This window comes from Spermophilus citellus, assembly GCF_964194105.1.
Source record: "Spermophilus citellus genome assembly, chromosome: 13".
In the NCBI taxonomy this organism is placed as follows: Eukaryota; Metazoa; Chordata; class Mammalia; order Rodentia; family Sciuridae; genus Spermophilus; species Spermophilus citellus.
Genome location: NC_138193.1, coordinates 7,383,208 through 7,631,045, shown reverse-complemented (window position 1 = coordinate 7,631,045; position 247,838 = coordinate 7,383,208). Strand labels below are relative to the sequence as shown.

The following is a 247,838-nucleotide window of genomic DNA, read 5'->3' as shown; positions in this document are numbered from 1 at the left end:
TCTACTCACTTCCTCTTTTAGCTGAATGCTCTTCAATAAGCAGGTCCCCTTTGCATTTCTATCCCTGAACAAATTCAAGGAATATAATCAAATCTCACCTTTTAAGTTCTCCTTCTCTAGTATTTTGCTCATGGCAGGTCTTTGAGCAGCCCTATTTAAGCTCAGCTCTTTCTTTTATTCTTCTTTCATTCCAGGTACCCTTCTGCAGAAAGGATATGTAACATAGTTTCCATCTCGATTATTCTAACCCCATTCTGCCTACACGTGGCCAGGCCATCCCAAACATGAGTGGGTACAGGCGAGGTGCCATGACTCATTGTATTTCACATGGAAGAAGCGGGCATTGTTTTGTGGTGATTTTCTTGGAGTTTGGGAACCATGCCAGAAAATCAGTTCCTGCCTGCAGATTCCCCAGCCTGGTGCTTTTCTGAAAACCAAGATGCAACCAGAAACCAGCCCAGGATTTACTATATTCAAACCTGAGTGTTGCTGCTTTTGGAAAACCCTGAAGCAGCATCTTTTGACAGTCTTTTGTTCCTGGGATCCCGACGTCCACTAGCATATCAGGGAATAAGAGAATGGCATGGGGGGACTTTAGGTGTCTAAGCATGACTGGCAAGAAAACAGCTGTGGAGTCACACTGGATGGTGAGACTATTACACAGGCAAGAGACAGGCAAGTGGCTGAGAGACAGAGTGTAAATTGATGTCCTAAATGTGTCCGTCGGTGGAAGCAGGGACTGGCGTCTGCCTCAGTTAAATGAGCTGTGACTTGTGTTAGGAGTAATTAGATATTAACTAACACCCCATTTGCTCTTAACCGCTCTGTCAACCTTAGCGTTTGAAATGAAAATGTACAAGAATCTAGACCATATGGACCAGAAGCCCTTTCACCTCCTCAAAAAAGCTCAGTGGCTGGAGCAGCATTTAAAAGCTTGTTAACACATTGGTTGAAGATAAGCACTTGAATTAATGAAGCCTGCTTTTCTTCAGTTTGCAACCAGGGAAAGGAAACAAATCGCTGTGATTCAGTCTGCAGTCTGGAGTCTAATGTGGCAAGAAGGGATTGGAACGCAACGCACACAACAGGACGAGCTGGGGAACCGGAGTCCTTTGGGCTCCGGCATGCTTGACTGTGGCCATGGCAACAGGAGACCTGGGGCGTCATAGATGGGAGGGGAGCTAGGTAGTATCCAAGTGCCCTTCAGGTACTAAGTTGTTCCGAGCAAAGGAAGTCAGGGCTAGGTAGTGGGTCTGGTATCAGCCTGTGGTATCAAATGCTGTGCTAGAGCATCTGGGGATCTTAGGGGAGGACCCAGTGACACCCAGCACAGGAGGTCCTGCTCAGCATTGCCAGGGATGTGCCCCATGTGTCTGCAAATCCAGAATCGCATTCCATGATCTCCTTGTCACCCCATGTGGTTCAAGGAGATCCCTAGAAAGGAAAAGGGGACCTCAACTCAGTCCACCACAAGAATGGGAAGTTATACTCCATGTACATATAACATGTCAAAATACACTCTATTGTCATGTATAACTAAGAAGAACAAAGAAAATTTTTAAAAAAAGATTACCTAGTTATGGAGGGAGGGCTGGCTGTCCTGGCACCCTGCATGCGAGAGTATCCTGTGAACCAATCATTATCTCTGCCCTGTCACTGTAATTTCACACAACTGAACTTTGAAAGCAGACTGGGGCGATGCCAATGTCTGTTTGTGATTCATTTGCACCTATTGCTATAACTTTCAGATATTTCTGTGTTTATACAAAGACTAGAAAATGAGCTGCTTCTGAAGCAATGGACAGAGCTGGTCAGCTGTTCCCAGCCCAAAGTGGCCATGCCAGGGTTCTCCAGATAAAGAGAACTAATAGGGTAATAGGGAGAAGAGAGAGAGAAAAAGAGAGAGTGTGTGTGTGTAAGAGAGAGAGATTATGAGGAATTGGCTTACATAATTTCGGAGGACAAGATGCCCCATGATTTGCCATATGCAAGATGGATATCCCAACCGAGCACAATGGTGCATGCCTGTAATCCCAGCAGCTCAGGAGGTTGAAGCAGGAGGCTCGTGAGTTCAAAGCCAGTCACAGCAACAATAAGGCCCTAAGCAATTCAGTGAAACCCTGTCTCTAAATAAAATACAAAATAGGGCTGGGGATGTGGCTCAGTGGTTGCATACCCCTGAATTCAATCCGTGGTACAAAAAAAAAAAAAAAGGATATCCAGGAAAGCCAGTGCTTAAATCCAGTCTGAGTCCAAAGACTGGAGAAGCAGGGGAGCTGATGGTAAATCCCAGCTTGAAGACAGATGAGAGGAGATGTCTCAGCTCAAGCACTGACTGAGACAAATTTTTTTTTAAAGGGAGTAGATTTTTATTTTGTTTCCCTTTTATTCATTTCAGGCCCTCAATGATTGGATGATGCCCACTTACCTAGGGGATGGTCATCTATTCCACTGAGGCCACCAGTTCAAATGTTAATCTGATTTGGAAATGACATCAGGGACATATTCAGAAAGAAGGTTTAATCTGGGCACTCTGTGACCCAGTCATGTTGACACATAAAATTAGCCACCACACACGTGGGCAAGAAGGACCTCTCTGCACTCACGAGCGGCTGCAGGCCCTTCTGGAGCAGAGTCGAAGCCGGGATGACTTACTCCAAGCTCATGATCACATCCTGCAACTGCAGGGTTAGGAATGGCCTTGCTGCTGAGGGGTACTTGAGGCTCACAAGAATTGCATTCCATGTGAAGGAAACAGTCTTTCCCTGTTCATGTGCTCCTTTACTCATACATTCAGGCATGTATTCATTTCAAAAGTATGTGCCAGGCCTGGTGCTAAGCTCTGCAGATAAAATGGTAAAGAAGAAATATTAGGTCTTGGCCTGGCAGGTGCTCAACATGGAGACAATTCCAACAGAGCAGGACAAAGGCTGAGGGTGCACAGAGAGTGGGGATAGATGGGGCCGCAGGGTCAAGCCTTCTCCTGGTTCCAAGCAGAAGAACAAACGAGTATTTGTGCTGTGGAAAGACCAACAAGCCCACGGAGGGAACCACTGCCAACATTTCCATCTGGTTTTTTTCCTGTTCATCTTGGTCTTTACAGAGTCAAAGTTTTCAATGGCACAGGATAGGGACAAAAAGACAAAGTGCAAAATGGTTTAGTCAATCAGCTGGTTTGGAGAATGCTTTTTAAAAAATAAAGTGTTTAATAGAAATGTTGAGGTACGGTGATGTCACCTGGTACAGCTCCCAAAAGGATGTCATGCAGAGCCACATGGGAACATGCCAGGGCCAGTCAGGAGACGGTGTGGGGGGTGGGGGGACACGATGACACAGACAGGAGGGTTTGTTGTGGTGTCTACAGGGAGGAACAGGTGAGGCAGCGCAGGTAGATTTAGGATTGGCTAATCTGAATAATTTTGACGTGCTCTGGGGCAAAGAGACTGCATCTGGCTGTCTGGTACCTGGCCCTGTAGTGATTAAGGAAGGTCATTGTGGCCCAGAATGTAGGAGCATAAAAGAGGAGGTAGGTGGCCCCTAGACTTCGAACTGGTTGGTTTGAGAAGTGTGCTCATGGGCACCCTGTTGGCTATCTCTAGGAATTGAGTTATTGATCAAAGTGTAAGAAATAGAGAAAAAAAAAAGACACATTAATACATCATCTTTATTAGGCTCCTGAGATGGTCACAGCTGTATTCCTCTCTGTTCTCAGGACAGAATAGGAAAAGATTTTAATATACTTCTCACTTCAAGGTAGGAAAGGTAGCATAAGGGGAATTGCCTCGGTCAGCTCGGGCTGTTGTTCCAAAACACCACAGACCAGGTGGCTTACACCCACGTGTCTATTTCTCATAGTTATGAAAGCTGGAAGCCCAACATCAAGATATGGGTAAGGACTCTTCTTCTGGCTTGCAGCTGGCCATTTTCTTGCTGTGTCCTTATATGGCAGAAAGATCTAACCCGTCATGGGACGCTACACCTCATGACCTCATTACCTCCCAACCCCCCGCCCCAATGCCATCACACGGGGCAAATTACTTTTATAATTGAAGAAAAATCAACATCATTTTTTAAAACTATTTTTAAAAGTAGGGAACATTTATTCATCAGCATGGCAAACATGCCATTCTTCTACAGAATCTGAAGCCTACACTTTAATAAGTTAATGTCATCTCCTGTCAGGTGAAGCCAGTCATATCCAAGACTGGTTTTGCATTGTTTGATTCCCCCATCCCCCATCCCCACCCCCGTGCTGTCTGGAGAGAAACTCATGCTCATGGCTACCTGTGCAGATCTCAAGAGGTTGCATTCTGCTGACAGTCCCCAGGGTCCCTGCCTGGGGAGCTTCTTTCTAGTAACTTAGACTGGCTTCGTCCTTAGAGACCCATTAAATCCCAGTGATAATACAGAGGCTTTGGGTAGAAGGAGCCTCAATTTCCAGGTAGTTTCTCCCTTGTTTCTGTTCACTCTTGAGGGCAAATTAAGATTTGCACTTTTCCTTATGCATTTTTATAGGTTCAGTCTTGACTGTGTTTCACCATGAGCTTCTGCTTCTCTCTTCATGGTATATTTAATACAGCATTCAAAGGCTTCCCAACTCCGACACAAAATCCTGAAATCAGAGACTATGGCCGCAGAATTTCAATGAGGGAGGAAATGGGAAATTTATTCCCCTGAAGGACCATGCATAAGGAGCAGCAAGTTCCTTTTTAAAAATTCTAAATGAGTTTGGTTGGTTTTTCCAAGACGGGAATGATTGGCAAAAGGCCAGCAGGTGTCAGAGGCCACAGCACAGAACATGGAGATCCAGAGCAAATAATTTGTTCTTATGAACTGGACCATGGGGATCTTTAGACGTTGACCTAAGCACCTCTAGGGGCTGAGCTTGCACATCTGGACCCTCAGATTTGTGAATGCAGAAGATCAAGGTCTAGTAGCAGCTAAGCTCTTACACACAGATAAGGCCTTCTTCCCATTCCTTCCAGAACAATGAGGAAGAATACATGTTGCACCTCCCCACTTGATCCTTCTTGGACCAAGGCAATCTCTGTCACCTCTCCTATTCCCAAACACCTTGTTCTTGACTCCTCCAGGATGAAGGGCAGAGAGCAGGAGGCAATCTGAACTCTCTGCAAAAGTAACCTGGGATACCTGCCCAGAGTGTGGCTCATGCCTGATGCTCTTGCTTTCAAACATCTTTTTATTCATATAGAATCCAGATGCTAACCTTCCAACAAGGGCCCCCAAGCCCTCCCTTTTCTTAAATTTTTAAATCATCATGGTTTGACCTGTGCCCCATTCCATGCTGCCATGGGCAACCAGTCTCCACTGTTCAGTAGCTGAGACTTTGAAATTACTCTTTCCTTTAACATAAGCAAATTCTTGGGCAAAGTTGACCTGTGTTGTTTGCTTACTGTTTTCTTGGGAGGGGAGGTGGGTACCGGGTATTGAACTCAGGGGCACTCAATCACTGAGCCACATCCCCAGCCCTATTTTTTGTATTTCATTTGGAAACAGGGTCTCATTGAGTTGCTTAGCACCTTGCCATTGCTGAGGCTGGCTTTGAATTCACGATTCTCCTGCCTCAGCCTCCCGAATCACTAGGATTCTTGTTCTTTTAATAGTAATTTTTCTTCTGATTTTGTAAAGTTCATCCCCTGGTGTCTGCAAATTTTCGAACAGCTTGGTTTTTATGTCTTCCATCTTTTGTGTCTGAAAAAGTTCATGGGGCAAAAGTTTCTCCTCACCACAGACGTAGGCCAGGGATAAAAGGGAGGCAGCTATCTGTTTGAGGAGATAGAGATATACTTATTGAAGTATGAATAAAGGATCAGTTGTGAATTAGTACTTAGGACTTCAGGATTTGTATATGTTCTAGGTCCTCTTATTTATTTATTTGGGGGTACTGGGATTGAACTCAGGGGCTCTTAACCACTGAGCCACATCCCCAGCCCTATTTTGTATTTTATTTAGAGACAGGGTCTCACTGAGTTGCTTAGCGCCTTGCTTTTGCTGAGGCTGGCTTTGAACTCAGGATCCTCCTGCCTCAGCCTCCGGAGCCACTGGGATTACAGGTGTGCGCCACTGTGCCAGGCCTCTCTGGTTTTTTAAATGACATGCTGTGTTGACAGACTTCGCTGGGAGCCCACCCAATCCTTCTCTTCTTCCAGGATAAGAAACTGTAACTGGGTACATGACAGCCCAACCAGGGTCTCCAGTTTCCAGTCTCTTTTGCAGCTAGGTCATGTGACCCAAAATGACCAGGAGCATGTGGAGATTTTTTTCTGCACAGGCTTCTTCATGCCTGTGCCCTCCCACGCTGGAATGCAGAGGCGGCTCTAATCTAAACTGACTGTGAAGACGATGCCCCAGGGGAGAGTAGGAAACTAGATGAAAGCAGCCCAGGTCTTGGACCACCACAAAGAGCAGAGAACCTGGCCAGCTGCCTTGTACCTTCACTGTCTCTGTGTGTTCAGAGTCACTCTGTTGTTGGGTCACTTTGTTATGCATTCACCCTCTCAGCGACCACCCCTGAAATCTCCCTCCTGCCTCCCTGTGTTCTCAAAGATGCTGTGGACCTCAGAACAGCCTGAAGAAGAGCAGGTAGGGGCAGGCGTGGGATGGGGGTTGCAGTCTTCTCTCCACCCATTCATCTCATCAGCCCCGTGGGGCCTGCTCATAGTTCGAGAGCATTTTGCATGGAGTGACATGGGGCAGTTAAAGATGTTGAGCAAAATCTTGCCCTTTGTTTTAGTCACCTTTTCACTGCTGTGATCAAAAGAACAATTAGAAAAGGAAAAGTAAGTTTGGGTGCTTATGGTCTTGGAAGTGAGAAGTCTCAATTCGTAGACGGCCAACTCCATTGCTCTGGGCTGGAGGTGAGGCAGAACATCGTGGCAGAAGAGTGTGGCAGAGGAAAGCATCTCAGGACACAGTACCAGGAAGCAGAGAGAAACCTGCTCACCGGGGCAAAATATGTATACCCCAAAGGTATGCCCCAGGGACCCGCCTCCTCCAGTGACACCCTACCTGCCTACATTTGCCACTTAGTTTAATCTCTATGAGGGGATTAATGTACTGATTCAGTTAAAGCGCTCATAACCCAACCATTTCATCTCTGAACTTCCTCGCATTGTCTCACACATGAGCTTTGGGGGGACACCTCATATCTAGACCATTAAAAGTCCAGTCCACAAATCTGGCTTCAATAGATGTTGTGTTCTTGTCAACTGGACGCTGTGAAATCCTCAGGCCACCTGAGGTTGAGGAAAGGGACCGTGATATTGTGACATAACAGATCTAAACTTGGTCTCTATCCTTGGTTCCAGACACAGAGTTCCTAAAACTCTGGGAACTGCCAGAGCAACAAGAGGGCTTTTTTAGTTGGCTCTTTTTAGTTACGCATGACAGTAGGATTCATTTTGACAGAATTATAAAAGCAAAAGCGCGGAGGGGGATTTCTGTACCTAATGAGATGACTTGCATCTGGGCCCTCTGGGCAGCTTCAGGAGCAGGGCTGGTCACCAGAAAGACCATGGCATGATTTCAGGGGTAAGACTTTCAGCCAGACCCTTTCACCTCTGGAGAGGGGAGACTGGTCACCAGTGACCAGTGTTGTCATCCATCATGCATCCAACGAAGCCTCCATAAAAACCCAAAGGACGGGTGCATATGGCCTTCCTCATCCCAGGGAGCCCACCCAATCCTGCAGGCTGGCACTTCTGTCCTGCCCTCCGCATCTCTCCCATCTGGCTGCTCATCTGTATTCTTTGTAATATTCTTTAAAATAAATGGGTGAAAGAAAGTGAAGTGTTCCTCTGAGTTCTGTGAGATCTCGCAAATTAATCAAACCCAAGGAGGGAGTCATGGGAATCTCCAATTTATAGCTCTTCAGGTGACAACCTATCACTTGCCACTGACATCTGAAGTCAGGTCAGTCCTGTGGACGCAGCACTTAACCTGCGGGATCTGACATTGTCTCCAGGTCGACAGTGTCAGAACTGAATTGAGTCAGAGGACACCCTAACCAGAGAATGATTTGCTTTGTCTCCCCCGCCCCCCACTTCAGAAGAACTCAACAACCTGTTTCTGATACAAACTCTTTCACCCTTACCCCCTCAAAAAGAAAAAAAAAAAAAAACCTCAACTATGAAGCAGGTGGGTAGTACACCTGGAGAAATTACCGCCTGTGAATTTCAGCATCTACTATGGACCGCACATTATTTCACTTACTTTCCCTTTTCCTTTCCCCTGCAGTACTGAGGATCAAACCCAGTGCCTTGCACGTGCTAAGCAAGCACTGTGCCGTGGAGCTACACCTCCAGCCTGTGTTGATTCTCTACTCTGGCCCTTGTGAGAATGGGAGGATTCCTACTATTTCAAAGTCCAGGAAGGTGGGGTGCAGACTTGCCCCGAGTCACACAGAGAAGCAGCCCTAGGGTTCGGTTGTCCCTTCAGAGCACTTGTTTGCACCACATCCGTTTCCCTGGGACCTACGACCTGAGTGCTGGGCTCCCCCACAACGGCAGGACTACTAGGGACCAGGGAGGCTCGCCAGGGACTGCCTGAGAAGGGGAGCAGATGGCATTGAGACTACTCTACCTAGAGTAGCGAGCTGTGTAGGGGGGAGGCACAGCCTGGGCTCAGAACAGCAAAGCAGGGCTGCATCTAGACTTCTTCGTCCATCCTGGCTGTCTAGGGAAACTTTGCTTTTATTTCACCCTGCCTAAAAAGACCATGATTCAAGATGAAAAGGTAGCAGATTTGCAGGGGTAGTCACAATTAGGATAACACTTCTGAGATTCCCAGTTGGTTCCTCTCACTCTCAGGTTCTGTGTCCCTGGGTTCAACCAACCACAAAGGGAAATATTCAGAAAAAGAAATTCCTGTGTACTGAACAGGTACAGAGCTTCCCCTCTTGTCTTCATTCTCTGAACAACACAGTGTAGTGATGGTTTACAGATCATTTACCTTGTCTTGATATTATAAGCCACCTAGAGATGATTTAAAGTTTGTAGGGGGGTGTGCACATCATTTTACATAAGGGACTGAGCATCTCCAAATTTTGATATCTGTGGAGACAGTTCCAGGACCTCTACAGGGAACTACTGTATTTGTCTCATTTCTAAGATTCTTCCAAGAGGCCTTGGCACCTACTGAGGGTGGGGAATTACTTATTATTGTAGTTGGTAGGTTTCTCTCTCCCTCAAAGCCCCTCAGAGACGATTTAGGTGTGAAGCTTCTCTGACTTGACACAGATCCCAGGGTTAGTGTGAACCACAGGATAAAACAAAGAAGAAAAATAAGTGAATAGTTGAAACAGTGAAGTAGATCTTGTCCTGCCAGCCTCGGTCAAGGAGACCAGTTATCTTAGGAAATCGAAGTTCAGTAAAGATTCAGGAAGTCCAGAGAGCGCTGTGGAATGGCCAACCGCAAGTGAGTGTTGAAGACTGACTGACTGATAAGATAAGATAAGATAAAAGGGGTGTGAGCACCTCTTTGTGCCTCCTGTGGCTCCAATGGTCTCAGGTTGTCATCTTATGTGACATCCTCCTTTACTGTTCCCAGAAGGCTCTAGACTTCTTGGAATCCTTTCTTTTTTTTCTTAAGAGTTGCCAGAGCCAGAATGCTCATATGTCACCATCTAGTCACCATCAAGATAGTACTAAGAGATGGGGCCTTGGGAAGGTGATTAGGTGTGAGGGCTCCACCCTCATGAATTGGACTAGCGTCCTCATAAGAGGGACTTGAGGGAGATATTCGTCCCCTTCTGCCATGTGAAGACACAACAAAGTCCCATCTATGAACCAGAGGGTGAGCCCTCACCAGACACCAAATCTGCTGCTGCCTTAATTTTAGACTTTCCAGCTTCCAAAATTATAAAAAAAATAAATTTCTCTAGTTGATAAATTACCCAGTTTTGTTAGAGCAGCCTGAACAGACTGATAAATGGGTATTGGGCATTGGATCCTGGGCTTACTACTCATGGTCTTGTTGCAAATTTTGGTAAGAACATGGTCTTATACACTGAAAGAGCAATAATACTTTATTTAAAATATATACAAAATTATTACTTTGAAACATAAATATTACTTTCAACATACATCATATAGTGTGGATCGATATAAATTTTGGTGCCTTCATTCATTCAGTTTTGTCATTTCTCTTCTGCTCAAGGCTTCTGAAGAAAATTCTCTTGAAAAATCCACCCGACAGGAAGTATCTACCTATAGGCTTGGTCCCCTTGGTGGACTGGCTGTGCTCTTAGCCACTAAAATCCTACCCCTTGGGAGCTGAAGGCAAACCCTGCCCTTGTTGGGGGCACTGGGAACACAGGATTGATGCAACCATGCTTACTTATCCACAAGCCCATTGCCTGTATGTCTCTCCCGCCATCTTGGGTGGTTGGAAGAGGTGTCAGTTATTTTCTTGACAAACCTTTCCCTGGGCTGAGATTCATGTAAGTTTTATTTTCCTCTTCATTCCCCTTCTTTCCCTGCCCTCTGTCACCACTAACATAGGAAGAATGCGGGAATAGGAAGCTGGACTCTGAATACAACTTGGAAAGAAATAAATGAAGCGAAAATGGAGTGTCTGTTCTTAGGCCGAGTCACTACTCTCCTGAGATCAGTCAGACCACTGCTTTTGGATATGGCCCATGCCTCACTTATTACTAGCTCCCCCATAGTGCCTCACATCCAGTAGGCACTTAATAAATGCTCATTGCATGGATGAATAAGTGAATGTAGAAGACCTGGGGTTGTGGGTTTAAAAACACCCATTTTAGAATCCAAGAGTCTGAGGTCATCTAGACCCACATCTTCACTTGGAAAAATGGGGAAACTGAGGCTTATAGAAGGAGGTGAGATGAACAAGGTCACCTGACTAGTCCCTGATAGTAAGATCTGGAATCAGACTTTCTGAACTTCTCCTTAAATTCCTCACTGTCTTCAGATCTGATGCACTCAAGAGAGCTCAAAGGACCCCATGCTGTCCCTGAACTCAGGGAATTCCCCTCTCTCCACATTGGAAGCTCCTTGTGGGGATGGGGGCCTGTGGGCATAGTGGCCAAGTATACAGTGCAAGAAAGATCCCCTCAAGACTCCCAGATCCAGCCCTGGCAGATGGGTCTGACAGCAGCAGTGAATGTGAATGAGGTAGGAGGAACAGAGGTCAAGGGGGATGCCCAGTTTGTTGGGTTTGTTTATTCTGCAACAGTTCTAGCATTAGAATGCATCTGGAGCCTCCCAAAGGCTCTGGAGCCCTGGAGTGTCCAGGGGAAACATGTAAACAAAGCCCCCAGATTCTGAAAGCAAGTCAGTACAAATACTTGCTCCATGGATGGATTATAGGCATTTTTTTTTCCCAGCACTGGGAAGGATGAAAATAAAGGGAGAGTGGGAGGGACCATGAGGGAGAGGGGAGGAGGTGAGGGATGACCAGGCAGACCAGGTGTGGTGGGGAGGTGGGCATGAGTGCCCAGGTGGGCGTCTCCTTTCAACTGAACTGCCCAAGAGCATCCTCTGAACTGAGAACCTCCATGTCATACCAGGAAACTCAAAGAGCGCATGGTTTCCTTTGAATCCCAGTGTTTTTCGATTTCTTTCTGGAAAGGATGATGTGACATGGTCAAAAATGCACACCTGAACAACACAAAGAGCCTCCTGTGGTTCCCTACACCCACAAAGGTAACTAACCCTGAAGAACACTGGCTTCAGTGGAGTGAATGGTAATGCATGGAATGACCCCTACGTGGACTTCTCACGCCACCCACAATCTGGCATGATGGTGTTGCTCTTAGGCAGGGGTCCAGGGGGCTCAAACAGCAGAACTGAGCTCCCAGACAGATCCTCCTCCTGCCTGGCTCCCTCTGCTGTCCCCCTTCTCTTCTCACTTCCTGCCCAACTCCCACACTCCCACCACCCACTCCCCATCTGCCTTGACTACCTCACCCTTCCCACCAGAACCACATAGGATTCTTCAACCATGAGAAACAAAAAGAACTCGCCTTGCTGAAATTTGAAATTTGGGAGCTGCAGCTCATCTGGCAACAAATGAGTGCCTTTGTGCTTAAATGGTCACCAGCGAAGGAGGAGGACTGAAATACCAGGAAGCGGAACTGGGTCTTGGACCGAACCTGTGCGGGTCCTGGCTCCGCACTGCTGGGCTACACTGCAGACTGGTTTTCATTAAACACGTAGACTCTGCTAGGCTGGATTCTCCTTTGGATCCGCTCAGGCACTTTGGGAAGGATTTGGAAAGTTTGGGGTAGCAACTCTAAGCAGGCCTCCCGGAATTTTTTGATTCTCCAGCAGTACACGATGGGGTTAAAGACGGACTTGAGGTAACTGAGCCACAGGATGCAGGTGCTGGTGGTGTAGAAGGACGAGCTGTAGTAAAAACGCCGGCTGAACACCGACAGGAGGCTGTAGACCGAGTGCGGCAGCCAGCAGAGGGAGAAGCCCACGAAGAGGATCAGGATGGTGGTGAAGGCCTTGGTTTTGAAACTCAAGTCCACGCTGACCTGTTGTTGCCGCTGGAGCCGCCTCAGTCCAGCCCTGGTCAGCTGTCGCAGGTCCAGGCTGTCGGACTGGTTGTGGACACGGACAGCGTTCTTCCGCACCGTGTTGAGGATGCACAGGTAGGAGCACAGCATGACGCCGAAGGGCGCGAAGAACACGGCCACCACCAGCGTCACCACGTAGGCGCGGTCAGCGGGGAACTCGGTGTAGCCCAGCACACACTGGGGAGCGCGCGCGGGCACCTCCACGAACGTCCAGCCCGTGAACGAGGGGACCGAGATGCAGAAAGACAGCACCCAGGAGACGGCGATGATCACCTTGGCCCTGCGTGGGTTCAGCTTGTCCTGCCGTTGGACGATGATGAGAAAGCGGTCCACGCTAATGATGAGCAGGATGGCCACGCCCTCCAGGACAAAAAACCAGTAGAGCGTGGCAGAGAGCCGGCAGAAATGGTCCCCAAAGTGCCAGTGGACGGTGATGAGGGTGACAGCGGTGAAGGGCATGCAGCATAAAGACAGCATGATGTCCGAGAAGGCCAGCGTGGCCAGCAACAGGTTGATGGCGGAGCGCATGGCGGGCCTCTGATACACGATGATGCAGACCACGGTGTTCCCCAGGCATCCAACCACGATCATCAGCATCATCACGATCGCCAGCGATACCCTGAGCGGGGCGGACAGCTGGGTGGCCTCGGCGTCCGACGCGTTGCTCGCGTTCAGCCGCGGGTGTTGGTAAGTCTCCGTGGATGTGCTGTTACAGGCCATGGTGGAGAGAAACTTGGAGCCTGCCCAGAAATGGCTGCAAGGGTGCCCCTCAGCGCTCGGGTGGCTGGCGTTTTCTGTCTACTGGCTGCATCTTCTTCCTCAATACCTGTGAATCTCCAGGTTGCTGAAAGGGTCTGGAGGAAAGGTTTTCCTTTGGGTGTTCTGGTTATGATTTGCCACTCATCAATTACATGGCCATCATCTCTGAGGCATCTAATAGCATCCACATGCTTCCTCCTTGGACACTACCTGTAGCCTGGAGCAAGCAAGAGTGCAAAAAGAGAAGTGAGTTAGATTTTTCCAGCATGTGCTAAATAGAGAACTCGCTTAAATTTGGCAGGTACAAATGGACATATTTGGTGGGTTTCACATCTGTGATTCAGCCAACCAAGATAGGAAATGGTCAGGAAAAAAAACAGTGCCTCTGAACTGAACCTGTAAAGACTTTTCAAATTGTCATTTTTTTCTCTAAACATATACTATAATAACTATTTATATAGTATTTACATCACATTAGATATTAGAAGCAATCTTAAGATGAGTTAAATATTTGGAAGGAGGTACATGGGTTATATGCAATTACTATGTCATTTTATAAAAGGGAATTGGGCATCTGTAGATTCTGCTCTCCGAAGGGAATTTGGAAGCAATCCCTGATGGATACCAAGGGACACTAGAAGGGAGAGAAAGAATGACTCATTTATATGTCATTTAGGACAAAACTTGGTCTTCACAAACACTGAGTCTTGTCAAGTAGCCCAGGAAAGTCTAACCAGCTGTATTTGGGGAAGTGAGGAAGTAGGTACTTTGTCATTATCATTTCTATAATAAACATTTATGTAATAATTTGAGTTTTGAGCAACCTGACTGAATGAAGCCTTGTACAAGCCAACATCCATTAGACTGCCGACTCCCTGCAGGCAGGGTTTTATGTATTTTAGTCTCTGCTGTATCCCTATGACAGTACCTGGCAAGCAGGCAGTGTCCAGTAGATATTTGCTAAGTAGATGAATGAGCGGTAGTTGATGCTGCTGCTATTCTATTTGCTTAACTTAAAAAAAAAAAAAAAACACTTTATTGGGGTATAATTGACATGTAAAGAGCCATAAGAATTTGTATCACAATGAGCACTGAGATAAATAGGCACTGTGAAGCCATCACCACCACCAAGACCATCAACATCTGCATCACCTCCCAAACCCCCCCCCCACACCGCCTGTCTGTTTATCATTATTATCTTGTGTGGGTATGATAAGAATATGTAAAGTCTACCTTCTTGACAAGCTTTTTGTTTTGGTACCCGGGGTTAAACCCAGGGGTGCTTAACCACTGAGCCACATCCCCAGCCCTTTTTATTTTTAGACAGGATCCCGCTAAGTTGCTTAGAGCCTCACTAAACTACTGAGACTGGCTTTGAACTTGCCATCCTCTTGCCTCAGCCTCCTGAGCTGCTGGACCTCTTAACAAATTTTAAGCATATGTTTTTGTTTGTTTTTATTTAAATATTTTAAGTATATTTATTTAACTTTATTTTGAGATAAGTGTAAATTCACACAAAGTTATAAGAAAATAGTGAGATCCAGATAACCTTAACTCAGTTTCCCTTAATGATAATATTTTGGATAACTATAATGTTGCTGTAATATTACTCTTGGAAACACTGATATGGAGAAGAGATTTCTCCCCCAAAATAAGCCCATAAAAAAGATGATGTTGGGCTGGGGTTGTGGCTCAGCGGTAGAGTGATCGCCCAGCAAGTGGGAGGCCCTGGGTTCGATCCTCAGCACCATATATTTTCTTCCTCTGAGTTGAGGCAGGGATGTCATTCAGACAGATTGATGGCCTGGGTGAAATCCAGCTTCCTTCTTAATAGAAGAAGGAATAGCCTCTGGCTCATCCTCTGGCTCACAGATTAATCTCTGCTGCAGGACTCTCTCATCAGGAACTTATGGACACAGACCAGCCTGTGTACAGGGTAGCTATGTGTATCAGAGTGACATCACCACACCTGGATGGTTGAAGGTACTCAGCAAATGGCACTGTTATCATTTGAGCCCTGAGACAAACCAATCACAATATTACAACCACAACTGCTTAATTTATGTGTTATTTGCATGTGTACTGGACCAGCCAGCAAGTGAAGCAGGGTGTTTTGAAATTCATTTCCACGCCCCTCCTCCCCCACCATTGCCGCAGTTTTGGCTGGGCACAGAATCACGAGCCACTCAAGCAGGAACAAAACTTTATTTTGAAAAAGCCGCGGATACTCTCTAGGCGCTGGCAAGCCAAACCCGGTCCTCCCACGAGGGCCTCTACCGCCGCGCGTTCCCCCGGAACCGGGAAGGGGGGGGGGCGGACCTTCCCCGGAATTTCCTCCTACTATCCTTCCCCAACCAATGGGAACTCTCCAGGAGTCCCGTAACTTGAGTCCGGTAGCAGGCCAAGGTGAACAGCAGGAGCCCAATTTGCATATGAATGTAAATCTTAACATAATCATATCTCAGTGGCTATCTGGCGTCACTTTACAACCAAAGGTGCCATACATCGTATATTTGCTTGTGGCTCCTAGCACACCATGTCCTATATAGTTGATGACACCAGGCAGCCGACCCAAGGAGGCTAACCTCTTGCGTGATCAATCACTGGGCTGGAAATCTGAATTAGGAACCACAAGAGACTAAAACCACTGCCGAGAGGGAGATCACAGAGGGATGTTTAGGGAGAAGCCAAGGTTCTGGGATGGGCTGGATACTCTCATATCCCTTCAAATCTCCTGGGCCCTCTCCACTTGACTGGGAGGCTGGCCCCATGGCTCTTGAACAGGAGTGGTAAGAGGGGAAGCCTGTCTAGCCTGCCTCCTTCCTGCATGGTTGTTGGTGGTTCATTCCTCTCCAAAGGCCTCAGCCCCACAGGGACAGCCCCTCTACAGCCTGGGCCTCCCGGAGGTTCTCTAGCTATTCCCTGCCTCCCTCTGAGCCTCCTTGCTCTTTCCTTACTGCAGGCTCACCTTTGACAGGAAGCTCTTCATGAACTCTCTGTATGCACAGCTGTCTCACCTCTTCCCTACCTGCTTGGTGCACCGTGGAAGGGGGCCTGGCAAGCTGAAGTCAGGAGGAAGTGGAAACTAAGAGTGAGCAGATATTAGGAGGTGGAGAAAAGCAGGTGTGTGTGTGCAAGTGTGTGAGTGTGCAAGTGTTTATGTGTGTAAAAAATCTTCCTCAATTGCTGGCAAGCTTTCAATTACAGTTTATAATTTAATCCTTTCTGGTTTTTAAATTTTTTAAAAAAATTTTAATTTTTTAAAAAACATTTATTTTTTAGGTGTAGATGGACACAACACAATGCCTTTATTTTTATGTGGTGCTGAGGATCAAACCTGGCCCCACCCATGCTAGGTGAGCACTCTTTACCGCTGAGCCACAATCCCAGCCCCCTTTCTGTTTTTTTTTAAATTTATTTTATTGTTTATTTTGTTCTAATTAGTTATACATGACAATAGAATGTTTTCTGACACATCGTAGATAAATGGAGTATAACTCCTCGTTCTTCTGGTTGTATATGATGAACGATTATACCGGTTTTGTAGTCATATTTTGTAGTCATATATGATCATAGGCTCATGTACGATTCATTCTATTGTCCTTCCTACCCCCATCCTTTCTCTATTTTTAATGCATATTTTTTCTTTTTGTTTTTATCTCATCTCTTACCCTCACTTCCATCATGTTAGAGACAACTGCATTCTCCACTGCTGGGCTTTGCTGATGGCATTCCCATAATGCTGGATGATTACTTACATCTCATTTCTTCACTTTGGACACTGGCTGTTGGCCTCACCATAGGAAGGACTCTCTGCTATCTCACTGTTTTCCTCTGAATGACTGGTCACTGATTATTTTTTAAATCATTTGAGTACCATTGTAACTATCAAAAATATACTTGAACGTCTGTATCATAGTCCATCAAATATGGACAGTATCCCTTCATCTCGATTCTATATGATACACAATCAGTACCCCTTCTCCTTATCACCTGTGTTCAGTGGCAGAGGTTTCAGATTATGGCCTGTGGTGAGACAGAATATCCCAGCAGGAAGGGTGGGGTTGGGGGCAAAGTTGTTCACCTTATTGTGGTGGAGAAGCAGAGAAAGGGGGGAAGGGGTTAAGCATGCCCCCAGTAACCCACTTCCTCCGGCTAGTTTTCCACCACCTTCCGATAGTCCATTCAATTGTGAACCTATCAATAGATCAATCCACTGATGAGATACGAACCCTCGATATGCAATCACTTCCTTCAAACCCCATCTCTGAGCTTTCCTGCACTGGATACCAAGCCTCCAACACATGAGCCTTTGGGAGACATTCCAGATCCACATCCTCTCTCCCCTTCCCATCTAGTCTGCCATCAGCATGCTCTTACCTAGTTAAGGGCATTAAAATTTACATTCTGTCCATCCACAACCAGATCTTCTATGATTTTTTTTTAGAAATTAACAAGTATTTGACACCCATTAAAGATGCATACACTTTTATAACAATGTGATAATTGTTCGGTTTTTGGACAGATTATCTGTTGGCATTTTATCTTCCAGACCCTTTTGACATGCTGATTCTAAAGGAGCCATTTGTACAAGGAGCACATGCCCAGCTCCAAGGTCAAATGAGGTCCATTTTCTTACAACTCATCCTAGCTTTGATGCTGACAGCTGACACATTCCACTTTATTTCACATGTGATCCACGACTGTCTGGCGTAGCTCTCAGTGTTTTCCTTAGGTTGCCCCTCTCCCCTGCATAATGTGCCTTTATGTAGAGTTTCCAATTGTGCCTTCCCTCTGCAGATGGTCCTTTCTCCCCAAGGCTGTCTCTCCCGCAGTCCCTGCCTCTGCTCCTGGGCTGATCTGCCCACTGGGTAGCAGCACAGCCTCCATGTAGCACTGCTCTTCATGGATCCTCTGGACTCACTTGTTCCTAAACCCTGTGTTACCTTCCTGCTGGATTTCCTTTTGTTTTGCTTAAACCCAATGCCATTATGATTATGATTATGATTATGATTATGATTATGATTATTTTCTGGTACCAGGGATTGAAACCAGGGGCACTCAACCACTGAGCCACATCCCCAGACCTTTTTTATATTTTATTTAGAGACAGGGTCTCATTGAGTTGCTCAGTACCTTGCTGTTGCTGAAGCTTTGAACTCACAATCCTCCTGTTTCAGCCTCCTGAGCTGCTGGGATTACAGGCGTTAGGCGATGCCTTTAAATTGTTTGCTAAGAAAAGGTTCAGAGGAGGTAAGCTGTAGGTTTTTGGATCACTGAATAAAGTCTTTTTCCTGCCCATGGACTAGTGCTTTGGCTATGGCATTGAGGCTGACTGAACGCACTCTCCCTTGGAAATTGGAAGGCATTGTCCCTTCCTGCATTCAGCATTGCTCGTATTAGGATTGAAGAGCATTTGATTCTTTTACTTTGCACGTGACTAATTTTTGTCTCTGAATGATTCAATAATACCTTCTTTCTGAAAATGTTGGTATGAGATGTACTTTGGTTTGGGTTCTTTCTCATTAATTGTGCTGGATACTCAATGGGTCTTTTAAACCCAAAGCCACATGAAGCTCGGCTCTGGAAAAGTCTCTTTTTTCATATCTTGGGTGGTTTCCTTCCCACTGATACTTGTCAGGGCAGGGCTCAGAGACTGGACAGATACTACTAAATCTCACTCATTGGGCCTCAATGTTTCTTTCCTTCTCCTTTAATTAAAAATAAAATTAGTCCTATTTAATGTCTTAATTTGGGCAATCATTTTTTTCTGGCAATCATTTTTTAAAATCTAAGATTATTCTTATTTTCTGTGCCTTTTGTATAGCACTTACTTTTTTGCACATAGATGTTCTACACTGTCAGACTCTCTGAAGTTATTATTTTAGGTCTTCATCTGTTTTATGAATCACACTTGGTTCCTCTAGAGTCAGTTGATTTATCTTTGTCTTTCTCTTTAAGACTGCTGGCTCTACTCATCTGGCTTGTGATGGATCTTGATCATGCTTCACATCTAAGAGCTGGATAGCTGCCGTGGGTCAATTTTCCCACAAGTTCTCTGGCAGTGTGGCATGGCTGTGGGTCGCCTCATATAGGGCAGGATTTGCTTGGAATGGATGAGAAGCCAGTTCTCAAGCTAGGGTCTTCCTTGTGCCAGGAAAAGTAGATTTTTCCTTGAGGGTCTCACTATTCACATTGTAAACCTCTACTACCATCCACAGTATGGTTAATACACTTACTAAAGGGTCCATTATTATTATTATTATTATTATTATTATTATTATTATTATTTGTCCAGCAGAGGGGAGGTAAATAGCAACAGCCTGAACTTCACACAGGATGAATCCCCTTTCAAAAATACAGTTTGAGGGGCAGGAGAGTAGCTGAGAGGTAGAACCTTAGCCTAGTAAGCTCAGAGTCCTGGGTTCAATCTCCAGCACCACAAAACAACAAAACAAAACAATATCTTGTGGGTCTCTGTTTTCTAATGAAGATGTGAATAAGTGTTTCACGTAGTGTATAAAGATTATGCCAACCTTTAAGAAGTGCTACATGTATAATTGGGATATAAGCCCAGTCCTGGATTGAAGTAGTTCCTATAAGCTGATAATTTTGTTATTTATCTTCCATAAGCCATTGTTTCTTCATCTATAACATAGGAATAGCAATAGAACTTGTAGAGAGGGTAACTATGAAATGCCTTTGAGGGAAAGGGTCCAAAGTGTGAGACACACAGTAAAACAGTTCATATGCACTAGTTGCTCATTTATCTTCAAGTCAAGGATGGAAGCTTCATTTAGCTTTACAAAAAGATCATTAAGGTGCTTTTGATTTGTTAACAACAATAATAAATAATAATAAAAATAAATTAGTAATAATAATAAAAAAGATGCTTTTATTTGTTAAGAATAGGTTCTAATTAGAATGAGATTTATTCCGTGCTTGTATAATTTTATCAAAATGGATTGTATCATGTAGAACTAAGAAGAACTAATAAACATGTTATTTTCCATTTAAAAATTATTTTTAAAAAATAATCTGTTTAAAAGTGTGTTATTTGACGTGTTCTTTGTTTAAGAGTTACCTAGAAGTATAATGAAATTTTAAAACATAGGTATCTAACATGTCAACAATTTGACTAAATTTTCTTTTGCCAGCCATATTTTTTTTCTTCTCAGAAAGAAATATATAGTAATTTCAGTAAAAAGAACATTGTTGTTGAAAGTGCAAGGTGAACAGAGTGGCCATGAAGCCAGGAAACGGGTGAGTGACAGCTTTTGGCCCTACAACGTCTCCTGGGAAATCTCCATGGGCCATGATGGGAGTAACTGAGGCATGTCAGCGGGAGATGGCTCAGGCCAGGACTAAAGATGCGCCAAAGGAGCTGGGTATGGTGGCACAAGCCTGTAATCCCAGTGGTTTGGGAGGTTGAGGCAGGAGGATTGGGAGTTCAAAGCCAGCATCAGCAAAAGCGAGGTGCTAAGCAACTCAGTGAGACCCTGTCTCTAAATAAAATACAAAATAGGGCTGAGGATGTGGCTCAGTAGACAAGTGCCCCTGAGTTCAATCCCCAGTACCAAACCAAAAAAAAAAAAAAAAGATGAGCCAAAGGACACCTGACCAACTGGAGACTCCTGCCCTAGGCCATGGTTCAAGGGGGACAACAGGGAAAGGAAACTGGAATAGTTTCCTTACTCCCCTGCCTTCTACCCCAAAACCAAAATACAGTCACATGTTTCTTAGGGGCAAGGAGAGGTTCTGAGAAATGTGTTGGTCATTTTTGCTGTTGTGTGAGTATTATAGGATAGACTTGCACAAACTGAGATGGCTACGATGTACTAAGTGAGAGCATCTTATGGGACCGCTGTTGTACATGTGATCTGTCGCTGATCAACATATCACTAAGTGGCTCATGAATGTATATGAATCATGGGAAAAATCAGTCCTCTGACAGTCTCCCAGGTAGACAAAAAGGACATATTTAGCTCCTGCTTTTCCTTGTTAGAAGCCCTTAGCTAGCTGCTTTCTACTTTTTAATACTCTACTTTTGTGCATACAAGGCATTTCTTTTTCTGAGATCATTATGGTCAATGTTATAGGTATTTCAAATTGAAGGGAAAGTAAGCAGGCCTCAGACCAGGCCAGCTAGCCTGTAGACTCTTGGTGATGCTACCAAGATATTTAGGTCCAGCTAATTCTTAATCTTCCAGGTCTAGGACCTTGTTTGGTCAAATACACTCAGAATGGCTTCAACTCTCCGTGGTGAGTACAGTACCCCAAATCATCAGACTGAGCTGTAAAATCAGCAATCTGGTATATTAATTTACAAGTGGGAAACATCTCTCTTGCTAAACCAAAATAAGATACCACACTCTGTACCTCAGATTTCAGATCTGTGAAATACAGATAATTATGTATCTACCCTCAGGGATGTAAAATATCACAGACAAGGCCTGGAACCAAGAAGGGCATTAGTAAGTTAATTCCATGTCTCTCATTGTTTTGAGTTCATGGGTTTCTGTCTCTTGCATTGAATTGTAAACTCCTTGAGGGAGGAATCCATGACACACTTGTAGGGAGCCCTTATGGATTAATCTACTCTTGGAGCACAGAATCAGGAACGCTGAATGAAAACACCTTGTATACCTATGTGCCTGTCAACCCTGCTGCCTGTGAATCATGCTTCTATAGTACTGTCGATGCTGTAGGGTTGGATTTTTGGATAATTACAGAGAATGATTTCATGCTTAACCAAAGGAACAAATAGTGCAAGAATTTTTTAAAAATGTCTTCCAATTGAATCTGATTAAAATTGTTTTGGCTTCTGGGCACCGACCTGTCTTAGATATTTTAATTTAGTGTTTTGGTCATGGTCCTGTTGTTAATATTTGAATCAACTGTGCTTTCATTACCAGGGACTTGGGCACATTAAAGATCAAAGGAAAATGTCATTTGTGAACGGGTGATATTCCACTGTTGTTCTCTAACAGAGCTCACCATCTCTGATGGTCTCACTTTGAGAAGCCATGGTGGGAATGATAAGCCAAGGAAGAAGCCAGCTGGGAACCAAACCATCTTGAGACTCTGGCTGGAGTTCTTTTTCAAATGTTCTCACCCTGGAATTGGGAGGTAGTGCAGATGTCAGAGACAGATCATCTTATTAAAGGAAAATACAGCTCATCAACCAGGATTGACCATCTGTGTGCTGGCTCTGCTATGGTGTGAGTAGATGGTCTTTGACAAAGTCCTTAATGAGTCACGTCCACCCAAAAGAAAGAGGTGCTTTCAGCCATGAGTAGAGAGGAAACAGGGGCCACCGGGGCTTTGAACTTCCTGCATGGTTTTCTTTTTTCTTCCTCTCCTTATTTTTTGGTACCAGGAATTGAACTCAGGGACACTAGACCACTGAGCCACATCCCAGCCCTATTTTTGAATTTTATTTAGAGACAGGGTCTCACTGAGTTACTTAGTGTCTCACTAAATTGCTGAGGCTGGCTTTGAACTTGGATCCTCCTGCCTCAGCCTCCCAAGCCACCGGGTCCTGCATGGTTTTCTAAAGCTGTCCACACTGCTGTCTCCGTCTGCACCGTGAGCCGTTCCTTTCTGAGCCAATCACTATTTCATCCTCATGGCTGGAGAACGAGACAGGGAAATGAAGACAGGGCAGCTCAGGCACAGCCCTGAAAGCTCAACTCTGGTCCAGGTAGTTCATCCATCTGAGACTGGGAACCACGTGTCTGGTCCTGCACTCTGGAGAGGGCGGGGTCTGTGGTTAGGATCAGGGCTGTGTGGAGGATGATCTTGTATCTGCGACACTGATGAACTTGGAGGAGAGAAAGAATACCTTCACTCCCAGACCCCACAGGCCATGGAACAATTTCATTTATTTATTTGTTTATTTTATGGTACCAGGGATTGAACTTAGGGGCACTTAACCATTGAGCCACATCCCAAGCCCCACATGTCACCTTTTTCTTTTTTTTGAGATAAGGTCTCACTGAGTTACCTAGGACCTCACTAAATCGCTGAGGCTGTCTTTGACCTCACAATCCTCGTGCCACCCAACCTGGCCCCAGGGACAATCTTGAAATGAGAACTCGCCCTACTCTCCTTTTCAGGTAGGGGAAGATTGGACTTTTAAAACTTGAGCTGCAGGGCTGGGGTGCGGTTCAGTGGTAGAGCATCTGCTTAGCTTCCTGAGGCTCTGAGTCTGATCCCCAAAACCATAAAAATTAAATTAAATTAAAAATTGAGCTTCAGTGGTTGATAATCTGCAAGAATGAACTCCCTAAATATACAATTTCACATGGGACCACCAGGTGAAACCCGGAGGTGTTATCCTGGGTCAGGGCAGCCTTCAGACTGAGCCTCCAGAGACGCAGTACCCCAAACGGACTTTCTCTCCTTCCTTTATTCCCCCTCCCTCTATTTCTTTCTTTGCTCTCTTTCCTTTTCACCTCCCTTTCTCCCTTCTCAGCCTTTCTTCCATCCTTTCTTTCTTTCTTTATTAGTTTCCTTCCTTCCTTTCCTTTTTGTTATGGTAAATTTTAAACATGTCCTAAAGTAGAGAGATGAGTAGAACAAAGTCGCACGTGGCACAGCCTCTGAGAAGTGTCTCACTCCCATTCCACTGAAGTGCGAGCTTCCTTGTCCTCCAGTGCCTCCTGTCCAGACTGCTGTTTCCAAGACACTGGGGAAGTTCTGCCCGGCTTTCTTGGAGAGAGGAGGCCAGGCTGTGAGGCAGAGGAGGGACTTGCTAGACGTGGAGAGGACACAAGTGGAATGGCGACCCAGGGGAGGCTCCTGGGACAGGGGGCACAGGGCGAACAGAGGCTCTAGAAGGCAAAGCTCTGTATGGACTGACTCATCCTCATAATGAACCCAGAGCCAGGGAGGAGTCCAGGCCAGGGTGCAGCCATCTGCTTTGCAAACTTTTAGTTGCAGGAAGCCAGTCTCATCTGCAGCTGGTAGTATGTTTGGCTTTCAGTTCACCAGAAAAGGACATTTTGGAATGTCTTTCTCCCTTTCTCATCATGTGAAAAGACCCATCACCCTGGAAACTGAAACTGGGGGAAGAGGGAACTCAGTGTTCGGAAGAGCAGTGCGGGTGTCGGTGTGCAGAAGGAAGACTTCCCCAAGGCTGGGCTGGAGGCCCTGAAGTGAAGTTTTCTTGGAGAATTCCTGTCCCCTGCCCCATGCTTCCAAAACAGGAAGGCCGAATGGCGGGTGCAGTGCAGGCAGTGGACTGGATTACTGTGTCCGGTCTCATCCAATCCAGAGAGGCTGCAGCTTCTGAACGAATCTTCCTCCATGATGCAAAAGTCAACTTCAAGCCCCACGTCCTGTCCTCTTAGGCTATTTCCTCCCCTCTCAGTGACACCTTCTCTGCACCTTGAGCAAAGGCTACTCTGGGCTCCTTCCTGTTCCCAGATGGCTTTGTACCTGTGGCCATAGGGATATCCATCCTCTTTCTCAGCTGTGAGCTACAGAGCCTGTCTCCTGCCCCTGAACTGTGCTTGGTCCAGGCTCCACCCAGGTGTGTTCTTGGAGGGAAGCCACCACACACAGGTGAATGAACAAGACACTCAAATATGTTGCATCGTGGTATATGTGGATCTTTTGGAACTGATTTCACAAACATTGGAAGAAATTTAGGCCCATAGGACACAGAGATACAGCCTCATTTTAATCTTTAGATTTAGAAATATATATATATATTTTAATACATAATATATTTTTATATGGGGCTGGGGATGTGGCTCTAGTGGTAGCGTGCTCACCTGGCATTCGTGCGGCCCGGGTTCGATCCTCAGCACCACATACAAACAAAGATGTCGTGTCCGCCGAAAACTAAAAAATAAATATTAAAAAATTCTCTCTCTCTCTCTCTCTCTCTCTCTCTCTCTTTAAAAAAATAATATATTTTTATATATTTTATATTATATATTTATAATTTTATTCGCAATTATATATTATTTATTATATATTACATTATTTACATATTTTTGTATTATCTATATCTATATTTTATATATTTTATTATGTCATGTGGTGGTGCTTGGAAACAGGTGTGCCATGTGTCTCAGCTTCCCAGAAAGGTGAGTTGAAAGGAATTGGATTTTTTTATTCTTCAAGTCAAGTGAGATTCTTGGGGGAAATTTTTCAAATAAAAGAGAATTGGGAAAGCTTTTCAGAAAGAAAACCTTAATGGTACGTTCTTCTTTGGAATGTCTAAAATTTCTTGTGAGCTTCTTCTGTGCCAAGCTAAGCCCTTTACGTAGTTTTCTAGTTCTGAAGTTCAGTCACTGGGCCTGCAGCAAGAGCACTGCTTTGGACTTGGTAAGTTTTCAGGACCACCTGATGGATCAGAAACTGTAGGGTGGGGAGGTCGACAGCAACCATGTCTTAACAAGTCCTCCAAGGGGACTTATTTTTTTAAAAATCTTATTGGTGCATTATGATTATACATAACAGTGGAATTAATTGTGATGTATTCGTGCATGCACACAAGGTTGGATGTTCTTAGTGGTGAGAAATATAAAGACAAAGCTTCTCTTATTTAACCCTCACATTGACCACTTTTTCAGATCAGGAAACTGGTGAGCAGTTATTTTACCTAGAGAATACAGGGGTCCCTCTCTGAACAAAGGTTCTGCATCTGTGGATTCAACCAACTGGAGATTCAAAATATTTGACAAAAAAAAAAAATTGCATCTGTACAGAGCATGGGCAGACTTTCTTCTTGTGACTCTTATCTGAATGATGTAGTATGTATATCTGTACTTACATAGCATTTAAGCTTCATTAAATATTACAAATAATATACACAGGATTCAAACTATTCAGGAAGATGTAAATAGGTTCTGCACAAATACTATACTATTTCACATAAGAGACTTGAATAGCTACAGATTTTGGTATCCAAGAGGGTCTCGAAACCAATCCCCTATGGATACTGAGGGACACTATGGTAGGATCCTGCAGTAGAACCAAGTAGTCTGACTCCAAAACCCATAGCTTTAACACCTGGGCGATGCAAAAAGAGGTCACTTGGATAATGGATAATGACACAATGGGGATTCCCACCTGACTTTTACGTCAGAGATGAATAAGGAACCGAAGCAGTGACATCTTTCTACAATAAAGATACGAATGAGGGAAGTGAGAGCAGGGATTGTGGGAGTGTCTCGGGGCCACCGGTGTCATGGGCAGGCTCCAGGTGACTGGGCTGCCCTTGGGCCAGTATCTTCCTCTGTGCAGCAGAGGGAGGAGTTTTCGCAGATTCTTCTCGATTAAATGTGGATGAGCCTGTGTTGATCCATTTTCCATCACTGTGACAGAATACCTCACAAGACCAACTTCAAAAGAGGGAAGGTTTATTCAGGCCCATAGTTTTGGGGGTTTCAGTCTATGGATCATTGACCATGATGTTTTTGAACCTCTGGAAAAGCAATGTTATGGTAAGGTGCTCAAGGCGGTGGAAGGTGCTCAACTCATGTCATCTGAGAAGCAGAGAGAGAAAGGGGCTGGGGTCCCCTAATTCCACTCAAGGACACACCCCCAAAGACCTGACATCCTTCCACTAGGCCCCACCTCTTAGTGGTTCCATCACCTCCCAGTAAAGCCTTCAATATGTGGGCCTTTGGGCGCAGTGACGTATTTTTCCCCTTGAATATACAATTTTCTGGCTTGGACACCCCAAGTAACTCTTCTGTGGCTCCAGGTCCATTGTGGATGGGGGAGACTTATTCCAGGCTGAAATATTTCATTCAGATCTCTACTTACACAAAATTTAATTATCAATGAACTTCTGCTCTGACCAAAGAAACAGTGAGAACATCTAGTACTTGAATAAAACCTCAAAACAACCCTTAGTTGTTTTCACATCCATCTGATGTTTACTGACGTCCTGGATATCCCTAAGGATGGGTTCAAGAACCCTCATGGGCTGAACTTCGTGGTGCACATGCCTAATCCCAGGAACTCAGAGGGCTGAGGCAGGAGGATCACAGGTTCAAAGCCAGTCTCAGCAACTTAGTGAGACCCTAAGCAACTTAGTGAGACCCTGTCTCAAAATCAAACATAAAAGGGGCTGGAAATGTGGCTCAGTATCTAAGCGCCCCTGGTTTCAATCCCTGGTGAAGGAAGGAAGGGAGGAAGGAAGGGAGGGAGGGAGGAAGGGAGGGAGGGAGGGAGGGAAGGAAGGAAAGATCACAGATGCCAAAATCTGCAGAGGCTCAAGTCTCTGATATAAATTGTAAAGTCTTTGTACAGAGCCTTCATATGCCATCCAATATGCTTTAAATCACCTCTAGATTGCTTATAATACCAAATATAATGTAAATGCTAGGTAAACAGGTATTATACTGTAGTGTTTAGGGCACAGTCACACACACACACACACACACACACACACACACACAAATTTGCCCATGCTCTGGACAGACTTTTTTTTTTTTTCAAATATTTCAAATCCATGGAAAGTTGAATCTGAGGATGTGGAACCTACAGATACGGAGGCGCCTGCATTACTATTTCTATGAAATAAAGAAACTATCAACACAACTAAACAATTTGCTGGAGATAATACAAACTTAGGAATAAGGAATCAAGTCACGTGGTTTTTTACCCTGTTACTCCTCTGTCCTCTCTTCTGTCCTGGGGACGTCTCAACCAAGACACCCATTCAGAGCTCACGTGGGTTCCATTGGATGAACAAATTTGTTCCTACCGTTTTAAGTTATGACTCCAATGACTGGCTATACCTGCTCCAGTTCTAGAAAGAACAATTAGTTACCTAAGTAACTGTGGAAAGTCCAGAGTAACTCACAGGACATTGTTTTATATATTTAAAAGTTTGATAGAATTGTACATGATACTGGGCCACAGAACATTCTTAAAACATCTGTTTTTATGTGTCTGTCTGTTACCATTTTTCATCAGGAAAGGCCAAACTCTCTGACTCACTTAGGCTTCCAAGTGGATCTTTGAGAATTCTATTTGCATTGTTGTGCACTATTAAAAGCCAACTTTTTCACCCCTTTGCTCAAATAATTTAGAAGTGTTGTCTCTAAGAAAATCTCAGAATCACATATAAAGAATTTGCTCCAAGGCACAAAGCATATGGTACTCGTTTAAAATGGATACGCCTTGATATTTTAACAAAATCTGAGACAAATAGCACATTTTCAAGATGCTACGAAAAGTAAGATCTGCCAATGTGCATTTCTCCAGGTACAGCATGTGACCCAAGTAGTCTGGCCAAGGGGGCTCCCGAGATAGCTGCAGCTCATAATGGAGAAAAACCCAGCGCCTTGGACTTCTACAAGTTCACGTCTGCAGCACTCTCCTTCCATTTTACCTGGCTTCCTTAAATACTATCTTCAAACTTAAAAAAAATACTTTTTGCAGTTTGTCCTAACATTTTATGACCTAATTCTGGAGGAAAGAAAAACAACCAACCAAACAAAAAATTCACCTAAGTCAGGTGAAAAATACACCTTTTCATTTGTAACATAAAGAAGACAGATACAGTTTATATATGGTGTTAAAATTGTTTCTAATGATATTTTAAGGTTTTTAATAGTTTTATTGAGTCATAATTTGCATATCATAATATAGTCCCTTTGTAAATTACAATTCAATGATTTTTAGTCCATATAAAATGTTATGCAGGTGTTATTACAATCCACTAGGAGAACATTTCTGTCACCCCCAGAAGATCCCTAAATGTCTGTTTGCAGTCAACTAGTTGAATTGTTTAGTAGTGTTTAACATTTATTTTCCACATAGTATTTCTAATAGAACCCAAGAACTCGACAATTCTAATGGAGGGCTCTGAAATTCTAGCAGCTCCTTCCACTCCCCATCCCTATCTGTGACACTTTCCTAATAAAGATGACAAATCATTTAAGTCATTTCAGTCCTTGTGCCTTGGTTCATGCTGATATTCATGATCTTGAATTAATAAGATGTATGGGGAAACCTTAACTCATTTTCCCATGTAGTCACTGAAGTACCATCCACCAACCATAAATTCTTGATAAATGGGGCTGGGGATGTGGCTCAAGCGGTAGCGCGCTCGCCTGGCATGTGTGCAGCCCAGGTTTGATCCTCAGCACCACATACCAACAAAGATGTCGTGTCCGCTGATAACTAAGAAATAAATATTAAAATTCTCTCTCTCTCTCTATCTCTCTCTCTCTCTCTCCCTTCTCTCTTAAAACAACAACAATAACAACAACAACAAAAAAGACTCTTGATAAATGGATGAAATACAGAGGCAGAGAAGAACTGGCAAATAAGTAAGCTCCAAGACCTGACTTGGATTTAGACTGATACTGGCTCTGCTTCTTAGCCCTGAAATATGGGACAAATTCCTGACTATTTAGCATCAGTTTCTTCTTCTGTAAATGGGATTGGAGTACTCACCCCTTAGAGCAGTTGGGAAGATTAAATATCCTGAAAGGTACCCTGCGATTCTTTGTCAGGGCAGATGGCAAGTTCCATCCTGGGTATAGAGTACGCTGTCTTTGGGGGCTGTTGGAACCAGCTGTGGGTACGTGGATCCTCAGGGGTGGGTCCCGAGTTCTTCATGAGCTTTTTGCTCTTTAGTCAAGTCCATTTGAAAGGTGTGATATCTGCTGTATGATCTCATTACTGGTGCCACAAAGGGGTCACAAAGCATTTCATACTGAAGCCAGAAATCCTCCCCTGAGCCACTGTTGATAAGATCCTCCAAGATGGACTTTTATGATTCTGTTCTAACGGAGGGTTCAGAACCCTTCAGCTGACAGAAGCACATATCCAGAATTTCAAGGAGTGGCAAACCCTTTTTTGAGGCAATGATTTCACTGTACCATTTTCATTTTTGTCATGTCAGAAAACAAAAAGAACTTGGATTTATAATCCCAAGTTTCTAAGACCCTTCATAAGAAATTAATTTATTCATTTGCTTGACTCATGTTTACTGAGCAATTACTACAGGGCAGGCATAAGGGACCCAATGATGAGCTCTTCCTTTTAGGAATTTATAATCTTCCCTGTTCAGAATGTCATATGGATGTGGATGAGCTGCATGAAGATGACTTGGAACCCATGACACTGGGTCAACATCCCCAGCTGGGCTGCCTGGAATCTGCTCCCTGAGGATTCTCAGTGCCCCAGCTCTCAAGACTGGCAATGGATGGAAAGAGAAATTGAAAGAAGTGGAAGGCAAGACTCTGGAGGCACAGTCTGCCTCCAGATGCAAAGACAGACTCCTGAAACAATGAGAAGCTATCAAGCGTTGAAACGGGGGAATCTCATGATCCTGCCTGCACTCGGACTGGCCTACCCAGTTCTACTGGCACCCATCACAATTTTTCCTAAGACTTGACTTTTTAGACCACTTTGAGGTTCACAGTGAAATTGAGAGGTGAGTACAAAGATCTCCCAACTGCCTGCTACCCCTCTTCGGCAGCCTCCTCCATTAATAATACCTCTGACCCGTGTGATTCATTTGTCGCAATCCATGAAACTACTTGGAAACGTCACAATCACTTTTGGCTGATTGTGGTTGACAAATGTGCAATTTCCAGCATTTCAATGTTATGGCAAATTTTTCATTCCTGTGAAATTCCTCTACACTGCCTATTTGATTCTCCCCTCCCCAACCCCAGCTCCTGGCACTCACTGATCTTTTGATTGTCTCCATAGATTTACCCTTTTCAGAATGTCACATGGTGGGAATCATATAGCATGTAGCCTTTTCGGAACGTCTTCTTTCATTTAGTGAAATGAACTTAAGACTTTTCTTAAGTTTCTATATTTTTCTTATCTTTTCGTGGCTTGATAGTACCAAATAACATTCCGTTGTTTGGATGAATCATGGTGTATTTATCAATTCACCTACTGAGGACACCGATATGATCTAAAAGTTTGCATCCTCCCAAAACCTTATGTCAAAATCCTAACCCAAGATGACAGTAGTAGGAGGAGAGGCCTTTTGGGGGTGAGGAGGTCATGGGGAAGGAACTCTCATAAATGGGATTAGTGGTCTTTCAAAAGAGACCTCAGAGAGGGGTCCCCAACCCTTCCACCATGTATGGACATGAGTGAGAAGGTGCGGTCAATGAGCCAGCCAGAAAGTTGGCCTTCCCCAGATGCCAAACCCTTGATCTTGATCTTTCTAGCCTCCAGAACTACAAGAAATAAACTTCTGTTGTTTATGACCTACCCTGTTTGTGGCATTTTGTTATAGAATCCTGGATGGAGTCAGAAAGACATCTTGATTACTTCCAAGTTTTAGCAATTATGAATAAAGTTGTGTTATGGTTTGGATGTGAGGTGTCCCCCAAAAGTTCATGTGTGAGACAATGAAGGTTTAGAAGAGAAATGATTGGGTTGTGAGAGTCTTAAATCAATCAGTGGATTACTGCCCTGATAGGGATTAAGAGAGTGGTAACTGAAAGCAGGTGGGGTGTGGCTGGAGGAGGTGGTCACTGGGGGCGTAGCTTTGGGGTATATATTTGTATCTGGTGAGTGGGTCTCTCTTTGCTGCCTGATCATCCTGTGAGCTGCTTCCCTCCATCACAGTCTTCTTCCATGATGTTCAGCCTCACCTGGAGCCCTGAGGAATGGAGCCAGCTGTCTATGGATGGAGACCTCTGAAATCATGAGCCCTCAAATAAAATTTCCTCCTCTATGATTGTTCTGATCCAGTCTTTTAGTCACAGCGGCAAAAAAAAACTGACTGAAACAATTTGCCATAAACATTCCCACACAAGTTTTTGGGTGAACATACATCTTCACTATTTGGGGTAAATACAAAGGAACACAATTGCTGGAGAGCTGGTAAAAGTCTGATGGGTTTTGTTAGAAACCACTGAACTGTCTTCCCAAGGGGCTGTACCATTTTGCTTTCCTCCCAGCAGTTTCTGTTTGGTGTTGTCAGTGGATCTGGGACATTCTAATAGACAGGTCGTGGTATCCCTAATTACATAAGCTGGTGAACCGGATTTTCACATGCTTGATTGGCATCTACGTATCTTCTTTCAGGTCTTTTGCCCAAGTTTTGATCAGGTCGTTCACTTTCTTACTGGTGGTGTGTCTTGGGTACAAGTCCTTACGCAGATGTGTCTTTCACAGGTTTTCTCCCATTCTGTGGCTTATCTTTTCATTCTCTTGACAGTGACTTTCAAACACCAGGTATTTTTTAATTTTAATGAAGTTCTTCTAATCAATTCTTCCTTTCATGGGACATGCCTTTGGCATTATATCTAAAACGTTATCATCAAACCTAAAACTACTTGAAATGTCTTTCCAATCTTCTAGGAGTTTTATTGCTTTGCATTTGACATGTAGGCCTGTGATTCATTTTGAGTTAATTTTTGTGAAGGACGTAAGGCCTGTGCCTAGATTATTTTTTTATTTTTTTGCACTTGGATGTCCACTTGCCTCAGCACAATCTGTTAAAAAGACTCTTGGGTCTCTATTGTGTTGCTTTTCCTCTTTTGTCCAAGATCAGTTGATTCCATCCTCACTGTTTGAACAGCCATCATTTAATTATTTTTTTTATTAGAGCATCATAGTTATACATAGTAGTTGGGTTCATCTTAACAAATTTGTATTGCATAGAATTCAATTTCACTTCATGTTTCCCCCTTTTCTCTCTCCTGCCTCTCCACCTCCTTTCTCCACTGATTTTTCTTTTGTTCATCTTTTTATATATTTTTGATTCTTTCTACTTATACATAAGGGCAATGCACATAGCATGATTTTTAAGAATTCATTCTGCATTTCTTCTCCGTTCCCATCCCTCCTCTTAACCACCTTCTTCTACTCTGATTGTCCCTATATTTTTGTGCTACCCTATCCCCCCTGCTCTTTTCTTTTATTTGGCTCTAGCTTCCACGTGTGAGAGAAAACATCCCACCCTTGATTTTTCTGAGACTGGTTTATTTCACTTCGCATGATATTCTCCATTTCCATCCATTTACCAGCAAATGCCATGATTTCATTCTTCTTTATTTATTTTTTTAGAGAGAATTTTTAATATTTATTTTTAGTTCTCGGCGGACACAACATCTTTGTTGGCATGTGGTGCTGAGGATCGAACCCGGGCCTCACGCAGGCCAGGCGAGCGCGCTACCGCTTGAGCCACATCCCCAGCCCTCATTCTTCTTTATGACTGAGGAAAACTCTGTCGTGTACATGAACCGCAATTTCTTTACCCATTCATGGATTGAGGGGCTCTTGCGTGGGCTCCATACTTTGGCTATGGTGGATTGTGCTTCTGAAAGCATTGAGGTGTGTCTTGCCATACCGTGCTGACACTTGTTCTTGTGCATAAATTCCAAGGAGTGGGATATATGGGCCATAGGGCGGTCCCATTCCTTCTTTGAGGAATCTCCACACTGCTTTCCAGAGTGGATGTCCTAGTCTGCAGTCCCATCAGCAGTGTACGAGTGTACCTTTTTTTGTCACGTCCTCACCAAAATTTATGATTGTGTTTCTGATAATTGACATTCTAGTTGGACAGAGATGAACTCTTAGTGTAGTTTTGGCTTGCATTTCCCTGATGGCTAGAGATGTTGAAAGTGTTTTCATATATGTGTTGGCCATTTGTGTTTCTTCTTCTGTGAAATGTAAGTTTATTTGGGGGGGGGGTTTATTTTCAGTCCTTTGTATACTCTAGATATTAATCCCAGGCCAGAGAAGCCGTTGGAAAGATTTTCTCCCATTCTGTAGGCCCTCTCTTCAGGCTCTTCGTTGTTTCTTCAGATGTGCAGAAGCCTTTCAGTTTGAGGGCAGTCTGCTTATTGATTCTTCATTGTCTTTCTTGCCCTTTGGGGATCTTGTTCAGGAAGTGAGGGCCAGCACCCAGAGATGGAGTTTTCTTCTAGTAGTTGCAAGATTTCTGGTCTAATTCCTAAATCTTTGATCTGTTTTAACTTGATTTTTGTGCAGGGTGAGGGAGAGGGATCTCCACTATCCAGCTTTCCAAGTACCAATTGTTAAAAAGACTATCTCTTCGCCAACATATATTTTTGGCAATTTCATCAAGCATCAGATGACTAAAATACTATCATTTTAAATATAAAGTGCTCCTGTTGGGACAATGGAGAAGGTGAAATATGGGTGTTTGCTAATGAAAGGAAGTAGAAGAATAAAAGTCACATGGTCCTCCGTTCTTGACTAACCAGTGCATCTCAGCTAGAGATGTCCTGGGTCCTTCCTAGAGGTCCCCTGTGACAGCCAGTGACCCTCGTCATTAAATGGTCATCTAAACCCAGTTGATGCTGATTGGAGGGCTCAGAATTGATTCTTACAAGCTATGTGACCAGGAGAAAGCCTGTAGCCAGTTCCATCCCATTTTCCTAGTGTCTAAAATAAAGACAGTAATGTTCACTACCCAGTGGTCATGAGGAGTAGATTAAATAATGTACTCTGTAAGGTGCATAATAGAGTGCCATCCTTATTGATATCATTGTTACCACACTATTATTATTTCCCTTTCCTCCTCCTCCCAGACTCCGTAGTTCCCTGAGCGCTTTGTCTTGCAAGGACTCTTGATCTGACCCGAGGACCAGCTCACGCTGGACTTTTTGGCCTTTGGGACTCTGTTCCTTTCCTAGGGCTGCCACTGGCTTGAAAAGCAGTTCATTCCCTCAGGGTCTGGAGGTGATAAATCTAGCCTCAGGGCGACAGAGGGGGTGCGCTTGTGCCTAGAGCCCTGGGACACAATCCTTCCTTGTGGTTGGATCCTTTCTCAGGCTTCTGATGGCTGCTGGCAATCCTTAGGATCCCCTTGGCCGAGGGACATGTCCCTCCAGTCCCCGCCTCTGCCTACATCTTGTTTCTCACTATCCCCGTCTGTCCTCTCCTTTCCTCATAAGAACACTGGTCCCTGGATTCAGGGTCCACCCTCGTCTAGGCTGGCTTCATCTTAACCTGAGGACATTTGTAAAGACCCTATTTCTAAGTAAGGTCCCCTTTTAAGGTTCCCAGTGGATGTGACTTTTGTGGGGGTGGACACTCTCCAACTTTCCACAGAGTCCCTTGGGCTGAGCACAGCAGGTTCTCGGCATCAATGAGACCAAGTTGGTCTGTCCATTCCCAGATCCTTCCCTAGGCCAGGCCAGCAGGGAGGAACCACTGGAGACCTGCTTGGCATCCTTACAGCCCACCAGAGCTCCAAGGTCATTTCCAAGGTCTCCCGACCCCTAACTGTGCAGAATCATCTGAACAAAATCCTCCCAGTCTTATTAGATATTGTTTTTCCTTTTCTAAGAACAGCTACTGAGAATGATCTTGAAATAAATAACACAAAACAGTGCTCGTGAGTTCTGTGAACTGGAAAGAGCCCAAATGAATTTTAAAAAACCCTAATTTTGGCAACAGATGATTCATAATAATATAGAAGAATGAACTAATAGCTTCCTGATTTAGAGTATTAACATCTGAAGAAAATTACTATTAATTAACAGCACAATGATACCTTGGTTTTCATTTCCTAAAAGAAGTTTTCCCTTCTTTTCATCCCCCACCTCTCTCTCTCTCTCTCTCTCTCTCTCTCTCTCTCTCTCTCTCTCTCTCTCTTTCTGTCTTGTTCTCTTTCCTGCTCTTCTCTCTCAATTAATGACAAGGATTTCATTGCCTGAGAGATAAAATATGATATTTAAAAAGAGAGCACATATTAGCTTTTTCCTAGAATGTCTCCCAGATAGAAAATAGAAGCTTGGGGCTGGGGATGTGGCTCAAGCGGTAGCGCGCTCGCCTGGCATGCGTGCGGCCCGGGTTCGATCCTCAGCACCACATACCAACAAAGATGTTGTGTCCGCCGAGAACTAAAAAATAAATATTAAAAATTCTCTCTCTCTCTCTCTCTCTCTCTCTCTCTCTCCTCTCTCACTCTCTCTTTAAAAAAAAATTCTCTCTCTCTCACTCTGTTTCCTCTCTCACTCTCTCTTTAAAAAAAAAAAAGAAAATAGAAGCTTTTAGATCTAAGTATGATTTGAAGTGGATCCAGTTTCCAAACTTTTGAAAGCTATTTTAATTCTGATTGATGTAACCGTGGATGAAAAAAATATATTGAAAAGCATTTCATAAAAGAAGGAACAGAAGAGCAAATAAACATTTAGAAATAGAAATACCTTGGGGCCAAAAGACAGATCAGTGGTAGAACATTTGCCCAGAACGACCCTAAGTTCAAGCCTCAGCATCACACACACACACAAAATTATATAGTTAAATAAAATAAAATAAAACGAAATAGACCATCTTAAGGATATGTCTTGAAATGTGGAGTTGCTTGTTTGAGAACTAATTTCCATGTTCTCCACAGTTGCTGAGAAGCATTTATCATTTTTATTTCATAAAGTTTTTAAGCAAAACATTTCATCACTTGCAGAAGCCTGATTCAATAAGGAAGAAAGCATGCCACGGAATAGGGGTGGATGACATAAATTGGGTGCTTTTTAAGAGCAGATTCTTACCAGATCAGCACCAGGGGGGTAGGTCCTGGAGGGCTGTGCTTCCACCCACAACCCAAGTGATTCTTGCTATAGTTTGGATCTTAAATGTTCCCCCAAATGCCATGAGCTAAAGGCTTGAGCCCCAGGGTGCCACTATTAGAAGGTTGTGGCACTTAAAGGGGGTGGGACTTACTGGGAGGTCTTCAAGTCATTGGAGGTATGCCTGCCCTCCAAAGGCAGCAGGGCTAACCAATCATGAGATGAAACCTCTAATACAATAAGCCAAAATCAACCTTTTTTCTTTATAACATGATCATCTCAAGTATTTGTCATAGTAATGGAAAACTGACTGACACAATTCCAAAGTGTGCTGATGACAGAGACCTCCCACCTTGCACTATTTCTAGAGTCCCCTTCACTTCACAGATCTTTATCCTGTGCTAGTGGGCACTTCCCGCTTCTAAGAAGGAGAAGCCCAAGTGATGGGGAAGGAGGCAAAACTGAGGAGAAAAATTCGTGCAGAGGAAAGATTCTTGGAATGAAGACAGGGTGAAGTTCAGCACTGGCTGCACTTTGATCATCAGATGGTAAAGCCACCGGGTTCTTGGGCCTCTCTTCCAAGTGACATAATTGGTCAGCAGTAAGGTCTGGGCATCTGGACCTTTGCATCCTGTCTTGCAATTTCACTGGGAAACTAGGGATGAGATCCCTGTGATAGAGGATATCAAATAGGGTGAAGCTTGGAAGAAAACTCTGGGATTGCAGGTTAAGAAGCAATGTTTGCCTGCATCAGAGGAGACTCAGGGCAGTGGGGCGGGTGGGAGGATTGTTAATTGTATTTCTCTTTTGCTGTCTTCTTGGTGCTGTGGAATCTGGACCCTTACTGACCATGAGGAGGCCTCCCCTCCCAGGGACAGCCAGTCCACCTGCCCTAATCACTCCAAGGAACCAGACAACCCAGGACAGCCCTTTACCCCAGAGTCTGCTGGAATTACTCAACTTCACCAAGCCTAAGTGTGCCTTGCTTTTCCCAGAAACCATAACACAGGTTCTGGCTGTGTAGCCCTGCCTGCATGGTGGGCTCCTCCTCTTGGGAACAAGAAGTAACAAACTGTCTTTTCAATGGCAGTCACCTCTTCGTCTCTTGGCCTCGCCACACCTGAATAGTAATAAAACTCACATTTAAAAACAGGAAGATGCAAGTCACGGTGCTAGAAGTGGGGAAGGAGAAGTCAGAGAGAGAGGGATGGAGAGAGGGCCTAGGAGAGATGGGACAGGCTGGTTGGAGGCAGAGGGATAAAGCAAAGTTTTGTGTTTTCTTAATGGTAAGAATGTCTGTTTAACGGGATGCAGAAGACTTGGAATCACACTTACATTTTTGTAAATATACAAGATTTTATTAAAATAAATATTTCACTGAGCCAGGAATGTGCTCATCCATGTACCTGGCTGTGGCTTCCATGACGTCAGTGGGGCCTGAGTGTGGCCGAGGGGAGCCTGAAGACAGAGTGGGAGGCCCGGCTCCCAGTGTGAGAGCTGATTGGCAGGGGCAGAGCAAGGACTCTGCCCAAGATGAGACTCTGCCGACCGGTAAGATGAGGGGGAGCGACACCCGTCTCCCAGGGTTGTGAGATGATGACTATGAAAGAGCTTTGGAAATTATAACCAGAAAGCATAAAGTGTCCCCATGCATTGGCCATTAAAATTAGCACTGTCATGGAAATAGAGGTTGAACATCCCAAATATGATCATCCAAAATCTGAAATGCTCTAAAAGCTGAAAAGTTTCAAGCACAGATATGACACAAGTGGAAAAATTCTGCACTTTGTTTCATGCACAGAATTGTTAAAACTGTGTATAAAGTGTATATGAAACAGAAATGGATTTCATGTTTATGTGTGTAGCCTGACCCCGATACCTCATTATGTTTTATGCAAATATTCCAAAATCCAAAAATACCTGAAACACATGTGGTCCCAGATGAGAGATGTTCATCTTAGCAATTTGCAAGTTACCGTCAGTAACTACATTTACGTTATTGAGAGCACAATCTCAGAACTTTTTCATCTTGCAAAATGGAAACTCTGTACCCATTAAACAATCCCCCATCTCTCCCTCCTTCAACCCTAGCAACGACCATTCTCTTTTGTCTCCATGAACTTGACTACTCTAGGTCCCTTCTAAAGGTACATTGGTTTCTCTTGGCACATAGTTATACAATTGTGCTCTGTGCGAGGATGTTTCAGACAATATGGGGGCCACACATATGATGTTGGTACCATAAGATTATGATGGAGTGGAAAATTCCTATTGCCTAGTGACATCACAACCATATAATGTCACATTGCTTACATGTCTTTGGTGATAGTGGTAGAAACAAACCTACTATGCTGACCATCATATAAAAGTATGGCACATACGATGATTACAGCACATAATGCTTGATAATAATGATACACAACTATGGTGCTAATATATGTATTTCCTAAGTATGCTCCTTCTACATATTTTTAAGTAGAATAATAACACATAAAACAGCCCCAGGCAGGCCCCTCAGGAGGGGTTCCAGAAGGAGTCCTTGTTACACAGAGGTCACAGAACCATGCATTGTATTTCCTGAAGATCTTCCAGTGGGACAAGATGTGGAGGTGGAAGACAGCAAAAGTGATGACCTGACCTTATGTAAGACCAGAACAATGTGTACGTCTATGTTTTAGTTTTTAGCAAAAACGTTTAAGAAGCAAAAAATCCCAAAAAAGCTGGGTGCTGTGGTGCACACCCATAATCCCAGTGGCTCAGGAGGCTGAGGGAGGAGGATCGCAAGTTCAGAGCCAGCCTCAGCAAAAGCGAGGTGCAAAGCCACTCAGTGAGACCCTGTCTTTAAATAAAATACAAAACAGGGCTGGGGATGTGGCTCAATGGTCGAGTGCCCCTGAGGTCAATCCCTGGTGACCCTCCCCCCCATAAATAGAAAGAGAGAGAGAGAGAGAGAGAGAGAGAGAGAGAGAGAGAGAAAGAAAGAAAGAAAGAAAGAAAGAAAGAAAGAAAGAAAGAAAGAAAGAAAGAAAGAAAGAAAGAAAGAAAGAAAACAGAAAAGCTTTTGAAATATGGATACAAAGAAAATAAACCTTTTGGGACAGCTATGCAAATATGTGTTTTAAGCTAAATGTTATTACAAAAGAGTCAAAAATTTTAAAAATTAAAAAGTTCTTTAAGTAAAAATAGTTGTAAGCTAAGGTTAATTGATTTTTATGGAAGGAAAAATGTTTTGCATAAGTTTAGGGCAGCCTAGGTGTCCAGTGTTTGGGAAGTCTGCAGCAGGGCTGGGTAATGTCCCGGGCCTTCATATCCACACCTCTCCCTCATCCAGAGTCACCTCCAGTCCAGCAAGCTCCACGCATGGTGAGTCTCCTATTCAGGGGGACTTTTTTTTTTAATCTTTAGAATTTCTTTTTACTGTGCCTTTTCTAGGTCTCGATATGTTTAAACCCACCCATACCTACCACTGTATCGCAGTTCCCTCAGTGTCTGGGACAGTAACGGGGGGGGGGGCACGGGTTTGTAGACACGAGCAATGGGTGAGACCAGTACAGTGGTGACGTCATCCAGGTGCAGGTGAGGATGGTCTGCGGTGTTCACACCTGGGGATGCCTTTCTCCGAATCTGTCCCTAGTACTAAGCAATGCCTGGCTGCATTCTGGCAGCAGAGAACTGGAAGGGGACCTGGGAAGAGGACAGGGGGACTCGGGATGCTCACTCGGAGGTGAAGCTGCTGCTGACGTCAGCTACAGTGAAGAACCAGGAGCCTCCCCTTGGCGGGACAGTTGTACGGTTATCTGTCTGATTTAACTTTCACCCCAAACCCAGAGTTCAGGGTTGGAGAGATGGCATAACTGGCCTGCCCAGGGTCTGGAGGTTGCTGGAGGGTCCTTGGTGGTGTGACTCTAACACTGCCTGCCCTTTCATCCCTGGGCTGAAGGGTGTGACAACCTCCATCCTCACGACACAGGAAATCCTGCCCAGGTCTCTGGGGGTTGGGATCTGGGGTGACAGTCACTCTAGGATGCTGCTGCCAATGCACCGTGGGCTCCCAGAGCCGAGAGCTGAATCCAGAGAAATGCCAGTGACACTCTGTAAGTAGAAGGTCCTGTTTCAAAGAAATCCCATCAGACCAGTAGAAATCATGGCTTTTAGGTGGACTTTCATTTGGAGACTTATGTTCTCTTTGCCTTCCTGCCTCTAACCTTCCCCTCCTGCTCCCCAGTGCAGCAGCAGGACGCACCTAAAATGGGAGTCAGCTCAAGTTACTCTTGTACTTTAATTTCTCCACTTGCACCAAACTCACTCAGAAATAGGAGTGAAAACCAACGTTATTATTTAAACTAGACAGCTCTGCTTGTTTGCCCTCTGAACCCATCTCTACTCCCTTCTCCTCCACTCGACGACTCCTCGCTGATTTCCTTCTTTTGCTTCCAACGAGTGGGGCATGCTCCTGCCGGCCTCAGGATCTTTGCACTTACTGTATCCCCTGCCCAGAATATTCCTCTCTTAGCTGCTCACATACCTGGTTCCCTGACCCGCTGCCAATCTTACTTCAAAAGTCATCTTCCCAGCAGGTCCTCCCCTGTTCATCCTGCCTACCACGTTAACAACCATCTCACTGCAAGTTCATGCCCCCTTCTTAGCACTCATTAGCAATGTATCTGAAGTCACAGATTCCTGCAACTTTGCTTGCTATTGTATCTCCAGCACTAGAACAGTTTTCAGAACTTAGTAGCCACTCATTAAACATTTACCTAATGTCTGAATTAGTTTGTTTTTTCTTCCCCCGTTGCAAATTTAAACGTTGTAAGCTCTCTGCCATTAACACACCTTATTTTCATGATAATTGGAAGGTCAGTTTAACACTGAGTGCTATGTTATCTGTATGTTTTTATTTTATACCATTTCTTGGATGGGATGGAAAACAGAGTGAGATGAAAGGAGGAGTGGAGGGGTGTAGACAGAGCCGGCTATTTCCGGCCACATCCTGGACCACATCCAAAACCTTTGCTAAATCAAGGGGTTGGAATTTAATACCACTCCTTATCAAGAAAGCCAACTTACTAATTTAAACCTAGGGCTAGAATATTTCAATACCAGCTGCTCCAATTTCTAATAATTTCCAACATATTTTAATTGTTCAGCTTTCTAATAACACCAAACACATGTCTCCTCGGGCATGAGGAACACATTTAGTTCAAAAGGAGCCAAGATGGGAAACATGTGAAGTCCATGGTCAAGCCACAGGGTGAACCAGCCTCCAGGTTGGTAATTTCCATGTGGGCTTGCCCCAAATTCAGCCTGGAGAAGAAGTTCATTTGCCCTCATGAAAGCTCGGGTCAGATTTCTTGAGACAATGTTTGACAATCAGGTCTAACTCACACCTGTTCTGTGTTAACCTCCTCGGAGCCATAGCATCTGAAGGCCTGAGTATTTAGAAAATGATGACTGGATTTTTTCTTGGATTCAGAGATCACTCTGGAGAAGGAAGTAGAAGAGTCCCAGGGTCTGTCTGCGTTTCCCCCATGTTTTCCCAAGTAGATCGCTTCTATTTCAAGTTCCAGAATGATGCTACTCTGTCTCAACGCCACAAACCAATCCCCTCTCTTGAGTTCCAAAGTCCGTGGAATATTAACTCGTGGACTTTTGTGCCCAACATGCCCCAAATATTTAGCACCTTCACCCCCAAATGGTACTCTCCCCAATAACTCTGGGTCTCAGCAGCCTGCACCATTGTTGTTCCAGTTACAACAGCAGAATCCTGGACTGCACCTTCCCCCCACTCCATGCCTCTAAATAAACATCTCTTCTTTGTCTTAAGAGTCTCAAAAAATCATCCATGCTGCTAATGCTCGTGTTTGGGGTGTGGTCACCTCTCCACTGGCAACCCACAGGCCCCTCAGGGTGCCCCTTTAAGTGCCCACCATCATTTACCCACTGCGGCGACAAGAGTGTCAATCATGTCACAGAGGAAAAGAGACCAGTTCACTGCTGGGCTCGAGGCCCATCGATAGCTACCAGCTAATCTTAGGATCAAGTTCAGACTCCGCACAGGGACTTACAAAGGTGGAGAACACTTGTTAGAAGGTTGCAAAGTCAATTTATTCAGTCACAGCCAGCACTGTAAAGATAAGATCCAATAGAAATAGTATCTTTCGTGCATTGTAAGGGTGAGCCTTGTTCTGACTCACAAACAGGTGTGAGTTAGACCTGATTGTCAGAATTAGACCTGTTTGTGGCTATTCTTCCGTGTGTGTGTGTGTGTGTGTGTGTGTGTGTGTCTCCTGAGTTTGATGTAAGATGTATTACTTACTAGTGAGTACGGTGGAGATGAGTTTGAGAAACACTTAGCAGACAAGACTTTTCAGGATCTGACCTGCCCACCTAGGTTCCTCTCTGACTTCTTCCCATTTGCAGCATTCTCTAGCCCACGTGGTGAATCTCAAACGCACAGCTCTCAGGGGCCTCGGGTCCTTTGCACATGAGGTTCTTTCCCTGAAGCTCCTTGTTGCCCTTGTACTCAGCAAGCCAGCTTTCCTCGACTCCTAGGCAGGGATAAGTCACCTGCCATAGGTCGTGCGAACACTGTTCTCCAGTTCCCTGATTGGTGTCTCCTTCCTGCCGTTGGCTCTATTAGGGCAGGAATTGGATCAACCTTTCCACCTCAGGGTCCTCAGCACTTAGCTGCATGTTGGACATATCCGAGGTACTCGATGATCTTGGGTTGAATGAACAAATAAACCCGCTTATTGAATCAAAGGTTATGCTCTGAAGATTCCCCAGACCCTGTGGACAGACAGAAACCATGCAGCATTCCTGACTCCAATGCAGAAAGAAGAGACCCCTGACCTCTGCCAGGATTGCTTCTCTCTCCAAGAACGGCTAACAAACAAGTTCATGAGCAAAGCATCCTCCCAGGTGAGGCATCCTGGGGGACTCAGGAAGGTACCTGCGTGCCCCCAGATAAAAATAAATGGCTTTACCCACTCAAATGCCTTTCCCCCAAATTTCACCACACCTCTACCCCTGGTCACTCAGAACATCATTGTTTTGGGGTCATTCTCTGGGTCTGGGCCAGGCACAGGGGTTTGAACTGAGCCCCTAATACCCAGAGGAGAAGAACTGCACGATAAATAGCAGATCTTCATACCTCAGGATGAATTCCTTTGTGAATTCTTCCTAGAATCAAATTATCCCAGGCAGAGGGGAAGGGGGCAGAACACTTCAGCCCCCGAGACCAGAAGCTGGAGGGAGAAGAAAGAAGAAAAAAGTGGAGCTGGACAGTGTTCCCACTCCTGCCCCAGCACCATGGTAACTGCGGAGCATTGGGAGCAGGCCACCTGAGTCCTGGCCCTTGCCCGGCCCCTGCCTGCCGGTAGCACCAGTCGAGGCACCTAATCTTTCTGAGTCTCAGTTCACTGACCTGTGAGAGGGGCCATAGCGTCTCCGTTTGAACACAAGCAAAACTCAGAGGTCAACTCTCAAGTCTAGTTCTCAATACAGAGTGCCCATGGGAGCATCCCCATAATGGCCATGAGGTAGGAAAGGTGACTCTGTTGACAGAAAGGGACGTCAGCAACGTTCCAGAAGGCTTTACCTGAAGGGAGGGATAAGGGGAAAAGGATCAGGCAACTGTCACAAAACCCAGGGCAACTTGGGTCATAGGCCTGAGATTAAGAATGAAGAGTTAGCGCCTCTGTGATCAAGGGGGTGTTATGGTTTGGCTGTGAGGTGTCCCCCAAAAGCTCACATGTGAGACAATGCAAGAAGGTTCAGAGGAGAAATGATGGGGTTATAAGAGTCTTAATGCAATCAGTGAATTAATCCCCCAATAGGGATTAACTGAGTGGTCCCTGAAGTGACAGGGGGTGGCTGGAGGAGGTGGGTTTTGGGAACGTGGCTTTGGGGTATATATTTGTATCTGGCAAGTGGAGTTTCTCTCTCTCTGTTCCCCGATCATCATGTGAGCTGCTTCCCTCTGCCACATGATGTTCTGCCCCACCTCCAGCCCTGAGGAATGGGGAACCAGGCTTCTATGGACTGAGACCTCTGAAGCTGTGAGCCCTCAGTGAACCTTTCCCCTCTTGTTCCTATCAGTTGTTCCTATCAGGCCCTTTTAGTCCCAGCAACAGGGGCTAGAGAGGGACTTTAAACACCATTAAGCTCTCAGATGCACTTCTTTGCATTTGTCATGTTTGTTTTTCTTTTACATAGAATGTGAGCTTCTGTGTGCAGCAAATACCCCACCAGCGAGAGGCGGAGAGTGAGGGTGCCAGTCTGAGGAAGTAATTAAGGGGTGCATAACGCCTGCCTTGTTGCCTGCTGGCTTCCAGAGTCATTCTGCTTATCTGATGGCGATGTGCCTGGGAGCAGCCGGCCAGGACAGCGTGTTCTCTATTTCCTGCTGCAAGAGGGCAGGAAATGAGAGGGGGAGGAGAGGCCAGCTGGACCCGGGGAAATCCAATACCCCACGCCTTTGTTCAAAACCGCTTGAACCCATACTTTTGAGGAAGCTAATAAAAACCAGGCCAGAGAGTTTTTGCATCTCTCCAAACATTTAATATAAAACATGCACAAAACACACATCAGGTTTTAAAGGAAAGACGGTTTGTGTTCCCCCAGAGAAAATCTTGGGGTCAGACTTTGGGAGAGTTTCTATAAGAAATTTGTGAAAATGAGGAAAATCAAGGGGCCACTTGGGCTCTTCCCACCTGGGGGTGAGGTGTGGTGAAAGGAGGGTGGGTTGTACCAGAAGGAGTCAAACGGGTGCTGTGGGTCTTCCCTCCTACTGACCGAATGGGTGTGAGAGTCGGCTTGGCCAGGCCACGATACCCAGAGGTTTAGTGCAATACCAGTCTAGATGTTACCATAAAGGTGTATTTTAGGTGAGATTAACATTTAATTTAGTATATTTTGAAGTCAAGCAGATAACCAATTTGGGGGGGGGCAATCCATTGAAGACCTTAAGAGAAAAAGACCCAGGTCCCTAGAGGATGTTGACTTGGGACATCAGCCCTCTCTGGGTTCTTGACCTGATGGCCTGCCCTGGAGACTCAGACTTGCCAGTCCCCCACTGATTCATGAGCCAATTACTTTACCTAGCGCCCCCCCCCTTCTCTGTATGTGTGTGTGTTGGTTCTGTTTTTCTGAAGAACCATGAAACCATGACTGAATAACAGTGGTGTCACTGCAGGTAGGAAGAAGGTGGTCACAGTGAGGGGGTCCAGAGGGGACGTCTCATATCATTTCTACTCCCCCAGGGTTGCATGTTGGTGAGGGTGGGGGGGTGCCGTCAGATTAACATCTGAGTACAGAGACTCAAAAAGTCCTGTGCCCCCACCAAACTAAGAGATGGGAGGCTGTCTCTGAAAGGTTCAAGGTCATGTGTCTACCCATTGGCCCATTCAATGGAACTGTGGGGTAGCTCAGTGGGTAGAGTGCTTGCCTCACAGGCACAAAGCCCTGGGTTCAATCCCCAGGAACACACACACACACAAAAAAAAAAAAAAAAAAGAAAAGAAAAGAAAAAAGAAAAATTGGCCGATTCATCACCCCACAAAATCGTGAATCCAAGGCCTCTCTAGGCCCTGAGCCGTGGGGGAAAAAGGAAAAGTGAAAAAGCTGGTCTTGCTCTCCCAAAGCCTACAGGCCAGGGGAAAGAAGGTGACGATTCACAAATCCATAAAGATATGAAGAAAAGTCACGTGAACAGAGGCGTTTAATGGATGGTCTGTGTTGAGGGCCTTTGGGGGAAGCAGATGCTGTGCTCTGGGGTACAGAGCTAGGATGACTGGGGAATTGCAGCCTTCAAAGAGGCCTTCAAGGAAGACGTTCAGGAGGGCACAGGCTCCTGGGGGAGGTCACCAAGTGAACAAGCTCTACACAGGGCCCATTCAATGTCCCATGAGGCCACTGAGTTTCTTGGACACTTGGGGATTGTTCCTGGAGGGAGTGTCCTCTAATCTCCCAACCTGTAGCCCTTCTCAGTCCCGCTCTACAGGAGAAGTGGACAGCAGTGAACTTAGCGGGGCGCTCCTGGAGCACGCCTTGGCTCAACCATTCTCTGAAGTCTTTGCCTGCGAGGTCACCCAGCCCAGATTCCTTCCCGGATTCTGATTCGCTTAGATCTTCACCGTTTCTCATCTAGAATGTTAGGAACATCTCCATCCTCTGCAGATAAGCCCTGGCCTGTGGAGGGCGTCGGGGAAAAGGAAAGGCTGAGGCTGTGATTCAGGTGGGAGACAATCAGACAGGACAGGTGCTTGGTCCCTCTGGTCCACACAGACTCCACAAGTCACCAGGGGAAGCACCTGGTGCTGGCGTTGTGGCATGGGGGTGCTCAGCTGAAAAGACTGTTTTCCCTTGCCAGAGACTTCACAGAGGGGAGGCCACACAGGGAGCAGCGAGGGGCTCTGCTCCATCCTGACTAACTGCTTCTGGAAGGCTGGGCGTGATCCCGGCAGGAGTCACATTCTCAGTTTGTGTCTGCTGCAGAGCCCTCTCATTGTGTTCACATGCCACATGGGGCTGCCCTCTAAACGGCCAGGGAGAACCCTGGCGCCTCTGTGAGTGACAGGAGAGGAAGCCCAGCTGCAAGTGGACAGAGGGTTAGGAGCAAATGGAAACAATGATTCACTCCAGCTGCAGAAGAGCCCGCAAGGGGCAGAGGGGTGGCCTTGTGAACAGAGAGCCGTAAAGTGTGTTTAAAGTGTGTTTCAGAGAACGGATCACGTCTTCCTACTAATGAGGCTAGTAGACAGATTTTTATTTTATTTTTTTGTACCAAGGGTTGAACCCAGGGCCACTTAACCACCGAGTCACATCCCCAGCCCTTTTTTATTTTTATTTTGAGGCAGGATCTTGTTAAGTTGCTGAGGTTGGCCTTGAAATTGTGATCCTCTTGTCTCAGGCTTCTGAGCCACTAGGATTACAGGCAGCACACACCTGGCAGTAGACAGATTTGTATCTGAGTGAACACAATTGGAATTTATTAGATTACAACACATTATAGAAAGCTCTTAAATTTCCCTCTCAGTGGCAGGAGCCTTTAGTGGGCGGCAGCAGCAGCAGTAGTAATAATAATGACAATATTAACAGTGACTGCTACCTAAATATTTAAGCATGTAAAGGTTAATTTGAATTGTCAACTTGATTGTTTTAAGATGTGTCAAGGATAAAGAGACTTCTAGGTGTGTCAAGGAGGGTGTGTCTAGGAATGATTGGCATGTGAGATAGCCAACTGAAATGGAGACCCTCCCTGAGCATGGGTAGTATTGTCCAATAGGATGATGGCTTGGATGGGACAAAAGTTGGAAGAACAAGGAAGCTGCCGCAGATGCAAGCACGATTCTTCTTGAATGGGTTCTTGATTGTTGCTATCACCTGAGGATATCAGACTCTCGCTACTTCATTCTTCCAAAGTGGACTCTGCCAGGGATTCTGCAGAAGCCTTTGATTTCAGACTAGGGTAGCACCATTGATCCCTCTTGTTCTCGGGCTTCAACTTCTTGGATTGCAGCTACTGGTTCTCCCAGCTCTCCAGCCTGCACATGGCCATTGTGAACTATCCAGCTTCTGGTCTCTTAAGCCCACCTGATAAATCCCCTTTTTATAATTATACTTCCTGTTGATTCTGTTCCTCTAGAGAACCCTGACTAATACAAAGTGCAAGACCTAAAACTATAGAATTCTCAGAAGACACTGTAGGAGGCTTCACGACATTGGATTTGGCAATGATCACTTGGTATGACACCAACATCGCAGACAATGCAAGTGAGAGCTGCAGAAAAGAAACAATCAACAGAGTGGAAAGGCAGTCCACAGAATGGGAGAGAGTGTTTGCTAACTTTACTTCTATCCAGGTGTTAAGACACACAAATTTTCTGACCCACCTGGAAAACAAAGACATCTTTTTCTCCAACTGAGGTGTGCTGGTTGCTGGGTCAGGAGGCAGGCTACAGGCAAACTAGAGATGGGACTATTTTGGACCATTAGGGGAATGCATTTCTACGTCAATGCAGATGGCTTGGTAAAGAAGTTGAGGAGCACGGTGGGCATTGCGGGGAGGGGTACTGGGTTCCAGCAGCAACAAATCAGAGGTTAGTTTCCTATGGTTCCAGTGTCTTAGAGACCTGCATTTTGAAAAGAGAGACAGCATTTGTGTAGGTGAGATCCTGTGTCTTACTGATCTCACTGAATTCCCAGAAAAGAGTTACGAACTAGGGTTCCTCCACCTACAGATGAGGAAACTGAGACTCATAGAGGCTCTGGAACTCAGCCGAGTGCCATGGTTGGTGAGTGGCAGAACCAGGATGTATCAGAATGCTACCTGCACTTCCCCTAAGTTCATGGACAGAACTTCCAGGGAGTCCTCTGACCACAGCCATCTAGGTTTTCCTGGACAGCTCAGCCTCCCTCTTTCCTAAATGACTAGTTAATATCTTCTCCCCACCCCTTTGCTGGATGTCTTGTGTCCTACTTAACAGAGTCGGCAGAAGCAACGGAATAGAGCTACCTCCAAAACCACCACCCTCCCCTCCGTCCCACATAGAACTGTCCTTGGTCCTGAACTGTCCAGCACATTTCTTCTCTGACTCTGGTTTAGTTACTTCACCCCTGGACCCTCCCACCAGCACATAGTACTCATCACATTGTTGGACAGCTTCCCAGAACCCGCCAGTACCTTCTTCTACAGCAGAACCAGGTTCCTTCAAAGAGTTGCCTCTATTTCTTAATTCTTCTTTCTCTTTTTTCATTCTCTCTCGACTCCAATCCTGTTCTCGTCCCTACCATTTAGCAAGCTGTTCTTTTCAGGAGGTTGCCTGATGACCCCACAGACTGACATCCCTAGCATATTTCACACCCAGGCACCCTATGCATCACAATTATAGTCAGGGATCTTTGTTCTCTTGATTCATTCTTTAGTTTATAAAACAATTGCCAACTTGAAAGAAGATTAAATTTCCACGTCAAAGGCTTTCCAATTCGGTAGATCTCACAACTGAAGTTTCCACGTGTCCAACCAAAATATTTCATCCTGCAGTTTGCACTCCAGTGTATTGTAAATTTGAAGCACAAATAAAAACGTCTGCTGATGACACAGAATGAATGACTTCAGGAGTGACTTCAGTTCTACATCTTTGTTTTGACAATCCTGCCGTTATTGTCCATGGGAAAAAAAATCTATTCAAATGTTGGGATCTGCAGTCCCACAGGATCTGGAGACCACGAGCTGAGATGAAAGGATTTGGGGAAGTTCCAGGTGACTCCAGGAGCAAACCATGTTGTTGTGTATGCAGGGGGTGGGGACAACTATATAGCTGGAAGTCTCTGGAGGATACCATGTTTATTAAGAGAAAATAACATCAATGTGCTCATTTAAAGTCTTCATGTATATTATTCAACCTAATGCAAACTATAACAATGTTTGATTCTAGACCAACTAAATATGTCTTTCATTGACGTTGTTTAGAAATGCCACCACACTGATGATAAAGGCAGTCTTGTATTTAATCGGTTACTTTGTTATCTTAGAATTATCTTGCTAGTGGGAAAGACCTCCTCCCACAACACCCTCCATGTCACCCAGCCCAGTGGTCACTGCTCAGCCCTTATCCCAAGTGATCTGGTGTATATTGAACACAGTGGGTCAATCCCTTCTTTCTTTGTGTGGCCTCTGGTCCCCCAGTGTCTCTGGGCTTTCCTTCTACATCATGAAGCTCTTCTTCTCCATCCCCCCATCATATCCACCTCACTTCTCAGTCTCTGAATGTGGAAATAAGATGGTTCAGCCCTTAGGCCTCCCCACTGTTCCATCCTTAAGGGACTTTACAAATGGTGATTCTTTTTTTTTTTTTTTTTGTAGTTGGGATTGAACTCAGGGGCACTCGACCACTGAGCCATATCCCCAGTCCTATTTTGTACTTTATTTAGAGACAGGGTCTCACTGAGTTGCTTAGGGCCTCACCATTGCTGAGGCTGGCTTTGAACTCATGATCCTCCTGCCTCAGCCTCCTGAGCCACTGGGAATACAACTGGTAATTCTTTGGAGAATATAATCTCTGCATATTTAAGGGCATTTGTGTGCTGAGCAGTTCTGGGTTGTTTAAATCTTCTGGATTGAGACTTCTTCCCTGAACTCTGCTACTTATACAGCCATGTGCCACATAATAACTTTTGGTTGATGATGAAATACATGTGTGATGGTGGTACCATCAGTTATAATGGAACTGAAAATTTTCTATCACCTAGAGATGTTGCAGCCACCATAATGTCATAGCACAAAAACTCACATGTTTGTGCTGATGCTGGTGTAACCAAACCAACTGCACTGCCTGTCACATGAAAGTACATACAGTGGCACGTAAAATCACATACATTACATCATTCTTGATTATGATTGTAAATAACAACTTACTGGTTTGTGTGTCTATTATGATATTCTATTATTGGTTGTTATTTTAAAGTGTACTCTTCCTCATTAAAATTTTTCTTACTGTAAAACGGGATGCTGCATTATGGGGCCGCAGCTTTAGCTACTTGTGTTTAACACATCTCTTGATTGTATCAAGAGGCCACGTGGGGTGACTGACATGTATTACTTAGGTTTGTGTAAGTGCACTTTAGAGTGTTTGCATGAAGGGGCCACCTAGTGACACATTTCCCCGGCTGTACAATCCTCAGTAAGCCATGCATGGCTCTATTTAACAAGCATGTCACTGACACCTCTGTTTGCATGTGTCACCATCTCAAACTCACTCTTCACTCCATCCAAACCCAACTCTGCTTCCAGATTTTTCTGTCCCAGCAGATGGCAACTCGTGTTTTCCAGTGGCCTAATACAAAACTCTTTCCGGATCCCTTTACTTCTCTTTCTTTTACACCTCACATCAAACTCATCAGCAAATCCTGCTCACTGTACTTTTAATATATACCTAAGACCACGTCACTGATTCTTACCTCCCTCACCTTAGATCCACTCACACTCATTTTGATCATGTTGCAGTAACTCCCTGTCCCTGACCCCACCCCTCTACCTGGTTACCAGGGTGAGTTTTTAAAAATGTAAGTGACATAGCTTCTTATTTTGATAAAACCCCCTTTCTAATTTTAATCAGAACAAACTTTTCTTTACCAAAGCCTTGAGGTCTTAGATGGTACAACACCACTCAAACCTTCAGCCACGGTTTGCTCTCATCTACCCTTCACTCCCTGCAGCCTCACTACTTCCCAAAGCACATTGAAATCTCTACCACCCTCTTGCCTCAGGGCCTTTGCATGAGCTGTGTCCTGTGCTTGGAGGACTCCTCCTCCAGATACCTACAAGGTTCACTTTGTCACTTCTTCACTCTACAGTCACAGGATAAGAAGGACCATTCTTGACTGGTGCCTCTTCCATACTGTGTAACCTATTACCTAGCTTTATTTTTCTTCTTAGCTTGTGCCATAGCTTTACATCATATTCATCCATTATTATTTTGCTTGCTTCCATCATGGAAAGGGAATGTGTCCGATTGCTTGGCTGAAGATCTCTGACAAGGCTTAAATCCAGAAGGGCAAATGTGCAGCATGAATGTTTCCGCTTGTTCATTCTCTGATCTCAGAAGGCATTGCTAACCAACCTGGGTGTGTCTCTGAAGTCTTCAGGACCCACCAGGCCCCACTGAGAGAGCTGGCAGGGGAGATGGCATTTCTTTGCCATTCCTCCTTTGAAAATAGTCCAATGTGTATGTTTTGTACTTATGCTGAATTCTGAAGCTCAAGTTTGTAATTTGCCTAAAGGGCCCAGAAGCTAAGTTGGGTTGGGGTATGGAGAAATGACAGCTCTGGAGTCCCTGAACTGCCCCCTATAGAGATGGCTTCCTGCATTGGGATTCCCCAGGTGCATTCGGAGCCCCTGGAGACTCCTCAACCATCCCCAATTCTCTGAAAACTCAGAGTGCAAGAAATGTCCTTTAGTTGTCTCCCTGGCTCAGCACTCGCCGGCTGGTGTTCTACAGAACCGTGCTCCACCCCGGGGGTCCATGCCGAGTTCAGGTTCCACTGCTCATATTGTCCTCTGGCATCTCTCAAAATCTCTCCTCCCTCAAACCAAATCCATGTTCTTCCCCTCTAGACAGGAGCCCCTCAGCAAATGGCCCCACCATGGAGAGCCAGAGAGCCTAGGAATCAGGGTGGCGTCCAGGCCACACTCCCTCCTAAGTCATAGCCAGTGCCTGTTGACTGTGTCCCCCATCCCTCTTCTGCCATCCTTTTCTCTTTAGGCCACAACCATAGGACCAGTTACGAGCTGGATTAGCTGCTGCTGCTGCTGCTGCTGAGAAGTCTTGCCAGGAAGAAACCTATCAACTTGGTGAACTTGGGGTTTCCATGTCACATTTGACACGTGCCTCCCCAACACATCTCCCAAGACTCTGTGCTAAGGCAGATTTTGAGGGACACAGGCCCACAACTTGCCCCTGAGGCAGGCATTCAAGGTCCGCAGCAGTTCCACTCTGGGCTGATGAGGCGTGCCTCCAGGGTGCAGGGTGGGTGTGCCTCCACAGGGCTCAGAGGAGGAGCCTTCCTGGGACACCCTTGTCCCTCCCTCGCATGGCTGCTGTCTGTGTTTCCCCTCCCATCCTGCCTGCCTGGATTTAATAAGGCTCCCTCCAACCTCCAGGCCAGAGATGCGTCCTTGTCATTCCCGTGTCCTTCCCGACAGGGTGGGAGCTTCGATGCTCCAGTCTCTAGACAACACTCACTAGATTCCCGAGTTTTCAGCACCCTCTTTTAGGTTTCTGTTATTTACATACCCACTCATTTATTCAAACTCTGTTTATTGTGCCAGACACGATTTTAAATGCTGGGGATCCGGTGGTGGATCAGATTGCCGAAGTCCCTGCACTGACTGAAGTCCCAGGGAGGTAGAGAGCGGGCAGATAAACAGAATGATAAATATGGAAACGGCAGGTGTGGGTGAGTGATGAAGGAGAGCAAGGCAGGAACTCAGGCTGATGGAGGGGCTGGCTCTCTGGCTGTTTGGAAGGCCATGGGGGTCAGTTGTTTGGGGTGGGAGAGGCTTTAGAGGGGGCATCGCCACACTTCCTGAGAGAACGGGTGGCCAGGGGAGGCCAGATGGAGGGCAGGCACTGCGGAAATGAGGCGAGGCCTTAGATCTGACCTTCTAAGATTTAGCTGGCATCAATAATGGCACCACTGTCTCTTTTGTAAATAAGCACAGAGCGAATGCCAGATGGGGACTGACTGCAGAGAAATCTGTTGAAAGCTGCTTTTAAAAATGTCCATACTTTGGCAGACTTAAATTGTTGTCTGAGACTTTTATAGTCTGAATGTGAGTGAGGCCTGCCCCGACCCTGAGCCCAGATTCAGATGCTGAAACCCCCACCCCCACCGTGATGACGTCAGAAGGTGGGGCCTCTGGATGCGATTAGGTCGTGAGGGTGGAGCCTTCACCAGTGGGACCAGTGTCCCTGATGAAAGAGACCCCAGGGAGCCCTTTTAGCCCTTCCCCCACTTGAGGACACAGCAGGAAGCCACCGCCCACCCACCAGAAAGTGGGCTTTTACCCCGAAACCAATCTGCCGAACCTTGATCCTGGACTTCCAGTTTCCAGAGTGTGAGAAATCCATTTCTGCGGTTAATAAGCCACCGAGTCTGCAGTATGCCCTGATAGCATCCAAAATGATCCAAGATCGTGTCTAAACAGAAAGCACTGCCACTGGAGACAGTCCCCCCCCCCCCCCAATGTTGACCACAGGCTGCTTTGAGACAGAGAGTCACGGATGGGTGAATAAATGACCTGTGTCACCACACCTACCTCCAACAGGATTTGAGGCTGCAGTGCAGACACACTTCTGTGCCAACATGAAGTCCTGGGTCGCCTGAGCTGTCTTCACAACCTGACTCTGCTCCCAAGACAGGCAGTCACCAGGGCCATGGTCATGGACAAATGGGGAACCCCAAGAAAGAAAGGATCCTGGGGCAATGTGGAGACATTAGTGGTCCCTGTGCCTGGAGACACTGGGCGATCAGGTAATGGGGATGTCTTATAAAAATGTGTAAGGTGCTAATAGGTTTGGATCCTAACTATTCCCTCCAGGTTCACTTTCTTTGGGTAGATTTTCCTGACCATCCCTGCCCTAGCACTAGCTTCTTAAGACCCCAGGCCTTCTCCATCTTTCTGTTCACTTGGTCCTTTGTACCACCCCTGTACCTGCCCTGTGGCCAGGGCAGTGATGGCAAACGGGTAGAGTCCTGTCTCTCATACCTTCCTCAGGACCCCTTGGGGGAAGGTTCCAATGCAGAATCAGATCCAAGCCCCAGCGAAAGCCCACACTGGGGGTCCTGGCTCATGCTCTGAGCAGCAAGAGTGATGGCGATTGAGTGTGGCTTACAAACAGACAGAGCTGAGCTCAAGTTTTGCTCCTTCCTTAACTAACTCTGCAGCTTTTAGATCCTCAAGCTTCAGTTTTCTTAATGTGAAACAGACCTAAGTATTTTACAAATTTGTAGATAACGTCTATAATACATATCCATGGAACGTTTGAGTTTCTAAGTTCTTTGTAAATGTCGTAGCTTCCTTTGATGATACCTATACCCAAGGCCAACCTGTCATGACCTCCCTCTGTCCCCAGGACTTTGTGGGCTGAACAGATGACAAAATGTAGTAGGTGTTTAGCATAGCACCTGGCATGGTAAATATGGTAAATACCTACCATTGCAGTGATTATTTGTATTATTCTTGCCCAAACCAGTATGATTAACTGGAAAGAATGACTTCACCATCCACACCACTATTAATTTCCAGAGCAAACTGCTAAAGAACTGCGTGTACTGCCTTTGAGGATCAAGCAGATGTCTGCCACAGTCTGTTTTCATTCGAAGGAGCAAAAGCTAAACCTCAGCCTCTTCACTTCCCGCTTGTAACCCAACCTTGAGCTAATCCATCAAGACCCTCCACGGAGAGAAACAAATTAAAATGATCTTTGCACGAGGCAATTTGAACTTGCCTTCCTGTTGCTTATAAACTGAGTCGCAACCCAAACTGCTGAGACATCTCCGCCTGTCAGATATTTTTTCTCCTAATTGATAAGAGAGTGCTCAAAAATAGAACTGTCATCTCACAGATCCTGGAACTAATTGCCTTACACGTAGCAGGCTGATAAGTGTGACCGGCATTTTCCCCTCGACTTGGTGGTTCCCAAGGAAACAAGGTTAATACATTCATGCCTGACTTTTGCCTTGTCAATCCCAGTTCACCCCAGTGGGCATAGAGTATGGGGGAAAAGTGCTGAGAACATCATTTTATGCTTCCCCTCTCTTCTGCTTGAAGTGCAAAAGTCTTAATCAAAGATTAAACAAACATTCAGCCAACCATCAAAAATTCATCAGTATTTACACTTGTCTCATACTTCCAAACACTTGCCTGGGTGTTCTACTGGTATCAAACATTGAGGTATTCAAAACCCCAAACCACAAAGTCTTAGCAGTGGTTAACCCTTTAGTCACATGTGGTGGAAATTTCCTTTAGGGTATATTTTGACAATTTCTTAATTTTGTTCCAGGGACACATATCACTGTATTTTTTTTAAATAGTGACATACTTCAACCTATAGAAATGTACAGTTACTGAAATGAGCACTTATACATATTATCCAGGTCCTGTTTTACATTATAATCAGAAGTAGGAGTAGTAACAAGAAATCCCTAAATAATTAAAACAAATAAAAAAATAGAATTAAAAAATAAAAAATAAATTTTAAAATCCCTAAATAATAATTATTATCTTTTCCTCTAATTCAGCTCTCCCTGACTTCCAGTTTCTGACAATAGCAGGACCATCAATGAGATAATCCACAGGTGAGAGTTACCTGTCCTTTAATCCATTTGTCCAGTTGAAGCCACCTCCAACAGGTTTCTTGAAAACAATTCACTTTTTTGTTCTTGTTACTTTATTTTAATAGCCTTAGCATTCTTTTCCATTGTAGCTTGAGAAATCAGCTGTCAGTCTATTTGTAACATCTCTTTGTATAGTCTGATTTTTTCCTTCTCTGGATGACTTTTATTTTTATTTTTGATATCCCAGAACTTATACTCAGATGCAGATGTCTTTCAAAATATCCTATTTGAGCTGGGCATGGTGGCACATGCCTTTAATCCCAGCAGCTCAGGAGTCTGAGGCAGGAGGATCTCAAGTTCAAAGCCAGCTTCAGCAAAAACAAGGCACTAAGCAACTCAGTGAGACCCTATCTCTAAAAAAAAATACAAAGTAGGGCTGGAGATGTGGCTCAGTGGTTGAGTGCCTCTGAGTTCAATCCCCAGTACCAAAGGGGGAAAAAATCCTATTTGAAATTAGCCAGACTTCTAGAAGTCAAGGAAACTAACGTTTTTTTTTTTTTTTTTTTTTTTGGTTATTTATTTGTTTTTGTTTTTTGTTTTCCTAGAAATTCTTAGCCACAATATCATCAAGTGTTGCTCTTATCTTTCTCTTTTTCTTCTTTTACTTCACTTTGTCACTCCTGGTTAGACAGTTGAGGGAAGTTCTTGGTTTTCTTCTGAATCTTAAATTTAATTTATATTTTACTATCTCTCAATTGTGCTTTCTGGATGATTCATTCAGACTTTCTTCCAGTTTATAAAATCTTTCTCTTGCTGTATCTAATTACAGTTTATTCTGCTCAGGGAATTTTAATAAGTATATTTTCATTCACATGTTCCTGGCACAGAGCTTCACAAGATTTTGGAATTTGTGATAGAGGAATATTTATTACACTAATGAAGTGACACACATTGAGCCCCTAGAAAATTTAGGATGAAACTGGACTCCAGAAAAACTAACCACATGACTGTAGGATCGGGGCTGGAAACCATCAGACCTCCAGTGAAAAGAAGGGGGTTGAAGGGAGAGTTCCATCACATGGCCATGAGTCCACCAATCACAACTACATAATGACCTAGATAAAACTCTGGACACTGAGGCTCAGGCAACCTACATACGCATACAGAAATGTGCTGGGAGATTGACACCCTGATTCCATGAGGAGAGAGGTGATGCTCTGCGACCCTTAGAACTCCATGTCTTTCCACTGGGCTGGTCCTCCTCATCATATCATTTAGAATGAAACAATGAATGGAAGTATAGTGCTTTCCTAAGTTCTGTGAATTGTTCTAGAAAATTATGAAATCTCAGGGGGTTGTCAGAACCACTGAATTTACAGACAGTTGGTCAGAAGTGTAGGTTACATAGGCTTCCCCAAATTGGAGCTGACCTCTGAAGTAATAGCTCCATTGGGGACAGTGCCCTTTAACATGTAGACCCTCTGCTTCTGGGTGGCTAGTACCATAAGTGCATTGGAGAACACCCAGCTGGGGTTGAAATAGAACATAATTCCAAACTTTCCTTTTACTATAGATGAGACTTTGGGCAAATCAGAAAACCTATTTCCTTATTTTAAAAATGATGATATCAGAAGCACCTACCACATTGAAAGTTTGAAAAATAAATGAGATAACTCAGTGTCTATTGTATTAACTGACAAACTGCAGTGAGTTCTATAAATTTCTGCTCAAATGTCATCATACCCAGAGAGTCTACATTGCTGTGTGCAAAAAAAAAAAAATAATAATAATATTCTTCCTTTTTCCTTGCAGTGGATACATTCTGAACATTACTCTGCTTTATTTTTCTTTTCCACATCTATTAGTCAGCTCTTTCCTCCATAATGCTTTGTAACAAATCATCCCTCAGCTTTGGCGGTAGACCTTCTTTCCCATGCTCACATATCTGCAGGCCTGGTGGAATTGCTGACCCAGGTTGGATTCACCTGAGTGGTCCTGTTTCTGTCTTTGGTCTTCTGGGATGGTCACTATGTGGCATGTTGGATCTGAGTTGGTTCCACAGGTGTTTGATTATTCTGGGACCAGAAATTACTCGGGGCCTGTTCCCATGGTAATGGCAGAAGCACTGGCAGCAGGCCAGATTCTACAGGTACATGTAAGCCCCTCTGACCTCCTCCTCATCAACATGCACAGGCCAAAGGGAGTCCCACAGTCAAGTCCAAACAAGGGGCAGGGAAGCATACTCCAACCCCCGGTGGAGGAGTGTCACGGTCACATGGCAAAGCAAGAAGGGAAGCACTAATAAAGCACAGTGTGAGGAACTGGGGAAGGATGGTCCAGTCCACCATACCACTGGACATGGCACACGTTCATCTGTGAAACTTCCGAGAGCACAGAGGATGCATGGGTCAAATGAACCAGAGTGCTTCCGATCACTTTTGAGTAAACTCCACAACAGCCGAATCATAGTGGTTCTTGGCACAGTTCTATCCTCGACGGTGACAGTCCTCCAGCAAGTGTCTGCTGATGGAGCGAGTGAACAATGCGTCAGCTAAGAAGAGAAGCGAACGTAGGCCCACCCCTCGCCATTCTATGGTAGAACTTCTAATATGCTGCGAAGAGGCCGAAAGGTGGGCAGAAGTGGGCAGATGGGGCTCCCTGGATTCTGAAACAAAGGCCTTGCAACAGCTGTAGAGTAACTGCCTCCTAAAATCAGAAACCCTCAGTGGTAGAGAGGAGGCATAGACTCTGAACCAGGTCATCATTGAGCCGCGTGGACAACTTTATATGCAAAGCCATGTCCTCGGCAGGAGCCACACTGAAAGTACCAAAAGCTATGGATGAAACAATTTTCAATGTTTCTGGCTTTGCAGCCATTTACTGTAAGGGAAATCTCTGGTACTAAGGTGGCTTTATTAAAGTAATGCTCACAGTTGGCCAACAACAGAGTTAATCCGCTTTGATTCAATATGATGAAATTTACACCTGAGTTGGAAATATTGAGTCAAACCTACTTTTAAATATCTCTTTGGCGTCCCTCAAGCAATGACACTATGAATGGAAAGAAGCCTAAAAATACAAGTTCTCTGCAATTTAGCAAATAGAGGGACAATGAAAAGTCTCATAATAAACTTGAGACAGACTAAATACCATGTAATTAGCACACTTGAACCAAAGTCAGAAGAAAAAACATGTAATTAAATCTGAATACTTTAGGAAGAAATAAAAATGGTCCAATAATAGCTAAATCAACCAGAATGAGAAAGGTTATAAAAAGCAGCCTCCAGTTGATTTCCCCAATAAGAAGACATGGAACCAAACAGAAAAGACTGGAAGGAAAGGGGAAATGTACCACTAGGACAGAAAAAAAATGAAGATGATGTCATTTCTGAAGAGCAAATGATTGCTTTCCAGGAGGACACCGGTGGCTGCGTTCTCCTGAGGTTGGTAAGAACAAATAAACAGAAGGGTGTAGAATTTATACACCAGCCACCAAATCCTTATTATGCACAACACTCAGAGTGAGGAGCTCTTCTGGAAAGGACACATGTCTTAAGTGTAAGGGACGAGGCCACGGCACTAGTACACCTAAGACCCCTGGAGGAAGGACTTTGACAGTGAAGAGAAAATTCAAACTAGAACAAAAGTCCATGTTCTTTGTACGACACAGATTCGGGATTGTCTGTGTTCTTGCCAAGGCTGGAGTTCGGCACGAGATCCAACCCAAGGACACTAAAAGGTGTCCCAGAAGGAAACCCCTGCCTCAGCCTGCCACTTCAGTCTGCTGCTTCTTTTCCAGTCCTGCCTTCGAATTCAGTGTTAGACTCCAGTTAGGTACAGACCCAACTTGTGTGCTTAGGTGTTGCCATGGTTGTGTGAACCCAGGAGAGTGCACCTGCATAAACCGAGATTGCGCAGACAGTGATCAATGAATTGGACCACTCCAACCCATCAGTGCTCGGGGCTTTAACAAAGAGGCCTGGGGAGAAGACTTTGATAGAAGCAGAGGAAAGAAAGTATTTGGTGAAAGTAGAACAGTAGTCTTATTTGGATCATTCCAAAGGAAAGTCCCTGATGTTAGTTGATGATTTATGATTGGCTCAGAATATGACCTTTTACACTAAGTTGCTTACATGGGAACCCAGGGAGCTGTCTCAATCTAATGGACTCCCATGTTAGTCAGTTTTCCATTGCTATAATGGAATACCTGAGATAATTAACTTCAAAAAGGAAAAACCTGGTTTTGGCTCATAAGTTTTAACCATGGTCACTTCAGTCCCATGGCTTTTCAGTCTGAGATGCAGTGTCATATTATGTTGGGGAACAAGTGGTAGAGTGAGCTTTTCAGTTTATGGTGGCTAGGAAGTGAGAAGATAAAGAGAAAGTGTCTGGGATCCCAATAATCCTTCAAGGGCACACTTCCCAATGATCTAACTTCAACCATACCCTACCTTCTAAATTTTCCACCACCTCCCAACACCACTGCCACAGGCTGACAACCAAGTCCTTAAAACATGACCCTTTAGGTGACATTTCAGGCTCAAACTGTAGCACCTACCAATTAGTTATTTTAATGTGAGGTTTTTATAATCAAACGAATAGCAATAAGCAATCTGTGGTTAGCAGTGTTGAGCACACAATAGGTCCACAAGGAACATCTGTTCAATGGCAGCCGCAGCGTGATTTTCTCATCGCTGAACCGACTTTGCAAAGGAAAGGAAGAGAGGACCAGAAAGGTTGCAACCAAAGTCTTTTGTAGAGCATTTTGGTCCCTTGGTTGTGACAGCAGAAAATTTTCTTGGGAAGGCAGGGACAGTAGCTCAGCTTTGGGAACTGTTATGGTTTAGTTATGAGGGGTACCCTGTTATGAATGCAGGAATATTCAGGGGTGAAATGATTAGAATATGAGATGCGACCTAATCAGTCCATTGTAGTTTGAATAGACTGGCTGGTTGGTAACTGTAGGCAGGTGGGATTTGGTTGCAGGAGGAGGTCACTGGGGGTGTGGCCCCAAAGTGTTCACCTTCCCTGTGGCTCTGGTGTGCTCTCTCTCTCTCTCTCTCTCTCCTTTGTGAGCTGAGCAGAGCCTTGAGCTGAGAAGTTTTCCTCTTCTGGAAACTTCCCCTGTGTTGTATGCCTCATGTGGGGCCCAGGGTGATGGAGTTGGCTGTCTGTGGACAGAGACCTCTGAAACCATGAGCCCCATATAAACTTTTTCTCCTCTAAGTGGTTCTTGTCAGGTCTTTTGGTCACCGTGATACCCAAGCTGACTGAATCAGGAGCCATCTCCACAGGTCTATAAGCACTGCCCAGGCAGAGCCCCTGCCTGGTTCAGTGTGCACCCTGAACATCTGGGATTGTCTTTGGTACCTAGAAGAAGCTGCACTTGTACTCACTGGATGCTTCCTGCCTTCTCTGCTGCAGGCTCTAGCCCTCCTACCTGAATCTGCACACGGGAAGTTCTCCCTAGATGCTCACCCTTTCTTGCCTAGTGCCCTGCTGTGGCCTCTCCTGGTCGAACCTGGGTCTAACCTGCTGTGAAGTTCATGGACCAGAAAATTCCAGAAACCAGAGCCGCTGTTCCAGGCCAGGAAGAGAGGACCAGAGGAAGATACTAGGCAGCATCCTTGAGGACAGAGGGTCCCAACCACAAGCTAGTTTTCAGTCGTTATTAACGCACAGACAGGGAAGAGGGATACCCAGTATGCTGAAGCTCCAGTACCCTGAGGAATTGAGGACTTTGAACTCGGGGTCATTTCTGGTTCAGAAATTCTGCTTTGAACTCTTTCAGCCTGTTTCCCTTTCTTTTTATGGAGAAAATGAGGAAAAAAAAAAAGATAAACCTTCCCAAGCAATTCATATATGGCTGTGAAAATTTTTCTATGGGAAAAAAGAGAGTGTTAGCTGCCGATCAGGAAGACCCTGAGAGTCAGAGGACCCCTGTGGTGGCCCTGGGGACCCAGGGCTAAGCCTGGGAACCTGTCCCACAAGTATGAGCCTACCCCAAACCCTAGGCCTTCGGCAGGGTCCAGATAATTATTACCAGAGATGATTTGCCTTCTGCGGCTAAGGAAGAACTGAGGGCCAAGAAGAGCTCAGGGGTACAGCTTCCATAGCAGCTTTCTAAGTCTTCAGGCTTTTTCATGTCTAGTAAACATGGCCATGACAGAACTCTAACTGGCTTCCCACTGCATTCAGAGTAAATATCTAACGCTCACTACCTTCCTGACCTAACCTGCTTCAGTCTCCATCCCTCCTCTGCAGCCACAGGGCCCCTGTGATTCCTGGGACAGCCAAGGACCACGGCACTGTGGTTCTTCTGTCTGGAATCTTCTACAGGTGATGCAATGGGTACTCCTTCACCCACCTCACCCCCTGGCTAAAATAATGCCCCAGGCTCCCTCTATCCTTCATCCCTGTACCTCAAGGCGTCAGGATTTAGCTATTAGATGTCACCCAAAAGCTCATGTATGAGAAAATGCAAGAACATCCAGAGATGAAATGGTTGGGTTATGAGAGCCTGAACCCAATCAGCGGATTTATCCCCTGAGAGGGATCCCACCCCCAGGCTCCACCCCTCAGGCCCCAGTCTAAAGATAGGTGGTATGTGCCTGAAGGAGGTGGGCAACGGGGCCAAGCCTTTGGTGAGTGGAGTCTCTCTCTGCTCTCTGATCATCATGTGAGCTGTTTTTCTCTGCCACGCTCTTCCACCATGATGTCCTGTCTCACCAGGAACCCTGAGGAATGGAACTGGCTGTCTATGGACTGAGACCTCTGGAACTGTGAGCTACCCAATAAACTTTTCCTCCTCTACAATTGTTGATGTCAGGTCTTTTGGTAACAACAGTGAAAAAGGCTGACTAAAACACAAGGTGAGATATTTGGGACCACCACGGTAGGACAAAAAGCTGGGAGAACAAAATAATTCCCTGGGCACTGTAAACTCTCATCATCTGTAGCAGGGAAGGTTGCTTCCCTACCCTGTGCTCTTTTCAACAAACCTGTCATGAGATCCTGGTAAAACCACAGAAGCAGAAGGTTTGCACAGAAAGAGAAAATGCTAAATAGACCCTGTAGCACCATTCACTTAGTCAAATTAAAAGTCACTAATTTTGGAGGTCAAACAGATAAGAGGAGTATCCCATACACTGAGGCTTGGGCATCCCGAGGAAGCGAATCTTTTGAACTCAGATCATTATCAGTTTCCCCCTAGCTCTGCTGCAGATGACATCTGTGCCCTGTCAGTGATGATGACCATGTTTATACAACAAATCTGGCAAAGAGTGCATTTTTCAGAAAAATTTCTGTCATTGAGTGGCCCGTGACTCTACGTAGGGACAGACTAAACTAACAGCTTCTCAGAGCTCAGCACAGTAAGTCCACACAGAGGTGTGTAACAAGCACACCTGGAGAACCTGTTGATTCAGCTAGAGGAATACAGACGTCCACCTTCACTACCGCCATTACACCTGCTAATGCTAGTTACATAACAACAGAAGAGACCAGAACTGCCCTGTGCTCACTGCACGTTCCAGGTTCTGAGAATGGCATGTTTCCCCTGCACAGAGGGTGCTGTTTCGGGGAGAAGGGGACACATGGCGGAGAATGCTTAGTGGCTTTTTGCAAGACAGCAAGACGCAGCCCCGCAGGTGAGTGGATAGATGGGTTGAGGGGCGAGCCACCAGGCAGCCCGGGTCTATAAGGGGCTCTCTAGGAATCCATAATCTGGAATTGGCTCAAAGAATCCTGACTTTTGGCTTTTCTCCAATTTCTGTGCAGAAAAAAAATAAAAGTATAATTACTTCCTTCTCTCTCTGCTAAGAGAGCCCGGGGGAGGGGTGGGTGACTGGCCAGGGGCCACCAGGCAGGCAGTCACAGTAAGCCATTTAGGACTTCCCTGTTTAACTAGTGATTCTCATCCCTGACCTTGCAATAGGATCACCTGGAGAGGGCTTAGGCCCCACCCTCAGGCCCCACGCCCTCAGGGTCCACTGCTCAGGCTGCACCCTCAGGCTGTACTCACTGTAGCAGCACCCCTCAGGTTCTAGCCCTGAGGCTCCATCTTTCAAGCCCCACCCTTAGGCCCCCACCCCCAGGCTCCACCCCTCAGGACCCAATACTCAGGCCCCCCTCAGGCTCCACCCCCTCAGGCTCCACTCTCAGCCTGTACCCCTCAGACTGCACCTCTCAGGCCCCACCCTCAGGCTCCACCCTCAGGCTCCACCCCCTCAGGCTGCACGCCTCAGGCCCCACCCTCAGGCTGTACTCACTGAGGCTGCACCCCTCATGCTCTACCCCTTAGGCTCCATCTTTCAAGCCCCAGCCTCAGGACCCACTCTTCAGGCTGCACCCCTTCAGGCTCCACCTCTAGGTGTTCTGTTCACACCATGGGGTGTGGGGCTCAGGCATGCAGCAGGACTGGGCTGGGCATGTGGTGCAGTGATAGAGCACTTTCCTAGCAGGCCCAAGGCCCTGGGTTCCATTCCCAGCACCACAAACAAAAGCCCTATGCCTTAGGCTCTGTAAACCGAGGGGGAGAAGTCTCCCTTTCTACATAGTACAGAATCAGAATTCCTGAATTTGCCTTTTGCCTCTGGTTCCAATAGGTCAACAACCCTGCATTAATTTTTCCAACATAGACGTTTGGCATTACTTTTTATTTTAGAAAACATTTTGTATTTATAATTAATATTGCTCCTTGAGCTATTTGGCAGCACCTTAAATTTTGCACCCCAAATAAGTAGGTGGTTGACCTGGTATTGACCTCCCAGCCCTAGGAGAGACTGTCTGGGACCGAGAACCTTCTGTGCTGACAGCATCTGGGATGTGGAAGAAGAAGGGGAAGAAGAGATCTCCCAGTAAAAGGAAGGGGAGATTTCTTCTTTGCCTCTCTAGGTCGGCAGTGAGGTAGTGATTGCTGCTGAAGGGCGTTAGCTGGATGGTAACTGTAGGCCAGCAGGGTGTGGCTGCAGAAGGTGGGTCCTTGGGAGTGTGCCTTAGGGGTTTATATTTTGTCGGTGGTGAGGAGACTCCCTCTCTGCTTTCTGGTGGCCTGTCCTGAGCTGCTATCCTCTGCCATACCCTTCCACCATGAAGTTCTGCCTCGCCTTGAGCCTGGAGGAATGGAGTTGGCCATCAATGGACTGAGATCTCCGAAACCATGGACACCAAATAAACTTTTCCTCCTCTAAAATTGTGCTTGTCAGGTCTTTTGGTCACAGCAGAAAAAAAAAAAGAAAGAAAGAAAGAAAAAAAACGGATTAAAGAAAGCCCTACTTTCCATCTGAGTGTGGATGGTATCTCCAGCCCAGGCTAGTCCCCCAAACACCGGACTCCTCAACCCAACTTTTTACCACAACAGACTGACTTTGGTATTGAAAACTCGTCTCAGATTTTTTCAAAGCAGGCTGCTGGCTTCCCTCCCTACCCAGGAGCAAAGCAACATGCACTAGGAAACCTGTTCTTCGTGGCTCACCCCCCACCCTCACCCCCGCAGTCCACTCTATCACTTGGATGTGGCCCATTGCACCTCGAATGCATTGGTGACCCCATCAGCACTATCTCCACATTGTGCAGATGCATCTTGCTTTCATCTTCACTACCACCCTCTAGTTATCTCTTGACTGTGTGACAAGGACTGAGAGAGGCTGCCTTTGCTAAGAGCAGTGACTCTTAAACCTGCAGATTTTCCCTAGGGATTACCAAAAGCAGGGTAAACTTGGCATCTCTGTCTTCATTTTGTTGTTATCTGTCTCCTTTATTACCTTAAACTTTGGGCCAGATTCCTGCTCAGCTCTGCAATTAGGCATGTTAATCATTTAAGGAACATTCATCCAAAAACTAGTCATACAAGGTTTTTTAGCCCTAAATTACCTAACCCAGCTCATCCTCCTTGAAGACAGAGGCAAGACTGGCAGCAACCTATTTCAGATCACTGGAGTATTTGGTGCCTAGAAGTGTCCCATCATCTCCCCTTTCCTGGACGCAAGTCTGATAGACAAACACGCTGACCAGCAAGTGGAAATAGCCCCCTCCAGTGATAAGTGGTACAGCATGAGGGCGAGTCCTGGTCTGTCAGAGACCAAAGCTCATACTCTTTCTCTTCAGACACATCTGGCTTCACAGTATCTTGACAACTGAGTTCTTCAATCTGCACCCTGGCAACAGAGCCTGGAAGACCTTTGAGCAGCAGGGAAACTGGAATAGCAGGCTCACGTTATTAATGATCTCCTGTTTTTATTGGGTACAAAATTCTAATTCCACATATGACTAGAAGCTTAATAAGTCTTGGCAAAGACGAGGGGCAACCCATGGGAGGAAGAGCGCCTACCCAACGTTCAACTGGAAATGGAATGCCTCGTGGATGACACATTCGTTCATTTGCTAGGGCTACCATAAGACAAATGGGAGAACTTAAAATATCAGAAATTTAGTCTCTCAGTCTCTCTGGAGGACAGAAGTTCCAAAGTTAGTTCATTCAGGAAGTACTGAGGGATCTATTCAACCCTATCTTCTGAGGTTTAGAGGTTGCTGAAAATTCTTTGTATTCCTTGGCGTATAGACATGTCACTCCAATCTCTGCCTTCATCCTCGAATGACATTCTCTCTTTGGGTCTGTGTGTCTCTGCTATAGTTTGGATCTTAGTGACCCTCCAAAGGCCAGGGGTTAAAGGTTTAGTCCCCAAGAGGTGTTCTGGGGAAGTGGTAGAAAGTTTAGAAGATGAGGCCTAGGTAGAGGAAGTTAGGTCCCTGGGGATGGGTCCCTGGAGGAGATACAGGAACCACAGCCCCTTCCTCTTCTCTTTGTTGCATCCTGGTCATGAGGTGAGCAGTTTCGCAGGTCCTCTCTGCCACACTGTGCTAGCTCACCACAGGCCCAAAAGTAATTGGCTAACAAACCATAAGCTTAAACCAGAGACGGAGAACCAAAATAAGCTTTGTCTCTTTGTAAGTTGATTAGCTTGGATAATTTGTAATGGTCATGGAAAACAGATTAATACAGTCTGTGTCCAAATTTCCCTCCTCTTCTAAGGGCATCAGTCATTGGATTAGCTATATCCTAATCCAGTATGACCTCATCTTAACTTGATCACACCAGTAAAGACATCATTTCCAAGGCCAGTTATGTTCACAGTTGATAGGTGTTAGGACTTGGAGATACCTTTTAGAAGGACACAATTCAATCCATAGCAGAGAATGTTTTTTTCTCTTTTTTAGATAACTGGGATATTTGCAGTATTTCCTGATTAAGTAATATGATGTAACATATAAGATTTGCTTCAAAACAATCTGAGGTAGGACAATTGGATGGAGGTTTAGATGAGCTGATAGTTGTTGAAACTGGATGAAAGATACGTGGGGTCAACCTGGTTACTTATGACTGTGTGACACATCTCTCAAGATTTAGAGGCTTAAAGCAACTCTCATTTTATTGCTCTCTGTCAAGTTTCTAGGGATGGCTAGGCTTTGATGGATGTTTCTCGATATGGGTCTCTCTTACAGATTGCATGTTTGTAGCCTTCCAGAATGTAAACTGAAATTCTACTCTCCAAAGTGGAAGAGTAGCATTTGAGAGATGATTAGGATCAGATGAGGTCATCAATGGGATTAGTATCCTTAGGATCCAGAGAGAGATTTCTCTCTGCTATCTGCCATGTGAGGACACAGGACGTTGGCTGTCTGTAACATAGACAAGGCCAGGGACCAGGACATGACTAAGCTGGCACCTGGTCTCCAAGGCTGTGAGGAAGCATTCCTGTTGTTTATAAGCCGTCCAATCTATGGCAGTTGGTCACAGCAGTGGAATGGACAGTGTGTCTCATGGAATTGCTCATGAGATGGTGACTGGGCTGGACCAGCTCAGGTTCACTCCTGCACATGCCTGGCATCTGGTCTGGGGAAATCCCAACAGCTGGGCTCCTTGAGCTGACGTGTGTACTCTAGGATGATGGCTTGGATTCCTTATATGGTGACCAGGGCTCCCAAGGTATGTATCCTAAGGAGAGGGTCAGGCAGACTGACCGCCTTCCCTAACCTGGCCTCAGAGCCACACAGCTTTGCTTCTACATTCTTTGCTTGAGGCAGTCACAAAAGGGAAGAGAGACAGAGAACCCACTTCTTGATGAGTGGTGTGTGCTATGATTTGAATGAGTTCCTCAAAAACTCATGTGCTGGAAACAGTTCTCAAATTCATATGTCAATGCTATTTGGAGGTGGGGACTTTGGAGGTAATTAGGATTGGATGAGGTCATGAGGGCAGGTGTCCATGATGCAATTAGTGGTTTTATGGGAGGAGAAAGAGAGACGAGAGCAGCCACACTTGCCCGTTTCGCCGTGTGATGCCCTCCATCCTTATTGATGCAGCTAGAAGGTCCTCACCAGATGCCAGGAAGGTGCTGTGGCTATGCTCCACCACCTCTCAACCTCTAGAACCATGAGATAAAAAACTTATATTCTTTATAAATTATCTGGTCTTGGTATTTTGTTATAGTAACAGAAAATGGACTTCATGTCTACATGTACGAAAGGATTTGCAGACACTTTTTTTTTTTTTTGGTACCAGGGAGATTGAACCCAAGGGCGTTAACCACTGAGCCACATTCCAGCCCTTTTAATTTTTGCTTATAGCTTCCTAAGTTGCTAAGGTTGGCTTCAAACCTGTGATTCTCCTACCTCAGCCTCCCAAGCCACTGGGATTATGGGCATGCACCACTATGGGCTGCAGACACTTTTTTAAAAACTATAATTGCATTTGCTCTACTTTTGTGCATGTTTAGAATGTTTCCATAATACCCATGCTGCACGTGCGCACACACACACACACACACACACACACACAGATGCACGTGTGCACACACACGAAGTTTATGAAAGGCTATTTGGGAAATACTTTTACTTCCCTGAATTAATTTCAAGTTAAAATAATGTAAACGTTCTGCATGCAGTTTGGAGGCAAGCAAACAAAGAAATGAACAAATGAGTTGGGAAAGAAAGTCTTTTCAGCACCATGCAGGAGAGAAACATGCATGTCCTGAATATGGACAAATATTATCTTTTGATATCATGTAGCCTATAATCTTAGTTCCACGTGGGCATTGCCTTTTAAGTCTGGCATCTGTAAATGTTTGCTGACAAATATACACTTTTGCCATAGAAGAAAAAAATAAGGATTTTTGTTCTTTTTAGCTAGACAGAGGGAGGTAGCCTGAGAAAGCAGCAGAAGTGATAGACTGGGGGTGGGGTGGGGGTGGGGCTCTGTCACCCAGGGACTTATGTCAGTGCCTCTGTGGGAAGCCAGGACGGAGCAGAAGTGGCCGTCCTTCACGCAGTCTGCCAGGTTTCCTGTGGCTGTCTTTGCCATGCCATGGGGCTGCCGCCTCTGCCTTTGGGGTTGGATGTGGCGGGTCATCTGTGTTAGCCAGTGACCTGTGCACTTCCGGGCCAGTGTTTACAGCCAGCGTCAGTCTCCTCTCTAGGTACCTGGAGGTGGCGCCTCCCCTGGTCTGGACCCCTCACTCCTCCCTGGGGAATCTATGGTGAACATGGGCATCAGCCACAACTGACCCTGTGGTGCTCTGTGGGACTGCTACCACAGCCTCACTTCCCCACGCTGGTGATACAGCAGCCGTGGACTTGGGGTCTAGGTCAAAGCTCGGCTGATAATTAGCCAGTCAAGGGGGTCTGGCAAGGTTGCTGTCACTCATTAGCATATGCACGTTGATGGTTCCAGCAAGCTACAGGAAGTATCTGTGAGGCTTTAGTGAAGGACTTATAGTGTGTGTGTGTGTGGGTGGGGGGAGTGTGCAGCTAGCACAGTGCCAGACACATAGCAGGTTCTCAGGAAAAGTTCCTTCTCTAGCTTACTGGTTGCTTCATGACCTCAGTTTCTTCATATAGGATGAGGGAATGTGACTGGAGCAGATGGTCTCCACAGTCAGCTTGGGCTCTTATAACAAGGTACCATAAGTTTGGGCGGCTTATTAAAAATAGGAATTCATTTTTTTCATAGATCTAGACACTGGAAGTCTGAGATCAGGATGTAAACATGGTCAGGTTCTGGAAAAAGCCCCTGTCAAGATCACTGATAGCCTCCTCCTTGTCTCCCCAGGTGGCGGGTGGCAGGAAGAGAGCTCACTGGTGTCCTACATATGAGAGCACTGATCTCATGCCTGCCAGCTCCCAGCCTCAGGACCTAATTGCTTCCCAAAGGCCGCACCTCCTAACACATTGGGGTAACAAGCATTTGTCCCTTGCTCTCTCAGGGCCCTTCCTGTTGGCATTCCCCTAGGGACTTAGAGACTTTCCTGCAGCAGCAATTGTACAGTCAGATGCAGGAGCCTCTGCGTGTGCCTTAACAATGATGGATTATCTCAAGAACATGGAGCTCACAGCTGCACCATCTTCTCTATTGGAAGATAGGTAGAATCCTTTCCTTGCCCTAAGAGTCATTTATTATGTTCATAAAACACTTCACAGTCATTTGCACATAAATAAGCACTCGGAGTTCTTGGATGTCCCCTGGGGACTTTATGGATAAACACCTGGAAGGTGACCTCAGACCTTGAGGAAAGCCACACGTGTGCATTTTGGGGTTGCTGATTGGCCATTCCTGACATTGGCTGTTCATTTTTCATTTGCTTATGTGATCATATCTGCGCGGCTGACTGTGTTTCAGGACTCCATTCTCAGTAAAACTGTTTTTGCTGCTTAATAAGCCTGGGGTAGAGCACAGCTCCTGTGAATCACGGGAAGCCGGTTCAGATGCGCCCTCCCCCCTCCTCCAGCCTCACTGTAGGATTGTTCTCCATCAAGTACCCTTTGGAAAAAATTTCCATGCTCCTTTCCCAGTAAATTATCCTTCCACACTCAATTTCCTCAAACAGTGAGTACCTGAGCACCTATTTTGTGCAGGGCTTGGCATTAGGGGCTAAATTATGTACGGAACATACTCCTATGCATTCTAAGGGAGACAAGATTTTAGTCTGATCGTTTAGACAAGATTTTTTTTTTTTAGTAACAAAAAAAAAAAAAAAGAAAGAAAGAAAAGAAAAGCAATGATGCTGATGAGACCTGTAAACATGAAACCAGCCAGGCATGGTGGCACGTATCTGTAATCCCAGGGACTCGGGAGGCTGAGGCAGGAGGATGGTAAGTTCAAAGCCAGCCTCAGTAACTTAGTGAGGCCCTAAGCAACTTAGGGAGATTCTGTCTCAGAATAAAAAAAAAAATAAAAAGGGCTGGGGATGTGGCTCGGTGGTTAAGTGCCCCTGGGTTCAATTCCTGGTACAAAAAGAAAAATAAATAAAAAACTAAAAACAAAATATGAAGCTGTGCAGAAATCGTAGCCTGGAAAGAATGGGGGGCTTTTCCACACATGCATGTTCCCAAAGAGTGTTCTTACAGTTCCTAGCTTCCCTATCTTACACACTCCCGCCTGCTTGCAGAGATTTCTATGTCTTTACCTTGAAACCCTCCTTGGAGATTCTGGCATGTAGTTCTTCCAACTGTCAATCACAAAACTTACTGTGATACTGAGAAACTGATGTGACTCTATTTTTGAGAAACCAGTCTCTACCTCAGAGCAAAGCCTGTCCAAGGAAGGGGGCGTGGCCCTTGTCCTTGGAAAAACCCACAGAGCACTTCTAAGTACATACCCACCTTGCTGAGTTGTTTGTCTACAAATAACAGGAGAGGTCTGCTCCAGGTGTCCTGACTCAGTTAGGCTAGGTGGGGACCCAGGGAAATACCTGGGATGCCAGATGACCCCCAGTAGTTTATGGTGGTTGATAACATGTTGGGAAACCATGTAGTTTAGCACGTACATCCCTTGTGGCTTAAACCAATCAGTTCAAAGGAATCCCCTCTTGTACTAACCAATCACCCCTGCCCAACTTGTTCCTGCCAGTGAATGTGCTAATCAATATTGTTTGATTTTCTCACAGTATGGAATGGTTTGCTGTGTGATGTTGTGACGCATAGAGGATCCCCCCTAAACCTATAAAATCTCACTGGACAAAGGACCAGGACTCACTCCTTGGGACCATTGCATCGGGAACGGTTGTGAGTCCAGGCTCGAGAGCTTGCAATAAAGACTCTTGTGTGATTGCATCGGATTCGGCTCCTGGAGGTCTACTGGGGTCCCACGAATCTGGCATTATAATACCTCATAATAATAAAATAAATACATATCAAGCATCTCTTATGTACACATTTTACTTGCATTTTTACAATCCCTTTTACAATCCCTGTTTTACACAGGAGGGTACTGAAGTGCAGAGATGCTACATACTTGCTTGAGGTCACATCTCTAAGAAGTGGCAGAATCTGGATTTTTACCTCTGAACTCTGGTCTTTTTACCACCCTCCATCTCATTGACACCTGGATGGTCCTTGGCATGTCACAGGAAAATGTCTAAAACCAAGTTCCTCTTCCTCTCCACCCAGACCCCCATTCACCACACTATCAGGGATCTGTCCTTTATGACCATTGGCCACTGAGACTGGGGACCTTGAGTCATCTTGAACACCTGGCTCTGCCTCTTTAGTCTATCTCATCAGTTGCTAAGTCATCTGGCCATTTCTCTTGCAAAGTCTTCTATATCACGATGGCTGTTCCTCAGTCATCTGGTTCCAACTTGGTTTTCCTCCAATTGATCCCAGAAATAATACACAAGGTTCACCTTCCGAAACCTCAGGTCCATCGGACTCCCCTTAATGAAACATCCTATGCCTTCTTAATGAAAAGGAAAAACCCTAATTCCAACATTCCTCCTGAGAGTCGCACATATCTGCACTAGACTTTACCAAGTTCACTTTGCAAAGTCTGCTCCATCCCATCCATGGGACCTTCTGTGTGGTTTAGAGCTGGAGTACCCCCCATTGCTAACACAGTGCAGGCTGGTGCCAGCGCAGAAATGTTCAGAGGCAGATTTTTATGAAGTGACTGGATCATGAGAGCTTTCACTGCATCAGAGGATTCATTCACTGGTAACTGAACGCACCACTGGGAGATGGTAGAAACCGGACACGGAGGGAGGGCATGTCTTGTGTCTGGCCCCTCCTTGCATTCTCCATGCTTTGTGGCTGTCATGAGCTGAGCAGCTTTCCTCTGCCACTCCTTCCACCATGATGTTCTTCCTCACCTCAGGCCCTGAGCAACGGAGCCATCCAACCATGGACCGAAGCCTCTGAAATCAGGAGCCAAAATAAGCCTTTCCTCCTTTGAGTTGTTATAATCAGGAACTTTGGTCACCTTGGACACCTGGCTCTGCCTCTTTGTCTATCTAAAGTGGTTAGCGTACCTTCCTTCCTTTAGTAGTATAAACCCAGAGTCTTAACTCAGCGTCTGCTAGCATTTCCGCTTTCCCTGTAGGTAGGTGTAGTTAAGTGACTAAGTCCTAACAAAAGGGATGTGAATGGCCTGTGGGTCACAACCTTCACAGGGACTGTTCCTTGGACTTCAGTTCCTCCTTCCATTTCACCGGGACCATGTGTGAAGCCGTCCTGACACTAGTACCATGGAGTCCATGCTAGTTCTAAATTGTTACAAGCTTCTCTTTTGTTTAAATCATTTTATGCATTGTGCATAGGTGTACTTTGTTTTTAATACAACTAAATCTGTATCCCACTTGTTGAAATGAGATAGATTTGGCCCAAATCTGTTCTAGTACTGGCTCCAACTGTTTAACACCAATGCTTAACACAACTGCTAAAAGATATTCCTGACCTGATTGGGGCAACTGGTAAACTGACTAATTAATTGATGACATTATCAAATTATTCTTCACTTTAATGTGTAAAATGAGATTATTGTCTGCTTAAACAGAATATTTTTCTCTAAAAGAAACATCTGGAGCTATTGACCAATAAAGTGATATGACATCTAGAGGTCTGATTTCACAATCCAGCAGAGAGGAGGGAAGCAATGGAAAAATCTAAGTGACACAGATTGGTTATACATTGACAATTTAAAAACCTGGATAACAAGAATGAGGACGTTCATTGTACTGTTGTTGTATGCTTTCACATTTCCATGATAAAAAAAAAAAGCAAAACAAAACCCAACTGTGCAATGAACACTTTGCCTTCACCATTATGTATAAAGTCCTTTGGGGAAAAACACTGCACACCACCATGCCTCATCCCTGACCTCTACCCTTTGAACTCCTGTGATTCTCTCTACCATCTGAGTTTCCAGCTTTGCCAGTTCCTGTGCTGCTGCCAGGCTGTGTCTTTTACACCCTTCCTTTTTTTTTTCTTTTTTGGGTCTGAGGATCGAACCCAGGATCTCATACATGCTAACTGTGCACTCTACTACTGAGCTACAACCTCATCCCACCCTGAGCTTTGCAAATATCCTCACACCTGCCCAAAATATTCTTTGCCTACCTGCTCCCCACTTACACCAGCTCCAAGGCCTGCTGAACTGTGTTTCTTTCTATGACCCACTGTAGAGAGCAAGTGGTACCCTACTCTGAGTTACTCCATGATGGATAGAAGTATCGTTTTCAGACTGTGCCTAACCCTAAGTCACACCATTGTGTAACATAGTAGTTACTATATTTTGAGTTTAAATGCAGATGTAGAATGAGTCTACCCCACCAGTCATGTTAGCACATGCCTGTAATCCTGTAATTTGGGAGACTGATGAAGAATTGTAAGTACAAGGCCAGCCTCAGCAACTTAGCAAGATTCTGTCTCAAAATAAAAACTAAATAAAGGGCTGGGGATGTGACTTACTGATCAAATACTGTTGGGCTTAACCACTAGTTCCAGAAAAAAAAAATGATTCTATACCTTGTTTCTACAAATAAACCACCACCATTCATTTTCCTAATACAACTGTAAGTCACAAACTGATAAATAAAGTGTGTAAATAAAAATGATCACAGGTGGACTTATCAAATTAATCAGAAGCACATGAATGCATGAGTGTGTCAACTCATATCAGAAAAACCAGGCCCTGAGTTTATTAAACACACCAGACCATCCAAAGAAGCAACCTCTTCACCAGAGACTCAAAAGGAAGAGCACCCCAAGACTGGACACAGAGGCACCCTGACCCTATCTCCTGGTAATTCATCACTAGCTTTGCCCCCTCTCCAAATTGCCATAGAGACACACCCCCAAATCTTGTGTCCTCGGGCTTCAGCAGAGTATGGTTTGTCCTACCCATGACGACAATGTGTGACTCATTCCAAGCTGACGTCTCAAACTGACACTCCAAGTTGACGCTCTGAAATGGCTGTCCTCCGGATCCTGGCCTAGAAGTTCCTGTGCTTTGACAACTCTGTACCCTGAATGAGTTCTTCGATTGGTTTGTCATCTTATTTGACCATCCAGTGACTTTTTGTGTTCATATCTGCTCTCTGCCTATGTTCTCAGTTCAGCCTCCTGAAACCCTGTGGGCTGCCTTAAGATTTTCTTGTGTGTGTGTGTGTGTGTGTGTGTGTGTATAAATGCATGTATATATACATAAATGAGTAAAGTGTACTGTGTACCTTGAGAGCTATAGACATCAATGGTTAAGACCAGAATAAAACAACCTGTGACTGCCCAGCTTATGACGAACAGCTGACCCACAGGTGTCCGTGAACTGCCACTACTGAGAGGGGTGTAGCCTGTGAATTTATTGTTATTCAATACATTCTGACACTGTGGGAAAACACAAATGTGTTTGGTCTGTGTGTGTGGCACAGATTGCTCATAGTACACACCGGTGACCTAGGTTGTACTACAGGGGAGGACATTTTTCATCACCCATTCTAAGTCCATGGCTGAGGCCCCACAAGAAAGCATACAAATATGTTTAATGTGAGTTTTTCATGACCTGGGAACATGTACAAGGACACAAAAGTCCAAAGAAATGGTTAAGTTTAGGTCTTTTTATGCTATGTTTGAAGGGCAAGTGAGTATGATCTAATGGTAATAAACTGGGGAATACTTGGCAAGGCCTGTTGCTTCAGATTCTTCCATGCCCCTGTGACTTCAGAGATAAGGACGTGAGAGAGATGGGGTGGGGGGGTGGGTAGGTAGGAGTGACCTTCCTGCTTCTGTTTTCTCACAAGCCCTCATCTCTTGAGGTAGTGCGTCCCGACCCATCAACCCCCTCCCTGTGATTAGGATCCCATCAAACACAGCCACCTCTCAACCTCTGACACGTGCTTGCTTTAGTCTCTCCCCTAGAACCTGAGTTGTTTGAGGATGACCCGTGTGACCTCTGAAGCTTGTCCCCAGAGGGCTAGCACCATCCTGGTGCACAATGGGGGCCCGGTTTCTGTCCCTTTCTGCTTCTTGTCTGAGATGTGAGCAGTCATTTGGACATGGACTCCTGCCATTATGTGACACCCTGGCCAGAGGCCCCCCCAAACGGAGTCCACCTGATCTCAGATTTGAATCTGCAGACCCATGAGCCAAAATGAACTTTCTTCGTAAGTAGCCTGAGTCAGGTATTTTACTAGAGTGACACAAACAAACACAGAAACATCAAGCTTGTCTGCCACCTTTCTTTAAGAAGGAAGAGAACAGAGAATGAAAATACCTCTGTTGAGAAAGAAAGACCAGAAACCACTCTCCTCCCAGAAGCCCTGGTCGCTGCTCCACCTTATAAAACCCCCCACACAGGGTCAATGCCGCACTTCTCTCTTGTCGGTAGAAAAAAACTCCTGAGAAGCCAGGGTGGGAGGTTTCTTCCTTCTGGTTGTCTGAACTATAATTTGTTTTTTTCTGGAGACAGATTTCTCCACCGGGAACAGAAATTGGCAACTTTGTGTAAAAATAATAATACAGAAGTGCTTCATCTCTTCAATGAACAGGATTGCAATTCCCCTGGCTTGCCTGTGGGCTCCACAGTGTGGTCTGTTTACAGTTTCTTATAAACCCTTCAACCCTGCCAGGTTCTTTCCATGCACTGCATTTGGCTTTCCTAGGGGACAGGGGAGGGGGAAAGTAGCACCTAACGGAAGTTTCTCCCTTCATTTCCTGCCCCAGTGTAAGGAAGGAAAGAGGAAAAAACCAAACCATCAAATATTCTAGGCCTTGCTGTAGACTCTTTTCCAATTTGGAAATCTCAAGAAAGAAGAAATGATATTATTGTGTTAGGCAAAGTAAAAAAAAAAATGTTATTTATTTGATGCAGGTCGGTGGTCAGTGGTGACTGCTGAGACCTCTTTTGGTGGTGGGCTGGGCTCTGGGATGTGGCTGGGAATGAAGTTGGTGGGCCCATCCATCTTCCTAGGATGGGGAATTCAGACGTCAGCCAGTGCCGCCACTGCAGATCACCAAACCAACCTGGATGACGGGGGCAATTTGGAAATAAGTCGTGGGAAATGAGCAAACTATAAACCAGGTCAAGGTTCTAGGCACATGCACAGTTTTTGATCTTTTATTACTAGAAGTACTCTTTCAAGGCATCCGCAAATATTCGTTGAAGAAATAAGTAGGTAATAGAGATAGTATTTTGCAATAAATAAACAAACAAATAAATAATCTTTCTGGCCATCTGGTCTATCATGCATCTGTAATTTAAATCAGCAATCATGGCCTGGCTCGGTGGCACACGCCTGTAATCCCAGTGACTCAGGACACTGAGGCAGGTGGATTGCGAGTTCAAAGCCAGCCTCAGCAAAAGTGAAGTGCTAAGCAACTCAGTGAGACCCTGTCTCTAAATAAAATACAAAACAGGGCTGGGGATGTGGCTCAGTGGTTGAGTGCCCTGAGTTCAGTTCCCAGTACCCCCCAACCAAAAAAAAAAATCAGTAATCACCTCACAAGTAACCCCTGCCCCAAAGTGAAGTATTGATAAACAGTGCTACCTACAGCGGAAGGAGGAGGTGGGAGCTGATATATATTGAGCATGTGCTTCATGCTTTACAAATTCTGTTTTGTTTAATCTTAGAGCAGCTCAATAAGGCAATTTTCATTGTTTCCATTTTACAGATGAGAAAATAGAGGCTAAGGCTGGTTACATAACTTATGAAAGATCATGCAGAATGAAGAGAGGTACTACAAATATCTGATTCTGATTTGTCTCAATTCTTTGAATTTCTAGAAGGTCATGACTTTTTAAACCTGTTCCTGCAGGACAAGAATGATACAGGATAGGGGCTGGGCTTGTGGTTCAGTGGTGGAGCCCTCGCCTCACATGTATGGGACCCTGGGTTCGATCCTCAGCACCACATAAAAATAAATAAGTGAAATAAAGATATTGTGTCCAACTACAACTAAAATATAATTTTTTAAAAAAAAAGAATGGTACAGGATAAGCTTGACTGAAATGTTCTTTTGCTAAAATTAAATAATGTTTTATAATGACTGCCTTTTGCCAGTTTGCACAAAAGCGTTAATTCAGATGGTTATCTTAGTTTTATGTTTTCCTCCTATTATTTTTTCCTAAGCTTTGATGCCTGCTACCTCTTATCTGCTAGTGACATCAGTAATCCAAAAAGGAATGAAAAATTAGGAAAAGATAATTAACAACCGTTTGTGCTGCGTTCACTAGATGTTCTTCTACTGTACAATGAATGCTCCCAATTCTGGTTTTGTATTGAATTTGCATTCTAGGAACCTCGGGGGCTCATGGGGGAAATTATACATGAAGTTCATTTAAAATGTGTTTGGACTGGATGTCCTGAGGAGGGACATCCATCTGAGGGAAGAACCCAGCTCCAAATTAGCAAGGACACACCAGGGGTGAGGAAGGCAATTTCCTATCAGAAGGAGCTGGTCATGTTCCCTCCTTAGCTTCAGCACGTCTCTTATCTATGATGGTTTCTACAAGGGACAGAAGCAGTCCTGGGTGATTCCATACATCGCTGATTTCCCACAGCAGACACCTCCCCTTCGTTAAAGAAGCAGGGAAACTGGGCCACTGCCCGGGAGCTGTAGAACAACATTTTTGTGCTGCAAACAACTAGGTAAAAGCCAGGTTCCACTGGGAGTCAACCTCCCAGGACAATAGGAAATTAAGGAGGGAAGCAGTTGTGAAAGAAACCAGGTTTGAGACTCTGTGGCCCTGTTGAGAGGACAATTTCTTCCTTCCTGGAACCATATATTCAGTTACCCCTTTGTTTACTTCTCCACCATTTATGCAGCTCCCTTCTGTGTGGTGCAGTATTTGCAAGGCTCCTGTATGAACAGAGGAGTAAGATCATTGCCACAGGAGCCCCCACACATTCTGCTGGATATGTAGAGAAGGCTCAGAAGGGGCCACAGAGGAGTGTTGGCCTCTGGGAGGAAGGGCTATCATGTCCCCACATCGTCAGGATGCCTCAAAGAATCTCCAGGTACGACCCAGGTAACAAAAGAAAAACATACCTAGGTTGTACTTCATCCAAATTAAAAGTTTGTGTGCATCAAAGGATACTGTCAACACAATAAAAAGACAAGCCATGAAAAGTATGTGCCAAGCATACATCCAAGAATATCCAGATTGTTTGAGAAACCCCTACCACTCAGTAAAAGTAGCAAAAAAAAAAATCCATATTAAAAAAAATAGGCAAAGGTCTTGCACAGACATCTCTGTAAAGAATATGTAGAAATGTTCTACAAGAACATGAAAGGGTACTCAGCATCATTACTCATTAAGGGAATGCAAAGCAAATCCACAACGAGGTACCACTTCACACCCATTAGGACTGCCACTATTAAAAGACAAAACAAAACAAAAACATAAAATAAAAAGTGTTGGCAAGGATGTAGAGAAATTGCAACCCTTGTGCATTCATTGCTGGTAATAAAATAAAATGGTGCGGCTGCTATGGAAACAGTATAGCAGTTCTCCACAAAGTTAAACACAGAATTGCCATGTAATCCAACAATCCCAAAAGAATGGAGTGAGGATGGGTTTGAACAGATTCTGAGTTTCATGGCAGCATTATGCACAGTAGTCAAAAGGTGGAAACAACCCGAATGCGGGTCAGTGGGGGAATGCATCAATGAAATACAGGATGCTTATTTAGCCCTCTGTGTCCCTGGGCTGCCCATCCATTCAACAAATCACAGGTTGAAAATGTTTTTTAAAAATTGCATCAACATTGAACATATGTATATATATTTTTTCTTCTCATTATCTGCCAAGCAACATAGAATAACCAATTATTTACATAACCATTACATTGTGTTAGGTACTATAAGTCATCTAGAGATGAAAAATTTAACATATACAAAATAATGTGTATAGGTGACATGCCAATACTATACATTTTATATAAGGGACTTAAGCATCTTTGAATTTTGGGAGGAGGATTGTTCTGAAATCAAACATCCATGGTTACTGACGGTTAACTATATATACAACAGGATATTATTCAATCTTAAAAAGAATGGCAATTTCAACATATGGTATATGCTCTTCAACTTTTTTGTTACTGTGACAAAATACCTGAGAAAATCAACTTATAAGGAGGAAAAGTTTCCTTTGGCTCATGGTTTCGTAGGTTTCAGTTCATGGTGGCTCTGTTGCTTTGGAGCCTATAATGAGGCAGAATATCATGACAGGAAACACAAGATGGAACAAATACTGCTCACTTTATAGCACCTGGGAAGCAAAGAGAGAAAAATGAAGGGGCCTAGCTCCCTTTCAAAGGCACCATACCAATGACCTGACTTACTTCCATTAGGCCCCATCTCTTTAAAGTTCCACCACCACTTCATAGTACCACAGGCTGGCAACCAAGCCTTTCATAATGGACTTTGGGGTATATTTGTGATCCTACCCATAACATTCTGTCCCTGGTCCTCAAAGGCTAGTGTCCATCTCTCAATGCAAAATGCATTCAGTCCATCTCCAAGTGGCTCCAAAGTCTCAATGCATTGCTTAAAAAATCCAAGTCCAAAGTCTCCTCTGAAACTCAAGACAAACTCAATCGGGAGCCACCGTAAAACTCTAAAAACTCTAAATTATATACTTCTAGCATACAGCCATGGGACAGAGTACACATTTCCATTCCCAAAGTGTAGAATAAGGCAAAACCCAGCAGGGAAAACATTAAATGGACCAACTGAAATCTAAGCTTGTATCAGTCAGGGTCCTAGAAGTAATTTGAGGAGGTTCACTATCAGCCCAAGATTACCCTATGGTTAGCCCAAAGCTATCCCACAATCATCCTGAGGCTTTTCCGTAGACTACCCAAGGTGTTTCAGATTCTGCCCAAGACTACCCCGCAGTAAACTAAGCTCAGGGCAGAACTATGGACAGTTCAGACTATCTCAGAATCGTCCAAGACCAGGAACACATACCCAGTCTCACTGACCTCCCTACTCCCATCCTTTGCGGGTTCCTTAGTGCCAGAACCTAAGCAGGTGCCAGGGTGAAAGAGAGCCCTTTGCTCCAGAGATCATACAACTTAGCAGGGTAGAAAACAGCAAAATGATGGAAATGGTGGGGGGTGATGGAGTAGGCGTGGAGACCCAGGAAGGCAAATTAAAGATGTTCTACACCATGAAGAAGCATCAAGTGGGTGACCTACCCACTTGAGCTCCTGAAGCTGACTGGAGTCCAGGAAGACTCCTAGGAAGAAGACATGCTCATCCAAGGAGAATCAAAATTTCCCCCATTCATCCCAGGGAATCACACTCAGCTCTCTCCCGGTCTGAGATTTGATGAAGGCACCTAGACCATGTGACTGTCAATCTGAGTAGGTGGGGTTAGATTGTTTCATATACCCTCAACCAAAGTTTGGCCTAACCCAAAGCCCATACCACATCAAGACTGGATTATTGTTGAGCAAATATTCACTTCCCACCTATATCCATTGTGGGTAGGGCCTTGAGAAGATGTACCCTGGGTAGATAGGACTTTCAGCCTAGAGCCCAAATGAATATAGGTGAGTCAGATCTGAATTTCCACCTGATCTGAGCCATGCCCTGCAGTCCCACAGCCTAAATAAAAACCTCACAGTTAAGCCTGTCCTTGATCAGCTGAGTCATAGTGGACCTGCAGACCCAGGAGAATAAGAATAAATGTTTGCACTTGTGAATAATTGAGGCAATCACTTACGGATGTTAATAATATGGCATTATTTTTATGTGACACATAATAATTGCACATATTTATAAGGTACAGTGTAATAATTCAAAATACATGTACAATGTGTAATTTTGATAAAATCAGTTATTAGCATTTCTATGTGATGGGAACCTTCCAACTCCTATCTTCCAGTTTTTTGGGAATATACAGTAGATTGCAAACTATAGTCATCCAATTTGCTGTAGAACTCTAGAATTCACTCTAATTGTACTTTGGTACCCCATGTCCAATACCTCTCTACACCCTACCTCCTTCCCTTCCTAAACTCTAAGGACCACTATTCTACTCTACACTTCAGTAAGATCATTTTTAGTTTCCATAGATGAACAGGTGATATTTGTCTTTCTTTACCTGGTTTATTTCACTCACCACCATGTCTTCTAGTTCCATCCACGTGGTCACCAACGACAGGTTGTCATTCTTGAAAGCTGACGAATGTTACATTGTGAATATATGCTACATTTTCTTTGTCCGTTCATCCATCAATGAACAACAGTTTCAGGTGACTTTCTATCTTGGCTGTCGTGAATGGTGCTACTGTAAGCAAAGGACAGCAGTCCCTCTTTCACATACTGATCTCACCTCCTTTGTCTTCGAGGAGTTCTCTTGATGGAGCGAAGACTGAAGCCCAGCCAGGTGTCTCAGGCCTGCCTCAAGCCTTAGTACCTCATACTCTCGTGTCGCTCCTCTGCTGGGACTAAACAGCAGGCTAAGCTTATAGGGTGACGTGCCATCAGGTATATTGGATTTTGCAGTTGTGATAGGTTTTTATGTTCAGAGACTCACTTCTTCTTCCCATATCACAGATGAGGAAAACTGGGGCCCACAGATGTTGGTGATTAGCTCTCATCCCTCTATTGCTAAACTGAAGAGTAGGCCTGACTTGTGACCAGCTCTATGGCACTGAGCTGCAATCTCCTGTCCCACTCCCCTCAGCCACCTAAGGTACCTGAGATGTGAAGCAGTTGCTCATGGTTGAATGACGGTGGATTATGTCAGTTGAAATAAACAAAACCTACTGACTACACCCTACCTCCTTCCCTTCCTAAACTCTAAGGACCACTATTCTACTCTACACTTCAGTAAGATACCCAGAACGTATCTTAAATTTAAATTTAAGAAAAATAATTTCTTAGAATACATATGTCTCAGGCAATAATTAAGGTGTTCCCTCAATAAACAATTATTCAATGTTCAATACATTACAATGTATTCATGTGTAATGGTTAATTTGAATTGTCAACTTGATTGGATTAAGAGATGTTAAGGATTAAGAGGCTTCTGGGCATGTCAATGAGGGTGTGTCTAGGAATGATTGGCATGTGGGATAGCCAACTGAAATGGAGGCCCTCCCTAAGTGTGGGCAGACGGTCCAATAGGATAATGGCTTGGATGGAATAAAAGTTGGAAGAAAAAGGAAGCCACAGCAGATGCAAGCTTCATTCTTCTTGGAAGGGTTCTTGGTTGCTGCTGCGGTTGTCTAAGGGTATCGGGCTCTTACTTCTTCTCTCTTCCGAAGAGGATCCTGCCATGATTCTCAGAAGCCTTTGATCAGACTGGGGTAGCACTGTTTATCCGTGGATCTCTCTTGTTCTGGGGCTTCGACTTCTTGGACTGTGCAGCTACTGGTTCTCCCAGCTCGCCAGCCTGCAGGTGGCCATTGTGGACTATCCAGCTTCTGGCTGCATAAACCCACCTGATTAATCCCCTTTTTATAATTATACTCCCTGTTGGTTCTATTCCTCTAGAAAACCCTGACTAATGTACCATGGTATGGATGTACTGCCATTTGCTTAAACATTCACCTGCTAGAAAACATTTTTATTGTTTCCAGTTTGGGGTTGTTATCAAAGCTGCTACAAACAATAGAGTACAAGTTTTTATATGTGGATGTAAATTTTTATTATCCTGGGATAAATGCCAAAGTGTGAGGTTGCTGGGTGGGTGGTGTGGTTAAACATATGTTTAGCCTTTAGTTGTTTTTTGTGTTTTCCTTATTTTTGAAGAAACTGACAAGTGGCTTTGCAGAATGGCTATAATATTTTGCATTCCTCCTAGCAATGAATGAGATGCAGATTCTTCATTCTTGACAGTATTTCATATTATAGGGATGAAGGGAAATTTCCCTTCTACCCTGTGAAGTTTGCCAGAGGAAAAAGACCAACATTAAATAGGAGAAAAAAAATCTACAAATTTATTAACATGTAAAATGGGAAAAACCACAGCCAGGCAAATTCACAGAAATCTGCATAACCACTACACAAAATTACTCAGAAACTTGTATAACTCATTTCTACAGGTGAAGGGGAAATGTGTAAAGTAGGCGATTTTGAGAGTCTCTGGAAGGAAGGGGGGATGGTAACGTAGGTAGCCCATTTTCTAGTTAGATTATTTGTTTTTCTACTATTGACTTTGGAGAGCTCTTTATATATTCTACATAGGAATCCTTTATCAGATATGTGGATTGCAAATGTTTTTCCCAGTTTATACCTTGTCTGGTTATTCTTTTGATACAGTCTTTAATGTTTAATGTATTTTTTTTATTCTATGGTTTGTGCTTTCAGTGCCACATCTAAGTACTCTCACCAAGCCCTCTTATGTTTTATCCTACAAGTTTTATAGTCTTACATTTTACATTAAAATCTATGATTTATATTGAGACAGACTCCTTTGGAATTAAAAGCTCCAAATTGTTTTAACTTATGAATTTCTCATACTGAGGACAGACACACAGAAAATGAACACTGACATCGCTGTCTACCACAGCCTAGCTAATTCTACATATGCATATCACCTGGCTTTCGTTTCTGTACATTGTAACTGCCTCTGTAGACCAGAGGAGAAGCATCTAGATGCTTCTCTCTAGTTTGACCAAACTTCATAAAATTCCTTTTTCTGTTGTTGCTTGTTTCTTGTGCAGGTGGTTGGCCAATCCAGTTAGCTGGGATGCAGGCAGTCTCCCTGGCTAGGCTATCGTAATAATGTGATCCTAATTTTTGTATAAGGTGGGAGGTTATGTCAAGATTTTCTTTATTTTTTGGCCTGGAGATGTCCAATTGTGCCAGCACCATTACATTAAATTACATTGAATTTCTTTGGCATTTTATTTAAAATAATTTGTCATACTCATGTGGATCTCTTTGGGTTCTCTGCTCTGCTACATTGATTTAGGTCTCCAGACTTCTATCAATACTGTGCAGGCTTTCATAGTATAGTTTCACGGCAAATCTTGAAAGTAAGTACACAAATTCATCCCACTTTTTTAAAAATTTATTTTAGCTATTCTAATTGCTTTGCTTTTTCTTATAAGTTTTCAAATAATCTTATTCATATCCACTAAACATCTTCCTGGTATTTTGATAGGAGTTGCATTAAACATGCACATCAGTTTGGAGAGAACTGACATGTGTTCTATGCTGAGTATTACAATCCATAAAGATGATGCATTTCTGTATTAACTTAAATCTTAAAAAATATCTTTTGTCAGTGTTTTGCAACTTTCAAGTTCTCAGCATTTTATACATCTTTTGATTTTCTAAAGAAATTTGCATACCTAGGCCTGGGAATGTAGCTCAGTAGCAGAGTGTTTGCCTAGCAAGCACTAAGCCCTGGGTTCAATACTAGTACTACCCCGCCCACCCAAAAAATACACCTACATATTTTGATGTTTTTGAATGATTATAAATAGTTTTGTATTTTTAATTTCAGTTTCCAGATGTTGATTGCTAGTGCATCAAAATACATTTTTTCTTAATTAATCTTGTATCCTATTGTGTCACTTATTAATTCTAAGAGAATATTTGGAGATTCTTTGGTATTTTCTAGGTAGATAAATATGTCATCTGCAGAGAAGAACAATTTTATTTCTTCCCTTATGACTTGTATGCCTTGTATTTTCCTTTCTTGTCTTATTGCACTGGCTAGAACTCTACTGTACTGTGTAACAGGAGTGGTGAGAACTAACATCCTTGTTCATGATCTATGGCAGAAAACATTGTCTTTAAAAATTAAGTGTGATGTCAGTTCTGGGACTTTTGTGGATGTCTTTGTCAAGTTGAGGAAATTCCCCTCTGCTTCTCATTTTCTTAGTGTCTTAATTGTGAATGGGCGCTGGATTTTGTCAGATGCTTTTTCCATATCAGTTGATAGGCTCTTGCGGTCAGTCCTCTTTAGCATGTTAATATGGTGAATTACACTGAATGATTTTCATATATTGAAGCAACTTTGCATATCTGAAATAAACTCCAGTTAGTTGTGATGCAAGTATAATACATTTTATAAGTTGTTGGATTTTATCTTAGCATATTTTATAAAATAATTTGAATCTTTATTAATGGTGTTTACTTTTTCCTTTTTGTATTGTTTATGTCTGGTTTTTATATCAAGGTAATAATGGCTTTCTAAAAACAATTTGGAAGAGTTTCTTCCTCCTCTATTTTCTGGAAGTCATGGAGTAGAATGAATGTCCATTCTTCCTTTAATCTACCTTAATCTTTTGTTAGAATTTTACAGTGAAAGCATCTTGTCTGGAGATTTCTTTTTTAAGAAATTTTAAGTTAGAAATTCAATTTATTTAGTAACTATAGTGTTATTCAAACAGCACGATAGTTATTAAATATAGTGTATCTGTTTCACCCTGGGGCAGTTGTGGTAGTTTCTTCTTCTTGAGGGAATGGATCCATTTCATCTAAGTTGTCAGCTTGTAAGTGTACGTTGCTCCTTGCATTCTCTTGCTTTCCTTTTGCTGTCTGCAAGATCTGCAGTGATATGCTGTCTTATTCCTGGTATTGGCATTTCTGTCCTCTTTTTGTTGATCTTGCTTGAAGTTTGTCAATTTTTAAAAATCTTTTTGGAGAATCAGCTATTTGTTATATTGATTTCTCTACTTTTCTGCTTCTTTTTTGATTCCAGGAATTAAACTCAGGGGTACTCGACTACTGAGCCACATCCTCAGCCCTATTTTGTATTTTATTTAGAGACAGGGTCTCACTGAGTTGCTTAGAACCTTGCTTTTGCTGAGGCTGGCTTTGAACTCGGGATTCTCCTGTCTCAGCCTCCCAAGCCGCTGGTATTACAGGCATATGCCACTGCGCCTGGCCTACTTTTCTGCTTCTTAGTTCACAGATTTCTGCATATATCTTTATTACTTTCTTCCTTCTACTTGCTTTGGGTTTATTTTGCTATTCTTTTTCTTTATATTCTTGAGGTGAAGCCTTTGATTATTCATTTGAGTCATCTCCAAATTTCCTAATGTAACAATTTAATGTTATCAATTTGCTTCTCAGCAATGATTTAGCTGTGCCTGACAAATTTTGATATGTTGTACGTTATTTTGATTTAGTATATTTTGTTTCCATCAAGATTTTTCTTTGACCAATGAATTATTTAGAAATGTGATATTTAATTTTCAAGCATTTGAAGTTTTTCTTGTTATCAATTTCTAGTTGGATTCCAATGTGATCAAAGAATACACTCTTGCAAAACTTCAATTCCTTCAAGTTTGCTGAGGCTTAGTTTATGGTGCAGGTATGATCTGTCATGGTTCCATGGGTTCTAAAGAACAATGTGTATTCTACTGTTGTTGAGTAGGGTGTTTTATAAATGTTGACCTAATGCTATTGATTGATGGTGTTATTCTGTTCTATATTCTAGTGGATTTTCTTCTGGCTTTTTAATGTGTTGTTGAAAGATGTATTGAAGTCTTCAATTATAATTTTGGATTTGTCTATTTCTCTATCCATCTTTCTTTAGAGCTATCAACATTTGCTTCATATTTATGCACTCTACATTTAGTGAGTATGCATTGAGGATTGCTATGGTGTCATGTTCCACTCTGTCCCTGTTAATTTTATTTGCTCTGAATTCTACTTCATCTGATATTAATATAGGAATTTTTTCTTTTAGAATCAATATTAACATAACTTTTTCATCATTTTACTTATCAACCTATATTATTATATGTGAAATGAATTTCTTATAGCATACAGGTATATCATGTTTTAAATCTACTCATTTACATTTAATGTAATTACCGACAGGGCTGAAGCCTGCCCTTTGTTTCTGTTGTCTGTTTGTTTCTCTTTCTTCTTTTTGTTGTTTCTCTGTTCCACTGTGTTCTTTGTCCCTTTGGCCTTTACCTTCTCTTGTTTATATTATAATGGTCTTAAACATTTCTTCTCCATACTTTAAGAGCCACATTTGGCTCTTATCTTTTTTTTGTGGGGCGGGAGGTATTGGGGATTGAACTGAGGGGCACTCAACCACTGAGCCACATCCCCAGCCCTATTTTGTATTTTATTTAGAGACAGGGTCTCACTGAGTTGCTTAGCACCTTGCCTTTGCTGAGGCTGGCTTTGAACTTGCGATCCTCCTGCCTCAGCCTTCTGAGCCGCTGGGATTACAGGTGTGCACCGCTGCCACGGGCATGTTATCATTTTTGTTTCCACCATCAAACCTAACTTTGAAAAAACTCCCACATAAATTCACACATAAAAAGTGAAGCTCATCCTCTCTCCCTATGTCTTCGTACTTTCTTCTGTCATGTTCTCTGATTTTTTTTTTTAAAAGCTCAGCTTTCTATTGAACATGTTGCAAAAGAGGTTTAATTAAAAACAAACAAACAAGCCCATGTCATCATCAGACTTCTCAGAGTCTCCTTTCTGGTTTCCACTTTCTTCTCAGCAGGAGTGGCAGTGGTGGAGGAGGAGAGACCCTCTGCTGGAGCAGGTCCACTGGCCCCTGTGTTGCAGACTGGGTCCTGCCATGGGCTGGGTTATTTGCACCCTGGGCGGGCCACAGAGGTTCAACATTTACACCAGTTGCTTTAATGAGAGCATGGGTCCTATCCTCAGGCAGAGTAGAGACAGGTGAGCTCAGACACAGATTCTGGCTTGTTGGTGGATAAAGAGGGCCTCATACCAACTTGGGTAGTGTTCCTGTGAAATGACTGAGAATCTTGGTGACCGTTTAAGGGGGAAGAATCTTTCTTTTTCTATTTCCATTCTTTTAGAAAAATGCCTTTTGTCATTTTAGGGTAGTTGCATATTATTTTACGGTAGATTTACAAAGTTTCTGATTTTTCCTTTATCTGAAAATAAATTTCTTAATTTCTCTTTCATTATTGAGATATTTTCACTGGATATAAAATTCCGAGTTGCTGATTCTTTCCTTTCAACCCTAAAAAAAAAAAAAAATATTGTGCCCCGTTCTTCTGGCTTCATGGTTTCTGATGAGAAAGCTACTTTCGTTTTAGTTGTTTTTCTCCTAGATGATAAGACATCATTTTTCTCTTCCTGCTTTCAGCATTTTTTCATTGCATTTGGTTTTTAGAGGTTTAACAATGATGTGTCTTCGTATTTATTTTTATTCTATATTTTGTTTGGGGTTTTCTCCATTTCTTGATGCAGTTTCTCCTATCTTTCATCAAATGTGATAAAGTTTTAGTCACATTTTCTTTGAGTGCTGTTTCAGTTCTTTAATTCTCTCCATCCAGGACTCCTAAGACATGACGTGTTATGGCTTGGATATGAGGCGGCCCCCAAAAGCTTGTGTGTGAGACAATGTAGGAATGTTCTGAGGTGGAATTATCAGATTATGACAGCTGTAACCTAGACAGTGGATATATCACTTGATGGATTAATAATCTGAATGAATTAACAGTTGGTAACTGCAGGTAGGCAGGGCATGGCTGGAGGAAGTGGGTCCTCCACGGGGGGTGTGGCCCTTGGGGACTGTGTTATCCCTGCTCTGTGCACTCAAGCTCTTTCTGTTTCCTAGCTGTCATCTGGGAAGCTTTCCCTCCCCACACATTCTGCCATGACAGTCCCCCTCACCCCAGGCCTCGAATTATGGAGTCAGTCGGCCATGAACTGAACCTCTGAAACCATGAGCCACAATAAACTTTCCCTCCTCCGAGTTGTTCTTGTGGAGTACATTGTCACAGTATAGCTGACTAACACATGAAGTTTGATCTTTTCTCACAAACTCTCAATTCCCTGAGCTCCTTTTTTTTTTTTTTTTAATTCCCAGTCTATTTTCTGTTATTCTGCATGGGTAGATTCTTTTTCTCTATCTTCAAGTTAACAGATTCTATCCTTCTCTCCCATTCATTCTGCTCTTAGTTTCATCTATTAAAATCTTTGTTTTATTTATCATATTTTGCAGCTCTAAAATTTCCATTTAATTGTCTTCTGTGTTTCAGTGAGAGTTTTCCCTGTGCTTGCTATTGCTCAGAGTGCTTCTAGAATCATTGCTTTAAAATCCTTGTCAGATAATTCCTACCTGTTTACCATCTTGGTATTGTTTCACTCAAGTTGAGGTCCTCCTGATGCTTTGTATGATGAGTGGTTTCCACCGAAGCCTAGATATTTGAAATTTTATGTTGTTTGGGGGAAGCAGCCATTATGTAGCCTGTCACCTCCCCTCCAGATGGCCAATCACTGCCTTGAACTTGGAACATTCTCCTGCATGGAAGCCAGGTTCTAAGGAGACATGGGGCTGAAGTTATTCCTTATTAAGAGAAAAATTTGCCCTGTCCTGGTTAACCAGTGAGTGAACTTATACTGATGAGATGTGTGCATTTTATGGCAGCTGGCAATCCCAAGAGCACATCTTCCTTCCACGGGCAGAGAACAGGGAATTTGCACCTCACAGAGTGGTGTGTGCAGTGTGCTGCCCTGTGTCAGCTATCAAGAGGGAACCTCTGCCCTAAGAGATTGGCACTGACTGCAGATACTGATCTTGCTGCTTCTCTTCTGGCTGTGAGCAAAGCACTGTTCCAACAAGTGCCTTGTACGTCGACTCCTCCTTGGCTACTCTGCCCCTGCAGAAAATGCAATTGGCCAAGGTCTGCAAGCACCTGCTTCTCATAGTTGGCATTGTGATGCTCTTTTCATGTAGAGGGGATCCTGTTGGGGATTGGTAGTTGGATTTTCATGCTCAATATGCTATAAGACTCTGGGCGCTATGGCTTGGAGTGTGTACCCCAAGGCTTCATGCATTGAAAGTTAATTTCCACTGTGAGGCATTAAGAAAGTGGAAACTTAATCTGACTGGGAGGTGCATCTGGAGGGATTAGGGGCAGATGAGGTCATCAGAATAAAGCCCCTGTATTGGCTTTATCTTAAAAGGGAGAGAGACAGAGGATATATACCCATACCCATACGCAAGCTGTCTCTTTCCATGTGATGTCCTGAAACATCCTGGGGCTCTGCCAGCAAGAAAAGCATCACGAGATGCAGGCCTCTGACCTTGAACTAGAACTGTGAACCAAAATAAACCTCTTTTCTTTATAAAGTAGCCTGTCTCATGTATTTCATTATAGTAACAAAAATGCAGAATAATACACTGGGACTTAAGAGACAAAAAACCCAAGTAACCTACCATCAAGTCCAGAAATCCTAGTATGTCTGCCTTCTTCTGCTTTTTTGGAGTCTTGTTGTATTTCTTTTATCTGTGATGTTCAAGATTTTAGCTCTAACAGAAAAGGTAAGGACAATCACTTCTACTCCAGCTTTCTAGAAGCAGAAATCCATTTTTTTAAACCATTTTTCTCCTTTCTTCAGGAGTTGTACCTGCCTCCATTCCCAGTACTGGAACAATATTAGAATATTTCACCACCTCAAAACTGTCCAAGTTAAAAGTAGTCCCTGTCTATGTTCTAAGCCCTTGCCCTGTTCAGAAACACATTGCCTCTTGCTTTAATTATTTAAATGCCTTCCTTGTTAGTGTCTACACTGATATCTTTTTCTTTGGGTCTCTCCTATGTACCAATTGCAGCCAGGCTTTTTACACAACCATAAATCTTATCCTTTTCCTCTGTATCTTTCAACAGCTCATCATTGACTACTTGATTAAACTCAGATTCCTTAGCTTAGGGTTCAAAGCCATCAATGTAATGGCTCAGATTCCCATGAGAGCCTTATCTTCCCTGCTTTTACATGCGATGTGATTCTACAGCCCAAATGGTCCACTTCCAGATGCTAGACACAGGCTGTGCATTTTGACTTCGACCTCCACCCATTCTTCCTTCTACTTAGAGTGCCTCTTTGCCCTCTTGAGTCAGGGCCCACTGTCTTGAGAAAATCTTCCTAAATTACCCAACTCAAGCTGATGTTTTCTTACTTTTCTATTTAAACTTATGTTCAATCCCTGTCCTAGATACAAGACAGAACATAGAGTCCTCGTGAGCTCTCTCCTCTTGCACAGAATCAGGCCTTCTTGGATCTGTGGTTTAGAAAGGAGAACAGATCCATCAGTGGCTGGTGAGGCTGGGCTGACTGGGCGGGCTTGGGAGGTACGATGGTGAACATCTGCTTACTTTTGGAAGGTTGTTCTGCCCTGTGCTTCTCTGAAAGTCTAGGGAGGGAAGCTGTAGAGATAAGTCCACCATGTGTGTCTTGGAAGCAATTCTGGAGAGCACCCCTCCAGAGCTCCTTTGCCAATATTAGGTCTACCTATCATGTCTTTACGACAGTACACTTTGTGGCTACAGATGCTTTCTCTGTCAGGGGTGAGTGGCAGCATCCAGAGTGGCACAAAAGAGAAGAAGCTGCTGGGGTTGAAGTCTTAGCTCTGCCTCTTACTTGCCTTGTAAACACGGCACAAATCACTTAAGTCCTATGAAGCTGAGATTCCTCATCTGTAAACTGGGGATAAAGAGAGCACCTGCAGCGAATCACGTAAAAATGCTTGGAACAGCTCATGGTCCTCAATAAACATTAGCAGCAGCCATGTGCAGTATTTTTCACCAAAGCATCTGAGCAGCGGAGCAATACAAGGAGCCTCTGGAGGAATGCCCCAATGAGTCTCTAGTTTTCAAGCTTCTGTTTCACATTACATGTTTGTGCAAGTTTGCATTCAACTCCATAATAAAATTCACTTTATTTTATTATGTGGCTAATAGTTTTTTTCTGCAAAAAAATATATTTTTAAAAAAGGAACATTCTAGAAAGACACCTCACCATTGTACTGTCTTGGGGTGAAGCCTCTTAGTGGCACATTTATACAATTTGGGAGGTACAGTTTTGGGGATCCTTGAGCCAAAAACACAGAGCTCTAGCACCCAGGCCGGCACCAGAATGTGCGTTCGTCACCAATGAGCGCTCTGAGGGGCGCGTGCAGCCCTTGCCCTCCTCTCAGTCCTGCTCTGTGCACTGAGGCTCACACTCTTTCCATCTTGTCGATTCAGAAGTGCTGGTCTCTTGTGGGATGTGCGGAATATCAGCCATGTTAGCCTAGAAAGAAAACTCTTGGCTTGGATTTCCAGGGCTACGATCATCAATAAAATAGGGCAAAAGAGAACTATAATCTAATGTACCATATTACTGTAATTAGAGCTTCATGCTTGGAGCTTTCTCCACCTTCTCTCCAAAATAATGAAACAGTTTAACATAAATAGTAGTGACTTTAGTTTCCACCAGGTGGTGTTCCGTGACTGGGTGATTATGGCAACGGCACACAGCTAACGCATGTTGAGTTCAGAAAGTAACAGAAAGGAGATGGAGAAGGGCACAGGAAGGAATGGAACTGTGGAGTCACAGCATCGCACAGCAGGGAGACACCTCCAGATTCATGTCCCCTACACTCCTGTTTCACAAAAGAGGAAACCAAGACCCAGAAAGATGAAGTGACCTGAAGATGTTAGATGTGTAGGTAGAACTAACATCGAGGCTTCTCTCTCCTGTCCAATGTTCTTTTCAACCCTCCATGTTATCTCTTGTAAACTGCACCAGGCAGAATATTCTAGAAAGTTTTCTGCCTGTCAAGTTGGCTTTGTTAGTTAAACCTGCTGAGGTGGAGGCCAAGGTTTCTGTGCACTTAAGTGTCCCATGGACTTTCACTGCATGTCCTTGCATTTGAAGGTCAAGGTAAAATGTTTGAAACTGTTTTGCTTTTTCACTTTTAATTGTAGCACTGGTAACAAAACCCAGGGCCTCCTGTAGGCTAGGCAAGTGCTCAACCACTAAGCCACACCCCAAGGCCCCCCAATTTGTCTTATATTCATTTCATTCCTTGGATATAGCACAGAAGAAAAATTAGCAAGTGCACAAATGAAAATTTGTTTGACTCACCATGGATAAGACGAATTGTTTTAATTTTGATCCATTTTCATTTCAAGCTCGATTTTAGTTCTGTCATAAATCACATGGAGAACATCACATAAGTAATAAACTTTCTCCTACCAATGGTTTTATATATATATATTTGTTGTTGTTGTTGTTGTTCTGAGCTACATGTAAGAAACCCAGGCAGTGTTGACAGCTTTTGCACTAAAAGGCAAAAGTTCTCACAGTACAACTGGGAGCCAGACTCCAATCAGGACTCATGGAACCCAGGCTCAGATTAACAGGAATGTACTTGTCCCCCAGTGTGTTGAACATAAACACAATCACAGCCCAAATCAACCAGGTGCCCTTTCTCTTCTCTTCTCCTTCCTGAAGAAAGGGAGAGACTGAAGCCATTGGTCACAAGAGTGTGATCTCATCTCTCCACTAATCCCTTCTGATCCTCATTCCTGAATCCCAGAAAGACAGTCAGGATTCTTCCTCCTTTCCACTCTGTCCAATAATTGCCCAATAAAAAAATGCTCCCTGCCACCACTAGGATCTGAGCCCAACCTGAACGGCATCCCCACGGCACATCCTACTCTGCTTGTGATTAGAACATGGAAAGAGCAATGAGGAAGTGCAGCCAGTCACCCAGCCCGGTGGCCACTTGGCAGGAAGCAGAAATGCAGATGGAAGAATCCTTTCAAGAAATATGCTCCACACTTGAGCATCCAAAGAGAGAAACAGTCGTCACTAAGCATCACTAAGCAGCCAATCGCTCATCAAAGATCACGTTCTTTCTTGTCCCCATCTGGGTTCTCATCCTCCCCTGGAATGCAAAGCTCTTGCTTAACAGAGTTGTTCAAAGTTTCAGCTGGTGAGGAGCCCGAGCACCAGATGTGGATCTGAGGCCAGAGAGAGAAGCACAGAAAGACCCTTTCTATGGATGTCTCTGCCTTCTTGTCGGGCCCTCAGTGCAGGGCCCCATGCCTGGTATCTAACTGTGCGATCAGTGGTCCCACCGACCAGGAATACCTTGGCTATATACATGGCTAGAGCAGGTCCCCCAGGAACCTACTGCCCAATGGTAGGGCAGGATCCACTGCCTTCACCACTTCATGAGGAGACGGAAGCCCGGGAAAGCTGAGCACACAGACAGCTGACTGTCTGGAAAGACTAGACCTGTGGATCCTGAATTTGCTGAGGGTCTGCTTGTTCTAGACACTGACAGTACAGCACATAACCTCATCTGCAAATTGGGACTAAGCATCATGCTTCCTTCGTAGAGTATTGTAAGGATCAAGTGAAATAATGAAAATGTTTAATGAAATATAAAGAAATGTCTAATATGGTTCCTGATATATGGGAATTCTTCCATTTAAGTGTTAGTCGACCCCTGCAATGTCCCTGCAAGTCTCTATTATAACCTCCGATTTATAGATGAGGAAACTGAGGCACAGAGGGGAGAATAATCTGAGTCAATCAGCATATTGAATGGCCTAACCAAGCTTCAGATGCAAACCTGTACTCTGTGCACTCAAGAATATGATTTTTCTAGAACTCAGGAGTCCTGTTTCAAAGTTCATGCACTTTCCTTGAACTAGTCACCTAGACTGGAGACAGTCTTCCACAGAAAGTGTTGTGACCTGGTTTAAACGGTAATCACGAGGCCTTCTGTCTTGGGAAATACAGTCAGTTGTCAAATCCCAAACAAATTCCTAGCATCAGGCTTCTCACTTGAAGACCTCTGTGACATCAGCAAAGAAATTCTTACCAAAATCCCCAGAGCAGAGAAGCAATTTTGAAACAGAATTGAATGTTTGAAGCTGATAATGAGCATGAAAGTCAAAAGGGTACTCTTGTCAATATTCCTACAGTTTCAAAAATCCTGTTTCTTCATTAACTAATTTTCATCTCAATTCTTTTTCTTTTTTTGGTAAAAAATTAAGTGGACATAAAGAAAAAGGGTTATTGGAACCAAACTTCCTTATTTCTATATGGCTTCTTGCAGTGTCATAGGCATTCCACAAATGCTTGTAAGAAGTATGAATACATTGATTATAAATGAATGCATCTGTTTTCTTCCTGTGAATTAGCTAGAAGAGTAAGTTTTACAGGGACTTACTATAGATGACACTCCTGAAAATGTCAACTCTTTCTTTGCTAAAAAGCTTCATGCCTTCACACTTTTGAGGCCCCCAATGGAAGAATGTACCCCATGAATGCAACCCAGAGGTGCTAGCTCAAAGTTCCAATTTGCTTTAATATGCAACTCAAGTTTGAGTAGGAGACTCGCACACTTGTGCCAGAATCAACAGCACTTGGGGTGGGGAGCACACTGTATTTTTTGAGTATTGTGTGCATTGGGTGTCAACTGGCAAGTTACGATCCCATTTCCACCGATTTGAAGTTTTTGCTGTCAACTGGCAAGTTATGATCCCATTTCCACCGATTTGAAGTTTCTTCAAAGGAATCAACATGTAAACAAGATTCACAGGCTGACACTCCTGGGCTATGATCTACAATTTACTGAAAGCTTTATTATAAGACATTCTCAAGTGAAAAGAAAACTTGACTTGCCAAAACATCTGAATTGAGTTCTTTCTTCTGTGGTTTTGTGTTAGTCTATTTACCCGAGACTGGGTACTTTATGGAGAAAATAGGTTTGGTTAGCTCGCAGTTCTGAAGATTCAAAAGTATGGGGCCAGCATTAGGTTGATTCTGGTGAGGACCTCATGGTGGATGGTACCACAATGGTGTGTATGATAGGGAAAGATCTCAGGGCAACACAGGCAGCCAGAGAGAGGGGAGGAGCTGGTCTCAGAGCCTCCTACTAGGACCTGCCTCTTAAGGCCCCATCACTTCTCCACAGTGGAGATCAAGCTTCTAGCATATGAATCCTTGGGAGACTAACCACACCCAAACCCCAGCAAGTCTCAACAGGGAGTACTTCTCCTTCCTCATCCATAAAAGTGGCAATACCAACACCTATTTAAGAGAGTCAGCTTGCACAAACAATGCTGTGACGGCACTCTCCCGTCAGTGAAGACACCAGCTGGCCCATCTCGGGGGCTGGTAGCATGTGCAGGTCAGTGGAAATAGTGTGGCTTGTCCTTGGCTTATAAAACAAATTTATCATGATATATTCTCAGTAGCAATTAACTTCAGGTTACATTTATGCACCTCACTCTTGGATACATTAAGCTTGAGGTGACCAGAAGTTAGTCATATTGGTGTCCACTGCCTTCACAACTTTTGCCATAGAGAGTTAACTCTCACTTGTGCTATAATTTGTCTAGTATTTCTCTTTGTATCACATTTAACTCTGTATATTTTCATCTTGCTTTAATCAATAAATGGCAGATTTGACATTCTGGTAATGTGTGCTTCCAACCCACAAACCATAAATAGAACAACACTGTATTCATTCAGCCAAGATCACTGTATCACCCATTGCAGACAGGAGTAGGCTCTTCCCCAAAGAAGAGAGCTTGCCAATGTCTTGTACACACGTAGAATTCTCAGGATATCCCCAAAGAAGAGAAAAAGCACCCCCAAACTACACTTCATTATCTAACCACACCTAACAAACAGTCTTCACATTCCGATGGCACTTTGCAGTTTCAACAACATGCTTATGGTCATCATACTATTTGGTCCTCATCTCAAAACCAACAGGAGGAGTAAGAGATGCTAGAGAACTAACATAACATAACATTAGAAATGAGTGGTAGCATCTCTAAAACCTTTGAATTTTCAGCTCAGCTCACTTTACCCTACTCAAGAGAAACAATATATTTAAAACAAAACAAAACACTGCCTTTCCCTCTTTAGGCAGAACTCTCCAACACCATCTTTTTATCCACTCCTCCAACAACCATCTTTTTACCCATCCAGACATCCACCCCCTTATGCACTGATTCCTCCATCTACTCATCCATCCATTCATTCATCCACCTATCCATTCTTTCATGTGCCCTTCCATACCTATATTCACATCTATCCTTTTATATCCTCATCCATACGTCCACCCACTCATTAATCTATCCATCCATTGATCCATCCATTCTTTGTCCATTCATGTACCCATCCATCCATGCACCCTCCTTCCCACCCCCCATCTATTCACTCAACCTTTGGGGACCTTCTTTGTGTGTGTTGCTAGAGAGTGTGCTGGGCTGCCTACCAGGTTTTATTCTTATAAACAGCCAAGTTTTCATTTTGAGCATGGATAGCAATAGAAGTAATATCTGTTATCAGTTTCTCTTCAATTACCATTTATTTTCCCATGGTGATAGCAAAACAAAGCAATATGCTCTAATTCTTCCTATCAACTGTAAGAAGATATAGGGAGGCCATCAACAAAAGGATTAGGAAAAGACCTAGTTAATAAGAGTCTTTTCCTTCATAAGTACATCAGAAATACAATAATTGTGGTTACGTTGTTGGATCACTTGAGATGAAAAGGGCACACTTCCAATTATTTCTCATGAATAACGAGTTTTCAAATTGTTAGAAATCTATCCCTAATAGAGTCTTGCAACTTTTTGGAAGAGCTAACTTAACTATCTGGGTGTTTTCTCAGGCGGCTGAGATTCACTTATCTTCATGATTGCTCTCTGTTTTGGTATTTCAGTTCCTCAATTTCAGAGTCAAAGGTGGTGAACCAGATCAATGATGCAGGTGCCCTGTGTTTCAAAGTAGATAAGAAAAAAAAAAACTTCAAAAGTCAAAATAGAGTGAAACAAAATATGAATCAATGATCAAATAGCTGGTAAAATAGAAGAAAAAGTAAAGCCAACCATGCAAAAGAAAGTAAAACATTTGAAATTTCTTAATCAAAACTGAAAAACTAAAAACCTAGCTTTAACATTCCTGCTAAAGATTTTCTTTTTTTTTTATTCTCAAACTGGGTTTAACCTCTACGAAAATACATTCACCACATTTCCCAGTCACCAATGACTTCTTTATCAATTAATGTAATGGAGCTGTGATTTTCAAACTCTAGTGTGCATCAAAATTCCCTAGAAGGACTGTTGCAACACAGATTACTGGGTCCCACCCCCAGAGTTTCAGATGAAGTTAGCCTGGGGTGGAGCTCAAGAATTTGCATTTCTAACAAGTTCCAGGGTTGATGCTGCTACTGCTGGTCTGGAGAACCCACTTTGAAAAGCCTCACATTAGATCATCTCTAGACCTCAGTTTCTTTAACTTCTCAGCTGTGTGTGGCACTAGGGACCTCTCCCTCCACCTCTGAAGCCCAGCCTCTCTTGTTGTCCCTGTTAACCATTCTCAGTTCCTTCATATCTCTTGGGGCTCCTTGGGATCTTGTCCTAGGCCACTGCTTTTACTGAAATCTAACTGAGCCATCTTCTTCACTGAAGTCTTCACTTTTCATGTTAACTGGTGGTTCCCTAGACTGTGGCTCCGGGCTGTGTGATTCACCACGGCAGGGTTTCTGGTCTTCTCGGTGACTGCATTCCAAACGACAGAGCATGCCTGGCATGTGGAACATGCACAACCAACATTTGTTCCGACTGCCTATTAGATATTTCTACCTAAGTGTTCCATATGCTCGCTCGTGACCAAAATGTCTTCACGGAGGGATGGATCAGAGGAAAGGAAGGGAGGCTGCAGAATGGGTACCAAACTGCAGTTACATAAGAGGAATAAATTCTAGTGTTTGCTAGCACAGTAGGATGACTACTTCATGACAGTCCCTTAGATATTTATGAAAAGCTAGAGGAGAGGAACTCAAATGCTCCCAAAGCAAATATCTAATCATCGTGATCATTGAACATTATATTAATTGACTGAATTATCACACTGCACTCCCTTGTTATACACAATTATCAGCAATTTTAAAAAATTTAAAAATCAAATAATATCAATCTGATTCTTCCTCCATATTTCCAAAGGTATTACCCATCCATCTCCTAAGACCGAAGAATGACCTTGAACCTGCCCCTCAGAGATTTGTTCATTTTGCCTTCTAAATCTTCACTCCATTCCCATTGCTACGCCTAGGCAAGGTGCCCATCCATCATCTGCACACCCATACAACCTCCATGCAGGTCCTCCTGCAACCCTGGTCCACCAGCATCCAGCCAGTGCTGGGCTCTCTCTCCCCCATGCCCACCATGTCAGTCCCCTCGCTCTTAGAGCACAGCCCTGCCCCTCAGCAGGGCCTTGGGTCTTTGTGATGGTCCCTCCTCCTGCCGCAGTCCTCAGCTCCCCAAACGGAGCATCCTCAACTTATTTTCTGTTCCTCGTCCTCTGTACTCCATGCTTTTATTTCTGAGCCATGATTCAAGATGTTCCACCTGGAGTAGTGCTACCCTTCTCCTCTTAACCCATGTTTTATCTGGCTAATGTCTACCCATTTTTCATTTTCCAATCTTAAAAATTACATAAGTCTTCCAGTTACCCCCATCAAACAAAACCAAACTGGTTTAGCTAAGGCCTCCCTGGTTCCTCAGACCCTCCGCATTAGTGCCACGCATGTACGCAGGACAAGTTCACGTCTGCAGTCACCGGCCCAGGAGAGGACTCAGTCAGAAACGCTGAAGGATGAGGCCAACTAACTTAATGGGTCAAAATGTGAAACATTATTTAGAAATTATTTTACAAAATTTATATGTTAATAGAAGTTAAGTAGTGGTTATGTCTCAAGGATACTAACAGGGAAGGCTCATTAAGGAATATTCTAGCATGATGGAAATATTCTGCCCTTTTTGTGCTCGGAGGTTATAGGAGGATATATACACAGGTAAAAATTATTCAAGCTGTACATGAAGAATTATGCATTTTGTGTATGTAGCTAATACCTCAATAAAACCAGATGAAGGATGGGCGATTAGCTCCATGGTACAGCATGTATGAGGCCGTGGGTTTGATTCCCAGCACTACCAAAAAATAAAACAAGCCAAAATGAATGAATAATTTTAAATTATAGTATAATTTATATGGAGATATAAAAAATAACATGGGCTAAAATCATTCATGTGGGACATAATAATAATAGAACTCAATAACCAGGCAGGGTGGCACATGCCTGTAATCCCAGTGACTTAGGAGGCTGAAGCAGGAGGATTGCAAGTTCAAAGCCAGCCTTAGCAACCTAGTGAGGTTCTAAGCAACTCAGTGAGACCTTGTCTCTAAATATTTCAGAAAGGGCTGGGGATGTGGCTCAGTGATTAAGTGCCCCTGGGTCCAATTCTTATATAAACAACAACAACAATAAAACTCAATGACAACTTGCTATGGTCTGAATGTTTGTGTGCCTCCAAAACTCTATTTTAGCCCTTTCCCCCCTGTAGTAGGATTAAGAGGTGGGTGTTTAGAAAGGAATTATGTCATGACAGCTCACCTTCAAGAATGGGATTAGCACCCTTATAAAGGAGGCCCATAGCCAGAAGTCATGCCTCTGTAGTAACAATTACTCAGGAGGCAGAGGCAGGAGGATGATGAGTTTGAGATCAACCTGAACAACAAAGGGAGACTGTCTCAAAAATTAGAGGCCCAAGGAAGCCTCTTGTCCATGGTGCCATGTGAAGACACTGAAAAGGTGCCATCTACAAAGTAGAGCAAACCCTCACCAGACACTGCCATCTTGGACTCTAGAACCGTGAGCAATATGTTTCTATAGTCTGTAAATCACCCTATGATTTTATTATAGCAACTCCAGCCAGGATGAACTAAGATACAATCAAAGACATAAAGCTTTCTTAAGGTGCTAAATATATCCCAAAGATCTGGAATTTAAAACATAGTGAAGTTATTATTTGAATCTGTGTCTGAAATGTGATTATTTTAGATTGACTACTCCTTATTTAAACTTGAGGCCCTGAAATATTTTTAGGAAAAGAAATTACTTCAAAGTCATTTTCCACAAAATTACATATACTATTTTAAAATCCTGCTTCACAAATTAGGGAGGTTTGAGTTAATGATGTGTAATTACACTTCAACATCTGAGATCTTAAACTATGGTAATGACAACTGCAGCTCAGCTGGGTCCACACTATTTTTAATATTATCACTTACTGTTTTCTGCACTGAAGAAATGAAGACATAAGGCAAACTATGCCATGTGGGCCTTTACAGTCCTATTAATGAGGAGACATGGTGATTTGGGGGGAAGAAAAAATTCCCATTTTGTCAAGAAATTCAGAATGGTCTAGTAGTCTTTCTTAGAACAAAACATAAAACATGGAAATTCAGGGTTCATTTTCTAGAGAAAGGTGGTGGGTTTAGAAGCTTGTTTTCTGTGTTTTGCTTTTCTAAAGAAGGTTCCCATGCCAGGACTTCCTAACATTCCTGAAATCTCTGTGGAGACGACTGGTCAGCAGTCCCTTCGAAGGGTGAAAGCCAGTTTTGAAATACAGTAATCAAAACATTTTCCAGGTAGGGTGAAAAACACCCAGGGACACTGTACGCATCCAAAATAATGAGCACCACACAATCACTTGGCACTAAACAGCGTTTTCCACACATCAGATCAAAGTTACTGCCCTCAGTTTTCTGGAATGGTTTTCCTACAGAAGAATCTTTTTGCTTCTATTGAGCAATAGTGTAGTGGAAGTTTGACTTTTCTTATTTTTGATTTACTATTGGTATTTTTGACACCCAAAGATCAGAGAGAAAGTTTTTAAACTCCCAATTATCTAATCTAATGAGGACATTACCATCATATTCATCATTATTACCAATAGAGTTGTTACATCTAGGTCTCTTCCAGCGCCAGCCTTAGAAAATCTGAAAGCCACCAAACCTTCTCGGTCTGACTGAGGGATGAAGCCTCGCAGTGTCCCTTTTCCTGATGGGAAAACTGAGGTTGGTAAGTGGCAACCCCAAGATGAATGGCGCACAGCAGAGGTACTTATTCCTAATTTGGCTCACTCCATAATTGTTTTCAGAGTATTACCCGATGACAAGGACAGTGTCTGATAAGCTGGCATAGCACGGGAGATGAGATGGGCGATGAGGCTGGGGGTGGGATGGGCGGCGGTCAGGGATGGTGGTGATGGTGGTGATGGTGATGGTGGTGGCGGTGACGCTCGGCCGGCTCCTCTCTCCCGTTTCTCCATGACTGCCCGTCCTCTCTGCCTCCTCCGTCCCCGCGTGGCCTGCGCCCAGAGAAACAGGATTTGCACCCAAGCCGCCCGTCCGCGGATGCGCGGCTGCGGCGCCCTGCGAGCCTGCAGCCCCTCCGCGGCCCGGCTGGCCGCAGCTCGCGGCTCCGCGCCCCGCGCCCCTCTCAGCGGTGGCCCCTCCGCGCGCCCCAGGCCCCCGCCCGGCACCCCAAGTGGCGCGAATCCGGAGGATACAGCCCGCCCAGCATCCCCTGCAGGGAGCGCCCGCGACCCCGGCCCGCTCCCCGCCGAGCCCCCTGCGACCCGGCCACCCATCACTTACGCCTGCGCTGGGCCCCGCGCACGGCGGCCAGAGACAAAGGGTGCGCGACCGCGGCGCTGCCGGATGCTCCCCGAGCCGCGGCTGCTGGGGACCAGGAGGAGGATGGGGAGGACGAGGAAGAGGAGTGAGAGGAGGCGGCGGCGGCGGCGGCGATGGCAGTGGCGAGGGCGGCGCAGAGGAGGGGCCCCGCGGTGCTGGCCACCGGGCTGCGGCAGGCGGAGCCCAAATCCTCCTTCGGCAACCCGCCACCCCGCTAGGCGCAATCCTCCCGAGCCCCCAGCCAGGGAACCTCCCCAGGGACCAGGGCACCGCCCCCCAGAGGGCGGGGTGAAAGGAAGAGGACTTGAAGGAAGAAGGGAGGGTGGTGCGTGTGTTGCGTGTGTCCGTGTGTGTATGTGCGTGTGAGCCTGTGTTCCTTCTTAATCGTGATCGTCTCCACCCACCCAAGCGTCCACGAGCAATCTCATGAAAATGCTAGAATCCCAGGCTCACCCGCCCAGCTCGGAGAGGCCTCCCACCTACCTCCTCTTGGGGCATCTGCACACCTCTGCTTCAGAGGAGCCAACCATTCTAAGAACAGCAAAACTGAGACCTGGAAGGTTGAGTGCCCAAGAGGCAGGGCTAAGGAGAGGCAAGCTGAGAGGAGAGCGCTGGGGTCTTGAGACCCTTGAGAGCCAATGTATTCTACCTGTTTTCCTGGCCCTGGACATCAAGGGATGGGTCAAGATTGGGGGACTAGGACAGGCAATTCCACATGCTATTCTATCTGAACCCGCAAAAATGGGCTTCTTTTCTTGGGAAAAATAACACTTGGTTCAGTCATTTGCATCTGGGTATGAAGAGCAGTTTTGATTTTCTTATGGAATTTTTAACAATCAAAAGTAATGAGCCAATAGTGCCCATCTCCAGCTTCAAAGACTGTGGAACACCTTCCATTCTTCTGTCTTTTCCTCTCTTCCCCAACAAAGAGGCATAGGACTTTTTTTCAAAACAGGATCATACTATCATTTTTCCCACTTGGCAAAATTAAGAACAATTCCTTAATATCATCTGGCCATTATTTATTAACTAGTTGTTCACTGAACACTCACTATTTTCCGGGTCCATGTTTAGAGATCTACCTGTATTGCTTGGCTTTGGTGGGGACCTTAATTTTGTGCAAAACTGTCAAGGATTTGGCTGTCAAGAATTATGCAAAACTGTTGCTGGCCTGCGGTCCCTGACAGACCATGAACTAGAGAACATTGATCTATGAAGTGACAATTGTTACTGTGTCCCAGACCCATTGACAGCTTTGACTGAAGCCCATCCTTCCAGAAAAGTGCCTGCACAGAATTTTTATTTCAATTCCAAAAGGAATTCAGTTCAGTTCTCACCAGCTGTCTGAATCCAAGTGCAGGTTACAAACTACAGAGGTGGGCTGAGGTGTCCCTGGCAGCCCCTAAGAGTCCTGGGAGTGAGATCCAGAGGGTCTGGTACCCACCAGAAGAGCTGGGTTTCCCACTGGTTTGCTCAGAGTCCTGGGGCCCAAGCATTACAGAGATTAATTCTGGAATGCTGGGCCTCATTCTGTTTCTAAGTCCTGTGCAGGTGTGGGATAGAAATGGATTCTTAACTGCACCTCAGAAGAACAGTTTTCTAGAATGAAGAGACACAGGCTGTGCACAGGGCACATGATACTTAAAGCATTTAAACTTTTTCAGGGGAAGTCAAGGCATGTCTGTCAGTGAGCAGCTTTGCAAGCATCAGTAAGAGGTAACAGGCAGTCAAGATGGTGGCTCTAGACTCAGACTGCCTGCCTGGCTTTCAATTCTCTGTCTCTTGCTAGCTGAGTGACTTTGGAAAAGTTACTTGGCATCGCTGTGTCTCAGTTTTCTCAATGGGGAAAAAAAATTGGGTTGTGAATGGAGTCTGTCCATCAATGCTGCCAGGAAGCATATACGCACATGTAGTGCCTGGCCCAGACAGGTTGGAAAGGTGCTCAGAGTATTCCCACTGCTCATACCCCCTAAATCCAGAGGGATCACTGCCCCCCAAACAATCTCAGCCTTACTCTAAGTAGACAGAAAAGGCTCTTACCTGCTTCCTGTTGCAGTAGAAACAGAGCATACCTAAGACACAAGGGCTCTCCTCTCTCTGCAGAGGCACCGGGAGGGAAGTGCAGGTGTTTATTGGCAGGGCTTGGTGGAATTCTTAAATACTGTGGAGTTCCTTATTGGCATGACTTCAGGAAGTGATCTCTGAGGGGGTGAAGGGAAGCCTCTTTCCCTGTCTACCCTGCATGGCCAGAGTGGTTTCAGCTAATGGACTGACGCCCCTCTCCTCCCTGCTTCAGCATTGCGCCTGGCGAAGCTGTCCCTGACAGCCTCAGGCAGAGGGCAGTCTCCCCTGTCTGAGACCTGAGACCTGCTCTGCATGGGTGATGAGTGCTGTCCGTGGCTGTGTGTGCCGCATTGGCCCATCCAGACTGTAAACAGATTGAGCTGGAATCCTCACCCACAGCCTGAGATTTCCTCATAAGGCCCTCATCATTTCCTGACCTGGTGTTGGTACAGACAGTGCTTCCTATAAGTCACACACATCATAGAGCATCCTCCCCAAGGGGTTTGTCCCAGGCCACTGGGACAGGGCAGGACCACTAATATCCCCTCAAGGGCATGTCCTAATGACCTAACTTCCTCCCACTGAAGCCAGAATTAGACAGGCAGTCAGTGTAGATAGGTAAATCGAGTCACATCGATCAAGGCCGATTTTGAGTGAGTCTAGGTGTTGGAGATTGTCCCCTGAGGGATTAAAATATTAATTCCTTCAGAGCCCCTCCTCCATCCTTATTAAGAACCTGCCCCTGCTCCAATATGCTTCCAATGTAACCTGATCAAGGAATTTCCCCTCCCTACGGGGAGCTATAAGGTAGTTAATGTGTCCTTGGCTGCTCCATCCTGCTCTTCCCCCTTTAGCCCACCTGTTTCCCACTTTTGGTCACCCCACTGAGCATTCCTGAGCCTAGTCACTACTCAGGAAGGATAAGGATAAGGAGGGAAAGGCAGGAGAACAAAGGAAGCCTAGAAATATAAAAAGGGCAGAACATCTCGCTTCTGGGGATACCATGATGCCAGCTATGGTCCCCTTCTCCCTCGCAGGAGAAATCTATGTTACCCTTTTAAATAAACCCTGCTTCATATGCTTGCCTGGGCGTGTTTCTCTAATGTTCAAACTTCAACATGTGGGAAAGCAGGATTCATCACCAATAACCATTGGTATCACCACTAGGCCCCACCACCTAAAGGGCATGTCCTAATGACCTAGCTTCCTTCCACTAGGCTCCACCTCCTAAAGGGCATGTCCTAATGACCTAGCTTCCTTCCACTAGGCTCCGCCTCCTAAAGGGCATATCCTAATGACCTAGCTTCCTTCCACTAGGCTCCGCCTCCTAAAGGGCATATCCTAATGACCTAGCTTCCTTCCACTAGGCTCCGCCTCCTAAAGGGCATGTCCTAATGACCTAGCTTCCTTCCACTAGGCTCCGCCTCCTAAAGGGCATATCCTAATGACCTAGCTTCCTTCCACTAGGCCCCACCTCCTAAAGGGCATGTCCTAATGACCTAGCTTCCTCCCACTAGGCCCCACCACCTAAAGGGCATGTCCTAATGACCTAGCTTCCTCCCACTAGGCCCCACCTCCTAAAGGGCATGTCCTAATGACCTAGCTTCCTCCCACTAGGCCCCACCTCCTAAAGGTTTTACCACCTCCCAGAAGTGCCACAGGCTGGGGACCAATCCTTTAGCACATGGGCCTTTGGGGAATATTTAAGATTTTAACCATAACAACCATCTTTTCTCTTTTCTCTCTGCCTCCCCATTTCCTTCTCCCCTTTCTTTTCCTCTTTTAACTCCCTTTTACTTTCCTATCTCATAATATGGATTACATTGATTTTTTTTAAAGACTTTTGATGCACTTGGCATCAATTAGGCATGGTGTTCGTTGATACGATCCAGTCTTTGGCTTTTGTAGAATAAGGGAAACGAGAGAAATACAGTGTCTAATTCTATTCATGAGAGAACTGCCAAATTGTAGGTCTTCTTACAGAACCTGGAATGTCCTGGGGATACTCAGACCTGGTGATTGTTCCTGGAAAAAATGTCACCAACAAGCCCTAGTGATGAGTTAAGATGCAGCATAACAAAGGACATTATTAGCACCATTTGTTCTTTGTGGACCATCTGATAGTCTGCTGTCAGCTCTGAGAGAGAACTCCATAAACTATTAAAATGACAAAGAACTTTCATCTGGATAAAGAAATAGAGTTTGGTTTAGCTAAATGGAAGACCATACAAATGAGAAAGGACAGCTTTCTGTGATGAATGGGCTGGATGGCTGTAAAGATCAACTTACAGAAGATTAATGGAAGGAAGATGTGTAATATCTGGACTTCCAGCTGTTGGGAGTGCTGGACTTATTGACATTGAAGATAAGCTTAGATAAAAGAAATTCAGTCCAAGTGGAGAGAAAATACTTTCAAATAAGCCTAATGCTAGCAACTAAATGAAGGCAGTAAATATATCTGTGGTTCCAGCTCATTTACTATTATAGAGGCTACAGATCATTGTAATGAACAGCAGATTATTAACCACAAAGTGCCCTATGCATCACAAGGAACTCAAGCCTCACTCTCCCACATCAAAAGAAATCCAGCTGCCTGATGGCACAGGAGCTTGTGTGCACCAGTTAGAGACCAAGCAAAGTGAGAGTATCTTGGGGGAGGTGAGGACTGTGTCCCCTCCTCATGACCTGGATGGGCTGACCAGTGCAGAAGGGTAGCAGAGTCAATATGTGATATTTGGGGGCCAGACAGGGAAAGGTGTGCAGCTTTGGGGTGGCTTCCTTGGAATGCTTACCTTCCAGGTGTTCCCCAGACCTGGCAGCATTCGGCCTAGGCACCAGGTGTATGAGGAAGACGCCTTCTGATTAGTTCAGGGACCTGCCTCCAAGTTACCTCCAGCTCCTGGAGTCTTCCCAGCTGACACCTCATGCACTGTAAAGAAGAGATGTCCCCTCCTTGGCACCCTGTCCAGATTCCTCATCCCTCCTTCCCAAAATCTGTGCACTTAATAAAGAGGTTGTTTAATGCCATTAAGTTTGGGTAGTTATGATGCAGCAATAGATAACAGAAAAGTATTTTAAAAACAACAAACATATCCCAGATAGAATTTGCCTTCAAAGAGCTTACAGTTTTAGCAGGGGTCAATGGGAAGTGCTCCAAACATGAAGCTTGGGGCTATGCTGAATTTCAAGCTGTACTTCACCTTTCCTAGCTCTGTGGCTCTGGGAGAGTGATGTCCTTTACTGCTGTGACACACAACTGAATCAGTCAGGGTCACTTCAGGTGAATTGGGGATGGCTACTAAATAACCACACAGAGACAGAAAAATACCTTTTCAGGAGTATAGTGACCTCAGCTCCCACAAAGGAGGCCTGAGAGGCACGCAAAAGAGAGAGACCATGCCTGAAACCCTCCTATTTACTGGGGAGAAGACATTTGAGAAAGTTCCACCCAAATAAGGCAAGGGATTGGGTTTTAGGGGGTTGCTTGGTGATGTCTTGTGGTCAGCAGATTGACTGACATCTTGGAAAGCCACAGCCATCTCAAGTGCTGTGTGGGGATCATAGACAGCGTGAGCGAAAAGGACATGTACGTCACACAGCCCAATCAGTTGGCAACGTCAGTCCAGTTCTCTCATACGCTCAAGTGCACATAGCTCACACACACAGCCCATGGCTGGCTTGTGACACTTTACGCTTCATGTCCCCATCTGTATAATAAGTATAACAACAGTAGTTTCTTCATAGGGGAGTTATTAAGAGTGTCAGACACGAAAGTCTTAGAGTGGCATCCATAAGTGCAGGTCATCGTTGACGGTACTGTGTACCAGGCACACTTATTCTGTGGCACATCTCAGGAAAAAGGGCTCCTGATCTTGACCATATCACTAGGTCATTTCTGTTTTGAGAAAACTCTCTCTGTGTAACAAATTTGATTAACAGTTCCCATGGTTTGACAGTGAGTTCACAACAGCTTCCCTTGCATCAGAATTTTGCCACTTTGTTTGGTTTGTCACCTACAATGAGAAATACATTTCACATCATGACCCAGGCACAAAAGCAAACCCTATGCAAATGCTCGTGAAACAACCCCAGGTCTTACTAGGTGCCGTGTAGTCTTAATTATTTTTTTCGATTCTGTTCTATTAGTTTTTTTCAAAATCCACTGAATTAATCTAATTTCACAACCTGGTAATGGGTCAACATCTGCAATTTGAAAAATCACACAATCAATGATAATTTTTAGATAGTTTCTGTGATGGTTACTCTTATGTGTCAACTTGACTGGGCTAAGGGATTCCCAGACAGCTGGGAGAGCACTGCTTCTGGTGCACCTGAATCAGTAGACTGAGTGGAGAAGATGGCGTTATGCCTGGTCATCTTTCAGTCTATTAAGGGCCCAAATTGAACAAAAGGATGGAGAATGGGAAAATTTATTCTCTCCCTTGAGCTAAGACATCCATCTTTTGTGCTTGGACATTGGCACTCCCAGTCCTGAGCCTTTGGACTCAGACTAGCACTAACACCATTCATTCCCCTCGTTCTTAGGTCCTTAGGCTTTGATGGCCATCAAACCACTGGCTTCAGGGTCTCCAGCTTGCAAATGGCGGATTATGAGCCTTCTCAGCTTCCATAATCACATTAGCCAGTTCCTCAGAATCAGTCTTGGCCTGTGAATCTCTAGTATTCTCTTGCTTCTGCTTCTCAATAGAGTCCTGACTAAGGCAGATTCTCTGCCCTAGACCTTTCATTGCTCTTGCTTTTGTTCATTCAACTCTTCTCCACTCTTTGTGAATCCCGCCCCTACAGGACTCCTGGTCTTCTGCCTCTCCTGCATGATTGCCAATTCTGAGTTCTGGCAGAGCCCTGGGCCTGTCCTGCTCAGCGATGCTGGATCTCACACCATTGAATGCCATGATCACTGTGTCAAGGCACTCCTTCTGTTTCCATGGGCCCCAGTACCATGTCCAACACAAAACAGGTGCCAGACAGGTTCTTTTGAGTTGATCGTAGAGCAGGAGTACTAACCTATATTTTTCTACTCATGTTATATGTGTGCTAAACAGTCAGTTGTTCTCAGGTGGTGTATAATTTGATGTTATTATTGATGATGATGCAATTTAAGTGTCAAGGAGAAGAGATTTGGCTAGCTTCCCTTTCTCTTGCATCTCCAGCCAACGACTCACACAGTTCTGAATCCTCACCTCTATAATAATGCCTATCTTTCTTGAAAGCTGCTTTCCCTTTATAACAACAGGGCATTTAAAATCAAAATCCAGAAAATGCCTCCCAATTAAAATTTTACGTGGCTTCTTGCTGCATGCCAGCTTCGTTACTGCTTTCTGTTGCTGCCCATTATGAATAATGACCCCAGGACGCATTTTGTAACGACAGCCATTAACAAACACACCATTTTGCTCCCATGAAACAAGCCACAGATCTGCTCACGTGACTCGGTGGACAGATTTTTTTTCTGTTCTTTTTTTTTTAATCTTTTTACAGAAAGTGGAAATTTTAGCAGAATGTAAATTAGAGCTTCTGCTGATCCTTTAGAGGACATCTCCATTTGGTTCATCATTCAAAAATATATTGATTCACTCTTTGGGTTGCCGTATCAATGAAATGAGAGGGTATTTGCACAGGAGTGTCCTGTGTTAATGCCATGACTTCAGATAAAAGGGATTACCTTCTCTTCAAGGGTTATCAGCGTAATGGAGTAGAAAGAATGGGGTTTTGTGTCACACAGAGTAAGGTGGTAAGTTCCAGGTCTGCACATTTATTAGCTAGTAACCAGAAACAATTTACTTTGACTCTTTTGAATCTTAGTCTCTTCATCTAAAAATGAGGACAATGAAAACTTCTCCTCTTATCTTTGGGGGATGTGTTACAAAATCTCCCCTGTGAATGTCTGAAGATATTCTGTCTACAGACACTACACTTTCTCTATACATACATGCTTGTGATAAAGTTCACCATAAATCAAGCACAGTACAGATAAAAATAATAATAATGCAGACTAAAATGGTTACACAGATATGCTACAATAAAAGTTATGGGAATGTGGTCTCTCAAAATGTACTATACTCATCCTTTCTCTTCTTGTAATGATGTGAGATGATGTGATGACTACATGGTGAGATGGAGGGAGGTGACACAGACACTTTGAGGCAGAATTAGGCCACTATGTAAGTTTACTTAAAAGCAGGGTCTGCGGTGCTATGACAGACAAGCTGATAACTGAGACAGAGGTAGAGTGACTAACGGGTGAATAATGTATACAGTGTGGATACACTGGACAAGGGGATGATTAACATCCCAAATGAGGATGGATTACATAAAATTTCTTCATGCTACTCAGAACAGTGCACAATTAAAAACTTATGAATTGCTCATTTAATATTTACAGTTTGGGCAGAGATACAACTGAACTGTTCACTGCAATTGACTATCTGTAACTGAAACCATGAAAAGCAAAGCTGTGGAAGGGTAGACTGCTGTACCTTTCACAACAAAGTGATAGAGAACAGTTGATGAGATGCAAAGTGGTCAGAAGCCATTCCTCGCTCATATCAGTGAAGCACATTATAAATAGCATCTGTTCTCCTTCTTGACTAAAACTGAGGAGGCCGAATACTGGCGGCTGAGTGAAAAGCAGCCTTCTGCCGGCTGGTCACTACCACACTGTGACCCAACTGGAAATCACTCAAACTTGATGAATGGGCCCAACAATTTTGAAATAAAAGTAGCCTTATTCAAAGAACAGATTACCATAAAAATCCTGACAGTGGGTATGGGACACAGAATCATAGGTACCAAAGATGTCTACTTCCTAATCTCTGGAACCTTGATTATTTTACAGTATGTGGCAAAAGGGGCTTTACAAGTGTAATTAAGAATCATGAAATGGGGAGATTTTGAACTAGTCACGTACAGTAGTGGAAGCCTGTAATCCTAGGGACTCTCAAGGCTGAGGCAGGAGGGTCACGGAATAGAGGCCAACCTTAGCAACTTAGACTGTCTGAAAAGGAGGATCAGAAATAGTTTGCAACAGATAACAATTTACACAGTTTTTCCCTAAGGTTATGCCAACTCACTCACTCTCTGTTGTCATATTGTCTGAAGATCTCTGAGCTACCTGGAGATGACAGTATGTTGAGTAGGCTACATAAGCAAGAGGTGGCTAGCACTGCCGCAGTCTGGCTGGGCACAAAATCACGAGCCACTCAAGAAGGAACAAACTTTATTTCCAAAACTCCCGCAAATCACGGAATCACGAGGCGTTCTCCCGGGACACACCACACCAACAGGAAATCCCTCCTCCGGAATTCCCTCCTACCGCACTTCCCCAACCAATGGGAACTCTCCGGGAGTTCCTTGAGAGCTCCAAAGTAGCAGGCCCCAAAGTAGCAGGCCTAGGCAGACAGCAGGGGTCTAATCTCCAATTGAATGCACATCTTAACATAACCTTTATCATCTCAATGGCTAGCTGGGGTCACCTTTCAACCAAAAATGCCAGGGGTCATTCCTACTTGGCTATGGCTCTTAGCATCTCCCCACTTCTGTTTAACTAAGCACCAAGCATGTGGCTTAGGGACTGTGCCTGGTAGGCTGTCCAATACTACATAGCACCCTGGAGGCCTTGGAGAGGAAGTGTGCTCCAGAGGGTGAGAGGCAACTCTGCAAAGACTCAAGGGCTGGTCCATCCCTAAAATATTTAAAGGTCTCTGTGGATAGAGACATGCCCTTCAGAATGAAAGATACATCATTCAATTTTACACCTTTGATGATGAAGAAGGTGGTGGACCTCCTGAATCTTGAGAGGCAGCCTATGTCATATACATATAAATGCCTCCCACATGTGAGTGGGACCCAGGACAAGAAAAGGCTCTGCATTGGTTCTAGGCTTCAGGATAAGCATTCATGCCATTAGGATCCTATGGTATCAGCAGTAGGAAAAGGTGACATGTTGAGTTTGTGAGAAGCCACAGTGGAGAAATCCTATCATCAGGTTCAGTAGCAGGGCCATCCTATCAGCTATGGTTTGAATTTGTCCCCTGAAAGTTTGTGCATTGGAATCTTAATCTCCAAACTTATCTATTGGTGACATTTGGAGGGGGTATTTGAGAGGCATTTAGGGTTAGAGGAGGTATGAGGAGGAGTCTTCCATGACAGGATTAATGGCTTAATGAAAAGAGGAAGAAAGACTCTAGCTAGTGCACTTGCTCTCTCACCATGTGGTGCCCTCTGCCTTGTTATGACACATCCAGAAGGCCCTCCCCAAACACCAGTCCCCTTGATATTGCACTTCCCAGCCCTCCACAGCAGTGTGGAAGAAATTTCTTTTCCTTAAAAATTATTCAGTCTGAGATATTCTGTTGTAGCACCATAAAATGATTTAAGACACTATCTGCAGTGGAGAGGAACACAGCTTTGGAAAAATGACTTCTGCCATGCTGCCATGTCCTGTGAGAGTCATGTTTTCTGACCACAGAGAGCAAGTGACCAGTAGAGGGCACTGCTTCTCATGAGTTGAGTCCTGACAGTCCCTCCATGTCATAAGATTGGGTGGACTTGAGAGCAACCATTTGTAAGATCTTAGATAAAATTGTTAGCTGCAGGGTTGAGCAGGATCAGGACTAGAGAGCCAGCAATCTGCATGGACAGGAATCCCACACTTTGGTGCTCCCGATTCCCCTAATTTCAGCTCACATCTCTGGCTATGAGTATGCGCACGGGTGTGGAAGTCTTTTGCAACAAAAGGAGGAGGAAGAGAAAGCCTGGAGGTGGGTACAGAGATGGGCTGGGTTGGCATATACATGGAAACTGCAGATGGACAGTAAGCACACTACTTTCAAGGGGGACCTTGAAAGACAGTGGCAAGGCAAAACCTTCCCAAAGATCAGGTCTTTGGGCAGTACACCCGATCACTGACTGTATGAAAAGGGAAGTAACACATTTAGAATTCGTTAGTGGTGAATTGTGGACTTGACTAGTCAAGAGTTCAGAAGGATAAGGTTGGAAGATCAAGCACAAAAAGGTCTGGGGTAAAGTCATGTGGATGGACGGATGGGAGGGATTGTGAAGAGAGAAGATACTTGTAAGACAAGACATCCTACACAAGTGTATATCCATCATGGAAGAGGCGCTCAATGGTCAACGTTATTGACATTTGGGGCTAATAATTCCTGGCTCTGGAGGACTGTCCTTTGCATCAGAGGATGTCTAGCAGCAACTGGAGGCTACCGGCAACTTCCCACATGTGACAAACAAATGTTGTAAGTATTACCAAGTGTCCCTGAGAGGAGGTGGGACAAAATTCTCCCATAACCATCACAGTAAACAACCAAATAGACAAAATGACTCAAACATTTGATGGCAATGGGTGTCTATCAGTGATCGTCCTCGTGCTGGGAGGGTGAGCACATGAATTAAATGGCCACCATATCTTATCAGAGTGGGAGGCTACACGTGGGTACAGCAGAGACTCCCATTTACTAAAACTGATTTTGCTACTGTCTCTGGCGGATATTTGACCTGCCAGAAACAAGAGACCAAAGTAAACCTCCAATATGGCACCACTACTCAAAAAGAGTTTAAGGGGTCACTCGGTGGCAAGATGATTCCATTCATTTCCACAGGAAATATACACACTCTGGGAGTGAGTTTGCATTTTCTGTTCAGGTGCCCTCAACACCATGCAAAGGCTCCCATAATGTTTGATTCACTGGTATGTGATTCTTTATCAATCCTGTATTTGTATTTTGATGTTTTCCCATCTGGGGCTATCCCTGAGAAAACAGTCTCTCTTAATGCTAGCCAGTTCTTAGAGATAGTAAATAACTCATCCATGAGTGTAACTTTCAAATGCAAACTGACCAATCCAGAGCCATATCTCTGAGCACCTTCTCTATCAGGTTCTTATACTCTGCCTTAATCACCCTGGGGCCAGGTACGTGACACCTAGCGACTACTCTTACACTCCAGAGACCCTGAAATTATTCTAGCCAGCCAATTCCAAGCCTGCCTACTTTGCCTCACTCATTCCTTCCTGTGGAAGCTGCAATCATGGCTTTTGCTCAGTCCTGATGTTTCTCTGTGTACCCCCCCCCACTGCACTGTGCCATGCCCCTTTCTCTTGGAAATTGCAGTAAACTGTCTTTTCTCCAAGAGCTGGCTCTAGATTTGTTGGCGTTAACATAACCTGAATAATAATAAAACTATCTATTTTTCTTTAAAAAACATTTCAACATGTAGTCATTGTACACACTTATGAGGGTACAGTGGAATATTTTAATACCTGTACACATGTGTACTGATCAAATCAGACAATTAACATTTCTTTCTTATTATAATTTCTTTGGATTTGGAGGCTTTCAGCTCCTCTTTTCTAATTCTTCATAAAACATGTAACAGGTTACTGTGATCTATAGTCACCCTGCCATGCTGTCAAGCACTAGAACTTGTGAAAACAGATCCTACATAGCATCAGAAAGGGGGACCTATTTTACAGTAGAGGAGACATGTCTATGACTGTGGGACCCCACTGGTTGTATCACAAATCAGTTTCCTCTCGGGGAGAGAGGTGAAGTCCACTGAAATCCTGGAGGAACTACACCTACCTGAGCAGGGTGAGGGGTGAATGTGATGGGCATGCAGATGTGCTGCCTCCTCCAAGGCAAGATCCTGCACTGTGTGCCCAGCCTGTGCAGCAAACAGCCTCCATCCATCAGCTCCTTCAGGGTCCTCTGCAGATGCAGAGCTGCCTGGCCTGAGGCCATGTTGGCATGAAAGCTGCCTCCATCTGGTGATTGAGTAAGGTGGCCTAAGAAGGCACAGCCACTCTTGTGCTCTACAGGACAATCCTTCCAGATTAGCTACCGCTTCGGGGTCTTGAATGCAGTTCCACCTCCCTCTCTGCTTAATTCTTACTCCTCCTGTTCCTTTCACAGGTATTGATCACTGTATTAGTCAGCATGAGCTGCTATAACAAAGTACCACAGACTGGGTGGCTTAAATAGCAGAAATTTATATTTTTTTACAATCCTAGAGGCTATAAATCCAAGGTGAAAGTGCTAGCAGGTTTGGCTTCTTCTGAAGCCTTTCTCCTTGGCTTATAGAAGTCCATCTTTTCCTTTGTGTGTGTCTGTGTCCTGATTTCCTTTTTTTGTAGAAGGACACCAATCATATTGTTAGAAAGCTGAGGCTTTCCAGGAAACTGAGGCAACACAAAGACCCCTCCCCTTCAACTCCGTTTTTTTGCTATCAAGTCAGAAACATTTCAGACATGTCACTCAGAGTAACAGAGTTTACTGAAGGGATAGGAAAAGGGGAAGGAGACACTCAAGGGAGAGAGTGGGTCCTCTCGGAAAGGACAGGAACATGGACCTCTCTTGAGCTCCAGTTTTATCGGGGGTCCCAGAGAAGTTTCCAGAGAGGTCCGCCCAGGTCCACCTCATGACTTTTGACGGACAGCAGGGTGACTTCAGACTTTCAAGTCCCCACTGCCATGGCAACTCTAGGTCACCTTGGCCCCTGCTGACTGGTTCTAGTGGGAGTTTTAACCGTAAATTCTTACAGGTTTTATGGTCAGGAGGAATCATTCTTATGCCTCTGAGTTTCAGGATCTGGTCTATCAAAAGGGTCACAAAGTTCTCCTTCTTTAGGGTAACTTGGGTTCCTCTCATCAACATGATTTTGGGCCTGCATTTTCTACTGCAGGTAACAGGTAATTTGCTAAGGAATGTGACATCTCCTGTCCACTTAGGCCAGGCAGGGCTGCAGGTAAATTGCTTCTGGGAAAGAAAATATGTGGGGGTCAGCTTGGTGGGCCCATGTCATAGAATGATTCTCTTAATCTTTTGTTCCCACCATTTGCACCTGTCTGTCCCTGGAACAAGTCAGCCTACAGAAATCTCTAATGAACTTCCTGGAGCTCAATCCCAGCTTTGGCTTCTAGAACACCCAGCCTGGGACACGGAGCCAACACATTAAGTCTAATGCTGATGGGCTTCACCTGATCTGGTCTTGGGTTTCTTGCCTTCTGGTCTACCCCATCCCTGCCCCTCAACCTGCTCCCTCACTTCGTGTACAAGCTAGCTCCTCCTGCAGGAAACAACTTAGAATCTTCATATTGGTATCTAAATATTTCTTTAACTTTCCCCTTTCCAACTCCATTTCCCCACCTTACATTTATCATCATGCTTTGCCTGGACTTTTGCAAGAGCATCCTAAGTGGCCCCTCTCCCTCCTGTCTTGTCCATGTTTAATTCATTTCCTGTCTGCAGCCTGAGTGAGCTTTCTGCAGAATGCCACAGGCAGAATGTTTTCCTGATATTAAACTGCTGTTGTTTTTCTTCCTTGAGATGATGTAGGCTCTCCTTGCATTGAATCCGTGGCAGTCAGAGCTTGAGAAGGAGATTGCAAGACCTAGATAAAGGAGTATCTGCTGAGTTTGCATGACAAATGAGATATTTTAAGTCCAACGCAGGAATGCATTCTTTTAAATTCAGCTGCAGTGGGAAAGAAAAGATTCGTTTTTTTAAATTTTCTTCTGTTTCAAAACATTCCTTTGCACACCTAGAGCCAAGTGCAGGGTCCTGAGCTCAGTCTGCTGAGAACCCAGAGAAGCAGCCACAGATTACTCACTGAGAGGACCAACGGGGAGCCTGGGGTGGGGGGAGTAGGGATGGCAGAAGAGAGGGCACGACCACAATCAGATGCCAAGAGGAAGGGCAGGCTTGGAGTGGGCCCACCCTTACCCGTGTCCCCTCATGCCTGGAACTTCTAGACAGCAATGGCAGAAACCACAGGATAGAGAGAGGCTGTCTCTATCCTCTGTCAGAAATTTATTTTCTTACAATCCTAGAGGCTAGAAGTCCAAAAATCAAGGTGCTAGCAGGATTGGCTTCATCTGAAGTCTTTCTTCTTGGCTTAGGATGTCCACCTTTTCCTGTGTCTTCATAGCATTTCCTTGTGTGTGTCTGTGTCCTTATAGCTTCATGGACTTCCTTCCTCTCCCCCCTCCCTTCCTCTCCCCCCTTCCTCTTCTCTTCCTTCCTCTTCCTTATCCACCCTTTTCTCTCTCTCTCTCTCTCTCTTCCCTTTCGTTCCTCTTTTCCATTCACATTTCAGTTAACAGTGTGTAAAATTTGACCCTTCAGCAAGGAAAAATCTGACCATACCACTTTTCTGCCAATATCCTTCTGCTCTCTTCTGGTAGTTAAAACAACAAACAAACAAAAGAAAGAAAATACAAAATTTTGCTACACAGAAGGCTGAGGAAGTTAGCAGCGGCTTTGCGGTTTCCATCATGGGATTTGGAAGTAGGACACTGGGAAGGACCACAGTGGTATTTGCCATGTGAATGTTGACTTGTTCTTTTAATTAGCTGATGAATCACAAAGAGAGGGTTTAGCAGTTGGACTACTTGTTTGTGCCTATGTTGGTTTGACCCCCTTTGCCTATGAGGGTGAACAGATTAGTTATGAATATAATAATGGTTGTGGGTGGACTCCAGGGCATCTCCCCAGGATCCTCATATCCTGATGTATAATCTTTCCTTTTAGAAGGTGGAGACCTGTGGTAACAACTGAATTAGCCAAGAAAGAGAGATGAGAAAAGCTAATCTTTAGACTGGTGAGCAGCAATCTTCTAGAAGGCAAAGACACCTTCCCAGATATTAATGCAAATATGTTTGCATCTAAGATGGTAAGTGGGACATGCACAGCATCCAGGAAGCACTGGGAAGCACTGGCTTCTCCTGCTTCAAGGAAGAGTATGAGAAGTCGAGGTGAGAGTGAGGGGGTTAAGGAACTTTTTTTAACCTGTCTTCTATTGAGTAGTCCTGTACCTGTTCTCTGGGGCTAGATGTCAGCTAAGAAGTGGTGTTCAGGACCCAGGATAGCATCTAAGTTTTTTTGGTTTTTTGGGTTTTTTTCAAATAGGCACTTTTTCTGCCTGAAATGAATTTTCAGAATATTAAACACATGCATAATCAAATTTAAGTGCAAACCCACATTTGAAAGTCAAATATAAAAGGTTTCTGGATTTGTATCATTCTGCATTACCCAGGCTTCTGCTTTCATCCAAAAGAATGAATAAATAAGAGTTGTCTGAGACAAAATAATTTTCTGGGCAAAGCAGAATAATGTGTTAAAATGAAGAAGAAGAAGAAGAAGAAGCAAATCCTTCTGAAGATGAAAAGGTTTCACCTAAGACTGATCTAGGAGAGATGGAATCTGCCTGTTATTTTCAATTTTTATCATGTGGCCTTTTATTATCGAGGTAATGATAGGGGAGTACAGACAGTGTGGGAAGGAAGAAAGGAGGCAAAAACGAACAAATGGTGCTTATCAATTAGCCCCAAGCAGTGCCTGCTGGAGCCCCTGACACCGACCTCTGCATGCATTAGATTCCAATCAGTGCTCCTCCAGGCCCTAATCAAATTCCTTTTCTATGAAAATCAAATTTCTTTTGATAACTTCATTAATATTTTCAGAGTGAGCTACGAAAGCCAACTTACGTAAGACCCCAAGTTAGCTGGGTGTTAATTTAAATTAAGGAGATTCTCCATTTCGTTTCCTCTTTCCATTTTTAGAAAAGAGTCGACATTTTATAGCTTGAGGAATTTTCAGAACCTTCTAAAATGAAGAGAGAGAATTTATTACAAAGCTAATTCTCTTCTGACAACCTGATATTGCTCACTTTGGGTTCTCTAAGAAGCCCTAAAAATGCATTTGTAAAAAATGACTTTCTCAATAACATTTTTGCAAGAATTAGTTCTATTTTTTAATTACACATACATCTCCACTTGTCTAATGTAATAGGTGCTTGGATTGGAGAAATGGAATCAGTGAATTTAAATAGCATTTTTAAAATGGGCTACTTAGGTTTTAGCTTCTTCTCTGAATGTGGATGCTCTTCTCCTTATTATGAAATATAAATTCATATGGGCACTTTAACAAATAATTCCAAAGTGAACTGTGGATAGAATCACCACCTAGATCAAGAGATAGAATATGCCCATAGGCCAAACTCCCATAGCCTCTGAGTTCTCCAATAATCATTTCCTTGCTTCTCTTTACCATCTTACTTTGTAGATATGGATTCCTACAGAAAGACAGACTTCTCTCTCTCTCTGTCTCCATCTCTATCTTACTATACATGGCCCACTAGGTTTATTTTTTAATTACTTTATAATCATTTTTTTGATGCTCAAATTATCTCATTTTGATTAGTGCAAGACTTTGTGTTAGTCAGCTTTCCATTACTGTAACAAATACCTTAGGCAATCAACTTATAAAGAAAAATACTTTCTTTTGGTTCACAGTTTTGGAGGTTTCAGTCCATGATTGGTTGGCCCCATTGTTTTGGGTGCTATGATATATCCTGGCAGGGAGCATAGAGGGGAAGAGGAAGATACTGGGGTCCTACAGTATCCTTTGAGGGCACACCTCCTGTTTTAGAGAGCTTTTTTGTTGCTGTGATGAGAAGATCTGATGAGAACAGCTTATGGGAGGAAAAGTATAGTTGGATAACAGTCCAGAGGCTCAGTCCATGGTCAACCGACTCCTTAGCTCTGGACCCCAGGTGAGGGAGAACATCATGGTAGAAGGGTGTGGTGGAGACAAGCAGCTCAAGACCTGGAAACCAGGAAGAAAAGAGAACTCTGCTCACCATGCACAAAATGTAAACCCCAAAGATATGCCTCCTGTGACTACTTCCTCCAGTCACACCCTACCTGCCTACAGTGACCAGCCAGTTCATGCATATAAATGGATTACGTCACCAGTTTAGTCACAGCTCTCATAGTCTGGTCACTTCACTTCTGAACATTTTACATAGTCTCACATATGAGCTTTTGAGGGGACACCTCATATCTAAATCACAACACCCCAGGAATCAAGAGACCTCCTACTAAGTGCACCTCTTATTGTTTCTACCACCTCTCCACAGCACCAATCTGGGGACCATGTCTTTTAACACATGGGACTTTAGGGACATTCCAGATGCAAACTATAGCGCCCTTCCAAGTGGCTTCCTTGTCCTTTTGACTCTCCCCTTTCATCATGTTTTTTTAAAGTCAAATAAACTACAGTATCATTTACAGAGACTAAAACCTGCCGATTCCACCCATCGGAGTTCAGTAAGTTTTAACAAAGATGTCTGTGATTGACCACTATCATGACATAGGATGCCCATCATGTTTCCACCTTTCTTTGTGGCCTTTTTGGTGGGTCTCCACCCTGGCCCCATGATCTTTTTTATTATCATTGATTATTTTGTCTTTCCCAAATTTTCAGTGGAATCCCATAGCATGGGTTCTCTTGTGTCTCTTATGTTTTCACTCCATGGTTTTTGAGCCTGACCATGCATTGGGTAGATTGTGGTTGATCTCTTCTTATTTCTGAGGGGTCTACACTGGAGGTGATACCAGTTTGTTTATCCATTCATCTTTTGACTGTCCTTTGGATGGTTGGCAGTATGAGCTCTGTGGGAGCAGAGCTACTGTATGATTGCACACAAGCAAGTGTGTGTGTGTGGACATGGTTTTTCTTTATTGGAGTTAAAAATCCAGGAGTGGGATTGTTGGGTCATATTGGATGTGTGGTTAACCAGGTCCACTCTGTACATTCCCTTCTCTCGACAAACCAGCCCTTTCTCCAGTGAGTCCTGGCTCCTTTTAAAATAAATAACAGTACTTAGAAATCAGGGTTGATTTCTTTGTGTGCAGTTTGCTACTAGCACCCACAGGTAATATTTATAAGTAAATAAATAAATATAAATATTTATAAATTAGTAAATAAATAAAAATAATGGACCTTGACTAAAATATTAAACCTTATACAACTGGAATTAATATAAAATGGATCACAGGCTTAAAAGAATACAAAATATCAAAATATAAAACTTGGGAAGATATAGAAGAAATATCTTCCAGGCATAGGATTAGGAATTGGTGTCCAATCTCAGAACCAAAAGGGCAATCTCTAAAAGGAAAACTTGACTTCAATGAAATAAAAAAAAAAAAAACTTTCTCTCTGTGAAAGATCCTAGGAAGAGGGTGAAAAGATAAGCTACGTTTTGGCAGAAAATATTTTCAAATTGATACCCAATAAAGGACTAGTATCTAGAATACATAAAGAACTCTCAAACACCAAACAGTTAAAAAAAATCAAATCAGAAAATGGAGGTATGACATACCTTCACTGAGGAGGATACACAGGTGCCCAGTAAGCATCTGAGAAGATGCTCACCATCATTCACCGTTAGGGAAATGCAAGTTAAAACCACAATAAGAAACCACTACACACCTATCAGAATGTCTAAGATAAAAAATAATGGCAAGACCAACTGCTAATAAGGATGCAGAAAAACTACATCTCTAAGTTTTGTTGATGTGGAAGTCACTCTGAGAAACAGTCCAGCAATTCCTTACAAAACTAAACCTGCAACGTCCATGAAACCCAGGAATTGCATTTTGGGGCATTTATCCCAGAGAAATAAAAACTAAAAAACAAAAGCATGTACAGGAATGTTCAGAGAAGATTTGCTTGTTCTCACATTGGAGCAAAAGATCCAAGTTACAGGAAAAAAATAAAAATAAAAAATAACTAGATTCATCAGTACTTGCAAAAATAACCTCCTGATACTTAACAAATAAAACTAGTAGTTACAAAATGCCTTTTATGAAATTCCTTCCTGTTTTATAGATAATGCAAATTAGTGGATAATCAAGACAAGTTTCTGTATAAGAAGGGAAGTTTTCTATTTAGTTTATTAATATTCCAAGATTTCCTGACACCTGAAATGGCTTTTCAGAAATAGAAGTAGGGAGGCTGGGGATGTAGCTCAAGCGGTAGTGCGCTCGCCTGGCATGCGTGCGGCCCGGATTCGATCCTCAGCACCACATACCAACAAAGATGTTGTGTCCGCCGAGAACTAAAAAAATAAATATTAAAAAAAAAAGAGAAATAGAAGTAGGGAGAAATCCATCTGGCTTAAATGCAGAGGGCAAGAGCAACACACTTCCTCCCTGACGACATCCTCTGACCTCTTATCATCTCGATGAATTGCCACAAATTACCACTCGGCTTCATTTCTTGCCTCTCTCATTAAAAACCCCCATAAACTTTACATTCTACTTATGCTAATGTTTTTAAACAAGCCTTGCTACCTTCTGTGCATACTATCAAAATATTATTTGGAACCTTGCATTCATTTAATCTTGGTTAATTTCAAGTGCAGAGATACCTGAGCATGGAGATGAGCTGAAACCTCCTGCAACCCCAAACTTCTCCATTCTAGGAAACCTCTTTGACTGACACGTAAATACTCTCATGGTCATTGCTGCTCAGCCATACAGGAGGTGGAGGGTGAAGGGCCTCACACAGAATTACTCCTTTCAGAATCAGAGATATTTCACCTGCATTTTAAAGCTGAATCAAAGACTTCTTAGGTGTCAGACACTGCTCTGAGCATTTTGTATACACTAAGTTAATTTGTTCCTTAGAACTACTCCATGGCTTTAAGAGTATCGTTCTCCCATTTTACAGATAAGGACAGTGAGGCACAGAGAGGCAAATAATGTGCTCGAGATCAGACCAGTAGGTGGCTGGATTGGGACATAAACCAGGCAGTCTAGATCTGAACTCATCCTGTGCTGCCTCCCAGTTGCAAGATGAATGAGTATGAGGAACTGAACCAATAAAACAATGGACGTGTCTCTTGGAACCATAAGGTAATTATCCTGAGAGCACCGTGGTTCCCAGCACCTGCCAGTGGCTTTGGCATGTCCACATCTGCTTTCATTCCTGACTCATCACATGCTCTTCATGGATGCCATGGTCACTTCTACGCAATACCAGGAGTCTGGCGGCAGGGAACCAGGATCCTTATTTTGGCTGTACCACCAACTTGCTGTGTGACTCTAGGTACTTCATATAAGTGGAATCACATAATATTTTTTGTTCTTTTGTGGCTGCTCCTCTCAGCACAATGTCCTCTAGTTTGATCCCTATTGCTACATGTGTCAGCATTCCCTCCATTTTAAGGAGCAAATAATATTCCATTTCATGGAAAGACCACTTCTCATTTATCCATTCATCCCTTGATGAACATTTGGGTTGTTTTCCCCTTTTCTCTTGTGAATAAAGCTGCCCTGAACATGTGTGTGAAAATATTTGTTCGTTGTTTTTAATAAGGTGCTGGAAAAGTAGCAGGTCATAAATCAACATTTACTATATACTGAGAGTCTACTGAGACTATACTGAATCTACTGAGAAAAAAAATCAGGAAAAGAGTCCCATTCACGATAGCATCAAAACATAAAATAAAAAAGAAACTATAAATAAATCTAACCAAGGAGGCAAAAGACCTCTGCGATGTAAACTATAGAACACTGAAGAAAAACACTGAAGAGGACACAGGAGATGAAAGACCTCCCATGTTCAAGGACAGGCAGAATCGATATTGTTGCAATGGCCATACTACCAAAAGCAATATGCAGATTCTAGGTGATCCCCATCAAAACACCAATGATATTCGTCAAAGAACTAGAAAAAAATAAGTCCTAAAATTCATTTGGAAGAACAAAATATTCAGACTAGCCAGAGCAATTATAAGTTAAAAAAGCATTGTTGGAAGTGTCATAACACCTAACTTCAGATTATACTACAGAACTATAGTAACAAAAACTACATGGTATACTGGCATAAAAACGGACACATAGACCAGTGGTACAGAATAGAAGACACAGACACAAACCCATACATCTCGAGTCATCTGATCCCTGACAAAGGTGCAAAAGGCACACACTGAAGAAAACACAGCCTTTTTAACAAATGGCGCTGAGAAAACTGTTTATCCATATATAGAAAAATGAGATGAGACTCATCTCTCACTCTGTACAAAGTCAACTCAAAATGGATTAAAGACCTAGGAATTAGAGCAGAACTATGTAACTCCTAAAAGAAAACGTAGGGTCAACACTCCAACATACAGGCAAAGGCTGTGACTTTCTCAGTAGGATTCCTAAGCTCAGGAAATAATGCCAAGAGTTAATAAATAGGATTGAATCAAATTAAAAAGCTTCTATACAGCAAAAGAAACAATTAAGAATGTGAAGAGAGAACCTATAGAATGGGAGAACATCTTTACTAGCTACTTTTCTGACAGATGATTAATATCCAGAATACATACAAACAAACAAAAAAACAACAAAACCCCAAGTAATTAATAAATGAGGAAATGAACTAAACAGAAACTTCTCAAAAGAAGGAATACAAATGGCCAATAAATATATGAAAAAAAAGTGTTCAACTTCCTAAGTAATTAGGAAAATGCAAATCAAAACTACCCTGAGATTTCCTCTCACTCCGGTTAAAATGACAGTCACCAACAAAACAAATAGTAAGTGCTGGAGAGGACGTGGAGAAAAAAGAACTTTTATACTGTTGGTGGGATGGTAAATTAGCACAAGCATCATGAAAATCATGTTTTGAGGTTCTTCAGTCTAAAAACAAGGAATGAAACCACCCTATGACCCAGTTACACCCCTCCTCAATATTTATCCTAAAGAATTAAAGTCATTGTACTACAGTGATCCATGCATACCCATGTTTATAGCAGCACAATTCACAATCACCAAACTATGGAACCAACCTAGGTGTCCATGAATGGATGAATGGATAAAGAAAATGTGGTGTATATACACAATGGACTTTTGTTCAACCACAAGCAAGAATAAAATTATGGCTTTTGCAAGAACATGGATGGAACTGGAGACCATTATGTTAAGAGAAATAAGCCAAACTCAGAAGGTCAAGAATCATATGCTTTCTCTCTTATGCAGACGCAGGGAGGAAAAAGGGAAAGAAAGATGGGGGGGCATGACAATTGAATGGAGATCAGTAAAGTAGAGGAAAGGGATCAGCGGGTGGGAGAAAGGTAAAATATTGGGGAATTATATTGATTAATTATATTGATAGTTGTATACACTCATGAATATATAACAACAAATCTTACCATCATGTTCAACTACAATGTACCAATTAAAATATTTAAAAATGGTGCTGCAAAACTGTACATCCATAGGAAGAAGAATTAATTAGGTCTCATCTTTCATTAAATACAAAAATCAACTAAAATGAATCAAAGACCTAAATGTAAGATCTGATACTGAAACTACTAGAAGAAAATATAGAGGAAATACTTTAAGACATAGGTATATACAATAATTATTTTGGATAAGACCCCACAAGCACAAGAACAAAAGCAAAAACAGATGAATGGGATTATATCAAACTAAGAAATCCCTGCACAGTGAGTGAAGTTATCAGCAGACTAAAGAGATGACCTGAAGTGGGAGAGAAAATATTTGCAAGCTACTTATCCAAAAAGGGATTAATATCCAGAATATATAAGGAACTCAAAAACTCAATAGCAAAAAGATCAAATTATCTGATTTTGGAAATGGGCAGTACTGGGGATGTAGCTCAGTGGCAGAGCATTGGCTGGTTATGTGTGAGGCTTTGAGTTCAATCCCCAGCACTGCAATAATAATAATTTTAAAAGGCAAATCAAAATCAAAATAGGATGTCACACTCTGGTTAGAATGGCTATAATAAAAAAGGCTAAAAAATGTTGTTGAAAATATAGAGAAATGGAAACTCTTTTATACTGTTGGGAATGTAAATTATTAGTACAGCCATTGTGGAAAACAGTATGGAGTTTCATTAGAAAACTAAAAGTAGAACTAACTTATAATCCAATGGTCCCAGTACTGTGTATATACATATATCCAATGGAAATCAAATGAGTATGTCAGTGAGATGCTTGTCTTCCCTTGTGCCTGCGGTATTATTCATGATAACCAAATTATGGAATCAGTCGAGATGTCCATCATGAAAATAGAAGTAGGTCAGATTTTTTACCATGAATGGGTAAAGAAAATGGGATGGATGGATGGATAGATACATACTTACATACATAGAGATAGATACACGCAACACAAACACACACTGGGATATCAGTCAGCCATAAGAATAAAATCTTGCCAGGTGTGGTGGCACACGCCTGTATTCCCAGTGGCTCAGGAGGATGCGGCAGGAGGATCGCAGTTCAAAGCCAGCCTCAGCAATTTAGAGAGGCCCTAAGCAACTCAGTGAGACCCTGTCTCTAAATAAAATACAAAATAGGGCTGGGGATGTGGCTCAGTGGTTGAGTGTCCCTGAGTTCAATTCCTGGTACCAAAAAAATAAAAAATGAAATCCTATAATTTGTGGAAACATGGATGGAACTGGAAGACATTGTGTTAAGTAATCCAGGCACAAAAAGCAGATATCACATATTTTTACTCATATGTGGAAGCTAAAAAAGTTAATGTCATCAAAGTGGAGAATAGAAAAGTGGTCACTAGAGGCCAGGAAGGGTAGGGGGAAACTGAAAGGAGGCCAGCTAATGGGTACCCCAAAGTATAGCTAGACAGGAGGAATAAATACTGCTGCTCTACAGCATAGTAGGGTGACTTTAGTTTACAACAATGTATCATATATTTTCCAGAGAAACATAAATATTTGAAAGTTTCTAACACAAATAAATATTAAATGCTTAAGAAGGAAATGTTAATCACCCTGATTTTATCATGACATATTATGTGTATCTATCAAATTACCACACCCTACCCCATAAATATGAACAATTAAAAATACATTTAAGGTCTGGGGATGTAACATGTGTGAGGCTCTGGGTTCCATGCATGCATAGACACACACACACACACACACAATCTGTCTAGACTAAAGGGCTTTGAGCAGATAGTTGCTTGGAGGTGACAGGATTGGACCGTGAGAGCTGTAACTTAACCAGTCCACCCCAGTTTGAATGGAATAGGTGATCACTGTAGTCAGGTGGAGTGTAGCTGGAGAAGGTAGGTCACAAAGGGCATGTCTTGGAAGGGCCCCTGCTTCCTGGCTGCTGTGAGGGAGCAGCTTCCTTCCGTCACAACTCCCACCATGATGAGCTATCTCACCTTGGGCCCAGAGCAATGAAGTCAGCCATCTATGGACTGAGACTTTTCCCCCTCTGAGTTGCTCTTGTCAGGTTCTTTCATCACAGGGATGGAGGTACTATTAGTGGTCCTTAGTGTCTGACATGCACCACTCACGTAATCCTCCCAACCACCCCAGCCTCATACCTACTCTTCAGAGGTAGATGCTGTTTTTATCTCTATCTTTCAGATGAGCAAATGGAGGCCTAAAAGAAGTTAAAGAAACTGCCCAAGGTCATAGCTGGTAGAAGACACAGCCTGGAACTGAATCCAGAAGATCTGCTTGCAGAACCTCCACTTCCACCTTACGTCCCTTCTCCTGGGGGACCAGAGGAGAGAGCTCGTGAAAGGAGGCTGTTGGGTGCACCATTGGAATGATCCAGGCAGGAGGTGATGAGAGCCAAGAACGGAGTCAGGAAAAGGGAAGGAAAAGACATGAGGGGTGAGAGTTGAGAGTTTCAATGGGGCAAATATAGATGGACAAGCTCCCAGTAGTAACTGTGGATGTGAGGGAGGGGACGGGGTCTGGGATGATGGACAGTCTGAACTTGGTCACCTGGTGGAGAGAACCTGAGGGAGCTGCAGGGTGGGAGGAGGGAAGTGGTGATTCTGTTTGGTCCATGCTGAGTCTGAGATGCCTACAGGGTATTCAGAGAAAGATGACCACAATAGGGACCACAAAATGAGTCAGACTATGGAAAGATCTGGCTGGAGTCACAGATTGGGAAACATGATGGAAAATTCGAATCTTGAAAGTAGATAGGCTTGGCCTGGATCCTGTGGGTAGAATGAAAGGGAGAGGTGGAAACTGAAACCCGGAACCAGGGAGTCACAAAGTCGGGAGGGAGCGCACACTGAGGACTGTGAATCTTAGGACTGATACGAAAGCACAGAGAGAGGAGGCGAGGACCCACTGTGTTCTCATTCTGGAGAACATGGATGGTCAGGGCTGTGTCAACAGAGAGGAGACGACAGACATTTGAAAGGAAATGTCCGAAGGGTCAGAGAGCATGGATGCCAAGATGGGGAAGCTTCCAGAAGCTTGATATCAAATGCCTCACAGGCATCAGATTAAATGGAATTGAAGGTGCCCAACGACTTGTGCCGTGGACCTCATTGGTGACCTGAGGAAGAGCTACAGAACACGAGCCAGCGCCCTCAGGGATGAGGCATCAAGGCCAGAATGGATTGTATGTGGGTGTCAATCTTTAAAAAAAGACCAGAGATTCTTCAAAGAATGATATTTATTTGGGACTAACAGAACATCGCGATGGGGATACACAGGTCATAGTGACTATGGCCATATTCAAAGACATCAAGGAAAGGGGAATTTTTTACTATTATTATTTGTTCTAATTAGTTATACATGACAGCAGAATGCATCTTGACTCTCTGGACACAATGGAGCACAACTTATCATCTCTCTGGCTGTATACAATGTAGAGTCACACCATTCATGCAATCATACATGTGCACAGGGTGATAATGTCCGTCTCATTCCACCATTCTCCCCCCCACCCACACTTCCTCCCCTCCCTTCACTCCCTTCTGCCCAATCCAAAGTTTCTCCGTTCTTTCCTAGCCTATTCCCATTATGTATCAGCATCCACATATCAGAAAACATTTGGCCTTTAGTTTTTGGGGGGGATTGGCTTATTTCACTTAGCATTATATTCTCTAGCTCCATCCATTTACCTGCAAATGCCCCAATATCATTCTTCTTTAAGGCTGAGTAATATTCCTTTGCACATATATCACAGTTTCTTTATCCATTCATCCATTGAAGGACATCTTGATTGGTTCCATAGTTCAGCTATTGTGAGTTGAGCTGCTATAAACATTGATGTGGCTGTGTCATTGTAGTATGCTGATTTTAAGTCCTTTGGGTACACCAAAGAATGGGACAGCTGGGTCAAATGGTGATCCCATTCCAAACTTTCTAAAGAATCTCCATACTGCAAAGGGAATTTTTAAAGAAAAAATGAGGAGGAATACCTCAGATGTTCTGAAACTATAACCCTTGGCCACAGTGAATAACAACCAAGTGGCACCAGCCTGAGGTTGAAGAGGCACTTACTGGGCGGATGTCCTTATGGAAGGTGTTTTTTTTCTTTTTTTTTGTACAAGATTGCAGTGGGCTTTGTGCAAGGCCATTCTTCTGGCAGCCCTTTGCAATAGTTATCATCAGGCAATCATGCAGAAGAATGCTTTCTTCATTTTGGCTTTACTTACCTTTCTTTTTAGGGATGACACAAGTGATTCCATTTTGATTCTGACAGGGTTCACCTTCCTTCCATAATGGTATGGAAGTCTATAGAGAGATGTACACCGGGGGCAGTACTTAGTGGGACCAACTCCCGAGGGCTGATGGCATGTGGAATGGAGGGAGGGGCAGGACCCACTCCCACCCGCCTGGGAGGCTGGAGGAGGGGAGGAGGCCCGAGGAGGGGAGGAGGCCCGAGGAGGGGAGGAGGCCCGAGGAGGGGAGGAGGCCCGAGGAGGGGAGGAGGCCCGAGGAGGGGAGGAGGCCCGAGGAGGGGAGGAGGCCCACAGGCACAGGCTCACGCATTCTGAAAATGAAAACTCTCAGTGCCGATCTGGACACAGTGAAGCAGGGACACTCACGTGCTGGAAATGGCAGAATCCTTTTGAAAAGTCATTTGTTTGGTGCCTGTTGACTTGATCGTTTGGGCAATTTGGTTGTGAACTTTAAGAAAAACGGAGTCTCCAAGAAGAATCCCAAGTGACTAATGGGAACCCAAAATTCAGAAAGGAGCCTGAGACCGTTCGCTGACTGTGGATTCACACACTGCTCTGTGTTCTTACAAAAATGACAGCTGAGCTTTGTGGCTTTTGTCCAGGAATGTCCCGTTTCAACTACAAAAATGGCCTCTAGAAAGACACCTTTTGTTGCAGAGATGAAATGAATGATGGAGGACCTGCAAGCCCAGGTAACTGTCAACCAATCAGAAACGGGCATGATTGGCTTCATTTACATGAAACCGACCAATCAGGATTGAGTACGCTTGGCCTCCCCCTTCAGTCTCCAGGTGGGTCCGCACGGACCACTGCGCCTTTGGAGAGCACCTTCGACGGAAGGCAGCAGTCTTCCTGATTTGCAGACTTCTTCGTTACTTTTTTTGAAATAAAACCTCCTCTATTCTTGAATTCTATTTTAGTGAAGTTTGTTGACATATCCTAAGGATAAATTTTTTAAATGCCTACACTGAATATGCTCCTGACGCATTATTTACAGTATTATTTTTAAAAAGCATATGTGGCTAACGGTATGGAAACTAGTTAAGAAAATTATGGAACATATGCTCAATGGATAGAATATTATGAGGTCATTAAAATTGTAATTATGAAGTTTATAGCTACACAGAAACATGGCTATGTTTGTAAATGGAAAATCAGTTTTAAAATTGTGTGTATACTCTAATGGCAACTATGTGAAATATCATTTCACATGATTGGCTGTTGACTGGGCATAATGGTGAGATTATAGGAGACAATTTTTTTCTCTAATTGGTAAACTCATTTGGAATCATAATGCTAAAATTCTGGTTAGAATAACAACAAAAATAGAACAATATCTTATTAGCTAAGGCTGGGGATATAGCTCAGTAATAGAGTGTTTGCCGAGCATGTGTCAGGTCCCAAGTTCAATCCCCAGCACCTCAAAAATAAATAAGAGATCACTGAACTTTTTATCCAATACTGATGTCTAATAAGAGACAAGGTCTCGCTAAATTGTGGAGTCCGGCGACCTCATACTTGTGAACTTCTTGCCTCAGCCTCCAGAGTCGCTAGAATTACAGGTATGCACCACCATATCCACCTTGCTTGCATCTATTTTAAAATTATTATTCCTTCTATTTTTTCTCATTTTTTGGCACACTAACATTTAGAAAGCTTATTAGTGATTCAAAACATTGGTGCAGCCAGGCACAGTGGCACACACCTGTAAATCTTGCGGAGGATCGTGAGTTCAAAGCCAGCCTCAGCAATGGTGAGGTCCTAAGCAACTCAGTGAGACCCTGTCTCTAAATAAAATACAAAATAAGGCTGGGGATGTGGCTCAGTGGTCAAGTGTCTCTGAGTTCAATCCCCAGTAACCCCCCCACCAAAAGAAAACCCCCAAAACACTGATGCCAATACACATTTGAAATGACAACTTGAAGTCAAGTGGTCACCATTCTATGTTGGAGACAGGGCAGCTTGATATAGAAGCAGTGGATCTCAGGCTTCCACTCTCAGGAATTTTCCTTCATTTCAAAAAGCTGCTGCTAAAGTATCCTAATTTTGGCTTCTCTAACGATTTACCTTTCATTGAAAGGAATCAATTTAATAGGTGAGATAATTATAGGTTCAAATGTAAGCATGAGAAAAATCAATCAGAGTTTAGAAATTCATCTACAATAGGTGGATTTTAAAAAGGTAATGAATACGCCTGATGTTTTCAAGAGGCATTAAATGCACAGGAATCACCTAGATTAAATCCAGGAAGGAGCAGGAATCCTGTCTCCCTCCTGTCTCTTCCTTGTGTTGCTTATTCGGTTGTACACTACTCCATCTTGTGGTCAAAAAAGGGTACTAATAGTTAGAAATTTGGCTGCTTTTATTTTCACGTAGAAAAATCAGTGTATATTACCCCCTTCCCCATTATCCATAGGGAATATGTTCCAAAACCCCCCATGGATGCCTGATACCCTATATATTCATAAACTTCCTATACATACATACCTCTGATAAACCAATTTATAAAGTAGACACAGTAAGAGAATAACCATAATAATAATAAAATAGAACAATTAAAACAACAAGCTGTAATAAGAGTTAAGCCTCCCCCTCAAAATATATTGTCGTTTTCAAAGAAGCACTTTATCACTTCTCTTTGGCATATCTGAACCCCCAGTATCATTGCTATTGACTTTGGGGCCATTATTAAGTAAAATAAGGGTTACTTGAAACACAAACACTGCTATACCATGACAGTCTATCTGGTAACTAAGATGGTTGCTAACTAACTAAATGGGAAGGTCGAATGGAGAGTGCAGATACACTGGACGAAGAGATGATTCATGTACCAGACAGGACATAATGGTTCACTGTGAGATTTCACCGTGGAGCTCAGAAAACATACAATTTAAAACTCAGTAATTGTTCATTTCTGAGATTTTCCATTGAATATTTTCAGATTATGGTTGACCTCAGGTAACCATGCCTGGAACCATCTAAGGAACTACTGCATTTTCTTCTCTTAAAAGTTATAAATGAGCTTTAAACAAATTCAAGCCACATAAAAATTATGAACCAGCTTTAAAAAATTCTAACCATATGGAAAGGAAGAGAGAAGAAAGTATCCATAATCTTATTGCCTAGAGATATCCACACACACATGTATTTTAAAAGTCAAATACAGGCACACAACACATGCATTTTTTTTTAATGGAAGAGGAATAGTTACCATTTGCCTTTATTCACATCAAATGAATTGCCTACTCCACACAATTCATGAATGAAAACTGGTCAATATTTGATCACTTTAGCAGGTTGAATGAAAAATTCTGAGTGTTTTCAAGGCAATTAAGGTAGCCACAGGCTCCTTGGGCTCTGGTGTATGGCTCTGTTAAAGGACATAGGGGACAGGTATCAGGGGTTGCACATCAGTGGGACCCCAAATCCAAATTCAAAATTTTCATGGAAATGTAGGCTGTCTGGGTTAAAACATGTTTGTTTTTTTTTTTCCACTCCAAGGCTTTTTAGTCTGTCACTGGTCCAGGCATTTATGTTGCTACCCAGGGACACATTTGCTTGCAACAGCTGGATGAAATGATTCCTAAATTCCCCTCCACTTGAGACCTTTAATGATGCTGTTCCTCTCCTATCGGTGGTTCTCCATGTGGGGTCCCTGGACACGCAGCAGCAGCAGAAACTGGGAACTGGCCGGGAATGCACACTCTCAGGCCTTCTCTCAGATCACCCGAACAGCCCAGGCGGGGTCTGCAAGCCTCTGGGTGACACTCGGGTGCACTTGGCTTTGAGAATGTGGATGGAGAGAACTCAGTGCAGACGCCCCGTTCCTTCCTATCCACTTGTCTTTCACCTTCTGGTTATCGATCTTCACAGTTTTCCCTGTTCTCAGGCAGGATCAGCCGTGATGACAATATGAGTTATAAGGTCAATTAAATGGTGCTTTGGGGAAATCTTGGTCGAGGAACAGGAGAGGGTCATAGGGAAACTTCAGATAAATCTAGAATACTTCCACTTGATTTTAGAATTGACTTTCAAATAAATAGAGCTTTCAAAACACAGAGTCTGCCCTCACCTCTCTACCTCCATGGCTAGCAGTCTGGTACATGCCACCCTCCTGTCACCTGGCCTGGTGCCGTGGCTGCTGCCTGGCCTCCCCGTGTCTATCCTGACCCTCTGAAGTAGCAACTTCACATGGATAAGGGCGATCCTCTGCTCAGATAACACCCATGAGCTCCCTCTCACTCCAAGAAAAGCCACAGCTTGAAGTAAGTACCAGGCCCTGCAGGGCACCCCTTCAGTCTCTCTTGCCTCATCTATTTAGGTTGCAACTATCGTCCCCTTCCCTGCTTCATGGCACTTCCCATGTGTTCAGAAAACACTCTTAAGTCCAAATGCAGATCAAAGAGCATTTATTTACCTGGCCAGGGACTGTCACCCACCGTTAGAGACTCAAGTTCTGTGGGACAACAGCAATTTCCTGGCCTGTGTCTTGGGAACTTAGGGATGAAAAGGACAGCTCAGGGACTTTCCGTAGTGTCATGCAAGCAAGCCGGTCATAGAAGCTAAAACAGCAGTTGGCAGAGCAACTCAGACAATCCCATCCTGGGTTTGAACAGGTGGTCAGCAGGGTCAAGAATCTACTTCAAAGTCTTGGGTCACCAAGACCACCATATCCTGGTGAGGTACAAAGTACAGAAAAACAATATATTTTAAGAAAACAGCTTTCATTTCAGTTTCTCAGAAACAACTCTTGTAACAGTTTACTTATAGAAGGCAGCAAAATGGAGTCTCAGGTCTGTCTATGACAGTTTGGGCTTTATAATTGTCATCTCACTTATCAAAATCTTATTTCTATAATCTATATATATATATATTTTTTAGAAATCTATAACCTATAACTTACACTCTTACTGATTTTATTGATTAGTTTACACCACAACACCCACCAGGTGGAACACTAAGTCCTTGACTGAGTTTAAGGTTGGTTTCCCTGGCAGGAATCAGAGCCCAGTGAGGGCTGAACTTTCACCTGCTTCTCCATCCCTCCCCCTGCCTCCTGAACTCCTTAGCATCTAGCCCAAGAATGCATATAGTAGTGGTCGGCAACTGTTTGCCGGGCAAATGAAAGATATAGATGCTAATTAGGGGAACATACACCCTGATGTGGCGAGAGGTCTGGCTCCCTGATCTGGACAGGTCTTACCCTGCTTCACCATGTGAGACTCCTCTGTTGCCGTCTTTGCCCCACCCAGCCAGGATCTTGAATCCAGCAGGGCTCCTTCCTGTCTGGCTGAATTTGAACCTTGAGCCCTACAGGACTGAGCTCCCCGTAATCACGACTAATTAGCCTATCCCTGAGCAAGGCTAAGACTGAGTTATACCCCAGTCCCTCTTGAAGCCCCCAACCCCTTCAGATGGAGACTAGGGATTTGTTTTGCTGGCTAAATTGAGAGTATAGAATATGAAATAAATCACTGATGTTAAAAAACTTTTTACTTAATTTTTCAACCTAAAGGATACAAGCAGATTTACTATAAGCTACAAGTAGGTTATTGTTATTATACTTCTGAAGTTCAGAAGTTAACCAAATGGTTTCAGAATATTCTAAAAGACTTTAGTTTGAGAACAAAATGGGTAATAGCCACATCCTAGGAGTGCTAGAAATGAAAGACACCTGATATTGACTACCAAGCCACTCTTGTCACCTGCCAACCTCTAGCATGGAGTCAGGCTTCCTGCACAATTGGACATTTTGACTTCCATTCTCACGTGACCCATGTTTGAGTTCTAGCATGTCGGGGGATCTAACAGCACTAGTTAATGATCTGCACTAGTTAATGATCTGCTTTGGAGTTTACTCTGCCAGATGCTTCACTTATGTTCTCGGGGTGGTCCTCAGGCTTATTATAGATCTCTGAATTCTTTGGCCACATCCTCTGAGACCTAAGAAACCCGAGAAGATTTCTGTCAGTCAGCAGAGCAGTCTTGGAGAAGCTGCATGTGGAGATGAAGGCAAGGAGACATTCTTTCATAAGCAGGAAACAGGCTGGGTAGGAGGACTGCCAGGACAGGGAGGGACGGGGGGTCACTTGGTCACTCTGGGCAGGGGAAGCGCTCAGATGGAGAGGTCTCACAGGCAGTTAGAGACACTTATTCTGTCCTGGGATTTTATTTAAATTAATCCATAATGCTTTTTAGACAGTGTTTTTGTTTGATTTTTTAAAAGAGATATGGTCTTGCTACACTGCCCAAGCTGGCGCCACGCTTGTGGGTTCAAGGAATCCTCCCAATTCAGCCTCCTGTGACTACATGCATACCACAGCACCTGGTTCACAAGGTATGTTTTAAAGGTAAGGGTAGGAAAATCAGAAATTAAATAAGATGGGATAAAGTTTGACAATAAAATTTGGAAATGTGTCCCATCATAGTAATGAACTGAATAGGCTTTTTTTTTAAAATTTTTTTTATTGGTTGTTCACAACATTACAAAGCTCTTGACATATCATATTTCATACATTAGATTGAAGTGGGTTATGAACCCCCAATTTTACCCCAAATGCAGATTGCAGAATCACGTCGGTTACACATCCACAATTTTACATAATGCGCTATGAGTAATTGTTCTATTCTGCTACCTTTCCTAACCCCTACTATCCCCCCTCCCCTCCCCTCCCAACTTCTCTCTCTACCCCATCTACTGTAATTCATTTCTCTCTTTGTTTATTTTCCCATTCCCCTCACAACCTCTTATATGTAATTTTGTTTAGCAATGAGGGTCTCCCTTTATTTCCATGCAATTTCCCTTTTCTCTCCCTTTCCCTCCCATCTCATGTCTCTGTTTAATGTTAATCTTTTCTTCCTACTCTTCCTCCCTGCTCTGTTCATAGTTGCTCTCATTATATCAAAGAAGACATTTGGTATTTGTTTTTTAGGGATTGGCTAGCTTCGCTAAGCATAATCTGCTCTAGTGCCATCCATTTCCCTGAAAATTCTATGATTTTGTCATTTTTTATTGCTGCATAGTACTCCATTGTGTATAGATGCCACATTTTTTTATCCATTCATCTATTGAAGGGCATCTGGGTTGGTTCCACAGTCTAGCTATTGTGAATTGTGCTGCTATGAACATCGATGTGGCAGTATCCCTGTAGCATGCTCTTTTAAGGTCTTTAGGGAATAGTCCGAGAAGGGCAATAGCAGGGTCAAATGGTGGTTCCATTCCCAGCTTTCCCAGGAATCTCCAAACTGCTTTCCAAATTGGCCGCACCAATTTGCAGTCCCACCAGCAATGTACAAGTGTACCCTTTTCTCCACATCCTCGCCAGCACTTGTTGTTTGACTTCATAGTGGCTGCCAATCTTACTGGAGTGAGATGGTATCTTAGGGTGGTTTTGATTTGCATTTCTCTGACTGCTAGAGATGGAGAGCATTTTTTCATGTACTTGTTGATTGATTGTATATCCTCCTCTGAGAAGTGTCTGTTCAGGTCCTTGGCCCATTTGTCGATTGGGTTATTTGTTATCTTATTGTCTAATTTTTTGAGTTCTTTGTATACTCTGGATATTAGGGCTCTATCTGAAGTGTGAGGCGTAAAAATTTGTTCCCAGGATGTAGGCTCCCTATTTACCTCTCTTATTGTTTCTTTTGCTGAGAAAAAACTTTTAAGTTTAATTAAGTCCTATTTGTTGATTCTAGTTGTTAACTCTTGTGCTATGGGTGTCCTATTAAGGAATTTGGAGCCCGACCCCATAATCTGTAGATCGGAGCCAACTTTTTCTTCTATCAGACGCAGAGTTTCTGATTTGATATCAAGCTCCTTGATCCATTTTGAGTTAACTTTTGTGCATGGCGAGAGAAAGGGATTCAGTTTCATTTTGTTGCATATGGATTTCCAGTTTTCCCAACACCATTTGTTGAAGATGCTATCCTTCCTCCATTGCATGCTTTTAGCCCCTTTATCAAATATAAGATAGTTGTAACTTTGTGGATTAGTCTCTGTGTCCTCTATTCTATACCATTGGTCCACCCGCCTGTTTTGGTACCAGTACCATGCTGTTTTTGTCACTATTGCTCTGTAATATAGTTTGAAATCTGGTATCGCTATACCACCTGATTCACACTTCCTGTTTAGAATTGCTTTTGCTATTCTGGGTCTTTTATTTTTCCATATGAATTTCATGATTGCTTTGTCAATTTCTACAAGAAATGCCGTTGGGATTTTGATTGGCATTGCATTAAACCTATAGAGAACTTTTGGTAATATCGCCATTTTGATGATGTTAGTTCTGCCTATCCATGAACAGGGTATGTTTTTCCATCTTCTAAGATCTTCATCAACTTCTCTCTTTAGGGTTCTGTAGTTTTCATTATATAAATCTTTCACCTCTTTTGTTAGGTTAATTCCCAAGTATTTTATTTTTTTTTGAGGATATCATGAATGGAGTGTTTTTCCTCATTTCCGTTTCAGAAGTTTTGTCGCTGATATACAGAAATGCCTTTGATTTATGCGTGTTGATTTTATATCCTGCCACTTTGCTGAATTCATTTATTAGTTCTAGTAGTTTCTTTGTAGACCCTTTTGGGTCTTCTAGGTATAGAATCATGTCATCTGCAAATAGTGATAATTTAAGTTCTTCTTTTCCAATTTTTATGCCTTTAATTTCTTTCGTCTGTCTAATTGCTCTGGCCAGTGTTTCGAGAACTATATTGAATAGAAGTGGAATAAAATCCCTGTCTTGTTCCGGATTTTAGAGGGAATGCCTTCAACTTTTCTCCATTCAGAATGATGCTAGCCTGAGGCTTAGCATAGATAGCTTTTACAATGTCAAGGTAAGTTCCTGTTATCCCTAGTTTTTCTAATGTTTTGAACATAAAGGGATGCTGTACTTTGTCGAATGCTTTCTCTGCATCTATCGAGATGATCATATGGTTCTTATCTTTAAGTCTATTGATGTGGTGAATAACATGTATTGATTTCCGTATATTGAACCATCCTTGCATCCCAGGGATGAATCCTACTTGATCATGGTGCACTATTTTTTTGATGTGTTTTTGTATTCGATTCGCCAGAATTTTATTGGGGATTTTTGCATCTAGGTTCATTAGAGATATTGGTCTGTAGTTTTCTTTCTTTGAGGTGTCTTTGTCTGGTTTTGGAATCAGGGTGATGTTGGCCTCATAGAATGAATTTGGAAGGGCTCCCTCTTTTTCTATTTCCTGAAATAACTTGAAAAGTATTGGTATTAATTCTTCTTTAAAGGTTTTGTAAAACTCCGCTATATACCCATCCGGTCCTGGGCTTTTCTTTGTTGGTAGTCTTTTGATGGCTTCTTCAATTTCATCCATTGATATTGGTCTGTTCAGATTGTGTGTATCCTCCTGACTCAGTCTGGGCAAATCATATGACTTAAGAAATTTATCGATGTCTTCACTATCCTCTATTTTATTGGAATATAGGTTTTCAAAATAATTTCTAATTGTCTTCTGTATTTCTGTAGCATCTGTTGTGATATTGCCTTTTTCATCCCGTATGTTAGTAATTTGAGTTCTCTCTCTTCTTCTCTTCGTTAGCATGGCTAAAGGTCTGTCGATCTTATTTATTTTTTCGAAGAACCAACTTTTAGTTTTGTTAATTTTTTCAATAGTTTCTTTTGTTTCAATTTCATTGATTTCCGCTCTGATTTTAATTATTTCTTGCCTTCTGCTACATTTGCTGTTGTTTTGCTCTTCCTTTTCTAGGGCTTTGAGTTGGAGTGTGAGCTCATTTATTTGTTGGTTTCTTCTTTTTTTGAGGAATGACCACCAGGCGATGAATTTTCCTCTTAAAACTGCTTTCATTGTGTCCCATAGATTCCGATATGTTGTGTCTGTATTTTCGTTTATCTCTAAGAATTTTTTGATTTCCTCCTTTATGTCTTCTGTAACCCATTGATCATTCAGTAATATATTGTTCATTTTCCATGTGATGTAGGATTTTTCCTTCCTTCTTTTATCATTGATTTCCAGTTTCATTCCATTATGATCAGATAAAATGCATGGTATTATCTCCACCCCTTTATATTTACTGAGGGTTGCCCTATGGCATAATATATGGTCTATTTTTGAGAAGGATCCATGTGCTGCTGAGAAAAAAGTATATCCATTTGATGATGGTTGATATATTCTATATAAGTCAGTTAAGTCTAGGTTATTGATTGTGGTATTGAGTTCCATAGTTTCTTTATTCAACTTTTGTTTGGAGGATCTATCCAATAGTGAGAGAGGTGTGTTGAAGTCTCCCATAATTACTGTGCTGTGGTCTATTTGATTCTTGAATTTGAGGAGAATTTGTTTTATGAATGTCGCAGCACCATTATTTGGTGCGTAAATATTGATAATTGTTATGTCTTGTTGGTGAATGGTTCCTTTTAACAGTATATAATGACCTTCTTTATCCCTTTTGATTAACTTAGTCTTGAAGTCGATTTTATTCGATATGAGGATGGCCACCCCTGCTTGCTTGCGAGGACCGTGTGCGTGGTACATTTTTTCCCATCCTTTCACCTTCAGCCTGTGTATGTCTTTTCCAATCAGATGTGTCTCCTGGAGGCAGCATATTGTTGGATTTGTTTTTTTAATCCATGATACCAGCCTATGTCGCTTTATTGGAGAGTTTAAGCCATTAACATTCAGAGTTACTATTGATATGTGGTTTGAACTTCCATCCATGTTTGATTGTTTATCCTTTTTTTAAAAAAAAATTTTAGTTTGTTTCTCCATGATTGTCTTTCCCCTCGCCCTCTGTCTTTACTGAGGCACTTCCCACTGATGGTTTTGGTTATTGTTTTTCATTTCTTCTTCTTGTAGTGTTTTGCTCAAAATGCTTTGCAATGCTGATTTTCTGGCTGCAAATTCTTTTAACTTTTGTTTATCATGAAAGATTTTTATTTCGTTGTCATACCTGAAGCTTAATTTTGCTGGATACAGAATTCTTGGTTGGCATCCATTGTCTTTCAGTGTTTGAAATACATTGTTCCATGACCTTCTTGCTTTCAGTGTCTGTGATGAAAAATCCGTTGTTAACCATATTGGTTTACCCTTAAATGTAATCTGTCTCCTTTCTCTTGTAGCTTTTAATATTTTCTCTTTGTTCTGTATATTGGATATCTTCATAACAATGTGTCTTGGCATTGGTCTACTGTGATTTTGTGTGCTCGGTGTCCTGTATGCATCTTCAATTTGTATATCTGTTTCCTTTTTTATTTCTGGAAAGTTTTCTGTAATTATTTCATTCAGCAGGTTTCTCATTCCCTTGGTTTGAATCTCTGTACCTTCTTCTATCCCGATGACTCGTAAGTTTGGTTTCTTCATGTTATCCCATCACTCTTGGATGTTTTTCTCGTGATTTTTTACCAGCCTTTCTGAGTTGGCTAGACTCTTTTCAAGATGGTATATTTTGTCTTCATTATCTGACGTTCTGGTTTCTACTTGCTCCACTCTGTTAGTGATACTCTCAATTGAGTTTTTAATTTGGTTTATCGTTTCCTTCATTTCTAGAATTATTGTTTGATTATTTTGTATCATCTCTATCTCCTGATAAAGATGCTTAACTTCTTTTATCTGTTTATGAAATTCATTCTCAATGTGTTCTTTCACTGCTTGGATTTGCTGTCTTGTATCCTCTTTAAGGTTCCATTCCATCTGTCTAAGGTGTTCCTTGAGTTCTTTATATGACCATTTTTCTGATGACTCTAGGTCCTCCTGAATATTTAGGCTGTCCTGCATTGTTTGTACTCCTTTTCTTCCTTGTTTTTTGAAGCTGCTCATGTTACTTCTTGTTCTGTTTGACTGCTGAGTTACTGTTTACTCCTGTAAATTAATTTGATGTTTGGGAGGAAAGGTATTTGAAGGGAAGGGAAGAAGTCTCTAAAGAGAATGAGAGTAGGCAGGTAGAATTCAAGGAAAGGGGGGATAAGAAAAATGAAAAGACTAAAGAAGAAAAAAATAGGAACTAAAAAAGAAAAAAATTAACAACAAAAAAAATAATAATAATTAAAAAAAATTTAAATTTAAATTAGTAGAAAAAAAAATTAAAAAAAATATTTTGTAAAAAAAATTAATAAAACAGCAAGAAAGAAAAAAATGAAAATGAATGAAAAACCCAAATCAAAAAAAAAGAAAAAAGAAAAAAAAAAACCTAATAAATTCAGTCTTAGAGTTTGATTAACTTCTCTTCCAGTAGGTGGCGCTGTGCCCACCAGGCCAAGTTTCTCCTGTCAATATGCGGGAACCAATCACTGTGCAGCAGCTCCTCCCAGACTGGGCGAGTCTCCAATCCTGAGTGCCTAGGGCCTCCTCTTGTGTCTAGTCACTTCCCACTTTTCCTCAAGCCAGGCCCCTCTCACGGGTGCCGCTCACCACAATACTGGCTACACGCCAGGTCTGCTGCTCCCGGGAGCCCTGTTTTCATGAACGACTGGGTCCCGGGAGCCCTGTTTTCATGAACGACTGGGCACACTCTTCCAGTTTGCCATTCCCTCAGACCTTAAGTTTGTAGAGCTTGGGGCTGAGAATCCTCAGCGGATTTTACTTGCCCTCCGGTATCCACTTCCCCGTAGCTGGTGCAAGAGACCTCAGTAGTCAGCCCTGGTGGGAGCGGTAGGCAGGTCCACACCACCTCTGATTCCCTCGGGCTGGCTGTAGCACTCACGGGAGAGCTGGGAGGGGCCCTTAAGGTTTTCCCGATGTGTGGAGAGGGAAGGCTGTGGGATCACACACCTTTAGCTGCCGGTTTCAACGAAGTTATCTCCTCCGCAGCAGTCTGATGACGTCGTTTCCCTTTGCCGGGCGACCAATTCAACGGGTGGGTCCTTCTCTCCCAAGCCCCGTTTCAAACCTGTGGCCACTACTTATGAAGGCTCGGTAGGCATTTACCTTCGTATGATGAGAAGGGCTGACCAGTTGTTTCAGCCGGATGAATTAATGCCGAGTCATGGCTGTTTGTCTTCGGGAAGCAGGTGACCGAGAGTTTGAATTCAGCGGATCAGGGCTCAGTGCGTGTTCTCGGATCACTTGGATTTTAAATTGTCACTCATCTTATCAGCTGTTTCATTTAATTCGGCAGCTCATTCGAGCGGTGAAGAGTCTGCTCTATGGTGCTCCGCGGGAGGCGGCGGCGGCAGCAGCGGCCTTCGGAACCCCCGGGGAGGGGGTGTGGGTTGGGGGAGGGGAGGCGGCACCTCGGGGCCGCGCTGGCCGGGTACCGGACACGCGGGAGAGCAGGCGGGGTGGGGGAAAGATATTGAGATCTAGATTTAGAGACTGAGCTTGGGAGGAGAGACAGCTGGGGAGAAGCAAGGCGGAGAGGCGGAGAGGAGAAGGAGATGGGGCCGATAGAGCCGTGCAGCTGGGGCTGCAGCCTTACTGCTCGCGCTGAGGTCGTGATGGACTCCCTGAATAGGAATTCTTGACACAACCTCACCCCCGCGACCACCACCAATCCATGGACAAATGGTTGGGGTTTCTCAAACTCCTCAATATTATGACACAGAAATGCTTATATGTGCTGATTCCAGGGTACTGGAATTTTTGTGTTATTTAGATTCATCTTCTCCTGACAGACAGAAATATGGATGGTGTGCACCGTGCCCCTGGCTTGGTCAGCCTTTATTTGCTACAAAGATGTCTATCAAAAGAGCACCCATTGCCTTCATGAGCGGCCACAGCTGACTCACCCCACAAAGCGCTGTGTGAGATAAGGCAAGGGGGAGTGACCCTGCAGGACCCCTCAAAGAGGGGACATCAACAAGTTAGTATGGTTTCCCAGTTGGTTCTTCTCTTAGGAAGAAAAGGCCTGGGTGGAGCTAAAGGAGGGGCCCTTGGGACCATGGACATCCACGTCACCCCCTCTCTGAACAAACACTACCTGTGGGCCAGGGTTCACTTTCTCCTTCAGGCAGTTTTGGTTTTTTAGCCAAGGCTGGTAGCCCCTATTTACTAGGGGCTTGTCCAGTGTGGGAAACTCTGCCAGGGGCTTCACTTATGTTCTCGGGGTGGTCCTCAGGCTTGTGGGGGTGGGCAGCCTTGTCTCCATTTTTCAGATGGGAAAGATGAGGCTCAGGGAAGATATGAAGAGCGTGACGTCTTGAGCATCTTTATGTGCCAGGGTTATGCCAGGCCTCTCCCAGCCCGGAGCCCTGGGAGAGGAGAGCCTGGGCCCTGAGCTCATCACCTGCTCCCATCCTGTGACAGGTGAGGATGTCCCCCCACCCACTGCAAGGACACCTCCCCCAGCTGTGAGTCTCTGGCTCCCACTCAGTCAACACCCCACAGTCAGGACTTAGTTGCCTCCTAATTGTTTTCTCCCTGTTTGTTGTGTTCCTCTAATTAGACTTGGAAGCTCTGAGGACAAAAACTCCAACTTAACTACTTTTTGTAACCCCCTGCTACTGGACCCAAAGGAGTTGTCAGTAAATATGTCCTGACTGAGAGAAGAACCCAGACTGCACCAGGCAGGCGGGCAGGCAGACCGACTGCCACCTTCTCAATAATCTGAATGTTTTTATGGGGAATCAGTAATGAGGCTCTTCAACTACTAGGCAAATCTTTATTTCTGTGCCTTCCGTGTGCCAAAACCCCGGGGAAAAAAGATGGCACAACTCTACCCCTGCCTTTGTTTCGGTCTAATGGGAAACTGCACCCCCCCCCCCAACAGACCAGAGGAACCACCCTAATACCTGCTCAACAGAAGACAGGGTGGGGTGGGTGGGTCTGAGGGCCCAGCAAGGAGGCAGCAACCCAGCTGCAGGGTAGGGTCCAAAGCATCATGGTGGGAGGGTGCAATGAGCCTGGCAAGATGCAGAGGAAGGCGGAGCAGTTTGGTCAAAGTCCTGACATCTATGGCTTGGAGGGGGCTCAGATCACATTCTACAGGCCTAAAATCTCTTTTAATACAGCCCACGGACAGCCTGGGCAGGGAGAAGTCACAGTTCTTTTTGTGGTGCAACCTGCCACCTTTGGGGAAAAGGGTCCTTATGTTGTGGGAATTATCCCTTCTCCCATTGGAACCAGATTTCAATGACAGCTGCCACCATTCCAACACGTCCCGGCTCCTAGAGTCAGCTCAGTGAGAGATTTCTGGCATCTTTTAGATTTTTTTTCTTTTCCTTTTTTGGCAGTACTGGGGGTTAAATTTGCCTCACCTTGCACATGCTGGGCAAGTGTTCTCCCACTGAGCTATATCCCCAGCCCCTGACATCTTTGGGAAGAACCCTGGGAACCTCAGGTGTGGAAATGTGAGAGCTGAATTAGCAATTCTGCATAGAAGGGAAGGAGGCAGACGGGGTGGAGTGAGGACACTGGGACATTCCACCCCTGAGACCCGGGCAGGGCTCCTCTTCCAGTAGGAGGTGGTCCAGATCTTCTCTCGGGAATGCTGGACACCCTGAGAACTTCCCAATTCCCCTTTTCAGCTTAAAGATAGTCCAAGTTGGGCTTTCGCAACCTATAACCTAGAGTCCTAATGTAACCTAATAGAATTGAACTGAAAATGTAATATTCAGCCTCCTTGCCTTATCTATTAACCACCACTATGAAAGACCACCTTCCTCCCACCATCTCCTCCCCTCACTTCAAAGAAGCAATATTCTGAAATTACAAAGGAGAAAGCCGACTGACTAGTGAGGGACACTGTGAGGGAACAGTTATGCCACTAGAGTAATGATGGGGCCTGGGTGGAGGAGGTTTGCAGTGAGGTTAGACACAATCATGGAGGTTTGGGATGAGTCTTTCATTCTTGACACGGACAGAAGACCTCACGCTGGTAAGCAGGCTCCCCTGGAGATGTTTCAATCTTTTTTAGGAGAAGTACAGTCAAGTACAAATTTCAAAGAAATAAATTCTGAAATTCTCCCGCCGTTTTCATAGACACTCCAAAAGTGGTTCTGACTTTTGTTAAAGCTTAAGTGACACAATGAAAAGTAATTGTAAAACCAAGCTCTTGCTGGATATCCTATAACCTTCACTCAACGTTTACTAAGAAGGGCTTATAATTGTCCATATGTATCCTTGACAGCTCAGAAGCATCTCAAGGACCTGAGATCTATCCCAAGAATATAACCCCGAAAGAATAAGACCTCTGTCTCCAAGGTTCCTTGATGGAGGGTAGAATCCTAACAGATACTTACCAGCCAAGAGGCACAGCTGGCCTGGTCTCGTTTATACCAATGGACCCTTTGTACTTCTCTGATTCTTGAGTCCCTGCTCCCAGTTGGTTACTTGCTTTTGGTTGACTTTAAGAATCACTAATTCCGGAGGTCACGCAGCTGAGAAACAGGTGAGTAATCTCCAACCAGCTCGGGAGGAGACACCTCTGATGGGTGGATCACAATGCTAATGGTCACCTATGTTACTTTTGAAAGACTTAAAGACCATTCTGTGGAAACCGCTGCCTCCTCACTTGAGCATGCACAGGTGTCTGTCTCGTGGGTGATCTGATGTCAGAGGGCTGGAAACTCCCCCTGCAGATCATGATACTGCTGCCATTTTCTGAACACACATCGTACAAAGACACCATGTAGATTAATTAAACGTGTTCAGACCACTGTGACTTCACTTCCAATCATCAATCTTTGACATTTGGCACCCAAGTTATTATGTATAATATACTTTTTGTGAAATGACAAAAATTCTTTGGTAAGGTTTTGCTCACTCTGTTGAAGTTTCATAGTTTTATAGCTTAGTATTCAAAGATTACTTTCAACTTGTAGTGAGGGGTTTATGGAGTAAGAAGTTTTTTAACCAAAGGCTTAAAATAAGAAGAAAAATTTCTGTACCTATAAAGTTATTCACCAAAAAAGTTAATAATCATTTCTGTGAGATTATAATTATTATTTTTTCCTTGCTTCTATTTTCTACTTAACATCCATATTCATATACTATAACATAAGGATCTTACTCATAAATATCTGTGAGTTCCTTGTGGAGAGCTATTGAGTCTAGCTGCATGAAAGGGGCTGAAGACACTCAATGATTGAGAGGCTTCCTGAATAGGGCTGGCCAACACATTTCACAGGCAACATGGTGTCTACAACAGGAAACATGGTGTGTACAACATCGAATTACTCCAAGGTTTGTCTCATTCATGTTTTGTTTTTTCTGAGTAGTCAGTCAGTGAGCTAAGGAAGGAGAATAACGTGCCAACTGACTTTGTCACTCATTTTCAAGGAAACTACTTGTTTACACCACCTCCTCTATTCCTTTACTTTCCCAAACTCTTGGATAACACTGCACTTTTGCCGAACCCAGTGGCAGAGGTTCAAGAGAGATTTGTTGATGAGTCTCCTAACCAGCATGTCCAAGGCACTTCTGACGGGCAAGGTGTTCACACTGCTGTCACTGAATCCTGGCAGTCCTTGGAGACATGCTGCTCTCTCCCCACTTCACAAATGAGCCACTGAGGATTAAGGAGGTCAATGTGTCTGAGTTCACACCCAAATTCCAGAGCCTGTGTTCTAAAACACCCACATACAGCCTCAGCTGGCCTTTTATGAAATTTCCATAATAGCATGTGTATCACACTTGTGAAGCATGATAACGTGGAGCCTCATGGATCTGCCTCCCAGCTTCAGGTAAAGGTCATTGCATGACCTCAGCTCGCACCTAGTGCCAGCCCTGTCACCCTAGTATCCTGTTGACATCTGCCCCACTTCACCTGCTGAGTTTGGTGCTGTCCATGAAAGCCAGACTCACTTTCCAGTGGTTTTATTTTTGCTAGGGATGGATCTGTCTGCTCATCTCATGTAAGCATGGACCCTATGTCGGTCCCTGTTAGCCTGGACCTATGCCCAGAGACACATATGTAAACTCTAGAAAGTATTTCCATGTTCTGCAGACCTCTGACAGCTACAGTTTCCCCATATATGCTCTATCATTCCAACCAGGACACTTGGGGAGTGTAAGAGGGAGTAAGTAGTCGTGATACTGGGCAACAGCAATGGCTGGGCCAACTCGGTCCACTGAGCAGTGCAATCGCCTCACTCTGACCTCAGTCAACACTGCAGTCTCAAGTTCCCTCTCTTGGAACCTTCTCATCTTCACATGGGCCACTCACTGTCCTCATGACGATCCCTTCCTAATGGATTGGTATGACATTGCCTCCCTGGGTGAGAGGAGGACTCTAGTTGCAGAGCAGAGTATAAATGCTAATCAATCAGTACTCACCCATCCTTTAGGATTAGGCGTAAATTCTGCCCTCTCTATCAGGTCTTCTGAACTGTACCAAACCAAGTGGCAGAACACGTTAGCCCAGGCCTCCTACTATGATCTCCTGATGGTGTTCCCCAACAGAGGCTCAGAGCACCAGCTCCAGAACCAGGTTCTAGGTGTCCATCTGGCTTGGGCACTCTCTGGATGTATGACTTAGGACAAGTTGCTTAACCTCCCTGAGGGCTGATTTTCTCAGTATCTACCACACAGGGTTGCAGGGAGGACTGAATTCATTGTCTCTGTTGGGTGCTAGGGGCTGAACCCAGGGACTCACACAGCTAAGCCTGTGCCCTCCCACTGAGCAAGAAGCTACACCCCTAGTCCCTTGGAAGAGTTCTTATTTTTAAAATATTTACAACAGGACTTGGCACAGAGTAGTAGTCTTGCTGCTATCTCAAGACAATCATCTGATCCAATGATCATTTTTAAAAATAGTCCTGGGCGGTTTTCCCAATGTGTGAACACAGAAAATACTGCCCAACAGACATGTTTTAGTCAGCTTTTGCACTGCTGTGATTAAAAGACCCAACCAGAACAACTTTAGTGGAAGTTTATTTGAGGGCTCATGGTTTCAGAGGTCTCAGTCCTTAGAGAGCCAGCTCCATTCCTCAGGGCTCAGGGTGAGGCTGAGCATCATGGCAGAAGAGTGTGGCGGAGGGAAGCAGCTCACATGACGATCAGGAAGAAGAGACAGACACTCCACTCTTCAATTACAAAACATATACCCCAAAGCCACAGCCCCAATGCCCACCTCCTCCAGCCACGCCCTACCTGCCTTCATTTCCACTCAGTTAATCCCCATCAGGGGATTAATTCACTGATTGGGTTAAGGCTCTCACAACCCAATCATTTTTTGTCTGAACTTCCTGGCTTGTTTCACACATGAGTTTTTGGGGGACACCTCACACCCAAATCATAACAAGGCATTTCCACCAAAGATAGCTGGGGTGTCTGAGAAGGAAGGGAATCAAGGGCTGGGAACGGACTGTGGCCTGCTCCAGCACGAACTTGTGGACAAAGGAGCCTGTCCCAAGCCTGCACAAAGGGACAAGGGTTGAGCCTGGGTGTGCTCTGACCCTCTTCCTCAGCTGCCTCACTTCAACAATGCCCCTCCCCAGTTCCTAGGTCACAGTGGCATCAGTGCAGATAGCTCTTTTAAAATGCTTTTTTTTACTTCACTGTCACAAAATGGCAGGCAGGGCTGGGAGGACAGATAATGGAACCCAAGTTGAAGTGAGGAAATCAAGACACAGGTAGAACCACTGGCAGAACTTGAAGAAGGTGCATTTCCTTCTGACCTAGCACAAGAAAGAGCCTGCACTTCCTCCTCTCCCAGGGCCTCTCCTTGGTTGCCCTCTAACTTCCAGGAAACCCGAGGTCGGCTTTTCTCTTCCTCTGCTGCTCCTCCTCCTTTTGCTGCTCTTCTCCCTGCGTCTGACTGTGCAGGTTCAAGTCTTTTTTCCAGGCTTGAGCCTTCATCTGCTTCCCTCCTGGCTGATCCCAGCCCATGTTCCAATCCTCCTTCCATGTGACAACCTCCCTACTCTGTTGGCAGCTTGACCCTTCCTCCAAGTCCCAGCCTCTTCGTTCCAAGCATTTCAGGTGTTTGAGGAGGCTCCTAAACATCCAAGCCCCAACAAAATTCAAGTTGACTCCTCTGGTGTCGTCCTCCACTGAACTTTTCTTCCAGTGTTCTTAGTTTTGACATCCCCAGGGTTCTGCTTGACTCACATTTAACATCTGTACTCCCTACAGTCAATCAGGTATCACATCTGTACAGATGAGCTCAGAAACACTTCTGCCACCCACCCTCCCTCCCTCCTGTCCTCTGTGCTGTCCTGGCCGGCTCCCTGGCCTACTCCTGCTAGGTCTTGCTTCTTTGGAACCCCTGCTCTTGCAATAGCTCAGTTAGCCTGCTGGAGCAGATTTCCTAAGCATTTTCCCTGGAGCTCTGGGTTTAGGAGATTTGCCTCACAGGAAGGCAAGACTTAACAAGGCTCAGCTGCTTGTTAAATACTATGACCCTACTTCATATACATATAAAAATATATGTAAAGACATGCATACATATTTCATAAATATATATATATATTTTTAAAAGGGGGACATCTTGCTAAAATAAAGTTTGAATCCACTGTTCTAGTATCATCTCATTACTATATCTAGATAAATATAGTTATATATATATATATATATATATATATATAATTCTGCTAAATATAGATTAAAACCATAGTTCTAGTCTTGACTCGTATTCTCTCAGGAAAAAACAAAGGTTCAGTGGTTCCCAACTGGCAGTACAGTGAAATGTGTCCCCACGCCCGCCAGCCTCAGCTCTTTCCTGGAGGCTTCCTTGCTGAGCTCCTTCCGTCCCCAGCGCCCCAGGCCTGCAGCCTTTGGTTCCCAGCACATCCCAACTTCCTTCCTCACCACTGCCTCCTGCGGTCCTCTCCGTGCCTCTTCATCAAGGTGTTACCCTCCTTCAAGGCCTGGTCTTCAGTCCCTCCTGGTTTTATCATGAACACCTGGGTCTCCACTTGCTAGGCTTTGTCTCCTCCCTGTCACTGACACCAGAACCAGATAGCACAGGCTGCAGTCAGCTCAGCATGGTCTCCCCACACCAGGGATGGCGAGGGCTCGGCAGGCACTCCACAAGGGCTGACAGAACCTCACAGCGTCCACACCATCTGCACAAACCCCACCACAGGGCGGGGTGGGGCGCGGGGAGCCCTCGTCATTTCTCTCGTCAAAGCGGTTAAGAGGCATGCGCCAACAGACAGGCCACAATTCATGGTGTCACCTGAGAATGACTGCCATGGAGAAGGAAGCACGGAAAGCATTTCTGCAATTTCATCTGAGATAAAGAATGCATTGGGCACCAGAGGACGGTCCTTACTCCCTTTTTTTGACATTACTAGGTAAGGGTTTTTGATACATATCTCAGAACTTATCCAACATTTCTTAAAACATTGAAGATATACATATTATACAATTGTCTATATAAAGGAAAATTGAGGGTCTCTCTTTTATGTGTGATGCTGGAGATGGCGTCCGGGTTTGCTCATGCTTGGCAACGCTGTATCACTGAACTACATCCATAGGCCAAGGATCTAAATATCTAAATTCTTAATTAAACCAATTGCATTGAAGCAGATTCAAAAGTAGCCCACTCAAAAAACACATGCAAAATTGCATCAAGGTTAAAATGCAAGTTTCTTCATTTAAGGGACCTTAAGAATCCTTGAGCAAATTCCTCAATGTAACACTCAGTCCTGACCAAGGAGTCCAGCTCCTGGCCAGACGCCTGTGTGTGACTGCTGATGTCTGGCTGTAACCAATTACAAAGGTTCTTGGAGCACTGCTGCCACACCTGACTCTGCTGGTCACCAGGAACACAGCCTGCTCCCCCACCCCATGGGCCACTGCACAGTGGCCCTCCTAGCCCAGATTGTCTTCACTCTGATGCCTCTGCACCTGTCCCCTTGGACCCAGTCCTTCCTCAGCCACCTTTGCCAAGGCCTCCAGGGAGAGGATCTTGAAGATGCTCTCTCACATTTTGCTGATTTTAAATGGAATCCAAAACAGATCTAATAAAGAAACTATGCTTATTAGATGTAGATCTTAAAATGTCCCCAAGGTCCATGTATTTAGAGCTTGGTTGCCACCCTATGGCATAACCATAGGTGGCAGTGAAGCCTTCAGAGGTGGGGGCCTAGGCAAAGGAAGTTGGCTCATTGTGGGCGTGCCCTTCAAGGGACTATTGGAACCCTGGCCTCTTCCTCTCTTTGCTTCCTAGACACTGTGAGGTGAGCAGCTTTGCTCCACCCCCCATCCCCACCCCCACCCCCGCCATTGTGTTCTGCTCTGCCCTTGGCCCAGAGCAACAGGACCAAGTGATCATGGACCCAAACCATGAACCAAAATAAATATTTCCTCTTCTTAAGTTGTTTACCTCACATATTTTGTCACAGAGGCAGAAAGCTGACTAATACAGATACATAGATCTCTTCTCTGTGGAATATCTTCCAATCTTAAGGAGATCCTGCCATTTGATACAAAAAGAGGACATTATGTTAAGTGAAATAAGTCAGGCACAGGAAGACAAATACTGCACCATGGAATTTTGCTATGAAACCTAAAAATGCCAAACTCCTAGAGGCAAAATCTTAAAGAGTGGTTACCAAATTGAGGGAGGGGGGGAATGGGAAGATATTGGTCAAAGGATAAAAAATAGCAGTTATGTGAAATAGTCTAGTAATCTAATGTACAATATGATGATTAATAATATTGTAACACACTAGAAATTTGCCATGAGAAGAGATTTTAGGTGATCTTTCTGCAAAAGGAAGGGAGACATTTGAGACGATGGGTATGTTAATTTCCTTGACTACAGTAGTCATCTCACTATGTATACCAAAGCATGGTATCTTACACCTTAAATACATATAGAAGATTATTTTTAAAACTTCCCATACAAAGCTGATTCAAAAATGAGTTTAGTCTTTTGTTCCCTCTGTCGCAGTGGGTGATCACGGCTCACCTGTGACCTTCACCTGGCTGCGGTGGTCACCAGCCTTCATGCTGGCAGCTCAGCTCTCTCCCACTTGCTAAGCTCCTGGCACAGGCACCGAAGTCACCTCATTCTTCTGAACATCACTCTCACCTCTCAATTTCAAAAGAACATTGTAACAACTGCTGTGTGGGAAAACAACAGAATCAGGCAAAATGAGTTCTAGTCTAGGTCTAGCATTAAATTAGCAATGGTTTGGCTCTGGTAGGCTGCTTAATCTTTGAAACTGAGCCTTCTCATCTGCAAAATGAGGTAACTTGACTAGATTTTGCTGAATGTTCCTTTCAAGTCTAATATGCCAAGATTTTATGAATTATGCTTCTAAAACTATCTTTTGAAAAAGTTTAAGTAGAAGAATGAAGTAAGCATCCTTTTTTTTACAACTTATTTATTAATCGTAAACTTTACAAAGCAGCTTTTTTAAAAAAAATCATCTCACAACTCAAATCTCTGCCAGTGGTGCCCTCACGTTGGCTGGCAGATGCGGATCGAGCCTGTTCCCCCCACACCGGGCCCTCCCGCCCCTCCCCAGCCTTCAGCGCTTCTTCCAGGTAAACTTCCTGCGGGCTCCCTCTTGGCCTGGCTTCTTCCGCTCTCTGACACGAGGATCTGTAGTCAGTAGTCCAGCTGCAGCAGGAAGAGAGAAGCCTTTGTGAGCTTTGTGAAAATACAGGCTGTCTGGCAGAAAAGTAGGTGAACCACAAGAATCCACGGAACTGTTGTCAGAAAGGCCCACAGGAAAGCAGCCAGACCCCAATAACTGAGCAGCCCTGGAGAGCCTCAGGACGGTGGTCTGCCTTTGTTCTCCTGGGATATTTTTTCAATTTCTGAGACAAACATCAGTGATGTAGAGACTGCTTTGCAGAGAATTATGACTCCTTTTTGGTTTTTAAACTTGTTCAACTCAGATGAAACCACTCTCTGTGGGCGCTTGCTATTCACCCCCAGGGCCTCCCCGTGCACACCTGTTAGTGCTGAGGTGAGAGTCTCAATGGAGGCAAGAGGTAGGGAGGAAATGCCTTGCACGGTGAGGTGTGAGGAAGCCCACGGAGAACACAACTCAGCAGTGTACGTACGTGAACAAACATGTACAAACAGGATTTGCCAAACATGACGAAAAAACTGTGTGTTATGATAATTTTTGTGAAAATTATAGTCCTTGATACTTTGTTTCAGAACCTAAATAACCATTTTTGGAGTTGTACTCTGTGCCAGGTAGTTTATTCTAGAAGGATGAAGTCAGTTTAAATTGGAAGCTGCCTCTCCCTTAATCCTCAGGAGCAATTATGTTTCCAGACAATCACTGAGTTACTCTCAGCAGATGGTCCACGTGGAAGCACCCCAGCAGTGGCTGGAGCCTTCGTATGTGAGCAAAAACCCCGATTCCCAGAATACCATGAGGAGAACCCCTGGGAGCTGCTTTTGTAAACAAAGAAATAGACCAAGGTTTTTCTTTCATCTTTTTTGCTCTTTCAACACTAGCACTTCTCTTCATTTGATACATGCCATAGGTATTTTTTAAATATTTATTTTTTAGTTGTAGGTGGACACAATATCTTTATTTTATTTTTATGTGGTGCTGAGGATTGAACCCAGTGCCTCACATGTGCTAGGCGAGCGCTCTACCACTGAGCCACACAGCCCCAGCTCAGCACAGGTATTTTATCAGTGGTATTTTAATGGCCAGATAGCTAAAGAAAGCTTATTATATACCCAATAATCTTTTGCACTTACTTGTACTTAAAGGGCACACATGGAATATTTTGCCCAAAATACTGATAAGGTCTAAGTTCTAGTTTAAATTCCTAGTAATAATGCTTTATTACTTTCAGATATGTAGAGGAGTCCAGACTAGTTAAGTCATATCCTATCAAATTATTTCATAGTAGTAGATAATGAGAAGATAATAAATCCATATAATGGCAAGTTGTTTACAAGCAAATGGATTTTCAAAAGACAAAAAATTAAGTAGCCGAAGCCACAGGCCGTGCCCATCCTGGATCCCAGAGGCGGATGCTGGAAGGCAGAGAGCAGGCAGGTCACCTTCCCTGGCAGAGAGGGGCTGTGAACCAAGCAACTCGCACGGGGCTGTGCAGCAGGTCACAGGACACACAGCACTGGATCCTCTCAATGCAAAGACAACCTTTGGCTCAAACCTTAGATTTATTATGAATGCCAGGTAGTACCCCAATGAAAGAATCAAGTGTACATTCTTCTCCCCACAGTGCGAAGATTCTTGCTCAAGTGACAGGGCCATACCCAGTGGAGTAAAAAAAATTCACATTAACATCATAATGGAAAAAATTAAAATCTCCATTAATCTTGGACAGAAATGCCTAAAGTGCTTTATCATTAACCAAGCAAATTACAAATTTCTATGGTAAGAGAAAAACAAGCAATCTGTCTTAAAGCCAAAGTCAACCTTCCCAACCTCTGGACTGGATATTTTAGCAGACATCACAGGGAGTGTGCCCCCCTTTTCTTGTTCTAATTCAAGTTCCCTTTGTAGAAATCAAACCTGAAAAATACTGTACAATTCTGGAGCATGAAAGGAGCAGCTGACAAGCTGTAAGATTGCATGGTGAACCAAGTATTCTCTCCCAGATTTCAGGTCATCAGGACAAGACTCGGGAAATACCTGTAGGTAGAGGGGACAGCACAGTGTCCCACCCAAATGCATACCTTGTCTCATCCACTCGACCTCATCCTCGGTGACGAAGCTGCACAGGGCTTTTGCCATTGCCAAGCGTATTGCTCCTGCCTGTGCTGACCTCCCGCCCCCTGAGACTGTGCAGGTCACGTCGTGTTTTCCAAGGCGGTCAAGGAAGTGAAAAGGGAACATCAACTGTTCTCTAAAGCACATCACAAATAAATCCAGTTAATTCCACTATAAAGATACAGGACTACATACACTGTTGGCATTCTGAATGTTTCTAAAAACTGTTGCATGCCAATGTCACCTTTCAAACTTCTTGTCAATCAATTCATCACACCAAGATTGTAAGGTTTTTTTTTTCTCTCTCTCTCTTTTTGTATATAGCAATGCACTTACAGAGTATGGCAATACACTCTCTTACTGGTTATTGGTTTCCTTTGTCTCATGAGAATTTCGTGAGGCGTGAAAATAACCTCGTAAAGTCTTGAAGTTGGGAGACTGCATTAATCAACTGAATCTACCCTCTCTAGATTCAATGATCAGATATAAAATTAATAGGCCTAACCAAGCAATCATCAAATGCCATTTGGATTTTCTAAGTCAAGTATACTATAATGTATTTGCATAATGTATACTGCTTAACTTGACATGGTTACTTTTTAAAGTCAACGAAATAACATTTAAAACTCTTCCTCCACAAAAAGAACACACAGTCCAATGGCAGTTCACTAAGCTGCACAGCCGCAGTCTGGCCTGCTCCCTGGGAACAGTGATGCCACGTGGTCCGAAGCCAACACCACAGAGAGGATGGCAAGGAAACGGCCTGCAGCTTCTTTGCTCAACTGAATGAGCATTTACTGAAAACCACTTATGTGCCAGGTCTGATGTTCACCACCATCTTTGCCAAGGACTCTGATTTTGCTCTTTTGCCTTAATATCTCTGCTGAATTTTTATTTTTTTTTTTCACGGTGCTAGGGATCGAACCCAGGGTCCTGCGTAAGTATGTCAGGCAAGCACTCCACCACAGAGCTAGTTCCACTGTCATCCCAGAATTTTTATTTAGGAAAGTCCATTTACACTGCATTTGCTTTTTCTGCCCGACACAGCAGCTTTAGACCCCAAATCAAACTTATTCAACAGTTAAGCTGAGAGATGCACATGGCAAGTATTCAAATGCCACCTTTTACATTTTAAGAGCAGAATAACTCCAGGTAGATGGGCTACCAACAACCCTCCAAGGCCATAGCAAACTGGATTTGTAAAAATACTATACAGGATGACACAACCCCTCAGACAACAAAACACACAAATCTATACTGCCTTTTAAAAAAAGGCTTCAAAGCAACCAAATCCAAACTAGCCATATTATGAAAATAGTAGTATTAAAGTAGTATCCATATGATCATACCTAAACAAAATTTAGAAACTGATAATTCAACTCTACCACTGCATTTTCCCAGGAGGAAACAGAAGCCAAGACGAAATCTATGGGATTGTCATGTGCACACACTGGGGGGAGGTGGCTGCACCCCGCAACAGGTAAACAGGGTTTGCAGATTAAGTAAAGCTCCTGGTCAGCCATGTGTCTGAGAGCTTAGACACCTGTCCTTGCTTTCTAAAATTTTAAGATTACCTAACAAACACTTATAAAGAGATTAAAATTCAGAAAACATAGATTTTAGAGATATATCAGTAATGGAGCCGGAGTAGTCAAGGTAAGAAAGAACCATAAAGAATCTGGGCAGCTGGAAGGTGGTGGGATTCTGTGGTACAATGACAGATTTGTGTAAAGATGAAAAAAAATCCCTATAGGGTTAACAACTGAAAATGATGGTTATACTGCTATCAATTTTAACTATCTTGGACTGCAAACTAGCACACATAAATACAGTTACATGGCATGAAGTTATTTCACAATCCATCGTCTCTCAGGATTACAGATGAAATCCTGAGAATGACATTTACTTTATTCTTTGTCAGTCAGCATAATTTTTAAAATAATAAATAAAATAAATGATTTTCTTGTTTACATACCATCTGAATCCTACTCTTCTGGCATCAAATAAGTAGTCTTTTATTTTTCAGTAATTGATTAAAATGCTCATTTGTCTCCTCTCTTACATGGTTGGCACCGTGTGAGGAAACTGTTTCATCTGTAGCGATGACTAGGTAAAGTACCTCTTACCTGGCTGCCTAACAGAGCACAGGCCTTTGCTGAAAGTATCCCACGCTACCAGGCACAGAGCCACACACGCTTGTGGTAAAGGCTAAGGTCACAGAGATAAGAACCAGAAATAGAATCAAGATTCCTGGCTCTTGACTCTGTGGTCTTCCTACTGGTCAGAGGTCGCTTTGTTGCTGACTAAGTAAGCACCTGTGCCACTCACTCCTACAACAGGATGGCCAGTCCATGGCAGGTGGGGCCACCACCAAATCCCTACAACTACTTACGTTGGTGAGAAGGCTTGGGGGCTTGATCCCACCAAGACTAGCCTGAGGCTCCCAACCCAAGTTCTTGATGACAGGAATCACACTGAAAACAGCAGTTATCTTCATAATGCCCAGAACAAGACTAGGCACAGAGACAATCCTTATTTGTTATTTGCTGATTCAAATGGAAGAATAAGATCTGAGGAGGTAATATAATTGTGAGACCAAGCCATAGTTGGGACATGCTACTAAATCATGAGTCATATCTGAATTCAAGTAACAGTCAAATGCCATTCCTCCTTGTGGCTCCCAGGGCTGAAATTCCCATACCCAGCAGTAAGGGTCTCTGGGTTTTCCTAAGGGAAATGAGAACTTCCTCCACCCTTTTCCCTGTGAGGATGACTGCAGAGTTAGTTTAATCGATATTAAATAGAGTTCAGAGTGGGCCGTTTCTTGATGCAGGCACATAAACATAACCAGCATACATTCCTGAGGTAATCATTCTGTCCAGAAGCTTCCACCATGTTAGAACAGTCCCCTTTCCTTACGTGAGCACTGGGATCAGAGAAGCTTCAGTCTTTTGACCTTAATGTACTGCCACAGCACATTCAGGAAATAGGAAAAGGGTTAGGAAGGAGGAACTAATCATGGAATTTCTGTTACTCATGGATAATGACAGTAACCACTGAAAAAATAATAACCGTCTCAAGAGGAGGCCTTTATATAGGGAATCTCAGAGAGCTCTAAGAGGAGTACATTTAGGGATTAGAAAAACTGTAATATCTATTTATGATGAATGGAATACAAAGTTTAAAAAATATGACTGCCATATTTAGCACTGAAAACTAAGCAAAGCTGATGAGCTCTTATTTTAACTTATAAACATTTTGTATCTCACAGAAACAGGCTTCTTTGCTTGCTCAATATATGTATAATCAACTTCTTTTAACGGGAAAAAAATCCCCCCAAAAAATAAAGCCGACTTTTTCTAGTATTTGTGGTCAGGAAAAACAAACATAAACCACTAGTGATGTGCTGGTACTTTTCCCTACCCATGGCCGAAGGCACGTACAGGAGCCAAGGTCAGTTTCTGTGGTTGCTGTGTTGCTTTGTGTGCAGCCACCCCCAAACCAGAAGTTGGGGACCTGCTTTGCTTATGTTTTGGCATGACCTGCATTTCAGAATGTAAGATCTATTTAAGATTTAAGACGACTTAAATTCCAGCATGATCTAACAGAGGGGCAAGAGTCAATTAAGGAGGATTTACAGAGATGCTTTTTCAAAAATCTGCTTGCAGAAAAATAAACAGTGTCCACTTGGCTAGTTTGATATGTTAGTAAAGAGACACAATCAAACAGAATTAGAAAACAACAAGGCTTCTTAATCGATAATGACATATTCTAGAGCATATTTTCTTTACACAACAAGCTAAATAAAAATCAAACCTGTCCTGTGTGATTGGAAAGTACAGCAGGTAATCGGCTCCATTCACTGTTATTCTTCCACTTCCATGTTCATAAACAAGTGCTTCTGCTTTTGCAGTCTTTCTTTTACCTTTAAAAATTTAAAGTTCCTATTAGTATACATCTTAAAAACCTGGGCCTTGAAATAAGACAAAACTACATTAAAATTAATTTTCCTGTAAGAGCAATCTATAACACTGTTTTTAGGAACATTCTACAACTACTGTAAGTAAAACAAAAGGAAGACAGGTAAGTGTTTTCTGTGGGGTGATTGTGATCTTCACTTTTCTTTTAGAACATTGCAATTATTTTAGTTTCAACAGTCAACATAGTCAATTCAGTTATCTTATTTAAAAAAGCAATTTACATAACGTTCACTTATAATTTATAATAGGTATATACCTCATAATATAATTTTTTTAAAATATATGAATACCGTAATAACATGTAAATGGTAGAAAAGAAAGGAATCCTCAGGAAAGGTCACATTTCATTCAGTACAATAGTTGAAAATGACGAAGGAATAATGTTAAATTTTTGAGAGCTGCAAAATATAATCTAGTAGGTCAATTCTTACAAGACAGATCGTGTCAAATGTCTGTACATATACAACAAAACTTTGAGTAGAGGGTCAAGTTTTCATGTTACATAGTTTTTTCATCTGACATGTATTTCACTGAGCATTTTTTAGTTTTTGAGAAGAAACCTTTATTATAAACATTTTATTGATTCTTCCAGTTGAAAATATGAACATAACAGTTGACTCAACTGGGTAGGTATGTATTCACTCTTTTTCTTGGGACACTGTAAGATGTAGTTAAACTGTAAGATTTTGAAAACTTCAACAGAATCTTGAAATTAGGAAATCCAACGTAGCAGTAGCAAAAGCAAATCAAATGGATACCACAGAGCAATAGCAAATGAAAATAATCAGAGCTTCTCAGTCTTCGCCCAATCCATTCTCTCTCCATGGAATGTCATTACCTTCACTTGCGCTGAAGGCCCTTCCTTGCTCGTCATACTGCACAGGTTCAATCAGCTGTTTTTTTGATTGAATAGCTACACTTCTGCGAAACTTCTGCACAAATTCTTCTTCAGCAGGCTCACACTGCAATGTCAATAACTTTTCTAGCAGCCGAATGAACTGCATATACTGCAGACAATAAAAATTCATTAGAAGATGCAAGTGTAATTGCATTTGCTAGATTTTTTCTATTTTTATATACTTGATCTTTCCAATGTTGCTTTTCTTGATGAATTTTGACAGGATGACACCTCGGCATCTGCATGCTGCTTTTAAAACAGCATGCAGATGCATCACTTCTCCTGTGTATCTTTAGTGCTAAGTTTTTTTCTTTTGAGAAACAAAGAGATTTATCATTCAAAGAAAAATCAGTTTCTCTGGATTATAATTATGAAATTTAGATTTAAATTAATTTTCAAAAAAATATTTAGAAGATCTTCAAGTGTAATTTCCACTCTTTTACTAGAACTGTATCAAAAGAAACATTAGAAATAATTTTCAGTAAGTTATGTATAGTAAAATGGAAAGAGTCTGATTTTGAGAAAATGCACCTCTTAAATTATATTTCATAATACATTTGGCAAATATATTTTTGGCTGTTCAAGCTGTGTTACTTTAATGTTTATGATTTCCTTTAAAACTGAACAATCAAGCTATTTAAAAATTCAAGAGATACTTGACTTAAAGGGCAACCTCTTGAAATAAATTATCCTTGCTACTCTGTGCATTTTTTTTAATAGTTCTTGAACATGTGATTAGAAAGTAAACAACTTGGTATTAACCCCTTAAAATTAGAAGCCAGAATAATCATTCTAAAGTGTTTATGGAGAAGGAAACAACTAATACTTGAGATCCTTAGTTAATATGGATTGTGAATCCCAGTTTTTGATAACTTTTTTTTTTGCTAACCCTAAAAAATCATACTCAATTTTGTCACCATTTGCCTTTATAGTGAAAATCTGTCAATAATAATTTAAAGTATTGAGGAATTTGGTAAAATTAATGTTAAAGAAACTTCTTCAAATACAGCTTTTTATGATTTAATAACAGAAAAGGCAAATTTCCAAGGAAGGGTGAAAATACTTAAGCCACCTGTGGTCCTGGGCCTGACAGAGCTCCATTCTCCCCTCCACTCACTGGCCTGTGTCCTTTGTTCTAAGAATTCCATCTCACACACTCCTGATGACTATTCTTTAAACTGCAAAGGGTCACTTACAGGTATAAAAGCCTTACTTGTAAACTAAGCTTAAAGTTTAAGAAGTCACTGATTGGTTTGATGCCAATCACAAACTTCAGGATTTCTTCTATATATTCAGTATCCCAAAAGTATAAAAGATTATCATATACTATTTGTTTTATTTTCATAATTGCATGAATGTATTAATCCTTGGAATAGTTCCAAAATGGGAAAAAATACATGAATTTTAAAACAATCAAAGCAGTTAGAAAACAAAAGAAATAATGGAATGATGCATTTGATGAAGAAGCAAAGAGATTTTTCAATTTGATTCAAGTGTAGCAATATTTCACAGTTAGGATGTTAGAAATCAACTCCAGATCTACCACTAACCAAATGTCTGACACCTTGTTTAAGGAAGTTGCAACTTTTCCAAATCATTAATGTCTACAATATGCTAAAAAAGAAAAAGAGCAACCGAAGAACGTGACTTAGAATCTACTTGGTGGCAGGCACTAACAATTGCAGCCACTGCCATGGAAGAACATAATCTTTCTTGGGAGGATGTGTGAGATTTATCTCTGCTTGAATCTAACAGAGAGTCAAAAAATTTAGAACATCAAATGTTTAAAACATCAAGCTACTTCTGATCACGTCAGGCTATGTTAGAACATTAACAAAATAAGAGTGCAATTAAGGTCTAAGGAAGGATGAAAGGGTCCCAAACTTCATAGGGCATAAGTTTCACCTGGGGAGCGTGTCAATGAGATAGATTTTTGGGTGACCCCCTCGAGATCTGCCCCAGGTTGAGGGTGAGGCTTAGGGACACTGCAGTTGTAAAGAACACTCCAAGGGACTATGACACATGTGGTTTAGAGATCCCAAGGTGAAAACCACTGACCTTTCAGACGCTGCACACGTGATGAGCCAGGAATCTGCAAATTCCGTGTGCGACATTCCTTTTCTACTTAACCTGCAATGGCTCTGTTCACTCATCATTAGCTTGTAAAATTAGCTACCGGTCTCACTGAAGGAGACAAAAATGACATCTGCTACAGTCCTCTATAACAACTGGCAGAGGACATGAGGGCACTTATAAGAGGAGGAGCTGGAGACTGGACATGGCACTTTCCTTACCACAGATAAGGCTCTCCTCCATGGCAGAAATTGACAAGGAATACATTTCAAAGAGAAAAATTGTCCAAGGCACACCTGCCTCTAAGGACTATTACTATTAGGATCCTTAATACAGCAATTGTCTGCATTCTTATGACACAGGTCTCCTTAAATTGAAAAGATTAATTACTCACATCTTGATCTGACAGTTTTTCCACTAACATTTCTTCTAGTTCCTCCTTAATCAGCCATCTGCTGCCAATCAGATCTCTGTTAAAATATCACATATATTCTCTTTTTAATTAACCATGCAATTAGTGTTATATCACAAAAGATCTCACCTATAAGAGCAATTCATGATCTGAAAACAAATTTTCATATTATATAGTAGTATGTTCATCCAAGGAAACCACTTTTTAGAAATACTATTCTGTTTCCTCAGTCTAGTTTGGAAAAGTTTCTAACACCACCAAATGTTTTGTCTGAAGAGTTAAATAAATATGCCATCATGAAACTTACCTGAAAGCCATCAGAATTCTGAAAAGATTAAAACTGTGCCTATATAATTTATTCTGAAGATGTTATAGGCACAAAGTTAACCCATCTATGAACAAAAGTAGTAATAAAGTCCAAATAAAAGACTAGGAACACACAGCTTAAGGTGTGTTCAGAAATCTGTCTTTTACACAAGAAGAAACATGAATAGCTAGGCTAAAATTTAACATTGGTTGTACAGGCTGATGGATCTGATCTATTACTGCTTGCCAAATGGAAGTACAAGCCTTGAAATACCTTACAAAAGAAAAAAATCAGAAAGCACACAAATGCTGAATAAATGTGCAGACATACACATAAAATTTCTAAGGACATCAAATCCAAACACAGTAATTTAATATGTAAATCTTGAAGTAGCAGAAAAATAACCTCAATATTTGCTTCTTCCTAAATATAAATAACCTATTACATGGAATCCTAAATTTTAGGCTTTAGGAACATCAATAAGTAGCATGTAGAGTTCAAAATCTACATATGCTCTAATGCAAGACAAGAACTTACTTCATTCCCTTTTTTTCTGGAAGCAGATCTTTGGCTCGCAACTGATTTTGACGTTTTTCTATTTGGAGTAGCTTTCCGTATACTTCCTATAGCAAATAAAATATACAAGTTAAAATAAGAGAGATGGTACATTATTACTTATGATATAGTTTATATTTTTTCTCTGTGAGTACTCCTTATTTTAATGTGACGTCTTGTCTAGCTGCAGAGTAAATAAAATGAAAATGCTTTTGAATAAAACTGTTTCTCATCCAAACTAAAAGATGATAGAGTAGTGTGAATGAGAATTTAGTACATATCACAGCACACTTTAAGTGGATTTAAAAATAACTTTAAGGAATTTACAACTCCACTCAATGAGGATGGCTGAAACAACAAGAACCCTGTGAGTCATTTTTCTTAGGAGTTTCACAAACAGGATAAAAATTTTCCTTAAGAAAAACCATCGTTTATATACTAATACGTACTTTATTTATTTATTTGTACTATGTACTTTCAACTTAGAGAACAACCAGTAATTTAGAGCATTTATAGCTGAACTACTTATATAACATTTAATTTTATATAGTATTTAACACACCCCATGTAGTTTATACCTTAAAAGTAAATTTCTATTATATTTATTTTCCATTATTTGATCTTCTTCTATTACTTTGCTTTTTAAACAAAGACTGTGAATATGTGTCACTTATTAAACTGCAATGGAAGATTTTAAAACTGGATAGCTACATGTAACAAAATGAAATTAATCCCTACTTCTCACCCTGCATAAAAGTCAAATTAGGAATTAGACCAGAAACCTTGCAACGGCTAGAAGAGATCGTAGGGTCAATACTTCATCATATTGGTGTTGGCACTGATTTCCTTAACAAGACCCTCAAAACACAAGAACTAAAACCAAGAATAAATAAATGGGATGACATCACATTAAAATCTTCTGCACAGCAAAGGAAATGATTAAGAGCATAAAGACAGAGCCTACAGAATTGGAGAAAAACTTTGCCAGTCACTCCTCCAACAATAGTAAATTAATGTCCAGAATACATAAGGAACTAAAAAAAAAAAAAACCCAACACCCCCAAAAAAGCAAATAACCCAGTCAGTAAGTGGGCAATAAGTGGGCAAAAGAACTAAATAGAAACTTCTCAAAAGAAGAAACACAAATGGCCATCAAACATATTTCTAGTAATCAGGGTAATGTAAATCAAAACTATACTAATATTTCATCTTACTGCCGTCAGAATGGCAATAATCAAGAAAATAGTAATAACTCTGGCAAGGATGGGGGAAAAAGGTACACCTTTACATTGTTGGTGGGATTGTAGAATAGTACAACCTCTCTGGAACGCATCCCTCTCAAAACACTAGGGATGGAACCGCCATATGACCCAGCTATCCCACTCCTTGTTACTTTCTCCAAAGAACTAATATCTGCATACTATAGCAATTCAGCCACCTCAATGCTTACAGCAACACAATTCACAACAGCCAAATTATGGAATCAACCTAAGTATCCATCAATAGATGAATGAATTAAGAAATTTGGGCATATATACACAATGGAGTTCTACTTAGCCATAAAAATGAAATTATGGAATTTGCTGATAAATGGATGGAAATGGATAATATCATGCTAAGTGAAATAAGCCAGAATCAGGAACTCAAAGGTCAAAAATCTCATATGTGGAAGCTAGAGTAAAGGAAAGGAGGAAGGAAAGACAGAAGGTCATAGAGATAACAGGGACAGCATTGTAGAAGACCAAGAGGCAGAGTGGAGAGATGGGAAGGGGGAGGCAATGAAGAATGAACTCTTCAAAAAATCACGTTATATGCATATATAGAAACACCACAGGGAATTTCATGTTTATGTTCAAAGTAAGAAAAAAACAATCAAATATAAGTAAATGTATTAGTAAAAGGAAGCCCAGCAGAGTAGAGGGAAGAGAACAGAGGAGAGGAGGGATGGAAAAGGGGGATCAGGAACTGAAATCAAATTCTATGGGTGTATGAGTTTTGTCTAGATGAATGCAAATACTATGTATAACTATAAAGCTCTAATTATAAAAAATGAAATACATATACTCCTGGTTTTCTAATGTAAACAATCATGTTCTGGAAATAATGACAATTTAAAGGCATCTTTCTCATCATCAAAGAAATCCGCAATGGGAGAAAAAGTTACAATTTGTAAAAAAGCAATAATACCGCAATAGGGTTATCAATGAAATATATTTCCCAGGCAATGAGTTTACAACAAGCAGAATAACACAATGGTTTCCTAACGTTTTTGACTGAGCAAACAATTTTTTGAGGACTCATACTGAATTATGTTCACATTTATTCACTTATAATCTCTATATAACCTACTACATCAGTATCTCGTGAACAGGCAGACATATTAAAAGGATGAGCTAGGGGTTGGGGACATCAGTGGTACAGTGCTTCCCTAGCCATGTGCAAGGCCTTGGGATTGATCATGAGCATTGGGGACGGAGGCAGAGGTAGGTGGGGAGGATGAGCTGGAGATAATAAAAATGACTCTTTTTATTTTTAATATACTAATCATGTTAACTTCCAATATCATTACCTAAAGTCAGGAGACACATCCTGTTACTGACAGAGGTATCCATCTGTATCTCAAATAGTCTAAATAATTTCAAGTGCTAGGAAGCAATTTTTGTGGGTTTTGGGTAGACTGCAATACGACCTCATAATGTTGCTGAGGGTTTATTTTAAAATCTCTTTGCCACTGTCATATTAACTAATGCTTGCAATTTGGTACTATCTCCATTTTGCAGTCTTTTTTTCTTTTTGAAAATCTGGTTTTCTCATTGGCAAAAAGAATGCTAAAAAGAAAAAAAAAAGGATGTAATTATTAACAGTCAGTTTCTTCAAGTAAATACAGGCGAGAGAAGTTGAGATTATACCCAATGGGCAGGACTTCTCAATGAATTAAGAATGTAAAACTTTTGACTGGAGAGATTCAGTCCCCCCGCCCCCCAATAAAAATGGTAGAATTGATGGTTCAGAAGAGAAAAGGAAAAGCAGAGAAAAAAGAAAAAAGTTGCACTTAGAAGCTACAAAATAGGGTGAGCTAGACAGTGGGCACACATGACTCAAACTGAAGGGAATCCACTGCTCCAGCTCAGTATTTCCACAGGCTCAATACCCACACCAGAGGCAGCAGCATCCACACCCAAACCTGGTTGGAAATGTAAATTCTCAGGCCTTACCAGACCTAGGGTGGGTTCCAGTGAGCATCTAAGGGGTACAAGCTGAGATGTGTGAACAATGGAGTCAGGTTCAACACAACAGCAGAGTGACAAATAGAGTTAACTTGATCCTAGTGCCCAAAGAAAGTAAGTGTAACTGCCCTAGTGCTACTTCTCACGCACAAATCCATCAGCTATAGCAGCTAAGGATACACGTAAAAAAGAACTCATTCTTAAATCAACAGTCCACATCTAGAAGAGGACCTGTCATTCAACTTAGAACAAAATTCTATAATTCGCCCCCCAGACTTCTATATCTGGGTGCTCCTGTAAAGGGACAGCAGCACACCTCGAAGCTACCTGGTCCACAGTCCTGAGATGCAGAGAGTCCACAGGTCAGAGCTGGTATGCTTTCAAATCTAGCTATGGATATATGAACTTATGAGAACATCAACTACAGTAATAAGATAACCTCCTCTGCTTGAAAGGGTTTCCTTAATTTTCTGGAGTAATCATGACAACTATAATAACAACTGAACTTCCTCATAAGTTTCAAGTCAAAGTGTAGGCTTCACTTATGACTTTTAAGCAATCTTCATTAGTTTATATTTTTCTGGAAACATTCTTTCACGATGTCATTTCTTTCTAGTGTTATATTTATATTCATGATAATTTACAAATGGTGTAAGTAAAATAATCACAAAAAATGTGGAAGAGAAAACAATCCATGAAAAATACATATCAAATTTCAAACACAGTAAGTCCCATTCATGTAAGGCAACAGCTTACAACTTGACAGTTATAATCCCTCCACCCAAAATACACAGTGCTCATTAACCCTCTCCATTCACTTCTTTCCTGTGGGGATTGGGGGCTAGGGATTTAACCCAGGATTTTACCCATGCCAACCACACTTTCTGTCATTGAGCTACACTACAAGCTACGTACACTCTTTTAAATAAGAAAATATATACACATATCACTGTAGGTCAGGTACTCAGCGTAGGGCCTTACCCATAGCAACGGTCAAGAATGCTTGCAGCAGGGGTGAGGTATGGCTTTTAAGAATCTAATAATCTGAACAATTTTACTGGTGTGCCACTTCTATTTATTCTTTCTCTTCTGTATAATAAAACCACTTTTGAGATTCTACCTTTGTTAGAAACAACAGTTCTCTGGAAAGTAGATTCTTTAACTTCAACTCCCTGAAGAGATGCATTCTCATTTACATCAAAAAAATCCTTGAGGGTATAAAATATGCCAGGAACTGTCAACATCACAGATTATCACTGGTAGCTTCTGGTATATTGTTAAGTTTCCACTTAATTTTTAAGGGACACTAGAGAATTAGAATGACCCCACCTACACTAAGTTTATATACTGCATTCAATAGTGTAATTTCCAAATATGACAGGAATAACCCAGATGTGAAATGCTGAATCATTAATCACAGCTATGATTAATATTTCATAAAATCAAAGCAAGCCTATCCACCCCTCATGTCATCAGATTTCCATAATGTATGAGTCAAATTTAGAAGGTGCCTAATTTGAAAATACCAGATGCTCAGGTTGCAAAAAAGAAATCCTTAAAACTAAACCCTTCCATGAACATGAGCAATATAATTTTTAGTGTCCTAAAATCTGTGTTGGTCATATTAATCATGTATAAATTCCAATTTTAGGAAGGGTAAACAAGTAACAGTTCATGGTTGGGGGGGGCACAGGAAGTCAACTGTATGCTGGTACACAAAATAAATAGTAACAAGCTAATAGCAACTGCCATTTTTGATACTAGTTCAAGTAACTTAAAGTTTGTGCTTATTACAATTACAGAAAATCAATTTCTTAAGTAACTATTGCTCTCTCATTGTTTTTGTTGGCCATGGCATATCCAAACTCCATCGAAATAAATATAAATATAGTTCAGACAGGTGTCTGCTATGTACCTCAAGTTCCCAAGTGACATACTTATACTACAGATCCCAGCTATTCCTTGGTGAATACAACATGGTGCATGTTTACACATCATGCAACTCAACAAATAAAGGAAATATCTCAGAAACAGGTCACATGAAAAAAAGGACCCTGGGGATATGCACTGCCAGGATTGATGACATCCACGTGCTTGGAAAGGAACTCAGATACTATATTTTTACTCTTTAAATTAAAATCATGCTTTATAACAATAATTGTACCATTACAAAAGAAGTAATCTGATTAAAATCAACATAAAGGCAATAATAATAAGTTGACTCCATGTTTTAAAAAATTAATTTTCCTGTTACACTTGGAGCACACAAGATATACAATGGCAATTATTCATATGTGAGGAAAATGTACATTAAAGATACCTCTAGAACAGCAATTTCTACTGCTGAATTAATTACTGAATTAACTCCTGCTGTCAAGAAGTCTTAAAACAGCATGCAGACATACTTTAGCACCAGTCTGCAGCTTTTTAAAAATAAGCACTTAACATAGTTGTAAAATAGTTATTTTACAATAGCTCACTGTGAGAAGGTTCAGTTTTTTAATTCCAGTTTTAAAGATAACAGCATTATATCCAAGAGTTTAAAATATTCATCACAAGGTCACAAAGAGGATCTAGAAACATCTAAACCCAGAAAGGATAGTCCATCTTCAGGTATTTGACCTACTGGAACCACCATACAGAAGAGTGCGTAGTTCTTGGGGCTGCTGTTTTTGGACTCTAAGCTCTCAGGTCACTTAAATCATTTAACATGAACTGGAAAATCTCTGAGTGAGGCAGGAAGTTTTTTGCACAAGGCAAATGAGCCCTGTCTATGCACAAATTACACGGATTAGAATTACTTGGTTTTCTTTCAGATTTTAAACTTTTGTTTTCCAATTCGACACAATAGTTCAAGTACAGAATAAACTATTTAGTCCATCATTTTACACATTTGCTTGGTACATCAGTGGCCACGTAATTTCCTTTGATTTAAAGAAATACTTTGAAAATATTCCAGTGTTTACTATAAGATTAGCCCTAAAATCTAAATGAAGTTTCTCGTATGATACAAAATCCCCAGCACAGGTTTTGGAGTTGTATACCTCTTTTATTAAAGACCAGGGAGAGGTAAGCTTACACAAAACTTCTGATATGCTTATTGTACTGGGGCTGAACCAGGCCTGAAACTGAGAAAATGTGTCTCAGTACTGCCTACACTGAAGACTTATTGAGAGTTTCCAACATTTTGCATAGCCTTACCCCAGCACAGTTTCATGGGATAGTAAAAGGTGTCTTGGGCACAAAGGGCTCCCTGGTCTACTCTGAGCAGCAGAGTTCTTTACTCATGGCCTTGACAGAGCATGCACCCACTACACAACTGCAACATTCCCAAGCTGATTCCACAACAGACTCCTTCTTGAAGAGTATTTCATAGTCAGTGTTCCGAGGAAAGCCATAACCATATACATGCCTTAATACGTTATATTTTACAAAAGGGTTCCCACTTCCTGGTCAAATCATCACCTCCCATAGGTTTCAAATGGGTTTTGCTATGTTTGGGCAAGTTTCCCCCAAATGTCCTTGTGTAAAGGCTTGGTCCCCAGGTAGTGTTACTGGAAGGTGGTAGAATCTTTAGGTGGGGCCTAGTGGGAGGTCTTCCAGTTATTGGGGGTTTGGCCTAGAAGGCGATTGTGGGACCCCAGTCTCTTCCTTTCACTCTTTCATCTGCTATTTGTTCCCCTTGCCAAAGGCCCCAAAACATGGGCCAACCAAATACAAACCGAAACCTCCAAAACTGTGAGTCATAATAAACCTTGATTCTTTTGAAGTTGATTATCTCAGGTATTTTGTTACATCAATGGAACACTGACTAAAACAATTTTCAAATCACCGTTAGTGAGAATTTTAACTTTTTTTCAAAAACATATATTGGTAAAATATGTATGTAAACTTGAATTAAATTTTTTTCTTAACATTAACAGACTTACAAAAAATAAATGGTGACTACGGAGGTTGTAAATGCCTTGACTGGGAATATAGTCTACTCTACCCTTCACTGTCAGTTTGGTTGTCCTGGACAGGCTCAAGCTGTTGTCGGCAATAGACAGACTGGTAGGGTTACCGCCATGAACCCACAGGGCATGAAATGTATTGTTCCTGCCCAGAATTGAAGCATGATAGTGAAACACAAAGTGAAGGAAAATTTGCCAATCCATGGGTTTTTACACTTAGTGCATGTGTCACACTGAACTCTCCTGACCTAATCTAGGCATAGGCTAGTCGCAACTCAGTTATTCTGTTGTATGGCATTTTCTTTTTTGTACAAACATCTATATCCTCTTTAAAATTCTTTCCTCTCCTCAGTTATTTTAAGAAACTTCTTTTATTCTTCCTCTTTTTTCCTTCTGTTATTGAAACCAATCTACACTGAAGAGCCCTAAATCATGTCTGAAAAACACATAAGTTCTAATGGTTAAATGGCCATTAAGGAAACGGGAAGCCATCTATTCTGGGTGAAAAGCCAGCCCAGTAAATTTCAAGCGTGGAGTCCCTTTTATGGTATTTAACACTACTCTGAGAAACTCAGAAAGTCCCTTATTTCTTCTTAAAATACTTTTTTATTATTTAAGAAACAATGGAAATTTTAAAAATACTTTTTCATTACTTATGTATGTCTTATTAATCAAACTATAAAACAGTATATTATTTCCCAGGAACATGAAGAAACACAGGTCATTACATCCATAGGAAAAAGGGAGTCCCAACTGACCTACGAATGAACCTTTAGAATGTGACAAAGTGTGAGAACCCCATGGATTGGCAAATGTCCCTTCACTTTATTCTTTCCTATTATGCCTCATTTCTGGCCAGGAGCAATAAATTGCACGTTTCTTATCAACATCTTTCCTCAAAAACCTCTCAATTCTCCATAAAACCTACATGGACAAAATATAGGTCAATTGACTAAAGCACTGTATATCATCCTTAATTGTAAGCTGCATCAGGGCTATCTTTAATTAGTTGTTATAAAGTAGCATATGCACTTAATATGCAAACAGCCACCAAATCCTAAAGAGAAGACTTGGCACGATTACAGAAGATGAGAAAGGTTAATCGACCTCAGAAAGGTCTCCTCACACAGCTGCACACAGGCTCCAGATCTGTTTCCTTGTCAAAAAGCATGGCCACTGACTGCCATGCCTCATGCAATTACAGCTGGTCAAAGACCTGGGGAAAAAAACTGCTTGGCTTAGTGTCTTTTACCCTGTCACAGAAGAAGAAAATTCATCAACAAAAATAAATGGTAGCAACAAAGATTCATTTCTAAGTCTTTAAAACCTGCCAGTCTGCAGGGGCTACTTCCTTTCTCCTGGTGGGGATACACAGTGAGCACTCACAGTGAGCACTCCAGGGAGAGCAGGGGAGGCTCCCGCCCCCTCCACCACCAGGAGAAGGCAGAACAAAGGAGAGAGAAAGCTCTCAAAAGGGTTTCAAGTTTTATAGTGAGACTTTATATGCAGTGTCTGACTCTACCACAAAAGTGCTTCTGTAAGTCCAACAGTGAACATTCAGTCTCTATTTCAAAGTTACAGTACTTCAGATGACAGTGATTTGTATGCATTAGATGAGACTGATGTGTCTGCAGTTGTAATTAATGTCATTTGCCATCCATGATACTAAAGATATTGGCAAACATCTAGGAATTCCTGAGTTGAACTGAAACATAAAGGCTTAAAGTATTCTGCCATTTGTAACACAACCTATATTACTCAGAAAGAAGGAATATTTATTAGTCAGATGTAATTTGACATTTTAGTCAGAGTTCAGTAAGATTCTATCCACTAAAAAACCAATCCATTTCTGTAGCAGTACCTTTTAAAGCACATAAGCAACTAAAAATAAAGTCAGACCTCTTATACAATGTGTAATTTCTTCATTATGATGGAATGCAGCAAAATATCTCGCCCTTGGGTTGCTCAGTTTCAGCCAAAACAAATGCAAATGGCTTGTCAGATGACAGCTGTTTGATAAGGCTCCTCTATAAGACCTGCATGCTTTACTTTTTTCCGTGAAACTTGGGATGAAAGGCAGAAGGCAGGAAGAGAATTAATGTAGCATACAGTCTAAAGGCAATGCTACAACCGTGATTAAGTAGAAAAGTTAAAAGGCACAGATTTTCCACAGCTTCGCTGCGTGCAACCCATCCGTGTAACAAGTTGACAGGCCTAGCGCGTCAGCTCCATCATCCCCTCCGACAGCTAAAACGCAGCATTGCATCCCTTTTCAGAGAAAATTTGCGTCTGCACCATGAAGCGTTGTACATTATTTCTTAGCACTGCAGGGGGCTCAAGTCCATATGGAACCTTCACAAATATTACCACAGATCAAACCAGCAGCGTTTGGAGGCAGATTTGACATACCTATTTAAATGAACAGCAGGGGTCCTCGGGCAGCCTCAGGCTGTGCGGGAGAGAACCTCAGTGGAAGCCAGAGCCACAGCTCCATTACTCAGCAAAGACACACTCTACATTTATCATTCATTTCATTTCTGCCAGGGCAAGAAGCTCATTTGCCCAAGGTCAACAAAAAGCGAAAAGAAGGTTTTCTTTTATTTCCCCAAGAAATAAATGTACCTGACAAGTGGGAATTTTGTCCTTTGGGTTTGCGGAGCACAAATAAACACCAGATAAGTCTAAAAAGCAGAGTAAATGTGTGCATTCATTCAAGCCACTGAGATCTTACTGTGGATGGGGGAAACCCCATAAATATTTCTGTAATTTAAAAAAAAAATCATATAATGGGTAAAATAGAATTCCATATCATGTTCTAAAAATAGAAAAGATACTGCTGTTTAAAACTGGATATTGGCATTTGGTCATTCTGGGGAATTCTCCCAAATTTGCACACTATCAAACACAGCTCGGAAAACAAACCAAAAACTGTTCACAGTACACTCCAAAGCAGTTGGAAGTTAAAGTATAATAAAAGCATTTCTTAGGTTATTTGAGGACCAGAAATCTTGACTCAAGACACCGTATTAAAGTATGAGAAGCAAAAATTTTAAAGAATAACAGAAACAAAGCAGAAGATAACTGACTCAAGGTAGATGCCTTGTGGTCCCTGCTGGCACTGTCCTCTCACCTTACCAGCAAGGCACACACGGGCACTAATATTAAGTTGAATATTTCTGCATTTTAAGGACAAACCATTCTGATATGTTTTATAAAGCATACCTTTAACAAAAGTCAAATAATGTGAAATCTTTCATCAATATACTATCTTGCCTCCAAAAGTCTTATTTTTGTCCATTATGAAGTACTAGGCATGTTCTGAAACTGAGATGCCTCTACTATAATTAGTTTTGTAGCCTACAGTTCATATTACTTGTCATAAATAAAATATACTTACATGCATTAATGAATAATATGACTGTTTGCCAGTATAGAAGAGAAAATGAAATGGACGACCATCTTCTCCCCATTGGATTGCTAAGTAAAAGCCAGATGAAAACAAATTAAAATACACACAGATACTGACCACACGGCTCATATTTAATTGCAATTAGAAGACAGATTTATAATTCTGATTAACTTTTAAAATAACTAACATATTATTAGAATTTAGAATTCATATATTTAGCATACTTATTATGCAAATGCTTAGAGTATTTAATATTTCATTTTATTAACAAAACTATGCTTATATTTGATAAAATATTTCACCATGAAAATATCTGTAATTTCTTTTAAATAAAAACACAATAAAAAATAGCCCAAATCATAATCATCTGTTAGAACAACAACAACAACAAATTGTAGGTTTGGATATAAATACAATGTACTCCTGGGCTAGGGAAGTAGTTCAGTGGTAGAGCGTTTTGCCTAGCATGCACAAGGCCCTGGAAAAGGACCAACACTACAAAAACAAAACAGAATACAATGCCCTCCTGCTTTCTTTAAAAGGAAAACCGATAGTCAATAATGCAGTATATTCATAGAATTTGAAATGAGCATTCATATAACAAATTAAAAAACTAAATAACTTAATTTCTGTGGCACATCATTTATTCGAACCCCATGCTTATCTACCTCTGAGAATTTGAAATATCTACAACAGAAGGAATTAAGTTTAATTCCTTTTGCAATGCAAGATAGTCATTCATATCTACTAACCACCAAACAAAATTTGTTGATTTTTCTCTTTGGCAGTGTTTCTTGGCTATTTTGTTCATTATTGATCCCATAAGGTACCTCTCCAGATGCTTCTGCCCTAACTGCCTCCTTTATTATGACGTTTTATTACCACGGATTCACTGAGTATCTACTGATACATCCAGTGGACTTTTGGAGGGCTAAAAGTCCTCGCTCGCTGCATGCTGCAAGAGGCTTTGGACTCTCTAAACAATTTTCCTCTGGATTTTTTGTTTCACATTCAGATATTTGATCTATCTGAAATTTATGTTTTTGAAACAGAAAGCCAAGTATTATTTTGTCTATTAAAGAGTCCTTTATCCCTGTACAGTTTTTTGGACAGTATACACTTTTCTGCTGAAATAGTACCTGTAACATGTAGGATCTTTCTTTTCTAAGTATGATTAATATTAGACTGACCACTTTAAGTAAATTCATCTAAAATTGAGTAACCAAAATGTCATAATGAATAGTGGGAAAAAAAAAGTCAACTGAGTATTTACATTGAAAGTTAAAAATGTAATTCTTATTTGTCAAAGTATTATGGATAATTTAAATACTTTTCCAACATCATTTTATAGATCTCATGAAATCCTACATGTTTTCTAATATCTGTACCTTTATTATGCAATGGATTTTCAGTGTACTGTTATAAGCCAGAAAGTGACAAAAAAAGACAACATCATACAACATTCTACTGCTAAGCCTGGGCAGACGTTTGAGTTGGACTTGATCACGTGTGTATATGGGAGCATGTAAGCACACACACTTGATTTCACAATACACATGGATGCGTATATACACACATACTTAATTTCATTGAACACAAGTTGTCACATATTTTAAGACAACTCATCATATGGTTTTATATACTGCAAAGAAAAAGAAAAATGTTAAATTGCAGCATGTGTCAGAGCTTACATTAATTGAAAACTGCATCCTGTGGTCAGAACCATTATAATTCAAAAAATATATCTTAGAATTCACAATCTGGCATAAACATACTCTGGGGCTGACTATTCTACCGTCTTACTGGTTCATCTGTTCTGTGCCACGACCACCATTTTAGTCATTATTTTTTCACTACATTTTGACACCAGATGAAGTGAACTCCCTTCACTTTTCTCATCAAACACTGTTCACTGCTTCTTGCGCCTTTAAACTTGAAAAGTTTCCCCAAAATCCATCCAAGACTTTGTCTGGTAATTTGTTAATTTGAAAGTAGGAACTTTGGAATACTGCTTTCCCTTCAGAACATGTAACATTTTTTCCCAACTACCCAGGTTTTTATATATGATCTTTAACTGCTTTATAATTTTTTATATAAATCTCATATATCTTGCACATTTTACCTGTACTTGTAATTAGTTTACCTATTGTTGCTTTTGATACTGCCTTCTTTCATTAGATATCTATAACAGATAAGAGTATATATAATAGATAATCTATAATAAATAATAGATTTCAAAATAGGTAACTTTAATTTCACAAGTAGTACACTGACTGTTCTTATAAAAATTAAACATTAGAATTCTTTGGCTAGAGGCAAGAAGAGAATTTATTGTCCTAGATACTGTACATACTTATATATGTACAGATGCATGAAGCAGAGTATTATTTGCCTATTAAAAAAAATTTCCACTACACCATTTTCAATTGCTTTTCAAGCTCAATGTTTCACCTGTGCTAATATAACTATATCTCATTCCTTGTATAACCTATACATATGGCTGCTATGATTCTGACAATTTATTTAGCCACTCCAAGATGAACATTTAGATTGTTTCCAATTTTTTGTTGACACATAATATTTACAGTTTCTAATCTCTTGGGTGATAAAACAGCCTCTTGCTATTGTTTTACAAGACATTATTTCTGTTCTCTGGTATTTTAAAATATTTACTGGTTACTCTTATGAGTTGTTTTCTTTTGCCAATTTTTCTACTCAGATTTTCTTCTTGTTGTTAATTTAAAAGAATAATTTAGATAGCAGGTCTCTGTCATGTTTCAAATTTTCCAGTGTCTTTTTATCAAAAATAAATTTTTACATTCGAAATAGATAATTTATCTTCTTTGCCCTTTGCTTTTTTGTGTGACTTAAGGGCATATTATAGCATTCAAAAATAATGACGGATATATATTTATCTTCTACTTGCCACTTTATTTCATTCTGTTCTAGAGTCTGAATTTCTTAATTCCAAAAGCACATAAAGACTTTAATAAAGTCTTAACCCAACTCAGGTATCTTCTGGATACAATCTATTTTTTTTAACATTCAATTACATGGATTAAAAGGCACACACAGGAATGTGTCTATATGTAAATATATATTTGTATACCTGGGATTCGATTTTTAAAATATATGTAAATGAGATGTGTTTGCTTCCCACTAATAAGTCTTTCACTCACACTAGAGCAATATATTTTCCATACTGTAGTATCTGCCTTTCCCAATATCAAAGGAAAAATCCAAATAACTAGTAAAGAAAAATGTAGGAAATAATACTCCATTTTGTTTTAAATATTTTTAAGGTTTAAAAAGTGGTTAAAGTTTGTAATCCCTATTAGGAAAACATTATCTGAATGAACACCCTAATGGCAAACCACTGTAAAATACTTTAACTGCAATTGCTACAGAGGAGTAGGGATCATCTTCAAAGCACCCCAGCTCTCCTGATGAGGTCAGAGGCACACTGGCTTGTATTATTGCAACATCTACCAAGCAATTTCAGTTGCTTTTCCTTCAGCCAGGGTTTTGTCAGGTGGGCATTATGTGGGTGTGCCAAAATACATAAAGTCAGAGAAAGAGGGCAATTAATTTGCTATCAATAAGACCATCAGGTTACCTAGAGCATCATTATACCCCATTCCACACTGATTTCTTTCAGTGTGATTTTGGCCACCATGATGTCATCAACTTGCAGGGTGCTCATGTAAATCCACATGATAGGCATTTCACTCTTTATGTTATATATAGTATAGATAGTATATGCTTTTATATTGTGGCATGCTTTTATAAAAGGGCATCATCAAATTTTTTTCACAAAAATTCAAAATTTTAATGGTTCAATAATGATATTATACTAAAATTCTAATATCAATGTTAGGTTATTTTTTTTTTTTTGTTTTCTCAGTGGGCAATCATAGCATATATGAGTAACAACTGATTTCGCTAATTTCTTTGAGATTTTTTTTATCCGTGCTTTTTAAAGTCACACTTTGGAAGTTAAGACTTCCAAAAGAATATTGGATACAGAGGTAATTACAGGTTTATCTGTCTTATTATTGAATGTAATGGAATCTAGTAATATGTTTTAAAATTTGATATGTTTCTGTTTCTCACAACAGTCTTTTTCAAAGAAGGTTTCTTTTCATTTCTGGTTTTAACAAAAAAAATATTATTTTTAAATATTATTTTTTAACAACAAAAAAAACCCAAGTTTAATTTGTCAGTAGACTTTTTTCCTCTATGAAAATATTTTTCCTTTGACTCAACACAGAGAATCACATTAATAATTTCCTAATGTTAAACTATACTTCTATTCCTAAGAAAAAATATTTTGGTATATTCTATTAGTAAAATGCTTTACTTGGTTTTCTGGTATTTTATCTAGCTTCCTTTTTATATAATTTGTGTTCAAATTTATAATTACATGAACTTTAAAGTGAATTTGGAAGCTTTTTTTCCTGCTCTGTAATAATTTACACAATAAACAGCTACCCGCTCCTTTGAGGTATGGTAGAACTCTCCAATGAGACCTTCAGAGCCTCTACTTCTTTTATTAGACTTCTGATGACCTCTGACTTCTCCTGACTTTTAGTCTCACCAGCATCTTCCTGATTAAGGCAACTGTAGCAATTATACTACTCTCCAGGCCACCTGAGTGGAGGAGGGTAGTAATCACACATTTATACCCTGGAGTCCTGGAGTCACCACCACCTGGGCCTACCTACAAGTAGGCCACTTCCTGATTTTGTGTCCTTGGGAAGTTCATTTAATGTATTTTAATTTCTACATCTAAAAAGTAGGGAAATAATAGTATGTATTTATAAAACTGCTGTCAAGGCTTTGAGTTAATTCACGTCAAGCACTTCAAACTATGCCTGGCTTACTCTAAATTTCAGTAAATGCTACTAGCTATTGCTATTATTTAGAAGATTTTTTCATATAACTAGAAGTTATAAGAAGTTACTTATAACAATCTTATATTTTAAAAATATCCCCTGAATGTTATTACTTAAAATTTTTAATACTGGCCTGGAGATATAGCTCAGTGGTACAGCATTTGCCTAGGATGCATGAAGCCCTGGGTTTAATTCCCAGCACTGCAACAACAAAAAATATTGTTCTCTTTTGTTTTGTTTCTTTCCTGTTCAGATTTGCCAGTAATTGGTTGATTTTATTGATTTTTCCAAAGAACTATTTGGTTTTATTTATTATAAATCTTCTTTTAAATTTCTTCATTTTGTTCACCCATTTAGTTTTTCTCTTATTGGCTTCCTGAATTGAATACTTAGTTCATTTATTTCCAGTCTCTCTTAATTACTAATAATATATGTTTGTCTCTGCATGATAAAGTCTACATCCCATAGGATTGGACAGGAACTATTCTCATTGTCATGTATTCCTAAATAGTCTACAATTTCAATTTTCATTTGGTCTAACCCAACAGCGATACAGTTTTATTCATTTTTAAGTCAAAAAATCTAACTGATACGATTTCTACTTTTTGGATTTTGTTAGAGTTTCCTATGACCCAATACATTAGAATTCTATTAATATTTCATAGGCATCTGCATAGAAAATGTATTCTTTGTATTTCTACCTGTAGCTATAAAATCATGCTATGTTTTCAAATTCTTTATAGCCTTAGTTAACAGCTTTTGCTTTACAACATTCCAGTGTTAAATGTTTGGTGCAAAAATGTTCATGGTCGTCAAATCTACTTAATGGATAATAGGTTTTTATCAATATAAATTAACATTCTTGTCTCAATAAACCACTCCTCACCCTCTTTGAATACCATATTGTCTAATATTAAGTTCTGCCATCAACCTGTTATACAACTTCATTTTCCCAATATTCTTAGCACTTGTTAAGCAGAATTTCTATGCTAACTTTATCCAGAAGTTTCTGTCTTTTAATAAGGGAAGAGGTAGTACACTGTAAGTGCTATTATCTATCCAAATCTGAAGTTCAGTTATTTTTTTAAACTACACACACACACAAATCAGTTTCACCTATATTTACAAAGTATAACAAAATAAGGAGGTAGGGGGGTAAGCATCAAACTACCTCGCTAATCCTAAAGAAGTACTGCTTAAATACAGTTAACTGAAATGCAAAATAATCCTACCAGCTCTGATGTATTTTCAAAATAACACATGGGTACCTTGAAAGGATACACAGAAGTTTCAGTTGTTACATTCCAGCTGCCAGTAACAATGAACTTCTAATACTGAAAAGCTGATACAATTTGAAGGAACAAAGGAAATTCAGGAGGAGAGATGTATTAGGAAAGACACAACCAGTAGAGGTATGTAGAACAAAGAAGAGGCATTGGTGGGGAGCCTGAGAGGTTGAAAAATTGAGGAGCCAGTAAAAAAAAAAAAAAAAAAAAAAAAAAAGGCAGGGGAAATCACTTTTACAGACATTTATGGAAAAGCCACTGGGTGTAAATTACTATGCCTTGTGCATAAGGTTATATTATAAAACTGAGCTGTACCTTTAAAATTGGTGGATGCTTTTACTATAGCCTTCATTTATTTCCTCAAAAGAGATTATTAAATTGATACTATATATAATCAATCATGTTTGAAAATTGAATAGGAAAGACAGAACATATTTATAAAAAGATTTGGAATATTTGTAAAAAGGATGAAAGTAAAGCAATTTCAAAGAGTGAAGTAAAGCAGAACAGAAAGCCTAGTTCTGGAGATGTAAGACTTAGCAGAAACATAATGTAAAACAAATTTTCTATAGAAATGCCTCCTCTCTTACCAACTTCCGTTTAATTAACACTAAACATATCGATTAATGCTGCCTTGGAATTGCGCACTCAGCGGGTGGCTCCCAGGCCCTTCTCTGTTACCTCCACACATTTCTGCTATCGAGTTACATGCTTACTAAGAGTCAGTTGTGTTTATCCCCAAACCATTTATTACAGCTGCACTTATTTCTATAATTACTGTACATGAATTAAATATTACATAAACAGACAAACTATGAGTACAAACTGAAAATATAGTAGCTGCTTCTGTGAAAACTAGTTGAATGCTTTAGAAAGACTCAACCGCAAGTTGAAAAAAAATGTTGTGTTGGACTTTAATGTGGCTTAAAGGAAAAATTTGTGGAAATATAGATATATGCTGCACTGGGATTTCTTAGGAAGTTTTTTTCTTTTATTCCATTGTAAGGAAATCAAAATTGAAAAATGGTGATGGTACATAAGTGGCACAGATATTCAAAAGGAACAGAGAGGAACACATACATACTCAAAAAATCTTCCAGGAATATACATCAAGAGACTGATGAATAAACGTGTTGATATTCTGAATGTTTTTTAAAGAAGTCATTTGTAGCATTAATACTCACTTTTAAATTAACAAGCACCACCAGTCTGTGCTGGATAAGAGACTTTTAATGGATAGTAAATATACTATTCAATTCCCAGACAACCTTAAAGGTTCTTGTGCTTTAAAGATTTTTGTTTAAACAGATTTAAAAGAGAAAAATCTTAAAAGAAGCCACAGAAAAGAGGGGACATGATAGGAATGATGGCTAACTGCTGATCAGAAACAATGCCAAGACAAGGCAATGAAATTACATCATTAAAGTGCTGTGAAAGATAAAATATATTTAGTGAAAATGTGCTTCCAAAATGAAGAAAAGGGGTTGGGGATGTAGCTCAGTGGTAGTGCTCTTGTCTAGCATGCGTGAGGCCCTGGGTTCTATCCCCAGTACTGAAAGAAAAAAAAAAGAAAAAGAAAGAAAGAAGAAAGAGAAGAACTAGAAAGGCTTCATATAAACAAAAGTTAAATGAGTTTTTAGGAGATATGTATCACACTTTCCTCAAAAAGGCATATTAAAATACAAATAACTAGTGTGACATTAGTATAGGCTTAAACTCTAACCTGGTCTAATTTTAATATCATTCGATAAAAAGAAATAATTTGCAAACCCCAGTCATTCATTATCAGTTACAAAATATGTTGTACCCTCTTTCATGACTACCAAGGCAAAGAAGGGCTACTCTACAATAAGTGAATAACTGGTGACATTTTTTATTACCCAACATTCTTTATTACCCAACAGTGTAATAAAGAAAGAAATAATTTTGTTCTTGAGCAAACTTACCTCTTTGCTTTGGAAAAATCTGTTCAGGATGCTAGAAAATAAATTAAAAGTGTATTAGATAATTACTATAACATAAAAAATTAAATTAAATTTTAAAAAAAATTAAGATAACTACCTTCATTATTGGCCTGGCTCGCTTCTCAAACAAACCACTTGGAAATAGGTAGACAATAGCTCTCTGAAAGTAACAAACAAAGGTTAGTTAACAACTATTATAAAAAAAACAAGTTGACCTTATAAATAATAGCTATTGAGGGCTGGAATTGTAGCTCAGTGGTAGAGCACTTGCCTAGCACGTGTGAGGTACTGGGTTCGATTCTCAGCACCACATATAAATCAATCAATCAAAGGTCCATCAACAACTAAAAAACAACAACAACAACAAAAAAAACCACTAATAGCTATTGATTTCTCACTATAAGCCAATCATTGGACTAGAGTTCCATTTGCATTCTTGTTGCATAATTTTTTGAATGGGCTAAAAAAATTACTATATACCCATTATAACTATTATACTGGTTATTGACAATTTTCAAATAATAGCTTCAAATTTAACCCCTTGAATATGAGAGCAAAAATCCTTCATTTGTAAAGGAAAATTAGAGGCGCTCTTCTATAACTTCTGTCGTAATATACTCAAGGGCAATCATTCCAAATCCCAGCGATCACGCAAATAGCAAAGACTAGGCTCTAAGTCTCATTCACCATGACCCCTCAAATAGAATTTCCCAGCATAAGGAACTCAATCTTGCAGAAATGGCTGGTTGCAGGCCCATGGCAAGGTACAAAATAAGCATGAGACACGTTCCTGTTCAGAAAATAAAAAAGTGCTCAAAAGGACACAGGAGTCAGCTGCAGTAGGCTCCCAATGGCCAAAGGTGGGACAATTTGAACATTAAAAATCAAAAAAAAGGGACAATGCCTCGTAACACATTTGATATGTAGGTTTTTATACATTTAAGTCTGGGTGCACGGGTGTGTATGCGCGCGCGCGTGCGTGCACACACATACACAGGGAGAAAAAGAAAACTGCTTTATAAAACAATAACACTAAAAGTAGAAGGAATGACAAAAGTAGAAAAATCAACATTTTAAAACTTTCAAGTTAGTCTTCCATCTCAGGAAAGGATCATCAGATGTTAAAGTCCTGGCTGAAAATTTACTGGGGAATAGAAAATTCACAAAGACTCAAAATATCACCCTACAGATTACTTACTAGATACAAAGGGAAAAAGGTACTTTTACAAGCGATTGAGTGGTCACCACCTTAATTAACCAAGAAATCATTCATACCATCATCAACAGGGGGATAAACAGACCACAAAAACCTTGGGCTGATGCAAAGAGAAGCAGATGCCACTTACACAGTCTAAACAGTACTCTCTGTCCATTCTAAGTCTGATCATGAGAAGAAGCAATGAGAAGACCAGAATGCAGAACAGTTTTGCAAAACAAGAGGTCTAGGTTATAAAAACAACTAGACGGCTGTAAAGATGTTTTAGGGGTAAAGTGGGGAAATTTAAATATATACTATATAAAACATCACAGAATTGTCATGATTACATGAGATGTGATGCTACTATCAGATGATGAAGTCTTTAGGGGTTATAAATATATGCTGATGCATTTACAGGTTAAGTTTAAATCTGAAATTTTCAATGGATTACTCAAAAAGAATTTTACATGTACAGAAAAAGGAAATACAGCAAAACGTTAACTGACAAATCCATGTGAAGAGAACACGCTCATCTACATGTTTGCAGTCACTGAAATATTAAAATTTCCCGGACACTGAAAAGTTTCAAAATAGAAAGGTGGAAAGATGTTAAAATTTTAAAAAATGTGCAAGACCTTCCCAAAGGCAACCCAGCCTAGAGCACCTCTGGACCACATCGCTAGTCTTGGAGCTTGTTCTCACAGTTTCATACAGCAGCTGTAAGGTGGTCAGCATCTTGGTCAAAAGGCTGCTGATTCCAAGGCTTGGATCAGAATAGCATACTGCACAGAAGACTAAGCACAACTGATGGTAAACTCACCAAAATCACAAGTGAGACACGCCAACTGATTCTCAAATGAGGGTCAAACTGTCACTGGCATCAGCTTGAAAAATGAAAATTACTATTAACTTAGGTGGTCCACTGACTAAAATCCTAGAGTTTAATGAAAATTTAAGAATTCCATCCCATAGTTGAATTTCTCATTTCTCATTCTCATAGTTGAATTTCTCATTTCTCAGAAAAGGCATGAGGAAGCTGATTGGTAGAATCCGAATGTTAACTATGTAGTGCAAACAATATTGAGGACTTACAGCAATCTGTCTTAAAAAAAATGAAAATAAGACCACAAAGAATTTGCTGAACGTATTCTGAAATTCAACTGAAAGAATCAGGAAAGGTGGCTTTGCCTTAAAAAAAAAAAAAAAAAAACAGTAAAGCTAAAAGTAAATTAACACATCTTTATTAATTTAAAATCCTTCACTATATTATGCACTGCAGTACAAGGTATTGTATCAAATACTGTGGAAAAGCATTATATATGACAGATAGATAAAAAGCAACCACAAATGCAGTAAAAAGAATGAAAAACCAAGGATGAAAGTAAAAGGAATGAAGAAACGGAAAATAAAATAAACAAGCTGTTTGTAAACCAGATAACAAAACGTACAAAATAGAAAAGATGAGTTCCAACATGCCACCTGCTGTTTGTTCAGTGTATGCGAGGACTAATACTAACACAACTGACCTATTACTTCCATTTGTCTCCTTTGTCAATTCCACAGTTCTGCAAACTCTAAAGTAATGCGCTACCTGACTTTAATAAAAAGATAATTTTTGTTACCTTCTGGGTCCACTTAACTCCCTGTTAACACAGTTGTTAAAATGCAAAAAAGATGAATTCCCTTTTGAAATAAATAGTAAATGTATAAAGAACAAAAAGAATTTTGAATGTGAATATTGAGTGGAACAGCTTTCAGATATATTTTGAGGCCAAGTATTATGAACTATAATAGGCAAATCTTTACTTTCACTACGCTGCAGAATTCAGAAGAGTGGTAAATAAGAGAATAGAAGATTAAATAAAAATCTAATTTTTATTGTGTCTTATTATAACCATGTTTTCAAATACAACCACTCCTAGTGGTTTTGTTTATAAGGAGATCAACATTTATCTGCTTGTCATAGGGACTAAATGATTAAGTAAGATGTTTATAAAAGCACAACACAAAGCAGGCTTTTGATAAATGTTAATAAACAAGCATTTTTAGTTTACATAAAGTACATTATTCACCATATTAAGACTTATAATAAAAGTCATGTATTCACAGCTTTGTTCTACAGATGAAAAAGCAGCTTAAAAGTTAGTCCAAAATCACACTGAAATAAATGGCAAAGCCAAAACTTGAACTTCCCAAATTTAATTTTGGAATGTGCTCTTCTCTCATCAAGGAATCAGTCTAATTTTCTTAGATAACAGATGCACTTTTTCACTGACGTCAAGGACATTCAGCTATTTGGTAGTAAAATTAAAAAAAAAAAACTCCTAAAGAAATTATTTTATTCAGGGCTGGGGATGTGGCTCAAGCGGTAGCGCGCTCGCCTGGCATGCGTGCGGCCCGGGTTCGATCCTCAGCACCACATACCAACAAAGATGTTGTGTCCGCCGAGAACTAAAAGAATAAATAAATATTAAAAATTCTCTCTCTCTCTCCTCTCTCACTCTCTTTAAAAAAAAAAAAAAGAAATTATTTTATTCAACAAATTAACTCCACCTGAATTCTAGGCGCTCTGCTAGTTTAGTTTAGAACAAGATAAGGCTCCCAACCTCATTCTACCATTGGAGATGACATACACATAATCTCAAAAACAGGGTTTACTGTAATATAATACATACAATATTATGGCATAATAAAATACATAGGACTTATGACAGAACCATATCCAGGCTACACAAGAGGGTACAAAGGAGGGGCCTCAGTTACCTGTTTCAGTGATACTCTCATTCCTTTTTAATCAGCCAGTTCTTCCTTTCTAGACACCGGGCACACCATCATTCTCCTTCTCATTTTATACAGTCACATTTGTCTTTGCAGACCTAGATCAAAAGCAGCCTCACCTGTCAAGCCTGGGCCCTCAGTTACTTCTCTGTGCTCACATATGACTCTGCCATGTCAGCCAGCACCATCCTCTTTGAAGGCCCATACCATCTGGCCATGCCATCCTCTCCCCAAGCTGCCCTGGCCTTCAATTTCCGCATTACTTACTTCAATTACAAAGGGCTAATGCTCCCATTTGCTCCTTTCAGTACCTATGTGTAGTGAGCCGTTTCTGCGGACTGCGGTCGCCATTACAAGATGGCGCTGGCTCGACTGTGGTTTGTGACAAACAACTCCTTAATTGGGAGAGTTGGTGCGTGGTTTTCTAACACCCTATGAGAAAGCTCCACGTGGCAGCTTCACATTGGGGCTTGAGATGCTTTATTAAGGCTGGTAGGAGCATTCGGGGAAGAAGATGGAGAGAAGAGGAAGATGAAGAAGAGAGTAGAGTGGAAGAGATCTCGAGAACCTGAATAAACGACTGGAAGAAGATTCCCGGTGTTGCGTCTTCCTTGCGGGCAAGGGGGTCGCGACAAATGGTGCCGAGACCCGGGAAAATCAGAACTTTCAGTCGTCAGGAGTGGTGCACCAATCGTCCCGTGAGTGGACCCCTCGTCCCGTGAGTGGACCCCTCGTCCCGTGAGCGGACCCCTCGTCCCGTGAGTGGACCCCTCGTCCCGTGAGTGGACCCCTCGTCCCTGAGTGGACCCCTCGTCCCCGAGAGCGGGACCCCGTAGGCCTCATATTTTATTGCAGCTGCTATGTGTACTTTCACTTTTGTTTTCTGTGTTCTTTTTTTGTCGTCTGTGTCTTTCGTTTTCTGTGTTCCTTCTGTTGCTGTGCCATGGGTGCCGCAGCAGCAGATTAATTATGACCCTGGGATCTATGCCCAGGGACGCCCACTGCAGCCGGGAAAAGGGAACAGGAGCCCGCCCCGGCCCGGAAGCCGGAGTGTGCGGGGATGGTCCAGAAACAGAGCAGGCTGCTGCCGCAGTAAGAGCTTGGCCAGGCGGGGAAAAATGCAAACAAAATCAGGCAAGGTGCGGTCGGCTAGGAAATCTTGGGGAACTTTTGCCCTGAGGGTGAGCGACGGACTCCGTGTTGCTTGCATCACCATGGTAACCATGGGCTGCCTGGCGGAAGAGCGACTTCCTGGTCCCACCTCCCACACTCTTGGGGGCTACCGATTGGTTCTTCCACAGTCACTCAGACAGGACTTCTAGTCCCGCCTTCCAGCCACTAACCTGTACTGCTGCGTTTCAGATTTCTACCGGAGCTACTCAGAATTCTCAAAGTTACTGTTTAAACTCATAAGATGATAAATTGAAGACCCTGGCGGAGTCTGTGCGCACTTATGGAGTGGATGCCGCCTTCACACTAACTCAGGTGGAAAGCATTTTTAATCAATCTCAAGTTAATCTCACAGGAGTTTCTTGTTTTGGCTTCGGGAACGCTCATTGTATTAGCCTTAAGACCAAGAATTTGACTAACTGGAAGGACCCATTGCGGTCCAGTCAGATCTCAGGGAGCATTCTCAGTGCTGTATTGAGCTAAGTAGCCTCAGGGGAACAATCAGGCTCAGGAACCCCCGTAAATAGCTCTGCTTTAAACATAACTACCTTGGCTATTATCTCCGAAGTACTAATCCCAGTGCCTCCTTCTTCTAATAGTCTTTATAATGCCACTCATTTTAAGGCCTCTCCTTACTGTACCCCTAATCTTGGTTTCCCCCCAACATTTACGCCTTGTCAGGATCATTCTTGGGAGAAACGTCAAGTTGCTAAAGGTTTCTCCCTTTCCCCCTCTCTTAAGAGGTATGTTTATAACTTTGACAACAGTGCCAACTCCTCTCTTTCCAGGAACTTAAGCCTCTGTATGATCTCCTCCAAGGAGACCCTTCCCCCAGCTCAGTCAGGAATCCCACACCTGAGGCTCTACAATCATTAAGACTGATAGAGAAGGCCCTACAAGAGAATCCCACACCTGAGGCTCTACAATCATTAAGACTGATAGAGAAGGCCCTACAAGAGAATCCCACACCTGAGGCTCTACAATCATTAAGACTGATAGAGAAGGCCCTACAAGATATGCAGGTTACCCAGATAAACTATTCTATACCCCTATCATTTATAATCCTGCCATCAAAATTAACTCCTACTACAGTGTTTTGACAAATAGGTCCCATCTATTGGGTCCATTTACCTGCTTCTAACTCTCGGGTAATAACTCCCTTTTATGAACTGGTGATGAATCTGATCTGGAAGGCCAAATATTTGGGTGATGCACTGTTTGGAAAGACTTTTGACATTCTCATTCAACCTTATACCCAGGATATGATTTTAAATTTCCAACAAGAACATGATCTTTGGTGTCTCTTCCCTTGTAATTTCAAAGGTCAAATTGATAATCACTCTCCCCGACATAAACTTCTAGAAGACCTTAAAAAATGTCCTATTATTTCTCCTAAAATTATTAAAGGGGAATCTATCCCGGGAGCTCAGACTGTTTATACAGACGGAGCAAGAGGGGGGTTTGCTGTTGTTTTTGATGAATCTCAAGTAATTCGACACCCTGTTCCTAGACTGTCTGCCCAAATATCAGAAGTTGAGGCTCTAATTATGGCCCTTAAACTATACAATTCCATCCCACTTGATGTGTATACTGATAGTCTCTATGTTGCTAATTTAGCCTCAGTTATTGAGGCAACCTCTTATATTGGCAGACAATCTACTATCATGGAACAATTACAAACGGATCAACTCCTTAGCTCCATGCTAAATTCCATCTAAATGCACAATCCTTACGCTTCCGTACGGGGTGCTCACGTGATCAGACTCTACAAATTGTTTTCTTATGCCCAGTGTGTGCTCCATTCATTCATTCCCCTAGTCTAAGTGTTAATCCTAGAGGCTTACACACCAATGATGTCTGGCAAACTGATGTTACCCACTTCTGGCAAACAATAGAGGGAGAATCAGATATTACTATTCAGTTTACTTCCAATGGAAAACAGCAGCCAGATTGGACTTAAGGATATCTCTGGGGGCTGCGTATTTGCACCCCCGGACAGTACAATCCTGGCCTGCTTTTTCGGCTTAAATTGACCACAGAACAGCCTACTGGAAGTTTAATAGGACCCAATCAGGTGCTCGGAGATCAAAAGGCCCCATCTGGACCCAAACAGCCCATAGCCCCAGCAGTAATATCTTCCCCCAGCGGTCAAACAATAACTGTGGGCTATCAAACCTTTGATTGTGCCCCTGGGCCCATACACCCTGGAACTGGAGATCGTCTTTTTGATTTGGTCCAAGGAGCCTTTTTCGCTCTCAATGCCACTAGTCCTAACAGGACCCAAGATTGCTGGCTATGCTTGACCTCCAGGCCGCCCTATTATGAAGGGGTAGCAATACTGTCTAAATTATCCTCTAATACCACTGCAGATCCTAAATGTTATTCTCTACCCAGCTATAAGATTTAACAGCCATGGCCAAGTCAATTACTGCTTTGGAAAAGTCCCTCACCTCCCTCTCAGAAGTTGTGTTACAAAATAGGAGGGGACTAGATTTATTATTCCTAAGGGAAGGAGGACTATGTGTAGCCTTAAAGGAACAGTGTTGTTTTTATGTAGATCATACTGGGGTAATCCGTGAAACTATGGAAAAGGTCACGGAAAGATTGGCTAAAAGACAAAAGGAGTTTGAAGCACAACAAGGATGGTTTGAACAGTGGTTTAAAAATACCCCATGGTTAACTCCTTTGATATCCACTGTAATGGGACCGCTTTTCGGTCTCCTCCTTATAGCTGCTGTAGGCCCCTGCCTAGGTAAGAGAATGACACAATTTATTAAAGACCAAATTAACATTCTGACTTCTAAGCCAATACAGATCCATTATCAACGCCTGCAGACCAAGGATGATCTTGCTGAAGTTTGTCTCCGACCAATTCGAAGATGATTTTTCTACAATGATCCCTGCTTCATGCCTTCCTCCTTTTGCCCCCTTTTTCTTCTTTATTTTTACTCTATGCCTTGTTGAACCGGAACCAATTAAAGACCCAATAATGACTGGCTGAATAGATACCACTGAACGCCTTGGCAACAACAAGCTGATCTTGTAGTACCTAGAGACGGGCAACTTTCACGCTTGCACTGCAACCTAAGACAGGGGAATGGGGCCTCCCCAAAGACGGGTAAGCAGTGTAGGGGCAGTGAACGACCTAAGACAGGGGCTACTTGATTCCCTTTGACGTGCAACAAACAAAAGGGGGGGAACTGCTGGCACGGATTCCCCCCGGCCCCCAGGGCTTGGATCCAGCCCTGATTTTTGTGCATGTCAAAGAGGCCAGCTCACAAGACCTTGAAGGAGCTCACAAGGCCTTGAAAGATTTGTGGTGTCTGTTTTCATATTCAGCCAATAACGGTCATGTGGGAACGTCCTGACCTGTTTGGGTCTGATAAGGTTCCTGGTTGAAGGCTTAGTATGAGTAACGGCAATTCACCTCAAGTCTGGCTTGCGCAGATTATCGCCTTAAGACCCGTGCCTTTCTTTTAGGGTGTTACCAACTTGTTTGTCGTTATATTTCTATACAGCCACAGTTCAGCCTCAGCTATCCCCTTCGTCCACCATCGTCACGATACAGGATGCGAGGCAAGGCACTGCACTTGAGTGATCCTTGAAGTGGACCTCAAGGAGAGCATGTCCTATTGCATGCGGGTTAGACGCGTCCACGCCCCGTCCCACGAGAAAAGCGTCGGCTGATATGGTCTCAGATCTGGGGAAGGGCCCTCCTTGGGGCTGAGCCATACTATGCAGCCACTTCTGCACAGTGGGATAGGACCTCTACTCTCGCCTGTATTGTTTTTAGAAAACAAAAGGGGGAACTGTAGTGAGCCGTTTCTGCGGACTGCGGTCGCCATTACAAGATGGCGCTGGCTCGACTGTGGTTTGTGACAAACAACTCCTTAATTGGGAGAGTTGGTGCGTGGTTTTCTAACACCCTATGAGAAAGCTCCACGTGGCAGCTTCGCATTGGGGCTTGAGATGCTTTATTAAGGCTGGTAGGAGCATTCGGGGAAGAAGATGGAGAGAAGAGGAAGATGAAGAAGAGAGTAGAGTGGAAGAGATCTCGAGAACCTGAATAAACGACTGGAAGAAGATTCCCGGTGTTGCGTCTTCCTTGCGGGCAAGGGGGTCGCGACACCTATGGCTGCCATATTTGTCAGTGACCTCAAATAACGTTCATGTGAACAAGTCATCTAATATTTCTATTCTTAGGAGCATCCACCCACTCCCTGAACTACCCCTTTACCCACAGACTTCAATTTAGCCTCACACTAACTCCAGTCCAGCAACTGGTTTCTCATGGTCACCAAGGCCTCTTTCAAATTCCACAACCTACTTTCAGGTCTCTTCATGTGAGGTTTCTGTCTCCTCTCTCCCTTGCAGTCATGTTTCCCACCTACCTGCCTGAAAACTCTTTCTTAATCTCTTCTAAACAGAACTCTGGTCTCACAATTACTGGTTCCGCCAGAATTCCATCTTTCAGTCTCTTTCTCTCAAGCAGATAGAGGCCAAATCTATTTCCGAAGCTCCAATTTCCAACTGTCAACTGCCTTTAGTATTATTTAAAGTTTTATCAATTTTAAAGTTTCTATTTACTCTTTTATAGTATTGTGAAATGTTTTCAAAACTACTCTTCAGATATTTTGGATTGTTTCAATGAAAGATAATATAAAAACAAAACAGTAGACCAATATTGCTTATACTTCCAAGTATTCTATTTCTCTTAAATAATACAAGACAAAAATACAAATTCTTATTTGGGAAGAAATGAAGGAGCAACATTCTAGCCAACAGAGTCCAACAGAACTTTCTCTGGTGATGAACGTATTTTCTAATCTGTGCTGTACAATGATAGCCAGTAGCCCATGTGGCTTACTGTGCACATATACGGCCAGTATAATTGAAAGAATAAAATTTCAATTTAATAATAAATTATAATTAAAATAATCGCACATAGCTAACGACAACCACAAAGTTCTAGACTGTTAACAAGTTTTCCTCTCAATTTGCCTTTTTTCTTTTTAATATTTCTTTAGTTGTTGATTGATTCTATTTATTTATCTATTTATTTGTCTATTTATTTATCTATGTATTTGTCTATCTATCTATCTATCTATCTATCTATTTATTTATACATGGTGCTGGGAATCGAAACCAGTGCCTCACACATGCCAGGCAAGTGCTCTATCACTAAGCCACAGCCCTAGCCCCTCAATTTACCTTCTTACCCTACAATAAATATTAGGATTTTGCCTTCCTAACCAGGATGACAGAGACCTAATTATAGCCAGGCTAGGGGAAACCAGTTCAGTGGCACACATCCTTATATGTTAGTTTTGCTGGCCTCTCAGCTGGTCTATTAGGCTTGATGTTTATTTTAGTAGAAAGGTATTTGCTCAAGTCCTTCCAAATATAGTATTTAAATTTCTCTCTCTACCTCCACCTCCACCTCCACTGATGGTCTTGGTTTCTTTAATCAGTTTCTCTCAAAAACCACCAGCTCCAGGGACTTCCCCAAGCTCTCCCTGCAGATGGTAGACAATTTCATTCTTATTCTTCAACTCAACAGTTTTTATTCCACTTGAGAAAACACTTCATTGAAGATAACATCTTACACAGGCTGAGTTCATGAGTCCTCTAGGCTTCCCCAAATGCACAGTAACTAGAAATGCACTTCCTTACTTCAACAGAAAAACATTAACCTATAAAATCCACACCAAACTCACCACCTTATTCAATAAGGTAATTATGATAAAGAACAAGTAACAAAAATGGATGGGAGTAGGTTATTTCACAAAAAAAACTTACGGCAAAGATTTGGTTGGGAAAGGTTCAGAAGGACAAGAAAAGAAAATGAGAAACATGAAAGCAAAGAAGTGTTGGAATACTTCATTCCTTTTGAGCAGTTTTCTTGAAGCATCCATAATGGCATGATAAAGAATGCCAAGTTTAAATATTTTGATAGGTGAAATTTAGCCAATCAGAAAACCACAGGAGGAAGGTGGTGAGGAAACTATTCTCTGTGGATGTGAAGCTCTCTGTTCAGAGTTAATGTTCTTGAGTTCCCACTGTGTGTAGGCACTCACCAGCAGCAAGTGGCCTTGTCCCTCAAGTATTTTAGAACTAGAGAAATACTGGCATTTCACTTTCAAATTGTGGACCAAACTTGCCAACAGTGAGAGAACTAATAGAAATTTCACAATTACCTGAAATAAGGGCTCTTTCCCTTCTAAACAACCTACATGAAAAATTATTAGTTACTGAGAAATAGGAAGCACTAAATTTTTTAAAAAAAGTGCTTGTGTTAAGACTCATTTAAATGACTCTTCAAGAAGCTTTGAAACAAGATTGCTAGCCAAAAAGTCTTTGTTTAAAGGCTTAACAACTGTATTTCAAGAAATGTTTTCTCAGGATAAGAACCATACTTTGGAGTGGATTCATAGACACACTGGTGTTCAAACACCATCAAAACTCAGGTCCGAGTACCTGAAAAGATACCCAAACCACTGTCCTATTCCATGATTTAAGGCTGTTGATTCCTTAATCTTTCAATTTTAAGTTATATCCCAAGAAAATCTAAGGAACTGGAGTAAGTCCTAGCTTAACATTTCTTATACTAAGTTTTAAAATTTGTATGGAATTTACTTGGCAAAGCCCTTAGGTTTTCTCAATTAATGTCTCATTTTGAGAAAGTGTCATATATATGGTTTCATTTCAATGGCCAGTTGACCACAAAAATAAATAAAAATTTCTGCTCCCCTCCCCCCTCCCTTCCCCCCTCCTCCTCCTTCTTCTTCAAACAAATAAAAATTTCTTCTCCTTCTCCTCCTCCTTCTTCTTCTTCTTAAAAAAAAATGGAATATATATTTAATGTTAAGTATGACAAGTATGCTTAAAACACTGCTGACAAAAAAGAAAGAAATATAAGTTTTAAAAATTTCATCTAAAATGGGCTGGGGTTGTGGCTCTGTGGTAGAATGCTCGCCTAGCACGAGTGGGGAACTGGGTTTGATCTTCAAAACCACATAAAAATAAAATTAAGATATTGTGTCCACCTACAACTAAAAACATTTTAAAAAAGATGCTAAGGGGCTGGGCTTGTGGCTCAGCGGTGGAGCGCTCGCGAAGCACGGGCGGGGCCCTGGGTTCGATCCTCAGCACCACATAAAAATAAATGAATTAAATAAAGGTATTGTGTTCATCTACACCTAAAAAATAAATATTTTTAAAAAGATGCTATTAAATATAAAGCTTTAAAAATTAATCTAAGTAATGGAATAAAGCTAAACTTGCTAGTAAACATGCTTGTGCTTTCTGTTGCTGCTGTTATTTTTTGCTGTTTAGGTTTTAATCAGAATACTGATAATTTAAGAGTTCTTTAAAATGAAGGCAAAGTATTTGACGATATTCTTAGGCTGAAGTCAAAGTATAAAAAGGACTGTAGGCTCAACCCAAGAGAAGCACTGGGTCAGGAATGCAATCTCTATTAATTAGATATCCCAGCTGGGCAGTGGGTTTGCAGCTGTTAACTTGATCAATGACTTACCTAAATGTCATCTCTACTGATTCGCTTATAAATTACCAGCAAGTGAGACTAATGTACAGGTGCTAATTTATTTAAACTGTTCTCTACAGTTCTACATAGCTTTATAAACTGCATCTGGCACCTAATGTTAGCTGTCAGTTGTACTTAGACATGCCTGTCCTAACGACTCTGTTCATTAGAAGTGAGCACAAATTATGAAATATTGTGAAAAATGATACATCAAATGGAATGGGCACAGCAAATCAATTAGAGAAACTTCATACGGCATATTCACACTTAGGAGAATAAAACATTCTGGTTTCAGAATGAGGTCTATAATACCAATTAAAAAGTAATTGGTAGACTTCAGCAGTGTTATATATCAATTTGCTGGCTTTTTCCCTGAAATTTTAATAGTAATGTAGAACTTAACTTTTAATTCCCAAATAGTCATTACTAAATGCAAGTGCAGATCTGTATTCATAGGATGTAATATAAGTGAAATGTCTCCAACTTAAGAGTTATAACTACTACATGCTTAACTCAAAAAGGAAAGTGTAAATATCAGTGGCCCTCAACTTTTCTGTGTTTACAGCATGATTCTGAGTAAAATAATTTTTTATACACATGAAAAATTAAGAGGTTCATTAAACAAACTGTCAGTCAACTGTTACTCTGTCTGCTCTAGTGCAGCAATGTGTTCCCATCTCCACAAAGCTCCATAGGCCCTGGCTGCACCTCACCTGACCATCTTTTTACCTGGGGATCAAGAAGGAAAACTGCTTCTGTCTTTCCTGTTCTGCACTGATGGACTTAGCTCTTTACAGGTTCTTCTTTTTAACCACTCTCTACTGCTTAACAAAATCCATTCAGTTCAGTGTTCCATCTGACAGATTCCTCTTAACAATGATGAATACTGTGATAGCCAAAAATATTTTTTACACACCAATCCATGTTTAGTAACCTGTGAAAGGTTTACAGAACAGGAATTGAGAACCATAGCATTAATTTGTCTATTTTCAATAGATTACCACACATTTAAAGTACTTTCAGCATGCCACCATCTTTACTACTAGTTGTTAGAAACTAACTGACGTTTTTCCTATTGACATCTTCTGAGAGAGGTTCAGTGGGTAAGACCAATAGCAATTTGTTTCTTTTCAGTATGATTTTAAAAGTTAGGCAGAAATAAAACTACTATTTTGAAATAAGAGAACACCCATTCCTGCCAATGACTAATTTCCTTTTAATTATCTATCATACCAACTACAATTTTTTTCACATAAATGTAACAAAAAGATTGAGCATTAACTATAGCTTTATTACTTTATTGCTATAAAGTAATTCTGTAAACATTTCAGCAAACACACAGTTCTGTAGCCTTAATAATAATAAGTCTTCTAGATGATGTAACTTTAAGTACAACAGTGACACACAGAATTAATTTTGTACCAAAATTGTAACCACTATATTTCTTTTTGCTTTACCAATCTACAACTCTACACTTTAGAATGCTTTATTAAATTAAGAAAACATTAGCATGTAGGATTAACTGGGTATAATATTCACATACAAATTATTTGGTGAGGCCAGATTTCTATTCAAACTCAATCCTCTGAAATAAAGTTGTAAAACCTAGAAATCAAAGAGAAAGTCCAATGAGGAGCTAAAATAGCTGACATGAATTCACGGATTTTACTTAGGAAGGATGTACAGGTCCTCAATGACAGCTAATGACTCTTAGTTTTAATTCACATATCTAACAAGTTTAGTTATGCTAGGAGGTTGGCAGGCAGGTGAGAGCAGCTAGAGGCAGACACACAGACACATGACATCCTGACAGGAGTCAGGAAGAGAGTACAGGGCAAACATGTACTCTGAGCCAGTCAGGGGTTAACAACCACACTGAAAAGGAAACTCAGAAGGCACTATAGAGTTAAATTACAGCCACCAAACCAAAAAAAGGTTAGAGAGAGTACCAATTTACTTTGGAAAATATTATCCCAAAACTTAATCTTTCAAAGTGTGGAAAGAATACATTCTTAGGCTACAGAAAGATCTTATACAGCCTTGCTGTCTTCAACAACTAAGAACAATGACAAAACCCACCTCATAACATTTTTATAAAGATTAAACGTGGCTCCTTGATAGCATCTCTCTCTCTCTCTCTCTCTCTCTCTCTCTCTCACACACACACACACACACACAGAAAATTTTCAGTATGTGGTGGTAGATCTCATTACAAATAATAACTAAAAATAATTTCCTCTTGTCTAGAAAACTCACTTGGTGAAATATCTAATTTCCTGATCATACTGAATAAGAGAAAAATGATGGTACCTATTTTTAATTTATATATTAAAAAACAAACATTAATATACTATGTATACAAGAGACATAAAAAATTATGCTCTATATATGTAATAAGAATTGTAAGGCATCTGCTGTCATAAATAAATAAAAAAAATATATAAAAAACTCAAACATTATATGAAAGCACTGTAACAGTAATTGCAATGGGAGCTTAAAATGTTTAAAAATTAGTTATCATAAATAACTAAGCATTTTTAACATGGAAATACTAAATAAGATCCATCAGTTATATTTTCTCTCTTTCAGCTTACATATACAGTCAAGCTCTTTTTACAAATATAATTCCAGAAACATAAATAAAAACCACAATGGGCAGATAATTAAAATGCTCTGGCAAGAGTTGGTTGCCACTGTCTACTTTTATATCTACTCAGATGCTAAAGGGAATCTGCTAAAATTAATAAAATGCCAAAAAAGTTAACTGATATAAAAAGTGAGACTCAGTACAGCCAATCAATCACTTGCAGCAAAGTCTAGTGCAGCAGAATGGCAACCCAGTGTCAACGAAAATGGCGAACACTCACTTCCATATGAGCGTCCAGATACCAAAGGAGGTGAGACATAGTATCAACCTAACCTTTAAATCAACCATGATAAATCAATACGCTCAACAGTATTTCAGATGATTCTCCCAACATTCAGTCTCAGGTGGCATGGAGGATTCGTGTGACAAAGACAATTAGAGAAAACAGTGAATGACTCCAGTTATGGTAGATTGTACTTATTAATACTGATAGTAATGAAAACAATAACACATTGCATTAATCTCATGCTCCTTGGTTTTATTTCGAGGCAGGCAATCAGGTATTATTTCAGAGATTAGAAAATCAAGTGACAGAAAGCTGTGACTTGCTCAATATTACAAAGCTAGTTAGTGACATAAAATCATCTACTCCCAGGTACTGCAGCTTTCAACACCATCACTTCAGCTACAATAAATTTATCAAAACAAAGCAAAATAAACCAAAAAAATAGAAAAAAATTTAATAACAAACTTACAACTTCTGCATTCAATATTCTTCATAAAAAACTCAATTTCATTTTAGAAAAGATATATATTCTAAAGGAGCACCAGATTTTTTTGTATTAATTCACTACTTATCTAAAACTATGAGAAAATTTTATTGAACAATGACAAAATGATATCAAGTATCTTCACCAAATTTTAAAAATACAGAATAATTGTCACCATGCACATTTATCTAGTGATGTTAAGTATCTCTTCTTTGGAGGACAATTTCATATTTTGAGGACCAGAACTAAATATATTATCAAAAATTTGTTTCTACTTGATTGAATGATTATGTACTCACATGATCTTTTTAGATTTCTCTAAAAGGAGGATCCTTTTAGATTTCTCTATATAGCATTAAAAGGATTCTCTAGATGAAGTCACCAACGTAAGGTAGTCAACACCTTAATGAAAAATATTCAAGACATTTTAATATATGAAATGATTTGTTCTAAATCTTATATATTTTTGCCTAAATACATTTCATAAGTGGTTTTGGCCCTTGTTATTTTGGCTATTAGATAAGCAGTATGGAAAAAGGTGGTTTCTAAAATATAGGAAATAACTAAAGATTTAATCTAAACACAATGGCACTTAATTTACCTATGTGACAAGTAAAGTAACCCCAGACTTGTAACTAGGTGATTGAACTAAGTTATAGGTCATGTCTACTCTGTATAAACTAAGCCCCTATAAAAATAATTTTAACATCCCCAAATAATATTCTGAGTAAACAGCCAAGCCATGAACTTGCCACTCCAAACAACGCAATTCATTTAAATAAGTACAGTGTGAAAAGGCTTGTCCTTTCAGATAGAATTACAAAACCACTGACTGATTCTTTTTCTCAGTAAGCTAAATACACCTGATGTAAATCCAAAAAGATAGTTAAAAGCTGTTCAAAAACACTTCAGTGGCAAACTCAGCTGGAAGTGCAAAATGTTACTCAAGGACACAGAGGCCATAAGGAGACAGCAATGCCATTTTAAAAATCAAACAGTAAAAAAGTAAAAAACAAAAACAAAATTACCTACAAAGACAAGCCTGGGCCCAGATGGCTTTCACCAGTGAATTGAACCAAATATTTATAAAATAATTAATATCCACTCTTTATAATCTCTTCCAAATATAGAAAAGAGTATTTCCCAACTTATTCTATGAGGCCAATATTACTCTGATATCAAATCAGACAAAGACATTCTAAGAAAACTATAGACTAGTATTGATTAGATGCAAAAATCCTTAACAAAATGCTAGCAAACCAGATCTAGAATTATATAAAAAGTACTATGTAAGCTGACCAAAGGAAATTTATCTCATAAGCACAAGGTTGGTTTAACATTCAAAAATTAAACGTGATACACCACATCAATAGAATAAAGGATAAAAATCATGATTGTAAAAAAGCAGAAAAGATATTTGACAACATTTAACATCCCTTGATGATAAAATCCTCAACCACCACCACCAGAAAAAAGTTCAACAAACTGGATATGAAAAGGAACTTCCTGAATCTGATACACAAAATCCTGTGGCCACTATCATCACATTTTATTTATTTATTTATTTTTTATTGTTGGTCGTTCAAAACATTACATAGTTCTTAACATATCATATTTCAGTTTGATTCAAGTGGGTTATGAACTCCCATTTTTACCCCGTATACAGATTGCTGTATCACATCAGTTACACTTCCATTGATTTACATATTGCCATTCTAGTGTCTGATGTATTCTGCTGTCTATCCTATTCTCTACTATCCCCCCTCCCCTCCCCTCTTCTCTCTCTACCCCCTCTACTGTAAATCATTTCTTCCACTTGTATTATTCTTCTCATACCCCTCATTTCCTCTTATATGTAATTTTGTATAACCCTGAGGATCACCTTCCATTTCCATGCAATTTCCCTTCTCTCTCCCTTTCCCTCCCACCTCTCATCCCTGTTTAATATTTTTTTTATTGGTTGTTCAAAACATTACAAAGTTCTTGACATATCATATTTCATACATAAGCTTCGAGTGCGTTATGAACTCCCATTTTTACCCCAAACACAGATTGCAAAATCATATCAGTTACACATCCACATTTTTACATAATGCCATACTAGTAACTGTTGTATTCTATTACCTTTCCTATCGTATACTATCCCCCCTCCCCTCCCCTCACATCTTCTCTATCTACCCCATCTACTGTAATTTATTTCTCTCCTTGTTTATTTTCCCATTCCCCTCACAACCTCTTATATGTAATTTTGTATAACAATGAGGATCTCCCTCCATTTCCATGCAATTCCCCTTTTCTCTCCCTTTCCCTCCCCCTTCATGTCTCTGTTTAATGTTAATCTTTTCTTCCTGCTCTTCCTCCCTGCTCTATTCTTAGTTGCTCTCATTATATCAAAGAAGACATTTGGTATTTGTTTTTTAGGGATTGGCTAGCTTCATTAAGCATAATCTGCTCTACTGCCAACCATTTCCCTGCGAATTCCATGATTTTGTCATTTTTTAGTGCTGCATAATACTCCATGGTGTATAGATGCCACATTTTTTTAATCCATTGAAGGGCATCTGGGTTGTTTCCACAATCTAGCTATTGTGAATTGTGCTGCTATGAACATTGATGTGGCAGTATCCCTGTAGTACGCTCTTTTAAGATCTTCAGGGAATAGTCCGAGAAGGGCAATAGCTTGGTCAAATGGTGGTTCCATTCCCAGCTTTCCCAGGAATCTCCATACTGCTTTCCAAAGTGGCCGAACCAATTTGCAGTCCCACCAGCAATGTACAAGAGTACCCTTTTCCCCACATCCTCTCCAGCATTTGTTGTTTGACTTCATAATGGCTGCCAATCTTACTGGAGTGAGATGGTATCTTAGGGTGGTTTTGATTTGCATTTCTCTGACTGCTAGAGATGGTGAGCATTTTTTCATGTACTTGTTGATTGATTGTATGTCCTCCTCTGAGAAGTGTCTGTTTAGGTCCTTGGCCCATTTGTTGATTGGGTTATTTGTTATCTTGTTGTCTAATTTTTTGAGTTCTTTGTATACTCTGGATATTAGGGCTCTATCTGAAGTGTGAGGAGTAAAAATTTGTTCCCAGGATGTAGGCTCCCTATTTACCTCTCTTGTTTCTCTTGCTGTGAAAAAAATTTTTAGTTTAAGTAAGTCCCAATTGTTGATTCTTGTTATTAACTCTTGTGCTATGGGTGTCCTATTAAGGAATTTGGAGCCCGACCCTACAATATGTAGATCGGGGCCAACTTTTTCTTCTATCAGACGCAGAGTCTCTGATTTGATATCAAGGTCTTTGATCCATTTTGAGTTAACTTTTGTGCATGGTGAGAGGAGAGGATTTAGTTTCATTTCCTTGCATATGGATTTCCAGTTTTCCCAACACCATTTGTTGAAGATGCTATCCTTCCTCCATTGCATGCTTTTAGCCCCTTTATCAAATATAAGATAGTTGTAACTTTGTGGATTAGTCTCTGTATCCTCTATTCTGTACCATTGGTCCACCCGCGGGTTTTGGTACCAGTACCATGCTGTTTTTGTTACTATTGCTCTGTAATATAGTTTGAAATCTGGTATCGCTATACCGCCTGATTCACACTTCCTGCTTAGAATTGCTTTTGCTATTCTGGGTCTTTTATGTTTCCATATGAATTTCATGATTGCTTTATCTATTTCTACAAGAAGTGCCATTGGGATTTTGATTGGCATTGCATTAAACCTATAGAGAACTTTTGGTAATATTGCCATTTTGATGATGTTAGTTCTGCCTATCCATGAACAGGGTATATTTTTCCATCTTCTAAGATCTTCTTCAATTTCTCTCTTTAGGGTTCTGTAGTTTTCATTGTATAAATCTTTCACCTCTTTAGTTAGGTTGATTCCCAAGTATTTTATTATTTTGGAGGATATTGTGAATGGAGTGTTTTTCCTCATTTCCATTTCAGAAGTTTTGTCGCTGATATACAGAAATGCCTTTGATTTATGTGTGTTGATTTTATATCCTGCCACTTTGCTGAATTCATTTATCAGTTCTAGTAGTTTCTTTGTAGACCCTTTTGGGTCTTCTAGGTATAGAATCATGTCATCTGCAAATAGTGATAATTTAAGTTCTTCTTTTCCAATTTTTATGCCTTTAATTTCTTTCGTCTGTCTAATTGCTCTGGCCAGTGTTTCGAGAACTAAATTGAATAGAAGTGGTGATAGAGGGCATCCCTGTCTTGTTCCAGATTTTAGAGGGAATGCCTTCAACTTTTCTCCATTCAGAATGATGCTAGCCTGAGGCTTAGCATAGATAGCTTTTACAATGTCGAGGTAAGTTCCTGTTATCCCTAGTTTTACTAGTGTTTTGAACATAAAGGGATGCTGTACTTTGTCGAACGCTTTCTCTGCGTCTATCGAGATGATCATATGGTTCTTATCTTTAAGTCTATTGATGTGGTGGATAACATTTATTCATTTCCGTATATTGAACCATCCTTGCATCCCAGGGATGAATCCTACTTGATCATGGTGCACAATTTTTTTAATGTGCCTTTGTATCCGATTCGCCAGTATTTTATTGAGGATTTTTGCATCTAGGTTCATCAAAGATATTGGTCTGTAGTTTTCTTTCTTTGAGGTATCTTTGTCTGGTTTTGGAATCAGGGTTATGTTGGCCTCATAGAATGAGTTTGGAAGGGCTCCCTCTTTTTCTACTTCCTGAAATAACTTGAAAAGTATTGGTATTAATTCTTCTTTAAAGGTTTTGTAAAACTCCGCTGTATACCCATCCGGTCCTGGGCTTTTCTTGGTTGGTAGTCTTTTGATTGCTTCTTCTATTTCATCCATTGATATTGGTATGTTCAAATTGTGTGTATCCTCCTGACTCAGTCTGGGCAAATCATATGTCTTAAGAAATTTATCGATGTCTTCACTATCCTCTATTTTATAGGAATATAGGTTTTCAAAATAATTTCTAATTGTCTTCTGTATTTCTGTAGCATCTGTTGTGATATTGCCTTTTTCATTCCGTATATTAGTGATTTGAGTTCTCTCTCCTCTTCGTTAGCATGGCTAAGGGTCTGTCGATCTTATTTATTTTTTTGAAGAACCAACTTTTAGTTTTGTTAATTTTTTCAATAGTTTCTTTTGTTTCAATTTCGTTGATTTCTGCTCTGATTTTAATTATTTCTTGCCTTCTGCTGCATTTGTTGTTGTTTTGTTCTTCCTTTTCTAGGGCTTTGAGATGAAGTGTGAGTTCATTTATTTGTTCGTTTTTCTTTTTTTTTGAGGAATGACCTCTAGGCGATGAATTTCCCTCTTAAAACTGCTTTCATTGTGTCCCATAGATTCCGATATGTTGTGTCTGTATTTTCATTTATCTCTAAGAATTTTTTGATTTCCTCCTTTATCTCTTCTGTAACCCTTTGATCATTCAGTAACATATTGTTCATTTTCCATGTGATATAGGATTTTCCCTTCCTTCTTTTATCATTGATTTCCAGTTTCATTCCACTATGATCGGATAAAGTGCATGGTATTATCTCCACCCCTTTATATTTACTAAGGGTTGCCCTATGGCATAAGATATGGTCTATTTTTGAGAAGGATCAATGTGCTGCTGAGAAAAACGTATATCCACTTGAAGATGGTTGATATATTCTATATATGTTAGTTATGTCTAGGTTACTAATTGTGATATTGAATTCTATAGTTTCTTTATTCAACTTTTGTTTGGAGGATCTGTCCAATGGTGAGAGAGGTGTGTTGAAGTCACCCATAATTATTGTGTTGTGGTCTATTTGATTCTTGAACTTGAGGAGAATTTGTTTTATGAACGTCGCAGCACCATTATTTGGTGCATAAATATTGATAATTGTTATATCTTGTTGTTGAATGGTTCCTTTTAACAGTATATAATGTCCTTCCTTATCCCTTTGGATTAATTTAGTCTTGAAGTCGATTTTATTCAATATGAGGATGGCCACCCCCGCTTGCTTGCGAGGACCGTGTGCGTGGTATATTTTTTCCCAACCTTTCACCTTCAGCCTGTGTACGTCTTTTCCAGTCAGATGTGTCTCCTGGAGGCAGCATATTGTTGGATTTGTTTTTTTATCCATGTTACCAGCCTATGTCGCTTTATTGGAGAGTTTAAACCATTAACATTTAGAGTTACTACTGATGTATGTTTTGTACTTACAGCCATGTTTGATTATTTATCTCTTTTTTTTTTTAATTTAGTTTGTTTCTCCATGGTTAGCTTTCCCCCCACCGTCTGTCCTTACTGAGGTACTTCCCACTGTTGGATTTGGTTATTGTTATTCATTTCTTCCTCGTGTAGTGTTTTGTTCAAGATGCTTTGCAATGCTGGTTTTCTGGCTGCAAATTCTTTTAGCTTTTGTTTATCATGAAAGATTTTTATTTCGTTGTCGTACCTGAAGCTTAATTTTGCTGGATACAGAATTCTTGGTTGGCATCCATTGTCTTTCAGTGTTTGAAATACGTTGTTCCAGGATCTTCTCGCTTTCAGCGTCTGTGATGAAAAATCCGTTGTTAACCTTATTGGTTTACCCCTGAATGTAATCTGCCTCTTTTCTCTTGTAGCTTTTAATATTTTCCCTTTGTTCTGTATATTGGATATCTTCATAACAATGTGTCTTGGCGTTGGTCTACTGTGATTTTGTATGCTCGGTGTCCTATATGCATCTACAATTTGTATATCTGTTTCCTTTTTTATTTCTGGGAAGTTTTCTGTAATTATTTCTTTTAGCAGGTTACTCATTCCCTTGGCTTGAATCTCTATCACTTCCTCTATCCCGATGACTCTTAAATTTGGTTTTTTTATGTTATCACATAACTCTTGAATGTTTCTCTCGGGATTTTTAACCAGCCTTTCTGAGTTGGCTAGACTCTTTTGAAGATGATATATTTTGTCTTCATTATCTGACGTTCTGTCTTCTACTTGCTCCACTCTATTAGTGATACTCTCATTTGAGTTTTTAATTTGGTTTATAATTTCCTTCATTTCTAAGATTATTGTTTGATTCTTTTTTATAGTCTCTATCTCCTGATAAAGATGCTTAACTTCTTCTTTTATCTGTTTATGTAATTCATTCTCAGTGTGTTCTTTCGCTGCTTGAATTTGCTGTCTCGTATCCTCTTTAAGGTTCCGTTCCATCTGTCTAAGGTGTTCCTTGAGTTCTTTATATGACCATTTTTCTGATGACTCTATATCCTCCTGAATATTTAGGCTGTCCTGCATTGTTTGCACTCCTTTTCTTCCTTGCTTTTTCATGCTGCTCATGTTGCTTCTTGTTCTGTTTGACTGCTGAGTTACTGTTTACTCCTATAAATTTATTTGATGCTTGGGAGGATAGGTATTAGAAGGGAAGGGAGGAAGTCACTAAAGAGAATGAGAGTAGGCAGGTAGAATTCAAGGGAGGGGGGATAAGAAAATTGAAAAGAAATGTAAAGACAGAAGAAAAGAAGGAAAGAGAAAAAAATAGAAAATTAAAAAGAATTTAAAGAAAAATAATAATAATAGAAATGAAAAATGAAATTAAAAAATGGAATAAAATAAAATAAAATAAAATGGATTAAAAAAACATTTAAAAAGACAGCAAAAAAAAAAAAAAATTTATAAATGCAGTCCTAGAGTTCGATTAACTGTTCTTCCAGTAGATGGAGCTATGCCCACCGGGCCAAGTTTCTCCTCTCAGTAGGTGGGAGTCAATCTCTGTGCAGCAGTTCTTCCTCCTGGATTGGGCGGGTCTCCACTCCTGCTGTTCGCCGTGTGGGCGGGGCCTTACGCAGAGCCCGTCGGGGGTCGTTTGCAGCGCCAGGCTGGCAGGTGGGGGGGGTTGTCTGGAGCCCCGAACCGCCAGAGGCGGTTCACAGAGCCAGGCCGGCAGGGTCCGGGCAGGCAGCGCCCGTTCCCACACTCACTGCAACGCGTGGGCAGCGGCCGCCTGGCGGTGGCCAGTGGCAATTCACAAAGCCGGGCCGGCGGGGGCCCAGGCAGGCAGCGCCCGCTCCCAAGCTCGCTGCAACGTATGGGCAGCGGCCGGCGGCGGTTCACAGAGACGGGCCGGCGGGGGCCCAGGCAGGCAGTGCCCGCTCCCAAGATCGCTACAATGTGTGGGCAGCGGCCGGCGGCGGTTCACAGAGCCGGGCCGGCGGGGGCCCAAGCAGGCAGCTCCCCGTCCTAAGCTCACTTCAACGTGTGGGCAGCGGCCGGCGGCGGTTCACAGAGCTGGGCCGGCATGGGCCCAGGCAGGCAGCGCCCGCTCCTAAGCTCGCTGCAACGTGTGGGCCGCGGCCGTCCGGCGGTGGCCAGCGGCGGTTCACAGAGCCGGGCCAGCGTGGACCCAGGCTGGCAGCGCCCGTTCCCAAGTTTGCTGCTACGTGTGGGCAGCGGCCGTCGGCGGTTCACAGAGCCGGGCCGGCGTGGGCCCAGGCAGGCGGCTACTGTTCCCAAGTTCACTGCAATGTGTGGGCAGCGGCCAGCGGCGGTTCTCAGAGCTGGGCCGGCGGGGGCCCAGGCGGTCAGCGCCCACTCCTACGTTCGCTGCAATGTGTGGGCAGCAGCCGCCCGGCGGCGGCCGGCAGTGGTTCACAGAGCCAGGCCGGAGGGGGCCCAGGCAGGCAGTGCCCGCTCCTACGTTCGATGCTATGTGTGGGCCGCAGCCGCTTGGCGGGGGCCAGCGGTGGTTCCCAGAGCCGGGCTGGCGGTGGCCCAGGCAGGCAGCGCCCGCTCCTATGTTCACTGCAATGTGTGGGCTGCAGCCATTTGGCGGCGGCCGGCGGGACTGTGCCCCTACTCTGCGTTGCCGAGATTCACTCCTCAGGGACAAGCTGACACCTCCAATTAAACTTACTAGTTCCCGGCAGGTCTCCTTTCAGCGGAATTTTGCTAGAAGTTTCTCAGCAGGACGCATGTAGGTGTATTGATGAGTCTCTCTGATCCCGTTACCGCGGAGGCATTGAAAGTGCTGCCTCCTCGCTGGCCGCCATGTTGGGTTCCTATCATCACATTTAACTGTGAATGAATATGGATGCTTATGCTCGAGAGCAGAACAAATTGAGAATGTCTGTTCTAGCTATCTCTGTTCAATACTGTTAGAGGTTCTAGCCAGGGATATTAGGTGAGGAAAAAGAGTGAAAGAAAAGGGATCCAGATGGAAAGAAAGAAGTAAAACTGGACTATTTGCCAGTGACAATATGTTGTATGTGGAAATCTTAGAAAATCCATTTAAAAACTATGGGAATTAATGAATGAATTCAGCAAGGTTCTGGATTCATGAGTGATAAACAAAATCACACAAAATATATACAAAAAACAACTGTACACACTTTCAATGGAGAATCCAGATTAGAAAAATCAATTCTATTTTATAGTAGGATTTTTTTAAAAAAAGAAACTAATTAATTTAACAAAAGAAGTGTCAAACCATGAAAACTACAAAGCATCACTGAGAGAAATTAAAGATATAAATGAAAACAGAAGAGCATCTCATGCTCATCGATTAGAACTTAGCATGAAGATGGCATCACTCACAAAAGTGATCTAAAGATTTACCAGAGTCCCTGTTAAAGTTCTACCTGGCTCTTTGCGGAAATTAATAAGCCAACCCTAAAACTGCACACAGAAATTCAAGAGGCACAGAACAGTCAGAATTATGTTGGGGGGGAAAAAAAAGAACCAAATAGGAGTATGTACACTTCACAATTTCAAAACTTACTACCAAGCTATGGTAATCAAAACAGTAGTTACTGGCATAAGGATAAATAGATAAAGGGAAAAAAACTATAAGTCCAGAAATAAACCGTAATATTTATGGTCAATTGGGTTTTGATAAGGATGACTGTTATGGTTTGAACATGACCTATCCTCTGAAAGTTCATGTGTGAGATGATGAAAGAATATTCAGAGGTGAAATGATTAGATTATGAGAGCTTTAACCTAATTAGGGGATTAATCCATTTGACAGATTAATAATTTGAAAGAACTACACTGTACTAGGTTGATAACTACAGGCAGGCAGGGTGTGGCTGGAAGAAGTAAGTCACTGGGGTTTATATTTTGTCCCTGGCACCTGCTTTCTCTCTCTACTTCTTGGCACCATAAACTGAGCAGCCTTCCTCCACCACCCACTTTGCCATGCTGTTCTGCATCAACAGGCTGAGAGCCATGGAGTTGGCTGACCATGAATTCAATCTCTGAACTGTGAACCCCAAATAAACTTTTCCTCTAAGATGTTCTTGTCAGCTATTTTGTTCACAGAAACAAAAATCTGACACACAGAGATAAAAGAATTCCATGGGGGAAACAAGTCTTTTCAACAAATGATTCTGGGACAACTGAATATCCACATGTAAAAAAATAAAGTTGGATCCCTACCTCACACTATATACAAAAATTACTTCAAAATGGATCAAAACCTAAATGCAATAACTAAAACTGTAAAACTCTTAGAAGAACCCAAGGGCAAATCTTCATGACCTTGGATTAGCAATAGTTTCTTAGGTATATACTAAAGAGAACTAAAAACATGCCTACCTAAAAACTTGATATTCATAGCACTCATGTTCATAGCAACATTATTCACAATAAGCTAAAACAGAAACAATCCATATGCCACTCAACTGATGACTGAATTTTTAATAGAAAATTACTCAAGAACAACTTTTCTTTTTTAAAATTTTCTGACATGAAAATTGAATATGGAAAAAAAAAAAAAAAAGAAAATTGAATATGTAGCCAGGTATGATAGAGTATGTCCATAATCCCAGTGACTCAAGAGACTGAGACAGGTGGAATCTAAAATATACTTAGTTATATTTGTTCAAATATTTCAATTGTAAAACTTTTCTAAAAATAGTGTATGATATTTATTACTTATCTCCTACCCTATTAAAATGGAATTTTTAAGTGAATTTTTTAAAAAAGAAAATTACTCAGGAACAAAAATTAATAAATACTGATATAAGCTACAACATGGATAAATATTATAAACATGCTTTGTGAAAAGGCCAATCACAGAAGACCACAAATGGATGGATTCTATTTATATGAAATAGCCAGAATAGGCAAATCTATACAGACAAAATGTAGAAAGTATAGCTGCCTAGAGTTGGGGAATGGGAAGAAATACAGCACACTAAAGAGTAGGAAGTTTCATTTTGGGATAATGAAAATATTCAGAAGTTTGATTATAGTCATGGCTGTACAACTCTGTGATTAAACTAAAAACCAGTAAATCGTACACCCTAAATGATACATGAATTATGTCTTAACCCAGCAGCTACCACCCAAAAAAGGAAACAGCAAAAATGTTATCTCAGGACAAATAACTAGGGAAGCAGAGATTACGTTCCTATTTAGAAAAAAACTGCAGTATGACAATTTGTGCCAAATTGCTCACTAATCTATCTTTTAAAAGGGGACATGGGGAAGAATAAAATCTTATTTTTGACCTTTTCTTCAGTTCTTAAAAACTCATATTTTTTTACTATATAGATACCTAGTTTTGTGGGATTTTTTCTTCTAATTCTCTTGAAAATAATAATTTTTGAGTATACAGATATCTTAGCTAAAAATTATGGATATTTTTCAGGTGACCATGATCTATGAAATGAGGCAGATATGAAAAAAGAACTTTAAAGTTAAAGTTTAAAATCTTACAGCTCCTCCAATTTTGCATACTTATTTACACAGAATGCTAAGTCTTTCTGTGCCTCAGGTTCCTTTTTTTAAAAATGCAGCAAGCAACCATACTTAACCCATACTACCTAGGATAAAATTAAAGTGTATTAAAAATAGTTTTATTAATATAATCCATATTATCATAAGATTAATAAAGAGGACAGCAGTTACACGGTCTACAACTTGAATCACCAAGACCTAAAAGGGCAATAGAAAGTTTTTAAAACAAAAATGTTGATCTGAGACATTAAAAATATACTTCAGAACCATTTACAAACAGAAAATGTATACTTAAAAATGGGAATTAAACTAATTCATTAAAAATGATAATTATGTCTGTGTACTCTCTCTCCATTTGTGGATTCAATAACCACAGATTGAAAATATTTGAAAAAAGAGAAATTGCACCTATACTAAACATATGCAGACTTTTTCTTGCCATTCTTCCCTAAATAATGCAGTATGACAATTACTCACATAGCATTTATATTGTACTAGATATTATATAGGTAATCTAGACATGATTTAAAATATACTGGAAAATATATGCAGGTCTTATGAAAATATTACACCATTTTATATGACAGTTGATCATTCATAGACTTTGGTATCCATGGATATCCTGGAGCTAAGCCCCCAGGATAACAAAGGACAACTATATACAATCATGTCACCTAATAACTGTTTCAATCCTGATGATCACATAAGATTACATGGGCTAGTGACATAGTTATCCTCTTAATATAAGTACATTCTATGATGTTCACAAAACCACAAAACCACTTAAGGAAGCATTTCTCAAAACATACCCTGGTCATTCAGCAAAGCATTACTATATTTAAAAAGCATATAAAAATGTGACATCTATATGAAGATGTCATTTTCAGTTAAATACAAAACATCAGGAGATGTCAGATGTTACTTTTAAAAAATCAGCACAATCTTAAAGCTGTTAAATTTAAATTCCTCAGCTAGTTACTCTGGAATTTCTAACACAAAAGTATTATTAACTATTACTATTTTTATCAGGAATATAGTAATTCAAAAGCACAGAAGGAACTGAATTCTGACCTTAATTGTCAAAACACCTGCAACATGCTTTCATTTTAAAAATATTACCATCTATTTTATCATTTTTGTCAGAAAGCAGAGCCTAAGAGTACCATTTGAAAACAGGACAAATGTTTTCAAATGGTATATAAGCATCCATAGAAGTCCAGGTCCTCTGACCTTGAATCAGGAAAAGTATCCATATTTGGTTAAAATCTAAAATTCACCATACTTTGTGATGCTTCAAGTACAAAATGGCATCTCTCTTTGAAATCACGGTTCCAACTTGCAATGTACAGTGACATTTTTCCTTACTCTGACAGTTTGATTAAAATTTACAGAGAGCTAAGGGGCTCATGCTGAAGAAAAGTGCTGTAAATGTCTAAAACTCTACAGCAATTACTTTTCCAACTGAGTTAACTGTACTTACGTCAATATCCTCTTGGGTAAAAGTTTCTGGATCTTCTCCCATCATGTTGGCCAAGTGTCTCTTTCCTATGTTGAACTCTTCAATCTGCTTTTTAATAAAGTCCTCTGTGTATGTTTCACGTCTTGAGGCTGGAACACTTTTCTTTGTCGTTACAACTGTGGTATGTATTAACCTTAATATCTAACAGAAAATGTAAATGGAAAGAAAAAATATTTTAAATTAAACTGATCCAACAGGCCAGCATCTCTAAATAAAAGAGGATATCTAAACAGTTGACTTTTTAAAAACTATCATACTCAGCTGGCAAGGAGTCCAGAAACAAGTAAGAGGGCTCCTTAAGAAAGGAGGACTGGGGAATACAGCTCTGGAATACAGAGCTACAGCATTTGCCTCACATGCAGGAGGCCCCAGGTTCAATCACCAATATGACAAAGCAAGCAAACAAGTAAGATGTTAAAAACTGATCTTGCTCAAAAGCTTATCTGTGAAGCAGATTAAACTACTAGCATTTCAGAACATTTAAAATACTTGAGTGGTATGCTACATATCCTTATTTATCATAAACATCCATCCTTCCCATAGCTTTCCCCTTCCTCTGAGAATACTAAAGTCAGATGACTCTACAGCAGTAATGTCACTATAGGAAATATAAGAAAAAAATACAGGAAAAATATTATGACATCCAATTAATGGTAAACTTATGTTTTTAAATGCTTCAAAAGAGTTTTTTAAAAAAGGATCTTTTTATTCTTTTATGGGTCAAAAAGAGAGATTTCAAATTGCACAAAACTTTATTTTCCCTCTGGAGAGCACAGAGGAATCTCCCTTTTCAATATGTAATTAATCAAGAATTATAATTTTTACAGTGCTATATAAAGATACACTGTTATTATCAATGAATAAAAACAAGACCACAACTTGCTTGTGTATATGGTGGCTTCCTATATCCATGGCATGGTTTTGCTTTCCTTGATTTGTTATCCTAGCAGTTGAAAGACAATACAGTACAAAAAGATATTTTGAGACCACACTGATATTATACTTTTATTATAGTATATTGTTATAATTATTATAATTATTCTATCTTATTATTTATTATCGATAATTGCTTACTGTACCTAATTTATTAATTAAACTTTCTCTCAAGTATACATGTTATAGGAAAAAACAGTACAGATTTCAGTACTATCTGTGGTCTCAGTAACCCACTGGGGATCTGCAATGCATCCCCTGTGGATAAGGGGGCTCCTATAGTTAGCCTACTCTTTTACAGACAGGGCTTGTTTTTATACCTCTGATCCCCACTGCCATCAACTCCTTACTTTAGTAGTTTAATCATCTCATGTATTTACTGGAGTACAGGGGTTTTCTGGTATTTGTTTTTGTTATGATTCCATGTCTTCTGTGAGCAAGAGGATGCTGCTTCTCATATTCACAGCAAAGAGAAAATGCTTTGTTGACCCAAGAATCTGTCAAAGATATAAACTGGGTCCAAAAAAAATAACAGCCATACACTAGAGGTAATTCTCCCAAATGTTTCATTGACAAACTATGATTATGCTGCTGGTTTTATAAATAATATGACAAAATATTTTTGCCCAAGGCTAAAACAATCCACTCATAAAACAAGTGAACCCACAATTCAAACAAATTCCTTAAGACACTGTTTTAGGTTACTGTCACAATCCCCAGCCATCACCACCCATAGACCTTGGGAGAAATGAGCCTCCCAGTGAACATGGCTCTGTCACTGAAGTAAAGAATTGTAGAAGAACAGCAAGATCAGGAGGAAAGTGATGAGTTCAATTTTAGGAATGTTGTTTGAGATATCTGGTGGACATCCCAAAGGGCAGATGGCTCTGAGGATGGGCACATGGGAAAGATCTGAGATACAGGTACAGGTATGTTAAAGCCCAAATGAGACACGAAGCAGACACCATTAGTGGTGGGAAGATGGCAGGCATTGGTATTAGAACGAGAACTGTCTCTTCTATTGCATGAACAAAATCATTTACATATGAGGGAAGGAATCATAAAAGTAAAGTTACTTGTCTTATGTGGCCACTATTTTCTTTGAGAAGTAGGAGATGAGATGGTCCACTGAGAGCAAAAGGTGATAGATTTAATGGACTGAATATTTCATATTCAAAGAGCAATGATACAGTGGTTTAAAGTGTAGCAAGAAAAAGGAATCTAGAACCATACAATATTTTGTCAGTTATCTTTTCCTTTCCTGTAGATTTTCTCTGTATGTCTCAATAGTACATTCAATACACTATTCAGTTCTGAGAGTTACATCTTAGGGCAGATTGTACAGTTAAGCATTACAAAATTTTTCCACTCCCATGAAATCATTTTTACCTTGAATTAAATTCTGTTGTATCATAAAACTGCAATCCTTTCAACTACCTACTTACATGTCCCTGAGATAACATTGCCCATGCTTTTCATTTAAATTTTAGGTCATTTTAGGTTCTATTTGATACAATCTAAATCTTTAATAGATGAAAATATGTGGGTTTAGCTATTCTGTCATCAGTCATCTTACCTTTATATTTTTCATACTTTTTCCCTATTTTCTTTCTTTCACTATATGGAAGGATCTGGGTTTACCTTTTGGTTTTAATCTATCTTTTATCTAGCAATCTGAATACGATGCAGCCTGCTCTGTTTTGCTAGTGTATCTGAGTAAAACATTTAAAGGTACTTTTACTCTCAACTCCGGAAAGAAAACAATACCACTGAATTCTCACCAAATTACTCTCAACCCGTGGCAATGATCCATGTTGTGTTCTCCATTCATATCAGTTTCTCTCTGATTTATTGTCCCTTGATTCTGCACTTGGGACAGTGGAGTTCTTACTCCTTTCTGCAGTGTCAATTCTGCTTACAGCAGCCACTGCGAACTTTTGTTTTTTGTATCACTATCTTCAAAACTCAAGCCTCAAGATTTTCTTTTAATCATATCTTCTTGTCTTTTCCCTTCTAAAATCCTTTTAATGGTATCTTTCACAGTGAGCATAGCTGTGGTAAAGCACAGTTGTTAGAGGATATATTCCAAGACTTCAAAGTGCAAGCCTGAAATCATGGGTAGAACAGATCCCTATATACACTTTATTTCATGTATTTACATACTTTAAAATAAAGTTTAATTTATAAATTAGGCACAGTAAGAGATTACAACAACTAATAACAAAATAGAACAATTATAAAACCATATGCTGTAATAAAAGTTAAGTGAACACGGTCTCTCTTGAGAGAGTTAAGACAAATATTTGGACTACAGTTGAACATGGACAAAGGCAACTAGAGAAAAAACAAAATTGTGGATGGGGGTTGGAGAGTACTGTAATTCTTCTATTTTATTTTATTAAACAAATATGCCTTTGTATTTTCTTTCTCTATTTCTCCATTTTCTCTTCTTTGGTTCCTACATTTTAGCATCTTCTCAAGCAAAACAGATGATCACTGACTTGAAGATTTGTTTCTTAACTTGATTTAAAAGTTTACATCTATCTCTGTTCTGTGGAGTTTGTAACACTACATGGTAGCTTCTCTACTTTTAACATAAGTAAGGTGCAAATGTATTCGTAAGGATTTTTATCATTCATTTAGAAAGGGCTTTAAAATTGACCTAACTTACTATTTTTCATAAAAGCTCTTTAGGATCTTTTTCAAAGACATACACACTGCTTAAGAATATGACATCCTAATGATGGTGGAATGTGATGGACATTATTAACCGAAGTACATGTATGAAAACACAAATTTGTGTGAATATACTTTGTATACAACCAGAGATATGAAAAATTGTGCTCTATATGTATAATAAGAATTGTAATGCATTCTGCTGTCATATATAAATAAAAAATTAATTAAAAAGAATATGATATCCTGGAAATTCATATATTTGTTAAATTTACAAAATTATCACAGCATTAGTACCAGGCTACTGAATATATTTATTAAATGTTCTGAATTATTCCAGCAAGGAAGTCATACAAAAATATTTACATTTAAAGGAGCTAATTATTCATTGGTACAATCCATTAAATAAGAAACAGAGAGAGTGAAGAAACAAGATGTTTAGCCAAACATACCAAGAATTCTTGGAGAAAATTTGCTTTCCAACTGAATAATTCCCAACAAAATTTTCTATATTCCATTTCCAGCTAAAAAGCTATAAGAGAATTTTCATCAGACTTTTGTTGGTGGAATAGTACAGATACGACCTGACAGATTTGTTTCTTTTTAAAGATAATCAGTGGGTCAGACAACTACGATTTCAATAAAGCAGGCTGCCAAGGGTGCAGACACATCTCGACAGCAGTGATGTCCCAAGTTTGGCCAGATGCCAGCTTAACACTACTTTAATGGTATTACAGCAGTACTAAGGAGTTTCCTTTCGGTTTAATTGGATAAAATGGAACAAAGAAGAATGTGCTGCTAATTTGAATAGAAAGGAAAAAAAAAAACAACCAAACAAACAAAAAACAACAAACTTTGAAGAAATTTTAAAAAGGTAAAGCCTAAAGTCAGATAAGGGAAAATGTGAATAGGAAGACTCTATGTTCTCCAAGAGAGTGTTACGAGTTACTTGTATAAATTAGGTCCCTGGATGAAAGCAAATGAAACAAACTTTGGTTTACCTAAGTGAAAGGGACTTTTCTTAAAAGGCTATTTAGGAGCCCACAGAACAATGCTTGAAAACAGGCAGGGCCTATGGAATCTCTCTGGCAGCAGCAAAGCAGGAATTCCAGTGATCTTTACCACAAGTTCTCTAGAATACAATGTGGCTATTAAGATAAAATGAGAGTCAAACTATCTTGTTTCTATACCCAAGATCTCAAGGGAGGGAGTATCTAATGCGACTACCTTGGGTTAGACGCCTCAGATTGTAGTTCTTCTGGATTACATTTAATGGGAAAGATCTAATTTTTCCTGAGGAAACTAAGGTGCTATTATGAAGGGGAAATGGATGCTAGGTTAAACAAACTAGGAAATCCACTACATTGCTGAAAAAATTCACCATTTATATTCATTCCCAAACTACTGTAAATTAAGGGACTTAACATACTTACCGATTAAAAAACATAAGCAGACTCTTAATAATGATTAAAACAATTTAACTATAAAAAGTTCTTATTGGGACAATCAGGAAAATTTGAACATGGAATGGATAAGGGATGACATTAAGAAATTACCACTTGGGCTGGGGATGTGGCTCAAGCGGTAGCACACTCGCCTGGCATGCGTGCGACCCGGGTTCGATCCTCAACACCACATACAAACAAAGATGTTGTGTCTGCCAATAACTAAAAAATAAATATTAAAATTCTCTCTCTCTCTCTCTCTTTAAAAAAAAAAAAGAAATTACCACTCGTTAAGATATGGTAGTAGCATGGAAGTTATGTTTTTAAAAATCTTTATCCAGTAGAGATGAATATTCAAGTACAAGTAAAATAACACAATGTTTGATTTACATAAGTGCCTCCAGGAGGTAGCGTTGGGGAAAGATGCACATAGAGGTGAAATAAGACTGGGAAAATCTTAATAATTGTAGAAATTCACAGTCAGATACATGGGCTCATTATATTTTGTATATGCTTGAAATTTTTCATAATAAAACTCTAAAAATAAACTATTTTATAAGTTCACTTAACAAATTTGAGCAACTACCAAGGGCCAGGCTCTGTGTTACATTTTAAGAGAAATAACTATAGGGCAGAACTGAGTGATGTTAAAATAGGACTATTGCCAGAAGAAAACATAAAACATAATAAAGATGTCTCAACCCTACTTGAAAAAAAAGAATAATATAGCAAGTATTTACATATATACACATATATGCCCATACATAAGAAATATTCACATTTGTTTTTTGAGAAACGGTCTCATTATGTTTCCCAGGCTGGCCTTGAACTCTTGGGCTCAAGTGACCTACCTCAGCTTCTCAAGTGCGGGGACTACAGGTTCACTACTGCACCCAGGCCAGGTATTTAAGAAACAATGAACATCTTTTGAGCTACTTTTAGACACTGTACTAGGAATTGTAGTGGTGATACATGGGTATTATATTTTTATTTTCAAGAGTTTTACAAAACTACTTCAGGGCAAAACTGCAAATACATAAGACACTCAGACATCAACAAAAGAGGTATATGTGGGTCTTCTGCTGTCATGGGCAACTTTCAAGACAGCTCCCCATGATCTGCTGATGTTGATTCTGCTGAAGTTGATGTCTTGTGTAATGGCCTTCTCTCTCAAGTGCAGGGTGGACCTCCTACATTGATTCAGACGAGTGGAATCAATTAAGAACATGGATGTCACTTCTGAGGTTAGGTTAGAAAAACACAGTTTCCCCTTGCTCACCTCTCTTGACCAACCGGATGGAGCCAAATGTGGCAAGCTGTCCTACAGAGACCATGTGGGCAAGAATTGGGGGAGAACTCTGACCAATAGCTGGCAAAGAACCAGGACCAAACTTTGCAGGAATTCAAATCCTGATAATGACTACAGTAAGAACTCAAAAGTGGATTCTCCCTCAGTGAAGACTTGAGATGACTGTAGCTACAGCAAACAGATGACTTCAGTCTTATGAGAGACCCTTGACACAAAGAGTAAGTAAGGTAGACTTGGAGCTCTGCATGCCCAGAAATAGTGGGATGACAAATGTCTGTTGTTTTAAGCTTCTAAATAATTACTTCATCATCTTAATTACAATAATGAAGCACAATAAAAGGAAGTTTACTTATCTTGTTTTACAAGGGAAAGAGAAATGGAGATGATAATAACATGTGTTATCAAGTTTTCTTTAAATAAGAAATTTATGAATTGCTACCTAAGGAAAATTTTAGTGTCGAGGTATTTTAATAATTAAAACAATGAGGACCACATTAAATTCTATCATTATGAAGACAAGATGGGATCCCAAAATGAGCAACTTATCCCACCCAAGGGGTTTTCTTTTCCATTGCTAATAAACTAGGATCAAATACATATAGATTTTTTTTCAACAATTATTGGGGGGGAGGTCATAACTAATTTACAGAGTTGCATTTTATACAACTGCATTTGATAAAAATGAAAGTCAATTTTAAAATTTGTTTCTCAAAACATTTTTTAGACATTTATCAAAAAAAAAGTTACTAAGCCTTTATTGTAGACCAAAGGGCTACTGTGATAATTACAGAATGTAATAACTTCCAGAATCCATCAAAGATTTAAAAAAAAAAGAATATACTTCAGACAAAAGGCAGAAATATGTTTATAGTATTTACAGTAAAATCAAAAACAAAAGCTAAGCCATCAAATATCACTGATCATTCTTCTCTGGTAGACAATTCAAATCAATAAGTGCATATTGGCTTGGTTAAAAACTGAAAGTTTAAGCATTAAGCAAGTGTACAGAAAATAAAAATTAAGATAAAAACCCTACTAATACCCTAGCAATAATTTCAAAACAGCAATTTGTTACTGTTTTTTTCTTATTTACAAAAATCATAAATATATAGAAAGTTAAATTAGCACTACTGTTATTACAGTCACAGAGGATTTAAGAATTCACGGGTAATCTTTGTAGAACATCATGAAACAGAACTGTCCACTGCTTATAATAATGCCAGAGCTATTTTCATTTGTCACAGGTTAAAAAAAAAATTCAAGTACTTTAGCATAGCAAAGCAGATCACCTCTGTCCCCTGCCCAACTTTCTAATCCTTTTGTAACCACTGAAACCAAGAGAAAGCCTGCATAAAACTCTCTAGCTTCACTTGCTTTTATCACCAATTTAGAGGTCACACTGCTAAGCAATATATTCCCATTAGCTCTCTATAGATAACTGACCAGGTTCACAATGGTAACAGTTACCTAAGTTGTTTTTCAAAACTTGGACGCAGCTCCAATGGGTTGAAACCACTCATCCTTCCCTTGGACCTATACAAGTATCTAAGAGGTCAACTTTTGACATTAGAGGGCCAAAACTCTACCCTCAGAGCATTCCAACTCTGCCATTTTTTGAACATGTATCCTATGAAGAGCCATGATCTTGATTAAGCATACATAGACCACTGATTATTTCACTATACCCTACCTCTAATAAGTTTTCCCCAAACCTCAGACCACTCTGCTTCTTTATCTCCCTATCCTAGGGAGATGCTTCACTTCCTTGGCTGCCCGGTGAATCACCTCTCTTTTGCAAAACTCTTCTTGCAATGATTAGGTATATTGCATGGCCTGGTTCAGTAACCAAAACTAAGCTATAACCAAATATTAGTTATTGCCAGAATCCACTATTATTCTACACATCTCTATGCCTTTATGCATCTATTCACATTTCTAGAGCAGAATACCTCCATTTTTTCATTGCTAATAGCTGCAAATGGCTCCACTTTGCTATCACCTAATAGCTGCAAATGGCTCCACTTTGCTATCACTACTTGCTCTGGGATGCTGCCCATACAGTCTCTATCCTTTACAGCTCTTGTCTGCATTAGGCACTGCACTTCTGTGCTCTTCTGTATTGATCTCTGTCAATCTCACATTACATTCATGGACATATTATCTGAAAAGTTTGGCCATTCACAAAATTAACTTACTTGACCCAAAATTTGGGAGACTCAGATTATTTGCTATTGTACTAAGGTATCATATGAAACACATTCTACTAGATTGGTGAGCAAGATGAAGTCAGCCAGTGAGGGTCACAACTAAGAACCCAGGAGTTGCAGTTTAATAAAACTTTTCTTTTTTTCTTGCTGTATGAATGTTTCTCAAACTTTTTGACTGTGACCTAGTTATGTAAATATTTATAATCAACCACCTAGTACATACTAATGCACATATACAAAATGCAAAAATATTTAACTGTATAAGATGCACTTTAATTATAAATTATTCTAATTTCTCTACTCCTTTCAAGTTGTCTGAACTTCTGAGATTTCATAATTAACAGGTTATGGCCCAAATTCAGGGAAAAGAAAGTGGGAGAGCATTAAGTATTTTAGTCACTCATGAAGTGAGTAAAAATTAAAAATTTTATTAACATAGCTATTAATATTTAACATGGAAATAGGTGCTTCTTAATATGAATATTAAAAATATTAATATTTAAGACATATGAACTCAATAACAGAAAAAAAATAGCTTTAAAAATGGCTTTAACTATATACATGGAATCATTAAGGATCTAAAGGGGTCAGTTAAGCTTTTCAGTTATATCTTAGCTGTACCCCATGTGGTAAAACATATGCTGTGGTAGTGTTCAGGAATTCTGAGATACAGCCTTCTCAGAGCCATTCCTTGAAAGTGCTAAGATTGCTACTTTCAGGTAATTACTGGATTATATATTGGTTACCTCAGGTGATGTGATCAGTAAATATCTGCTGTGGGGGTGAGGGGAGTTATGTTTCAAGAGTGGTCAGGGAGATCAAAATTAGGAGAAATCAGTCACCCATCTCATTCCACTCACTCAATCAATTGATCTTGATGTAGGTAGAAAAGAGACATTCTCATAATGATAAAATGTGAACCACTATAGCCTTTTTGTACATCTATATGGAAAAATCCATTAGAATTTAAGATGTATGCATCCTTCCTATAATAACCTCACAAGTGGAAATCTCTACCACAGAAATAAAAGTATCAGAACCTAAAGACCAGACCAGGATATTTACTGCAAACCTGTGGGAACAAAGTGAAAGAGCCAATGCCCACCAATTGTTACATTAACTTTAATACATTCATATCAGAATATAATTCAGCAATTAAAAATGTTTTACAGATGTAAGTGACCTAATGGAATTTCTACCACGTTAGAAAAGCAAAAAAGTGGAAAGTGATCTGATATACATATTAATACATAATTTTAAAAACATGAGAAAATACATAGAAGGAGACTGTTTACAGTTGTGGGGAAGGTAAAGAAAGTTAGTTCCCATCTCCTACATACACATTGTCAAAAACAAATATTCTGTATGCTAGGGTCCCTTTCATACATATTTATGTACAAACAGGAAAGACATACTCAAGACATGCATGAATAATTTAAATTTCCAGCATATTTTCCAATATAATTTTTTTAAAAAGTTTGATGGATAAATGAATGGACTGATTTATTTAAGTTAGAATACAAAGAATATACAAAAAATAGTATTCTTTTTTTCAAAATAGATTTTGGGACAAAGTATTTGGCTTTTCTGCAATATTTGGTACTTTCTCTCTTTCAAACACTCTCTTGCTTTCCATGACACCACACTGATTTACTCCAACTTATTTGAAAGCACATTCTCAATCTCCTGGGGCCAATTCCTGATTTGTTTGTCCTTTGGGCTACTATCTGTCCCTCTACAAGGTAACAAGGGACTTCTAAGTCAGTTCTCCTGAGTTATAGACAGGCATATCTATAGGCCTTGTGAAAATCTCCAGTTGGAAATGCCACAGATACCTAAAACACGATTATATCCAAAAATAAATTCGTTTCTTTCCTTTTAAATTTGGTTCCTTCTCCTGGGACGCTAGGTCAGTGAACTGGCATAGTCAGCGAACCAGCTAGCTAACATGACAGTTCCCCACCACTCTCGGAATTAAGTGAATGTACAAATTCTGGCCTCTCCAAAGACAAGGTGTGGGGAAATTTGAGAAATCAAACTGCAGTTGCAAGACACTTTTAAAAAGTTGCTGTTCTCTCCACAGTGTGACTTTCTCCATTTAGTCTTCCAGGCCACTGCAAGAGTCCGGTTTCCATTCTCTGGTGGTGGGGCCCTCCTCCCCTCGGGACCCAACAGCACACCTAAACCCAGAACACCGAACCTCGGCTCTTCGGCAAGTCAAGGCGGGGTCGCTCCCGCTCCGTCTGAAGGTAACTTTGCTTTACTGCACTCCCAAATACCCCAAGCAACCTCCAGAAGGACCGCTACAAGCCGACACCCACCTCCCCAGTCCTAAACTCAGGCTCTACTACATATCTAAGACCCGAAAGTCCCCACTTGGGGACACGAGAGACGCCGCGGGTGGCAGCGCCGGTGGCACATCCTCACGTTACCACCTTCTCCAGTTCTCCCAGGCCTTACCTGGGATCCGGCACCTGTCTGTAAACCGGCCGCCGCGGTTTGCCAAAGTCCCTGCCTCCGGGCGAGGCTAACCCTACCCACGAGAAAGAGGCGGTAGGAAAGCGTCCCACCGCAGGACACGCAGGGAGCTGCCATGTTGCCGGTAGGAGACCCCGGCAGGAGGGGCGAGGGGCGGGGCCTGGGGACTGCGCAGGCGCGGATGGGCGCCGGGTTCCCCGGCTATCGCGAGGAGGAGCTTCACCGGCATTTGCCGCGGGGGCGTGTCCTGCGGCCCGAGACGGCTCGCGGTTGATTGGGTGCAGGAGCCCGCGGGGCGTGTCTGACTCCACCCCCTGAGCGGTGTCGACCCCTTCGTGGGAGTGGCTAGTAGATGTTTACTTTGGCCCCTTTGCCTCTTCAGGTGCTCAAGTCCGGGGGCTCTCCTGTTCTTTTCGGTGCTGACTTCCGCGTGACTATTCAATCCGTCTTTCTTCGCAGGCCCATTGCTGCACCTCGAGCTGGCTCTCCCTGCACCTCGCGTTTAGGCACCCTTTGAGCTGCCGAACCTGCCTTCTTTCGGTGGGAGTTCATTCTCCAACACCCAGGGGCCCCACCGCAGCCCTTGCTCACCCCCAGTCTTGGTTCCTGCCTGCCTTGCAAGAATGGGCTTTCGGCTCCTAACTTTCCGCATTTTTCAGGATCCAGGTAAAGACCCTTCTCCAGCAACTGCCAAACCAATCTAGGTTCCCTGGCACTCACTCCCACACTGTTATAACAGACTGAGAGCAAACACTGCCTTAGTCTTTGCAGAGGGTTCCTTATAGCATTGGTACTGAGCCTCAATGAAATCAGTCAGAAGTGAGTAGTTGTCGAATAGAGATGAGTTTGCCTTGCTTTTTAATTTTTTTTTTAAGTTGTAGATGGACACAATACATTTTATTTATTTATTTTTATGTGATGCTGAGAATCGAACCCAGTGCCTCACACGTTCTGGGCGAGCACTGTACCACTGAGCCATAACCCCAGCCCATATGCCTCCTTTTTTGAAACTTGTGCGCTTTTGACAGTAACTCCCAGGGTACTTTCTATCAAATACAAATAAAGTGATTTAGTAAGCCATTCTAAAAGGACTTCCAAATATCTAGATTTGAAGGAGTAGTAAAATTAAAACATACACATTCACAGAAAATCTGAAATCATATAAAGTGGTCCAGCAAATACATGCCATCTACTTATAAGTATCATCTCCCAAAGCACAAAAATTTTAACATTGTAAAAGTAGAAGTGGGGTGGCTGGGCTTGTAGCTCAGTGGCAGAGCGCTTGCCTAGCATGTGTGAGGCACCAGGTTCAATCCTCAGCAGCACCATATAAAAATAAAAAGTATTCTGTCCATCTACAACAACAACAAAAATTTTAAAAATAGAAATGGAATAATTTCAGAATAAAGAGCAATCCTTTAAATGTAATACATTTACTTGTATGAAGAACTCATCCTAGTTTTCTTTTTTTTTTTTTATAACCTTTTAACCTAATGAAAATTTCTTTAGAAATTGGCAGAGGTCCATGAACTAACATTTGGGAACCAAGACTTTATAGCTCACTGAAATAGGTACATTTAAATACCAGTTCCCTACATTTTGCAACATTTTTTAAAAAGAATGAAATGTTAATGGTGGAAAATTAACCAAATAGAAAACACTAAATAAGTATACAAAAGCAGAACTTAAACCATTAAAAAATTGATGTTAGCGCATATAAGAATGTAGTTCTGACTGACATTAGGGTGACGAATTGTGTATTTTCCTTTTATTTTTCTAAAATTTATGTTATAGTCTTTTACTGTAATCAGTAAAGTAAATATAGTACATTGTCCACCTCTATGGGCAACTCTTACACGGCTGCCTTGAATTTCCTGTGTAGTCTCAAGTTTGTGAACAAATACATTGTTATAGATTGATGATGGGTATGTAATTTGGAGAATAGAAGGAAAGATCAGAAAAAAATACACACACACACACACACACACACACACACACACACACATACTCTGGTTTACCAGATATCTAAGACTTGGATTCCTTTCATTTTTCTCTCATTTATTGAGCACCTCTTACATGTCATAGGCATGGATCATCATCCTAGATACCAAAATTCTAATACGATAGGGTCACGTACAATGTGAAATTTGGTTCTGAAGTAATATAAATATCAAGGGAGTCAAAATGTTGGACAAACATCAAGTGTTGTTGAGATGTAGAGTAGGAGGCTCTGTTAGATACTGCTGGTGTATAAATTGATAAAATCTTAATGAAATGATCCAACTAGTCAGTGACCTACTAAAATTAAGATGAGCACACCCAACAGTCCGTCAACTAAATGCTAGATATATAACCTGCATATATTCTTATGCACTGCATTAGGAGACATATATAAGAGGGCCCTGGCTCTCAGCTCCTGGGGAGTAGCAGGTATGTGGGGGCTGCCCACAGGACGAAGAGAGCAATACCAAGGATAAGGCCAACCCTTTGATGGGGAGGGACAGCACCAGTTACAGGCGACTGAGAAAAAGCAGAGCCTTTTCATTCAGTTATTAATCCCAGTCTCTATCAGAAGGTTCTGCTTCCCTGTGTCATGGACAGATAGGAAACCAAACTGAAAAGGAGGAGGAGGGGAGTCTCAGAGCCAGCGTGGAGAGTGCTCAGGCCTGGCTTATTACAGCCCCCATAGCAACGTTTTTGTAATAACAAAAATAATCTATCTGTTGATAGGAGGATGGATAAGAGGACACCATATGGTAATGACAACAAGTGGATTGCAACTACACAAATGACTATGGATGAGTTTCACCAGGTGGAGGAAAAAAGCAAGACTCACATATGCATACACAAAATATGACCCTATTCACATAAAGTTCAAAAACAGGCAAGACCCAGCAAGCTGCAAAAGAGTTTAACCACTAGGTAATACAACCATGAAGAAAAATAAGAGAATGGTAAATAAAAAATTCAGGATAGTAAATACCCCTGAGGGGCAGGGAAGGGAGAACATGAGCAAACACAGAGGAGGGCAGTGTTCACGCCAGTGTTCTTTATCTGTAGATGTTTTATTACTATTCTTGAAACTCTACATATGCATTGTGTCTGCAGTTGGACTTAAACACACACACACACACACACACACACACACACACACACACACCTTTTATGTGTAACCAGTATATACAACATATAAAATAGAGTTGATCTGTTAAAGCAAATGTTCTGAGCTTGAATCCCCATCCTGTCAACCCCCAGGCCTCTGATGCACCTCTGTAGACTCCCTCTGGCTTTCACTGTCACTTCAAGCCCAGCCTAGGGTTCCCAACAATCTGTAACCTGTCACCTGTATCCTATAGCAACAGATCTTGTTTGCTTCCAGTAAGCCAAATGCTGGCTCTTTAAGATTTAAGACTTCAGTTCCCATAGTAGCAGTGTAGTAATCTGATCCTTTATGACGTTTGATACCATCTCTTTAATGGTATTTTGGGGCTCAGAATTGGTGGAGGAAGTACACAGGTAGAATATTATATTTAGTTTTTACAGAATCTTTACTGCTTTAAAAGTGGTTAAGAAATCACCTTTTAAGTAGAAGTAAAACTATGAGTTTGGTGGTGAAATAATACTGCTACAGACTCCTCTGGCGCGGCTGACAAAAGAACATCCCACTGATGCCCCAATCCAGGCATTCTTAAAACCCCACCTTCCTAGTGCTTCCTCTTCCCCTGCCCTCACCCAAATAGTGGAAGAAGGGAGAAAGGCCCCAAATTAAATAGGTCCCCAAAGAAATGGAAGGGGATAAGTCTCAAACCAACCTCAAATATTTCTGACCACTTATTTTATTAGTCACAGAAGTCAGTTGTTAGGCCTGAGAAGTATACACTTGGCTTCTGTATGTGTGGGTTTCATATCCGTGGATGAAACCAACTATAGATCAGAAATAGCTTTTTTAAAAATTTTATCTGTATGGAACATGAACATTTTTTCTGTTATTATTCCTTAATACAGTGCAACAGTTATAGAATTTATATTGTATTATGTATTATAAGTAATCTGGAGATGACTTATGGGATATGGGAGGATGTATACAGTCTGTGTGCAGATACTACATTATTTTATATAAGGGATTTGAGCATCCAGGCGTTTGGGTATCTAAAGCAGGGCCTGGATGCAAAGAGGGATGATTTTACATCTGACATGAAGAATTTACTTTCATCTTCTGTCTCACCCTGACTCACACTGAAAGGGGTGGCAGGCTGTGGCTGGTATGTAAATTGCCTTAATTGTTATTTTCCCCCCAAATTCCTTATACTTCATTTTCTTATTCCTCTCTCTGCTTTCTTGCCACCTCTCATCATTACTCTCTTCTCCTCCTGCCCAGTGTGTATAGCTTAAATACTGCATGTCGTCCTCAGAAAATTGATGCCTTCCATCTTCAAAGGATTCCTAGAAAGTGTCTCAGGAATGGCAGAGCCTTGCGGATCAATATAAAAATCCTTAGCCCAGGAAAAAAATTGTACACGTCTACTGGGTTCCACAGATAACTGGGATCAACAGAGAGCACAGGATCAAAGATGACCAAACAGGGTGGTTCATGAAATCAGAGTTCTCAACTAAGCCCTGCCACGGCCTCGCTCTTTGATATTTAGCTGATGGGCTCCCTACATTTCTCACTGGTGTAACCAGTGGGTTTTCAACAATGTGGAGCCTTCCCTGGTTGAATTGAGTTGAATCACATTCTTCAAAAGAGTGGTTAAAGTCCAGATGCCATGTACCTCCTCATGTGACCTTACTTGGAAATAGGGTTTTTAGAGAAGCAGTCATGTTAAACTGAGGTATTAGGATGTGGCTTAATTCAATAGGATGCTAGTCCTTATTTAAAAAATGGAATTTGGAACAGAGGCAGACCCATAGAGAAAACAATATGAAGACACGGGGAGAAGACAGCCATCTGCCAGCTAGGGAAAGTCTACAGCTTATCAGAGGACAGAGGCCCAGAACAGTCTTTCTCACAGCTTTCAAAGAAACCAACCTTGCTGACCCCTTGATCTTGGACTTGCAGCCTCTTGAAATGTGAGACAATAAAGATTTCTGTGGTTTAAACCCCTCAGTTTATGGAACATTTTTACAGCCATTCCAGGAATATACGTAACGTATTGGCTTTCAAATGCCCAACAGCTTTTGGATACTCCTTTCTTCTAAAGGCAGAACCATCCCTTTTGAGAGTAAGCTGGATTTAATGACCTGCCTGGGAAGCAGATAATTAAATGGGAGTCTTGGTGTACAACATTGGATTCCAATCACAAAAGGTCCTGTGGCTTCCTGCTTGCTGTCTATCTTTCTCAAAAGGCCCTTTCTGGGAGAACTGGGATATTGCATCCTGAGACAGCCCCTGGATAGCCCACCTACATGAACTGAGTCTTTTGCTAACAGTCATGCAGATGAGTCATCCTGGAAGTCACTCCTCCAGCCAGGCCTTTATATGGCTCTTGCCACATCTTGACTGTAGCCTCAGGACAGATCCTGCACCAGAGCCACTGGCTCTTGGTCCAGAACACTATGAGAGATAAATAGTATTGTTTTAAGCCACTAAAGTGTGAGTAATTCATTATATAGTACACAGAAAATGACAGTATGTTAGAGATGTAAATTCTTGGATCATAATCCAGATCTATTCTATCTGGACACAAGGCTGCACATACATCCCTCAGGGATTCTTTTTGTTGTTGTTTTGAGTTTGCCATATGCTATTTAGAAATAGGTCAAATTCCATTACACTTAGTCCACTGGCAGTGCCCGTTTACATATTGTTCATCTGGCAGGTTCCTGTAGATCATCATCATCATTATTACTACTATTGTTATTTTGAAACTGTATAACATTAACTTTACCATTTTAATCATTTTTCAGTGTACAATTCAGTGGCATTGAAGACATTCTCACTGTATAACCATCACCACCATCCACCTCCAGAACTATGTCATTCTTTCAAATTGAAGCTTCATACCCATTGGACCTCATTCCAAATTCCTTTCTCCCCACAACATCTCGAAAGCCACCATTTTACTTTCTGTCTCTGTGAATTTGATGACTATAGGGACCTCATAAGGGAATCAAGCAATATTTGTCATTTTTATAGCTGTCTTATTTCACTTAGCACAATGTGCTTAAGATTCATCTATGTGGTAGCATGTGTCAGAATTTCCTTGAAGCTAAATAGTAGTATTACAGTATATGTATATACCACACTTTGTTTATCCATTCATCTGTTGATGGACACTTGGGGTATTTCCACTTTTTGGTTATTATGACTAATTCTGTTGTGAAGATAGGTGTATAAATATCTTTTTAAGTCTCTGCTTTCCATTCTTTTGGTCATATACCTAGAAATGTAATTGCAGTATTCTCCTTTTTAATGTGCACATATTTTTAACTTTATTCACAATAGGCAGGTTTTCAAAAAAGAAATTTTGAGTGGTATTTAAATCTACAATTTGAAAAATCTCTAATTATTTAGACCACTCTCAGTTAAATAAACATTATATATAGTAAGAAAATGAGCAATGTAAATTTCTCTGAAATGGTAAAATGGGAAGTAATTTCAGTATTTCCTTGCTGTAGATCAATCAAGCTTAAAAGCAAAATCTTTCTCAGGTTACAAGTAAATCTATTTTTCCAAAATGCATACATTTTTACTGTATTAATTGAATCTTAATAAATAACAGAACAAGTATCTTCTTTGACATTCTTCACTGTGTTCAATGTGGACTAAATCCATCCACATATGCTCTTTACCTACGAGCTGTCAATTATGTTTGCTTTAAAAAAGACAGCACACTTAGGGAGCTGTCAGTCAAAGCTGTTGTGATGCTTCAAGCATCATTTCTCCAGGCTTAGTTATCAAAAATAAAACAAATTTACATGGAACACAAAGGTGGATCAATCACACCATTTGCTGTGCATTGAAAATGTTTTCCAATGTGCACGATTTCAGGGACAATGTGCTTAGGGCCAGTGCTTCTTTGAACCTGTTTATAGTGTTTTTGAACAGATTTTTTGCCATTTTAAAAAGGTACATGTAGACAATAAAAGTAGTTATTGCAATAAGGTGGCAGGATTCATTGTGGTTCCTCTATTTGAAATTTGAAATAACAATGTATAAAAAATTGTTCTGTGTGGCATCATGGGTAGTTTTTGTTTTTGTTTTGTTTTCTTCAGTGATGGGCATAGAACCCAGGACCTTGCACATGCTGAGCCAGTGCTCTACCATTGAGCCACACTCCCAGTCTCAATGGGTATTTCTTTCACCAAATACCCGTTGAGACTTCCCTGTGATGGATGCTGAGAGGAGGTAAAGAAGATCGAAGAAAAGAGAACTAAATGACGGAGGCTTTATGCTGGGCACGTTTAGGACATTAGGACTTTCAGAATATAAAATAATAATAGTAAAAAGAATGGGTATATTGAAATCAGTACAATCACTAGGAGTATGGCGAAAATAAATACCAACTTAATAATCAAATTCCAGGAAACAGGAACCAAAGGGAAAATCCTTGAGGCATGAAAGAGACTATTTTAGGACAAATAGAAGAAGTACCACTTTACACAGCAGGGCGGCAACTTAAAAAGTGCATTGCCTCAAAGCTGATGCTGCCTGAAAATGTAAATGAGTACAAGAAGATTGTGATCTAGACCTGAAAAGTGAGAAGGGTTCTGAAGTATAATTTTCATTCTTAATCTTTTAAGGAAGCAAAGATAAAAGCATGGTATCTCATGTGTCTCTATCAGAAAAAAAGGTGGGGATTTAGAAGGGCCAGGGGGCACAAGTCTAAGAAATAAAAGGAAAATTACATGAATTATGTGTACATAGGCAAATAAACACACATTATATATAACATTGCAAACTTTAAAAAGGATTATATAATGTGGAATTAATTGAGCACTGTTCTAAGTAGCTTGAAAGTTTTATCTCTTTTAATCATAATTCTATCTCTATACTTTTGGTATGCTATTGGTGCAGAAATGTTAAATAACCTACTTAAGATCCCCAAACTAGGGGCTGGAGTTTGACTCGGTGGTACAGCACTTGCCTAGTATGTGTGAGGCACTGGGTTCAATTCTCAATAATGAGAGCAAATATGAACAGAGCAGGGAGGAAGAGTAGGAAGAAAAGAGTAACATTAATCAGTGACATGAGATGGGAGGGAAAGGGAGAGATGAGGAAAATTGCATGGAAATGAAGGGAGACCCTCATTGCTATACAAAATTACATATAAGAGGTTGTGAGGGGAATGGGAAAATAAACAAGAAGAGAAATGAATTACAGTAGATGGGGTAGAGAGAGAAGAAGGGAGGGGAGGGGAGGGGGGATAGTAGGGGATAGGAAAGGTAGCAGAATACAACAATTACTAATAGGGCATTATGTAAAATTGTGGATGTGTAACCGAAGTGATTCTGCAATCTGCATTTGGAGTAAAACTGGGGGTTCATAACCCACTTCAATATAATGTATGAAGTATGATATGTCAAGAGCTTTGTAAAGTTGTGAACAACCAATAAAAAAAAATTTAAAAAAAGCATCCCATATAAATAAATGAAAAAAATAAAGTCCATCAACATCTAAAATATATATTTTTAAAATTATATTAATATTAAAAGGAAACTAGGAAGAGGTGGAGCCAGACAGCATGTGATGGCACTGGAGCATGCAAAACTTGACCAATATCCTCTTTAACACCCTATCTTTACCAAGTGTGTTTTATGACCTTTATCCACAGCATCTGCTTACTGTTACCCTTCTTTTTAGGGACCCACGATCACTTGTCTTTTGGCTTCACCACCCAAACCCAGGCAGCTCAGCTCACTGCTATCAGAGTATCCTCCATCCATCTCCTGTATAAGGACACGAGATTATATTTGTCCCAGTTGCTTTTTTTGGGGAGGAGGGGGTGGGTACAGGGGATGAATCCAGGGGCATATAACCACTGAGCCACATCCCCATCCACACCTCTTTTTTGTATTTTATTTAGAGACAGAATCTCACTGAGTTGCTTAGGGCCTTGCTAAGTTGCTGAGGCTGTCTTTGAACTCAAAATCCTCCTGCCTCAGTCTCCTGAGCTGCTGGGATTCCAAGCGTGTGCCACCTTGCCCAGCTCCCAGTTGCTTTTAAGAAGTCAAAAACTGGCCCTCAATCAGGTATGTATTCTTTGGCCTGCCCAGTGTTTGGGGAGTCTATGTGTGAAATGTAAACTGGGATGCTTTCAGTCCATCATACATCACCCTGTAGCACTTCTTCCACTGCCTCCACCCCGGTGTCCTATATAAGGCTGTCCCCAAGTTCATATTACAGTCTTGCTTTCTATATCACCTACGAGTGCTGTGTGCACACATTTGACACATGATATGCTTCCTGATACAGATATGGACCTCACACAACTGCTCAGATTTTGCTTACTCAGAATAGAATCTTACTCAGAGCTAGGATCTAAGACTCTAGAAAGATCAGCCAGCTACTGGATAGTTCCTGATTTGGAGTCATGGAAAATCCTGGCTTTACTGCCCAGCTAGAAAGTCGACTTTTGGCATTTTAAGAATTAAAGTAAGAATTTAATCTACACAGAATCTATTTTATCCTTATCAAATACTATTTATTGATGTTTCACAATGTTCTGATGACAAGAAGCATCAGGGTATTAAGATGATACTACCTTTCAGGGGCTTATAACCATACAGGGGAAAAAGATATTTACATGAATATGATAATTCTAGGAAGACCATAATAAGTCACAAAAGTATCACAGAGCAATTTAAGAAACAAAAGGGGAAACCTTGCCTCTTGCCAAATGGATCAAGATGGTTTTGTTTCTTAACCATTTTATAGAGTTGCAAATCAACATAAATGATCTAATTCAGTTTTTTTACTCTTATGCAGAACTACTTCTAAACTCTATCTGAAGGTAGTTAACCTACTCTGTTTTATACTACCTACAAAGTAGAATTTTCTCTCTCAATTTATCAAATCATGTGATTAAAAATTATTCTTTAATATCCTTAAATGACTCTTAAGCATTTGCATGACACCTTGTCTGTTTGCACGAAAAGAACATTCCTGGCCCATTTTCCAAGTGTTTTCTAAAATCAAGTATCATATTTGATATCTGAAATTGTGTCCAATTTCGACGAGCACATCATAGCCTGGTGTATGATTAAACTATCTCATCTCTTTATGAATAGAGTTTGCTGTGATTAAATTGTAAACACCTGCACGATGCTATTTTGACTTTAAATTCAAAGGAACATTTTATCCTGGGGAATATAGATTTCCTGAAATAAGCCTATCACTTTTTCAACCAAGTGTTACAGTTGTATTCTGATGACCTTTGAAGCTTCGAAATATATATGCTTATATGATAAATCCATGTTTTCCTATCATCTTAATGATATGTCCAACACATTTTGGATATAGATTGCTGACCTCAGGGCATCAAATATTCATATTCTTTATATTTTTTTATCTAATCAGTGCAATATGCTTTTTATGTTGTCAAAATCAAGAGCTCAATTTAGAAATTCAACAAGTTTGTTCAGTTTATCGCATTAACATGACTTCTAGATTTTAAAAGATAGATACACATGTACATGCACACATTGGAAAATCAGGTCATGAGAAAAGCTATAGAATTTTGGCCTTCATGGGGTTTTTTTTTTTTTTTTTGGTGCTTATTGTGATCACACGAATAGAAATCAGTATTATAGATGCACTCCTTGCTAGTCTTGGAGAGAGTGATCCCAGCTAAACAGCGGACAAAACCATTGGGTTCACAACATTATCTCGGTTTGTGTGGTCAGTTGTAGAAAACAGAGACAACTCTGACTGGTTTCAGTAGAAAAAGATTCATTACCAGGTATTAATTAGCCTACAAAATCAATGAAAGGGAAGGTGGATCTAGCTGTAGCTGAACTTTGGGAACACATCCCCAAACTTCATTGACTGAACCGGCCAAGTAGATATCTTGCACTCTGCCTATCTGTTCTGAAATTCATTAGATACAGTTACAAATTCAAGTCTAATACGAGTGTCTCTATATATTAGCAGAAACTAAATAATACCCAGAACTCTAACTCTTCGTCTTTAGTGGCATAGAATAAAAGTAATTTTTAAAACGTTTTGGCATTAAATTCTCTGGATTTACCCATGTTATCACAATAATGACAGGATTTCCTTCTTGTTTAAATCTGAGTAGCATCACATTTTCTTTTTCCATTCATTAAGTGATGGACACTTAGGTTGCTTCCATCTTGGCTATTGTGAATGGTGCTGCAGGTGGATGCAGGTGTCTCTTCAACATATTGATCTTTTTTCCTTTGGGTATATATGTTGTGGTGAGGTTTCTGGTTACATAATTGTTCTTGCTTTTACCTTTTTTGAGGAAACTTCACATTGTTTTCCACAGTGGTGTACTAATTCCCTCTATTAGATTGTAAGGGCTCCCTTTTCTGCACATTCTCACCAACCATTACATTTCTCCTTCTTGGTCATAGCCATTCTAAAAGGTTTGAGGTGATATTTCATTGTGGTTTTATGTTGCGTTTCCCTGATGAGAGGTGAAGTTGAACAGAAATTTTCCATTGTGTGTAAACATGAGGTTGTATCTATTTAATGATATTGTTAAGATTTTTGAACATTTTCTATTTTAATCATCTTAACCTTGAGGTTATTTTATTTCTTTTGTATGTGAAATTATCTAAGGGGTAAAATACTTGCTAAAGTCTCACAGCAAAAATGTTAATTCCAAGCAAGTGATTTGAAACTTCTATGTTAAATAAAAGTTAAGGGGAAAAAATGTTTTGCCCATTGCTCTCTATTCCTCACAGTTTTCCCCATAGTACCCAGTACCTGGAACCTGGAACTCAAATGTTCACTGAGGAGGGAAATTGGAATGGATGTCCAGGAAGCCAATTCAGAGTTTTTTTCAATAAACATTTCACGGGGATATTGCAGCAAGGGCTTAAGCATCCATTAGATGGTTAGATGAGATGACTCGAGGTCTCTTTTGAAAAACTCTGAGGGTAGGGTCAATGTCCTCTTTGTCCATATTGTATCCTCAGCTCACTACTGTGCCTGACACATAGGAAACAATCAATAAATGCTTGGTCAATAGAGTGATTACATAAAACGTGTGTTTCTCCTATCTCCGCCATCTTTCAGTGGTGGACCTTCATATACTGTTTATTCTCCACTTACGTTGTATAGATATTGTCACTTGTAATTGGCCATTTGATTTCCTGTTTCTAAATGGCGGATGAGTGAGTACGTACATGCACCTTCTATTTAGACTTTGATACTTCATTAACTCCGTGTAGGACTGAGCATCACAGAACCTGTGTGGTTGTCTGATGGGTCCATCTCTCCTGTTTTTTTCCCTTTGAGGTGCTGATGATTGAACTCAGGTCTCTGCACAAGTTAGGCAAGAGCTGTACCACTGAGCTACACCCAAAGCCTTCTCTCTTTATTGTATGGGAAAGTACCAACACAAACTTTTAACCCTCAGAAGACACCTTCCTTCTGAGCTTAGAAAAAGTATCTTAGCTCCTGAAGCATGACAAATACAGCATGATTAATCTGAGAACAATATTATTATGACAGTTCTCCAAACAGCGTGTCCTTGATGTGGCTCTGTTTCTGTGAGGTGGGGCAAAGGATGATAAGGAGATCTGCTAGTTATTTGGTAAATGCCTCCTTCTTTTGTTACCATTTTCATGATGTGGGTTTTTCTACTTATTCAAAAAAGTTGCTTAAAGGAATTTTTTGGTGTTTCCTCTTCTGTTTAGCTATTTGTAGAAACCTACATTTTATTTTGCATGCAGACCCAGGTCTGTGAATTTCTATAAATGAATTATAGAAATTATTATTTAATTAAAGTACCCAAAGATCAGTACCTTTTAGGAATTAAAGTGAATTTATTGCACATTATGTACAACTCCATGTTTTACTTTACAAATTTTCTTTTGGTAAGTTTTTTTTTTTTTTTTGTAAAAAATTGGACTTATAAACTATACCTAAACCAAAAATCTTACCTTATATTTATTCAATAATTTATGTTTTCCAAGGTATTTTACATATTTTTACCTTATTTGATTCTGAGAACAACGTAATTAGATTTCAAGCATACCAGAAACAGTGTTAAGTTTCAATATACAGTTTTGCATATTTTAAATGCTAAAAAAGTAAATGTTAACAATGGAAAGGTTATTTTAACACCGAAACCAAAACAAAACAAAACAGTGGAACCAGGCTTGGTGTCACATGCCTGTAGTCATAGCAGCTTGGGAGGCTGAGGCAGTAGAATCACAAGTTCAAGACCAGCCTTGGCAACATAGTGAGACCCTAAGGAACTTACTTAAACCCTGCCTCAAAATAAAATGTAAAAAAGTGCTGGGGATGTGGCATCCCTGGGTTCAATCCCCAGTACAAAAAAAAAAAAAAAAAAAGGTGAGGAGAATTCACATATTAAACACAATGATAATTAAATACTTGAAAAACAAAATGTTATCCAGCTAGACTGGTTGTGAAAACCAAATTACCTCAAGTTTCTTAAATGTTCTTAATTTTTTCACACATATATGCACACACCCACATACGGAGTAAATCTAACAATTCTAAATAACATGAGAAAATTCTTTTAATAGTTTTTGAGATACTTTTATCACCACACACACGTAATTTGCTCTAAGTATTGGTTTCTAGATTTCTCGAAATGCTCCTTTGGCCAGGGAAGGATCAAGTTTGTCCTCCAAATTTAGAATAAGAGGAAGGAAATAAAAATTTAGACGACCTGTGGGCTGAGATGTCTCTTCCACCCTTTCACTGAGCTTTTCCTTTGTGGTCCACTATCCTCCCACAAAAACCTTTTTTCTCTTTGCTTAATATTGATGTCTCTGTTCTTTTTCTTTAATTGTGATAAAATAGAGATAACATAAAATTTACTATCTTAAACATTAAGTGCATAGCCCAGTAGTGTTAAGTACATTCTTCTTGTTTTTCACCCGTCACCACCATCCTTTCCCAGAATTCTTTTATCTTGCAAAATCAAAACTGAACATTAAACAATAACTCTCCAGTCCCTCTCCTCCCAGCCTCTGGCAACTATCATTCTACTTTCTGTCTCTATGGATTTGAATACCTGAGGACCTTACGTAAGGAGACTCAAACAGTATTTGTATTTTTGTGACTTGTTTATTTCCCTTAATGCAACATATCCTCAGGGTTCAACCATGTTGTAGCATGTGCAGAATTTTCTTCCTTTTAAAGGCTGAATAATATTCCATTGTAAGTATGTATCAGATTTTGCTTATTCATTGATTGATGGGCCATTGGGTTGCTTCCATGTTTTAGATACTATAAATAATGATGCTGTGTGATTAGTGGTCCAGTTTGGATCTGGAATGTCCCTGAAAGTCCCATGTGTTAAGACTTAGTCTTTAGTTTCGTGCTGTTGGGAGGCAACAGAACCATTAAGATGTGGGTCCTTGTGGGAGGTTTTCACTGGGGGCTTGCTCTTGAAGGGGATTGTGAAACTCTAGTCTCTCTTGTTTTGCTTTTAGCCACCATGAGATAAGCAGCCTATTCCACCACATGCTTATGCCAAAATTCATTGCCTTGCTGTAGGCCAAAAGCAACAAGCCAACATCCAGAACTGTAACCCAAAATAAACCTTTTCTCTTTATAATCAGATTATCTTGTGTGTTTAGTGTGTTTAATGCAGTAATGAAAAGCTGACTAACACAATTACTATTTCCACAGAATATCTTTTTCCAGACTTTCACTGTCAACCTATTAGTGTTTCTAGATCTAAAGTGATTATTTTATAAATAGTATATCATTGGATCATTTTATTTTTATGCATTCTGCCAAGTTCTGCATTTTGATTAGAGTGTAGTCCATTTACATTCAAAGTAATTACTAATAAAGAGGGACTTCAGTCATTTTGCTATTTATTTATTGGATTTTTTCCCATTTCTCACATTGCTGTCTTTTTTTTTGTTGATTTTTTTTGCAGTGAAATATTTAATACCTTTATTTCCTCTTTTGTACACTCTATAGGTATTTTCTTTGTGGTTCTCATGTTTTAATATCCTAAAGTCATCACACTGATTTAAATTTATGCTAGGTTAACTTCAGTAACAAATAAAGCTCTGTTCCCTTAATGTCTTAATCTCTACCCCTTTCATTTATTAATGTCACAAAGTTATATGTTTTTACATTTTTTGTACAAAAACAAATCAACAATTGTGATTTTTGTGCCTTAGTCTCTTCAATTACATAGAAAACAAAATGTAGATTTACAAACCACTCTTACGATAATATCAACTTTTCAACTAATAATTATTTTTTCAAATATTAGTCCCAAATTATGTAGGAAACAAACAGCAGAATTACAAACTGGCCTTGTAATATGATTTGCTTTTTATAATTGTTCATGTACTTATCTGTATTTCTTTATGTGACTTCAAAAACTGTGTAGTATCCTTTATCTCTACCTGCAGTGCTCCTTTATCAGTTCTTACAAAGCAAGTCTGATGATCATGAACTCACTCAACTTTTGGATAACCTGGGTATGTCTTAATTTCTGTCTCACTTTGCTGAATTTCAATTGAAGGTCTTCCTTTCAGCACTTACTAGTTCACTGCCCTCTGACCTTCAAGTTTTCTGATGAGAAATATGTTCACAGTCTTATCGAGACAAAGTACTTCTATCCTGCTGCTCTCAAGATTCTCTTTGTATTTGTTATTCCACCACATGACTATCTGTTGTGGCATGGTCCTGTTTGTGTTTGTCCTATTTGGAATTCATTGGGCTTCTTGGACATTTATATTTATGCCTTTCATCAAATCTGAGAAATTTGTGTTCATTATTCCTTTGAATGATCTCTCTCCCCCATTCTCTTTCCTTCCTTTAAGACCCTGGTAATTCATATGCTGGTGTGCTTAAGGGGGTCTTATAGTTCCCTCAGCCTCTCTTCATTTTTCTTTATTCCCTTTTCTTTCTGTTGTTCAGACTTGCTCATTTCAATTGGCCTTTCTTCAGGTTCATTGATTCTTTTTGCTTTTTGCTTCTATCCTTTCAATTCCTCTAGTGTATTTTTCATTTCAGTTATTGTCCTTTTTAACTCCAGAATTTCTTTTTATTTTCATTCTTCAAGGCTTTCTATTTCCTTACCATTATTTTCATTTTGTTTATTATGTTAGTGTTTCATAGTCGGGACAAAATTTCTAAGATCATCAACTTACAAGGAGGAAAGTTTTATTTTGGCCCATGGTTTCAGCCCATTGTTGCTGGTCCTCCTTGCCTTTGGGCCTGTGGGGGCATAGTACATCATGGGGGGGGGGGCATGTGATAGAACAAAAGTTTACCTCATGGCAGCTAGGAAGCAAAAGAAGAGCAAAGAGTTCATCTTCCAATCACCCCTGCAAGGGCACACCCCCACTGACCTCACTTTCTCCCACAAATCCCCACCTTCCTCAGGCTCCACCACCTCCCAAATGAGCCACTGGCTGGGGAGCAAGTCCTTAGCACATGGGCCCCTGTGGATGTTACAGATCCAGACCAGAACACTCATGTATTATTTTCTTGTGCTTCTCCACATCTTTCCTCAATTCTCTGAGCATCTTTGAAACAGTTGTTAATTCCTTGCCTGGTAGTTCTGCCATCTGATTTTCTTTTTTTTTTTAATTTTTTAATTTTTATTTATTTTTATTTTTTATTGGTTGTTCACAACATTACAAAGCTCTTGACATATCATATTTCATACATTAGATTGAAGTGGGTTATGAACTCCCAATTTTACCCCAAATGCAGATTGCAGAATCACGTCGGTTACACATCCACAATTTTACATAATGCCCTATTAGTAATTGTTGTATTCTGCTACCTTTCCTATCCCCTACTATTCCCCCCTCCCCTTCCCTCACATCTTCTCTCTCTACCCCATCTACTGTAATTCATTTCTCTCCTTGTTTATTTTCCCATTCCCCTCACAACCTCTTATATGTAATTTTGTATAGCAATGAGGGTCTCCCTTTATTTCCATGCAATTTCCCTTTTCTCTCTTTTTCCCTCCCATCTCATGTCTCTGTTTAAAGTTAATCTTTTCTTCCTGCTCTTCCTCCCTGCTCTGTTCATAGTTGCTCTCATTATATCAAAGAAGACATGTGGTATTTGTTTTTTAGGGATTGGCTAGCTTCACTAAGCATAATCTGCTCTAGTGCCATCCATTTCCCTGCAAATTCCATGATTTTGTCATTTTTTAGTGCTGCGTAATATTCCATGGTGTATAAATGCCACATTTTTTTTTATCCATTCATCTATTGAAGGGCATCTGGGTTGGTTCCACAGTCTAGCTATTGTGAATTGTGCTGCTATGAACATCGATGTGGCAGTATCCCTGTAGCATGCTCTTTTAAGGTCTTCAGGGAATAGTCCGAGAAGGGCCATAGCAGGGTCAAATGGTGGTTCCATTCCCAGCTTTCCCAGGAATCTCCAAACTGCTTTCCAAATTGGCCGCACCAATTTGCAGTCCCACCAGCAATGTACAAGAGTACCCTTTTCTCCACATCCTCACCAGCACTTGTTGTTGTTTGACTTCATAGTGGCTGCCAATCTTACTGGAGTGAGATGGTATCTTAGGGTGGTTTTGATTTGCATTTCTCTGACTGCTAGAGATAGTGAGCATTTTTTCATGTACTTGTTGATTGATTGTATGTCCTCCTCTGAGAAGTGTCTGTTCAGGTCCTTGGCCCATTTGTTGATTGGGTTATTTGTTATCTTATTGTCTAATTTTTTGAGTTCTTTGTATACTCTGGATATTAGGGCTCTATCTGAAGTGTGAGGAGTAAAAATTTGTTCCCAGGATGTAGGCTCCCTATTTACCTCTCTTATTGTTTCTCTTGCTGAGAAAAAACTTTTTAGTTTAAGTAAGTCCCATTTGTTGATTCTTGTTAACTCTTGTGCTATGGGTGTCCTATTAAGGAATTTGGAGCCCGACCCCACACATCCCTTTATGTTCAAAACATTAGAAAAACTAGGGATAACAGGAACTTACCTCGACATTGTAAAAGCTATCTATGCTAAGCCTCAGGCTAGCATCATTCTGAATGGACAAAAGTTAAAGGCATTCCCTCTAAAATCTGGAACAAGACAGGGATGCCCTCTCTCACCACTTCTATTTAATTTAGTCCTTGAAATACTAGCCAGAGCAATTAGACAGACAAAAGAAATTAAAGGCATAAAAATAGGAAAAGAAGAACTTAAATTATCACTATTTGCGGACGACATGATTCTGTACCTAGAAGACCCAAAAGCATCTGATTTTCTTAGGGATGATTTTTGGTTTTGGTTTTATATTCCTTTGAATGGATCATACTTTTCTGCATTAATATGTTATTAATTGTATGGACATATACTATCAAACATTTTATATGTTTCATTTTATAGATTGCAAACCATTTTAAGAAGGACAAGTGGAAGGGGGTGGCAGGCGCAGGCACCACATCTGGCCAGGAAGGTGCAAGAAGAGTCCCCTGAGACAGGCCAAGGAGATGAATGAGGAAGATGCGGCTATCAAGCAGAAACAAAAGAGGAGCACACGAACTTGAGGAGGTAGAAGTGAAGGCTACCCAGAAGGACCCCAAGAATTAAGAAACCTGGCAAAAAGAAAGCTGTTCCTATACCTGAGATGATGGTGACTGAATGGTGACAATTCCTTCTTAAACATCTGAATCCCTGCCAAAATGTTTGCCTCCTATACCTACAAAGAACCATTGTCTTGGAATCTGTTGTAAATTTAAGAATAAACTTTCATTTAAGAAAAAATAAAAACAACCACATCTTTTTGCAGATGCTGTCAATATTGTGACTGTGCTGTATGATAAAGTTTCTTAACAGTGACACAGTCAGCCACCCCCACTGAAAAGGGCAAATGCACTCCTGGGCTTTAACTCACGGCCTGACAGCCATTAAAAGATGCTGTGTGCGTTTTACTGTTTTCCACCTAAACTCACAGTTTGTCAGACACCAGAAGCTTGGTGTGTGCCTCACTCATCCACTCTCAGTCCGACCAGCCTAGGAACCAGGTGCATCATTAAAGCCAGGACACCCTCACCATGGCTCTCCAAGGACAGACGACATGAAGGGACGCTGTTGGGAGCCACCTAAAACAGCAACTTCCCAGGGCCTTTAACTTGTTAATCACATGATTTGTGTTCTCTTCACCCCCCCTCCCCCCCCCCGTGTGTTCTCTTAACAGCTTTAGCAACTCAACCTTATTAAAAGGCAAGCATGTTTATGCAAGAGCAGCATCAATCTGAGATGTGACTTTTGGTCCAAGAATGACCAGGACGACCAACTCACTACTCCTCCCCTGGAGTTGAAGTGCTTACTCAGGAAAAGAAAAGCATGTACCTAAAGTCAATAATCATTCCTAAACTCTAGTCCATCCCTAACACCCTTTCACACGTGTACAAACAGCCCTCTTCTTTGTCCTGAGAACCCCTGGACACTCTCTTGATCAATGCTGTCTCCCTTCTGCTCTACCAAGAAGGGCCGAGAAAACAGTCTGGTTCCCATCAGAGGGATGCCTTTGATATCTGATTCTTCTGATGGAGAGAAGAATGCACTAAGCTGGTAACAGCACTGGCTCCATGTTGAAAAGCATATGCCTGGTCCCAGGTCCAGAGATTCTGTTTGCTCTGGGGTATGGCCAGCTTTAGGATTTTCGAAATGTTCCCCCAGGTGATCCTAATAGGCATAGGAGTCTCTGGTCTATACATTCTCTAAGGTGACTCAAAATAGACTGCTCAGACTTTTAGCTTCTGTTAGGATAGAGCTCCTGATTTCCTTGTGAGTGTTCATCCATACTTTATAATTCCAGGCGTATTGTCATATGCCACACATACATGTTTGTGGGCACAGTTAGGGTTCAGCCTGGTTCTGCTGAATCTCTCTTATTCCTTTGTACCCCTCCTATGCCCTCTGATTTTGCTTCTCCTGTCTACACCTGTGTCTTTTTTGGAGGTCTTCCCAGTGTCTATTGGAGCCACTATGTGTACAGGCACAGAAAGCAGGAAATGCCTGGGAGTGTCCAACCCTCACTGGCCAGCACTTAGCCAGTAGCCAATGGATGCAGCCCATGAGAGCCCAGCTCTCTGGCCTCCAGCTGAGGAAAACTAAGGTGAAACTCAAGAGTCAGATCAAAATGAATCTTCTCTCCAGGGAACTTTGTCTGAGATCACAACTTTTCTTGGCCTTTCCCCCTTGCCTATCCTGCTTTTCTCGCTCCCTCAGAGATTTCTCCTGGGAGCACTTTCTGAATTGATCACTTATAACATATCCTGTCTCGAGATCTCCTTTTGGGGACCCAAAGTGGGTCATGGTTTGTTGATAGTCCTATGAAGTAACTAACCCTGGAAGTAAGTTAGTTAGAGGAGGAAAGAGAAAATAGCAAATGAAACATTAATTGTAAAGAAGTAACTAAACGTATTCACCAATGATTATTCTTAAAGTCAACAAAGAGGATCTTCTAGTTTAAATCTTCATTGGAAAGCTAAAAGGTTATTTTGTGTGCTTTTAAAAATTGCCCAGGGACATTATGCCACAACAATTGACTTTTCCATCTATTAGACAACAGTACCAAAAGCAAAATGTTTTCATATATTTGGTCATCAGAAAGAGTTTCAACCAGGCTGACTCTACCAGAGTCACACACCCTGATTCCATCTTTTGGTTACTGGAGTGTGACAAGTTCTGACTGCCCATGCAGGGACATGATGATATGAAAAACCAGAACAGATGAGATTTTTCTCTGTTTTTGCAAGAAAAATATTGGATTACTCTAAGTAGGTCATGGTATTTCAAGAATCATTTGGGGACCACTTGCAGATGGAAAGACACAGTGGATTCAATTTAGTTTCTGTTTGAGTGCTGCTCTAACAGATGATTGTTTTCCACTTAAGGCTGCAACCTGAGCCAAGAAGTAAATACTAGATCAACCTAAGCTTTCTCTAGGAAGTGGTCTCTCATGCAGAATCAAGGCCAACAGCAGCACATTGACAGTTCTTTGCCGAATGCACTGATTCTGAGGCTAAGTGCATTAGCTCCCCATTGCTGTAGCAAACATCTGAGTTAATCAACCTATAAAGAAAAGAGGTTTGTTTGGGCTCACCATTTTGGAGGCTCGATTCCATGATGGGATGGGCCTATCATTTGGGGCCTGTGGGAAGGCAGCACATCTTTGAGGGAGCACTCATGGCCAGGAAGAAGAAAGAGAAAGAGGAAAGGGTCAGGGCCCCGCTGTCCCCTTCAGGGGCATGCCCTCACTGACCTGAAGCTCTCCTACTAGGACCTCCTTCTTAAAGAATTCACCACTCCCCAGTACATCACCCTGGAGACCAAGCCTTTAAGACATGAACCTCTAGGAGATGTTAGGGTTTGGATATGAAGTGTCCCCCAAAAGTTCATGTGGTGAAGTCTTGATTCCCAATGCAGCAGTGTTCACCTGGGCCTTTGAGGGCCTTTGAGAGGTGATTGGATCCCAAGGGCTCTGAGCTCATCAATGGTTGAATACATTCATGGTTTGAAAATTTAGTGGGCTGTTGGGAAATGGTGGGAACTTGGGAGGTAGAACCCAGTTGGCAGAAGTAGGTCCTCAGGGATGTACCCTTGGAGGCTATATCTTGTCCTTGGGCCCTTCCTGTTCTCTCTCTCTCTCTCTCTCTCTCTCTCTCTCTCTCTCTCTCTCTCTCTCTCTCTCTCCTCCCCAGCCTCCATGAGATTAGCAGCTTTGTACTACCACATGCTCCCTCCCACGATGTTCTGCCTCACCACAGGCCCAGAAGCCAAGTGACCAAAGACTGAAACTTCTAAACCTGTGAGCTAAAGTAAACCTTTCCTTTTCTGAGTCAATTTTCTCAGGTATTTTGTCACAGTGACAGAAAACTGACTAACAAGGGAAACTTTCAAGTTCCAAGCTATGGCACTGAATAAAAGGTTCCATTTCCCAAAGCTGTCAGTCTGATGACTTTCTTGACAATTAAATTTAGTAAAGAATTTTATAGAGAGAAGAGAGAGGGAGAAATTAAGCAAAATGTCCATATGTCATCTGTTAAAAAATGTTTTATTGAGACAATAAACAAATAACATCAACATGCACTAAAATTTTAATTAAAATATGATTTACAACGTTACTATATACCACTAGAAGCATTCTTATTGATAGGAAATAAGATTGCTTTTGTTTGTATCCTTAGGACACTTGAACACCCCATTTGACTTTTTGGGTCTCCCACCCAAGGACTGTGTTCTTATAATATCTTTTCCATGCCCATGAGCATGAAAATTCTTCTTAAAGCTTTAAAATACAATGGCAGTATCAATCGTTCTGTTTCATTGCTGGCTACATCACTAAATAGATGTATAGTATGTTCTCTTGCCTTCTGCTCAGAAAAATCTAAGTATTGCATTTCTGTCAATCCATTGATTGAAGAGCCTCCCCCACAGAATGTTGACAGCTGTTTCAGACATTTACAAAATAACTTGGATAATAGCTGCAAACGGATTGGCTAAAGAAGATTTTGTACCATGTAATTAGCATTCATCAAATGCACACATTCCCATAGAAAAACCTTTTCAACCTAAAAGTTGACTCTCAGGAAGCTTTCTAAGTCTCCAAACAAGACTTGCTAATGCTTAGTTCTCCATTAGCTCCACTAGCTTTAAATGAAGCATGTTAATGTAATTATTATTAAGTTAATGTTCAATATTGTATATAACTAATATTGCTTTGGTTTCTGTCCTTTGTCCATCTAAACAAACATCCATATGAGAATGATATCAGGTAGAAAAATAAAATGAATTCCTACATTACACACACACACACACATACACACACACACACACACACAAAACTCATTGTGGTAGGTGATGGTTTTTCTATAATACCCTGATAAATCTCTTTTACTTGAGTAGATGTAATTCTCCAGGTCACTTAATTAATTACTTTGCTGGGCACAAAGATGTTCTTCATAGGAAGCAAAACTTTCTATGTATTTTGTCATCACTATGTTCAGGAATGCATTAAAATGCTGCAAGTAAACACCCAAATATTCATGGTAATTATTTAGTACAGCATGAGTATGGGAGATGTTTACTTCTTCCTGTATATTGCATATGTTTTACTTGAGCATGAAATTCTTATATAACTGAAAGGAGAAACTTTATATTATAATGCTTTGAGGCTGAGTGTGGCTGTGCTTGCCTATAATCCCAGGGATCCAGAGGCTAAGGCAGGAGGATCTCAGTTTGAGGCCTGCCTCAGTAACTTAGCGAGGCCCTAAGAAACTTAGTGAGACCCTGTTTCAAAAAAAGAAAAAGGACCAGGAAACGTAGCTCAGTATTAGAGCATCCTTGGACTCAATCTTCAATACCTCAAAAAGAAAAATGTT

General features: G+C 41.4%; 2 protein-coding genes and 1 long non-coding RNA gene across 6 annotated transcripts; 1 reads left to right on the top strand and 2 right to left on the bottom strand.

The window, feature by feature from the left end:
• Nucleotides 1-10,119: 10,119 nt before the first annotated feature.
• Nucleotides 10,120-106,759, bottom strand: GPR45 (G protein-coupled receptor 45). Of its 2 annotated transcripts, none has more exons than XM_081264681.1 (3): nt 104,152-106,759; nt 103,661-103,862; nt 10,120-13,541 (listed from the first exon to the last, which is right to left on the bottom strand). In XM_081264681.1, exon 3 carries the CDS (start codon nt 13,283-13,285, stop codon nt 12,167-12,169), a length of 1,119 nt encoding a protein of 372 aa, XP_081120807.1. In that variant the 5' UTR covers nt 13,286-13,541; nt 103,661-103,862; nt 104,152-106,759; the 3' UTR covers nt 10,120-12,166. The 2 variants fall into 2 exon arrangements, 1 of the variants encoding a protein (XP_081120807.1); XR_014018555.1 differs by lacking the exon at nt 10,120-13,541 and adding an exon at nt 99,056-99,422.
• A 2,309-nt stretch (nt 106,760-109,068) lies between these two features.
• On the bottom strand, nt 109,069-224,511 carry MRPS9 (mitochondrial ribosomal protein S9). 3 transcript variants are annotated; one of them, XM_081264680.1, is made up of 11 exons: nt 224,328-224,508; nt 213,259-213,438; nt 184,143-184,205; nt 184,028-184,058; nt 175,889-175,968; nt 165,294-165,379; nt 164,432-164,507; nt 161,905-162,073; nt 160,903-161,011; nt 157,053-157,222; nt 109,069-109,183 (listed from the first exon to the last, which is right to left on the bottom strand). In XM_081264680.1, exons 1-11 carry the CDS (start codon nt 224,460-224,462, stop codon nt 109,122-109,124), a joined length of 1,161 nt encoding a protein of 386 aa, XP_081120806.1. In that variant the 5' UTR covers nt 224,463-224,508; the 3' UTR covers nt 109,069-109,121. The 3 variants fall into 3 exon arrangements, with proteins under 3 accessions (XP_081120806.1, XP_081120804.1, XP_081120805.1); XM_081264678.1 differs by lacking the exon at nt 109,069-109,183 and adding an exon at nt 120,526-121,892 and having other exon boundaries at nt 224,328-224,511; XM_081264679.1 differs by lacking the exon at nt 109,069-109,183 and adding an exon at nt 154,778-154,997.
• A 148-nt stretch (nt 224,512-224,659) lies between these two features.
• Nucleotides 224,660-243,222, top strand: LOC308632531. Its single transcript, XR_014018556.1, has 3 exons — nt 224,660-225,011; nt 227,076-227,170; nt 242,836-243,222. It is a non-coding gene; the product is annotated as an uncharacterized lncRNA (long non-coding RNA).
• The last annotated feature ends 4,616 nt before the right edge of the window (nt 243,223-247,838 follow it).

What these genes read in the sequence shown, in the direction of transcription:
- GPR45 (XM_081264681.1), bottom strand. Translation starts at nt 13,285, where the DNA reads ATGGCCTGTAACAGCACATCCACGGAGACTTACCAACACCCGCGGCTG.
- MRPS9 (XM_081264678.1), bottom strand. Translation starts at nt 224,462, where the DNA reads ATGGCAGCTCCCTGCGTGTCCTGCGGTGGGACGCTTTCCTACCGCCTC. An exon ending in CATATTATTCATTAATGCAT is followed by an intron (nt 165,380 to 175,888) that starts GTAAGTATATTT and finishes TATTTGCTATAG; the next exon opens with GAAGTATACGGAAAGCTACT. An exon ending in TTTCCAATCACACAGGACAG is followed by an intron (nt 157,223 to 160,902) that starts GTTTGATTTTTA and finishes GATGTGCTTTAG; the next exon opens with AGAACAGTTGATGTTCCCTT.